Source organism: Phyllobates terribilis, unplaced genomic scaffold (assembly GCF_046119375.1).
Source record: "Phyllobates terribilis strain yellow unplaced genomic scaffold, ASM4611937v1 Scaffold_2__4_contigs__length_985480577, whole genome shotgun sequence".
NCBI classification, from domain to species: domain Eukaryota; kingdom Metazoa; phylum Chordata; class Amphibia; order Anura; family Dendrobatidae; genus Phyllobates; species Phyllobates terribilis.
In genome coordinates, this window is record NW_027362762.1 from 193,139,183 (window position 1) to 193,357,995 (window position 218,813).

At 44.5% G+C, this 218,813-nt stretch overlaps 3 protein-coding genes across 4 annotated transcripts; 2 read left to right on the plus strand and 1 right to left on the minus strand.

Moving 5' to 3' along the window:
- Nucleotides 1-496: 496 nt before the first annotated feature.
- RNF41 (ring finger protein 41) lies at nucleotides 497-63,482 on the minus strand. Its single transcript, XM_073663739.1, has 6 exons — nucleotides 63,297-63,482; nucleotides 20,150-20,261; nucleotides 15,894-16,165; nucleotides 9,340-9,475; nucleotides 7,787-7,890; nucleotides 497-5,495 (listed from the first exon to the last, which is right to left on the minus strand). The coding sequence occupies exons 2-6, from the start codon at nucleotides 20,237-20,239 to the stop codon at nucleotides 5,144-5,146; spliced, it is 954 nt and encodes a 317-aa protein (XP_073519840.1). The 5' UTR covers nucleotides 20,240-20,261; nucleotides 63,297-63,482; the 3' UTR covers nucleotides 497-5,143.
- A 24,712-nt stretch (nucleotides 63,483-88,194) lies between these two features.
- NABP2 (nucleic acid binding protein 2) lies at nucleotides 88,195-103,660 on the plus strand. Its single transcript, XM_073670189.1, has 7 exons — nucleotides 88,195-88,347; nucleotides 90,908-91,022; nucleotides 91,843-91,981; nucleotides 98,487-98,558; nucleotides 99,722-99,803; nucleotides 99,882-99,945; nucleotides 102,550-103,660. Exons 2-7 carry the CDS (start codon nucleotides 90,944-90,946, stop codon nucleotides 102,726-102,728), a joined length of 615 nt encoding a protein of 204 aa, XP_073526290.1. The 5' UTR covers nucleotides 88,195-88,347; nucleotides 90,908-90,943; the 3' UTR covers nucleotides 102,729-103,660.
- Nucleotides 103,661-113,586: 9,926 nt separating this feature from the next.
- Nucleotides 113,587-197,040, plus strand: SLC39A5 (solute carrier family 39 member 5). Of its 2 annotated transcripts, none has more exons than XM_073663741.1 (12): nucleotides 113,587-113,797; nucleotides 138,351-138,644; nucleotides 143,853-144,004; nucleotides 144,161-144,359; nucleotides 151,608-151,788; nucleotides 158,151-158,320; nucleotides 160,788-160,940; nucleotides 161,691-161,766; nucleotides 165,209-165,415; nucleotides 172,643-172,723; nucleotides 188,495-188,685; nucleotides 195,345-197,040. In XM_073663741.1, the coding sequence occupies exons 2-12, from the start codon at nucleotides 138,351-138,353 to the stop codon at nucleotides 195,486-195,488; spliced, it is 1,848 nt and encodes a 615-aa protein (XP_073519842.1). In that variant the 5' UTR covers nucleotides 113,587-113,797; the 3' UTR covers nucleotides 195,489-197,040. The 2 variants fall into 2 exon arrangements, with proteins under 2 accessions (XP_073519842.1, XP_073519843.1); XM_073663742.1 differs by lacking the exon at nucleotides 113,587-113,797 and adding an exon at nucleotides 117,962-118,086.
- Nucleotides 197,041-218,813: the final 21,773 nt, after the last annotated feature.

Genomic DNA, 218,813 nt, shown 5'->3' on the forward strand with positions numbered 1-218,813 from the left:
GTTCATGGTACAGTGAGATCACTAATCACGCTCACGCCAGTCAGTCCGGGCGAGAGCGTAACAACTTTTGTGTTTTCATTGGCTGTAAGCCATAATCATCAACATTAACAGAAATAAACACTGGAAATGGATCACGCCGTTTGTAATAACTATATAATGGAGTTTCACTTTTTGTATTGAAGAACTGAAATAAATTAACTTTTTGATTGATATTCTAATTTATTGAGATGCACCTGCACATACATACCATTTCCAAAGCCCCCATCACTTAAAAGAAACATGTATATTCTTCTGACATTTTCCACTAGGAAGACCCTCAATACTTCACAATAGAAAGCACTAGGAAGGCTAAAGATGGCCAAGCATAATTTAAATTTATTTAAAAAAAACAAACAAACAAAAAATCCTTTAAGTTTACAAAACTCCAAGCAGAAGACTCCTCAGGAATCTTTTTTTTTTGACTGTTCACTTTAGACAAATACCACCAACAATGTAGTTAGTTTTTATAAAAAGTTTATTCATACTTGTGTCTCGAAAAATACGCATTTTCATTTTAAAGTATATTTTAAATAGTATGTGAGATGCATGAAGATTGGAGAACAAATGACCTAAGCAGACGTTTCTAGAGCTTTCTCCACAAAATAAACTTAAATTCAAAATGCCACACTGCGATACGTACAGGAAAGTCAAAGCCGTACAAAGATTGCACAAGTTACACAGGTACACAACAGTGAGTTCTGGTAGAAGCTATAGGGAGTGTTCACATCTCGGGGTTAGGAAGCTAAAAGCCAATGAAATTCAGAGACAAAATCCTACAGGATATTAGAGAGAAAGAGACACTAACACAGAAAACATACAAGCTCACACTTCCATGTGTATTTTATAGCTTCCCAAGCAATTTGTTAATATGAACGCAAGCTCTGAGCAAGGCAACAAGTATTCCCCACCTTTTAGCCCAATTTCTTAGCGAAATACAAGGTTATGTTCTTACTATAGATTTTATAAGTGATACATGCCTTCATATAATACTAATCCTTCAAACTATTGTTATTAATGTATAGATCATACACTGAATGACAGCAATTCAACTTGGGTGTAGCTACAAGGGGGCTATGCCCGGGGGCAGGGGGAGCACCACGCTAATGAAGGCGAGCCAAACTGTGAATATGAACCAAACACACCTTGAAATACTTCTAGCCGAAAACCCAACTTTCAGCGATACTGGAGAGATTGTTTTGCAGGATGCAAGGTCAGTATTCTTAGGACTCTCCAACAGAATATCAGTTCTGGAGTAAAATGCACTGTACACTTGTACTTTAAGTTGGAACAGTGATGGGGCAGAGGAGAGGTTAATCCCCTCCAGATTTGATGCGCAATAAAATTAAATGGTCAACAGATCCCAATAAAAATTGGGGTCCCAGAATGCATGCCAGCATAGTTTTGGGGTCACTATTTTCTGGAGGATGTTTAGTCATTTTAACTATACCACAATGGGTCTACTGCTAAGAAAAAAAACGGAACACCAAATTTAGACTTAAAATGCTAATATACTGCTGCATTAATATATCAGTGTTAGCATTAAAGGTGTCATAATGCTCAGAGCAATTACATTGCATGATCTACACAAGTCTGTGCATTCAGGGCCATAAAAGGTGATTTTATAGTGGGCTTTATTCATTTATAATAAAAAAAAAAAAAAAAAAAAAAAGGGCTGAACCAGGGATAAAAAAAAAAAAAAAATTCACCTGTTTAAAATACCCTATTGTTCCAGTGGTTCCCACTAATCTTTGTGTACTCCACTATAGGAATTACCTCATGTACATTCATGTGATGGCTCCAGGCAATCACTGGCCTCAGCAATCTTGCACTATTTAAGACACCACCATCTAGTAAAGTAACTGGCAGAAGTTCTTGTGGCATACAATTACTGCAAAAAAGTAAACCCAGATCGATGGGAACCACTTGTTATTTGTTCTTTCCATCATACTCCCTGCTCTTCGAGTGGTTGCAAAAATACCACTGCAGGTTTTTCGGCGTTTGTTTGTTTTGAGCCACAGCTAGAAGTGAATCCTGATGGAAAGAGAGAAGGCTTCCTTTTAGGTTTCCCATTACTTTTAAATCCATTTTTTTAACCCTGCATTAATACTGCAAATTAAAACCCTTTTTTTTTTTTAATAAAATCAAAGAAAAAGAGGAAGGGATTAATGACAAACATCGAATGAGCAAGAACAGTGAAAGAAAAACAAAAAAAACAAGAGCTTGAAATTCATGCTCTCAACTTGCTGCAAAAAAATAGTGTGCGTGAGGGAGGCATTAATCATCATATATATTAATTGTTCCTGATTGCTGTGTTTTAAGCCGTATTAATACATCTGTGTTTACAATGGACAGCACACAGATGTAAAACAGTCAGATTCAGTGTAATGTCGATTTGAAACAGACCCATTCATTAGAAAGGGAAAGTTTGGCCCATAAATTGAAAAGGAAATTTGTGTGTGTACCATAAGAAAAAATAAAAAATAGATGTGAAAATTCGGTGCAAATGGTGAGCGATAATGGCCAGCGGGTAGAGGACATTGCTGCAGAACAGTTTTAGCCTCTATGGGAAAGACATAGTCTAACGATTTTAACACTGACTGAAGCAATAATAGAAATTGCCCAGTTCTCAGCTACAAAGTGTAAGTGGTGCTGTACAAAACACTAATCAGAAAACCACAGCAGGTCTGAATAGCCACTACATTGTAACAGCCTTTTAATGTACCATTTTTGAGTTAATTTGCTCCCCGTTATTAATGAACAACAAATACTAACGATAGATTATGTATGTGATCAGCAAGTAACCCAATTTCCATGATTTCTGTACTAGCCTATGTATATTTAGATTATAGAACATTGCATGTGGCGAAACAATCTTACAGATATTGTAGTATTTTCCCGTAATTAATCTCATTATGTGAGCATCATACCAAGTATTTTTCCTAAGCCCCCGGAAGGAAAGTGAAAATGGAAACACATATCCAAGGAGATTAAAAAAACATTTCCAGAAGGCATGTAATATCTGTATGGAAATGAGGGATTATCTGTTTGAAGTAATAGCTCACGTACCAAAGCTCTGCTGTATGCCATGGGCATGTCAAATGTATCTTCTCACAAACTACACATACTAAAGAAGTCTTCAAAAGGTTGATAGCGACAAAAACTCACAGGACTTATTTCCATCATGGTTTAATCCACGGTGAATTGGGAGTAAAACAACAAAAAAAAAAATGCACAAACATACTATATTTTATGTATAAGACAAAAATAAATCATAATATAGCAACAAAAGAAAACAAAAATACAATACCACAAACATTTAAAGTGACACTGAAAATACATACAAGGCTTTTAAAAGACCACTGAGAAATAAATGAAAAAAACACACAGTTCAGAAGCACTGGAGTCAGAAATGTTTCATTCAAGTTTTGCTCCATATGAGAAGAGAAAGGAGCAGAAATGCAGCTGGGTCTGGCTAGAATATATAAAAATAATCCTTAAAAAAAAAAAAAAGTATTTTTTTATTTTTATTTACATGCCTATATGAATGGTTTTTGTGAGTCAACACGTCCCTTTTTTTGGCGGTTAAAGAAGCACTTCAGAAAAAAAAAAAAAAAAAGAAGTTGTCCAGACTTATTTATACGGCCATCTGACTGCGCCCTAAGGAAAGGTAATCAATATAAGACAGATCGACATCAACATCCTGGGTGTAAAAATATCAAACTCAGAGTTACCCTTAAAGCCCCTGCTGATTCTCAGTCTGACATGTCAGCATCATGACTACATGACCCGACTACTGCATCCAATCACCAGAATTACAACAATTTACACAAAATAAAACCAACATCCTTAAAACATCAGAGTGCTTCTTTAAATAGTTTCAAGCTGAGTAAAAAAAAACTATGGCCAAAATGTAAACCATATGGTTCCTTATTATAGTACATCTGTGCAGAATCAAATACATAGGACAAAAAGTAGATTTATAGAACAATGTAGATCATGAAAGGCTAGTTTAGTTTTGTCCATATTGGCAGAGGTTATGCAATGTTATCCCCTAACTTTATACCTGTTGTGGAAGGGGAAACAGCTGCATATCAAAAGCACAAATAAACTTCAACTATTTTAAGACCATAAAGAAAAAAAAACAAAAAAAAACAACGCTATGCTCAAAACATGTGAGAAAGTTATACACAAGCCTAACCGAAAACAAACCTAACAAAATGTCATGCCATTTTTTGTGCTCCATGTTCCCTTTTGTTAAGAGGTTGGGAGTGAGAAACCCAAAACACAAGAAGCCACACATTTTCACAAAAGCACCTGGAATTCATAGCTACTGCTTTTTCCCATTCATTCAAGATAAAGAAAAGCTGCAGTGTGGTACCCTTATTTCTTCACATCTATGGATGGAAATGACATGAGACAGAATGAGTGTCAGGATTTCTATGGAATGGCTGCATTGTCTGCTGCATATTGCTGCTAATTTATTGTGACAAAACCAAAATGATCTGAACATCTGAAGATAGTGCCAATGACGGAGGGTTTAAAAAAATATCTACTTTTTTTATTCTAGCCTACTTGCACAAAATTCTCCTGCAAAATCCAAGTCCACGGTGGTTTTCACAAGTCAAAAGTTCAAGTCGTAGCATATATCTTGTTACAGATACCAGTGATTTAAGAGTATGCCTCGGCACCTCATTGACAATGCCCATAATTCCGTTACAAATGCCTCTGCTCCTTCATAAAAGTTGTTAGTGTTTCTTCTGCACTTCGGCATATTGTTGAAGCTTGCTTTAATCCTCATGGGCCACTTCCCTTTCAGCGAACATTAAGCAGAAATAAGGAAATGAATATAGATTGCTTGAAGTTGTAACAAGTTGATGTCATAGTGCACAGTGAGGGACAATCTAAATCAGATTATGTGCCCTTGGAGTGTCTTCAAAAGTCAACACCGGAAAGTCCTTACTCCACACTGGTAGGCACCAGTAGCAAGAGCGGGGTCCAGAGACTTCATACGTTATGCGATTAGCTTGGGATTTAAGACCCTGCCTCCTGAAAGGACGGCACATATGGAGCAGCACAAGGAGTGCATATATTCATCTGTGTGCAATTAAATTTCTTCTACCCCGTGAGCAAATATCATCACCAACCCTGGCTCTAAAACCATGTCCTCTCCCATGTGTTGATTCTCACAGGCCATCACCACCACAGCCTGCTTTCCTGGGATTCGTTTTGCCACATAGTTCTCATAATATCGCCGATTCATTTGCCTTGTCTCAAGTGTAGCCAAACCTTGTGGCCAGTTGCGTTCATGGGCATTCTCTATCAGCTCATTTACTATGGATGCTGGGCAGCCACTTTCCACTAAAGAACGCTTGATGACAGCTTGCAACACAGCATCTGGCGTCGAGATCATTCCTCCCCAGCGAGTCACACGTGCCGGTTGTAGGGAGTTCACCCACCTGTAAAAGGGAGAAAAATAAATAAAACTGATAGTAATTGAAGATACAAAATAACACTAGGCTGTTAGGAATTGCAAGTCTACATTACAGAAACCTCTACTTTATAAGAAGGAGAAAACGCTTAAAGAAAGTGGTCATATCACTAGGATATATCCCACTCTGAGATCCCCACAATAAAAATCTAGGATTTCCCTCAGTGGCACTCCCAGCCACCCAACAGTCTGGTGAACCATATCCAGTCCCATATTCTTAAATGAGGCTGAGCTTTAGCTCCTTTCACAGTGCCTGGCTGGGCAGCCGCTGGCAAGGTGAAAGCAGTTAACGCCTTCTGGACATATGACCTGGAGTTACGTCATATGTCAGGTCCCTGACAAATGAGGGCTCGTAATCCGAACCCACATCTTTCCCAGTAGATGATGGCTGAATAATTCAGCCATCATCTGCTTCGAACAACTGCAGGTGGAGTGAAAAACCTCCTGCGACTGTTAATCTGTTGAAGGCCGCTGGCAATCTGACAGGGGGGCACATCATTCCACGTGCCCATCATCATGCCCATGATGTGATCGCGGGGCGCTGATGGGTTGCCATGACAGCCAGGGTCTGCTGAAGACCTCCGTGCTCGTCATGACAGTTCTCCTGCAAAAGACCTTGTTCAGCTGGCATTCATAGGAGACCATGATTGTTGCTTAACCCCTTTACCCCTGAGCCTGTTTTCACTTTCATGACCGGGCCAAATTTTACAATGCTGATCAGTGTCACTTTATGAGGTAATAACTCGAACGCTTCAATGGACCCCAGTGACTTTTTCGTGACATATTGTATTTCATGATAGTGGTAAAATTTATTTGATATGACTAGCATTTATTTTGTGGGAAAAAAAAAAAAAAATTAGAAAATTTGCAAAATTTGCGCTAACTTTCCAAATTTTATGTGACATATATTTGATTTAAGGGCAAACAAATTCAGTTAATAACTAACATTTCCCACAGGTCTACTTTACATCAGGACAATTTTGGAATCAAATTTTTTTTGTTAGGAAGTTATGGGTTAGAAGTTGGTCAGCGATTTCTAATTTTTTCAACAAATTTTTTTTTTTTTTTATTTGGGACCTCACCACATTTGAAGTGACTGAGGGGTCTATATGACAGAAAATACCCAAAAGTGACACCATTCTAAAAACTGCACCCCTCAAGATACTCAAAACCATTTAAAAAGTTTATTAACCCTTCACAGGAATTTTTGGAATGTGGAAGAAAACAATGAACATTTAACATTTTTTCACAAAAATGTTACTTTAGACCCAAATTTTTTTTATTTTCACAAAGGGTAACAGGAAAAAATGGACCCCAAACTTTGTTGTGCAGTTTCTCCTGAGCATGTCGATACCCCATATGTGGGGGAAAAACACTGTTTGGGCACACGGCATGGCTTGGAAGGGAAGGAGCGCCATTTGACTTTTTGAATTTAAAATTTGCTGGAGTAATTAGCGGACGCCATGTCGCGTTTGGGAAGTCCCAAATGACGGAAGGGGATTTGCTGTTTTTGTGGATTGATGTGAAGCTTGTGTTAAGAATGTTTTACATAACATTTTGGATCACATTTATCCTGCGCTCTCTACACTGAGCACTTGTATCAGGGTTTCCATCTAAATTTCCGAATGAAGTGATTCAGATGAAACCCTCGAGGGATCCATTCACTATAATGAGGCAGCAGAGTTACTCTGGACTCAGTCTGGCCTCTGTTCAGCGTGGTCCTTTTCAGAATTAAACAAAACTGTGGCCTACGGCACTCTTATGCAAATCTAAAAAGACGAACATCGCCAGATCACAGGCCAGACTGCGTCCACAGTGCCTTCATCTGCCTCATTACAGGGAATCTTCCATCTGAATCACGTATTTCAGAGATTTACATGGAAACCCAGGTGCAAGCGCTCAGCGCAGAACATTGGATAAATGTGCGTCGAGCCTTACTGCGATCTTTGGGAGGCAGAATGAACAAATCAACAGGAGGTGAAGAGTTGGTTTTATTTATTTTTTACGTCGTTCCTAGTGTGGTATAAGTGATTAGCGACTTTATTCTTCGAGTCGGCGCGATTACAGCGATAGATTTTTTTTGGAACAGTCTAAAATTGGTTTACCTTCTCTGCTGTTAAAGTGATCCGCCTTGTCATTGTGTTTTAAAGGAACCTCTCATAAAAAAGGTCTAAGAACCTCAGTAGGAGAACATTTCTTTACATATAGGAGCTAACACAAACCTTTAAATTAAAAAAAAAAAAAAAGTTAGTTACTTACTCGAGAATTTCATTATACTCTATAGTTTCCTCTAAGTTCTGTAGGTTTGGGTTGGCACTGCGGATCGCTCTCATGTAAGCCTTTAAGAGTTGAATGTCCCTTTTCTAAAACGATTGAAAAATATGTCAGGTTACACTCCAGAGGCATCAATTCTGTGGCTATGGATCTCACTGGTTGTTAGGGCAATACTTTTTTTTTTTTGGAGTGTTTACTACCTTACATTAAACAGCATTCAATGTTTTACTTAGGTTTCCTTTAAAATTTTATAGGAAAATAACAGTATTAGGAGAACATACACGCTGTTCTGTTATGGAAGGTATAGCTCAGAATCTTGGAGATCCCCCCCTGAAAATTATAAACAGTTTAAAAGCACCAATCCAGCGTTTAGTTTTTTATTACAGCGCTGGAGTGGTCCAGCTAATCTAAGGTCCCTGCCCCCAGTCTTCTACTTACCTGCTGCAGTCTTCACCTTCCATCACCGCCGCTCCTGACGGTCTCCAGCAGTCTGACCCGCTGGATCGCTTCAGTATTTGCCGGAGCGAGCCAGAGGTCACTCTTCAGTGCAAGTCTTTGATAACCTCATTCTGGCTCTCAGACTTGCACTGAGAGCTTGTTGCGCGACTTCTGACCACAACTTCCGACTGGCCGGTAGTCGCAAGATTGCTGCTCCGATCCCTCAGCGCTACCGAAGAAAGGTGGAGACGGCGGCAGGTGAGTAGGAGATTAGGGGCAGTGACCTTAGGTTAGAAGCACCACTTCAGCGCAGAAGAAAAAAAGAAAAAAAAAAAAAGGTAAAAAATGGTGCTTTGATGTGTATTATGTTCAGACAGGCAATTAATGTATTCTGTAGGATAACCCATCGACAAGCTGGGCAATAAGTGTCCCGACACTAGAATGAAGGTCCCGAGCCCAACAATCCCTCTAACTGCACAACTGTAATAAGTGGCATTTCAACAGAGTGGAGGTCTGACTTCTTGACTAAATGTCTATGAAGCCAATGAAGATAACTAAGGGGTGAATTCATTGAGATGGCTATGTTAAAGGTCAGTCTTACGAAGGGGTGTGATGGAGTAATATGCACCAAATTCATTAAGATGTACACACCACTTAAGGGGGTTATCACCTTTCTGATAGTGTTCTTCACAGGCTGCAATTTGTTAAAAAATAAACTGCTCTGTACTCACCTTACCTGGGTCCACCTGCGAGTCTCCGCTGCTGCTCCCGATGTCTGGCATTGGCTGCAGTGCTGATGTCATATCGACAGCCATTAGTGGCTCTGCCCAGGGAGATGCAACATCCAGTCAGCCACTGGGCTTCATTGATTGGCAATAGTCAGCGCTGCAGCCAGTGCCACACACCAGGAGCAGAAGTGGAGACATATCTGCAGGAGGTTTTTAATTCTATTGTGCATCATTTGTTGACCCATATGCATGTATAAAACTAGAAATGATGCATCATGCACATAGCAGGCAGCTCTGTACTAGGTAAAGCATTTGATTCACGGACTGAGTATTAGGGTGAGGGGGGCAGGGGATTTAGTCTTTATACTATACCTGTTCAGATAGTTGGTGCTTATTCTCAGCTGCAGATTTTTCTAGCTCCCCTATACGAGTTTGCTGCTGCTGTACTACAGAGCGGAGATGTTTTATGCAGTTATGATTTGGTAATTCATCTTTGGGCATTTCCAGACTAGAAAAAAAAAATAGAAGGGTTCAAATAATTAATTTTTATCACACACACACACACACACTCACACACACACACACACACACACACACACACACAGCAATTCCTGAGGCAGAAGCAATGGATGACAAATGATCCAAACTCTGCTATATGGAGGCTTAGACCGCTCTGATGCAGGACTCTGCTGTCAGTATATTATATATATATATATATATATATATATATATATATATATATATATATATATATATATATATATATATATATATATATATATATATATATATATATATATATATATATATATATATATATATATATATATTATATATATATCTATATATCCCAGGATAGTGGTATGATAGGAGGGAAGTGGCTTCCCATCTAAAAGAACTAAAAAAAGGCCCCAATCAAACAGGATTTCCTGGATGAAGGACCAGAGCTCATTAGTGCCACTTGGTAGCAGTGAACTAAACCACCATAACAGAGCGGCTGCCGTAAAGGATACAGCCAGCTCTGGAAGAGGTCCTTGCCTCATGTCAAACAACTGCAATAGGCCCATATCTAATGTACCAACACTCTTATACAGTTCCTGTAGGGCCAGTCACGCAGTGAACGGTGTCCTCCAGATTCAGAGAAGTCATTTGTAGAATTCACTCACTGATAGGAGGGGGATCGAAATGGGGACCCTGTAGGCTTAAGAAACCATAAGCATTTTAGAAGGGTTTGAGTTCCCAAAAGGGTTCATGGAGAGGAAAAATAAGGGAGACTGGAAATCTGCTTTCCCTGCATATAGAGCTCAGAGTAATGTGGAAGAGGTGACACACCAGCTTCTTAGCCTTTTCTGTATTTACTTAATGTCACTAACATTTGTCTTGTATCTTTCTTTACTGCAGACATCAAGGAAAAATTCACTTGTATACTTGACGTTATTACATAGTCCCATACAAAGCTGGCATTGCGCAGTTGATATGCATCACTGGTGGAAAATCCTGAAATCTGAGATTACATACAGGCTTCACTTGTACATTAGGAGTGATGCTGTTCACAATAAGTATCTGGAAGAAACCCAATGACTACATTGCATCCAGGTTATTCCAGCTCTAATGTGTCTATATTCATCAGTCCACAATCATTACAGCCATGTAATTACCTGTGTGACAGCACCATAAGCATGTCAAGGGAAGACCCAAGGAGTCACCAATTTTGAATATTTTTGTATAATTACTTTCAGAAAGACAATTTTTAAATTCCTGCATTGTGGGAGTATTTTATTTTAATTTTTTTTTTTTAAGCCATGACAAAGCATTACGGAAAAAAAAAAAATAAAAATCTGTTCTTGCTTTTATGGAAATACTAATATGTACACATTTACTATTCAATAGGGACTTTTACTTTACTCCTTTCAATACCTCAGCCAATTCCTTTCCGATATCGGCCATGACAGATCATGCAGCCAGCCCCTTCACATACAGCACTGGTCACATGCCGACATGTCAAGTTCCATCTGGAAATATAGCTGCTGGGACCTGCACCCATATCTTGAGACTGGGGCACCTTTGGTGGTTTAAACATATTAGTTTTCTGTATAAAGTTTTCTATTTTAAGACTGCACTTAAAGATAACTTTGGCAATAGCCCTTCATAAAAAGGTGTGTGACGAATAAAGGCAAGGGTTCTGGGATTTATAGTATCCAAGGGGTAACGTTTCTTCTTGCCGAGAGTGACATGCTAAGCATGTCAAGGTGAGGAGACAAGCCACAATGCTCCTCTGGGAAATATGCAAATTGTCTCTTCAGAGAGGAAGAGGACTAGAATTCTAGTGCCACCAACAGGAAGTAGCAATCCTAAAAGTCAATATCGATCCTTTAACAAGCCTTGTCACATGACTTAGGATAAAAAACAAAACCATAATCTCAATTTGCAGAGACAAATTTTAAAAGACAATTCACATATTTCCCAGAGGAGCATTACAGCTTAAAAGTCTCCTCACCTTGACATGCTTAACATGTCACTCTGCAAGGAGAAATGTTACCCCTTGGATACCGGTCCGACACCTCTCACCCAGTCAAACCATATCTCACTTTGCAGACACTGTATTCCGGGTACTGCCCCTTGTCAGTGCAAATGGAGATCGTTTCTGGCTTTTAACCCAAGTCATGTGATAAGGCTCGTTAAAGGGTCGATATTGACTTTTAGGACTGCTACTTCCTATAGGTGGCACCAGAGTTCTAGTCCTCTTCCTCTCTGAAGTAATTTATTGGGACACACAAGGAGCCCTCTGCTATAATAAAAGGAGTCTGCGCTGTTAGGTTGATAGAATCCAAGGTTTTTCTAAATTTACCTGGTTAGCATGGGTCAGATATCTGCACTTCATTAGTATTTCTAAGCCAAAATCCGAAGTGAGAAATAACGGAACAGAAATACTTAGGCTGCATGCCCACGATCAGGAACAGCAGCGTTCTGGATATAGCTCACCTGCGCCAAGAGCAAGACGCTGCGCCCTACATTAGAAGCACAGTGGATGGATTTATAGAAATCCCATGCCCACTGTGCTTCTATTTGATGCTGTGTAAACTCACCCGTGGCACGGGTTTACGAGCCGTAGCATTTCAATTTCTGTTGTGGAGACTAGCGCCTTCGCAACAGAAATCTCCTCAATAAAATGTATAGGATGCGGTAACTCCGCATTGTTCAATGAACACATGCGGATTTACCTGCGGGATCGTATGCAGCAAAAATACGCTGCATCCAAAGCGCTGCTATAACCCAATCTTGAGTGCATAACCCTATAGTTCAGCATTTTTTACCTACTCCTGGTTGTGGCTCAATGGTTGATGACACAATATGGCACACTTGCCTGCATATCAATATATTAAATGGAATTTCCCTTTAACCCTCAACTGGTGAGGTGGGATTTGCCACACCCCAGGGAATTTTTGTTCGGCTGCCATTCATTGAAAAATGCTGGTATGAGGATACGTGTCTCACTAGCTTCCATCCATTTGTGGGTGTCAAAAATTTGTTATACTCATGTGTAATCAATCGCCAATAAGAAAACGATTAAAACAAACGTGATCTTTTATTTTTACAGAAAATGCAGAGATTTCTAAACACTGGGGTATAGGAAACCCCACATCACCAGTTGCGTGAAAAAACCCCACCTCTCCATTTGAGGGTTAAGATCATCAATTCCTTGTAAGATTAGGCAGATTAAACACGAGTGCACATGCAGAATTAATCTACCCAACAGTTACATTTATAAGTACATGGCATCACTTTCACATTCCTTACTGGCTTAACATCTGCATGGGCTTGTTCAGTGATTTGCAAATAGCAAAGTGTCATTTTAGCAATGGGCATGGTACTTTACTCAGGTATAGAAAAAACACTGTCCAAATACAAGAGGAGTTGAGCCAAGCACTAAGCAGGGATGTTTGAGCAAGTGGGAGAACTGGGAATACAGCTGAGCTGTAAGAGTGTGGGCAAAATACAAAAACACACACACCTTGTCTCATTAGTACATATTATACAGGTATCTATAGGACTGAGCAACTACCAATAACTAAATGACACAAATCAGTTCTTTTTTTTTTATAGACGACTAAGGCACTGATTTAGTTAAGCCTGGCATTTTGTACGCCATCCTTAATGAGGGATGTACAGGTATAAGATGGCACAGAGTCATTAAGAGGTGCCTAGATCTTGGAGTAAGAATAAATTTCACAATTGGATGTGTTAAAAAAAAAATAAACGATATATTTCTGTACTGAGAATCGTATAAATTTGCCCCTGATATGTACTGTGTAATGGGTGTATCAGAACATACAACAGCTCCTGGCTCCAGGTGAAAGCAAGAGCATACAGACAGGACAGCACGTGATCAGATAACTGGAGGAGTTTATAAAAAAAAAAAAAGTTATGGGGCTATTTCAAGATCTATTGATTTAAAAGGTACTTTGTTTGTGAAACAACCCCTTTAATGAATTTGTAGTATTTTATTAGTTTGCACCTCGCCAGAAAAGTTACTCCAGTCAAGGACTGGAGCAACATTTTTTGAGGTAAGAAATGCTGGCACTATTGAGGAATTTGATGGGTAGGCATAGTCATGCCCCATACCAGCTGCTCCCATTTTTTGCAGAGCGGTTTGAATCTGGCGTGAAAACATTAAGAGTCGCTAAATTTTTGGGGGCAACATCACGTTGCACAATCATTTTTTGACTTTTCAAAGTGTCCAACGTCCGTTTTCTGGCGAAAAACTCTTTTTTTAAACATAAGGAGGCGATTGAGTAAACTATTGTCTTTGAGCCTCATTCACTAAAAGACAAAGTTGTGAACTTGCAGGTTGTTATAGCATTTCTAAAGCAAGACTTTTGTATAAATTCTTTTCCCCATACAAAGCATTTTTTTTTTATTTTTTTTTTTTTAAACCCCTTCCCGAATTAAAATGTAAACCAACCTTTGGACACCCCAGACCAGGATGTTTAAGGAGGCTCTGGAGTAGAGCTACTTCCACACATGGTAGATGCCAGCATCTGTCCAAGGCTAAACTCCCATATTAGTTTGTCATGGTCAAGCATGGACCATGATGTACGGAGTGGCCAAGGGTCTCCAGACCTGAGCGGAGAATATAGCACACATACAATGTGCAAAAGAAGCAAATACCACGCTGCTAAACTGGGCATGCTCCAACTGAGGACATGTCCTGGCCAGTGGACAATCAAGACACAATGGAGGCCAGTATGAGTGTTCAGATGAGGGAAGCAGCAGATGTTGGATGCATATACAGTGGGGGAAATAATTATTTGATCCCTTGCTGTTTTTGTAAGTTTGCCCACTGACAAAGACATGAACAGTCTATAATTAAGGGTAGGTTAATTTTAACATTGAGAGATAGAATATCCAAAAAAAAAAAAAACACCAAGAAAGTCACATTGTATAAATCAGATACTTATTTCTCACTGCAAAATGCAGAAAAAAAAATGTGATCCCCTACAAACCATTAAGAGTTCTGGCTCCTACAGACCAGTTAGACGCTCCATGATGGGGGAAACATACTTTGGGGGTGCTTTTCTGCAAAGGGGACATGACGACTGCACCGTACTGAAGGGAAGATGGATGGGGTCATGCAACGCGAGATTTTGGCCAACAACCTCCTTCCCTCAGTAAAAGCATTGAAGATGGGTCGTAGCTGGGTCTTCCAGTAAAGCCCCCGTCTCACATAGCGAGATCGCTAGCGAGATCGCTGCGGTGTCACGGTTTTGGTGATGCAACAGCGACATCACCAGCGAAGTCGCTATGTGTGACACTTTGCAGCGATCAGGCCCCTGCTGTGAGGTCGCTGATCGCTGCAAAGTGTCCTGGACCATTTTTTGGTCGTTGCTCTCCCGCTGGTCAGCACACATCGCTGTGTGTGACCAGCGGGAGCAGCGATCAGGCTGGTAACCATGGTAAACAGAGTTACTAGGGGCACACGCGCACCTAGCAACCCGTTGTTTATCATGGTTAAGAGCCTGCTAAAGTGAGCGCTAACCTCCCGCTCACTGTAGCAGAGTGGTAACCATGATAAACAACGGGTTACTAGGAGCGTGTGTGCCCCTAGTAACTCGATGTTTACCATAGTTACCAGCCTGCTCCTGCTTCAGCAGGCTGGTAACCAGGAGCAGGACATCGTGGAAAGATTCTTTCCACGATGTCGCTGCTCCCCTGATAGTTGGTGAGCCTGCCTGTTTGACAGCTCACCAGCGACCACTGACAGGACGTATCGCTGTCGGGATCGTTGCAGCGTCGCTAAGTGTGACGGGGCCTTAAGACAATGACCTAAAACATTCAGCCAAAGCAACAAAGGAGTGGCTCAAAAAGAAGCACAGTAAAGTCATGGAGTGGCCTAGCCAGTCTCCAGACCTTAATCCCATAGAAAACTTATGGAGGGAGTTGAAGCTCCGAGTTGCCAAGCGACAGCCTCAAAATCTGAATGATTTCCAGATTATCTGCAAAGAGGAGTGGACCAAAATTCCTCCTGACGTGCACAACCCTCATTATAAACTACAAAAAACGTCTGACTGCTGTGCTTGCCAACAAGGGTTTTGACACCTAGTATTACCCAAGTATCTAATTTATACAATGTGACTTTTTTTTTTTTTTTTGGGGGGGGGGGGGGGGAATATTCTCTCTCAATGTTAAAATTTACCTACCCTTAAATTTATAGACTGTCCAAGTCTCTCAGTGGGCAAACTTACAAAAACAGCAAGAAATCAAATGCTTATTTCCCCCACTGTAGAGTACTTCTAATTGTATACCATGTGAAAAAAAACCCCCTGACAAAAGAGAATATGTGGAGAAAAGTTGAGTGTGCATGTCAAATATAGGATCTATTCATCCACATTAATAGGTACGTTAATTTGTAACAAACATGGACTCACCCGCATCCCTGCTCACATGTCACTGGTCGCTTTGGATTATGTTCACAGTCGTTAAGGTGAGACATGAGGTTGTCCAGTCGCACAATGGTGGTACAGCCGAAAACCGCGTTGTCACATGTGATTTGGAGCTTTGAGAGCATATTCCGCATGATGCGGGGGACCGGCCGTAGATGTGCTACTGTCACCACACTGCGGTCCACGGGACAGGTCTGCTGCTGGGAGAACCACTGTGTGATGCAGGCATTGCAAAAGGCATGCTCACAATGAGGAGCCTGGGAGGAACAAGAAATCTGGATGAATACTAATGCATTTGCTATTAATGCCCTAGACTAGGTAGTAAATGTAGCCGAACTTTACAGGAAGGGTGCAACAAATATTTCCCCCATCTTTATTGCCATGCACAGCTGGTTCATACATACAATGCCAGGTAAGGAAGACCGGGTGAAAACCTTTGTACATGTTTGCTTTTGGGCAATAATGGCTGCATTATTTTGTGTCACATAAGAGAAGGAATATTTTTTTTAATTGTTGTCCATTTTGCCAACAAATCTGTAAAGACAGTGACTATTTAGAGCCTACAAACTTCCCAAAACTAAATAAATATTTAAAAAAGGGTTGTCCCCTTTCTGAAAGCCTTTTATCATAGGCTGCAGTAGTTCTAAATAAGCCAAGCATTACCCTCCCTGGGACCAGTGCCGGATCTCTGCCACTTTAATCAGATTACATGGCAAAAACTTGATGATAAATTCCCTTTTAATTATGAGAGCAGCATGATGTAGGGACAGAGACCCCGACTCCAGGGAAGTATCACTTACTGGGCTGCGTTTTGCAGTTCTGATACAATTACCTCTCTGCTGCAGCATTCAGTTCTCTGAATGCTGAACTGTGTGTAACCCAGTCCATGTCACTGACAGCTTTGTGTACACTGTGCATAGGCAGAAAGCTGTCAAAAACCTGGTGACAGATTCACTTTAAGGTGAAGCAGTGTAGGACGCCCCCCCCTCCCCCTCATGCTATAGAAAAGTTTAGACAGAAAAAAAACAAAACAAAAAAACGCAGCAACTCTGCATTCTCTATCGACATTATCTTATCCCAATGGATATAGAAGATGGGAACAATGACTCACAATAAATATCATGGCTATGTCGCCTGACATTACAGGCATGTGACATGGAGATGCCCTTATGTTCAGTCATTTTTGGAAGTAGATGTCAATTGTGCCAATTGTTTCTATGGCACCCATCCCTCACACACCAGAGGGCTGTTTGTTGGGTCTGCTTGAAGAGAACATACGGCTACACCATATGCGCAATTTTTTACAGAAACCCCATTTCTTCAAAGCAAAGCGATAGCTCTTAGGTGGATGTGAGATCGACGAATCACTCACACAATGGCTAAAGTTAGTGAAACAAATTGTATATAGATAACTTGTACAAAGAGTGGGGCCTGTGGTGCACCCCCCCCCCCCCCTTAACTGCATATCCTCCTGCAAACATGCTCAAGCCAAGGTTACCCTAACAGCACATTATGACAGATATAGAAGAATAATGGAAAACAATTATCGAAAACTATAGAACAGGTGTAAAGAATAGTGATGAGCAAGCATGCTCGGGTGTTTTCCAAGTATCTTCAGCGTGCTCGGGGGTTTTGTTTGAGTCACGCTGTGCACATGATTTGCGACCGACAGCTTTAATACAAGTGAGGAATGCCGGTGTCTTGGACAGCTTTAATACATGTGAGGAATGCCTGTTTCTTAGGCATTCCTCACATGTATTAAAGCTGTCAGTCACAAATAATGCGCACGAAGTGACTAAAACATAACACCAGATTACGCTGAAGATACTCGGCGAGCACCTAAAAGGGTTAACAGAACATACCCACTCATCACTAGTAAAGAAGTGTAATTTATTGATTGGCAAAAAAAAATAATTCACAGGTGCATAGTATGTATACGCTTGTTTCTTTCTCCTAGGAGAATAAAATGAATTTAAACAGAAAAAGACATCTGTAAAGCAAGGAACACTGGCTCTGATGCACAGCATAAGCATGCTACATGCACCATGTCTTCTTCCATGGACATATGCAACATCCTGCTCTATTAAACTCCTGGCCTATTTCCCTTACATCGATGACATCTTCAGAATCTGGAACAAATCTGAACAAGAACTTCTAAAATTCCATGAAAGATTCAATACCTTTCATCCCACCAGAAACTTGACATTGGACCACTCAAATTACAGACATCAATATGTATTGGAAACCAATTGACCGGCCCACATGCCCCTCAGATGGGACAGTTTCCCATGATTAGACAAAAAAAATAAATAAATTAAACCATCCACCTGTGGCTAAACATTCGTGGTCCAGAAGACACAATATGAAAGTTGTTATAATAAAAGGCAACTTCAAAATCACAAAAACACCAACGGGTCTGAACAAAAATTTATAAACTAAAATCTGTATGCAACAAAGATTTATGACTTGCTACAAAATCTGAAAAATATTAAAATTTGAGAGTCCCCAGTGGTTGATACCATCTTTTCAATTAGCTGTTGAAAGGTAATACATTGAAAAGCTTTCCAGGCTACTCCGGTCTCTTCATCAGGCATAGTTAACAAAATCTGAATAATCCCATTTATACACAACAGGACAGGAACAATGCAATGGAGGAGAGAACGTCAAGCAGAACTATCACTATGGGAGAGGGAGAAGCAGTTGTGGCCGTAAATAAAGTTATTTCTCTCTGCAGTGTTCGGCTAAGTGCAGACAGGTTAGTAACCAGCAGATTAACGCATATCTGCTGTTTAATAGCATTTTTTTTTTTCTGGTGACAAGTTTCCTTTAAAGGTGGAAAACGCTCTGGAATGATATTTTTTTTTTTTTTTTTTTACCATGACAAAAACCTGGCATTTTAATAGGAGTGTAGACTTTTTATATCCCCTGTACATACATATGTATAGGAAAGGTTTGGTCTTTAAGACGGAAACATTTGAGAAGTGGAAGCCATTTCCTGCCAGATAGAAATGGAAAAATAAACACTTGAGCTGTCAGCAATTTTCCTTGTGAAATATTTCTAAACATAACTCCAGATACCCTAAAAATAGACGGATTTATAAGGTCCTGATTACTAAGGGTTGTAGGCAGTTCTTGAAAGTGCAACTCCCATCCACACAGCTTTTAATATACTGAGCACATTGGGGGTTTTGTAAGGGAGGGTCTAATACTTTGACTTCATAAACTGCTAAAGCAAGTCTTATGCTGCACTTGTGCATGTAAAGATCACGGTCACTGACATTTTACAGAAGCACAGTCTACCACCACCACAGGAAAACTACTAAATAATTAAGTGTACATACAATATGTTGGATGACCTCAGAAAACAAGTAAATAGTAACTGGGTTTTACAACCCTACACATGAGCCCTAGTCTTAGAATAATGTGGGGGCAGAAAGGGCACATGAAATAGAGCCCCCGGGTACATTATCTCCAATTATTACCACCCAGTGTGGAGCCACTGACTTTCTCCTTCGCATCTCTCAGTCACTAATGATTTTTCCATGTCCCTTGTGTTGTCAGAGCACCAACAGCTTTCAATTCTGCAGAGCAGTGAAAACAGCACAAAGAGCTGCACTGCCCATTGGGAGCTGTAAATGGAAAGGAGGAACATGCCAAGATTCTTAGAGGATTGCCCAAGACAGTGCAGATAGGTCGGAAGCATCCAGATACCGGCTTGTCCATGTGACAGGTACTACTAAATCCCACAGGGGCGTTAAAGTGTCCACTTTGCAGAACGGCTTAGTGTTGATACTGATGCTGTATGGGCCATACACTGACATTTGTACCACACCACATGGTTACCATGATACAATAGGTTGTCAAAAGTAAAGCCCTGATTGGAGTTGAAAAGGACATGCTTTTGGCCTACATTTAGCAAGTAGAGCCCTGCGGCTTTATCAGGAGAAGACCCGGCTTCTCACCCAAACCGCTGTAGCTTGAAAGATAACCATCCATAGACATTTACACTCAAATACCTAATACAGCGTTATATGCAAATATGAGCCAGGAGAAAAGGTTTGGCAATGCTTAGTGTTAATGTGGCCCAGACTGTCATTTATCTTCACCACACAAATGGTTAGGAGGCTGAAGAGCAGAGATATATGAATGCCAAGACAGATTATACAGAAGGACCACTGCACATCATCCATATCAGAGGAGGATGAAGGGATTGCTCCCAGGATTGGTGAAATAACACTTACTTGCACTGGCTCCTCCAAAACCCCACTGCAAATGGGGCAGATAAGATCTTCGTCCACATCACCCTGGAAGCGTGTTACATCATACCCCATCGCTCATCACCGAAACTAAACTCTGAAGATAAAATGGAAAAATATGGAGAGAAAAAAAATAAAATAAAATTAGACATTATTAACACAGTGCACTGCACATTTCAGAGTCTGTACAGTTACACTCCAAAGCAGAATAAAGTAAACCTGGATTATATAAATAAACTATTCCTAAAAAGGAGGGAGGTTTCTTTAGGATAGGCATTACTCCTCTATTCACACCACTGACATTGCAGCATGCAATGGTCCTGCAGGGAAGACGTCATGTCCATCATTCATATGACAGCTGCAGCCAATCACAAGCCTCAGCAGTCACACCAGCATGTATGGCACATGACTGCGGAGGTCATGTGAAAGTACAATTAGTGGGAACTTATGTATTTGATAATAGAAATGCACAATTACATTTTATACAGCTTCCTGCCATTAGCCTAATTTTAAAAATCCAGGATGGCCCCCCATTAATGGAGCGCATAGAATTAATGCTCATCACTATCATAATATGGTGAAGCCCCCAGTTCTTCATGAACTTCCATTTACGGTTTATCAGATAAAACATCTCAATATAGGTATTCAGTTGCATTTGTCATTGCGTAATGTTCGGCCAAATCAACGGGCAACAGTTTTAATTCATCAGCAATAGTTTACACTAATGAGTGAATCCAGTCTAAGGAAATCGCAGCCTGCAATCTTCCCGTGTTGCATATATAGTTTTACATGACCTCTATATACAAAAAACAAACAAAAAAACAAACACAAACACTAAGTTCTTTGGCAGTTCTTGGGGTGGAACGTTCTACGACCAGGGCTGTAGCTGTATATTCTGTTCACGCCATAAGCCTAGGGTCACACCACCGTATTTTCTCCCATCTGAAAGAATTGGGACCATTCTGCTAATCACACTCTGATCAGAGTTTGATCCAATTGCCTTGGGTAAAAGGAGAAGATGGAGAGAAAAACTGAAGCATGTCAATTCTTTTGCCATTTCTTTTTTTTTTTTTTCCATAGGCTATGTTCACACATCACACTTTTTTGCGTCAAAAATCTGCAGCAAAACCTGATCTCTCAAGGGAGGTTTGCTGCAGATTTTTTTTCTTGCAGTTTTGGTGCGTTTTTTCCCACTGTCCTTCTGTCTTTTTAGGCATGTACATAAAGTTCTGTGCCAAAAAACAAAACACATTCTATTTTGCCATCAAAAACGCTGAAAAAAAAAAAAAATAAAAAAATTGGTACCTGCGGTTTTGGTGCGTTTTTTTCACCACCCATTACTTCCTATGGGTGAAAAAAAACGCTGAGAGAAGTAACATGCTCTATTTTCCAAAAACCCAACCAAGGCACAAAATACAGAAAAAAAAAAACACAAAAAACACATGTGTTAACAGAGGATTCTGGTTTCTGACAGAATTTGCCGGTACTGCAAAAAGGCGGCTGAAAATTTGCGTAATAAAAATAATCGCTAAAAAAACCATGATGTGTGAACATAGCCTTGGAAACCAATGACTAACTGCAAAAAAGCAGCAAAAGAGGTTATCAGTTGTTGCAGTGTTGAGTGTGTGTGAGTGAGTGTGAGTGCGAGTGTGTGCGTGTGCGTGCGTGGGGAAGCAGGTACTGCAGGATGTGAAACAATTTGTGATTTTTGGTTGCAGGGGGAAAAAAAAAAAAAAGCGCAATATGTGAACATTGCCTAAAGAGCTCTGTGTAAATGGAGCAGTGGGTGGATCATGCTCCCCTCGATTTCAATAATTTTCTATGGGACTGCTGTAGGCAGTCAAGTGAAGCGTTCTGCTTGTCTTTGGCACTTCTGTTGAGAATGAATGAAATTAAAATCCACAAGATCGACCACAGCTGCATTCACAAAAGGTCAAGTTCCATTCACACTTAACCCGGATCGGCAGATATTACAGCAGTTGGACTCCACACCTGCCCAACAATTGGCAAGTTATCCCCCCCTAGCGGGGGAGAAAAAAAAAAAATACAAACTTGGTATAATCAAAGTTATTTAATCAATAGATTTTGGAATAATATTTTCATTAAGTTCCACAATTGGATGTGTTAAAAAAGTATATGTTCCTGTGCTGAGATAATCTTATACATGTGCCCCTGCTGTGTACTGTGTAATGGCTGTGTCTGACCGTACAGGAACATGGTCTGATCATACCACATCTCCTGGGCAGGGGGGGGGAAACAAAAGAGTATACAGACATTACAGCATGGGATCACAAAAGATTCCCTCTTTGGAGGTAAAACATTGCTACAAAACAGAGGAAAATGTTTTACCTCCATGAATGAATCTGCTGTGCTGTAATGTCTGTATACTCTCTTCCTCCCCTGCCCAGGAGATGTGGTATGATCAGACCATATTCCATACACGGTCAGACACAGCCATTACACAGTACATAGCAGGGGCACATTTAAAGAATTTTTTCAGCACAGGATTTTTCTTTTTAATAAAAACACATCCAATTGTGGATCTTATTCTTCCAATATCTATTAATTAACATATACTTCCTTTGTGGGAAATCCCCCTTTGAGTTTCTCATTTTCTTAATTTCTCTCCCTTCTAAAATGTTGTATAGTATATTTGTTGAATAATACAACATCTATTGCTATGCAATGGCCCAAACATACTCTCTTCTATAAAGTGTATAGGAACACATTTCACTGATGAGAGCTTTTAAGACCCCCCCCCCCTCCCCATTCTAAAACAATAAGCGTTAAATTGGAGCTATTGCCCTCCTCCTCCCCCCCTCCCTTTGAAAATACAGCGCTCACTCTTCTGGGAAAGCTTTTTACAAGATCATGGGAGGTGTCTGTGGGAATTTTTGGACCTTCATCCAGAAGAGCATTTGTGAGGTCAGACACTGACGATGGACAAGAGGGCCTGGCTTGCAATCTTCATTCTAGCTCGATGGGGTTGAGATCAGGGCTCTGAAAGCCAGTGAAGTTGACTAAACACAACCATCGGATGTTTCGCCACATTGGATGTTTCTCCGATGACGTGATCTTCTAGACACCTGACTGTAGCAGTCAACTACAGGCTGCAGCGTTGCTGTGTCTTGCAAGCAATGCAGGCAACGATTCTGGAGCAACCTGCCATGGAGGGAGTGAATGCCACAGTTTTTCATTTTTTTTTTTAGTAACCACATATCCAGTTCCTTCAGGTTATATAAAATATTTATAGTTTTGTATACTAACTATAAAACTATTACTTAACAGTTAAATCACATTACAAGGCTTCATAAAACCAGCTTTATACATCTCCCTTATAGACTGGTCCATTTAGGACCCCTCCCTAAAATAATGCCACAAAGGATCACACATGGACAATTCATACACAGAAGCCAGCGTAATGAATGCTAATGAGTTCCTTATGTGTCAGTATACATCTGGAATTAAAACTAAGTGTAAATGCTCCATTAATCTGTGCTTGAACAAGAGCAATAAGAAAATAAGCGATTTTACATTTTATTCCTACATCTACTCCAAGATTATGCAAGGGTTGTGTATGAGTACATGGATCTAAAAATGCACTGTATTAATCACATTAAATGTAGTTATTTTTGACGGGATGAGAATCTTTTCTTTGCCGTGCAGATGGGTTGGGCACGATCTGGTGAGGTAAGCAGCTTTATATTTTTATGTTCTCCTCCAGATTTCTCATTTACAGTATATCTAGGTTAATTGCATGCAAATGAGATGCATAGATGTCTGGATTTGGACCCTGCAGCAGTCTCTGCATTACAGACAGCAAACCCATGCAGACAAAACCAAATATTAGTAACATGGTATCCGTTATCTGTGGTGAAGTGCAACCTCAGCGGGAGAAAACAAAAAAAACAAACGTGATTTTTGAAACATTAAAAGTAAACAAATCAGACTAGCACATAGCACAGATTCACTTGCTATATCAATTAAATAGGCTTGTGTAAAAGGACCCAAGATTAAATTTGCTACACAATCAGAGACCTGTCTGCATCCATGATCATATCTTCAGATTATACCTAAACAGACACATACATTACTGTGCAGGGATTTTAGGCAGGTGTGGAAAAAAATGCTGCAAGGTAAGAAAGCTTTAATAATTAATAGTTTATTTTTCTCAATTAACAGAATGCAAAGTAAATTAAAAAAAAAAAAAAAAAAAAAAAAAAAAAAAACACATCACAAAGGTTTTTCCAAACATCTTTGTTAACTAACCACCAATCTTCTGTGGATGTAGGCTTCTGCAAACCCTTCCTTCCCATTTAATCCCACATACAGACTATGTTCAGGGCTCTGTACGGGCCATATCATTGCTTACAGGATTACTTGTTCTTTATGCTGAATATAGTCCCAATGACATTGACAGCATGTTTGGGGGTCACTGTCCTGCTGCAGAACAAATTTGGAGCCAAAAACCTTTCTGATGATGCTGTATGCTGGACAAGTATCTGCTTGTATTTCTCAGCATTGAGAACACCAAGAAATGGGCAACCTTGAGGACTGTAGAATCAGTGGTTGGCCAAGGAAACTTCATGCAGCACATTAAATACATTATGATTGCTTCCATTTGAAATTGGAAAATGTCCAGCAGTGCCACCAGCTCAGAAATGGAACCAGTGGGACCTAGCTACAGCCATCTACTGTTCAGAAGACGTAGTTACTTACTGATAATGGGATTTCTAAGAGCCCATGACGGCACCAAAGAGAGGATCTGCCCTTCAAGGACAGGAAACCTACAGATAAAAAGGGCCTCTCTCCCGCATCAGTTTACAGAGTACGAGAGGACCTCCAGGTTAATAACACAATATAGCATATTATGATGCTTATCAGGAACACCATGTGACATATACATATACATACACATATATATATATATATATACATATATATATATATATACATATATATATATATATACATATATATATATATATACATATATACATATACATATACACATATATACATATACACATATATACATATACACATATACACATATACATATACACATATACATATACACATATACATATACACATATACATATACACATACACATATACATATACACATATACATATACACATATACATATACACATATACACATACACATATACATATACACATATACATATACACATATACATATACACATACACATATACATATACACATACACATACACATACACATACACATATACATATACATATACATATACATATACATATACATATACATATACATATACATATATATACACACACACACACACACACACATATACATACATATATAAACTACAAAAGTAAGTGTGCACACCAATGCATGAAGGGAGGGAATGTACGGGTGCCGTCATGGGATCTGAGAAATCCCGTTACCGGTAACTAACTACATCTTTCTCCTTCCCCCATGATGGCACCATGGAGAGAGTTACACAGAAATGTAACATTAGGGAGGGACCACAACTTCCAGAACCCTTCTACCAAAAGTAAGGTCTGAAGAGGCCAAGTCCAGCCGATAATGATTAAAGAATGTAGAGGGAGATGACCATGTAGAAGTTCTATATATCTATCTGTTTATTAAAGCCCCAGTTCTTTCCGCCCAGGAGGCTGCTACTGCTCTCGTCGAGTGAGCCTTCAGATTCTCCGGGGTGGCTTCCCCACATGAGGAGTATGACAGGGTGATGGGGTCTCTAACCCATTGCGCCAACATGCCTTTAGAAGCTTTCCGCCTCTTTCAAGGTCCCTGAAAGCACACAAAAAGCCCTGTCCTTCCTACATTCCTGTGTGGCCGCTAGCTACTGGATCAGGCACCTTCTGACGTCTAGTGTATGCAAGTCCCTTTCTCCCTTGTTTCTGGGGTTAGGGCAAAAAGAAGGGAGGGATATCTCCTGAGACCTATGAAAACGTGACGCCACTTTTGGTAGGTATGCTGGGTCTGTTTTAAGGACAACGCTATCCTCCAAGATTTGTGTGAATGGAGGGCCTGCAGATAAAGCCAGGATATCCCTGACCCTGCGTGCTGACGTGAGGACTACTAGTAGTGATGTTTTAAAGTGACAGGGTTCTTAAAGATGCGTCTGCCAAGGGCTCAAAGGGAGGCTGGGTTAGAGTTGTGAGAACTAAGTTTAGATCCCAAGGAGGCGTGATCTGAGCAGGGATAGGTCTAGATCTAGCAGATGCCCTGACGAACGTAGTTATCCATCTATTCCTAGCCAGGTCACAGTTAATTATAGAGCCCCCAATGCTGCGATCTTAACTTTCAGGGTACTTGTGGCTAGGTCCCTTTCCAACCCCTTCTGCAGAAATTCTAAGATGGCAGACAATGGAGCCCCTCCATCCAACCCGGAACCTGACTATGAAAGGAACTTCCTCCAGGTTTTCCCAAAAAGTCTGGTGGTTACTGGCTTCCTACTTTGTAGCAGTGTGGAGATTAAATTTGGGGAAAAACCTTTATTTCTCAAGAGAGCGCTTCCAAATTCCAGGCTGTCATATCCATGTTTTTTACCCGAGGATGACAGACTGGCCCCTGAGAAAGAAGGTCCGGAAGTTCCGGGAGAACCCAGGGGTCAGAGATGGACATCATCCTCAACCAAGAGAACCATGTCCTCTTCAGCCAAAAGGGGGCTATGAAGATCACCTTTGTCCTGATCCTTTTGTTAGAACTACCGTAATCAGAGCAATCGGAGGAAAGACGTAGCCTAGAGGGAAATTCCATGGAATCGTGAAGGCGTCCAACGCTACAGGATTCCCTCTGGGGTCTATTGAACAGAAAGCCTCCACCTTCCTGTTCTGACTGTTGGCGAATAGGTCTATAGTAGGACTACCCCACAACTTTACGATCTGACTGAACAAGGATTCCTTAAATTCCCATTCGCCTATTTCAGCTGGGTTCTGCTCAGGTAGTCTGCCCTGCAATTTTCCACCCCCATTATGTGTAGGGCCGACAGGGACTTCAGTTGGCTTTCGGCTAACTGAAAGATAGACTCTGCCACTAGCATCAGAGGACGGGACCGGGTACCCCCCTGGTGGTTCAAGTATGCCACTACAACCCGGTTGTCCGAGAACAATCTTACGTGGTGACCCCGCAGTGTCCAGGAATTCCAAAAGAGCAAATTCCACTGCTAGCAATTCCTTCCTGTTTGAGGATGCTGAACTCAGATCCTTTGTCCAAACCCCCTATGCTACCTGATCGTTCCAGTAAGCCCCCCAGCCCCTGGGGCTTGCATCTGTGGTCAGGATCTGATTGTCTGAAATCACCCACGGAATACCCCGGGTTAAATTGTCCATCCTCATCCCCCATTCCAGAGAAGACGTAGTTTTTTCTGACAAGGTTAGCTGACTTTATAAATGCCCTTTAAGAGAGCTTTCGGCTCATAGAATCTCCCACTGCAACTGTCTGGTATGTATCTGAGCCCATTGAACAGTCGGAAAACAGGCGGTCAAGGAACCCAGGAGGGACATAGCTTTTCGTAAAGACATCGACGGGTGATCCTTTACCCGTGAAGCCTGTGCTATGATCTTTTGAATCTTCCCAGCAGGGAGACGACATTTTGATTTTTCGAATCTAGTATGATGCCTAGATATTCCTGTAGTTGGTTCGGCTCGGTTCTGGATTTTTCTAGGTTTAAAAGCCAACTTAAGCTGATCAAGGAATTCATGACCCTCGATAGTTACCGCTGAAATTATTTTGGTACAATACCCTTGGAGCTATGGCTAGGCTGAATGAGAGAGCCATATACTGGTAGTGCTTGACCATCTCCCCCATGGATATTGCTACCCTGAGAAACTTCTGATAATCCTTGTGGATGAAAAACACACACAGTCCTGAAAATAAAACACAAACACACACAAACACACACACACACCTTTTACTGACTCCATTTTGAAGGTTTGAACCTTCAACAGTGTTCAATTTCTTGAGGGTTACAATTGTCCTGCAAGTCCCATCTGGTTATCTCCTCAAGAACAGAAGGAGGTAGAATCCTTCACCTCTTTCCTGGGCTGGGGACTTCTTGAAGGACCGATTTCTCTATCAAACCTAGAACCTCCTGCTCTAAGGCTAGCTGCTCTACGTTTGAGGATCTTTTGGGAGTCACTATAAAGTTTGGACGGGGGCTTTGAGCTGAATTGGAATTTCAGCCCTGATTTTATTATGATGCTTAGGATCCAGGGGCTGTTGAATATGCCTTCCCAGGTCGGGAGAACCAAGGATAGCCTTCCCCCCCACCCAGGAAAAACATTGAGTAGGCTTCCTATTATCATCGGGAGGTCTGCTGAACAGGAACCCCTTGTTCTTCCTCCTTTTATCCTCCCACTTATCCTGCTCCCTGGCGGGTTTTCTACAGATATAGGAAATATTTTCGGATTAAGTGATAAGAGTTGTTGGACAGAATAGGGAAGCTTTTTTTTTTATCATCCCCGGCTTTGTCTAGGATATTGTCCAGAGTAGGACCAAACAAAAATTCACCCTCACAGGTGAGGAGAGTTTGGAAATCTCCCGGCCAACACTTAAGCCAGATGGCCCGCCGGGCTGCGTTAGAAAAGCTTGCAGCCCTGGCTGCTAACCTGACCGAGTCAGCGGAAGCATCAGCCAAAAAAGCAGCGGCTCCTTTCATTAAAGGGATGGAGTCTAAAATAGCATCTCTAGATGTTTTCTCCCTTAGTTGTGTCTCTAGAAGATCCAACCAGACCATCAGGGACCTAGCCATACAAGTGGGATTTAATCCCCCTTCCCCACCCCCGGCGGCTTCCCATGAACCTTTCAGGAAGGTGTCTGCTTTTTTGGCCATAGGAATTTTCCATGCAACCATCTCTTCAAAGGGGAGTGAACCTTTTTTGGAGGCCTTCGCTATAGCCACATCCAATTTTGGTGCCTTTTCCCAAAAGGAACATACCGGGTCATCAAATAGGTATTTTCTCTTCAGGAATAAAAGGACTTTCCTTTGTCTTCTCCACTCCTTTTTAATTGAAGAGTGGACTTTATCATTAAGGGGAAAAGATCTTTTTGATCCAGGCCCTCAAACATAGTATCCTGGACCGATCTTTTGGGACGGGGGTCTACCAGCCCCATAGTTACCCTCACGACCCTGATGAGATCATCCGTCTCCTCTATGGGAAAGCAGCTACGCTTGCTTCTATCTCTGGATGAGAATGAACTGGACGGATCCGAATCCTCGTCATCATCCCTAGAGCTACTGGATCTAGAGTCTGGGGACACATTTAGGTAATCCCCACCCACCGGAGGGACTTAACAGTATCTTCTACTTGTGACTTTCTAATGGATCTTAATTCTGAAGCAAATTTTGGGGTTTCTTCACATATGGTTCGCTCTATAAAGAGCTACTTTTTTCCCCCCACTTAGTGGGCAACTCTTCTGTGCAAAGAGCACAGATCTTGTGTTTAGTCTTGGCCGCACTTTTTCTTACCTAATGAGAGAAAAAGGGGCCCCAATTATAAGGTGAACTTTCACGCAGATCACTCACCATTCAGACGGAAGAGGTAAAGCGTTAGGAAGAGGAACCACTTTGGTGGATGGGTTCTCGGGTTTAATGCCGCGCTGATGTCCTTGCTGAGCTGGGACAATCTGCCGGAACGTCCGCTCCGGCTGTTACCACGCTCGCGATGACGGGAAGGGTAAGCCTGACGTCCTGTTTTTTTATCCCGATTTCTCCCCTGCTGCTGCAACTGAGGCTGCGGTGGTGGTGGTGAAGATTGGGAATGCAGAATCTGCACCTCCTGGTCACTCATGGCCAATAGGGAGACTGTCCGAGCGCTGTCAGAAGCACTCTGTTCCTGCTCACGATCAACAATTTATACTTAGTGCTCCCCCATCCACAGCACTTCCGCTGTGCACTTTTAAAAAAAAACAAAACAAAAACAAAACAAAACAAAACCAAAAACACAAACAGGCCTGGAAGAGGTAGACTACATGTGGAAGCCGGATCCCAGTCAGGCACTGCTGCATGACGGGTCATGGGACACCATGTCATAAGGCCGCGCCCTGTCCGCGCTGGAACCCGGAAGTTCCTGCGCATTGCTTACAAGCGCGGCCGGCCGTGAAAAAATATACAGGGGAAGCTGCCTCCCCCCCCCCCCCCCACACCCACCCTAGAGGCCCACTGACCCCAGCGGTGGCACTTCAGGACACCACGCCCGCCAAGGCATTGAACCCCCGCTGCCTGAATCGGACAAGCCGACTCTGGAATTCAACTGTGAATTCTTCAGGCACTCAGGCCTATTTCTTCTTTAAAAGGTACGCCGACCATAGGTTTCCCGTCAAGGACAGGAAACCAACTGATGCGGGAGAGAGGTGCCGCCCTTTTTATCTGTAGGTTTCCTGTCCTTGAAGGGCAGATCCCCTCTCTCCGTGGTGCTGTCATGAAGGGGGGGGGAGAAAAAAAAAAAAAAAAAGTCTATCCATAAGTGGTTGTGGCCAAAAACTATACCTTCAACATGGAAACAAGGCCAAGTGACTCAATTACAGTTGAAAACAAAAATTGGGGTGCAGAAAAAAAAAAAAAAAAAAGGCAGCAGCTGTTGCCCTTAACTGACAAAGTCAAAATGTGAAATATTTGGCTGTAACAGGGGAGTTTGTTCACCAGAGGGCTGGATAGCAATACAATAATGAGCATCTGCAGGCACAGTAGAGGGTTCTAGCAAGCTTGGGGCTGCATTTCGGCAAATGAAGTCGGACATTTGGCAGGTATTAATGGTGTCCTCAATGCGCAGAAATACAAGCAGACTTATCCATCATGCAGTACCATCAGAGGCGTCTCAGTGGCTGCAAGCCCAAATATACAGCCATGTCATTAAGAATGATCAGTGTAAAAAAAATAAGTAGTCGTGGAAGTGGTGATCTGGTCCCCACAGAGCCCTGGTCATCATCACAGAGTCTTCTAGGCTTGCATGAAAAGACAGGATTTTCACAACCCTACATGCACAGAAGATCTGCATTTTGTTCTCCAAGATTTTTGTAACAACTTGCCTGCTGAATGCCTTCAAAAACTAAGTGTACCTACAAGAACTGATGGCAAAGGGTAGTCACACCTAATCATGAAATTTGATTTCACCTTTTGGTTCATTCACTTTGCATTTAGTTGTTATTTGATAAAAAACAAAAACACTTCTTTCTAAAAGCATTCTTACTTTGCAGCATTTTTCCCAGATATACCTAAAACTTAGGTACAGTACTGTTATATCTATACCTTCGCTCTGGCTATTGTGAACTGTCCTGCAGTGATGAAGTACAGATTATACCCACAGAGTCACTGCAGACTTATGAATCCCTCCAGCACATGCACTGTGGGGATTCGCCAGTATGAGACCTAGTAACGGAGGGTATGTATGTGTTATACATGGCAGTGGGCGCAGCCTCGCTCTCCATACACTTGTATTGAGCAAGGCCACGCCTCGTCTAGTGACGTGGACAGCCATTGGGTGAATATCAAAAAGTATAGAAGTAAAGACGGATAGGAGGGCATCCAAAAGGAAGATCTAAGTTTGCCTCAAATACCTGTATCCGAAACAATGCCGTTCTGAATGTATTGCCGACTTTTGCTCTACTTGACAAGTCAATGCAGCTACTTGTATGGGTCATGGCCAGACACCACCTTGTGTGACTCAAACTTAACAGGACTTAAGAATCACAAAGTAGTTATACAAGTCTATAAAAGATTATGTACTATGTAAAAAAAAAAAAAAACACTATTACAACATTTATAAAATAATTACAAATGGCTTATACGCCTTCAAATAAACATTTACTGGGATTAGAAAGGACTGTAATTAATCATAAGACACTTGTGTAAAGAAAGTGTGTCAAATACACTGCTCAAAAAAATAAAGGGAACACTCAAATAACACATCCTAGATCTGAATGAATGAAATATTCTCATTGAATACTTTGTTCTGTACAAAATCTCATCTCGGTACCTAATGGCAGTCAGGCTACCTCTGGCGAGCACATGGAGGGCTGTGCGGCCCTCCAAAGAAATGCCACCCCACACCATTACTGACCCACTGCCAAACCGGTCATGCTGAAGGATGTTGCAGGCAGCAGATCGCTCTCCACGGCGTCTCCAGACTCACGTCTGTCATGTGCTCAGTGTGAACCTGCTTTCATCTGTGAAGAGCACAGGGCGCCAGTGGCGACTTTGCCAATCCTGGTGTTCTGTAGCATTTCTTTGGAGGGCCGCACCGCCCTCCATGTGCTCGCCAGAGGTAGCCTGACTGCCATTAGGTACCGAGACGAGATCCTCAGACCCCTTGTGAGACCATATGCTGGTGCGGTTGGCCCTGGGTTCCCCCTAATGCAGGACAATGCCAGACCTCATGTGGCTGGAGTGTATATATAAAAAAAAAAAAAGGTAGTGTCCATCCATTGTCTGGTCACAGTGATCAAAACAAATGGAGTCTTCTGTGGCCCTGAACTAGATTTTATCTCTAGGAAGTTTGTACTGCTCCTGTAATAAGAGTAAGCTGAACACAATCACCACAGTCCCACATTATCACAGAGGAAGCTAATGAAGTGTCAGGTTATCCCCAAGAGAATGAATTCAATAAAACATTCATTCACAGACCCACACACCCAATTCCATTGTAATTTGAGAAAATAATACATATCCTTTTCTACTGCCACAAAGACCAAAAACACAGAAATGCTGTGGGATGGTTAAAAGCTGTATTAGCTTAAAGCACCTTGCCAGCTTTTTTTCACTCATTTCACTGCTGGAGTGGTGTTTAAAATTGAAGTCCCCTGTCTGATACTCGCCTTCCGGTGTTTCCATCTCTTTTGGCCACCACTCCGGTCCACCTGCTGCAGTTTGTGACCTGCTGGATTACTATAGTGTTTCATGGAGTGAGCTGAGGTCACTAATCAATGCAAGTCTCCTTGTTTTGGCTCACAGACTTGCATTGAGAGCTTGTGAAGTACATTCTGGTGAGACCAGAATGGCGCTGAAAAATAGTGACAACGCCAGAGTATATGACTGGGGCAGAGGGCTTGCGTTTAAAGCACCACTCCAGCACTGAAAAAAAAAAAAAAAAACACTGGCGCGGTGCTTTAAAGACGACCTGTCACCAGGTTAAAAGGTGGTCAGATTTTGCGCATATTATACATCACCCATACAGTTCAAAATGTCTTATTTTTTGAGGTTTTTTTTTTTTTTTTTTTTTTACCAAAAGAGGCCTGGCTCACAGGATTCTCTTAAGGAGAACTAGGCTACTTGCCATTATTACCCTGTGATTAACGCCTTTTTGGTAAAGACCATAGAAGTGCGCACAAAATAAATAGGCCCATATCTCAGGAATTTTTTTTTTTTTTTTTTTTTTTTTTAATCCGCTAACCATGGAGTGCTCAGGGCCTCTACTGACCTGGTGACAAGTCCTCTTTAAGGAGCAACCACACTGACTCTTGTTTTACAATTAGCAGACACTTGAGTTGCCGCTAGATCGATGAAGGTCCAGGTTTTGGAGACCTCCAAATCCCACCAAGGACAACATCTGCAAGGTCTCCCACACTCCAAAGACATATTTATAGTGAGCCCCAATGGGGACAGTGATTAAGTACGCAAAGCTCTGTGGAATTAATGGCGCTATATAAGTGAGTAAAATAAAATTGGAGCATACGGCTCCTGTGAGCTTACACAGTCCAGAGTTCCTATTCAATAGAAAGTATAAGCTATAAAGCCTAGTCTATGTACTGACTTTGTGCCCTGGTGTGTGCTCCTGTCCACTTCTCAGGGGTCTATTGAACAATCAGCAGGCAATTCAATGCCTGCTAAATAGAAAAAAGCCAGAATGTTTAGTTTGCCTTTAAAATAGATAGTGCACACTGTAGAAGTTAGCAATTAACCCTGAATGTCAATATGGTCCCGAAGCATAAAAAAATAAATAAATAAATAAATTCTAGATATAGAACATCATTCATTAGGTAATCAGTGTCTGAGGACCAGCAATGCTTTCTTACACTGGCCATGCAGTGTAAACATACGCAATAGGCTTTACAGATATGGGCAACAAGACCTTGGCTTGGGGAACCAATGGATGGTAACCTGTACTAGCCAACAGCCCATTTAACAAACGTGCATGGATATATAATATAAACATCTAAAAATGGCACACTCTTCATTCTGTATTGGTGCTCTGCACACATGTGCTGCTGTTGGGATGTATTCACAGATTTTTTTGACGAGCTTCTGTAGCAGAATTTCTACAAGAACCATGAAGAGTTTGAAAAGCACAAGTTCTATAATGCCCTCCACACAAATACACTTGCTGAAGTCAAAAGGAGGCCATGTGTGACCTGCGTTTGGTAGCAGTACTGCCGGGAGGCCTAGATGGTGATGCTTCTGCTATCTTTCTAGTTAAAAAAAAATAAAAAATAAAAAAGGTGTAATTGTTACTCAAACGCAGCAGGACAAATCCCAGCTACACCATATCACTGATCAATCATACCAAAACTGCCACCTCTCCCATCTTCCTGTCAGTAGTAATTGTCCAATTTTTTAGGGCTCTCTCCATTGAGGAGCTGTGAGCTCTGACATACTTGCACCATTCCCTGCCTCGGTTTTATGCAGGCCAAGATGGTCACTCTGGATTGGCTGTCCTATACGATGTGATGTGATTGCTGCAAAGCATTATGGGGAAGCCCAAGTGGTCACACTTGAAGTCATTGCGTGCCTTTTAAAAGGGACTGTCAGCATCGGATGACTGTTCAAACCAAGTCCCGCCGCTCGGTGCTTCACGGCGGGGCCAATCATTTATATACACTTTCCCCATCTGCTTGTTTTCCTTCAATCTTCACCCAAACTTATTTGATTATCAGCTCTGACTTCATAGGGCCAGAAAAGGGCGGAGAGGAGGGAACCAAGCAGGTAGGAAGGTGTATATAAAAGATTGGCCCCGCCATGAAGTACCAAGCGCCTGGACTTGGTTTGACCAGTCATTCTGTGCTGACTGTGCCTTTAAGGCAGATTCAATCTTCTGCTTTGTGTAACATGGTGGAAGGCATGGATTCACTCATCTCTTCATATCACTTTTTTTATATTTCTGTATAGGTCTGGGTTTATCCTGTAAGCCAGATGCAAGGAGGCATGTGATGCAAGGGCCATTGATAAAGTCAAGCTCTGCATTTGAGGGAAATAAGTGATCCAACCACGAAACCATTTAGCCAATATAGCCATATTGGCTATATCAAGACCAATCTTTTTCTAAACAAAGTTCACATACAATGAGTACAATCATGGTCATGAAGTCATCTCGCCGTAATAGTGCAGAAGATATACCACATGCCATAGTGTTTACAGTCCCATTAAATGTGACTTTAGTCAATAAATGGAGAAAAATAAATAAGGATGCATCATTTACAGCCTGCTCAGCTTTGATCCTGTGACTGAATGTAAACTGCATATTACATTACGTCACCGCATTGTACTAAACTATCTGATGAAGCCTTATATTCGGAGTGGACACAATAAGGACTTTAGGAGCCAGTTAGACCACTCCATGTGCCCAGAGCTCGAAACGGTCACATCCATAAATAAAATAACCCAAGAGTATGCACAGGTTTGTTTTTTTTTTTTTTTTTTTAAGGAGGGTTTGAAGCAACAACTCTTCAATTATGCAAAACGTCTCAACCACTTGAAGGTTCTGCTCTGAAAACTACTCAGTGTGCACATACCCTAAAGAATTTTGCTCAACACCCCCACCACCTTTTTTCTCTGAGGGAAGAGTCAGACCGCCATACAACTCAGACGAGGATCACAGCGCAGTGCTTGGACTGGCAGTCAGCTCGTCCGACCAGAGAGCGACAGCTGCATTGACATACAGACTGTCACGCTCAGGTCAGATAGGCAATGGCCAGTCCAAGCAATGCGATCCTCGTCCCATGTTATACGGCCGTCTGACTCTTCCCTTATAAACAGAGTAACCGCTGTTTTAAATTTGTATTACATAAACCAATAGTAAACATGAAAATGAACCTTGTAATATATCTCCGAGAAATCGGCTTTGTTCTCTTCATAGACAGATCTTTCCCCTCAATTTCTGGGTAGGAGCTACAGGCAGACATTGTGCTGAAAGTTCTCCAGAAATGACAATTCGTTGTCTCCATAGAACTTTATGAGCACTAACTCATCCCAGTAATGGGAAAATCTGTGATCTCACTCTGTGAAACCCATAAACTGAGAATGAAAGATCAGTTCGGGAGAAGAAGAAGAAGCACATTTCATTAATGAGATCTACTACAAAGTTTCATATTTTCATGTGTACTATTAATTTATGGAAGAAAAAAAAAAAAAAAAAAAGCTACTCATTGGTCTATTTAGCCCCTGGTTCTTGACGACGCACATTTATATTTTTTCTCATGCATGTGGTTTAAACAGCTGCAGTTTTTGTGTCTTTTTCGTAATACATGGGGTTATATTTTTAATCCACTGCTTTTTTGCAGGTATCGGTGCGAAAATAAGAGCCCATGATTAAGACCAACGTCGAAACACATAGGTCGTAACTTATAGTGCACTAATGCCAATATATGGTGGAGTATCATGTTTTAAAGGCTAAATAATAGCCAAGTTTAACTAACTTTTTTGCAGTTCCCGCTGGATTGTTTTGTATATTTTTTCCTAGAAAATAAGGGTTTGTTTTTCACAAATTTTTTTTTTTTTTTTTTTTTTTAATGACCACAAAAGACCACCAAAATACATTTAAAAATGTGTACTCTTTTCTATAACATTTACTTTTATAACAGACATTTATGGTGGTGGGGCTAGTAACAGCAATTGGGATTGACCGTGGGCTTTTTATTTTACACATTGTGACCGCCCCATGAACTCAGTGCTTCTTATACAGGGATGGAGAAGGCACCGGCTGTAAACGCTCTGTGCCTTCTCTATGGGACTCCTGCTGTCTGATAAGCAGATCCCCGAAACTACATGATTGTAACTTTAAAGTTTATTGAAGGTCCAGAAGAGGTCAAATCAGCAGAGCATTTATTTCAATAGGAAAACAAAAACACTTGAAAAGTGATGCCAAGAGCAGTTTTTCCTTTCATGCATTTTAAATTTTTAGGCTTCATTCACACACACAGCAAAGCCATTTCGTTCAGCTGCACAGTCTTGAAGGTAAAACAAGCATATTCCTGCAAAATTACGGTAAGTGATTGCACTGGGAAACCATAGAAAGAACACAAAGGTACAGGGCTGTTAGTGAATTATGCTGTAGCTGAAAACTGAAAGCAGCCTTGCTATTCCCTTAAGATGTCCACCACCCTGAAAACTCAAATTAAATCATTTATATTTATAAAGGAGCAAGCACCACTCTGAAGCCGGCTAGATCCTCCGCTTGCAGCATGGGAGAGCGCAGAGTTCAGGCCAGCAAGGCCACCATGCCACTGGCCCGAAGGGATAACTTCTAGAGCGCACCTACTCCCAGCAAGTCATAAGGCTAGGGAACAGTGCGCTCCTGAAGAAACAGGCTTTAAAAACACAACCTTTATTTTACCTATAAAGTGTATTATTTAAAGGGGTATTCCCATCTCCAAGATCCTATCCCAATATGTAGCAGGTGTAATAATAATTCGCAAATACCTCCAATTAGAAATGCATTATAGTTTTTCTGATTTGCTATGCCTCTTTGCTCATGTGCAGGCATTGCAAGACCTTAGGAATCCATGGTTACGACCACTGATATAGTGACAGTTATCTAGTTGCTAGTGGACTTAACCATGGTTACCTAAGGTCCTGCGATGCCTGCACATGAGCATATAGAAAAACTATATTACATTTCTAATTGGAGATATTTGCAAATATTTTTACACCTACTATATATTGGGACAAGATCTTGGAGATGGGAATACCCCTTTAACAATACACCTTATATCACATGATCAATAGTCAGCAATCTATACGTTTATTCTCACAGGTTCATAGTAAGGCCAAGTTTAGGAGGCCATTGTAATAGCCATGCCAGTAGCATCTACAAGTTGCAGATTTATTTTTCTTTGTACATTTCTCTGCACTGGGGACAGGAGCAGCCCGTTATTGCATACAGCATTTTCACCCGTAAAATGAACCTTCTTGCAGAAGTACATAGGCTACCATTGGTTCATGCGTGGTGCTTTTTGCACTTAGACAGCATACAAACAGTTATCTGAACAAGGCTTTTGAGCAAGTCCACATGTGATCGTAATTCTAGATTGTAGCAGCAGATCCCTGAACCGATTCTAAAACATCTACAAAACACACTACAGGTATAGTCACATGTGAGATTTCTGTTGCAGAAAATGTCAGAAAAAAAAGGTCTATAGCAAACGAATTTTCTAAATATGCTTGTCCATTCTGCAGAAGGAAACTAATCAGATGTACAGAACCAATTTCTATCAGAAATTCTCATCAATGAATCTGCTGACTGAACCCCATATTAACCCAGCAGAGTTCACTCAGGACTAGATCTCGATCTGGCAAATACTATTGAGATCTCTGCTATTGGAAGTGGAAAGAACAAAGACGAAAAAAATCTAAAAAATTATGGAAGGAAGAGAAACCAATCACAAACTAAAATGTTTTTATACAAATGCACAAAGCATGGGCAACAAACAAGGAGAATTGGAACTACTAACGCAGGAAAAGAAATAAGACATTGGAATCACTGAAACTTGGTGGGACGATAGACATGATTGGAATACAAGGCTAGAAGGATACAACTTATTTGCAAGAAACAGACTTGATAAACGAGGAGGAGGTGTCGCTTTGTATGTTAGAAAAGCGTATATCTGCACAGAGATTGAAGCTTCAGAGACTGGGAGTTCTGTGGAAACTGTTTGGGTAAGAATACAAGGAGAGAACAACGGAAAGGACACCATTGTAGGCATTTACTACAGGCCACCTGGGCAAGCTGAAGATATGGATGAACTCTTTATGTATCAAATGACCAAGTTCTCCAAAAAAAAATATGAAGTAGTGGTCATGAGAGATTTCAACTATCCAGACATTTGTTGGGAATCTCTCTCAAGTAAAACTAAAGGCCCCGTCACACTAAGCGATGCTACAGCGATCCAGACAACGATACGACCTGTCAGGGATCGTTGCTGCGTCGCTATGTGGTCGCTGGTGAGATGTCAAACAGTTAGATCTTCCCACGACGCGGCGACCCGTAACGATCTGTATAACAATGCACGCCTATGTGTTTCTGTGTCTGAGTCGTCAACAAGGTCGTTGGTAAGGTGTCAAACACACCGATGCATGCTACCCAGCGGGGCCTCAACGATCAAAAAAAAGGTCCAGACCATTCCGACACGACCAGCGATCTCACAGCAGGGGCCTGGTCGCTGCTAAGTGTCAAACGTAGCGAGATCGCTACCGAGGTCGCTGTTGTGTCACAAAACTTGTGACTCAGCAGCGATCTCGCTTAGTGTGACAGGGCCTTAACAGGTCAAGCAAATTCTTATCCTCTCTTGCTGACAACTTTATCTTCCAAAAGGTAGGGGAGAAAACAAGGGGATCTGCTACTTTGGATCTAATTCTTATAAACAGGGAGGAAATGGTTGAGGAGGTAAAAGTGGCTGGGACCCTAGGAGGCAGGGATCATGCTATTATAGAATTTTGGATAACTAGAGGAGGAAGACCTATGAAGACTCAAACTTCAAGGTTAGATTTCAGAAAGGCAGATTTTAAGCGACTCAGAAAGAGAATAGGAGGGATCCAATGGCTGGATGTCCTTAAGGACAAAAATGTCCGGGAAGGATGGGAAATTTTTAAAATGAGATTCTCAAAGTACAATCGTTAAACAATTCCGAAAAGTAGGAAGAATGGGAAGCATTTAAGGAAACCAGGATGGATGAACACAGAACTTAAACACAAGCTAAAAAGAAAGAAAAATGTTTATCAAATGGAAAGAGGGAGGCATATCTAAAAAAAAAAGATGATGCAGTCTGCAGAACCTGCAGTGCAAGTATCAGGTTAGCTAAAGCTGACAATGAATTAAGGCTTGCAAGAGATGTCAAAAGCAATAAAAAAGGATTTTGGGGGTATGTCAAAAGTAAAAGAAAAGTCAAAGATGCTATAGGATTTTTACAGGATGAAAATGGTGAAATGGTAAGAAAGGATGTTGAGAAGGCCGAACTTTTTAATTCCTATTTTGCATGTTTTCTCTCAGAAAGAAAATGTAACATCAACTGATCTTCACTGTCCTATTAAAGGAATATAAGAATCCAGGTTATCTGTAAACAGAAACATAGTGAGGGAATATTTAGCTAACATAAATGAATTCAAGTCTCCAGGTCCAGATGAATTACACCCCAGCGTACTGAAGGAGATCTTAGATGAAATTTTAGAACCACTCTCCATAATCTTTGAAAATTCCCAGAAGACTGGAGAAGAGCAAATGTTGTTCCCATCTTCAAAAAGGGGAAGAAGGTGGAACCAGGGAACTATAGGCCGGTAAGTCTGACTTCTATACCAGGAAAGATCTTTGAACAAATTAAACATGTATGTAAGTACCTGGATAAGAATGAAGTGATTAACCAAAGTCAGGATGGGTTTGTAACTAACAAGTCATGTCAGACTAACTTAATTTCCTTCTATGACAGAATCACTGACTGGATGGATCAGGGAAATGCTGTAGATATAGTATATCTTGACTTCAGCAAAGCATTTGACAAAGTATCTCACACCATCCTTATTGAAAAAATGACCAAGTATGGAATGGACAAGGCAACTGTTAGGTGGATTCATAACTGACTTAGTGATCGGACTCAAAGAGTGGTGGTAAATGGCTTCACACCCAGTTGGATGAATGTCAAGTGGGGTACCACAGGGGTCTGTCCTGGGACCTGTATTGTTCAACATCTTTATCAATGATTTAGATGAAGGAATTGAGGGTAAACTGATTAAATTTGCTGATGACACAAAGCTAGGAGGGATAGCTAACACTAGAGAAGAGAGAGAGAGGCTTCAAAAATACCTAAATAAACTGGAACAGTGGGCAGCAACTAACAGAATGGTTTTTAAACAGGGAAAAATGCAAAGTACTACATCTGGGCAATAAAAATGAAAAAAGCATATACAGAATAGGAGGAATAGAGCCAAGCAATAGTACATGTGAAAAAGACTTAGGTATACAAATACATCATAGACTGAACATGAGTCAACAGTGTGATGCAGCAACAAAAAAGGCAAATACAATTCTGGGATGTATTAACGGAAGCATACAGTCTAGATCACGTGAAGTCATTATCGGTCTTTACTCCTCTTTGGTCAGACCTCATCTGGAATACTGTGTACAGTTTTGGGCACCACATTTTAAAAAAAAGACATTGGCAAACTGGAGCAGGTCGGTGACCGGTCTGTAAACCATATCCTATGAGGAACGGTTACAGGATTTGGGAATGTTTAGCTTGCAAAAAAGAAGACTGAGAGGAGACTTAATAGCTGTCTGCAAATATCTCAAGGGCTGTCACATTGTGGAAGAATCATCTTTATTCTCATTTGCACAAGGAAAGACTAGAAGCAATGGGATGAAACTGAATGGGAGGAGACACCGATTAGATATTAGAAAAAAACTTTGACAGTTAGGGTGATCAATGAGTGGAACAGGCTGCCATGAGAGGTGGAGAGTTCCCCTTCAATGGACGTCTTCAAACAGAGGCTGGACAGACATCTGTCGGAGATGATTTAGTGAATCCTGCATTGAGCAGGGGGTTGGACCAGATGACCCAGGAGGTCCCTTCCAACTCTACCATTCTATGATTTGATGTCTCAACAACAAAGACGTCTGCAATATGGTAACCATCAGAACAAAGCAAGGAAATCTTTCCCAAAAGGTTTTGGTTGGAACATTTCCCTGCTTTGTTCTAACAGTGTCTAATACCAATAAATAAAAAAATGGTTCTGTACAAAGTCTTATCACAGTCATTTATCTAAATGCAGCTGTCATTTGTAGTCAAAATTACTTTAAATCAAGGATCAAAAAGAACCAGGCAGAAAAAAAAAAAAAAAAAAAAAAAGAAACGTCCAGCAAAGATAACACAGAAAATATCATGGTCTCAATAAATGTGGTTATTGTAAACCGAATCTAAACCTAGAATCACACTGACGCAGCTCACAGCAGAAAGGACATATGTTGGAACTGCATGCAATAATATACACAAACAAGAACGGCAGGCAAACATCTACACTATTTTTTTTTTTACATCTGGACCTTTTTTTGAAAGTTTCTAGAAAATGAAGATAAGCCAATTGTAATGCACCCAGGGCTGTGGAGTCGGAGTCTATTTTGATGGAGTTGGAGTCAATATAAAATGGACCAACTCAGACTCCTAAAATATATAATAAATTGGGTACAGTAGTTCAATGCAGTTTGTGGGGAATATTTTTTCATAAGAATTTGGGAAAGTTATGAAATGTCCTATAAATGTCTGTCCTATTCCTGATCTAAGGGTCTAGACTTTTATCTAAGATTAATCTGTGCTACAGTAAATGTATCACTTAAACATCAGCCATGTATGAGGGAGTCTGAGTCATGGAAATTGAGGAATCGAATCGGAGGTTTGGCTTACTAACTCCACTGCCCTGAATGCACCAATGTGGTGCAAAATATTGAAAAATGATAAGCCAAGGGGCACTGCAGGTGAAGAGGAAAAGTGTCACAGGTGTATCAAGATTCACCAAATTATTCAAAGAACAGGCGCCAGGGTTATAAATTTGGTACAATTTCAACGTCTTGTCCAGTTTTATACTTTCTACATTTAGAACAGTGTTAAAGGGGAGTCTGTCACCAGATTTGACCTATCTAAACTATTAATAAGGGTATATAGGTTATAGACTGCTGAAAAGGTCCTCCCTGTATGCCTCATATCAGATGCTTTGTTGTGGATAAATCATCTTTTGTCTCTTTATGTAAATTACCTCTTCCAGACTATGGGGAGGATGCTGTCTGGAAGACCATTTCTGGAGGCAGAGTTATTATACATGAAGGGGGAGTTACCAGTGTGATGGCCGCTCTCTGCTCTCCTGATCTCACTGCAGAGCTGTGTGTGATTATACCTGACACATCTGCAGCTTCCAGCTCACAGACAGGGCTGTAATATTGTGACAATACAGCAGAGCTCAAAGCTGCACAAAATGTGTTTGCAAGAAGACAAATTTCAGTTACTTGCCTCACACTGGTAACTCTCCCTTCATATAAAATAATCTCTGGAGGCCAAATTTCCTACCAGGCAGCGTCCTCCCCATAGCCTGGAAGGTCATTTACATAAAGTGACAAAAGAGGATTTATTCACAACAAGACATCTGATATGAGGCATACAGGGAGGACTTTTCAGCAGTCTAACACCTGTATATCTGTATTAATAGTTTAGATAGGTCAAGTGTGGTGACAGATTCCCTTTAAGTCTGCCCCAGTCTTTTGATCGTACCCCCAATTAATTGGCTTTTTGTAAATAAAGTGCAATCAGTAGAATAAAGTTATTCTGTACTAAAAGCAGGATAGGTATTGATCCAGAAAAACAATATCAGGAGTGTCAGAGAAATGTGAAGAAAGTCATTCCTATAATGACATCCAAAACCCAAAAGGACAAGACATCTTGCTGATCACAGACAGCGACATAGAAGGGCTCTCATGACCCAAGAATTTGTCCTCAAGGTGGCAATCCGAACAAATTCCTGGAGCAATCACCCATATACAGCTGTATGAAGAGTGAGTGGGAATGCCATATACTGTACTTTTCACTAAAAACCGGAATTAATGCAAGTCAGAGGAAAGCAGGGAAACCCAGGACAAGGGTGAAGTGCAAGTAAAATGCACAAGCCATCCACATTACTACATAGCTGACATATTTCACATGCAGTAGATAAACTGAGGATGTGGTATCTCAAATAATCCCTTAGCCATGAGTTAAAGAACAACTTGCCGAGCCCCAAGCGCCCAACTACTGGGACCCCCAGTGATCCAAATGGGACGCTACAACCTCAAAAACAAGCCATGTCTTAAATGGAGTGTGAATGCTCAACCCAAGCCCCATCATCACTGACAGTGCCATTCTCAGCAGTCCCATAGCACGGCTCCCAGTATATTGAGTGGTGACGTAATCTCTCCCCAGCACCGTCCCAATGACCAGGAGAGCTGTGACTCGGTGATGCTCCCAGTATACAGAGCGGTGATGTAATCTTTCCCCTCCACCACCCCAATGACTCAGAGATAGCAGTTATTCCGTAATTTAAAAAAGTTATTTTCTCTATGTAGCTGCATTTTAAAATCAGACTATACAGGGTTTTAAAGCCATTTAGCTGCAGATTAACCCTATATCTGCAGGTAACTAGTATTTTTGGTGATGTCAGATTCACCTTTAAATGCACCAATCATAGCCACAATAGTACACTGCTCAAAAAAATAAAGGGAACACTCAAATAAAACATTCTAGATCTGAATGAATGAATGAAATATTCTCACTGAATACTTTGTTCTATACAAAGTTGCATTTGCTGACAACAATCACACAAAAATCAGTGGAAATCAGATTTATTAACCAATAGAGGCCTGGAATTGGAGTCACCCCCAAAATTAAAGTGGAAAAACACACTACAGGCTGGTCCAACCATGATGTGATGCAATGTCCTTAAAACAAGTCAAAATGAGGCTCAGTATTGTGTGTGGCCTCCACGTGCCTGTATGACCTCCCTACAACGCCTGGGCATGCTCCTGATGAGGTTGCGGATGGTCTCCTGTGGGATCTCCTCCCAGACCTGGACTAAAGCATCCACCAACACCTGGACAGTCTGTGGTGCAACGTGACGTTGGTGGATGGAGCGAGACATGATGTCCCAGATGGGCTCAATCGGATTCAGGTCTGGGGAACAGACAGGCCAGTCCATAGCTTCAATGCCTTCATCTTGCAGGAACTGCTGACACTCCAGCCACATGAGGTCTGGCATTGTCCTGCATTAGGAGGAACCCAGCGCCAACCGCACCAGCATATGGTCTCACATGGGGTCTGAGGATCTCATCTCGGTACCTAATGACAGTCAGGCTACCTCTGGCGAGCACATGGAGGGTTGTGCGGCCATCCAAAGAAATGCCACCCCACACCATTACTGACCCACTGCCAAACCGGTCATGCTGAAGGATGTTGCAGGCAGCAGATCGCTCTCCACGGCGTCTCCAGACTGTCACATGTGCTCAGTGTGAACCTGCTTTCATCTGTGAAGAGCACAGAGTGCCAGTGGAGACTTTACCAATCCTGGTGTTCTGTGGCAAATGCCAAGAGTCCTGCACGGTCTTGGGCTGTGAGCACAACCCCCATCTGTGGATGTCGGGCCCTCATACCACCCTCCATGGAGTCGGTTTCTAACCGTTTGTGCAGACACATGCACATTTGTGGCCTGCTGGAGGTCATTTTGCAGGGCTCTGGCAGTGCTCCTCCTGTTCCTCCTTGCACAAAGGTGGAGGTAGCGGTACTCCTGCTGGGTTGTTGCCCTCCTACGGCCCCCTCTACGTCTCCTGGTGTACTGGAATGTCTCTTGGTAGCAGCTCCAGCCTCTGGACCTGAAGTGTCAAGCACACATTGAGTATTTTTGACTTGCTGATTTGGTGCAGAAAATAATCTGCAGCATGTCAATTCTCTGAGTTTTTGCATGCAGTTTTCACCCACTGAATGCACTGAAAAATGCAGGCAAAAAACACAAGGCTGCGTTTTCCTGCCAAGAGATGCAGAAACGTTGCAGAAATTTCTGCACCAAGTACTCAACGTGTGCACATAGCCTAAGACGCTGTGTTTTTGGTGCCACAAAAATACGCAGCATCAAAAACCCTCCAAAAACTCTTCGTGGGAACTTGCCTTAAGTTTATTTTTAGCACTGCAGCATAGTATATTTGTGCAATACTCACTATGGGGACATTAAGACCGGCATACCTTATACCAATCTTAATAAAAAGCAACCTAGGGAAAGCCTCTTCATAAATTCAGTACACTGCATTCTGAGTGAACCAGAAATATAAAGCTATAGTTTAAGACACTTTTAGCATAAACTGAAATACATTTGTCAGGCAGTGTGGCCCCAACCCTTTGGCTAAATGCTACATATGCACACTTAGGCTGAGTTCACATGATGCGTATTTAATGCGTTTCCGCGGCGTTTTTGCAGTTGCGTAAACGCCGTGGAAACGCATTAAAAACGCATGGTAGAAGGGCAGCAATGTTCCCCAATAGAAATCCGCATGTGCTGTGCACAGGATGCGGATTTTTCCGCAGCGTAAACGCTGCGCTCAAAAATCCACAGCATGTCAATTAATTTTGCGTAAACGCGGCGTTTTCGCCGCCATTGACTTGCATTAGAACGCGCCAATTCCGCAAGACTGCATTTGTACTTGCGTTATTGGCGCGTTCTAATGTGCGGATGGTACCCGGGTGTGGAGGAGAGGAGAGTCTCATCCACACACCCAGGTGCCATTAAAAAAGCTGTAAAACAAGAATAAAATAAAAAATAAATGTATTCTTACCTTCTGTCGGCCCGCGCTGCGCTCCTGCTTGGTTCCCGGCACTTGCAGTGAGTTGTAGGACCTGCGCTGACGTCAGAGTCATGTGACGGGTCACGTGACGCTGACGTCGGCAGGTCTTTCAATTCAAAGTTGCCGGCAGCCGGGAGAACGAAGTGAGCAGGACAGTGCGGGCCATTGGAGGTAAGTATATACACTCTCTCGGGTCACACTATATAAATCCATGCTGTTTGTATGGATTTATATAGTGTGACCTAGTTGTCAAGCGCTTTCCAGGTGATGCTAAAATCGCCTGGAAAGCGCTTGTCAATCCACATGCGGAAACGCATGTAATCCGCAGGAAAAACTCATGCACAATCTGCATGCGTTTTTTCTGCCAGGGAGATGCAGAAATGATGCAGAAATTTTCTGCTTCATTTCTGCATCGTGTGCACATACCCTTAAGTGCCGTGGGTAGTGGATGGAATTTAAAATGTTGCAGATTATGCGCACAACAACTTATCAAATTGAGCAGGGGTCAAGGACACGGGATCCAGAGCTCTGTTTCCAGGATTACTGGGGTGGGGCACAGCAATAGTAAATTATCCTTGTCAATGAGTTTATGTTTAACTGAAATATAGCCCTTCCATTTTTTTATGAAACTTAAAGGGGATTTACCACAAACAAAAGTTCATTTTAATCAATAGATCTTGGAATAATAATAATAACTTCCACAATTGGACATTTTATTTAAACACATCCCTGTGCTGAGATATTCTTATACATGTGCCCCTGCTGTGTACTGTGTAATGGCCATGTCTGACCGTACAGAACATGGTCTGATCATACCACAGCTCCTGGGCAGGGGAGGAAGAAAAAAAAAAAGAGTATACAGATAGATTAATTTGCAATCCCATGCTGTCCATCTGTATACTCTTTCTTCCTCCCCTGCCCAGGAGCAGAGGTATGATCAGACCATGTCCCTGTACAGTCAGACACAGCAGGGGGACATGTATAAGATTATCTCAGCACAGGAACATTTTATTTAAACCCATCCAATTGTGGAACTTAATTTTAATCAATAGATCTTGGAATAATAATAAATGGGTTTTCCCACAAACAAAAGTTAAGGCCTACAAGCTGGAACTGCTTTAAAAGGAACAAAGCTTCATTACTTACGTACTGCAGCCACTGCCGCTTCTCTAGGCCTTTGTTTACAGAGCAACAACGGTGATGTCCCATCTACAACATGGACCTCACTGGTCACGCTGACATAGAAGGCTTGCTTTATTAGCTATAGGTCAAGCTCAGATGGCCATATATAGAATGCAATGCCTGGACTGTTTGTGGATCTCCTGACCCAAACTTGCAGCCTCATGTCTGTATATAAGGTTGTAAGTTTAGAATAGGAGATCTGCGGTTGGTCCAGACAATTTGGTCCATATACAGACAATGAAACAGCCTTCTGAATCCAGTCTAAAGCAGTTCCAGCCTTTGGGATGTTTACTATGAAGCTGTTGAGCAGCAGTTACAAGATACAGTGCATCGTGAAAGTATTTGGCCAACTTGAACTTTTCTACCTTTTGCCACATTTCTGGCTTCAAATAAAGATAAAATTCTAATTTTTTGGGGAAGAATCAACAAGTGGGACACAATCGTGAAGTGGAATGAAATTTATTGGATATTTTAAACTTTAACAAATTAAAAACTGAAAAGTGGAGCGTGCAATATTATTCGGCCCCCTTGAGTTAATATTTCGTAGCGCCACGTTTTGCTGTGATTACAGCTGCAAGTCGCTTGGGGTATGTCTATCAGTTATGCACATTGAGAGGCTGAAATTCTTGCCCATTCTTCCTTGCAAAACAGCTCGAGCTCAGTGAGGTTGGATGGAGGACGTCTGTGATCAGCAGTTTTCAGCTCTTTCCACAGATTCTCGATTGGATTCAGGTCTGGACTTTGACTTGGCTATTCTAACACTTGGATACGTTTATTTTTGAACCATTCCATTGTAGATTTTGCTTTATGCTTGAGATCATTGTCTTGTTGGAAGATAATCTCCATGCCAGTCTCAGGTCTTTAGCAGACTCCAACACGTTTTCTTCCAGAATGGTCCTGTATTTGGCTCAGTCCATCTTCCCATCAATTTTAACCATCGTCCCCGTCTCTGCTCCTGCTGAAGAAAAGCAGGCCCAAACCATGATGCTGCCACCACGTTTGACAGTGGGGATGGTGTTTTGAGGGTGATGAGCTGTGTTGCTTTTACGCCAAACAGTTTGATTTTGGATTCATCTGATCAGAGCACCTTAATCCACATTTGGTGCGTTTCCCAGGTGGCTTGTGGCAAACTTCAAATGAGACTTTTTATGGGTATCTTTGAGAAATTGCTTTCTTCTTGCCACTCTTCCATAAAGGCCAGATTTGTGCAGTGTACGACTGATTGCTCTCCTATGGACAGACTCCCACCTCAGCTGTAGATCTCTGCAGTTCATCCAGAGTGATCATGGGCCTTTTGGCTGCATCTCTGATCAGTCTTCTCCTTGTTCGAGATGAAAGTTTAGAGGGACGGCCGGGTCTTGGTAGATTTGCAGTGGTCTGATACTCCTTCCATTTCAATATGATCGCTTGCACAGTGCTCCTTGAGATATTTAAAACTTGGGAAATCTTTTTGTATCCAAATCCGGCTTTAAACTTCGCCACAACAGTATCTCGGACCTGCCTGGTGTGTTCCTTGGTCTTCATGATGCTCTCTGCACTTGAAACAGAACCCTGAGACTATCACAGAGCAGGTGCATTTATACGGAGACTTGATTACACACAGGTGGATTCTATTTATCATTACTAGTGTTGAGTGAGCACTAAAATGCTCGGGTGCTCGAAGCTCGGGCCGTGCTCACCGTGATACTCGGGTGCTCGACCCGAGCAACGAGCCCAATGTTAGTCTAAGGGAGACCCGAGCATTTTTGCGGCGGCACCCCTGGCAGTCTGTAGAAAGCCTAAAAAGTGCCCAAAACGATAGTGACATTGCACAAAAAACATGGGGACAGCATGGGCATCACCCCAGGAAGCATTTCTGCCCCCCAGGTCACTGCTGTAAACAACGTGGTCAGAGGTATTAAGCTACTTTTACGGGCTCACAATAAAATGTTCAAAAACGAAACTAAAACGGTTTTCCTGTGAAATATTTTCAGCAACTTCTTTCCAGGGTAAAGACTTGTGTACAAGGTAAAATAAATAACAAAAAATACTCCTCCACACCATGGGCTATGTTCACAAGTAGCATTTTTTTATGCGTTTTTGCACTTTTGTATTGCTTTCAACCGTGACAAATGCATTCACTGGGAAATGTCATTTTAACATTTTACAATCTTATCTGGCCATGTGCGGTGTGATACATGCATACAGTGCTGAAAAGACATGGGAACAGCATGGGGAAGACCCCTGGAAGCATCTCTGACACCCAGGTCACTGCCTAAAAGTGTGCCCATCAGAAGTGATCCTTGCCGCATCAGAAGATGCAGACTTGCAACTATCCCAGTGCAAGTCCTTGTCCCAGGGCAGTGTTCAATTGTACCTCCCCCATTCCTTGCAATGCAAGCGCAAGTATACAGCCTGCCACCCACCCACCCACCCCCAGGCTGCAATACCATACTGCTAGCTTGCACTTGAAATGGGGCCTTTTAGTTTGGAGGAGGCCGAAGCTGGCCCCTACCTCATGGCTGCTTTGGCAGCGAGGTATCCATACTCAGTCCCCAGCCGCCCGGAGGCCGGGTGTTCACGCTCTGTCCCCAGCCGTCCCCATTTCTCCTTGGAAGTTCCCCCACACTTTTCTTAGCCCGGCCTGCTTTAGGGCAGCATTGGACGAGCCCACTAGAGAACCAGACTCCTCCGGTGGGCCCTGGCTTCTCCATCAGGGGAGTTAAGAGTGCCAAGGTGAGGAGCATGACGATGATGATAGAAGTTAGCGTCTGCTTTGTTTTCTTGGATCCCGTAGAATGTAAGCCCGCAAAGGCAGAGTCCTCTTCCCTCCGTACCAGTCTATCTTTGTTAGTCCGTTTACTGTAGTGATTCTTATTTTGTATGTAACCCCTTATGTACAGCACCATGGAATCAATGGCGCTTTATAAAATAATAATAATGCAAGCGCATGTATGTAGTAGCGGCTAGGCCTGAGGAACTGCAATGCTCCTTGAAACAGATGTGGATTACAGCATACTAAAAACCTTCTACCCATTATTGGGGAGTGGGTCTCCCTTCGTGATCGCCTATGCATTGAAAAGCAAAAGCTGACTAAAATTAGGAGGAAATGCAATGCCCGTTGGAAGAATGGTGGAGGTCGCAGTGGAATAAAAAGATAATATCAATGCCCCTTGAAAAAGTGGTGGAGGTCGCAGTAGCTTAACAAGACGGTTTTCATGCCCCTTACAAGAGCCATGCAGTACAGCATATTAAAAACATTATTCCCATTATTGGGGAGTGGGTCTCCCATAGTCTTTGCCTATGCCTTCCAAGCAAAAGCTGCCAAAAATTAGGACGGAGGAACTTGCAATGCTGGCAACACGGACCACGGTCAGCCTGGTGGTATAGTGGTGGTGGAGGCTGAGGATAAGGAGAAGAGCAAAAAAAAGACAAATTGAGGAAGCATATACCCATGTGTGGGTGTGAAGTGGTGCATGGGAATACACCTCCCGAAATAACAGTGGATTTGACTTTATGTTGCTCTGCTGTCATTTGGTGGTGATGAGAAGTCTGGCCCAATCCAGCCCTTGTTCATTTTGATAAGGGTCAGCATTGTCAGTTGACAGGCTAGTACACTTATCAGTTATAATTCCCCCAGCAGCACTAAAAACACGCTCCAATAACACACTAGCGGCAGGGCAGGCCAGGACTTCCAAGGCGTACAGAGCGAGTTCATTCCAAGTGTCCAGCTTGGATACCCAATAATTAAAAGGCACAGAGGAATCACGGAGGACGCTGGTACGGTCGGCAAGGTACTCCCTCACCATCTTTTGAAACTTTCCACTCCTTGTGAGAGTACCCCGCTCCTCAGGGCCTGTAAGCTGGGCGGGTCTCAGAAAACTGTCCCAGAATGTTGACAGTGTTCCCCTGCCTCTGCTGGATTGGAGTTGCGTCTCTCGCGCCTGTACGCTTTGGTTGGTCAACGAACTGTGACCTCTGCCGCTAGCGTGTTCAGATGGGAATTTTTTTTTAACAGTTCTGCAGCAAGGGCCTTCTGGTACTGCCCCATTTTTGTAGACCTCTCCACCTCAGGAATAAGAGTGAAAGTTCTACTTGTAGCGGGGGTCTAAAAGTGTCACCAACCAGTAATGACTGTCACCCAACATTATGACAACGCGAGGGTCACAGTTAAGGCAGCGTAACAAAGTCAGCCATGCATGCCAGACTGGTAACGGGCAAGACTTCAGTGTCCTCACCAAGATGACGACTGACCATGCTCTCCTCTTCCTCCCTGTCCTCGGGCCACCCACGCTGAACCGCCTGTATGACAGTTGTACAGGTACTACCACCGTCTACAGCACATGATACCAGCTCCTGTTCCTCCTCCTCCTCTCCCTCATTGTCCCCCAATGCACGTTGGGATGAGATGAGGCTGGGCTATGTGTAATCGCCCATTACGGGTTCTTGATCCATCTCATCATACTCTTGCTGCAATGCCTCCACTTTAATTCTCTGCAGAGAGCGTTGCAAAAGACAGACAAGTGGGATGCTGACGCTAATGATGGCGTCATCGCCACTCACCATCTTGGTGGACTCCTCAAAGTTTGTCAGGATGGTACATATGTCAGACATCCAGGTCCACTCCTGATGTCTTATGTGTGGAGTCGGACCTGAATATCGAAGGCCTTGTTGCAGTTGGTACTCCACAACTGCTCTCTTCTGCTCACAAATCCTTTGCAACATGTGGAGGGTAGAGTTCCAACGTGTGGGGACATCACACACCAGTCGGTGTGACGGAAGCTGCAAACGCTGCTGCAACACAGCAAGGGCGGCGGAAGCTGTAGCAGACTTGCGAAAATGAGCTGACAGGCGGCGTACTTTCACGAGCAGATCTGGCAACTCGGGGTAAGACTTAAGAAAACGCTGAACCACGAGGTTAAGCACATGAGCCAGGCATGGAACGTGTGTGATCTCGCCTCAGAGCCACCACCAGGTTACGGCCATTGTCACACACGACCATGCCTGGATATAGGTTCAGCGGTCTCAGCCACAGATCTGCCTGCTCTTTCACAGCAGTCCACAACTCACAAGCAGTGTGAGGTTTATCATCTAAGCTTATGAGTTTCAGCACAGCCTGTTGCCGCTTGGCTGAGGCAGTACTGCAGTGCTTCCAGCTTGTAACTGATGTGGTGACATCTGAGATGGAGGCTGAACATGAGGAGGAGCTGTACACTGTGGGGGCAACTCTAACTGACATAGGGCCCGCAATCCTCGGTGTGGGGAGGATGTGTTCCGTCCCAAGGTCAGACTGGGTCCCGGCTTCCACTATGTTTACCCAGTGTGCCGTCAGGGAGATGTACCGTCCCTGGCCACAAGCACTTGTCCATTGTCAGGTGGACTCTCCCAGTAACGGCGTTGTTGAGGGCACAGCAGATGTTTTGGGAAGCATGCTTGTGTAGTGCAGGGATGGCACACCGGGCAAAATAGTGTCGGCTGGGGACCGAGTACCGAGGGATGGCCATCGCCATAAAGTTGCGGAAGGATTCCGTCTCCACCAGCCTAAAAGGCAGCATTTCCAACGCAAGCAGTCGTGAAATGTGCGAATTTAGGACTGTGGCCTGTGGGGCGTTGGCTGTGAATTAGCGCTTTTGTTCAAAGGTCTGGGATATGGACAATTGAACGCTGCGGTGGGACGTGGACGTTGATGCCGTTTCTTGAGAAACTGCCATAACAAGTGAAGACTGAGAGGCATCTTTGCATGCAGTATGGACAGGGGATTGCCTTGCACGCACAACAGCGGAAGTAGTAGTGGTGACACCCGCTGACACTGGTAGTGGACCCTGGGGTTCGCCCCACAAAGTCGGGTGCTTTGCTGCCATGTGCCTGATCATGCTGGTGGTGGTCAGGCTGGTAGTTTTGTCACCCCTGCTGATGCTAGCATGGCAGGTGGTACAAATGGCCTTTTTGGGGTTATCAGCACAGTCTTTAAAAAAATTCCAGACTCTGGAAGACCTACCGATTGTACTGGCAACGTCCCTCGTGTTGGTGTTATGGGGAACTGTTGCCCGCCTTCTGTCTGCGGCCACCACACTGTTTCTTCCTGCCTGTTGGGGTACTCTGCCTCCCTCCCCCTGTGTGCTGCTAGCCTCGCTCTGCGTGTCCTCCTGCCACGTTGGGTCAGTTACTAGATCATCCACCACCTCCTCCTCCTCTTCCACTTGTGCACCACGATCCTCCTCCTCACTTCCTGGCAATTGTGTCTGGTCATCGTCCACCTCTTGTGGCAGTTCAAATATTTGTGCATCGCTACATGGGATCTACTCTTCCACCACTTCAAGCGGAGCAGGATAGGGGCACAAATATGGAAATGGACCAGTGAACAGCTCTTCAGAGTGTCCAAGTGTGGGATCACTTGCTGTCTGATGACACTCGGCATGGTGGGAGGAAGGAGCATCAGGGTGAGGAGGAGTATGCGGTCGAGACTCACGGCTACTAAAACTTGACCGTGTGGAAGACAGACCGGAGGTGGTGGTGCCCAGGTAACTGGAAGTATTATCTGCTATCCAATTAATAACCTGTTCACACTAATCAGTTCGCAATACTGGTGTTGTAGTGTGCTTCCCTAGTAATTCGGTCAAGAAGTGGGAGCGAGAAGATGTGGCTGTTGGTTGTGGCACATTTTCACCTTGGCCACAGCCCATCCTCTACACGCACCATCACCAGAACGTCCAGTTCCACGTCCCTTGCACATTGTAAATGAAGTAAAATAGCTTACACCTGCACTATCAATGGAAAAAGGGTAATAAAAAAGGAGACTAGAACCGTGGAAGAGGAAAACCACAGTTCTATTTCTCTGGCCTACACCAGAATCTTTTAAACAGATATATTTGTGACTGAACAGACAGGGAGACACTATTACTGTTTTTTTTTTTTAAATTTGTTAAAAAAGTTTAAAATATCCAATAAATGTTGTTACACTTCATGATTGTGTCCCACTTGTTGTTAATTCTCCCCAAAAATTAGAATTTTATATCATTATGTCTGAAGCCAGAAATGTGGCAAAAGGTAGAAAAGTTCAAGGGGGCCAAATACTTACACGATACAAGCTCTTTTCTATATACAGTGTAAGTGCTGCACTCCTTTTCTAAACCATTCACCACTGCAGTCCAAACCAAAAATGCAATAAACAAAAAAAAAAATCCTCGATTTGTAACAGATATGATTTTTAATAAAACAAGTAAACTGTAAAGTTGCTTTTTTTAGAATCAGTTTACAGTTTTACTCATGTAAAATTGTGAGTAAAGACCTTGATATTTTACACCTCCACTCCATGCATTGCCTATTGGATAGCAGAGCTAGGCTTCCTGTACCAATCACAGCTTGCCATCGCGACGGAATATTCCAGAAACCCATTCTGGGGATCAGTAGGGATTCCAACAGGTAAGCCCAAACCGGTCAGCAAGTTATCACTCATCCATACAGAAAACAGGGTTGGAAGTGTGCAATAATTCAACACTCTGGGAGAACGGTGCCAAGAGCAGCACATCAACGAGGAAACTCTCGCCTTTGTGAGTTGTGCATCCTATGAGCATAACTACCACTCAAAAACAGCAAAAAGGTTTTGAGCCAGCACAGCCCACCAGACGGAGACGTCCAATTCCGACCTCTGGAATAGTAGCAATACATAGTGAACAATGGACTATTTTCTTGCGGCGAATCCCCAGAGCAAAGGAGTAGCAGTACCGATGATGAAGATGGGCAGTTTTATTGGAATATATGATATGACGATAGATACAGCTACATATTCCGATAAAACGACATTTCATCGGCACTTGCACTCCTTCACTCTGGGACATTGTCGCAAGAAAATAGTCCATTGGTCACTACAGATTACTTCTCAATGTTGGGAATAGCACGTCTGCACCAGATCCTCTACACCACATTGTCTTATTACAGTAAGGACAGACACCTTGGCACATGGACATTGGGCACAACTGGTATCAAACGCATAATGGATCCAACGTTGGGTCATGGTTTCTATTGATAACAGGTTTATTACTGCGCACGTCTGCACCAGATCCTCTACACCACATTGTCTTATTACAGTAAGGACAGACGCCTTGGCACATGGACATTGGGCACAACTGGTATCAAACGCATAATGGATCCAACGTTGGGTCATGGTTTCTATTGATAACAGGTTTATTACTGCGCATGGATTATGGTTATCTGTACATAGGTTACTCACATGTATGTGTGCACAACAGGACCGATGGCGGCAATATAGTATACGAGTCATGGGAATACAGACGAGATGTCGACTACGTGATGTGGACACTGCGCACACCGGGGACACACGCTGCCCCCCCCCCCCCCCCACACCCACCGGAGACACACACACGGACACTGCCCCCCCACACACACACACGGACACTGCCCCCCCCACCACACACACGGACGGACACACACACACGGACACTGCCCCCCCCCCCACACACACACACACACACACGGACACTGCCCCCCCACACACACACACTGCCCCCCCCCCCACACACACACACACACACACACACTGCCCCCCCCCCCCACACACACACACACACTGCCCCCCCCCCCACACACACACACACACACTGCCCCCCCCCCACACACACACACTGCCCCCCCCCCACACACACACACTGCCCCCCCCCCCACACACACACACTGCCCCCCCACACACACACACGGACGGACACTGCCCCCCCCCCACACACACGGACGGACACTGTCCCCCCCCCCCACACACACGGACGGACACTGCCCCCCCACACACACACACAGACGGACACTGCCCCCCCACACACATAGACACTGGTCCCCCCCCCCCCCACACGGACGGGCACTGGCCCCACACACACACTGCCCCCCCCCCACACACACGGACGGACACTGCCCCCCCCCACACACACACACGGACGGACACTGCCCCCCCCCCCCCACACACACACACACAGACGGACACTGCCCCCCCACACACATAGACACTGGTCCCCCCCCCCCACACGGACGGGCACTGGCCCCACACACACACTGCCCCCCCCCACACACACACGGACGGACACTGCCCCCCCCCCCCCCACACACACGGACGGACACTGGCCCCCCCCACACACACGGACGGACACTGGCCCCCCCCCACACACACGGACGGACACTGGCCCCCCCCCACACACACGGACGGACACTGGCCCCCCACACACACACTGGCCCCCCCCCCCACACACACACACACGGACACTGGCCCCCCCCCACACACACAGACACTGCCCCCCCCACACACACACACACAGACACTGGCCCCCCCCACACACACACACAGACACTGGCCCCCCCCCACACACACACACACTGGCCCCCCCCCACACACAGGCCCCCCCCCACACACACACACAGACACTGGCCCCCCCCCACACACACACACACACAGACACTGGCCCCCCCCCACACACACACTGGCCCCCCCCCACACACACACAGACACTGGCCCCCCACACACACACACAGACACTGGCCCCCCCCCCCACACACACAGACACTGGCCCCCCCCCCCACACACACAGACACTGGCCCCCCCCCCCACACACACAGACACTGGCCCCCCCCCACACACACACAGGCCCCCCCCCCCACACACACAGACACTGGCCCCCCCCCCACACACACACAGGCCCCCCCCCCCACACACAGGCCCCCCCCACACACACACAGGCCCCCCCCACACACAGACACTGGCCCCCCCCCCACACACACAGACACTGGCCCCCCCCCCACACACACAGACACTGGCCCCCCCCCCCCCACACACACACAGACACTGGCCCCACCCCACACACACAGACACTGGCCCCCCCCCACACACACACAGACACTGGCCCCCCCCCACACACACACAGACACTGGCCCCCCCCCACACACACACAGACACTGGCCCCCCCCCCACACACACACAGACACTGGCCCCCCCCCCACACACACACAGACACTGGCCCCCCCCCCCACACACACACACAGACACTGGCCCCCCCCCCACACACACACACAGACACTGGCCCCCCCCCCCACACACACACAGACACTGGCCCCCCCCCCCACACACACACACAGACACTGGCCCCCCCCCCACACACACACACAGACACTGGCCCCCCCCCCCACACACACACACAGACACTGGCCCCCCCCCACACACACACACACAGACACTGGCCCCCCCCCACACACACACACAGACACTGGCCCCCCCCACACACACACACAGACACTGGCCCCCCCCACACACACACTGGCCCCCCCCACACACACACACAGACACTGGCCCCCCCCCCCCCCACACACACACAGACACTGGCCCCCCCCCCCCCACACACACACACAGACACTGGCCCCCCCCCCACACACACACACAGACACTGGCCCCCCCCCCACACACACACAGACACGGCCCCCCCCCCCACACACAGACACACGGACGGGCACTGGCCCCCCCCCCCACAAACACGGACGGACACTGCCCCCCCCACACAAACACGGACGGACACTGCCCCCCCCACACAAACACGGACGGACACTGCCCCCCCACACACAGACACTGCCCCCCCCACACACAGACACAGACACTGCCCCCCCCCACACACAGACACAGACACTGCCCCCCCCCCACACACAGACACAGACACTGCCCCCCCCCCACACACACACAGACACTGCCCCCCCCCACACACACACACACAGACACTGCCCCCCCACACACACACACACAGACACACACAGACACTGCCCCCCCACACACACAGACACTGCCCCCCACCCCACACACAGACACTGGCCCCACACACACACACACACACACGGACACGGACACTGCCCCCCCCCCCCCCACACACGGACGGACACTGCCCCCCCCCCCCCCACACGGACGGACACTGGCCCCCCCCCACACACGGACGGACACTGGCCCCCCCACACACACACACGGACGGACACTGGCCCCCCCCACACACGGACACTGCCCCCCCCACCCCCACGGACGGACACTGCCCCCCCCCCACCCCACACACACACAGACGGACACTGGCCACCCCCACACGGACACGGACACTGCCCCCCCCCACACACACGGACGGACACTGCCCCCCCCCACACACACACACACGGACGGACACTGGCCCCCCCCACACACACACGGACACTGCCCCCCCCCCACACACACACGGACGGACGCTGCCCCCCCCCACACACACACACGGACGGACGCTGCCCCCCCCCCCCCCCCCACACGGACGGACGCTGCCCCCCCCCACACACACGGACGGACACTGCCCCCCCCCACACACACGGACGGACACTGCCCCCCCCCCACACACACGGACGGACACTGCCCCCCCCCACACACACGGACGGACACTGCCCCCCCCCCACACACGGACGGACACTGCCCCCCCCCACACACACGGACGGACACTGCCCCCCCCCACACACACGGACGGACACTGCCCCCCCCCACACACACGGACGGACACTGCCCCCCCCCACACACACGGACGGACACTGCCCCCCCCCACACACACGGACGGACACTGCCCCCCCCCACACACACGGACGGACACTGCCCCCCCCCACACACACGGACGGACACTGCCCCCCCCCACACACACGGACGGACACTGCCCCCCCCCACACACACGGACGGACACTGCCCCCCCCCACACACACGGACAGACACTGCCCCCCCCCACACACACGGACAGACACTGCCCCCCCCCACACACACGGACAGACACTGCCCCCCCCCACACACACGGACAGACACTGCCCCCCCCACACACACGGACAGACACTGCCCCCCCCCACACACACGGACAGACACTGCCCCCCCCCACACACACGGACAGACACTGCCCCCCCCACACACACGGACAGACACTGCCCCCCCCCACACACACGGACAGACACTGCCCCCCCCACACACACGGACAGACACTGCCCCCCCCCACACACACGGACAGACACTGCCCCCCCACACACACACGGACAGACACTGCCCCCCCCCACACACACGGACAGACACTGCCCCCCCCCACACACACGGACAGACACTGCCCCCCCCCACACACACGGACAGACACTGCCCCCCCCCCACACACACGGACAGACACTGCCCCCCCCCACACACACGGACAGACACTGCCCCCCCCCACACACACGGACAGACACTGCCCCCCCCCACACACACGGACAGACACTGCCCCCCCCCCCACACACACGGACAGACACTGCCCCCCCCCCCACACACACGGACAGACACTGCCCCCCCCCACACACACGGACAGACACTGCCCCCCCCCACACACACGGACAGACACTGCCCCCCCCCACACACACGGACAGACACTGCCCCCCCCCACACACACGGACAGACACTGCCCCCCCCCACACACACGGACAGACACTGCCCCCCCCCACACACACGGACAGACACTGCCCCCCCCCACACACACGGACAGACACTGCCCCCCCCCACACACACGGACAGACACTGCCCCCCCCCACACACACGGACAGACACTGCCCCCCCCCACACACACGGACAGACACTGCCCCCCCCCACACACACGGACAGACACTGCCCCCCCCCACACACACGGACAGACACTGCCCCCCCCCCACACACACGGACAGACACTGCCCCCCCCCACACACACGGACAGACACTGCCCCCCCCACACACACGGACAGACACTGCCCCCCCCCCACACACACGGACAGACACTGCCCCCCCACACACACACGGACAGACACTGCCCCCCCCCACACACACGGACAGACACTGCCCCCCCCACACACACGGACAGACACTGCCCCCCCCACACACACACGGACAGACACTGCCCCCCCCCACACACACGGACAGACACTGCCCCCCCCACACACACACGGACAGACACTGCCCCCCCACACACACACACGGACACTGCCCCCCCCACCACACACACGGACGGACACACACACACGGACACTGCCCCCCCCCCCCCACACACACACACACGGACACTGCCCCCCCACACACACACACTGCCCCCCCCCCCACACACACACACACACTGCCCCCCCCCCCACACACAGACACTGCCCCCCCCCCCCCCACACACACACACACACTGCCCCCCCCCCACACACACACACAGACACTGGCCCCCCCCCCACACACACACACTGCCCCCCCCCCACACACAGACACTGCCCCCCCCCCACACACAGACACTGCCCCCCCCCCACACACAGACACTGCCCCCCCCACACACACACACGGACGGACACTGCCCCCCCCCCCACACACACGGACGGACACTGTCCCCCCCCCCCACACACACACGGACGGACACTGCCCCCCCACACACACACACAGACGGACACTGCCCCCCCACACACATAGACACTGGTCCCCCCCCCCCCCACACGGACGGGCACTGGCCCCACACACACACTGCCCCCCCCCCACACACACGGACGGACACTGCCCCCCCCCACACACACACACGGACGGACACTGCCCCCCCCCCCACACACACACACACAGACGGACACTGCCCCCCCACACACACACAGACGGACACTGCCCCCCCACACACACACGGACGGACACTGGCCCCCCCCCACACACACGGACGGACACTGGCCCCCCCACACACACACGGACGGACACTGGCCCCCCCCCACACACACGGACGGACACTGGCCCCCCACACACACACTGGCCCCCCCCCCCCACACACACACACGGACACTGGCCCCCCCCCACACACACACAGACACTGCCCCCCCCACACACACACACAGACACTGGCCCCCCCACACACACACACAGACACTGGCCCCCCCCCACACACACACACAGACACTGGCCCCCCCCCACACACACACAGACACTGGCCCCCCCCCACACACACACAGACACTGGCCCCCCACACACAGACACTGGCCCCCCCCCCACACACACAGACACTGGCCCCCCCCCCCCACACACACAGACACTGGCCCCCCCCCCCACACACACAGACACTGGCCCCCCCCCCACACACACAGACACTGGCCCCCCCCCCCACACACACAGGCCCCCCCCACACACACACAGGCCCCCCCCCCCACACACACAGGCCCCCCCCCCCACACACACAGGCCCCCCCCACACACACACAGGCCCCCCCCACACACACAGACACTGGCCCCCCCCACACACACAGACACTGGCCCCCCCCCACACACACAGACACTGGCCCCCCCCCCACACACACAGACACTGGCCCCCCCCCCACACACACAGACACTGGCCCCCCCCACACACACAGACACTGGCCCCCCCCACACACACACACAGACACTGCCCCCCCCCACACACACAGACACTGGCCCCACCCCACACACACAGACACTGGCCCCCCCCCCACACACACAGACACTGGCCCCCCCCCCACACACACACTGGCCCCCCCCCCACACACACACAGACACTGGCCCCCCCCACACACACACAGACACTGGCCCCCCCCCCCACACACACACACAGACACTGGCCCCCCCCCACACACACACAGACACTGGCCCCCCCCACACACACACACAGACACTGGCCCCCCCCACACACACACTGGCCCCCCCCCACACACACGGACACTGGCCCCCCCCCACACACACACACGGACACTGGCCCCCCCCCACACACACACACGGACACTGGCCCCCCCCCACACACACACACGGACACTGGCCCCCCCCCACACACACACGGACACTGGCCCCCCCCCACACACACACGGACACTGGCCCCCCCCCACACACACACTGGCCCCCCCCCCACACACACACTGGCCCCCCCACACACACACACGGACACTGGCCCCCCACACACACACACACACACACACACACACACACACACACACGGACACTGGCCCCCCCACACACACACACGGACACTGGCCCCCCCACACACACACACGGACACTGGCCCCCCCACACACACACACGGACACTGGCCCCCCCACACACACACACGGACACTGGCCCCCCACACACACACGGACACTGGCCCCCCACACACACGGACACTGCCCCCCCCACACACACGGACACTGGCCCCTAGAAGCTGGTTACACATTAGGACATACCTGCCCACAGCCAGCATTAACTTCTACCGCCATAATGTAAGGACGCACACAGGAGAAAGTGTCACACAGGAAAGTTCCCCCGGCCTCCCCCTGCAGGCAGCGCACAGCCTGGCCTCCCCGCTCCGCACATAACATGCTTAGAGTTCCCACCTGCCCGGACACTGACTTCCTCCCGGGGCCGCAGCCCGAGTATCCTGAACACTTCAGACGAACTCACCGTGACTAGCCCCAACCCCAACGGAGCGGACGCCGCCTCCCCCGGGGCAGGGAATCTCCGGTGCCCGGACGCTCCGTCTCTCCCTTGGCCCCTGACAGAAGCTGACGCCACCACCGGTCTCGCAGCTCTGCTGCTACGCAACCCACAGCCAAGTCACGCCCGTCCGTCTTGTGACTAATGGCTGACATTACCCAATCACAGGGCAGAATTCTGCAGAGTGGGCAAGGACCAACTAATCATCAACAAATCAGAAGGAAGGATGTGAAAAGGGGCGGAGAACTAAACCTGGAGGTGTCCTGAGCGAAGGGAGAACCTTTAACTCATTCCTGAGCGCGTGACGTAGCAGAACTCCCGGCCAATCAGAGTGTAGTTGCTAGTCAATTGTTTCCATACGTCACCGGCGCGTACACCCTCAGAGCGCTAATTACGGCGCACTGTAAATCCTGGCCGCCATCTTGTTTCTCTCCATCAGTTGTATGGAGCCCCAGTGTGGATGGACGCCTTACAGTGTGGCCAGTACAGCACTACAACGCCTAGAATGTGTAGTGTAGGGGACGTGAGGCAGAGCTATCATTGTGGGAAGGGGAGACAGGCATGGCTGTAAATAGTGGAGCAGGTCTGCTGATGCCCCCCACAGGTCTGAGGAGCACGTTCCTTAAAGGGGTTGTCCACTACTTCTTGACTAAATGTTCGGCCGATAAACTACTCCCCTCCCGTGTCGGCATCATTCCCGCAGTGTCAGCACTCGCGGTCCTGGGACTCCCATGCTGTTGTTGTGACATGTGACCCCGGTGCCCAATCAGCGCTGGCATCACTGTCTCCGTCTTCGGACAAATTGAACATGAAGAGGAAGTTAGTGCTGTGGCGGTTCCCTCCCTCCTGCAAGGAGAAATGTTACCCCTTGGATACCGGTCTGACACCTCTCACTCAGCCAAACCAGAACTCACGCTTTGCACTGACGAGGGGCAGTACCCCGAAACACAGTGTCTGCAAATTGAGGTTCTGGCTTTTATCCTAAGTCATGTGATAAGGCTCGTTAAAGGGTCACTATTGACTTTTAGGATTGCTACTTCCTGTAGGTGGCACTAGAGTTCTGGTCATCTTCCTCTCTGAAGAGACAATTTGCATATTTCCCAGAGGAGCATTGCGGCTTTAAAAATCTCACCGTGACATGCTTAACATGTCGCTCTCCACAAGGAGAAATGTTACCCCTTAGAAACCCACACAAACATGGGAGAACATACAAACTATGTAGAGATGAGGAATTCCAGCAGCAGGCAGGTCTGGTAAAAATTCCAAAGATTTATTCAAATAATAAAATCCACTAACACTCCCCACCTACCACCACATGTACAGTTAAAAGGTCTGGCAGACGCGTTTCGGATACATGTCCTTAATCATTGCACTCACAAACTTGCAGATGTCCTTGGTGGGATTTGAACCCAGGACCCAACAATGATAACCACTGAGCCACCATGCTGCCCTATCAAATGGATAGTGACCCAGTTGATTTACTCATTTATTTGGAATGGACTGATGAACTTAGGAGCCAGCTTTTTGCGGGGAATCGTTAAAAGGGTTGTCTTTTCCCAGTGGCTTGGCACGTTAAAAAATAACAAATTAAGTGATAGTCACCTCGTGGAACTTACATTGTTACTAAATAAAATGCAGTTACAAAAAAAGTGAAGGTCCTTAACGCATAAATTGGCCAATTCATGTATGCCCATCAACCACGGCAAGATGACCTCCCTCTGATGGGTACCTATCCTACTCAACATGCCTCTCTCAGGCTATAAGCCTACAATTTAAATGGTCAGGTTGGAGCCAGCAATAATTAAAAGCACCTTTGAGCTGATGGGAGGAGTGCACCCTGACTCTGCACTCCTGCCATCAACCCAAGGGTGCTTTTAATTAGTTCTGGTCCCTACCTGCCCATTTAAATTGTAGGCTTATAGCCCGAGAGAGTCATGTTGAGTAGGATAGGTACCCATCAGAGGGAGGTTATCTTGCCGTGGTTGATGGGCATACATGAATTGGCCAATTTATGCGCTAAGAACATTCATTTTTCGTAAGTGCATTTTATTTAGCAACCATGCAGTTTAGATCTCATGTATTCAGAGTTTGCATATATCTTGGCCCTTACAGAATTCTGCTGTGTTCTTTTTTGTATGTTGTGCAGTCATTGCAGCTTGCACGTGTTCGCACTATATGGAGGTGCTGGTCAGTTTTTTTGCAGGGACTGGGACAGAAGAGCACTCGTCAGCCCCCGCCCCGACGTGCAGCGGTATGATGAGGTCAGCATGATGCTGACGACATAACACTGCTGTCGGCATCGGGGCCGCACAGGCAGAGGAGATGGGTACTGCTAAGCACTCAAAGGAAGAGCCGAAGATTAAATGTGCTTTCATTTTAGATGAAGGGGGAAAGATGGGTTGGGTTTACTGCCGGGGCACATAAAGGGGCAATGGAAGACATTATGGGTCAATTGGTGGATTGTGAAAGGGTGCATAGTATAGCGAGGGTCAGTGGGGACAATATGCAAAGAGGTATTGAGGGGGAGATATGGAGAAGGGCAGTGTGGGGGTTTATTATGGAGAGGGGCTGTGAGGAGGTATATTGTGGAGAGGGGCAGTGTGGGTGATATTATAGAGAGGGGCAGTATGGGGGGATATTTTGGGCAGGAAGCACAGTGAGGGACAATTATTTATTCAGGGGCACAGCATAGGAGATATTTATGGGGCAGTATAATGATACTGACGGTGGTTTTGGCGCCGCATTCATGTACTGACGGTGGTTCTGGCGCCGCTTTCATGTACGGACGGTGGTTCTGGCGCCACTTTCATGTACTGACGGTGGTTCTGGCGCATCTTTCATGTACTGACAGTGGTTCTGGCGCCACGCTCATGTACTGACGGTGCTTCTGGCGCCGCATTCATGTTCTGATGGTGGTTTTGGCGCTGCATTCATGTTCTGATGGTGGTTCTGGTGCTGCATTCATGTTCTGATGGTGGTTATGGCGCTGCATTCATGTTCTGATGGTGGTTATGGCGCTGCATTCATGTACTAATGGTGGTTCTGGCGCTGTATTCATGTACTGATGGTGGTTCTGGTGATGCACTCATGTGTTGACGGTGGTTCTGATCTTGTACACATGAAGCAATCCATAGCATGCTTCATGGCTATGTTAAAACTTAAAAATCCTCAAAATTTAGAGATTTGAGATTATGAGGAGGATTTTGTGAGTTTTTGCTCCAAAAACTCAGTTTAAGTTAGTGTGTGTTCACACTGCTTATTTTTTTTTAGCAGAAACTCTCCAAATCTTCCTCAAATATTCAAAACTTGGTTATTGTGATGTATTTGTGTACTAATGATGGTTCTGGTGATGTATTCATGTAATTAACCCTTCAAAAAAAATTGCGGTTCAGTATGGCAATGTGGCCCTTGGACCAAAAAATGTTGTTCACCCTTGTGACGGGGAATATGATGGTGACTCAAATTTTGAGGTTTGTTTTAAATTTCTTTAAAATCTTTTATTTTTCTTTATCCCCCTTGGGGTACTTGAACCTACAATTTGTTCTATATAATGCACAACTACTGCATTGTAACCCATCATCATGCTGTTGATGGACTGGTGGGTGCACGGAGTAGCACACCCCTGGGACCCAACATGGATATTTGTCCATTGCAGCTAATCACTAGGTGTAGTAGGCCATCATTGCGGCCAGCGATTGACTGCAGTGGTAACGTGTCGGTATCAGGACATCATTTCTGCAGCAGGAAGCATAAAGGCCTTTGGATATCAGGAACCCACAAGCTAAATCGGGCCTGCCACATCATTTTATGTGGCTTGGTCCAGGTCCAGACGCAGAAGGATCAGCTCTCCACTTTCCTTGAGAGCCTTACTTAGGACACAGCTCTAAGAGCCCTACCCAGGCACAGCTTTGAGAGACTTACCTAGGACACAGCTCCAAGAGCCCTACCCAGGCTCAGCTTTAAGATCCTTACCTAGGGCACAGCTTCGAGAGCTTTACCCAGGCCCAGCTCCGTGAGCTCTACCCAGGCCCAGCTCTGAGAGCCTTACGTAGGGCACAGCCTCAAGAGCTCTACCCAGGCCCAGCACTGAGAGCCTTACCTAGGGCACAGCTTTGAGAGCCCTGCTCAGGCACAGCTCTGGGAGCTCTACCCAGGCCCAGCACTGAGAGCCTTACGTAGGGCACAGCCTCAAGAGCTCTACCCAGGCCCAGCACTGAGAGCCTTACCTAGGGCACAGCGTTGAGAGCCCTGCTCAGGCACAGCTCCAAGAGTCCTACTCGGGCACAGCTCCGGGAGCTCTACCCAGGCCCAGCTCTGAGAGCCTTACGTAGGGCACAGCCTCAAGAGCTCTACCCAGGCCCAGCACTGAGAGTCTTACCTAGGGCACAGCCTCAAGAGCCCTGCTCAGGCACAGATTTGACAGATGTTTTAAATAATAAATATAAACAAGACTAAGCACAGATTACGCCTCACTGATTACAACCTTCACGTCTTTCTTACAAACTTGAATATAAAATAAAATGTATTTCAACCAAGAAATCAAGTTCAATCACAATTTAACCATACCTTTGAATACATGTGAATGGTTGTGCTTGCATTTTGTTTTGTGTTGTGTTAGTTACTTTCAGAACAAGAGCCATGGATGAGGATAGTGTGTGATCTGGTGTCTCAGGGTTTGTAACAATATGTTAATAATAATCATAATAATAATATGTTATGGAGTAGTTACATTTATACAGTCTTACAATAAGGCTATGTGCCCACGATGCAGAAATGCTGCATATTTTTTCCGCTTCTCCCTGGCAGGAAAAACGCATGCGGATTTTACATGCATTTTTCCCGCCAGGTAGAAGCGTTTGTCAAGCGTTTTTGCATGCATTTCTGCATGCGGGTTATCAAGCGCTTTTCCAAGCCATTTTAGCATCACTTGGAAAAGTGCTTGACAACTTGGTCACACTATATAAACCCATGCAACCGGCATGGATTTATATAGTGTGACCAAGTTAGTTAAAAAAAAAAGAATAAGAATGGTAAAAAATAAAAAATAAATTTTATACTTACCTTCCGATATGTCTTCCCGGTGTTTTCTCCGCTCCGTCATGTGTCTTGGGCGGCTCACGGTGGTGTGAAGGACCTGCGGTGACGTCATTGAGTCATGTGCCAGGGCACTGCGACCGATACAGCAAACCAGACGGAGCGGAGAAAACCCCGGGGGCCATCAGAAGGTAAGTATAATCTTTATTTTTTATTTTAAATTCTTTTTTATAACAGGTTCTATGGTACCCGGGTCTGGAGGAGAGTCTTATCTTCTCCAAACCCGGGTACCATCCGCACATAGAGACGCATAATATCCGTGTGTGCAAATGTGCTGACTCGGATATTAAGCGTTTCAATGCAAGTCAATGGCGGCAATTCCGCTGTGTGTCCGCAAAATTAATGGACATGCTGCGTATTTTTCCGCAATGATAATCCGCAGCGGAAATTTCCGCAGCATGTGCTCAGCACATGCGGATTATCATTGGGGACCATGGGGCACGTATTACCAAGCGTTTTTCAAGCGTTTTCACTGCGGAAATTCCTCAGCAAAAACGCTTGAAAAACGCATAGTGGGCAAACAGCCTTACAAACGTCCCTTTGAAGGCAACCATAATGCTGATGTGGCCCTCAGTGAGATGAGTTTGACATCCCTGATTTAAGTGAATGGCTCTGTCGGGGGTCATGTTGGAATGCAGTTTTTCAGGGACTCCAACAGAAACCAAGATGTACAACTTGATGGAGAGCACAGTATAAGTGTGAACCAGTGGCGTGCCGACCACGCTACTGCTATGGGGCCCGTGAGCCGGGGGGCCCGATGTCAGCGCCTGTATCCGGCTTTCCCCCGCACAGCCAGCGCTGCCCCTCCAACCCGCATTTAACTGTATCGGCAGATGCCGATACAGTTGAAAGCAATGATGGAGGAGGGAGCGTCATGTGACACTCCCTCTCCCATCATTCCTCCTCTGCGTCTGACTCAGCAGCATGGCAATCGCATGACACTCGTCCGTTTTTTCCAGTCCAGAATACGGAACGATTTTTTTCACACATATTGGTATGAGCCCTAATGGTGACAAAAGCTCCACATTCTGCCGACTGGCTCCCAGCAGTCAGACCCCCATCAATCAATAACTTATCACTGATCCTGTGGAGAGGTGATTACTTGTTTTCACTGGAGAACCCCTGTAAGTGCACCTCTGCCGCTGTGTTCCAAGTATTTAATTTCTAAGGCCACAGCCCCACTATAAAGTATTTGGTCAGTATTCGGTCAGTATTTTTTCTCAGGAGTGGCAGCCAAAACCAGGTAAGGAACAATCAGAGAAAAGGTATAATAGAAACAAGTCACCCATTCTGCATTTATCACCCACTCCTGGTTTTGGCTCCCACTCCTGAGAAAAAATACTGACCAAATACTGATAGTGGGGCTGTGGCCTAATGGAAAAAAATCTTCTCCTAGTTAATATCAGCGAGAACAAACACAATCCACTATACCAACACCAATAATGCCACATACGATGAACAAATACCGCCACACCATGACCAGATCACATATTACCACCACATAGTGCCCGAATAATACCACATACAAGTAACAAATACCACCACACTATGACCAGACCACATATTACCACCACATAGTGACCGAATAATACCACATACAAGGAACAAATACCGCCACACCATGACCGGACCACATATTACCACTACATAGTGACCAAATACTACAATACTGATCATGAATACAAATCACAATACTAACAACACTGTTATTACCACCAGTGATGTTATGCACTGGAGCCCTGTATATAGTGTCAGTCTACAGGTAATACAGTGATCACCAGTGACATACATAGGAGCTCTGTATATAGTGTCAGTGTACAGGTAATACAAGGATCATCAGTGACATAATACACAGGAGCTCTGTATATAGTGTCAGTGTACAGGTAATACAGGGATAACCAGTGACATTACACACAGTAGCTCTGTATATACTATATAGTGTAACTGTACATGTAATACACTGACTCACTAGTGATGTCTCTAGTTTAAGTCCTTCATCTTCGCTCTTCTTCTTCATCTGGCACAGACAGACATCACTTCTTCTAGCCAGGACTCATCTCTGCAGAAAATAACACAGTTATCAATAAGTTATCTCTTCTAGAGCACATTCCACACTTTTTCCCTGACTTCTACACTGCGCCAGATGAAGAAAAAAAGTAGTATAATGCCCGCTTGCACAGTAACAGGTCCCCCCTTTTGTCCCCCTCCCCCATGGAAAACCGTTTCCTAAAAAGTAAATTATATTACAAAAGTAATAATGTTCACCACTTGCCACCATTAACTAATAATGCATGTTCCTCAAAATGGCCCCCAAACAGTAATTAAGTTCCTTATCCAGCCAGGACCCCCATGTCCTGTGTCCAGCCTGGTCCCCCCATGTGTCCAGCCTGCTCCCCCCCATATATCAATCTAGACCCCCATGTGTCCAGCCTTTCCCCCCATATATCAATCCAGGCCCCCATGTGTCCCCTTCATGTGTCCATCCTGCTCCCCTTAATGTGTCCAGTCTACTAACCCTTCATGTGTCCAGCCTGCTCCCCCCCTTCATGTGTCCAGCCTGGCCCCCTTCATGTGTCCAGCCTGCCCCCCCTTCATGTGTCCAGCCTGCCCCCCCTTCATGTGTCCATCCTGCTCCCCCTTCATGTGTCCAGTCTGCACCTCCTTCATGTGTCCAGCCTGCACCCCCCTTCATGTGTCCATCCTGCTCCCCCTTTATGTGTCCATCCTGCTCCCCCTTCATGTGTCCAGACAGCACCCACCTTCATGTGTCCAGCCTGCACCACCCTTCATGTGTCCAGCCTGCCTCCCATCATGTGTCCAGCCTGCCCCCCATCATGTGTCCAGCCTGCACCCCTCTTCATGTGTCCAGCCTGCACCCCTCTTCATGTGTCCAGCATGCACCCCCCTTAATGTGTCCAGCCTGCCCCACATCATGTGTCCAGCCTGCACCTCTCTTCATGTGTCCAGCCTGCCCCCCTTCATGTGTCCAGACTACACCACCTTCATGTGTCCAGCCTGCACCCCCCTTCATATGTCCAGCCTACCACCCCTTCATGTGTCCAGACTGCACCCCCGTCATGTGTCCAGCCTGCACCCCTCTTAATGTGTACAGCCTGCACCCCCCTTAATGTGTACAGCCTGCACCCCTCTTCATGTATCCAGCCTGCACCCCTTCATGTGTCTAGCCTGCCCCCCTTCATGTGTCCAGATTGCACACCCTTCATGTGTCCAGACTGCACCCGCCTTCATGTGTCCAGCCTGCCAGCCCTTCATGTGTCCAGACTGCACCCCCTCCATGTGTCCAGCCTGCACCCCCCTTCATGTGTCCAGCCTGCACCTCCATCATGTGTCCAGCCTGCCCCATCATGTGTCCAGCCTGCACCCTCCATCATGTGTCCAGCCTGCACCCCTCTTCATGTGTCCAGCCTGCACCCCCCTTAATGTGTCCAGCCTGCACCCCTCTTCATGTGTCCAGCCTGCACCCCTCTTCATGTGTCCAGCCTGCTCCCCCTTCATGTGTCCAGCCTGCACACCTCTTCATGTGTCTAGCCTGCACCCCCCTTAATGTGTTCAGCCTGCACCCCTCTTCATGTGTCCAGCCTACACCCCTTCATGTATCCAGACTACACCCCATTCATGTGTCCAGCCTGCACCCCCCTTCATGTGTCCAGCCTGCCACCCCTTCATGTGTCCAGATTGCACCCCCTTCATGTGTCCAGTCTGCCCCCCTTCATATGTCCAGTCTGCTCCCCTTCATGTGTCCAGCCTGCACCCACCTTCATGTGTCCTGCCTGCCCCCATCATGTGTCCAGCCTGCCCCGCATTATGTGTCCAGCCTGCACCCCCCATCATGTCTCCAGTCTGCACCCCCCATCATGTGTCCAGCCTGCACCCCTCTTCATGTGTCGTCTGCCCCCCTTCATATGTCCAGCCTGCTCCCCCTTCATGTGTCCAGACTGCCCCCCTTCATGTGTCCAGACTGCCCCCCCTTCATGTGTCCAGTCTGCCCCTCTTCATATGTCCAGTCTGCTCCCCTTCATGTGTCCAGCCTGCCATCCCTTCATGTGTCCAGCCTGCACCTCCCTTCATGTGTCCAGTCTGCCATCCTTCATGTGTCCAGCCTGCCCCCTTCATGTCTCCAACCCGCTCCCCATTCATGTGTCCAACCTGCTCCCACTTCATGTGTCCAGCCTGTCCCCCTTCATGTGTCCAGACTGCACCCACCTTCATGTGTCCAGCCTGCATCCCCCCTTCATGTGTCCAGCCTGCCCCCCATCATGTGTCCAGCCTGCCCCCATCATGTGTCCAGCCTGCACCCCTTCATGTGTCCAGACTGCACCCCCTTCATGTGTCCAGCCTGCTCACCTCTTCATGTGTCTAGCCTGCACCCCCCTTAATGTGTCCAGCCTGCACCCCTCTTCATATGTCCAGCCTACACCCCTTCATGTATCCAGACTACACCCCATTCATGTGTCCAGCCTGCACCCCCCTTCATGTGTCCAGCCTGCACCCCCCCATCATGTGTCCAGAATGCAACCTTCTTCATGTGTCCAGCCTGCAACCCTCTTCATGTGTCCAGCCTGCTCCCCCTTCATGTGTCCAGACTGCCCCCCTTCATGTGTCCAGACTCCACCCTCTACATGTGTCCAGCCTGCACACCTCTTCATGTGTCCCGCCTGCACCCCCCTTAATGTGTCCAGCCTTCACCCCTCTTCATGTGTCCAGCCTACACCCCTTCATGTATCCAGACTACACCCCCTTCATGTGCCCAGCCTGCACCCCCCTTCATGTGTCCAGCCTGCCACCCTTTCATGTGTCCAGACTGCACCCCCTTGATGTGTCCAGTCAGCCCCCCTTCATGTGTCCAGTCTGCTCCCCTTCATGTGTCCAGCCTGCCACCCCTTCATGTGTCCAGCCTGCACCCCCCCATGTGTCCAGTCTGCCATCCTTCATGTGTCCAGCCTGCCCCCTTCATGTCTCCAGCCCGCTCCCCATTCATATGTACAGCCTAGCCCCCTTCATGTGTCCAACCTGCTCCCACTTCATGTGTCCAGCCAGCCCCCCTTCATGTGTCCAGACTGCACCCACCTTCATGTGTCCAGCCTGCACCCCCCCTTCATGTGTCCAGCCTGCCCCCATCATGTGTCCAGCCTGCCCCCCATCATGTGTCCAGCCTGCACCCCTCTTCATGTGTCCAGCCTGCATCCCCCTTAATGTGTCCAGCCTGCACCCCTCTTCATGTGTCCAGCCTGCACCCCTCTTCATGTGTCCAGCCTGCACCCCTCTTCATGTGTCCAGCCTGCACCCCTCTTCATGAGTCCAGCCTGCTCCCCCTTCATGTGTCCAGTCTGCCCCCCTTCATGTGTCCAGACTACACCCCCTTCATGTGTCCAGACTACACCCCCTTCATGTGTCCAGCCTGCACCCCCCTTCATGTGTTCAACCTGCACCTCCCTTCATGTGTTCAGCTTGCACCCCCCTTCATGTGTCCAGCCTGCACCCCCCTTCATGTGTCCAGCCTGCACCCCCCTTCATGTGTCCAGCATGCACCCCCTACATGTGTCCAACAGGCCCCCCCTTCATGTGTCCAGCCTGCACCCCCCTTCATGTGTCCATCCTGCTCCCCCTTCATGTGTCCAGACAGCACCCACCTTCATGTGTCCAGCCTGCACCCCCCTTACTGTGTCCAGCCTGCACCACCCTTCATGTGTCCAGCCTGCCTCCCATCATGTGTCCAGCCTGACCTCCATCATGTGTCCAGCCTGCACCTCTCTTCATGTGTCCAGCCTGCACCCCTCTTCATGTGGCCAGCCTGCACCCCCCTTAATGTGTCCAGCCTGCCCCCCATCATGTGTCCAGCTTGCACCCCCCTTCATGTGTTCAGCCTGCACCCCCTTCATGTGTCCAGCCTGCACCCCACTTCATGTGTCCAGCCTGCACCCCCCTTCATGTGTCCAGCCTGCCACCCCTTCATGTGTCCAGACTGCACCCCTTTCATGTGTCCAGCCTGCACCCACCTTCATGTGCCCAGCCTGACCCCATCATGTGTCCAGCCTGCACCCCTCTTCATGTGTCCAGCCTGCATCCCTCTTCATGTGTCCAGGCTGCACCCCCCTTCATGTGTCCAGCCTGCCTCCCATCATGTGTCCAGCCTGACCCCCATCATGTGTCCAGCCTGCACCCCTCTTCATGTGTCCAGCCTGCACCCCCCCTTAATGTGTCCAGCCTGCCCCCCATCATGTGTCCAGCTTGCACCCCCCATCATGTGTCCAGCCTGCCCCCCATCATGTGTCCAGCCTGCACCCCTCTTCATGTGTCCAGCCTGCCCCCCATCATGTGTCCAGCCTGCACCCCTCTTCATGTGTCCAGCCTGCATCCCCTTAATGTGTCCAGCCTGCACCCCTCTTCATGTGTCCAGCCTGCACACCTCGTCATGTGTCCAGCCTGCTCCCCTTCATGTGTCCAGCCTGCCCCCCTTCATGTGTCCAGACTACACCCCCTTCATGTGTCCAGACTACACCCCCCTTCATGTGTCCAGCCTGCACCCCCCTTCATGTGTCCTGCCTGCCCCCCTTCATGTGTCCAGCCTGTCCCCCCTTTATGTGTCCATCCTGCTCCCCCTTTATGTGCCCATCCTGCTCCCCCTTCATGTGTCCAGCCTGCACCCCCTTCATGTGTCCCACAGGTCCCCCCTTCATGTGTCCAGCCTGCACCCCCCTTCATGTGTCCATCCTGCTCCCCCTTCATGTGTCCATCCTGCTCCCCCTTCATGTGTCCAGACAGCACCCACCTTCATGTCTCCAGCCTGCACCCCCCTTCATGTCTCCAGCCTGCACCCCCCTTCATGTGTCCAGCCTGCCTCCCATCATGTGTCCAGCCTGCACCCCCATCATGTGTCCAGCCTGCACTCCTCTTCATGTGTCCAGCCTGCACCCCTCTTAATGTGTCCAGCTTGCACCCCTCTTCATGTCTCCAGCCTGCACCCCTCTTCATGTGTCCAGCCTGCACCCCTCTTCATGTGTCCAGCCTGCTCCCCCTTCATGTGTCCAGATTGCACCCCCTTCATGTGTCCAGCCTGCACCCCCCTTCATGTGTCCAGCCTGCACCCCCCTTCATGTGTCCAGTATAGCCCCCTTCATGTGTCCAGCCTGGCCCCCCATATACCCACACAGGCCCCCATAGGTTCATCCAGCCCCCCCAAATATCCATCCCATACATTTAAAAAAAAATCAAATACTCACCTCACCCGTTCCCTGCAGGTCCGGTATACTCACCTTGTCTTCTGACTCTGCAGTGCTCAGAACAGAGTGCAGTAGTGACGTCACCTCGCCCTCTGCCCTGAGACATCAGGAACAGAAGATGCCACTGGAACTGCGGGGAACGAGGAGGAGGTGGGGTTCTCATTCTCCCTCCAGGGGAAGGGGGGGTTCTCCCTCCCCCGACTGATGGACCCTATTGCGTTCCAGTGTCCCTTCCCCCTGGGGCCCCAGCACTTACATGGGTGCACCGGGTGGTGACGCGGCCGCCGGCCATGGTCATCGCAGCGGGTCAGGTCTGCATGCGCCCCTGCCTTCCACACTTTTAAAGGCAGGTGTCCCCAATTAAAAAAAAAAATCCCTCTTCCTTTCTCTGGGGCGGGGCCCACTAGGCATTCTATTGATACCCCACCAGGCCAGTCCGACACACATTTCAGTGTGTTTCCACGGACCGTGTGTCCGTGGTCAAAACACTCTGACATCCGTTTTTTGCATGCCGCATGGGCTACAAGGTGTCCAACACACGTGCACACCGATGACATCCGTGAGTCATCAGTATGACACATACAGGCGCCTGGGAATCAGCGGTACAGTTAGTGCTGTTCCCAAGCGCCAGTTGTTGATGGAATCTCTCATCATTGTCCCCTGCTTGCTCTGCAATTAGCGCCCGCAGGGGACAATGTTGAGAGTAGTATTCTGCCTCCGCTGTCTCCAAATCCTGTAAAAATAAGAATAAAATAAAAAAAATCATTATACTCACCTGACTTGAGGTGACGGCACATGCTGAGGAGCAGAGAATGATGTGCTGCAGCAAGCGGGACCCTGAACTACGCTGAGCTTAGTAAGCGTTGTCCTGTCACTCAGTGAGCTCAGCGCGGGGGCACGGTCGCTGCAGCGAGTCATTCTCATCTGCTCCACAGCGTGTGCTGTCGCCTTAAGCCAGGTGAGTATAATGATTTTTTTATTTTCTTCTTATTTTTATAGGTTTTGGAGACATCGGGAGCATAATACTACAACCTCTTGATGGAGAGTACTGTTTGTCATTCATTAAGTCCATGCCTCAGAGACTGCAAGCTGTTATTAAAGCCAGAGGTGGTGCAACAAAATACTAGTGATGTATTGGAGTGTTCTTTTGTGTGTTTGTTTTTTATGATTCCAAAATTTTTTCCTCAGAATTGAGTGATTCCATAATTTTTCCCTCTGCTTGGTCTGAAAAAATTTACGCTTACTGAGTACCACGTTTTTAATCTTGATTTCTTTTAGTATTTCTTAAAGCCCTAAAGTTGCCATTTGAAATGACTTTAGTTTTGTGCCATGTCTATGATCTGCTTTTTTTCAACAACATTAAATAACTGAATGAACATCCTCCGAGCCCGGTGATTTCATAATTTTTGCCAGGGGTTGTACTCTCAACATTGTCCCCTGCTGGCGCTAATCGCAGCACAAGCCAGGGACAATGATGAGAGATGCCTCCAGCACCAGGGGGCCATTTTGGGGCACCAGGAATTGAGAGGTGGCTCATTTGCATAGCTCTCTCAATTCACTTACATGGGATTCCTGAAAAGCTAAGGAGTGCACTGTTCTTCTTCATAGGCCACAGCCCCACTATCAGTATTTGGTCAGTATTTGGTCAGTATTTTTTCTCAGGAGCGGGAGCCAAAACCAGGTGAGGAACAATCAGAGAAAAAGTTATAATAGAAACAAGTCACCAATTCTGTATTTATCACCCACTCCTGGTTTTGTCTCCCACTCCTGAGAAAAAATACTGACTGAATACTGATAGTGGGGTAACGATCAGGTTGATTTTATATTTTGATAGCTCAATCTGTTAAGAACATGACAATACCACGTTTTTTTAAATTGGGGAAAAGGGAGTGATTTGAACTTTTTTATATTTTTTAAATATTTAAAAAAAAACTTTTTATTTTTTAGTTCCCTTTTTAGTCCGATTGGTTATACAATATACTACAGTAGCACAGTATTACAGTATATAGTGTAAATCTTGGTCTCTTTTGAAGCTTAGCTGTGCATCAAAGGAACACCAAGATAGCGGTGACGGAGGCCTGGTGAAGGCCCCCAGCTGCCATAGTGATTTATTGGTACCCCCACAATCACATCACAGGGCTCTTACAGGAGCCGGTAAGCATGAGCAGTGGCATGCGTTCCATTTAAATGCCACTGTCAGAGATTGACAGCGGAGTTTCATTGGTGATCAGTTGCGGCCGGAGCTCATCTCTGGCTGCAGCTCTAGAGACATATGCCGGCTATTTCATTTATCCGGTATCTCCCATGTGTAAAGAGAGCTCAGCTCCTGAGCCTTTTCCATGCATGGAGTGATCACTCCCGCAATAAATGTACATGACATTGCGTTAAGGGGTTAACCAGACAATGAACAAGTGCTGTAAGTTTAAGGCGCTTGGTCCTGGGCGATAATCAAGCTTCATTGTAAATTAAAGCAATTCTGCAATCTAATTGGTGGAGATCGGATCATTGGCAGTCAGACACAACCAGGAATGTTGGAGAGGAGACAAATGGTTTATTACCGCTTTTGTCCTCTCTTTTGCTGGCTACATCGACTCAATGAGCGCTAGGGAGCGAATAGAAGCATTGGCAGCGTTAGGCTATGTTCACACATTGCATTTTTTAATGCATTTTTCTTTTATTTTCCCCATGAATCACATGATCACTAGGATCTGCCCGGGATAGCAACGCTGATGGGTCTGTTGTGGTTAATTTTTTTTAATATCTAGATATCATTATTAATTTAGATAAAAACAATTTATATTTTTGCTATGTATGAAGTCTGCTTGAGTGTTTTCTAATTTTACATTGTGGAATATCTGACTAAGATACTTGTTTCCTGAAAAGTCCTTGACAAGAAGGTTTACGCTGAGCCAAGGGAAATTTGTTACTAATAAGTCTATTTCGGTTTTCTGTAACAATGAAGTTCTGTTCTGTATATCTAATAAATATGGCGAGTCTTTGCTGCCACACGAGGAAGACTCTACCTGCTGACAATGCATGTCACATGTATTCTGTCTCTCTTCCTTCATCGATGAAGTATCTTAATTTGAATCTCACTGGCAATATCCCCTCCACAGCCACCTGTTTCACAGTGATTGATCTGGCCAATGCTTTTTTCTCTGTCTTCTTGTCCACGGAGTGTACCTCTTATTTTGCCTTCACCCACAGAGGTGCTCAGTATGCATGGGCAATCCTTCCTCAGGGAACTGCTAACTCCCCTTCCTTATTTTCCACATCCCTGAAGACTGTACTCGATAACTGGTGCCTCTTTGATTCATCCACCATACTCTTACAATATGTGGATGACCTTCTCCTTTGCTGCACCACTGACCAGATATGCCACAATGAATCTCAATCTCTGCTGATATTTTTAGCAGAAAATGGGTGCAAAGCTTCAAAAGATAAACTCCAATTGTGCAAGTCCACAGTCACTTTCCTTGGGCATTGCCTGTCTCCGGGCATTAAGCATCTCAGCCCAGGGAGGATTGAGGCTATACTAAAATTACCCCTTCCAAGATCTACCAAGTCCCTTCGGGCATTCTTGGGCCTAGTCCAGTACTGCCGTCTCTGGATACGAAATGCCTCTAGTATTATGGCCCCATTGTTTCAATGCCTCAAAACTGAGCCTTTCACCATTAATTCTGAGGCTATAGATGCATTTCACACCCTCAAGCTCACTCTTTCTACCTCACCAGCTCTAGGTATACCAAATTATGACAAGTTTTTTACTTTGTACTGCCACGAACAGGCTGGACATGCGTCTGGTTTCCTTACCCAAGAACATGGTGGTAGGCAGCGCCCTCTAGGGTATTACTTCCAGTCATTATGGGTTCTCCTACTTGTGTTAGAGCTGTGGCAGCTGCTTCAGAACTTGTTAAAAAGACAGAGGACATCGTGTTAGGAAGCCCCCTCACACTTCAAGTTCCTCATGCTGTATCTGAAATACTTCAACAGGCTTAGACCCGTCACCTCTCAGCATCAAGGTTGACAAAATATGAAGTCTCACTCCTTACACCTCCCCATATAACTATGAAACGCTGTAATGTTCTAAATCCAGCTACACTGCTACCAGTGGATTTAGAAAATGGAGGAAAGTATCAGGATGGGGAAGAGGGAGAGACCATGAGCCAAGATTTGCCCCTATTTTTCAAATTAGCAGATGAGGAAGCTCAGTTTGATATGGCACATGAACATGATTGTCAGGCATTGATGGAAGCTGAAATAAAGGGCTTGGCAAATATTACTGATGTGCCACTCACTAACCCCTCTGCTGAGTATTTTGTAGATGGTTCCAGAGCTTGGGACAGTGAACAAGGACGATTCATCACCCGGTATGCAGTAGTCCACAATGGTAAGGCAGTGATACAAGAACTATTCCCCTCCAGCTGCTCTGCGCAAGAGGCAGAGCTTAAAGCACTCGCTGCAGCGTGTAATCTGGGAAAAGGTAAAGAAATTAATGTATTTTCTGACTCGCAATATGCTTATGGTGTTGCACATGACTTTGGCGCCATTTGGCGAAGCAGTAATTTCTTGACCTCTGCTGGCAAACCTATAAGGAATGCACAAGCTGTAGAGCAGCTACTCACAGCACTCACCCTTCCCCGAAGGGCAGCCATAGTCAAAGTGTCAGCATACACTCGGGAACAAACTCCCTTTGCAGTACAGAATGCTTTGGCCGACCAGGCGGCTAAGGAAGCAGCACGATTACCTCTGACAGAGATACTGGCTATCGCAAGTGCGGGAACCCCAGGAGACTCAGAGTCAGGGAGTGCAGGAAGCCCCCTTTCAAATAAGGAGACATCCCCTGCACCGGTCCCAGTGGCCGTGGACCTCGATCTACTGCAGGTCTTCCAGACCCAGGCTCCCCCCCATGAGCAGAATGCATGGGTCAAAGCGGGCGCCGTACAGTCAGTGTCAGGGGTATGGCAGGTAAACAAACGTATTTGCCTTCTACGCTGCCTGTTCCCCATGATGGCAGCCCTTGCACATTCTTCGGTGCATAACTCAAAGGGTGTAATGTGTGCAGTGTTGCGACAAAACTGGTGTGCCCCAGGGTTCCCGAATACGGCAGCAAAGTATGTTCAAGAATGTCTAGTTTGTGCAAAACATAACCCTGGTAGGCCTATTCGAGTCCCACGAAAATGCATACCAAAACCAGATTACCCATTTCAGAGACTGCAGGTGGACTACATACAGCTACCTAAGGTGGGTAATTATGAATACGCCCTGGTATGCATTGACCTTTTCTCTGGGTGGCCAGAAGCTTGGGCGATGACTAAAGCAAACACAAAAACTACTGCTAAAAAATTGATCAGTGAAGTGGTTTGTAGATATGGGGTGCCCGAAACTACAGAAAGTGACAGAGGAACCCACTTTACTGGGGAACTAATGAAACAAATCATGGTCACTCTTGGGATAGAACAGGCTTTCCATGTTTCCTATCATCCACAAAGTAGTGGGAAGGTGCAACTTCTCAATGGTACCTTGAAACTAAAAATTCAAAAGTGCATGGAAGAAACACACTTGTCCTGGGTAGATTGTTTGCCCATAGCATTGTATTCAGTGAGGACCGCCCCAAGGGGGATGGAGAAGCTGTCCCCATTTGAAATACTGTTTGGTAGTTTCCCTAAGACAGGGTTGTATTTCCCACAGCAGCTGCAGGCCTCCTATGGTTCTCTCACTGAATATGTTCTGGAGTTGCATAAACATTTGACTGTTACTCATAATCGTGTTCTTTCCTCTATCCCAGACCCCAATTGCCTCAGCGGCACTCACACTTTGGTACCAGGAGACTGGGTCGTGGTAAAGAGACATATGAGGAGACCACTGGAGCCCAGATACAGTGAATCATTCCAAGTGCTGTTAACCACTGCCACCTCGGTCAAGCTTCAAGGCAAGGACACTTGGATCCACGCCAGCCATTGTAAATAGATTTTGAACCCCAGCAGGAGCAAAGATGATGACCCTGTTCGTTTGGACTATGGTGATAGCAACCGTACCCTTTGCCCTAACTCTCCATGAAGTACTTAAAGAGAACTGGGATAACAAACTGATAAAGCATCACCAAGTCTAAAGCCCCCGTCTCACATAGCGAGATCGCTGCTGTGCCACGGTTTTGGTGACGCAACAGCGACCTCACCAGCGATGTCGCTATGTGTGACACTTTGCAACGATCAGGCCCCTGCTGTGAGGTCGCTGATCACTGCAAAGTGTCCTGGACCATTTTTTGGTCGTTGCTCTCCCGCTGGTCAGCACACATCACTGTGTGTGACCAGCGGGAGCAGCGATCAGGCTGGTAACTATGGTAAACATCGGATTACTAGGGGCACACGCGCACTTAGTAACCCGCTGTTTATCATGGTTACGAGCCTGCTAAAGTGAGCGCTAACCTCCCGCTCACTGTAGCAGAGTGTAACCATGATAAACAACGGGTTACTAGGAGCGCGTGTGCCCCTAGTAACCCGATGTTTACCATAGTTACCAGCCTGCTCCTGCTTCAGCAGGCTCGTAACCAGGAGCAGGACATCGTGGAAAGATTCTTTCCACGATGTTGCTGCTCCCCTGATCGTTGGTGAGCCTGCCTGTTTGACAGCTCACCAGCGACCACACAACGATGCAGCAAAGATCCCTGACAGGTCGTATCGTTGTCGGGATCACTGCAGCGTCGCTAAGTGTGACGGGGCCTTTACTCCAAGACATAAACTTTAACCCCTTTCCAACCTTTGCCGTATTAGTACGCACATTTGCGTACCCCCGGTTCAGTGAGGGCTGCTGTGCTGAGCCCTCACTGAACCGAGCACATGTCAGCTGATTCTTACAGCTGACATGTGCCCGCAACAGCCGCGGGTGGAATCGCGATCCACCCGCGGCTGTTAACATGTTAAATGCCGCTGTCAATCTCCGACAGCGGCATTTAACGCGCGCTTCCGGGTTGCACGTCATAAGCCCTGCCCACCGGCGACCCCATCACGTGATCGCGGGTCACCGATGGGCGTGCTTGACAACCCAGGGTCTGCAGCAGACGCCTGTGGTTGTCATGATCTCGTCGCTATGAGCGCCACCTAGTGGTCGGCGCTCATAGCACAGGACCATTTCTGCTATATGCAGGGGATCTGCTGATCCCCTGTATGTAGCAGAGACGATCAGACAACTGCTGCTTCTAGTCTCCTATGGAGACTATTGAAGCATGCAGTAAGTGAAAAAAATGTTTTTAAAAATATTAAAAAAATATAAAAGTTTAAATCACCCCCCTTTCGCCCCATTCAAAATAAAATATATATATATATATAAAAAAAAAAAAAATACACATATTTGGTATTGCCGCGTTCAGAATCGCCCCCATCTATCAATATAAAAAAAGAATTAATCCGATCGGTAAACGGTGTAACGAGAAAAAAATTCTAAACGCCATAATTACGTTTTTTGGTCGCCGCAAAATTGCAATAAAATGCAATAACGGGCGATCAAAACATCGGATCTACCCCAAAATGTTATCAATAAAAACGTCAGCCCGGCGCGCAAAAAATAAGCCCTCACCCAGCCCAAGATCACGAAAAATGAAGACGCTACGGGTCTCGGAAAATGGCGCTATTTTTTTTTAGTTTTTTTTACCAAATTTTGGAATTTTTTTTCACCACTTAAATATAAAATAACCTATACATTTTTGGTGTCTACGAACTCATAATGACCTGGAGAATAAGAATGGCAGGTCAGTTTTAGCATTCAGTGAACGTGGTAAAAAATAAAAATAAAAAACAACTGTGGTATTGCACTTTTTTTGCAGTTTTACCGCACTTGGATTTTTTTTCCGTACACGATATGGTAAAACTAGTAATGGCGTTGAAAAGTACAACTTGTCCCGCAAAAAATAAGCCCTCACACGGCCATATTGTCCAAAAAATAAAGACGCTATGGCTCTGGGAACAAGGGGAGCAAAAAACGAAAAAGCAAAAACGACAAAACCCAAGGTTGCGAAGGGGTTAATGACCGTCCTAAGAACTGTTGGATATGCACCCATAGTCCAATATCCTCCAATGCTATGCCTTATTTAGCTATTCCAGTGACTTTGAATGAAATGTTTTACTTAAGTAACTACACTTTTCCTATTAGATTAAGAACAACAAAGAAAAAGAAGGCTGTAGGTCTAACTGTAGCTGCTTGGGTGACTGAGCCATGGTTGTTGTTTAACAGGAGTGGTCCACCTCTAAGTCAGACTGAAATGCCTTGGGCGACCAGTCGTGTCAACCTCTCCTGTTATCCGAACTTTACCTCTTGCAGCTGTATTCAGATAAAATCCAGAGAGTTTCCTTTCTCTACAGCTGACTATTCAGAGTGTAATGGATCTGCTACCACTACTACGCAGTGTATAGCGGTTGATGCCACTCTCAATCCTAAGCTTCATTGTGTAAATGTCACCTTGCAAAATCTAATATCAGGTTTTACCTCAAATGACACACAGTATCAGGGAAAAATTATGGAACAATTAAGCACTACCTTGTTATCTAAATGGATTGCTAGTCTGTTCAACAACACTGTGGTTGGAGCACCAGAGAGTTTATATATTTTATGTGGACATCAGGCTTACAAGTGGTTACCCAACAATTTCACAGGAGTTTGCACATTGGCCTTTCTGACACCTTCTACTTTTATAGTACCACACACAAGAGTAGATATTAAAGCAATCCCTCTACACACGCTGTACAGACGAGCTGCAGACAACAAGCCTAGACCAGATGGTAAACCACATCTTGTAGAAATGGGGGTGGCTAACAAATTTTTTAGTGTCTTATTCATTTACCCATTCATAATGCAAATGTGGGATAAGTTGGTAGAAGCGACTGATTATCTAGATGACCAGATCTTCCAGATTCTTGACATTCTCAATACATCTAATATTGTACAGAAACAACTAATTGCAGTTACTAACCAACACACCATAGTGCTAGATTACTTGACTGCTAGAGAGGGCGGGATGTGTCAGATAATAGGCCCTACCTGTTGCCACTACATAGACCCTGCCGGAAATTTCCAGGTAAAGACCAAATAGAGATAGAGAAATGAGGGATGCGTGGCTCCAAGAACATCATGTCAACAAAGATTCCTGGTGGAGTGACACTTTCTCATTTCTTAATCCTGTCAATTGGTTCAAGGGTATAGGTGGATGGCTAATGTGTATCCTACAAGGTATTCTACAAATAGGGATTTTGATATTACTAGTGTATATAGTTGCCAGGATTAGTATATTTGCTATTAAGAGACTATGCAAGAAAACACACAAGATTAAGCATCACAGGCCTGCAAAAGATAATGCCACTTCTTCTATAAACATATATGATGAGATTTACAAGCAAGATATTTGTCGGTGAACGGGATTCGTCCCCTCCAGGTTTTTATAGCATGGGGAAGTAGCTGATGAATAAATTGTTTTGTAAAATAATAAAAAGGGAGGAGTTGTTGTGGTTAATTTTTTTTAATATCTAGATATCATTATTAATTTAGCTAAAAACAATTTAGATTTTTGCTATGTATGAAGTCTGCTTGAGTGTTTTCTAATTTTACATTGTGGAATGTCTAAGATACTTGTTTCCTAAAAAGTCCTTGACAAGAAGGTTTACGCTGGGCCTATGGAAATTTGTTACTAATAAGTCTATTTCGGTTTTCTATAACACTGAAGTTCTGTTCTGTCTAGCTAATAAATACGGCGAGTCTTTGCTGCCACACGAGGAAGACTCTACATGTCACATGTATTCAGTCTCTCTTCCTTCATCGATGAAGTATCTTAATTTGAATCTCACTGGCAATGTGAAGACTCTTTGCTGTCTATTCCAAAGTTCTCCTTAAAACAAAAAGGGTCTCCATAACAGGTCCTACCACACCCAGATCAGCACTGCCAGTGACTTGTGTCACTGCTATGGACGCTCCAGTTATAGTGGAAAAAAAGTGAACACCAAAAGGAAAAAAATATGTTCCTCACAGATCTTTTAACATCTTATGGGACGAATTATGCAAAAAATAAATAAGAAAATATATTTAAATTCTTTATTTTTTATTTTTTTTTCCAAATTATATATCTGGAAGGTATAGGGAAAATATATATTCTTGTACCATGTTAGCCAGTAGATAGAAAAATATTTAGATTTGAGAGTCCTCAGTGGTTGATACCTTTTAATGGCTAACGGAAAAGATGGTAACAAATTGCACGCTTTCGAGACTACTCAGGTCTCTTCATCAGGTATAGTATACCACAAAATCTGAAGAGTCACATATTTATACACAATAAGACACACAAGAAAAAAAAATGCAATAGGTAAGACAGGTGATGAAAAGCAGAGTTATTATGGAAGAGATAAACAATTCTGGCTATAAATATTTTAGCAGTTAATAGATAAGGAGTGTGAAGGTTTTATTGTCCTGTGTCCAGTGTTGTGATGGCCTCACAGGTCTGAGGAGCACATTCCTTAGTTGATGTAGAATAACATAAATCCATGCGACATATTCATTCCTGCTCTGAAAGTGTTAAAGGTCATCATCAGTTTATATTCTGAGACTCTCCTTTCTCTCTGAGATTTGAAGTTACCTTTTAATACTAGTAATTTCATATCTTTTATGCTGTGATCAGGGGAACAAAAATGCTTGGCTACAGGCAGATCTATTCTTTTTTCTTTTATTGTGTGGCGATGATGATTCATCCTTGTTCTAAGTTTTTGCCCTGTCTCCCTAAATATTTATAGCCAGAACTGTTTATCTCTTCCATAATAACTCTGCTTTTCATCACCTGTCTTACCTATTGCATTTTTTTTTCTTGTGTGTCTTATTGTGTATAAATATGTGACTCTTCAGATTTTGTGGTATACTATGCCTGAGGAAGAGACCTGAGTAGTCTCGAAAGCTTGCAATTTGTTACCATCTTTTCAGTTAGCCATTAAAAGGTATCAACCACTGAGGACTCTCAAATCTAAATATTTTTCTATCTACTGGCTAACACGGTACAAGAATATATATTTTCCCTATATCAAAATGGAGGATACCAGAATGTACCGCATCTTCATGGAACTTAAGCCACGTCTGAAGAAACGTGCACAATTGGACAGCGACATTTTTTTCTTATCTAAATGCAAAAAGGAGAATCTAATTCCCAAAGGACTCTGTATTACAAACCCAATTCTTCATACCAACAATACTCATTATGCACAAAACCTTTGCCACAGGACTTCTGAGAGACTAAGGAACCACCTTTTGCATGTCTTCTACAGCATCAAGAGTAAAGTCCAAGGGCAATTTGAAACTCGGAGGAAAACACAGAAAACACAGAGCAAAAATTACAGCAATACTATAACAAACTACGGACCCTTCTGATTCATAACAAGGAAAAGAAAACACAGAATATAAACTGATGATGACCTTTAACACTTTCAGAGCAGGAATGAATGTGTCTCATGGATTTATGTCATTCTACATCAACTAAGGAATGTGCTCCTCAGACCTGTGAGGCCATCACAACACTGGACACAGGACAATAAAACCTTCACACTCCTTATGTATTAACTGCTAAAATATTTATAGCCAGAATTGTTTATCTCTTCCATAATAACTCTGCTTTTCATCACCTGTCTTACCTATTGCATTTTTTTTTCTTGTGTGTCTTATTGGGTATAAATATGTGACTCTTCAGATTTTGTGGTATACTATGCTCAATATCTGGAAGAAAAATTAAAACAAAAACAGGGGAAAAAAAGTCTCCAGAAAAAATGCAGACTTTATCACATACATACAACAAAACAAACATAGCCTTCACATATTCGGTATCAGCATGACTGTAATATCCAAGAGAATTATTTCCAGTTATTTGCTATGAAGCTTGAACAGTAAAAATATAAGCGAATAGTAAAAAAGAAGCAAAAAAAATTATTTTTTCAACATTTATACTGCCAAATAACATTATATCAATTACCTAAAAACAGTGGTAAAAAAAAATAAATACAATTTGTTGTTCATCAAATAAAGTTTTATACAGCCGCGTCGGTACAAAAATAGAGCAAACGTTATGGCTGCGGAAAAGGAGAGAGGCAAATTGGAAAAAAACAACTAAAAGGCTGATCATTAAGGGGTTAATCAGCACTATTTGCAAAGTTGCTTTCTCTGTATTTGTTACAGTGCGGTAATAAAATGGCAAAATGATAAAATAGGAAAAACCCTTGAAGTTTTCCTAAGTGCAGAGTAGTTGGCGGCAGATGAGTATACAGCTGCCAGTCCCATAGCACACGCATTAGCTGCGGCCACACTCCGCTCACGTCACGCTGCGACTCCCTCTAGTAGTCCCGGGAAACGGACAACTGCCTGTGATGTAACTGACTGCACCGCTCACCGCAGGTCTGACAGGAGCTCCGCCTCCAATTAATAACCCCACCCCCAAAAATGACGTCATGAAAGGCTTCAGCCTTGCGCAGCCAGAACTTTCCTATTGGTAACTGTTTGCGATGCCAAGCTGTGATTGGCTCGCTGCTCTGGTTTTCGCGATCTGATTGGCTGAAGAAAATCAGTGACTTCCTGCAACTGCAGCAAAAAGAAAGCGGGGTCGGTTGGAGAGGGATGTAATATATCGGGACTGGAGGAAGCTGTCGCGACAGCGGACATATCAGCATAAGGTATGATATGTTATCTGTCTCCGCGTCCTCGTACAGCGCTGCTTGCCCCCAACATGTGGCTCCTCGCTGCAGGGCATGTACACAGCATGCAGTACTTCTCCAGTGCTGGACGATTCAGCCAGCCCTGGCTGCTGTCATGTAGGAAAGTCTGTGAGCTATTGAAGTAAGGGAGAGTAGATTACATCGGGCGATATTGACTTTTCTAGAGATCGATTGCTGTGCAGTATTACATGAATGATCGTCCATGATGTCTGACACCCGACCAATCATATCTGCAGATCGCTGGTGTGGAGACTCCACAAACGTTTATGGCCTTAGTGGCAGCTTGTGAATGGACATTAGTTTTTATGGGTACTTTTAGTGAAAACGCAGCTCCGAGTATCTGCTGTTCTATTCTCAGCGCTGTGTGTGACCCGAGCGGCCGCTGCATGTGAGATCTGCAGCGCCATGTCAGGGCGGAGATCACTCTTCACAATGCGTTTCTGCAACGGAGTTCGCTAGCACATTTTTTCTCTGTGGGCTGGGGCGGCGCCCGCGCAGGGACGTGGTCTGGGGCGGCGCCCGCGCAGGGACGTGGTCTGGGGCGGCGCCCGCGCAGGGACGTGGTCTGGGGCGGCGCCCGCGCAGGGACGTGGTCTGGGGCGGCGCCCGCGCAGGGACGTGGGCTGGGGCGGCGCCCGCGCAGGGACGTGGGCTGGGGCGGCGCCCGCGCAGGGATGTCATCTGTGGCGGCGCCCAAATAAGGCGTACATGCCGTGGATTTTCTAAGCAGAAAATTTTCAGCCTCAATATCTGCATTTGCTGTGATTATCCTGCATATCAAATCTACGTCATTGGATAATTTACGTTACAAAAATTCTCAGTAATGAGCTCGTGATTTTTATTACAATTTTTGCGAGACCCTGGTGCTGTAAAACACAGCAGACTTTCCACCCAAAAAATCCAATCAGCATGTCTAATACAAATGTCCACATATTAGTGCAATGTGAGACCCAAATATTGCCATAGGGGCCCTGAATGATCTGGTATTAGGTGTTTGCTGGCAGCATGCACACATACCCTGCGGTGCACTACAGCCTATACCTAAAGCTGCCCATACACATTAGATGACTGCCCGCCAAACAATGATTCAGCCATCTGTCTCGTATACAGGAGCGCTGCTGTGTTCTCTGCTAGATACCGGTGACTGACACGATGGCCAGCGGCTTATTTCCGGGAGAACAATACGATGGGCAGTCCGGAATCAGACATCTCTCCCGACCATTAGTCTGCTGACTCCCCAATATACATTATGCTGTCGGCCATTGATATTGGTGAGTTTGGCTGACAGTTTAATGTGTATTGGAGGGGGGAGGACCTTAAGACCACTATATAGTGCTCACAAAATCCTATCCCATAACAGCATATCAATGAGTAGTACCCAAATAGGTACCGTACTGTGTCCATATTACAGTGCTGTACAGTGGCCTCTTAATAACATTAATTATCCAAATATTCATACTTAGTATCATGCAGTGGTGAAATAATATTGCAATCTAGTGCTCAAAAAATACCCCATAAATAACTCTAGCAATATTCCTAAAATAAAAAAGTAAAACATATTATTTCCTTTAAAAGCTGGGCATATGGTACCTAGCTGGGTATTCTGATCTTAGCCATTCAACACTTCAATGGGAGTACCAGTATATCCGCCATACTTGGACTACACTGTATCCATAACTGCCAGAAATTTCTATGGGCGTTACTGTGTAGCACAACCCACTTGTCGGATGTCTCTGTCCCAGCCACCTCTGATGCCTCATATAAACAGATATTACCATCTCAGTGCCCCACTAAATATTAGATTATGCCCCGTTACCAATATGATATCATGACCTGCCTTTATTACACTGCCTTTAATAACCATTCCAGAAAGTTATCACCCATCACCTGATAACAAAATATACCAACAATATTGGGTCCTAAATTAAGATATTTATGAAATATTATTTAATATGTAGCTGTATAAATGTAATTGTGGATGGTTTCTAACTTCTTTCCTCACCATTTTATTAAACGGTTTGTACAAAGTTCACAACTTTCACCTATTACAAGGATCATGGTTAATGTCAGATCGCTGCAGCCCTTAACATGGCAGTCTGTACAATTGGAATAGTCGAGCATTTACAATCCAGCTCTATCCAAGGTCTGTGGGACTGATACCGATCCAGTACTCAAGTATCTGTTAATCCCATGGTTTACACTTTGAATGACGCGTCACAGTGTATAAAACGGAGAAGTCAGAACTCATGTCGTTGGGATCCTAAGGCCATGTTCACACAGTCAGTATTTGTAAGCCAAAACCAGGAGTGGGTGATAAATACAGAATTGGTGACGTGTTTCTATTATACATTTCCAGTCATTCTTCCACTCCTGGTTTTGGCTTACAAATACTGATGATATAAAATACTGAACGTGTGAACGTGGCCATACAATCAGACCCCGGAGATCTTTGTACAACGTCGGGCACAGCACTTAATTTCCATAAAGATGTGACAACTATGATGTTTTTACTTGACAGGGATTGGATCGCTGTTGGCTGGGGAGGACGACCACTATGACCACAGAAACCTTTGTGAAGGATGTGAAGCCTGGACTTAAAAACCTGAATGTTCTTTTCATTGTCCTTGAGACCGGTAAGCACTTTTTATACATATTGTATACAAATACAGTGGCTAGCTGTGCTGCCGTAGTGAACGTGATTTGACTAAATAATGGTTACAGTGATATTTTTTATTTTTTGCAGTCTAGGCGTCTTGCGTTTTCTGTGCAATTTACAGGATAGTTTCTGACGTCTTCTGCGGAAACACCGCCTGTGCAACGTATGGCTGCTGCCCTGTGCAACGTATGGCTGCTGCCCTGTGCATAGAGATCTGAGATGCTGTTGGTCCAAGTCATTAAAGCTGTGGCCAGCCCGGATTTGCTGCCTTGTTGCTCTTAAAACCAGCTTAAAAGGTTATCCTCAAATATTGTCGATTTGAAAGCTATCCCCTATCCAAGAGATGGGAGGGATAACTTCCCTGTCACTGGGGGTCTGACCACTGGTGCCCCCCACTGATCCCAAGATCCAGAGCTCTGAAGTGTCCCATCTGAGTGGAGCAGAACTTGATATTGTGCACTGCTGCTCCATTCTTTCTTATGGGAGTACCCAAGACAAGACAAGCATGGTGCTCGGCTATCTCCTGCAGTTCCATTAAAAATGATGGAGTGGCAGTGGGCACAACTGCTGCATTCACACAGGGCTCTTTAGAGCTCTAGTTATCAGGATCGATGAGGGTCCCAGCGGTCAGAACGCCAGGGATCGAGAAGTTATGCGTTAACTTTCAAACTTGAGGATATCCCTTTAATTGGTAAATTAAGGCTGTGTTCACACTGAGCTTTCTCCTCATATGCATTTTGAAGGATGAGTTGGTAGATAAAAATGCATTATATATTTATATCTCCTTCACTTTGCAGGTAGAGTAACTAAAACAAAGGATGGACATGAAGTCAGAACGTGCAAAGTAGCAGACAAGACGGGCAGCATCAACATCTCCGTGTGGGATGATGTGGGGAACTTGATTCAGCCTGGAGACATCATAAGACTTACAAAGGGGTAACTACCTGGACTTCTACCTGCTTATTTATGGTCTTCTGAATGTCAGGGAAAATTCCCACCTTTAGGGCTCATACTCATTTGCGAGAAAAATGGACGAGTTATGGTTATTCTATGAGTTACATGTCATCTGCAAATTTTTTTTCTCAGCTGAAATCGAACTGATAAAAAAAATCGCAGCATGCTGCGTATTGCCGCTTATCTCGGACGAGCCTCCCCAATTCAAGTGAATGGGTGCGAGGAAAAAAAAACAAAAAACAGACGTCATACGGACCATCCGTATGTCATCTGATTTTTACGGATACATTACCATTCTGTAGCATAGAATACTGTAAATGATCCTGTAAATGGTTGCAGAATAATAGTTGCCGAGAAAAAAAACGCATTTCATAGGGATGTCATACAGATGCTAGGGGAGATAAGAATTGCATTGTACGCGCATGACGCTCGTCCTACTTTTCAGGAACAACATCAGACAGTCTTTTTTTTTTTCGCAGATGAGTATGAGCCCTTAAAATAAGAATATGTGGAAAGCTGATGTCTTTTTTGATCATTATCGTGGATGAGCCATTGCCTATTGATAACAAAGCCTACAAAAAGGGGAATTGTTACTGTGAGGCTTAAAGGTGCGTTATTAAAGCTGCCCCAATTGACTCTCATTTCCATAGCGATGTCATGGCCGAGACATAAACATTAGAGAGGTGCCTTACCTATTGAAATGAGCCAATCATGCTGCCTGTGTTCTGGGCAGCATGAATCTAGTGACAGCTTTTCTTAATTTATTTTTATTTTTTTTGTATTATATTTATTTTTGAAAATATTTTTGGCAATGTTTATTATTTTTGCATATCATAATCTTTAATAAAAAACACAATTTAGTAATCTTGTAGTTTTCACACTGGCCATTATAAAGTCATACCTGCTGCCCTTTCAAGAAGAGTTTACAGCAGGCTCCTTATCAGAGGCAGGATTACAATGACAGGTAACACCTCTATACACAGCTGATAACACAGGATCCACCAATCACAATAGGTGATGTCACAGCTGACCCTTTCCTCTGCCTTCACAATGATCTTTGTGCATGCTCATTAGATGTCTCACTACAAATGTTAGGGTAGGTTCACATGAGCGTATAAAAGAAATCATCCAGAGTTTCATCCAGACAAGTGGGATTATTTTTTTTCCTCACTTGTCACCCATGTCTGTGTGCAATCTATTTTTTGTTTTATTTTTTTATGGCACCAGCTATTAATCTCCTACAAGACCATTTACAGTTTCAGATGTTACAGGATTGTAATGTATCCGTAGAGGGGAAAAAAAACAAAACAAAAATTGGATGCTGTACTGTCTCTATATGGCATCGCAATTTGATTTTCTCTTGTGCACCCATAGACTTAAATGGGTGAGTCTCACTGCATGCTATATATATCATAGAATCATAGAATGGTAGAGTTGGCAGGGACCTCCTGGGTCATCTGGTCCAACCCCCTGCTCAAAGCAGGATTCACTAAATCATCTCAGACAGATGTCTGTCCAGCCTCTGTTTGAAGACGTCCATTGAAGGGGAACTCACCACCTCTCGTGGCCGCCTGTTCCACTCATTAATCACCCTAACTGTCAAAAAGTTTTTTCTAATATCTAATCTGTGTCTCCTCCCATTTAGTTTCATCCCATTGCTTCTAGTCTTTCCTTGTGCAAATGAGAATAAAGATGATCCTTCTACAATGTGACAGCCCTTGACATATTTGTAGACAGCTATTAAGTCTCCTCTCAGTCTTCTTTTTTGCAAGCTAAACATTCCCAAATCCTGCAACCGTTCCTCATAGGACATGGTTTGCAGACTAGTCACCATTCTGGTCGCTCTTCTCTGAACTTGCTCCAGTTTGTCTATGTCTTTTTTAAAATGTGGTGCCCAAAACTGTACACAGTATTCCAGATGAGGTCTGACCAAAGAGGAGTAAAGACCAATAATGACTTCACGTGATCTAGACTGTATGCTTCTGTTAATACATCCCAGAATTGTATTTGCCTTTTTTGCTGCTGCATCACACTGTTGACTCATGTTCAGTCTATGATCTATTAGTATACCTAAGTCTTTTTCACATGTACTGTTGCTTAGCTCTATTCCTCCCATTCTGTATATGCTTTTTTCATTTTTATTGCCCAGATGTAGTACTTTGCATTTTTCCCTGTTAAAAACCATTCTGTTGGTTGCTGCTCACTGCTCCAGTTTATTTAGGTCTTTTTGAATCCTCTCTCTCTCTTCTCTAGTATTAGCTATCCCTCCTAGCTTTGTGTCATCAGCAAATTTAATCAGTTTACCCTCAATTCCTTCATCTAAATCATTGATAAAGATGTTGAACAATACAGGTCCCAGGACGGAGCCCTGTGGTACCCCACTTGAGACATTCATCCAGCTGGATGTGAAGCCATTTACAATCACCCTTTGAGTCCGATCACTAAGCCAGTTATGAATCCACCTAACAGTTGCCTGGTCCATTGCATACTTGGTCATTTTTTCAATAAGGATGGTGTGAGATACTTTGTCAAATGCTTTGCTGAAGTCAAGATATACTATATCTACAGCATTTCCCTGATCCACCCAGTCAGTGATTCTGTCATAGAAGGAAATTAAGTTAGTCTGACATGACTTGTTAGTTATAAACCCATGCTGACTCTGGTTAATCACTTCATTCTTATCCAGGTACTTACATACATGTTGTTTAATAATTTGTTCAAAGATCTTTCCTGGTATAGAAGTCAGACTCACCGGCCTATAGTTCCCTGGGTCCACCTTCTTCCCCTTTTTGAAGATAGGAACAACATTTGCTCTTCTCCAGTCTTCTGGGACTTCTCCTGTTCTCCAAGAATTTTCAAAGATTATGGAGAGTGGTTCTAAAATTTCTTCTACGATCTCCTTCAGTACTCTGGGGTGTAATTCATCTGGACCTGGAGACTTGAACTCATTTATGTTAGCTAAATATTCCCTCACAATCTTTCTGTTTACAGATAACTTGGATTCTTCTATTCCTTTAAAAGGACAGTGAAGATCAGTTGATGTTACATTTTCTTTCTGAGAGAAAACAGATGCAAAATAGGAATTAAAAAGTTTGGCCTTCTCAACATCCTCTCTTACCATTTCTCCATTTTCATCCTGTAAAAATCCTATAGCATCTTTGACTTTTCTTTTACTTTTGACATACCCCCAAAATCCTTTTTTATTGCTTTTGACATCTCTTGCAAGCCTTAATTCATTGTCAGCTTTAGCTAACCTGATACATGCCCTGCAGGATCTGCAGACTGCATTATAATCTTCTTTAGATATGCCTCCCTCTTTCCATTTAATAAACATTTCTTTCTTTCTTTTTAGCATGTGTTTAAGTTCTGTGTTCATCCATCCTGGTTTCCTTAAATGCTTCCCATTCTTCCTACTTTTCGGGATTGTTAATGATTGTGCTTTGAGAATCTCATTTTTAAAAATTTCCCATCCTTCCTGGACATTTTTGTCCTTAAGGACATCCAGCCATTGGATCCCTCCTATTCTCTTTCTGAGTCTCTTAAAATCTGCCTTTCTAAAATCTAACCTTGAAGTTTGAGTCTTCACATGTCTTCCTCCTCTAGTTATCCAAAATTCTATAATAGCATGATCGCTGCCTCCTAGGGTCCCAGCCACTTTTACCTCCTCAACCATTTCCTCCTTGTTTATAAGGATTAGATCCAAAGTAGCAGATCCCCTTGTTTTCTCCCCTACCTTTTGGAAGATAAAGTTGTCAGCAAGAGAGGATAAGAATTTGCTTGACCTGTTAGTTTTACTTGAGAGAGATTCCCAACAAATGTCTGGATAGTTGAAATCTCCCATGACCACTACGTCATATTTTTTTGAGAACTTGGTCATTTGATACATAAAGAGTTCATCCATATCTTCAGCTTGCCCAGGTGGCCTGTAGTAAATGCCTACAATGGTGTCCTTTCCGTTGTTCTCTCCTTGTATTCTTACCCAAACAGTTTCCACAGAACTCCCAGTCTCTGAAGCTTCAATCTCTGTGCAGATATACGCTTTTCTAACATACAATGCGACACCTCCTCCTCGTTTATCAAGTCTGTTTCTTGCAAATAAGTTGTATCCTTTTAGCCTTTTATTCCAATCATGTGTATCGTCCCACCAAGTTTCAGTGATTCCAATGACATCATATTTCTTTTCCTGCGTTAGTAGTTCTAATTCTCCTTGTTTGTTGCCCATGCTTTGTGCATTTGTATAAAAACATTTTAGTTTGTGATTGGTTTCTCTTCCTCCCATATTTTTATTATTTAAATTGTTTTGTCTTTGTTCTTCCTTTCCACTTCCAGTAGCAGAGATCTCAATAGTATTTGTCAGCTGTATGGCTTTTTCTGGCCTTTTGCTTCCCTTCCCACATTGTTCTAGTTTAAAGCTCTCCTGATGAGTGCAGCAAGGCAATTTCCAAATACATGTTTTCCAGTCTTCGTAAGGTGCACCCCATCTCTAGCAAGTAGTCCATCGTATAGGTAATTCATTCCGTGATCCAGAAATCCAAATCCTTGTTGACGGCACCATCGACGTAGCCAGTTGTTCACCTGTAGAATCTTATTCCACCTCATTGTTCCATGGCCATCCACTGGGAGGATGGATGAGAAGACCACCTGCGCTCCCAATTCTTTCACTTTCTTGCCCAAGTCTTCAAAGTCACTGCAGATGGTTTCCAGGTCCTTTCTTGCGGTGTCATTTGTCCCCACATGTATTAGCAGGAATGGGTAGTGATCTGTAGGTCTGAAGAGTCTTGATATCCTGTCAGACACATCTTTAATTTTTGCTCCTGGAAGACAGCACATTTCTCTTGAGGTTATGTCTGGTCTGCAGATAGCGGCCTCTGTTCCTCTTAACAGGGAATCCCCCATGACCACCACTCTCCGTTTTTTCTTCACAACATTCTTCTTTCTCCATCCAGGAGGATTCTGAGGGCTTACAAGGTTATTCATTGCTGGCAAAGTCTTATTTTGCTGTATTTCTTCATGGTTCTCCTGCGTGAGCGCCTGGTACTGGTTCCTGAGCAGTATGGGTGCTGACTGCCTCTCAATCCTCCTGCTTCTCTGGGTCACATGCTTCCATTCCTCTGTTTCCTCAGGTGCAGTTCGAATTTCTTCTCTTTCTGAATCATGAAGAGATAATTCTGCTCTGTCTAAGAACTCTCCACCTTCCTTAATGATTTTCAAGGTAGTTAACCTCTCTTCTAGATTTCGCAACTTTTCCTCCAAGAGGGACACAAGCTTGCATTTCTGGCATGTGAAGTTTGGCTTTTCCACTGGCAAGTCTGTGAACATGTAGCAGGATATGCAGCTCACCAAATGGCTCATGGACTCTTCCATGTTCTTACTGTTAATGTTCTGAAAACAGTGAAAAAAGCTTCAAAAAAAAAAAAGCTTCAAAATGCGCGCGCCTACCGGCGCGCGGTTTACCGATGTCCTCTTTTCAGCTCCAACAGCCAAAATCCAGTGTTCTTTGAGCTCACGGAGACTCTTCACTTACCCCAAAATGCAGTGGGAATATGCAAATTATCTCCTCAGGACTCCTCCCCTGGTTTATATATATAATATTCCCCCTTTTGGCTATTTGATAAATATACAGTAAGTATCCAGTATTGTGATGTGGATTCTGTTCTAAAATAGCTTTTCCTTTCTTAACCAAATTATGAGAGAGTTAATTTTCATTCAAGGAAGTGGTTGTGGTAACCTGACCGCATTCCCTCATATGTCCCTGTATATCGAATTTAGGAACAGACCAATAGGATAAGTGGATGCTTCTAAAGAGCTATTGAAGTCTTTTATTAGTTTTAATTGCTGGTTTTTATTCTTTTAGTTAGAGACGGCTTTTAAAAGCGTGTATTTTTTTTTTAGCACTTTTCTGTCTGTAATACAAAATTAATGCTGATCTATGCATCCATATAAACATTAAAAAAAGCAACATGCGCTGTTAATTTTGCAGATGGAAAATGTGAATTTAAGTCTATGCAGAGTGACTAAAGGGAATCTGTTACCTCAAAAACCGCTATTAGGCCACAGCCCCATTATCAGTATTTGGTCAGTATTTTTTCTCAGGAGTGGGAGACAAAACCAGGAGTGGGTGATAAATACAGAATTGGTGACTTGTTTCTATTATACCTTTTCTCTGATTGTTCCTCACCTGGTTTTGGTTCCCACTGCTGAGAAAAAATACTGACCGAATAATGACCAAATACTGATAGTGGGGCCGTGGTCTTAACCTGCAGATATGGGGTTACTCTGCAGGATAATGGTGTTGGGAACCTGCCCAGCGCTGGCAGGAGGAAATTAACTTTATTCCCCCAGCAGCGTTCAGGTTCCAGCCACGAGGGCGGCGCCAGCGCGGGTTTGGTCACCGCTCTCATTATAAAGAGTAGCAGCCGTGACTGCTCCGCCGGCACTGACTGACAGCAGGTCTGTCACTTAATGGTCTTTCATTTTATCCTTTCAGGTATGCTTCTGTCTTCAAAGGCTGCCTCACTCTATACACCGGACGGGGAGGTGAACTGCAGAAGATTGGAGAGTAAGGAATAGCTTTATTATTATTATTATTATTATTATTTATTTTATATAGAACCACTGATTCCATGGTGCTGTACATGAGAAGGGGTTACATACAGGATACAAATAAAATGCAATGAACAAACCAACAATGATAACCTGGTACAGAGGGAAGAGGACCCTGCCCTTGCGGGCTTACATTCTACAGGATGGTGGGGGTGAGGTGGCAGGAGGTCCTTGCAGGCTGTAAGATTTCTTGAACAGATGGGTTTTCAGGTTCCGTCTAAGACTTCTGAATGTGGTGCATAATCGGACATGTTGGGGCACAGAATTCCAGAGTACAGGGGATACTCGGGTGAAGTTTTAGAGATTATTAGGTGAGGAACATATGAGTGTGGAGGAGAGATGGAGGTCTTGGGAGGATCAGAGGTTGCGTGTCGGAAACTATGTCTTCGAACTATGGAGATTAATTCGGAAATATACATGGAGGAAACAGATTATGGACGGCTTTGTAGGTCAATGTTAATAATTTGACTTGGATACGTTGGGGAATTTTGAGCTAATGAGAGGATTTGCAGAGGGCGGAAGCAGAGTCTCAAACTTGGGGACTGGCCTTCTTAGGGCGGGAGCAACGCAGGGCACGACAGGGAAGTCTAGGATTTACATTTTACCTCTTATCCCCCATTGTATATGTATTTGCATCTGGTCCACTGCTTCCTAGAAAAAAAAACTAGTTGTGAGATCAAACCAATTTTTTATCTTGAGCACATGCACTTTATTATTGTGGTTGTCATTTGGCTCCTATATATATCTCAGGTATTTTTTTTTAATGGAACATTATTAAAAGTTATTTTTTTATTTTATACATATAATACTCTCCCTGCTGGATGTTCTATATTGAAAGAGAGCCTTCTGTTCTGGTTGGCTTCACTTGCCATAGCTGTTGCTAAAACTTCTCTGTGCACAGTATACACAGAAAATATCTGCACTGTGCATAGGCATGTGAACTTTGCAGCAAATAAACACTGACTTTATCACAACTGCAACAAGGATCTTCGTACAGTAAGTGACAGATCGATGCAATCAGGGTCTCTGCCCCTACATTACGCTGCTCTCAGATGGGATAGCAAAAAACCTGCTGACAGATTCCCTTTTAAACAGATGAATGTGTTTTTATATTCCCAGATTTTGCATGGTTTATTCAGAACTGCCTAACTTTAGTGAACCAAACCCTGACTATGTCGCACAGCAATCCCAAAGCAAACAGGTAAGTGGGTTTTATTTTCCGCAGTGACGCATTCTGTACCATCTAAGCGTATTTGATGTCTTATTTTTCTGATTTCAGGCTGCGGTAGAGAGCACGTCTGGAGCATCTAATCACAACTCCTCCAACAATGCTGCTCCGCCAGGTGAAAAATCCCATTCAGAATAATGTATTTCATAAATGCGTTGTCTAAATGACTGTATTATATGTATATATGAGCCTGGCAAGGTCCCATATATAGCACGTTCTAGTGTTATACAGATTGGCTATATATTATTGCGACTAATGATTTTCTATGGTGACGCATTGTCACCTATCGAGACTGCAACGCAGCGTCGCAAATGCTTTCACATGGGTTGGATTTCTTGTCATTGGTCACAAGTTGCACGCAACTCACTTGCCATAGACTGTATGATTATTGCAGATGACTTGTCTGTGATTTGGCTGTCCTCTTACCTCAATATCACAGCTCTAAAATAGTCGCACAACAGTTTTTGGTCCCCTGGGAGCCTCCGTCTTGGGTGGGACCTTTTTTTAATCTTGGGGAAGATACAGCCATAAAGATAGACAATCTGGACATATCCACAGTGAGACATGACTGTCATGTCGGCATTTCAAGCCTGTGTGATTATGCTTGGATAAATGATATTATTGCTGTACCTTCCGCATGTTGCATCTCTTAAAGAATATCACTGTTTTAGATTAAAGACTTTCTCAGAATTGTTATCTTATATTTTTTAATGTCTCTTTATGTAATTTGTCCTGTAACAATCCTTTTGAAATAAATAAACTCTACCTCTTGACATATTCTCTTTAGGATGCCTTCACACAAAATGTGTCTCTCCCCCCCCCCCCCCCCCCCCAAAAAAAAAAAATATGTATTAACTTGGTTTTGGCAAAACACATTGCAATACACAGTAAAGACAGTGCAACGTTTTTTTTTCTTGTGTTGTTGTTTTTTTTCTTCACTTGACTTTTTGGATACATGTCAAAAAATGTTAAAATGTTTTAACCTCTTCACGACCACATAACGTGAAATTACAACATATGTTCACAGCTTGTGTATGGAGCGCACCATACCCACCAGATGCCAGCAGTGTTATAAAGCCATCATCTGCTTGCAACAGTCGTAGCCAGAGCTTGCTCTGATTGCTGCTGTTTAAAGGGAATCTGTCAGTAGGATAAACCCTCCTAAGCCATCTATATGGACTCGCAGATCATAGGAAGCTGAATAAAGTGATACCTTGATATCTGCGATCTGATGTTGTGCTTTTTTTTGTTTGTTTTTTAAGAGAAATTAACGTTTTTCTTATGTAAATGAGCTGTACAGGACTATGGGGTAGACACTGATCTGCATGAGATCTATCTACAAAGATTATTTTTAATAAAGGAGTTTCCAGTGTGATGGCCGCTCTCTGCTCTCCTGATCTCACTGCAGAGCTGTGTGTGATTATACCGGACACATCTGCCGGCTCCTCTCAGCTTCTATCTCACAGGCAGACAGGGTGGCAATACTGCAGAGCTGTGAGAGCTGCAGCAAATGTTTGTAAGGAGAAAAAGTTCAGTTCTCCTATCCTGTTCTGTGTTACACATGTCTCATTTACAATAATCTCTGGAGGCAGATTCTCATCAGTGTCCTCCCCATAGCCTGGAACAGCTAGTCTAAGTATCATTTTATTCAGTTTCTTACGACCTCCATGCCCATGCCCATGTAGACTGCTTGGAAGGGTTGATCCTACTGACAGATTACCTTTAACCATTTTAATGCCACTGTCATTCAAATTGCGTCATAGCCGGTGTATGCATGTACCAGCTTCCATTGGTCCCCTTCCCGTGACGCGTTCACAGGGAACCAGTGAATTGTCATTGCAGCCAGGAGCCTGCCATCTTGGTCTTCATGTGACATTCAGCTGAGATTTCACCTTACACTGCAATACTATGGCATATGCTGTATATAGTATAAGTGATGAAACGATCACAGGTTCAACTCCTCATTTTGCCACACTTGGAATTTTTCTTCTCGTTTTTCGTTAAGTTACATGGTAAAGTGAATGGCGTCCTCAAAACTACGATTCTTCCTCCAAAAATAAGCCCTCTATGTTGATGGCCAAATAAAAAAATATATATATATTATGGCTCTTGGGAGAAGGAGAGGAAAACAACTAAAGTGCAAACAATGGAAAAATTCCTAGCTGGTCTTGAAGGGGTTAAAGAAGCATGCTCTAGAGTCCAGTTGTTTTTTTGTTTTTTTAAGACCACCAATGTATGCTTATGATTAATTAAAAAAAAAAAAAAAATGGTGCTACCATCTTTTGCATTTTTGGTGACGATTTTTGTGGACACTTTATTTCATAATCAGCACCTGACATATGTCTCATGTTGGGACTATATTTTAAAAAATTAAAAATGAGGTTTGTTTTATTTTTTATTTTATTTTTTTCCATAAACATGCAAGAATTTTTGACTATAGAAATGCCGCAAAAAAAAAAGTGTTTGTAAATGATTTTTGAAGAAACACTTGAACGATGTATCACCAGACATGAGTCTTACTGGTCCAGCGGTCCCATCATTCTCAAGACTAGGACTGTACATGCGAGACTCATTTTTATTTTTCTATTGAAAGAATAGAATTGGCAGGAATTGTATAGTGAGTGTTTATGAATTTTACTGTTATTTGCAATGACATCACAAACACTTTGTGTTAGAACACTATTTTCTGAATGAGTCCCATTGTGTATCTTATTTCTAGCTTCAGAGCTGCCCAACGGTAATGGAAACAACAACCAAGGTAGTGCTGTGCACCAGCCGCCCGCAACGTCTCACCCGGCAAGTGGACGAATTACACGCAGCCAGCCCAACCACTCGGTCCCTGGAGCCTCAAACTCGATCAGTAATGGCAAAGAGACACGGCGGACAGGGAAAAGATAGTGGAACAAAAAGCGGTGACCGGAGACTGTCCTATGCTCGCCTCTGTCTGCTGCCTGGTGTACATTGGGAGGGAAGCCAGGCCTTAATGGTCCTCCTCTCTCAGCATTAGAGATCATCATCTGGATGATGTTTTAATGAAGCCTCTTAGTGCATTATAAAACATGTATGTAAGGACATGTTCTTACAATGTGAAAGATCACAGTATCTTTTAGTATTTTTTTTGTAGTATTCAAACCTGAAGAAACCCGAGGAAGTGGGGCGCTAGATGTACGTCCTAGCCCTGTGTGATCTAACCATACATTACACCGCAGTGTTAGCAGCAGTTGAGGTATCTGAATGGAACTATGGCCTCATTCAGACGTCCGGTTTCCCCCGATAAAATGCGTACCTATTAGTTTATAATGCTGTTCACCTTATTTCTGCAACAACAACAAAAATCAGTAGAACATGTCGTTTTTAATCCATGTTACAGATCAACATTATCCATATAAGAAAATTGCCGATGAAAATCGGTTCAAAAACCCTATTGAAAATCAGACTGTTTTTTTTTTTGCATAATGGACGTCTGAATGAGGACTAATTCATACTCTTACATTTCTGCAGTGACACAACTGGATGTATTTATCAGAAGACATTTCTAGATTTCCTTTATTCCAGCATCTGATAGTCTGTTTTATGGTAGCCTTTTTTTTTTATTGTGCAAATAGCTGCATTTCTTCCTAAAAGGATATAGTTTTAACTACCGTATTTCTATATGACCTTTTAATAATAATTTTTCAGCTCTAATCTGACAGCGGTTGATGAACATAGTGGATGCTGGATTAAAGGTACTTTAATGTAAGGACAGTATACATAAGAGATGGAGTCTAAAAAATGTGTATGTGTAACAGTTGCATGGTCAGGTTATTCAATAAAAAAGATTTTTTATCGTTCTCCTTTTTTAAATGTGATTCACAGTTACCTATTTGCAGCATAATCCTACAGTATATATTATACTTTATTGGAAATTGCAACAAATGAAACATAGACTCTTTTCAGACTGTTTTATTTAATTTATCTGCCATCCGATGTCTTATTCCAGAGAAATCCAAGTTTTTCTTATATGTAAATAAGCTTTTGAGAATCTGCCTCCAGGGGGTATTTTAAATAACAGTAGAACTGAACTTTGTCTTCTTACAAACACATTTGCTGCAGCTCTCACAGCTCTGCTGTATTACAACCCTATCTGCCTGTATGATGGAAGCTGAGAGGAGCCTGCAGATGTGTCAGGTACCGTATTTTTCGGACTATAAGACGCACTTTTTTCCTCCAAAATTTTGGAGGAAAATGGGGGGTGCGTCTTATAGTCCGAATGTTGCTGGGAGGGGTGTATATATGTGTGTATATGTGTGTATATATATGTATATATATATATATATATATATATATATATATATATATATATATATATATATATATATATATATATATATATATATATATATATATATATATATATATATATATATATATATATATATATATATATATATATATATATATATATATATATATATATATATAATATAATCACACACACTGTGCTGGGGGGAGTGGGGCACAGGAGGCAGCAGCCATCTGCTGCAGCCTACACTGTCCCCGCTGCTAAAGAAAATGAATATTCATGCTCCTTAATAGCGGCACACCGTGTATCAGCAGCGCGGCCCCTGCTGCTTCCGGGCGATCACGTGTGCCCGCTATTAAAGGGCATGAATATTCACCCCCTCTCCACGCTCATGGCCAGTCCTTGCTTTGCGATCCAACATTGGACCAATTATCACGGACTTGTGAAACAGCCCTAAGAGCGTATTGCAATGCCAGGCACAGCTACCCATAGGACAAAACGCTCTTTATGTATATATGCCATGAAGCGGCCCTGCAGACCAATTACATTGCTCATCAACAATCAGTTATGGCATTTTGACTTTTGCAGCAGCATCAATGGTTACGTGCTTCATCTTTTCAGATAATTTTTCTCATGTCAGAGCATTTCGCAGGCCTGGATACTGATGCACAGATTTTGGGGATAACACTCAAGAGCTGAATTAAAGAGCAAAAATAAAAGAATGATGTTTGTGGGACCTATTGGGGCAGATTTCTAAAAGCTTTATAAAATAACTTTTTGTTGCCTATAGCAACCAATCATAGCACAGCTTACAATGTACAGGCGCAGTTTAAGAAAACACAGACTAAGCGCTGGTTGCTCTGGGCAACAACAACACTTTCTTTTAGATGGTTTTGACACATGAGACCCAGAACATCTGATTTTTTCAAAAGACGTCTCCTGCCCTTCAGGCCATTTCCTCAGCAGTAGATATTTACTACAAATTACTCTTATTTTTTTTTTTATATAACTTCAACTCTGTTAACTCCATAGTGGGTCTCACAATTCTGAACAATATAGTTTAATTGATAAGACAACTAATGTGAATATTTTTTCATTAATTGACAAGTGTAAATTTAAAGAAGACCCATTAGGTGTCATTTACACATCTGTGTTGCATGTACGTGTTCTGTCCGTTTTTTTTTTCCAAGGACAGAAAACGTACCCATTATCATCTATATACATGTCCGTGTTTTTCCATGGATCGTGTGTCCATGCAAAACTCATGGAGACATGTCAGATGAAAAGGGCCCCTGATGTGCCTAAACAGTGGAAACCCCCCACAAGTGACACCATTTTGGAAACTAGACCCCTTAGGGAACTTATCTAGATGTGTGGTGAGCACCCTGAACCCCCAAGTGCTTCACAGAAGTTTATAACATTGAATCGTAAAAATAACTTTCACATTTTTTCAACAAAAATGTTTTTCAGCCCCCAATTTTGCATTTTCACAAGGGTAACAGGTTGCATTTGGGGAGTCCCTGATGTGCCTAAATAGTGGAAACCACCCCACCCTTCCCCCGTGACTCTATTTTGGAAGCTACACCCCTCCAGGATTTTATGAAGGGGTATAGTGAACATTTTGAACCCAGAGGTACAACACAGAATTTGATAACATTAGGTCATCATATTGAATAAGTTGTCATTAGTCTTGAGTGAAAGTGCTCGCTATTTGAGTTTGCATCAGGTACTAGGGTATGCACCATGTATCGCGGGTGCTCAAGTGACATGCTCGAGTCCCCGACCGCATTTTTTTTTATTAGACACCCCAAAAAATCATGCATGGATCGCTCGTGCATGGCAGGCAATCCCTGCAAGGTTTTTTTGGCTGTATAACAGCTGCAAAACATTTGGGGAGGAGACTCGAGCATGTCACTCGAGCACCCGCCATACTTGGTGCATACCCAAGCACCCGATGCAAACTCAAGTAGCGAGTTCTTGCGCTTACTAGTCGCCATATCGTCGTCATTTTTTTTTTTTCTTTACTTCTGAAAAAATCCCAACCCTAACCCTAAAGTTTATTTTTTACGCCGTTCCTCATGTGGTATATCTTGCTATTCTATATTTTATATTCTTTTGAAAAATAAATTCTGGATGAAAAAACCTACTGGATCTTATCTGGAAGCGCTGCAATACTTTAACCAGAACACACCTATTTGAATAAGTGATTAGACAACGTTATTCTTCGGGTTGGTGCAATTACAGCGATGCCAGATTCATATCGGGTTTTTATGATTGACAGCTGTCACACACTAAAAGACGCATTTTTTTGCAAAGACTAGTTTTTGCATCGCCATATTTTGAGGGCTACAATTTTTTTCCATATTTCGGCCGACAGAGTCATGTGACTGCTTGTTTTTTGTGGGACAAGTTGACGTTTTTATCGGTCTCATTTTCGGGCAAATGACATTTTTTGATCGTTTTCTAATCCGATTTTTGGGAGCCAGAATAAGCAAAAGCCAACAATTCAGGAATTGTTTTTTTTTTTAATGCCGTTCTGCGTGTGGTAAAATTGATAAGGTAGCTTTATTCTTCGGGTCCGTACGTTTACAGCAGTACCGCATTTTTTTAAATATTTTGGCACTTTTACACAATAAAAACAATTTTATAGAAAAAAATAATTGTTTTTGCATCGCTTTATTCTGAGAGCTATAACTTTTTTATTTTTCTGTTGTTGGAGCTGTATTGCGGCTTGTTTTTTGCGGGACAAGATGACGTTTTCAGCGGTACCATTTTTATTTACATTCCTCTTTTTGATCGCGTTTTATTCCATTTTTTGTTTGGCGGTATGATGTTTTTTTTTTGTTTTTTTTTTACCGTGTTCACTAAAGGGGTTAACTAGTGGGACAATTTTATATGTCAGGTCGTTCCGGACGTGGCGATACCAAATATGTGTACTTTTATTGGTTTATTTTTTTATTTTCCATAAGATTATTTATTTATGGGTAGAAATATATATATATATATATATATATATATATATATATATATATATATATATATATATATATATATATATATATAATTTTTATTATTATATATTTATTTTTTTTTACATTTTTTAAAAAAAAAAATTTTTTTTTTCACTTTCTGACATTCTTATTATTTGTTCACATTGTCCCACTATGGGACTTTCACTTTTTGCAGCCTGATCGCCTGCATGGCATAGAGAGCAGCAGCTCCCTATGCCATGCAGCCTGTCAGCGCTGCACAGGGATTAGTTACTTTGGTCGCGCACTGCGCATGACCAAAGCAACTTCCTGCCTCCTGGTGACCCGGATGTTGTCATGATGACGTCGGGTCACCATGGCAACATCCGGGACCGGATTCAGACGCCGCTGGACGCCGGCAGAGAAGGTAAGTATAGCGCTTACCTCCTCTTGCCACCGGAATGCTGCGATCGATTTTGATCGCAGCATTTCGGGGGTTAATGTGCCGGGAGCGGTGCTTGACCGCTCCCTGCACATAGCACAGGGTGTCAGCTGTGACAATCAGCTGACACCCGGCGGCGATCTCGCCCGCACCGCTTATGTGCGGGCTAAATCGCCAGGGCGTATTAATACGTATCAGGCCCATAAGGCCCAGGGCACAGATACGTACTAATATGCCCTGGGTCAGAAAAGGGTTAAACTATCACTAAACGGGAATGACATGACACGTCACTTAACTTTATTCAATAACTATATATTATCTGTGACCTTGCGGTCACCTGCTGACTGTTACTCTGCTTTCTTATCACTCGTATAACTGCACCTGTTTTGTCTCATAAATGTTGTCATGGTGGCAAGTAAAAATTAGAGCTGAACTTTTCTAAAAGTATTAGAAAATTATTCACAGAATTCACTATTTTACACTGCTCATTCTTCAACATTGAAATTGGAACACCAAGAAGGAAAAGTTGTGGAATTATGAAAATTATGGAATGGCTAGACAGGTTAATGATATGCAAGTGATGAAAACAAAATTCTCAAAACATCTCAATTTATTCAGTATCTGGCATGAGTTCCATGTGCAGAAATACATGATCTTACACTCCTTAGCATGTTATCAGTGAGGCTTTTAATGGTTGTCTGAGGAATGTTCTGCTGCGCTGAATGCATTTGGACATGCAAATCATCAAGATCTGCTGCTGGCAGTTCCCTTTGCAATAGCCAATCAATTACATACCAGATGTGGTTAATTGGAGAGAATTCCGGACATGCTACAGGCCATAGTACCATGTTTAGGCCATGCAGGCTGCTCACAATAATACAAGCAACAGGCGGCCTAGCATTGTCATGTCGAATAATGACTCCTCGTACACTTTAGAGAATTGGCCATACCACTGGTTCCATGCCCAAATCAATGTACCGCCGTGCTGTTATTGTAGTTGTTACGCTCGTGCCCGGACTGACTGGCGTGATTAGTGATCCCACTGGACCATGAACCGAGGAGTGCCTGGAGGGGCGTAACTAAGTATCAACCCTGTCCGACCAAGGTCGCACGGCAGCTCAGTCGACTCCGTGAACCATGGAGGAACCGAGCAGAGGGACCAGGTGCTACTCCAGGTCAGACCCCGGTCACAGCTGTTGACCCACACCAGGGAATGCAGGAACAGGCAGGTTAGACTGGCATATAGACAGGTGGGTACTGGCAAGCACGGCTGGTATGCAGACAGGTGGATATTGACAGGCACAGAACGTATGCAGACAGGTGGGCACTGGCAGGCGTGCAGACAGGTGGGCACAGGCAGGCACGGTTGACATGCAGAGAGGCGGGTACTGGCAGGTAGGAACATAGACAGGATAGGGACCAGTACAGACTGGAATACAGGAACGGAGCCGCAGGTGCGGTAGACAAGCAGAGCGGAGCAAAACCCGCAGGTGCGGTAGACAAGCAGAGCAAAGCAAAACCTGCAAGTGCGGTAGACAAGCAGAGCAAAGCAAAACCTGCAAGTGCGGTAGACAAGCGGAGCAAAGCAAAACCCGCAAGTGCGGTAGACAAGCGGAGCAAAGCAAAACCCGCATATTCGGTGAACAAGCAGAGCAGAGCAAAGCCTGCAAATGCGGTGAACAAGCAGAGCAGAGCAAAACCGCAGATGCGGTGAACAAGCAGAGCAGAGCAAAACCGCAGATGCGGTGGACAAGCAAAGCAGAGCAAAACCCGCAGATGCGGAGAACAATCAAAGCAGAGCAAAACCGCAGGTGCGGTAAACAAGCAGAGCAGAGCAAAACCCACAGATGCGGTGAACAAGCAGAGCAAAGCAAAACTGCAGATGCGGTGAATGAGCAAAGCAGAGCAAAACCGCAGGTTTGGTGAACAAGCAGAGCAAAGCAAAACCCCAGATGCGGTGAACAAGCAAAGCAGAGCAAAACCCGCAGATGCAGTGAACAAGCAAAGCAGAGCAAAACCGCAGGTGCGGTAGACAGGACAGGGCTCTGTTTACATGGAACAGACTGGAAAACACAAGAAGATAGCTGGAACACAAGAGTTAGATACGGAGGCAGGGAAACAGAACGAACAGAACCAGATACACACAAGGTACTTGCAATGAAGTAGTGAGTGGACACAAAACTCACAAACAGAAGTACAGAGACAACGAGTTGGAGTTAGGTGCAGGTTCAGATACTGCAGTAAAAGGGGAAGGTGCAGACATAGAGACAAACAGGTAACGAACTAGGACACTGTTCCGACAGGATCTGAACCAGGAACAAGATACAGGAACGAGCCTGGGAACTCAGCCCCTAGGGTGGCGAAAACTGACTAAAAGTCACAGGTACAGGTAACAGGCCTGGATATACAGCCCCCAGGGTGGCAGAAACAGACTAGATACAGGACAGGACCTGGCAACTCAGTTGCAAGGAACACACAGATGGAAAGTGTTGCTCAGGCACCTCCTACTGGGTGGAGGGGGTTTAAGTATCCAGTGACTCACAGCAATAGGCCCGGGACGGATCAGGACTGCGCACACTGTAGCTTTAAGAATCAGGAAGCAACAGCGCCCCCGCCCTAAGCCAGCAGACAAGAGACATACAAACAGCAGATACTGGAGCAAAGTGTGCAGCCTGGCCTGAAAGGTAAGATTGCGGTCTTGCATGGTGGGAAATGGTAAGCCATGCAAGCACGCCACCAGGGATGTTACAGTAGTTATTGAGACTCTGCCTCCAGACCTTATTTTAAGTGAAAGGAGGCATTACCAGTGTGAGACAAGTAACTAAAACAGAACAGTAGAACTGAACTTTGTCGCATAACAAACATATTTGCTGTAGCTCTGCTGTATTACAACACTGGCTGCCTCTGAGATGGAAGCTGCAGCTGAGAGGAACCTGCAGATGTGTCAGTAAGGCCACAGCCCCACTCTCAGTATTTGGTCAGTATTTTTTCTCAGGAGTGGGAGCCAAATCCAGGTGAGGAACAATCAGAGAAAAGGTATAATAGAAACAAGTCACAAATTCTGCGTTTATCACCCACTCCTGGTTTTTGCTCCCACTCCTGAGAAAAGATACTGACCAACTACTGATAGTGGGGCCGTGGCCTTATAGTCACACACAGCTCTGCAGTGAGATCAGGAGAGCAGAAAGCCGCGATTACATATCACAATGATAACTCCCTCTTTTATTTAAAGTAACCCCTGGAGGCAGATTTTCGTGCAGATCAGGGTCTGGCCTATAGCCTTGAACAGCTCATTTACATATAAGAACAACATTGATTTCTCTGGAATAAGATATTGGATCAGAGATATCCAGGTATCATTTTATTCAGCTTCCTATGACCTACATGCCCATATAGACGGCTTAGGAGGGCTGATCCTACTGACATATTCCCTTTAAATAAAATTGTAGCCATTCACAGCAAAATCGCGAGCAGTTTTTGTCACTCAGTTCTCTGCCACACCCATGGCCCAACTGCCTTCAAACGGTAAGGTGTAGATACTTTATAAAAGACTAACCCAAAACATAATATTTTTAAGTGCATCTAGGTGTGTGATTTGCATAATTGAGGTCACGTGCCGGCTAGTCTTACCCTGTACCTCTCAATAGAAGAGAATTGAAGGAAGCACATGAGTCTAGTTGGCAGATGACTACCCACCTGCACGGGGAATACAGGTAAATCATGAAAGTGTGCGCATTGCCACTGAATCTCAGTTACCCGGGGGTAGGAAAACTTATGTCCCAGCCTGACTATCTTCCCCTCTATGACCCTCAGGTCTGGCTACACTTCCACTTCTTATCTAGCATAGATAATGCTTGCTGCAGGACCCCATGTGCCTGAGATAATGAATCATTCTGCCATTAAATCCTTGTTTCCTTCAGAACGTGCTATCTGAGTATGGTTTTCCTTTTTCACACATAAAACCCAAAAAACAATGCAGGTCTGCTAACATTAGGACCATAGGTCCTTCTCTTGCCAGTACTCTTCCCAGTCTGCCTAACAACTACTCCTTCCATGGGCTGGCCCCAATAGTTAACCCCAGCCACTGGTTTGCTAAGTGCTGTAGGCCCCAAAATAGATAAAATAACATTCAAAACAGCATAATGCATTATATAACCATAAGGTATTAAAGGGGGTGTCAACAGCTTCTTCATTCCTTTACAGTACCACTGTCCATGACGCCTGATCGGAGTCTCGTGAATAAATTTGCTCATCTACTATTCTATGAACAATTTATACCCTTTTAAGTCAGATTCAGACCAATTTTTAGCCAGAAAAATAAGACGATTTTCATCCATGTTATCAGCCGTATGATTGTTTTTTACATCAATACAATATCTCTATTGCCATCATCCATATTTCATTCTTCTATATTAACCTTTAAAAAAATGTACAGACAAAAAATTGCAATTAGAGATTGGCAAATCGATTTTGTGGGACTCTGGTTCATCCGCCAGGTCCGTAGTCTCTTGCCGCTGGATGGGAGGCTTGCGAATCTCCTACCTTCTGGAATGCTATTGCGTCATGTCGGAGTAATGACATTGTGTTAGTTTGGCTAATTTAACTCTTCTCCGGAAATCCTGAAAGGTAAGAGATTTGTGAACATCCAGTCCAGTGGCCAGAGACCACTGTCCTAGCCAAAAGACCGGAGGCCATCAAATTGATTCGCCCTTTTCCGATTGCAATGTATCAATAAAAAAATCAAATGCAATACAGATGATTGGAATTTGAACCATTTTTTTTTTTTTGCTAACCAATAGACTTGGATTGGTGAATCTTATCTGAAATATGGAAGAGAAAAATTGTCATCTGAACAGCCCTATTCAATCCCATTGGTCCCTGGTCTGTTTGATTTTAACATGGAGCAAGTGCCGGGGCCCTGAGCCAGCGGGGGGCCACTCGCCGTCAGGGACACCGGCGCACTATGGGGCCAGTGAGTTGTGGGGGAGACCAGTGCCAGGACCCACGAGTGGACCCTCCCCGCTTGCTCAGGGCCCCGGCACTTGGAATACTTACCTCTCCCCGTTACCCTCAACGCCAGCTTCTTCCGCGTCTGCTGACTTGTGACATCTCAGGGCAGAGGGCGCGATGGCATCACTACAGCGTCACAGTGCAGAGAGCGTTAAGACGGCAACGCTGAGGAGTCCAGAGCTGCAACCAGCTAGGAACGAGGAAAGGTAAGTATTTGATTTTTTTTCCTGTACACAGCATTATATTGGGCCCATCTTGTATGGAGCATTATATGGGGCCCATAATGTATGGAGCATTATATGGGGCCCATCATGTATGGAGCATTATATGGGGCCCCTCTTATATGGAGCATTATATGGGGCCCATCATGTATGGAGAATTATATGAGGCCCATTATGTATAGAGCATTATATGGGGCCTATTCTGTATGGAGCATTATATGGGGTCCATTATTCTGTATGGAGCAATATATGGGGTTCATTATTCTGTATTGAGCAATATATGGGGTCCATTATTCTGTATGGAGCATTATATGGTGTCCATTATACTGTATGGAGGACTATGTGGTGCCCATATTACTGTATGGAGGACTATATTGTCTGGTCTAAAATGAAAACTTTTCACTCCCCCCAGGACACGCACTGTGCGCTGCGAGGATTCGCCGATTTCTGAACTATTGTAGAATTTACAATAGATATCACTCATGTAATGTAAGTGAAATCTTTGGCATTGTACTATACCCATATTTCTTATCTCTGCATCATGAATGGTGGTATGTGTTAAAGGGGCCCACTGAGACTCTTTTGCCCAGGGCCCACGAAAACCTGGAGCCGACCCTGCCCACACCTACCAGATATTGATGGCCTATCTTAAAGGTAAGAAAAAACATTGCTTCTTACAATTTTCCAGATTTCTCATCTTGGACTTTATAGTTTTTTTCAGAATCAGGCTACATTTACTGTTGAAAAAGCAGCTTTGATTTCTGCCACTGAAGACCTTTGTACCCAGTAGCACTCATCCTCCAGCATGTGGCAGCAGCGGTTCGTTGCTAACCCTACTGCTGCCATTTCCTGGTAATGGGATTGAGCCTTAGAAATGTGGAAGTTTCTTCACACCTGCACATGAGAATGTCCTGGGTAGCGTCAGGTGGATGCTGCCCTGCAACTTTCTATAATTATTATTATTTTATTGGATTTGCCTGCAAATAAAGTCAATGCAGCACAAGTGAACGGGATTTCAGAGCAGATTTCTGCCATAACAAAAGGTACGTAGTGGAAATGTTTGTTCCTAACTCACAGACGTTGATTTCAGTGTGCTCTGTGGAACAGGGATTTCTTGGGCTCATTAAAGCAAATGGTTATTGGGGGCTCCCACCATCTACCGTGCACGGAAATGGGCTCGTCTACTGTGAACTACATGATAATCTTTGCTGTTCTGGCACATATAGGACATATCAACAGGATCTAATAGGATATTTATGAATCAGTCCATAGTTAGTCCAAGTAACTGGCTACTAACAAAGATTTTGTTTTCTTTCAAACCTTTGGGGTCATAAGGGTATGGTCACAGAGAGTATTATTTTGCTGTGTCAAAATCGGTGAAAAAGTTTTCAGTGGGAAAAACTCCATGCTGTTAATACAGTCTAGTTTAATAGTAATTGGTTTCCAGTAATTGATATGTGACTTATTAGGCCACGTGCACACGCGGAGTATTTGGTGAGTTTTTTACATCAGTATCTGTAAGCCAAAACCAGGAATGGGTGATAAATACAGAAGTGGTGACGTGTTTCTATTATACTTTTCCTCTGCTTTTTCCGCTCCTGATTTTTGGCTTACAGATACTGCGGTAAAAAACTCAAATACTCAGCGTGTGCACGTGGCCTTAGGGTTTCTGCACACATTATCTTTTTCAGGCTTGTACCTGAAACCTGCCTAAAAAGGCGCTAAATAAATGCTCAAAAGAAAAAAATACATAATTTCAATGTAACTTTCTGTTCATATGTTCCGTCTTTTCAACCACTTCATGTTCTTGAAGACGCAAAACTGTTAAAAGAAGTGACGTGGCCATTCCTCTGACTGCTCCCTCTTGGTAGCCACTCACAAATTTATGCAATAGAAAATAAAAAAAAAAAACAGTGGGAAAAGACATCAAAGGAGACTCTTCAGGACAAAAGACGCCGGCAAGCCCTGAAGCGTCTTCCTCCTGAAAAACTCACTGGGTTCACACACATTTAAAAGGCGCCATGTGCACATACCCTTGAAATGGATCCAACCTGAAAATCCAGGAAGGTAGTGGCAGACCGATTCACACCATTGAATGAGCCAACGCCAGGTGCATACGGATGCAGTTCAAACTGGAACTGTGCTGCAGAAACCCGAAATCCTGCCTTTATCTCAAATTACTAAGCTAATAAAAATGAGGTTAAGTTCCCATGATGAGTATTTGGTGAGTTTTTGATGTTGCAGATTTTTTGCACCATTTCTGCTCCTATTAGGTAAATTAGGCTATTTGTGTTTTTTTTGTTTTTTAAGTGCATTTTTTTTTTTACATGAGTTTTTGACGCTGCGGTTTTTGTCTCATTTTGGTGTGTCAGGTTTTAAATAAAGTTACTTTGTTTTTGATACTTCCTGGTATTTGGCTTTGACAAAACTTTATTGATATTTTGTCATGTGCGGATTCCATGTGTTGTTAGTGCATTTCCACAGTGGAATCGCACTACAAACCCATATGCATTTTTTTACTTGCAGATTTTCTGCATCTAATACAACTCTATGGTGTGGAGATCCCCACATAACACTCAGTGTAACCGCAAGAGAAATTAGCATGTTGCAAATTTAAAAAACGTGCTGCAGGTAAGTCTGTGCCGCGTAAAAAAAAAAATGCATAGTGGGCATAAGCTTTCCATAAATGCCATCCACAGCATAGCAAAAATACGCAGCTCCAAAAACTCAACAAAAATCCATTGTGGGATCTTAACCTTAGATAGAGCTGTTGGGTTTATACTCATTCAGAGTGGAGAAAACAGGGGTATGGACTCTAAACGGAGCACAGAAATGAAAAAATGGTGTTATGCTTCACAAGCTGCTCTACAAACTGCCCAGCATAACCACCAGAGTTTGTGAGTATGTCTACAGGACATTTTGGGAGTTCTAGTTTTCCAAAAATCTTTTAAAGCACCACTCTGGCGTTTTTTTTATTTTATTTCAACGCTAAGGTGTTATCACTAATGCATGTTCCCTACTCCTGGTAAAATACTTACCAGCCGTCGTCTTCAGCAGTTCCTGGCGCCGCTCCTTTCCCGTTCTGCCTTCTTGTGACCGCAACTTCTGACTGACCGGAAGTCAGGGATAACCGTCACAAGCTCTCAATGTAAGTGTGTGAGAGGCTAATTCTGGCCTTGTGCTGGCTATCATAGATTTACATTGAGTAGTGACTTCTAGTCTGCCCAGCAAACACTGGAGCGATCCGGCAGGTCACAACTAGCAGAAGACGATCGGAGCAGCACCAACAACAGCAGAAGATGGAAGCTGGTAAGTAGTGGTGAAGTTAAACAAAAAAACAAAACTAAAAAATGCCAGAGTGGTGCTTTAAGGCTGTGTGCCCACGATGCGTTTTTCAAGCGTTTATGCTGCGGAATTTCCGCAGCGTAAACGCTTCAAAAACGCATGGTAATCCGCACCCCATGGTCCCCAATGACAAGCCGCACTGTCAATGCCCATGCTGCAAATTTTTCCGCAGCGTTTATGCTGCGCTCAAAAATTCGCAGCATGTCCATTCATTTTGCGGAAGCCGCCATTGACTTGCATTGAGACTCACATAATCCGTGTCAGTACATTTGTACTCACGGATTATATGCGTTTCAATGTGCGGATGGTACCCAAGTTTTGAGGAGAGGAGACTCTCATCCAGGCCTGGGTACCATTGTACCTGTAAAAAAAAAAAAGACTAAAATAAAAAATAAAGATTATATTCACCTTCCGACGGCCCCCAGTCTCCTTCCCTGTCCTTGCGGGCAGGACTGAAGGACCTGCGGTGATGTCACAGTCATGTGACCGCAGGCCCTTCAGTGCAGTGTCCCGCGATCAGCTGGCAGCCAGGAAGGAGCGCAGCAACACACGCCGGGCCATCAGAGGGTAAGTATAGGTTTATTTTTTTATTTTTAAACATTCTTTCAGTCACACTATATAAATCCATGCTGTTTGCATGGATTTATATAGTGTGACCTAGTTGTCAAGCACTTTCCAAGTGATGCTAAAATCGCCTGGAAAGCGCTTGTCAATCCGCATGCAGAAACACATGTGAATAACGCTTCAAATCCGCATGTATTTGGCAGGAAAAACGCATGCACAATCTGCATGCTTTTTTTCTGCCAGGGAGATGCAGAAATGCTGCAGAAATTTTCTGCTTCATTTCTGCATCGTGGGCACATAGTCTAAAAGCTTCTTTCGGATGTCAGTGATTTTTATGGCATGCAAACAAAAACAAAACAAAACATAAACCTTCCAAGTATAATCAGTGTTTTTGATTTGGTTTTCATCTATGTTTGGTTCATGTGTCAGTTTTTACCATGAATCATAAATAAATAGCAAAGCTTCTCCTATCCATTACAGCATACATGTCAAACTCTTGCCCGCAGGGTGGTTTTACTTGGCCTGAACTACAACCCCTATGTGAGACCCATTATTCTGTATGGAGGACTATGTGAGGCCCATTATTCTGTATGGAGGACTATGTGAGGCCCATTATTCTATATGGAGGACTATGTGAGGCCCATTATTCTGTATGGAGGACTATGCGAGGCCCATTATTCTGTATGGAGGACTATGTGAGGCCCATTATTCTTTATGGAGGACTGTGAGGCCCATTATTCTGTATGGAGGACTATGTGAGGCCCATTATTCTTTATGGAGGACTGTGAGGCCCATTATTCTGTATGGAGGACTATGTGGGGCCCATTATACTGTATGGAAGACTTTATACAGCCCATTATACGTTTGACATCCCTGCATTACAGTGTTTATCACAGACAGCGCACAGATGGCAAACCGGACACATTTCTGTTTTTTTTTGTTTTGGACCACTAAGTCTGAAAAAAAATACAGACTTGTAAACAGCCCAAAACAATAATGTGGATGAGAACGCATGCAAAAAAAAACTAACTTCCTTTCCCTGAGGCTTCCTATTTTTAGAAGCAGAGAGAACAAATATGTACCAGTCATTTTTCCAAACACCAAATTGTACGTCCTGCATAATTTTGCACTCGATTTTGGTATAAAATACATTACGTGTAATCTGGAGTGTTTACTGTAATGTGCTAAAACTGAAAAACTTTTTGATGAAAAAATTAAATATTAACTTTCCTATGTATGTAAGAGTGCGGGTACTTGCCCCTTCCCCCATCCAAGGCTAAATCTGTATTCCAATGACCAAGTGTAGGAGTGGAAAAACAAACAGCACAGGCCTACACAGCTTTACTGTAGGCTAAATTGGGATGTGTAAACCTTTGTGTATAACCAAGAAGAGCATCAACACTAAGTTCAGGAGACACAACTGGTAAGTGGCTCTCAGCGTTCTGGCCCTTGTATATGCATGGGCTGCTTGTCTTATACTATTGATATAATGGGCATGTTCATTATACTGCAGGGGATAATTTTTGATGTATCCTATAGTTCCATAAAATTCTATTTGAGGGGTCTTTCAGATATTTTTAACCGTTTAGAATTTGTGAAATGTTAATTTTAATCCAGAGTTTGAACTACAAAAAAGTATCCAGTAGAATTTTATAGAGCATATGTTTTGACAAATTTGCATGTGGATAACTCATAAATAATCTGGGTGAAATTATGGAAGAGGATGAGGGAAAGGCCATTTTACTAAAAGCCTTTTTAACAGTATTTACAGAAGAAAAACCCATAGCAGATAACATCACGGACACCACAAATTCTCCTTTAAATGAAGTAAGGTGCTGCCTCAAATTTTGGGCAGCACGGTGGCCCAGTGATTAGCACTGTTGCTTTGCAGCGCTGGGGTCCTGGGTTCAAATCCCACCAAGGACAACATCTGCAAGGAGTTTATATGTTCTCCCTGTGTTTGTGTGGGTTTCCTCCAGGTTCTCTGGTTTCCTCCCACACTCCAAAGACATACTGATGGGGAATGCAGATTGTGAGCCCCAGTGGGGACAGTGACGATAATGACTGTATAGTGCTATGGAATTAATGGAGCTACTGTATATAAGAAATTTAATAATAACAATGTAGACAAATCATTGTTCTCAGGTGGCATACACCTCCAAGTACTACAGAAATTAAGTACAGTGGCGCATAGCAAATGTGGTACCAATATTGTAAAAGGGGACAAAAACTGAGAATTGAAATTATAAACCAGTAAATTTATCCTCTACTGTGGGCAAAATCTTTGAGGGTTTTCTAAGAGATGCTATCCTGGAGTATCTCAACAAGAATAATAATCATGACCAAACATCAGCATGGGTTTATAAGGGATCGGTCTGGTCAAATTAATTTGATCAGTTTTTATGCGGAGGTAAATTCTAAATTGTTCCAGAGTAAGGCTGTGGATGTCCTCTACCTGGACACTTCAGAGGCATTTGACATGGTGCCACATAAAAGGTTGGTACATAAAATGAGAGCAATGGGACTAAGGGAAAATACACTGCTCAAAAAAATAAAGGGAACACTCAAATAACACATCCTAGATCTGAATGAATGAAATATTCTCATTGAATACTTTGTTCTGTACAAAGTTGAATGTGCTGACAACAAAATCACACAAAAATCATCAATGGAAATCAAATTTATTAACCAATGGAGGCCTGGATTTGGAGTCACCCCCAAAATTAAAGTGGAAAAACACACTACAGGCTGATCCAACTTTGATGTAATGTCCTTCAAGCAAGTCAAAATGAGGCTCAGTATTGTGTGTGGCCTCCACGTGCCTGTATGACCTCCCTACAACGCCTGGGCATGCTCCTGATGAGGTTGCGGATGGTCTCCTGTGGGATCTCCTCCCAGACCTGGACTAAAGCATCCACCAACACCTGGACAGTCTGTGGTGCAATGTGACGTTGGTGGATGGAGCGAGACATGATGTTCCAGATGTGCTCAAGCCACATGAGGTCTGGAATTGTTCTGCATTAGGAGGAACCCAGGGCCAACCGCACCAGCATATGGTCTCACAAGGGATCTGAGGATCTCATCTCGGTACCTAATGGCAGTCAGGCTACCTCTGGTGAGCACATGGAGGGCTGTGCGGACCTCCAAAGAAATGCCACCCCACACCATTACTGACCCACTGCCAAACCGGTCATTCTGAAAGATGTTGCAGGCAGCAGATCGCTCTCCCCGGCGTCTCCAGACTCTGTCACATCTGTCACATGTGCTCAGTGTGAACCTGCTTTCATCTGTGGAGAGCACAGGGCGCCAGTGGCGACTTTGCCAATCCTGGTGTTCTGTGGCAAATGCCAAGCGTCCTGCACGGTGTTGGGCTGTGAGCACAACCCCCATCTGTGGACGTCGGGCCCTCATACCACCCTCATGGAGTCAGTTTCTGTAACGGGTCTGGGAGGCGGAACGTCTGAGCTACTATACAAGGGGGCGGTCCTTGTAAGGGAGCGGGTGGCGACCAGGGAAGACGGGCAGGCAGTCACAGCAGGTGACCGGGACAGTCTCTGAGTGAACGGGCTGGAGGTCACAGCAAGTGACCGGGGCAGTCTCTGGATGAACGGGCAGGAGGTCACGGCAAGTGATCGGGGCAGTCTCTGGGTAAAGGGTAGGTACGACCTGTGATGGCAGAGCCTCCAGGTAGGCTAGCAGGCAGATGGTAGATGTGTGCTCCCAGGTGAGCAAGCGAGAGTCTCTGGAATGGCAGGTGGTCACAGCACGTGACGGCGGAGCCTCCAGGTAAGCTAGCAGGCAGGTAGCAGGTGTGCGCTCCCAGGTGAGCGGGCAGGAGTCTCTGGAATGGCAGGTGGTCACAGCACGTGACGGCGGAGCCTCCAGGTAGGCTAGCAGGCAGGTAGCGGATGTGCGCTCCCAGGTGAGCGGGCAAGCTAGTCCATAGACAGACTGACAGGAGTTGGAGGGCAGACCATCGGACCTCAGGCTAGCAGGCAGGTAGCAGAGGAGCGCTCCCAGGTGAGCGGGCAAGCTGGTCCTTAGACAGACTGACAGGAGTCGGTAGGCAGACCGTCGGACCTCAGGCTAGCAGGCAGGTAAGCAGAATATCAGGCAGGAATCAGACAGCAAACTGGCAGGAATCTGGCAGGTAACTGGCAACGGGACCTGAGGGCTGAAGCAGAGTAGTGAACAGTGCAACAACATTGCTCGGGCACCTCCATTTTGGAGGAGGTGCCTTATATATGGTGAAGTCCTCCGGCCATTGGCCGGGGACTCCTTAGGACGGCGCGCGCGGCCCCTTTAAGAGGGAGGGAGCGCGCGCGCGCCCTAAGCACAGTGGCCAGGAAGGAGCGCGCGCTGCCAGCAGAGCGGGAGGAGGACGCCGGGCTCGGAGCAGAGGGGTGAGGGGAACAGCGTCCCTGCCTAGCAGAGGGCAGGGACGCCGGCGCTACAATACCCCCCCCTTTAGGCCCCCCCTTTTTTAGGCCAGAGAGAAATTTAGCTAGGATGAGAGGGGCATGGATGTTCTCCCGGGGCTCCCACGTTCTCTCTTCAGGACCAAACCCCTTCCAATCTACTAGAAAAAAGGTCTTCCCTCTTACCCTTTTGGTGGCCAGAATGTTCTCTACCTCAAATTCGTTTTCAGCGGAAACCGGAGCAGGAGGCGTACCTGTAGACTTGGAAAAAGAGTTAAGTACCACAGGTTTGAGGAGAGATACATGGAAGGAGTTAGGGATCCGTAAGTTGGCCGGGAGTTTCAATTTATAGGCCACCGGGTTGATCTGACTGATGACCTCCAGAGGACCGATGAACCGAGGCCCTAACTTATAGGAAGGAATCTTGAGCCGGACATACTTGGACGAGAGCCAGACCTTATCCCCTGGACGAAATTGAGGAGGATCCAGACGTTTTTTGTCAGCATGTCTTTTCATATGCTCGGATGACAGAAGGAGTGCGGATCGAGTACTCTCCCATATGGAGGAAAATTTGTTAACAAGAGATTCCGCAGCCGGATTGTCCACCGAGGTGGAGACGGGAAATGGGATCCGAGGATGCTGACCGAAGACAACAAAAAACGGGGATTTGGAGGAAGATTCGCTCTCGTGATTGTTGTAAGAAAATTCGGCCCATGGCAGGAGATCCACCCAGTCTGAATGGTGGGCATTAACGAAGTGCCGGAGGTAACTGGTCAGGTTCTGATTGATCCGCTCCACTTGACCATTAGACTGTGGGTGGTAAGCGGAGGAGAAGTCCAGGGTGACGTCTAGCAGTTTACAAGTGGCTCTCCAGAAGCGTGAGGTGAACTGTACCCCACGATCCGACACGATGTGGAGGGGCAGGCCATGAAGACGGAAGATGTGGCGGATAAAGTCTTTAGCCAGCTCGGGTGCAGACGGGAGGACTGGCAGGGGAACGAAATGAGCCATCTTGGAAAAGCGGTCAGCGACCACCCAAATGACCGTACAACCGGCAGAGACGGGGAGATCAGTTATAAAGTCCATTGCTATATGCTGCCAGGGGGCAGCAGGTACTGGAAGCGGAAGGAGGCGACCGGCTGGCAGATGTCTCGGAACCTTGTTGCGGGCGCAGGACACACAGGCAGAAACAAAGTCTATTACGTCCTTGTGCAGGGTAGGCCACCAGTAGTGCCGGGTAATAAGCTGGAGGGTCTTTTTCTGACCGGCGTGGCCAGCTAGTTTAGACGAGTGACCCCAGTGTAGGATCTTCTCCCGATCAGGTACTGATACGAACGTCTTACCGGGAGGGAGACGATTTAGACTCACGGGAGCCACCTGCATTACTCTGGCGGGATCGATGATGTGTTTCGGTTCCTCCTCGAGATCAGACACCAGAAAGGATCGGGACAAGGCGTCCGCCTTGATGTTTTTGTCAGCCGGGCGAAAATGAAGAATAAAATCAAAGCGAGCAAAAAACAAGGACCACCGAGCTTGGCGCGGGTTAAGTCTCTGGGCATGCTGGAGGTAAGCCAAGTTCTTGTGGTCAGTGTAAATTATTACCGGGTGAAGAGCCCCTTCGAGCAGGTAACGCCACTCCTCCAATGCCAGCTTGACGGCCAATAACTCTCGATCTCCTATGGAATAGTTGCGCTCAGAAGAGGAGAAGAGTTTGGAGAAGAAGCCACAAGTTACCATTCTCCCGGAAGATGATTTTTGGGTAAGTACCGCTCCGGCTCCAGAGGAGGAGGCGTCAACCTCCAGGAAGAACTGCTTGTTGCCATCTGGGCGATGCAGCACCGGGGCGGAAGAGAAGGCCTGTTTTAAGGAAAGAAAGGCCTCCTCTGCTTCGGGCGGCCACTCTCTGGGATTAGTGCCCTTACGGGTGAGCGCGGAAATTGGGGCAGTCCGGGAAGAGAAGTGCGGTATGAAGAGGCGGTAGTAGTTGGCGAAGCCCAGGAACCGCTGAATGGCCTTCAACCCCTCCGGTCGGGGCCATTTCTCGATGGCAGACAGTTTCTCTGGATCCATTCGAAGGCTGGTCTGAGAAATAATGTAGCCCAAAAACGGAAGCGAGGTCTGCTCAAAGAGGCACTTCTCATATTTAGCGAAGAGGTGATTCTGCCTGAGCAGGACCTGACGAACATCCCTCCGGTGAGTCTGGAGATCCGGAGAGAAGACCAAGATGTCGTCCAGGTACACTACTACGCAGGAGTAGAGAAGGTCCCGGAAGATGTCATTGACCAACTCTTGAAAGACGGCAGGAGCGTTACAGAGACCAAAGGGCATTACCAGATATTCATAGTGGCCGTCCCGGGTGTTGAATGCAGTCTTCCATTCATCCCCTTGACGGATACGGACCAGGTTGTACGCCCCACGGAGGTCCAGTTTGGTGAAGATTCTAGCCCCCCTCAGACGATCAAATAATTCTGGAATGAGCGGAAGGGGGTACTTAACCGTGATCTGGTTAAGGCCTCTATAGTCTATACAGGGACGGAGAGAGCCGTCCTTCTTTTTTACGAAAAAGAAGCCTGCTCCCGCCGGGGAGGTAGATTTCCGGATGAATCCCCTGGCCAAATTCTCCTCAATATATTTGGACATCGACCGGGTCTCAGCAGCGGACAATGGGTAAATACGCCCACGGGGAGGCGTAGTACCGGGTAACAGGTCGATAGGACAGTCGTATGGTCTATGAGGGGGTAATGTCTCTGCCTCCTTTTTATTAAAGACATCAGCAAATGACCAATAGGGAATCGGAAGTCCAGGTAGATTAGTTGGGGTAGGAGAAGGACGGGCGGGATGAACAGGAACCAAACAAGTCTTATGACAGTCCTGTCCCCAGCGAAGGACTTCTCCGGTCTGCCAGTCAAGCACGGGTGCATGTCTCTGGAGCCAAGGTAGACCTAGTAAGAGGGCGTGAGAGAGTCCAGGCAGAACATGAAAAGAGATGCTCTCAGAATGCAGCATTCCCACCTGCAGAGTTACGGATTCGGTGATGAGTTGGATGGGACGCGGTAAGAGGCCCCCATCCACAGCAGCGACAGATAATGGTATAGCCAGAGGTTTGGTGGGAATGCGGTATTTTTCTACCAGGGCCTGTGAAATAAGATTCCCGGCCGCTCCAGAGTCAAGTTGGGCTAGTTCGAAATAACGATTCTCCCCGCAGATAATTGAGACTGACAGCAGCAGAGATGGAGAGGATTTATTCTTGTCTAGGTCGACCTCTCTGAGCGAACCTAGACACAGGCATTTCCCGACCTCTCCGGGCAGGTACGGATCCGGTGCTCCTTACTGCCACAGTAGAAGCAGCTCCCCTCGGCACGGCGTAAGTCCTGACGGGTTTTGACCATCTTGGTCTGGTCGACCTGCATAGGCTCAGGAGAGTGTACCTGGGGAGAAACGGAGGGAGTGACGGATTTCTGAAAAGTAGGAGCTAGACGTGGAAACCTCCTCTCACGGGTGACTTCTTTGGCACGCTCCTGGAACCGTAGGTCAATCCGGGTGGCAAGAGTTATTAGGTCATCGAGAGTGGTAGGAATGTCTCGACCGGCAAGTTCATCTTTAATACGGCCGGACAGACCCTCCCAGAAGACAGATACCAGAGCGTCGTTATCCCAGGCCAGCTCCGAGGCAAGGGTACGGAACCGTATGGCATATTGGCCCACGATGAGACTTCCCTGACAGAGGCGTAGCAGAGATGATGCGGATGAGGTCTTCCGTCCAGGTTCGTCGAAGACTTTCCGGAAAGCCATGAGAAAGGCAGGCAAGTCGGACACCAGGGGGTCTCCTCTCTCCCATAGAGGATTTAGCCAGGCCAGGGCCTCCCCGGTGAGATGGGACATGATGAAGGCAATTTTGGCCCGGTCGGAGTTAAACTGGTGGGACAGGAGTTCAAAGTGCAGGGTGCACTGATTTATAAAGCCCCGAGCCTGAGCGGAGTCGCCTCCGAAGCGAGGAGGTGCAGAAAGCCGGGGTCCGGGGTATGATACCATAGTATTGGTGGGCAGCGGAGCTGCCGGATTGCGAGTCATGTCACTGGCGGTGGTTGCTGGTGGAGCAGTCAGTGTCTAGGCGAGTATTGACATTCCGCAGGTGACCCAGGATGGATTCCTGTTGGGACCTCTGACAGGACAGTTCATGACACAGGTCCGAGAGTGCGGGAGCTTGGGTGCCACCGGGTTCCATGGCCCGAGCAAACTGTAACGGGTCTGGGAGGCGGAACCTCTGAGCTACTATACAAGGGGGCGGTCCTTGTAAGGGAGCGGGTGGCGACCAGGGAAGACGGGCAGGCAGTCACAGCAGGTGACCGGGACAGTCTCTGAGTGAACGGGCAGGAGGTCACGGCAAGTGACCGGGGCAGTCTCTGGATGAACGGGCAGGAGGTCACGGCAAGTGATCGGGGCAGTCTCTGGATGAACGGGCAGGAGGTCAAGGCAAGTGACCGGGGCAGTCTCTGGGTAAAGGGTAGGTACGACCTGTGATGGCAGAGCCTCCAGGTAGGCTAGCAGGCAGATGGTAGATGTGTGCTCCCAGGTGAGCAAGCAAGAGTCTCTGGAATGGCAGGTGGTCACAGCATGTGACGGCGGAGCCTCCAGGTAGGCTAGCAGGCAGGTAGCAGGTGTGCGCTCCCAGGCGAGCGGGCAGGAGTCTCTGGAATGGCAGGTGGTCACAGCACGTGACGGCGGAGCCTCCAGGTAGGCTAGCAGGCAGGTAGCGGATGTGCTCTCCCAGGTGAGCGGGCAAGCTGGTCCATAGACAGACTGACAGGAGTTGGAGGGCAGACCGTCGGACCTCAGGCTAGCAGGCAGGTAGCAGAGGAGCGCTCCCAGGTGAGCGGGCAAGCTGGTCCTTAGACAGACTGACAGGAGTCGGTAGGCAGACCGTCGGACCTCAGGCTAGCAGGCAGGTAAGCAGAATATCAGGCAGGAATCAGACAGCAAACTGGCAGGAATCTGGCAGGTAACTGGCAACGGGACCTGAGGGCTGAAGCAGAGTAGTGAACAGTGCAACAACATTGCTCGGGCACCTCCATTTTGGAGGAGGTGCCTTATATATGGTGAAGTCCTCCGGCCATCGGCCGTGGACTCCTTAGGACGGCGCGCGCGGCCCATTTAAGAGGGAGGGAGCCCTAAGCACAGTGGCCGGGAAGGAGCGCGCGCTGCCAGCAGAGCGGGAGGAGGACGCCGGGCTCGGAGCAGAGGGGTGAGGGGAACAGCGTCCCTGCCTAGCAGAGGGCAGGGACACCGGCGCTACAGTTTCTAACCGTTTGTACAGACACATGCACATTTGTGGCCTGCTGGAGGTCATTTTGCAGGGCTCTGGCAGTGCTCCTCCTGTTCCTCCTTGCATAAAGGCGGAGGTAGCGGTCCTGCTGCTGGGTTGTTGCCCTCCTACAGCCCCCTCCACGTCTCCTGGTGTACTGGCCTGTCTCCTGGTAGCACCTCCAGCCTCTGGACACTACGCTGACAAACACAGCAAACCTTCTTACCACAGCTCGCATTGATGTGCCATCCTGGAGAAGATCCCACAGGAGACCATCCGCAACCTCATCAGGAGGGCGTTGTAGGGAGGTCATACAGGCACGTGGAGGCCACACACAATACTGAGCCTCATTTTGACTTGTTTTAAGGACATTACCGCAAAGTTGGATCAGCCTGTAGTGTGTTTTTCCACTTTAATTTTGGGGGTGACTCCAAATCCAGGCCTCCATTGGTTAATAAATTTGATTTCCATTGATGATTTTTGTGTGATTTTGTTGTCAGCACATTCAACTTTGTACAGAACAAAGTATTCAATGAGAATATTAAATTCATTCAGATCTAGGATGTGTTATTTGAGTGTTCCCTTTAATTTTTTGAGCAGTCTCTTGCATACGAGAAAGAAATATGCCACATTGATGGTAAAAATGGACACAAGGACCAAAACATGGATGAAAATCAGAACCAATTCATCAGACATACATGTATCACGATCGGAGTCCGAGTATGGACTGCAATGCATGGTCTGGCAGCGAATTTCCTGATCTGAACTTGATAGCCTCTTAGGCATGTATAAGGTTGTCAAGTTCTGGACAGAAGACCTGCGGCAGGTCTGTGCATGGTACCCGGACCACGATACACTGATGTCTTGATTCAACCCTAAGAAAAACAGTCAATTTTTTCAGATATGCAAAAAAAAAACTGACATTAAATCGAGGCCTAAAGTACAAAATATAAACTAGATCCCCACTGTGCGCTGCTCTGTTTCAGTCCTCTAATCACTATACTGAATACCTACTGTAGGTTGAAATCATGCTCACTGTTACCCGACTGCTCTACGGTACTACTCAATCTCACCATGTGAAAAAAACCTTAGGTATTCCCACACACACTCACCTTAAAAATGTTGTACTCATAGCCATGTCTTGTAACTAGCTAGGTACCTGAGTCACCATCACTGGTCCAGAGTTTTCTCCACTGGAGTTGTTTGGTTCATTTCACCATTCTGGAGCCCCTTTTTATTTCGATGTTAACATAGCAATATGGGATCTTGTCTTTTTGTCTTGTCCCTCCAACTGTTTGTCTGATGGGTTTCAAACCTGTGTACTAACCAATGAGCCAACATGCTGACCTATATTTTGAGGCATATGTTGGTTCCTAGCACCTGGGCAAGTCAAGAATTGTGCCCTCTAACCCAATAATAATGTCCCTTGAGTTCCCACTTTAGAAAGTATTAATGTCCCCTTAAAAAGTAATGAAGCCCCTCAAGTTTTCTTCTCCCCTACACACGGAGTGGGCTACCACAGGTGGAGCAATGCAGTGATGTTGCTTTGGGATGCTGACGTGTTGTAGGCAGTAGATCTACAGCAGCTTGTGACCAATAGGACATCAAGGTAGTATGGCAGGGAGACCAATTCTCCCTACTCTACCACAGGATCCAAGGTATTGACACCTCAAACAGCTCTCAAACAGAGATCCAGGGCACCTGGCCAAAGTCTGGGGCACAGGCACCGCTCCAGATCTTCGCTGTCAGTGTCGCTGCTACTTTTATTTTCTCCAAGAGCTTTGCTCTAAGGGCAACTGCTTCCATGCCACTGTCTACATGACATGTAACATAAGTCTAGCCTAAACTTCAATAGTTCTTTATCAATTTCCAATACATATGGAAAACAAGTTATGTAATACAAAAGGCTTTCGGTTCATGTCATCGTCCAAAAGCAAAATACAACACATTTGACCCTTCAGTGGGATGTAGACGCATCTAACTGTATGACTTTGCCCATCACTAACACTATATATATATATATATATATATATATATATATATATATATGTATATACAGTACAGACCAAAAGTTTGGACACACCTTCTCATTTAAAGATTTTTCTGTATTTTCATGACTACGGAAATTGTACATTCACACTGAAGGCATCAAAACTATGAATTAACACATGTAGAATTATATACTTAACAAAAAAGTGTGAAACTACTGAAAATCTGTCTTATATTCTAGGTTCTTCAAAGTAGCCACCTTTTGCTTTGATGACTGCTTTGCACACTCTTGGCATTCTCTTGATGAGCTTCAAGAGGTAGTCACTGGAAATGGTTTGCACTTCACAGGTGTGCCCTGTCAGGAATAATAAGTTGGATTTCTTACCTTATAAATGGGATTGGGACCATCAGTTGTGTTGTGCAGAAGTCTGGTGGAAACACAGCTGATAGTCCTACTGAATAGACTGTTAGAATTTGTATTATGGCAAGAAAAAAGCAGCTAAGTAAAGAAAAACGAGTGGCCATCATTACTTTAAGAAATGAAGGTCAGTCAGTCCGAAAAATTGGGAAAACTTTGAAAGTGTCCCCAAGTGCAGTTGCAAAAACCATCAAGCGCTACAAAGAAACTGGCTTACATGAGGACCGCCCCAGGAAAGGAAGACCAAGAGTCACCTCTGCTTCTGAGGATAAGTTTATCCGAGTCACCAGCCTCAGAAATCGCAGGTTAACAGCAGCTCAGATTAGAGACCAGGTCAATGCCACGCAGAGTTCTAGCAGCAGACACATCTCTACAACAACTGTTAAGAGGACACTTTGTGCAACAGGCCTTCATGGTAAAATAGCTGCTAGGAAACTACTGCGGTGTGTGAATTTTGTATGGTTGGTATTTTCATTTATCCCTGTCCATCTTCCCTTGTTTGCCTGGTTTAGTGTGTTCCTATACACTTCAGCTTCCCAGTACCCTGGGTGGAAGAGTGGACAGATAAGGGTTGACATAGGAGAATAACAAGGCACGTGAACCCGACGTCCCCACCTTCAGGAGTAATCCGGAGACAGGGTTAGACTAGGGCGCCCCTAGTTCTAGGGACCTGGTTAGTGCCCACAGTCCCAACACCATTGTGACAAGTAGCTTATCTCAAAGAGAACAATGCAATCGGCTGTCCGTAATCTGATATGCCGGATCAAAATTTTCTCTGATAAATTGTCCAGGGCTTCCATATACATTAGACAGTCACTGAATCCTTTGATATCGTCAATTTTGTCTTACATTAGACTAATGTGTATGGGAGGCTTTATGTGACATGCAGAAGTAGTGCTGTTGCTTCAAAAGCATCCAGCAACTGTTAGAAATAACACAAGCACAGGAGACAGGAAGTGTTGTGTTCCAGAAGCATCCAGCAACTAGAGGGGTTAACACAGTCACAGGAGACAGGGGGTGTTTTAGCAGATTCCCAGGGGGATTGTGGGGAACTTGTTGTAGTCTGGCTGAAGCCGAAGAGAAAGGTGGAGTGTTATCTGGATCTGACAGAAGGCAATTGAACAGGATTCAGATCAGGAGAGAAACTAAACACAGGTCAGATAAACTCCCTGAACTAACAGTGCAGAGTATTATCGGGCAGGAAGATGAGGACTGAAAGGAATTGTGTCACAGGGATCTCCCTCATCAAACCCTCCCCCCATCCATCTCAATGCTGTGTACTATTGTGTCCTTGTGAAGGAAAAGCCTGTGGTCGTGTATGCATAGAAGCGTGCTGCTAAGAGATCTAATCTATGCTGAATTATGCTACTGAAGAGACTGTAATACTGTGCCTTGTGAAGAAACTACTGTATTGTTACTGGAGCCGGTTGCTCAAGAAACTCAGACTGTACTGAAATGAAGATTGTTGCTGTAATATCTCTGAATTGCACTGGCCGTGCTTCAGATTAAATTCCACTGTTAAACTGTTGAAAAAGACTCTTATCAGATGTGTCTGGTCAGCAATTGAATCTATCCTGTGCCTGAGAGAAGCTGCAGCCTATGGTCGCCCTGAGTAACAGTTCCCACAGGATTCCAAAGAATTCATGAAACCCGTCTCGCCCTCTCTGAACCTAGCGGCGTGCGTGTAACATTTACACCAAGTAAACAAAAATAATAAGAGCGGCTGAGAAACCCTGTTACATATTGGCTAGGTGTGTTCAGCAATACTTGAGGATGAGACCCTAAGCTCTGAGAATGTTACTGATCTTATGAAATGTAAGGTTTTGAATTGCTTTCTTTTAAAGCACTGGCTAATGGATATTCTACAAGAGATGTGCAGAGGTATTGCATCATTGCAGGAGAATGAGCATCAGAAATGTTGTCTGGCTGGAGAACTGTAAAAGAAAACATAGTAAAAATACACAAAGGGGGCAGAGTTCAGGGCACCTTATTATGTGTTCAGGTGTCATTTACAATTTCCACCTGTCCTATCAGATCACAGGACGGAGAATGTCTCCATATGTTGTGCTGCTGTAAGGAAACACACATTATACTGCTCTGGCATTAGAGAGGGAAATCTGTGATGAGTTTCACTTCAAACAGTAAGCATTTAAGATTGCTTACGGCGCTTTGTCAGGTGGATATGCTGCAGATTTTAATTAAGGATTTAACTAATTTATATGTGCAGTGAGGAAATCCGTGGAAAATAATAATTTAATACATGCATTTATTCGTGTGTGTTTGTTTGTTTTTTTAAGATTTTGGACTTGTCGGAACTTGAGCTACATTTACACACAGATTTCCGTCAGACCAATCTTAAAAATTATAAAATTGTTAAGGTGCTTTTACACTTGTCTGTAATCGGGAATGGGTGTTCCTTGCAATTCTCATTATCCATTTATTGGCCTGTCTAAACAGGCCAACAATCACCCAATAGATGTGCAAAACACTAATTTGTTGGGTGAAATAATTTTTTAACTTACTTTAAAATCCTTGTTTTCAGCAGCACATCATCCTGTGTTAACAGGTCATGCTGCCGAGAACAATGATATTCTATGCTCACAGAACAATTGCATGAACAATCATTCTTTGTGCATGGAATTGCGGTTATCCAGTCTAAACAAAGCGTTAAATTTGGCCGATTGGTTAACAACTAAGATTAAGCATTTTAAAAGCAGCCGCAGACATTCAGACCACCTCTCATCTGTTGTGTTTGTCCTAGAATAAAACCTTCAAATTCTTATAATGGAGTTGTCTCTCAGATATCTGTTTTCATGCTTTAATCAATGTGTTTGGCAGACAGATTTTTTTTAAGATTTCTGGCAGATAAGATATTTCAATTAGATCAAATTGCCATTTACACAAACCATTTTTTTTTGTTTGATTAGAAATAAATGTACCAGATATCTGTATAAATGCAGCCTCAAGACCCCCAGACAGATTAGACTAATGTCGGATGAATCCACCGATATTTGACAGGTTCGGCTGACAATAACGTATATGGGGGCACCAGCGAAATGATGAACGGGGGGGATGTCCATCGAACTGTTGTTCTCCCGGAGATAAGCTGTTGACTAACAAAGCGAAAACAAGTGCTCCTGTGTAAGTCCTCAGTCAGACGTCGATGTTGCACGTATGTGTTGTATCTGTTTTTTTCATGGATACAACACGTACCCATTATAGTCTATGGTGCTATTCACTTGGCTGTTTTTTCTTGGCAGCACAGATGACAAGGGCCAATATAAGTCTATGGGTCTGTGAAAAACACATGCAGCACACAGATGGCATCCATGTACCATTCATGTTTAGCATTGAAAAGTATAGGAGAAACTTTGTCATTTCTTTCTTTATTCATTTATGAAAAACACTGATGCACAACACTGACACTGGTACCATTTTTTCACGTTTGTGTTTAAACACTGATGTGTGAATGAGGCCTAAGGCAGAGTCCGCTGAGATGCACCAGCGCCATTCCAGTGATTTAGGTGATGAGTCTCTCACAGGACATTGTTAGGCTGCAGCAATCACACTTCCACTGTGGCATATCAGCGGCCACTGATCACTGATTGTCTACAGTGCTCACATGTCACAATAGTGTCACACAAGTACCAAGACACCCAGGGCCGACATTACTGAAATGGTGCCAGTGCGGCAAGTATCATTTTTTTTTTAATTTTCAATGGGTCACAAAAGCATTTAAGAAGCAGCAGGCCAAGTGGTGGACAACCCCTTTAATATCCCATATAGATAATCCTATATTTAGCTAAATGTATCCCATATATAATATTATGGTCATTATTTGGTTTTATTTACACGGAGCTGTCAAATTGTGATTCATTGTCATAATTAAGTCCCTGATTGGTTAGTTAAATATGACATGAATTATCCAAAGAACAATTCATTTGTGGCCAATGTCAATCATGTATGACCAGAGTAACTCTTTATGTACTGTACTTAATTGGAGAGCTACAAGGAGCTGGTAATGAAAATCCATTACAATGGGTTATAATCAAGTGCAAGGTCCCAGCTGTAAGATAATGGTGTGGCACTGTGTTGCCAGGGGCATCTAGTTGTGAGGTGGTAGGAATGGATTCTCACATGGAGGGAGTAGTGGAAGCCTCATTCAGCTATTATTATAAATGGCTGCTCCCACTGTAGCAGTAACAGAATGATTAAGCAGCAGTGATTTAGTATCCTGATCCCCATTCACATGAGAGCTATGGGGGGGGGATGAAAAGCTTAAGCTTCTCATAAGGCTAGTGATTAACAACGACAATGGCTAAGTTCACAGTGAGAATATTTGTGATGTAGTTTTACATGGCAGATACCAATATCAGTGGCTTTACCCTATAACAAGTGTTCCTAGCAGGACATAGTTTGTTCTATTGCCCCTTTACAGCCCACTGATATTATGTAATTATTGCTAACTATATTTGTCTCTAAACTATAAGTATTAGAATTGCCCAATGTGAATGCACAAAAGATACAATATAGCCCTAGCATCGCTATGTATCATACATGCATAAGACATAACATTCAGAAAGCTGCAAGTGAATTTTTTTAGACATGGGCAAACAAAATTAATGGATGACTACTTTTATCCCTTTATACCCCAACAGTCGTACTCCTGTGGCTCTCATCGATTTAAAGGGAATCTGTCACCCTCCTGGGAGATTTGAGACCTCTAATATGGGCATACAGGTTATAGAAAAGTAAATCTACACATACCTGTATGGCCCATAGTAGAGATCTGCTTGCAGTGAAATGAAGTTTTATAAAATCTGTCTTCACATGCTTGGAGTCCCCCGGACACCAAGAAATCCCCACCTATCTCTTTAGTTAGCCCAGAAATCCCCGCCTATCTGCTTATTTAGCATGTCCGTCCCCCCTCCTCCCACCCAGGGCCCTGTGACGTGCACTGGTGTTACTCATTTACCGCGCATGCGCAATGCGACGCTCACAAACAGGCACTCACTGCATGTGTTGCGTCTGTCTATCAGTCATGAGACATGCAGCCAGGGCGTCTTGAACATAGTTTGTGAGCACACCGAAGATACTCGGTGAGCACTAAGCATGCTCGGTTAACCCCTCCCTTAACTGACCACGTTCGCTCATCACTAGTCATAATTTAAAAACCTTTGTACAAATTGCAAGGACATATATCCAATACTGTACACTAAATCAAAAATCACCATCAAAATTGTAAATGTGATATACTATTGGCTCATTCAATATATACCCATCATAAGAGGCTATGGAGATACTAATAGATATAAAGAAATGTGTGTATACACTCTATAAAAGTTATATAAGAGCATGTACTACTTCAATGTACAATGGGCAAGTAGCAGATTAACATTGTGACTATCATAAAAAATGAAAGTCTAGCAAAAACCAAATGGCTCAAATGTAATCATAGACACCTACATCTATAAACAATCATTATAGAAATATTATACAGTGCTCAAAAAAATAAAGGGAACACTCAAATAACACATCCTAGATCTGAATGACTGAAATATTCTCATTGAATACTTTGTTCTGTACAAAATTGAATGTGCTGACAACAAAATCACACAAAAATCATCAATGGAAATCAAATTTATTAACCAATGGAGGCCTGGATTTGGAGTCACCCCCAAAATTAAAGTGGAAAAACACACTACAGGCTGATCCAACCATGATGTAATGTCCTTAAAACCAGCCAAAATGAGGCTCAGTATTGTGCGTGACCTCCCTACAACGCCTGGGCATGCTCCTGATGAGGTTACGGATGGTCTCCTGTGGGATCTCCTCTCAGACCTGGACTAAAGCATTGGCCAACTCCCGGACAGTCTGTGGTGCAATGTGACTTTGCTGGATGGAGCGAGACATGATGTCCCAGATGTGCTCAATCGGATTCAGGTCTGGGGAATGGGCGGGCCAGTCCATAGCTTCAATGCCTTCATCTTGCAGGAACTGCTGACACACTCCAGCCACATGAGGTCTGGCATTGTCCTGCATTAGGAGGAACCCAGGGCCAACCGCCCAAGCATATGGTCTCACAAGGGGTCTGAGGATCTCATCTCGTTACCTAATGGCAGTCAGGCTAGAAATGCCACCCCACACCATTACTGACCCACTGCCAAACCGGTAATGCTGAATGATGTTGCAGGCAGCAGATCGCTCTCCACGGCGTCTCCAGACTCTGTCACGTCTGTCACATGTGCTCATTGTGAACCTGCTTTCATCTGTGAAGAGCACAGGGCGCCAGTGGCAACTTTGCCAATCCTGGTGTTCTTTGCCAAATGCCAAGCGTCCTGCACGGTTTTGGGCTGTGAGCACAACCCCCATCTGTGTATGTCGGGCCCTCATACCACCCTCATGGAGTCAGTTTCTAAGCGTTTGTGCAGACACATGCACATTTGTGGCCTGCTGGAGGTCATTTTGCAGGGCTCTGGCAGTGCTCCTCCTGTTCCTCCTTGCACAAAGGCGGAGGTAGCGGTCCTGCTGCTGGGTTGTTGCCCTCCTATGGCCCCCTCCTCGTCTCCTGGTGTAATGGCCTGTCTCCTGGTAGCGCCTCCAGCCTCTGGACACTACGCTGACAGACACAGCAAACCTTCTTGCCACAGCTCGCATTGATGTGCCATCCTGGATGAGCTGCACTACCTGAGCTACTTCTATGGGTTGTAGAGTCCGTCTCATGCTACCACGAATGTGAAAGCACAACATTCAAAAGTGGCCAAAACATCAGCCAGAAAGCATTGGTACTGAGATGTGGTCTGTGGTCCCCACCTGCAGAACCACTCCTTTTATTGAGTGTGTCTTGATAATTGCCAATAATTTCCATCTATTGTCTATTCCATTCGCACAAAAGCATGTGAAATTGATCGTCAATCAGTGTTGCTTCCTAAGTGGACAGTTTGATTTCACAGAAGTTTGATTTACTTGGGAGTTATATTCTGTTGTTTAAGTGTTCCCTTTATTTTTTTGAGCAGTGTACTATATAGGTGTATGCATGAAGTCAAATATATGTGTATAATGCTATAAATCAAAGCCCACATAAAGAGTCATGATCTGCAATAGCACTATTTTAGTGAGCACATAGACACATAAATGCGGCAAGAGTCCAATACATTACCTTGCAATAAGAGCAGTGTAGCGCCCACCCAAACGCGTGTTTCAGTATGTTGCCTTTGTCAGGTAACATCCCGAAACACACGTCGGGGTGGACGCTACACTGCATACCTGCTTGTTGATTATAATAAATTATGTTTGATATTTTACAATACTTGATGGCCCTTTTTTTTTCTTTAGAGTTTCTCTTGTTGGTTTTCATAAATCCCCTAATGGGTTAATCTAGGCATCTATGCAAATTTTTTGTGCATTATTACTCCCATGTCACATTGTTATGATATTTATTATCATTGCACATTCAATAGTTGCATCTTTCCTTGTGCCTGTGTGTGTCTACCCATATAAATGTAGGCTATCAGTCCAGGAGAGGTGTCATATTATGTTAGGTTCCCAGTAAAAAAAAAGGTTGCCTTGTCGATGGCTATTGGGCACACATGAATTGGCCAATTTATGCACTGAGTATCTTCATTTTACCTTTTTTTTTTTTTTTTCTAGAGCAGCAATACAATTCCAATTTCATATTTTCCATGTTTGCATACTATAGTGTTTAGAGTGCCCCTTTAATTTGCACATACTTACACAACTTTGAGTCTTTAACATGTCATAGGTTTTTCACTGGAAAATTTAAAGAGTTCCTATCATCAGTCTGTGGTTGCTCTATTCATTTAAGAGAACAGATTGATGATTTTTCTAAATAACTCTTATTATCAAATATGCTTATACATCTCCCTAATGCCACTCTAAAGGACTAGACTTTCCAGCGAAAGTTGGGTCTCTACTTCGGTACCTCCATGGCTCCACCAAAGCTTGAAAGTGCGAAATCTTGTGTGTTATCATGTTATTTGAGTTATTTAGTAAGCAATCACCGATCATCATTAGCAAGTTTGTTTGGTAACTGCTTGGTATAGAGTGCAGCAGTGATGGTTTCGTTCACAGTGGGCGGACCATGGAGGGATGTGTGATTCCGGCACAACCTGCATGCCAGGATTCGACAACCCAGAAGTTCAAACCCAACTTTCCTTTAGGGTGGCATAGAGACACTTATCAGCCTATTTAATAATAGTAACAAAAAAAAATGAAAAAGGCAGCTTACCAATGCAGCAAGACGTCCTCCGGAGCTCGGAACATAGCCACTGCCATAGACATCAAACATTTAAGGATATAGAGGAGATCCAACACAAGACTGAGTAAAACAATTCCAGGCTTTGTCAAAGTGCGTTAAAATAGTGATGTGTATACTGACCTTGTTACTTGCATGTTTTTAATCCCATCGTGTGTATTGTATTCCCCCCATTAAAAAAAATAGTGAGGTGTATAGTACAAAAAACGCGTTGGTGCTACATGCTGATCGGTGCATTTTTCTGATGTTATCACTATATTAACACACTTCAATAAAGCCCGGAATTTTTTACTTCTTCTTGAACTGGATCTCCTCTATATCCTTACATATTTCATAATATTATTTAGAAAATCATCAATTTGTGGCTGCTAGCTGTATCTTTACAATGGAAACCACAGACTTGTGGTAGACGTTCTTTAATGTTTCACTTGGGTTGTGATCAGTTCTCTGTGCAGGCCCTTCTAATTGTAATTATTATCCTGTAGTTAAAGGGGTATTCCCATCTCCAAGATCCTATCCCAATATGTAGTAGGTGTAATAATAGTAATATTAGCAAATATCTCCAATTAGAAATGTAGTATAGTATTTTTGATAAGCTACCTCTCTTACCTCAGGTGCAGGAATTACAGGACCTTAGGTATCCATAGTTATGACCACTAACAACTAGCTAACTAACTATGACTTTATCAGTGGACGTAATCATGGATACCTATGGTCCTGCAATGCCTGCACATGAGGAAAGAGAGGTAGCGAATCAAAAATACTATACTACATTTCTAATTGGAGATATTTGCTAATATTACTATTAGTACACCTACTGGGATCCTATTGGGATAGGATCTTGGAGATAGGAATACCCCTTTAATAGTAAAATCTGCTGATGTGTTTTTATATTATTGTTACGGACATATTATTATCATTAATTTTTGGCTTTCCAATGTATCCATAAAAATATTGTCTGCCAAACTTTCCCGTCCCCACTCCTTCCAAAAAAATAAAATAAAAACTCAGTTTGGACTTTCTTGATGACTGCCTGCCGTTAGGGTCTTCAAAAGCAACATTAGATTTGTAACTTTGATGATTTCATTTTGCTCCTAAAATATCCTCTGAATAGCTTTCCAAAATGTTTATGGGAAGGAGGGGGTTGGGGGTTCAAACAAATGTGGCAAATTAGCATTGTCACATTCCTGGACACGTTAAGAAAGGCGACATCCATCCCAACTGGCCAACATGTTCTTGTCATTTTTGTTTTGTGCAACATTTGAAGTGTTTGTTCTTCCTAACAGATGCAGCTCCACAAGGCTTGGCTCCTGCTCCTCAGCCTGTGGTCTTCCTGCACTTCATCTGCATGCTTGGACAGAGATCTCATTCCAAATGTTCCTTCAAGTGGAAACCAATCAACAGAAACTTCTCTGCAGGTCAGAAGAACCGAATTTCAGAATGGATCTTATCTGGAAGAGGCTGAGGAAGAACAAGGATATTATCTTAAGCAGCTGTTTCATCTGTATGGCGAGAATGATACCTTAACTTATGAAGGACTCACTTTACTGCTGAAAAACCTGGGACTTGGTGAAGTGCAGGTGAATGGAAAACTGATCATAAAATTCTGGTAAAATGATAAAGAAATATTGTTTCATTCACGATGCAACAGTATCTTGGTGCTCTTGTGAAACTCACAGACTGGGCTTCATAGGAGATCATTAGGGGTACAATGTATTTTTAAAAAAATATTGAAAATCTAAAAGTTTGCATCAGCCCTCTTTTCCTATCCAAAAATAAGGAAATAAACATATTTGGTATCTCCACATCAGTAAAAAGTCCAATTCCTCAAAATATAACATTATTTAACCTATAATGTATACAGAAAATTTCTACTACTACTGTTTTCAGACAAAATATAAGATAAAAACAAAGTAAGCAAATACCTTGCAGTAAATAAATAAATAGCAATAGTGCATGAAAATAACTTGGTACTTGGTTAACATAATTTTGATTTAAAAAAAACGTAAAGACCATCCCACCACGTCACGGTGACCTTATTCGGGACTGTCCTAACCTCAAGTATTAAAACCTTACCACTTAACTAAATGACGTAAATGTGAATAAGGGTTGAGAAGGACCGAGGCCCCAACCAGTGGACACCCCGCCATGGGAAGCTATATAAACATAATGTCCAGATCAAAGAAAAGGGAGGTCATGCTCTTATTTGCACGAAGTGCAGAAACCTGAAACTATAACCTAAAGAAATTAACTGGGAGTTAAGTAGAAGTTGGTGTGCATGCAGTGTGTAAGCGCATATTCACACTGGCCACTAAGGAGAAAAAATCTAAGATAAAAACAAAGTAAGCAAATACCCTGCAATAAATAAATATCAATAGTGCATGAAAATAATATAGGGTATTTGGTTAACGTAATTTTGATCAAAAAAACGTAAAAGCCATCCCACCACGTCACGGTGACCCTGTTTTCAGTTGCCGCAACACTGAAAAAATGCAGTACAAAGCAATTAAAACGTTAACACAAAAAGAAGAAAAATCAAAATGCCAAAATTAAGTTTTTCCAGTCACCTTCCAAAAAAATACAATGAAAAGTTATGAAAGCATCATATCTACCCCAAAATGGTATTAATTAAAACCTCAGTGTGCCACACCAAAAGGCAAGCCCTCACATAGCTTCATTGATGGAAAACTAAGAATGTTACGGGTCTCAGAAAATGGCAACACAAACCATTTTTTTTTTTTATTTTTTATCACTTAAATAAAAAAACGAATAACTTTGGTATCGCCATAATTGTACTGACCTGTAGAATTAGGTTTTCAGGTCAGTCTTTAAAGGGGTAATCCCATCTCCAAGATTCTATCCCAATGTAGGATAGTTTCACTATGTCGCCTACCCCATTTGCAGGGCATTGCAGTAGATTAGGTATTCATGGTTATGACCAGTCATATAGTGACAGTTGTTAGTGGCCGTAACCATGGATACCTAAGCTACTGCAATGCCTGCACATGGCGTAAGCGACATAGCGAATCAGAAGTATTATACTACATTTCTAATTGGAGGTATTTGCTAATATTATTATTATCATTACACCTACCTTATATAGGGATAGGGTATTTGGAGATGGGAATATCCAATTAAGTTTCTCAATGTGAAATAGTTTATTGAATATTATATATTTCCACAAGCACCAATAAGCTTTGAAAACTTTTTTAGCTGTATTTAACATTTTTGTCGAAACCTGCTCTGAGAATTGGTTGTAATTATAGTGGGGTATTCATAAATGACATACATTTATTTATCCATCCCTTTGAACTTTTTTTTTTTTTTAACAAGCGTTTAGAATGTTGGAAAATAATGTGCTGAATAATACCTTACTGATCATGTGGCCTGTACAAAACAATCATTGGATGCTCCATCATAAACTATATTGAAAGAGAACCCTTTTTAACCCCAAAAACAACGCTCCAGCAGCGAGAAATTGTATTTTGAAGTCCTGTGTATATGTGCCTGGAAATCCACTGGGGTGGGACGAAGCACTTACAGCTCCTCAGCCTCGCGCTGTATTGCCTGCCTGCCGCCACTCTCCTGTGGAAGATTGACAGGTTATTATTAACTCTGATACACGACAAGGAATACACCATACTTTGTAATTATGGGACCTGACAGAACATTCTGTTGTGGCTCATAGTGTCTCCTGACCAGCTAATATTCATACAACTACTTAAAGGGGTTGTCCAGGCTTAGCGTTCAAGTACACACAGTGCAAACTGTCAGGATTCTCCAGTGCTGAGAGCAGGCGTATGCATGACTGCAAGTCAAACGAGGGGTAGTCTATTTGTGTGATGTTGTTTGTAAGGTTAATGTCCGACTACGCCACCTGTGGATTGCGGTTATGAGGAACCGCCGCTGCGGAGCAGACCGCTGAAGCCGATGGTGTGTGCAGCTAGATGATGTGACTCCCCACAGGAGAAGTGTAGCTTCAGGGCAGCGGGAGTGGATGGTGATGGTTGTGATGCAAGCCGCGGAAGTAACGACTCAGAGTTTTGGCAGTGCAGTTCAGGGTCTTTACTGATGGCAACTACTAGACCCCGCCGGGAGTACTGGTTGGCAATGAAGGCCTGGCCGGTCTGAGAGCAAACTAAGAGTTCCACTGGCCAGGTGGAGATGTAGGCCTGCCGTTCTGACTGCACTCTTTCTGGCTACCCTGCTGTAGTCGTGTGGTAGCCCACGTTCCTGAGTGTACCTTGTGGTGCTCACCTGTATGGCTGGTGACTTGGGCCCTTGGTATTCCTCGCTCCTATATGGCGGTACCGGTCCCTCTCGTGTGACTGAGCCTCCAGGCTTCCTGGGGCCAGAGGACCTGAAATCCCCTGCCATGTGGTTTCTGCTGCTGGATGTATAATCCCCACAGCCTCTTACTTCGGTGTCCGGTTCTTGGTGTCTTTGGCCAGGACGAGCTCTATCAGCTCCAGTCCCTGGCTCTCTGCTCCTGTGTCCTACAGAGCTCCTCACTCTGACTAGAGTGAACCCGACTCGACTCGACTCGACTGCTCTAACCCCGCCCCAGACCCGGTTTATAAAGGGCAGGTTCCTCCCCTCCCTGGACTGGGGCAGGAGGTGTTGCATGCTAAAGTGTTCCTAACCAGGAAACTCCTGCTTTCTCTCAGACATGGTATTTCTACCACTGTGGCAACCAGACCCCCTGGTGTGCCACATATGCGATTTACATACATGCGGTCACATGCCAATTAGATGTGCGTGGACTCCCTCAATACTGTGAGTTTAGCGAGGCCGGACATGTGTAGCGCCCCGAGGGTTCGGTTGCTACAGGGGTATTGCACCTCAACCAGAGGTGTGATATTCCACTCCCAGGTAAGGATGGAGTGTGGACCAGGGCTCAGTTAGCTGCATACACACACTCACCCCATTTCCGGGGGACAGCTCGACGGTGCTCCCATTTATGCAGGCACAACTGACCATGTCCCTGGCTGGAGTGGGGAGGGGGGGAGAGAACCCAGTGATGTAGGAGCAGAGGGGACGGTTTCTGGAGCATAGTAAGGAGCTCATTGGGTGCAGGTCACCTGAGCTCAGACACAGAGAAGCAGATAAAAGGTGGGAGCCATCTTAGAAGTTCGGTTTGGTTCAGAGCAGAGTTCAGTTCAGTCAGAGCTGACAGGGAGCCGAGGCTCAGCCTGAGCTCAGCTCCACGAGGCAGGCCTAGAGAGAAGGCCGGGGCCAGAGAGGAGAAGAGGAGAAGGAGAAGAAAGGAAGGAGAAGAGACAGAGGAGTGGAAGGGCTCCAGAAACAAGAAGGCAGAAGGGACCCTAAGAGAGCAGAACGGACAGCAACCGTTGCAAACCTGCGTGATATCGGGTGAAGGGTCAGGCTGTGGAAGGGTACCGGATTCCCAAGTTGGTGGAGGTAAATCATCCCTCAGCCAAGAACCGGAGGTCGTGATCATTTAATGGTGCGACCCCCCCCCACTAAACCTGCTAGGAAGGCACCATATAGGATAGCGGGAAGTGAAGGCCAACGCTTACCCGACATGGTCCGCGGTAGCTGGACAGAAGTCAGGACACTGGTGGGGCACGAGAGGCCAGAGAAAGGACAGAAGGGGGTCCTGTGCCATACTCCTGAATTGCCTGGGGGTTGACCGAGCTCCTCACCTGGTGGACGCAGCACGGCTTGGGCAGTCATTGCTGACAGAAGTGACATGGATAACAACTGTGAGTAAAAACCCTGGACTGCACCATTGGACTCAGTGTGATCTTTGCTGCGCTTGCACCATCACCCTCAGCATCCACCTACACTGCCCTGAGGCTACACTCTTCCCGTGGGGAGTTATCCTACCCCTGTGCTGCACACCAACACCAGCCTCAGCGGTCTGCCTCGCAGCAGCGGTTATCTCTGACCGCAATCCACGGGTGGTGTAGTCGGACATTCACAAAACACTGATAAATAGACTGCCACAATTTGGTCTGACCACCCTGAGCCATGGGATCGGGTTGCCACTACTACCCCCAGCATCGTACAGAAGCCCGGTTCCGGGTACCCCACGGCCCAGGGGGCGAGCCACATGTCTAGTCTGAATGTGGCCGGCAGTAGGCAAAACGCATACATGCGGTCACATGACCGCTCTGCTCCCTGCACAGGAACCAGTGAATCCTGACAGCGCGCACTGTCAGGATTCACAAGTCTGCAGTCACATAGAATGACTACAGATTTGAACCCCGAGCCTGGACAATCCCTTCAATTGGTTGCCAAATGATCTTTCTCCAGAATGTCTATGGCATCTTAAATCCAGGTTTACACATTCACATTGTAATTTGCATCCAAAATTCAGCAACAAATACCCAAAGAATAAAAATAGAGAATTATGTTATATTGACCTGAACTAAAATGTTTGAGTTGAAGGGTTAATACAGGCACTCAGCACAAACATTATTCCCCATACACTAGGATGGTGCTCAGCAAGTTTACGTAGAAACTTCAGAATTATTGTAGGAAGAAGGAATGAAAATGTGGCACTCACCCGTGCATATGAGTTCAGAAGACTTTATTCCATATTAGCAAAATGACAGTGTAGCAATATATGGCAGATTGCAGTGTGCGGACAACAGCCGTTTCTGCAGTATGCCGAATGCTACCACGCTGTCATTTTACTAATTTGGAATAAAGTCTTCGGAGCTTTTTTGTACTGGTGATTGCTGCAATGTCATTCATTCTTTCTACAATAATTTTAAACTAAGAGAAACAAGTACTCATCTGCTTTCCTTCCATGCCCCCAGGTTGTACAGATACAACATCGAGAACTGGGACATGATCACGTCTCTCATCTGGATATCCTTGATGTTCAAGAAAAGAAACACAGCCATGTGCACTCCGCCAGGGAACATCAATCTGTCCTCTCTAGCCCTGAGGAAACCCAATATAATAGCAGGTATATTTGACAGCACAATCAATAGAAGTTACGTAACATTTATTTTTGAGGGAAATCAGAAAACCGAACGCCCAGGACTGTGTATCATTCATCATTTTATTTTACAAATGTTTGACTAGTAAACTCTATTTTTTTCTCTGTTTTCTGTGAGAATAGTGTAAGTGAAAGATCAGACACATCATACAAGCGCAACGTACCATATCCAGTAACAGAAGCGCCAGAAACCACAAAAACCACAGTTCATGATAGGAAAAGAGTCAACGTGAAGCGGCTGCAAACACAATGGCAACCAACAGACATCCTGCAGCACTTGCTACATCTTAATCATTCTGAGAAAACCCACCAGCATGAAGATGTAAGTCACCTCTGCTTTGCAGGACTCTTCTCACATTTCTAAATGATCACAGCTCTTCTTCAGGCCTCAGTTAGACGTCCGTTTTAAATGTACGTGTTCTATCAATGTTTTTCCCGGATAGAACACATACCCATTATAGTCTATAGTACGGTACACGTGTCTGCAGGTTTTTTTTTGTGGCCATCTGCTAAAAAATATTAGATGTCTGTTATTCGAATAGGGGCGGATATGCAGTACCCGACCTTGTCCACTAAACTGTGCTGTGCAACTCCGCAACTGAGCACTTCCAGCCATCTGCGGATTAGGAACAGCTGATCAGTGGGGTGCTGGGTGTTGCACCCCCACCGGTCAGATATTGATAAGCTATTCTATGGATAGGCCTTCAATGTAAAAATCCCTTTTAATGAGCACTGGTGGCTCCAAAAATGGCTGATCGACAGGAGATTGATAGAAACCACAAACCCCCATGCCTTGTTCAGATATAGATAGGCCATCAATGTAAAAGTCTCTGACAACCCTTTAAGGGAAGGTTCACATCATGTTATGCTCTCTGTTGAGCACTCCATCATAGATGTTATGTTTAGATACCAGAATCAGGTATATCAGGTCTTTATATGACGCAGCATGTATCTACACCTATCGCATGAGTTTTATCATTAACTTTCTTGCGGATGGTTTTCATCATGTTATTCTCTCTGCTGAGTGGGGGTTACATTTGAGCACCAGAAAATGGTATTCTACTGTGCTCCTGGACATAAGCTTTGGTTTAAAAACACAAATTGAAAATTTTTACTTCGTTTGATGTCCTTTCCAGAGATGCCCATGATTTTGCCAGATAATAATAGCATAGTCATCAGCACTATAAGTGTACAGTGAAAAAGACAGACACTGCCAGAATAGAGGTTAAAGAAGCATGCCCATCAAAGTTTTTATCCTGTTAATACATTGCAGCCATCATATTATATAGCACTGTGTACTTACAATTGCTCATTTTGCCTTTCTACCCAGTTAATTTTTCTCTTTTCCATTAGATCTATGACATCACTTGATTTAAAACGGACCAGCTGAATCCTTCTAAGCTCTATGTAGAAACAGAAAGTCTCTTTTGCCGCATGAGTCATCATCCTCTTCAGTTCCTAACCCAGCTGCTACAATCCTCCCCCCTCTGCCAGGGACTTTTGCAGTGACTGATGATTCATGAAGGGAAAAGAGACTTTCTGTTTCTACATAGAGCTTAGAAGGATTCAGCTAGTCAGTTTTAAATCAAGTGATGTCAGAGATCTAATGGAAAAGAGAAAAATTAACTGTGTAGAAAGGGAAAATGAGCAGTGGTAAGTACACATTGCTATATGATATGATGGCTGAAATATATCAAGAGGATAAAAAATTAATATTTTGATGGAAGTGCTTCTTTAAGCGCAGTCCACACTTTCAGTTTGCTTGTTTAAGTGAATGGATATGTCCAGGGGCACATTCCCTCCCCAAAAAAATCAGTGGTTTTCAAAATCCTAAAATAGGTGGGCATACATGCTGGATCACAGAAAGAAGATCCATATTTCTATATCAAATCTGTAAATATATATAACTGCTGTGAAGGATTTACTATAGCTCAGCCATATAACTATGAAAATCGCTGGTTTGGAAAATGTTCATATTTTACTAAAGGGGTTGTCTCAAGATGAATCTTGAAGAGCACACCGCTCCTGAACCACTGCTTTACCAGGCGGGGTACACTCCTGAAGATTGACAGTTTGATCCAGCAACATGGTCGAGCCGCTGGTCTGAACTGTGTTCTCTTATAGTCTGCTGGCAAAGGCAGTTTTGCCTCTGCAGCATGGGAGAAGCGCAGGGGATTTAAGGGTTGTAGGATCCAGCGATCGGCTTCAGAGTGGCACGAGCAGGATATAAAGCATAGAACCTGCCTGTGCACTCCTTGTCTATGTAAGCAGCCACAATGGGATTGTAAGGTGGCCGCTATCCTAGGCAACGGGCTTACACCATAAAATTAAAATTCCCTCTATTCTTGAGAACAAAAATTATTTTTAATAAGGAGTACATTGCAAAGTTGCATATATCTACAAGCATTTTGCAACTTTACCCATTTATGAACTTGAGACAACTTTTTTAAAAGTAACCTGTCACCTGAGTCATGCTGCCCAAACAGCTGGCAGCACAAATCAGAGCATGGCTGCCTGATTGCAACTATGTATATTATTTTTTTTCTCTGAAACACTCTGGCATTTCAGAAACTAAACTGGACTAGGAGTAGTCAGGTCTCTCCCTAAGGTCCCCAGCTGGCTGTTCCGATTAATGTCCTCTCTGAAATGCAGTGGGGCTTCATTTCAATGATATTTGATGATATACCTAACTTCAATTGTGCAGACTCTGATCCATGTTGCCTGCAATTTGGGCAGCATGAAATAGGTGACAGGTTCCCTTTAAATTCAGTGATGTGTCTGTGTGCTTTCCACTGCTACAAATATATGCCTTGAAGAACTTTGAGCTTTAATAAATGAGTTAATTACTTTATAGACCTGTTTGTTTGAAGGCCATGCTTCTGGTGTTTCCAACCTATGAGCCTGAACACCTGATAAGCTAGTAGCACTTGTTTTGTTGCACTTGGTTTGTGTTGTGCCTGCTGGATTACTATGGGCATCAAGTCTCAGGTTCAGTGTAAGCACAAATATCATACAAGTAATTTTAATTGTCCCAACCTGAGATTATGATGATGACATATTTGATTTGTGATCACATCTATATAGATTTTTGTGTAATATACACTGACGAGCAAAAGGGTAACAACGTTTTGAATTTGTGACTCTCAGGCTCCATATCTCACCATCCACTACTGCTTTGAACGAGAGACTACCATCATTTTATAGACAATCCTCTTGGCTATCTCATACATAAATTTGACTTGCAATTATTTAGTGGTATGATCAGACCATGTTCCTGTACGGTCAGACACAGCCATTACACAGTACACAGCAGGGGCACATGTATAAGATTATCTCAGCACAGGGACATTTTATTTATACACATTCAATTGTTTAAATTATTATTATTACAAGATCTACTTGATTAAAATGAACTTTTGTTCGTGAAAAAAAACTTAAAAGGTTTTTTTTTGTTAAATATATTTTGTTTAAATATTTTTTTACAATGCTTTTTTTCCATATCACCAACTGTATTAAAAATAAAAAAAAGAAGTAATCTTGCAATTTTCACATTAGCCACTGAGGTTTTTTTTAGACTTTAACTTCTTGTTGCTTAAATGGAACTTGTCAGGTCATATAACACTAATAACCTGCAGATATGGGGTTAATCTGCAGGTTAATAGCGTTAGGAAGATGCCCAGCTGCTGTTCTGAAATTGCAGCACCCAGGGGAAAAATGAACTTTATTCATCAGTGCGGAGCTGATTGTCATTCAAAATCCCAGAGCATACTTACAGCCGCTGGTCTGGGTGCTGTATGCAGTGATTAAAGCCGCGCCGGCACGTATGTATCACTGAAAGCAGGAGGCTCCGGGAAGAAATAAATGTAATTGTCTACTGTATGCTGTGTTTTTAACACTAACACTATGAACGTGCTCATTAACAAATCATCTGCAGGTTAATAGTGTTTTCTGACCTGACAGGTTCCATTTAAGGAAACACATGTACATAGCCAAAGTGGTCGGATCCCAACACCATATTTTGTATTGTAATATCTAATGAGCCTGTGCACAAGCCATTATAAAGGCAGGGGGAGCTGGGTCTGCTGTGACATCGCCTATTGTGATTGGTGGATCCTGTGTAATCAGCTGTGTATAGAGGTGTTACCTGTCAATGTAACCCTGAATCTTCTGATAATATGGAGCCTTGCTGAAAACTCTTCCTGAAAGGACATGAAGAATTAGTCTAAGGCTATGTGCCCACGATGCAGAAATACTCCGGATTTTTTCCTGAGCATTTCTGCATCTCCCTGGCAGAAAAAACGCATGTGGATTGTACATGCGGATTGTACATGCCTTTTCCTGCCAGGGACATGTGGAAGTGAAGCGTTCTTCACATGCATTTCCGCATGCGGGTTGACAAGCGATTTTAGCATCACTTGGAAAGTGCTTGTCAACCTTGGTCACACTATATAAATCCATGCAACCGGCATGGATTTATATACTGTGACCTTTAAAGAATGGTAAAAAATAAATCTATACTTACCTCCTGATGGCCCACGCAGTCTTGCTTCTCCCCATCCTGGCTGCCGGCAGCTCGCGGTACACTGCACTGAAGGACCTGCCGTCACATGACTATGACATCAGCGCAGGTCCTTTACTCCGCCGCGATCTGCCGGCAAGTGAAGACAAGCGCTCCACGGGCCATCAGAAGGTTAAGTATAATATTTATTTTTTATTTTATTCTTTTTTTTACAGGTTCTATGGTACCCGGGCCTGGAGGAGAGTCTCCTGTCCTCTAGGCCCGGGTACCATCCGCACATTGGAACGCATGGATTCCGCATGTACAGATGCAGTGATGCGTAATCCATGCGTCAATGGCGGCGAAAATGCAGCGCTTCCGCAAAATAATTGGTAGTACTGCTTTTTTTCCGCAATGATAATCCGCAGCAGAAATTTCCGCAGTATGTGCACAGCACATGCGGATTATCATTGGGGAACACGGGAGGCCTTCTACCATGCGTTTTTTAAGCGTTTCTGCAGCGTTTTTGCCGCTGCGGAAACGCTTAAAAAACGCAAAGTGGGCACACAGCCTAAAGATGTCCACGATGTATTTTTGGGGATGTATGGGAGTGTAGACTTTATATTAAAAGTAACAGGAAAATATCATGACTTAATGTATTCTGTACGACTTTTGGAGCATTAATTTCTTTTAGATTCAAAAGTTCTCAAAAATTGTTTGCCTATAACATGGTGCTTCCTTTAGTCTTTCATTCATGTAATCTCATACTAAATATACAAGTGCGAATATATAATGGTAATCTCTTTCACGTCGATTGTATCAGGCTCATACACCACCACATCTCCATTTAAAGGGAATGTATCACTTATTTTATTTTTTTTATCTGTTAAAACCAGATAATGATACAAATTTTCTTTTCTACTCTGTTTTTATATTTTGATGTTAGATTTTTTTATTCTATTTTCTGTACATGATAATGGCGGCTTCTGTCTTGTACATGATTCTGAAAACAGTATTTGGAGATCTGAAACATAGACAGCTATAGACTGGATCTGACTCATTGACTTCAATGAGAAAGTGTTCTAGACATGCTCTGTGAACGGTGCCAGGAGGGGGAAGAGGTGAGCTGTGACCACACATATATACCTTTGATTGCAATCCTGCCTTAGATGATAATGAGATGACTACTGAAAGGTGATCTGAACAGGAAGTATAAAAAATCAGTCCCATTTTCATCAAGGAGAGTGGGATGATTTTCTCTCACTTGTCATCTGTGTACAATCTGTTTTTTACTCAGCAGCTATTAATCTTTTATAGGGCCATTTACAGTTTCCTATGCTACAGAATTGTAATGTATCCATAAAAATCGGATGCCATGTTGATGGTCCCGTATGGCATGCGATTTTTATTATTATTTTTTTCTCACACCCATCTGAATTCGGAGTTAAATCGTAACATGCTGCAATTTTATCTCATGGCAAATACAACTGAGAAAAAATCCACAGATCTGCCTTGCCTCATTGAATAACATTGGTCCGAGTGCAATCCAATTTTTTTATCTGATTGCACTCGTCCGCTTTATACTCTAATGTGAGTGAGCTCTAATGTTAAGCATAGTGGCCGGAGTGAAAATTGCAAGGACCAGAAGACCACAGCAAGGGTCAGAGATTGGTGGATTCTGGTTGCCAAAGTTTGAGAAGAACTGGTCGTGTTCCAAGCATCCTCCAGCGCTGCCAGACCAGTAGAACTAGGAGCTTAATTTAGATCAGCTCTCCTCCCGAGGAGAGAAAGGGGATTGCAGAGGAGACAGAACCTGATGGCCACACTCTCACCCCAGACTTTTATTACATCACCTGCAAACTGAATAATAGTATTTTGCATGAAAATATTCCAGCAGCAGCACGCAATTAAAGGTAAATTAACACCAGGTTTTTATGTAATCTGAGAGCAGCCTAATGTATGAGCAGACCCTGATTGCAGTGATCTGTCACTTACTTGGCTGCTTGCTGCAGTTTTGATATAATCACTGTTTATCAGCTGAAGATTATCACTAGAAGACTAGTAGACCTGCTGCCAGGTAGTCCTCCATATTCATAAGCTCTGTATAACTCCGCTCCCACTATTGATTGCTTTCTGCCTATGCACAGTGTACACAGAAAGCTGCCAATCAGTGGTGTGAGTGGGTTTATACACAGCACAGCATTCAGAGGACTGGTAGATCTGCAGCAGAGAAAACAACAGTTTTTTAATAAACCTGCAGAAACCAGTAAAGCAGTAAAGTGATGGTCACTGAAATCAGGGTCTCTGCCCCTACATCATGCTTTTCTCAAATGGGGTAGCAAAAACCTGCTGACAGTTCTCCCTTAATGCCCTTTATCAAAAAAGTATGTTCTTGTTACTGCTTACAATGAGTGCTATTTTAACAAGAAATCAAAAATATATCCCTAATCTACTTCACAGAAAGTGAAAAGTCATTGTAGACACTGATTCTATGTTCAAACATATCAGGATGTTTGAGCAAGATTGCCATAATGTATAACAAACTCTTGGCCTAAGGCAAAACCAATATTTTTGGAAGTAATAGAGCGAATACAATATCTATCCGGCTGGGGGGTCCTCTACCTTACCAAATATGATATTGTGGTAAATCACAAAAACTGGTCCCTGGAAACCAAAGCGAGCTGAAGTCAGAATTCGTAGTCTTCTCATGGCGATCAGATCCTACATTTGTATGACCATATGCAGTTCCTCTGCCCAATGAGCTCATGTAGGGACGGAGCCTGACTCTCAGAACCTAGAAATGACCAGTCTAATGGTGGCAATGAAATAGCTTAAATGTTAGGCTTTTTTAATATATAGACAGTAATATAGAAAACTAAGCAAAAAATGTTTCAAATAAAAATAATCACACAATATTTTAAATTTCTAATGACCCATTTCCTTCCCAAAACTAGACCCAATTTAATGGAAACAAAGCCGTCTCGCCTATCTTAGTATACCAGAAACTGTATAGAGAAAAGAGGGTTTTTTTCTACTGTAACCCTAATCTCTTGCCTTGTTTCTACACTGCAGTGTCTCAATGTAACTCAGTTACTCCTGAACTTTGGGCTTGGCTGGGTCTCGGAGATCACACCTCAGCAGTTCACCTTACTGTGCCCAGCTCTGCTCTACCAGATTGACAGTCGTGTGTGCATTCATCACAATGACCACCTGTCCCCGGAATCCACCAACTCCCAGCAGTCATTGCTAAAAGGTTTGTATACAATGACTTCAGAGTTTAATTCCTAATTTTGAACTGAAGCATCTAATGAACCTATGGAAAGACCATAGTGAAGAGAGAAGGAGCAGACTCATATCACATATTGTGAATGGTGGATCCTAAGTTATCAGCTGTGCCTGTGATGATAATGAGACTGCTGAAAAGACTGTGATGGTAACCAGACTCATTGCAAAGAACATGAAGTATAAGCCTAGAGAATAGCCCCATTGGCCAATATGAAAATTGCAAGACAAATATATATATATTAGTATTGTACACTGCTCAAAAAAATAAAGGGAACGCTCAAATACCACATCCTAGATCTGAATGAATGAAATATTCTCATTGAATACTTTATTCTGTACAAAGTTGAATGTGCTGAAAACAAAATAACACAAAAATCATCAATGGAAATCAAATTTATTAACCAATGGAGACCTGGATTTAGAGTCACCCCCAAAATTAAAGTGGAAAAACACACTACAGGCTGATCCAACTTTGATGTAATGTCCTTAAATCAAGTCAAAATGAGGCTCAGTATTGTGTGTGGCCTCCACGTGCCTGTATGACCTCCCTACAACGCCTGGGCATGCTCCTGATGAGGTTGCGGATGGTCTCCTGTGGGATCTCCTCCCAGACTTGGACTAAAGCATCCGCCAACTCCTGGACAGTCTCTGGTGCAACGTGACTTTGGTGGATGGAAGGAGACATGATGTCCCAGATGTGCTCAATCGGATTCAGGTCTGGGGAACGGGCGGGCCAGTCCATAGCTTCAATGCCTTCATCTTGCAGGAACTGCTGACACACCCCAGCCACATGAGGTTTGGCATTGTCCTGCATTAGGAGGAACCCAGGGCCAACCGCACCAGCATATGGTCTCAAAAGGGATCTGAGGTTCTCATCTCGGTACCTAATGGCAGTCCGGTTACCTCTGGCGAGCACATGGAGGTCTGTGCGGCCCTCCAAAGAAACGCCACCCCACACCATTACTGACCCACTGCCAAAGCGGTAATGCTGAAGGATGTTGCAGGCAGCAGATCGCTCTCCACGGCGTCTCCAGACTCTGTCACGTCTGTCACATGTGCTCAGTGTGGACCTGCTTTCATCTGTGAAGAGCACAGGGCGCCAGAGGCGACTTTGCCAATCCTGGTGTTCTGTGGCAAATGCCAACCCCCATCTGTGGACGTCGGGCCCTCATACCACCCTCATGGAGTTGGTTTCGAACCGTTTGTGCAGACACATGCACATTTGTGGCCTGCTGGAGGTCATTTTGCAGGGCTCTGGCAGTGCTCCTCCTGTTCCTCCTTGCACAAAGGAGAAGGTAACGGTCCTGCTGCTGGGTTGTTGCCCTCCTATGGCTCCCTCTACATCTCCTGGTATCTGCTCTATGCTCTGGACACTGTGCTGACAGACACAGCTACCCTTCTTGCCACCGCTCGCACTGATGTGCCATCCTGGATGAAATGCACTGAGCAACTTATGTGGATTGTACTGTAGACACCGCCTCATGCTACTGTACCTCTAGGGGTGAGAGCAATGGCAAAATGAAAAATTGACCAAAACAACAGCCAAAAAGGATGAGAACAGAGAAATGGTCTGTGGTCACCACTTGCAGAACCACTCCTTTAGAGGGGGTATCTTGCTAATTGCATATCATTTCTACCAGTTGTCTGTTCCATTTGCACAACAGCAGGAGAAATTGATTCACAATCAGTGTTGCTTCATAACTGGACAGGTAGATTTCACAGAAGTGTTATTGGCTTGGAGATGCATTGTATTGTTTAAGTGTTCCCTTAATTTTTTTGAGCAGTGTATATATACAGTACAGACCAAAAGTTTGGACACACCTTCTCATTTAAAGCTTTTTCTGTATTTTCATGACTATGAAAATTGTACATTCACACTGAAGGCATCAAAACTATGAATTAACACATGTGGAATTATATACTTAACAAAAAAAAATGTGAAACAACTGAAAATATGTCTTATATTCTAGGTTCTTCAAAGTAGCCACCTTTTGCTTTGATGACTGCTTTGCACACTCTTGGCATTCTCTTGATGAGCTTCAAGAGGTAGTCACCAGAAATGGTCTTCCAACAATCTTGAAGGAGTTCCCAGAGATGCTTAGCACTTGTTGGCCCTTTTGCCTTCACTCTACGGTCCAGCTCACCCCAAACCTTCTCGATTGGGTTCAGGTCTGGTGACTGTGGAGGCCAGGTCATCTGGCGTAGCATCCCATCACTCTCCCTCTTGGTCAAATAGCCCTTACACAGCCTGGAGGTATGTTTGGGGTCATTGTCCTGTTGAAAAATAAATGATTGTCCAACTAAACGCAAACCGGATGGAATAGCATGCCGCTGCAAGATGTTGTGGTAGCCATGCTGGTTCAGTATGCCTTCAATTTTGAATAAATCCCCAACAATGTCACCAGCAAAGCACCCCCACACCATCACACCTCCTCCTCCATGCTTCACGGTGGGAACCAGGCATGTAGAGTCCATCCGTTCACCTTTTCTGCATCGCAAAAATATATGGTGGTTGGAACCTAAGATCTCAAATTTGGACTCATCAGACCAAAGCACAGATTTCCACTGGTCTAATGTCCATTCCTTGTGTTCTTTAGCCCAAACAAGTCTCTTCTGATTGCTGCCTGTCCTTTTGCAGTGGTTTCCTAGCAGCTATTTTACCATGAAGGCCTGCGGCACAAAGTCTCCTCTTAACAGATGTTGTAGAGATGTGTCTGCTGCTAGAACTCTGTGTGGCATTGACCTGGTCTCTAATCTGAGCTGCTGTTAACCTGCGATTTCTGAGGCTGGTGACTCGGATAAACTTATCCTCAGAAGCAGAGGTGACTCTTGGTCTTCCTTTCCTGGGGCGGTCCTCATGTGAGCCAGTTTCTTTGTAGCGCCTGATGGTTTTTGCAACTGCACTTGGGGACACTTTCAAAGTGTCCCCAATTTTTTGCACTGACTGACCTTCATTTCTTAAAGTAATGATGGCCACTCATTTTTCTTTACTTAGCTGCTTTTTTCTTGCCATAATACAAATTCTAACAGTCTATTCAGTAGGACTATCAGCTGTGTATCCACCAGACATCTGCACAACACAACTGATGGTCCCAACCCCATTTATAAGGCAAGAAATCCCACTTATTAAACCTGACAGGGCACACCTGTGAAGTGAAAACCATTTCCGGTGACTACCTCTTGAAGCTCATCATCATGAAATTCTCAACAACCCATTCAATCCACACAGGGAAAGAAATCAAACCATAGATGTCCATAACTTAGGGATGAGGTTAGCTATGTGGACTGTATCACATGCTGGGATTAGATATGTGGAGTGTATCACATGATGGGATTAGATACAGGGCTCTGTGGGGTGTTGCACATGATGGGCATTAGATATGCGGCTGTGAGGGATGTATCACACATGATGGACATTAGATACATGGCTCTGGGAGTATCACACATGATGGCCATTAGATACATGGCTGTGTGGGGTATCACACATGATAGCCATTCGATACACAGCTCTGGATTATATCACACATGATGTGCATTAGATACATGGCTGTGTGAGATATCGCATATGATGAACATTAGATATATGGTTGTGTGGGGTATCCCACTTGATGGCCATTAGATATATGCCTCTGCTATGTCAGTGTAAGCCTCCTTTAGTGATGCCTGAATGAGGTTTACGCTGATATAGCAGAGCTAAATCAGAGTTCAGAACACAGCAACGTGATGATTACACTGCTATGCTCTGAACACTATGGTGACAGCGGCAGTGAGTAATGATCAGAAGCCTGATATTGTACTACTAATCCCAGAATGCTGATCACCACTCATTCGCTGCTGATTCTACATCCTGGACCTCCGCTCCCACATCCCTGCACCTCCTGTCACTGCTCACACTTATTTAATCAATAATTAATGCAAAAATAAAAATAATGGCACCTTCCCTTTGACAAGCCATGACATATGACTTTTAGGATTTTTACTTCCAATAGGTGGCCTGAAGAGGCAACTTGCATACTTATTTTCCAAGAAGAGCATTGCAAGGCTCCTCACACTGGCATATCAGGCCTGGCATGTCACTCTTCACAAGGAGAAATGTAACCCCTTAGATCACACCCTTCTGAAAACTAAATTTAGATGATAAGACTAGTACAGTCATGGTCAAAAGTATTGAGAATGAGACAAATAGTAATTTTTCCAAAGTTTACTGCTTCATTTTTTGTAATGGCAATTTGCATATACTCCTGAATGTCAGAGTGATCAGCTTAACAGCAATTACTGTTCTTGCAAAGTCAATATTTGCCCACAAAATGAACTTTAACCCCCAAAACACATTTCAACATCATTGCAGTCCTGCCTTAAAAGGAGCAGCTGACATCGTTTTAGTGATTAATCCATTAACACAGGTGTGGGTGTTGATGAGGACAGGGCTGGCGATCAATCAGTCATGATTAAGTAAGAATGACATCACTGGACACTTTAAAAGGAGGCTGGTTCTTGGTATCATTGTTTCTCTTCAGTTAACCATGGTTATCTCTAAAGAAACACGTGCAGCCATCATTGCACTGCACAAAAATGGCCTAACAGGGAAGAGTATCGCAGCTACAAAGATTGCACCTCAGTCAACAATCTATCGCATCATCAAGAACTTCAAGGAGAGAGCTTCCATTGTTGTCAAAAAGGCTCCAGGGCGCCCAAGAAAGACCAGCAAGCGCCAGGACCGTATCTTAAAACTGTTTCAGCTGCGGGATCGGACTACCAGCAGTGCCGAGCTTGCTCAGGAATGGCAGCAGGTTGGTGTGAGTGCTTCTGCACGCACTGTGAGGCGGAGACTCTTTGAGCAAGGGCTGGTTTCAAGGAGGGCAGCAAAGAAGCCACTTCTCTCCAGAAAAAACATCAGGGACCGACTGATATTCTGCAAAAGGTACAGGGAGTGGACTGCTGAGGACTGGGGCAAAGTAATTTTCTCTGATGAATCCCCTTTTCGATTGTTTGGGAATCTGGAAAACAGCTTATTCGGAGAAGAAGAGGTGAGTGCTACCACCAGTCTTGTCTCATGCCAACTGTAAAGCATCCTGAAACCATTCATGTGTGGGGTTGCTTCTCAGCCAAGGAAATCGGCTCACTCACAGTCTTGCCTAAAAACACAGCCATGAATAAAGAATGGTACCAGAATGTCCTCCAAGAGCAACTTCTCCCAACCGTCCAAGAGCAGTTTGGCGCCCAACAATGCCTTTTCCAGCATGATGGAGCACCTTGCCATAAAGCAAAGGTGATAACTAAATGGCTCATGGAACAAAACATAGAGATTTTGGGTCCATGGCCTGGAAACTCCCCAGATCTTAATCCCATTGAGAACTTGTGGTCAATCATCAAGAGACGGGTGGACAAACAAAAACCAACAAATTCTGCAAGAATGGACTGCTATCAGTCAGGATTTGGTCCAAAAGTTGATTGAGAGCATGCCAGGGAGAATTACAGAGGTCTTGAAGAAGAAGGGGCAACACTGCAAATATTGACTTGCTGCATTAACTCATTCTAACTGTCAATATAACCTACTGGTACTCATAATATGATTGCAATTATATTTCTGTATGTGATATAAACATCAGACAAACACTAATAAAAACCAGAGGCCAGCAGATCATGTGAAAATATAATTTTGGTGTCATTCTCAATACTTTTGGCCATGACTGTAGTGCTGTAACTCAACTGTAGTTCTGTGGTTCCAAGCTTTTTGTTAATGTAACAGTAATCAATAGAAGCCATTTAATGATTGTTCTGTAGTAAGTTATAATGGCAGAGAAATAACTGATAAAATATAATAAAGTTACATTTGGTAATATAGGCTGCCTTCTGAATTCTAACAGGTCTGAAAGCAGTGTAGGTCTTGGAAGAGAGGGGACCCCATAGAAAAGATCAAGAGGGATGCCAACGCAGTTGGTCTGTCTGCTTCTATTGTAGACATGTCCGTGTCTGATGATTGTTGCCCTGTACACACATCTTCTGCAGTGGATCGCAGTCTACTAGTGGAGCATGTTTTTGCTGTTTAGTAGATAACAAGGAAATGCTTTGTAAGGCCACAGTTTCTAATATTACCTTCACCTAGCTATGTAGACTATTGATCGTCCCAAATAACTTTGTGTCATATTTTGGACAACCTTGTACAATATTGGAGAAAGTGTAGTCAAACGTTTTAAAAATGGTCATTCTTTATGAATGTACAAAATGTAATTATAATCCATCTATTTTTACATGTACAGTAATCCATGATATCTGTATACAATTTATGGACTATAATATTCTATTTCTTTTGTTTCCTCTGTCCTGCAGTGCTTGGTTGGGGGGCACTTGCCATCACAATCATCAGTGCCCCCTCCGTACTGGCTGTAGCATGTGTTCCTCTTCTCAGACGTCATCTCTTCCGCCACTTTCTCAGGTTCTTGGTGGCCTTAGCAGTGGGGACTCTCTGCGGTGATGCTCTGCTGCATCTGCTGCCACACGTATGTTACAGACTTTGTTAATATGCGAATAATTCTAAGACATTGGCCCCAATGCATCAAGACTGGAGTGAACAATCATCAAGAGGGGGCATGCTGGAGTCAGAGGCGCCTGATTCATTAAAGGGGTTGTCCACTACTAGGACAACCCCTTCTTAAACTAATTGTTTGGCTCTCCTCAGGGCTCCCGTGCTGTTATGACATGTGACCCCGGTGCCCAATCAGCGCTGGCGTCACTGTCCCCGCCTTCGGACAAATCGAACATGAAGAGGAAGTCCAGGCTGCAGCTGATCTCTGACTTCCTCTTCATGTTCAATTCGACAGGAGACGGAGACAGTGACGCCAGCGCTGATTGGGCGCCGGGGTCACGTGTCACAACAACAGCACGAGAACCCCAGGGAGAGCGAGTGCCAACACCGGTGGAGTAGCAGTGGCACGGGAGGTGAGCATAGATGTTTTTTATTTTATCAGGACCTAGCGTGGGGGATGACAAGGAGTTGTCCTAGTGTGGGGGATGACAAGGAGTTGTCCAAGTAGTGGACAACTTCTTTAAGAGGTACACGCCTCTTAATGAATCAGGTGCATCTGAAAAATGGCTTGTGTTTTGCCACAAATCTTACCCCAGTCAGGCACACCACAGCTCATCATGAATTTGACAAGCAGCCGTCGTCACACCCCGTCATGCATCAGCTCCACCTATTTTGGCGGAGCTGGCTGAAACTGACATAAAAAAATGCAAAAGTCTGAACATTTTTGCACAGCACTGTGTGACGCAGAAGTGTTGCCACTTTATAAGTTGTTTTACACCAGAATTCTGGCATAATTGCCTTAATGAATCTGGGCCATTTTGCTTTGAATATATAAAAAGTATGCAGTAATCTTTGCATCAACAAAAACTTTTACTAGCAGAAATTGACTTCTTGGATGAGCTACAAGATGTAATTTTTACCCATTTTTTTCAATTACTAATTTTATGTAATAGAGAATTTTTCCGACCAGGTTATTAAGAGATGTGAAATGAGAAAGTTGTCCAGATTAGAAAGTGTTGGAAAGCCCTGGACAATAGTACAAACAGATATAAGAAACTGTAATATATCTTATCAGAGAATTCTGTGTCTTTCTCCTCTTTTTCTCCTTCCTTGCCTCCTGAAAGGGAAGTTAACACTTTTATCTGTCCCCACTCCCATGGGGAGTAGCATTCTCTTCTTGCTTTATAGTTGGCACAAGGTAGCGGGTGGTGCATGGCAGTGACATCATGCGCTGCCGGCGATGTGCACTCTGATGTCAGCTGCCGGTCTGTGATTGGCTGGAGACATGTATAGCTATTACGGTGCAGGAAGCCGGTGGCTCTCTGCATTGCAATACAATTCAGCTGAAAACTGCACGGGCATTGGTGGACCCCCTTCTTACCTGGTCATACTCTGTGACCATGATGGTTATGACCCTGAAAGCAGGGATCCCTTTTTCTGTGAAGCTTTTACAAGCTAGTCTCCACACATTAACTCTGAGGCAATTGAAAATTAAAGATGGAAAGGGGGGGGGGGATGGAGAAAAACATAGGATACAAGTCACAACGGCCAGAAAAAGTTAGTTCTCTTGTTCTCACACATGGCAGCTTAAAAATTACCTGGAATAACAACTACTCATTAGAGAGGTTGTCAGCGCTGAACAAACATTTTTGTTAAATGGATCCCCAGATCACTGTTTCCTCATAGGAGCCTCTAAACAGCATCAAGTTTTAATTTCCCTGCAGGGTGACTAGTAAATGAAGCTTTATAGATTGGCCATTTGAATCCGTAAGCAATCTGTGTAATAAAGGGACATGAGGGTCCAGAATTAGGAACATCCCTCTGTTTACAAGTAATTAATTGAATTTGTTTTCTTTAATCAATCAACCCCTTTATACACCACTTTTCACTTAGAGGTTACCTGGGACTTTTTTTTTGTTATGGCATTAAGAATTTACCAGCAGGTAGTTGATAACTACCAGTCTGTCCTGCCTTGTAACGATCTCTCCTGGCTCAGGCAGCAATTCTCCTGATTCCTTTGACCTCATGTCAACAGAGCAGTTCTTTCCCTTCCTGTCTGCTGTGTCAAATGAGCGTCACTGCCAACATCATGCTGTTTGACAGCCGGCTCCCCGCAATTAGGCAGTGGGGAGCTGGCTGTCAATCAAAAAGACATCGGCAGTGACGTCCCGTCGACAGAGCGGAAGAGGAGAAGCTTCTCTGTCTGCGTGACGTTACTGAGTTGGAAGAGATTGTCGCTGGGCAGAACAGACAGGTACTTAGCAACTACCTGCCGGTCAGTTCTTAGCTCCATGGGAATCAAACACCAAAATCTTGGATATCCCCTTTTAAGCTCCTTGTAAAACATTCATGTATTTATTTGCTTGTTATATTTTGCATTTACAAAACTATTCAAAACCAGGCTTTTTTGCACTGATTACAATTAAATATGGTTGTTGCAGGCACAAGAAGATCCATCAGAAGATAGAAATCACAGTGGATCCCACTCTTTAGACCCAGTTTTTAAAGGATTGTGCGTACTTGGTGGTATCTATATATTTTTCCTTGTGGAAAATCTGATGGGTTTAATGAGACAGAGCAGGAAAAGTAAGAAGGTGACTAGTCATTACAATTTATTTTTAAAGGGAATCTATCACAAGGTTTTTGATACCCAATCTGAGGGCAGCATAAATCAGGCACAGCAACACTGCAACTAATGTTGGGTCCCTTTCTGGGCTCCTTGCTGCACTGTTTTATCTGCTTCAGCTCTGCTAGTCCTCTCTAAGATTAACTTGTGCAGTTCTGGATATTAATGAGCCCTTTCAATGACAGCTTTCTGCTTATGCACAGTGTATGTAGGAAGCTGTCAATCAGCAGTGAAGAAGGTAGGGGTCCAGAGATAAGGAGAGCTCCAGTTAGTCCTCCTCCGTATTTTTGACTAGCATTAGCAGGGACAGGGCAAGCTGGAGCTCATAAATACAGAGGAGTATACATCGTGTGATCATCATTGAGAGGACTAGCAGAGCTGAAGCTGATAAATCTGTGTTTTTAGCAAAACTACAGCAAGTAACCCAATAAATGGCTAGAGAAAGCTTCAGAAAATTGCCTGAGATGCCCCCGTCGGCTGTCTTCTTCTCTCCTTTGCATGCTTTTATGGAATATTGTGAATAGAAAAGATCCCAGGCCTCTGGTGAGTGCCATCAATTTCTTCATAACCTACATAAAAGCCGAAATAGGTGACCTAATGCTGTATTCAGGGCATCTACCTCTACTTTATGCTGCTCACAGATCAAACAATATAGACCTGGTGACAGATTCTCTTTAAATTGATTTATGTAATATATTAACATAATATTCACCCATAGAAAAGTCATCAAGTTAAACCCCAAGTCCAAGAAGAAGGCTGCACTCCTGTCCTTTGGGAACTTAGACATCCTATTGGTGAGTAACCTAATTGTACTCATAGTATTTCTAGTATGGTTAGGGTCCACTCAGTGGCATATCTAGAGTCCGATGGGCCCCGTGCAAAATTTGGACCTGGTCCCCAACCTGCATATTAGTCTGATGCATGGTCTCTTGTAGCGTTCCAGATCCTGTGAAGACATACGTGTTCGCCTCCCCTTCCCATGTAACAGGGTCCCCCACCCTGTGCCCTTTACCTGTAATAATGTCTTCCACCTGACCCCTTCCCGTAATAATGACCTTCATCCTGGGCCCCTTCTAGTAATATATGTCCTCCATCCTGGTATAATGGGCCTCTTCCAGTAATATATGTCCCCCATCCTGGCTTCTTCCAGTAATGTCCCTGTTCTCCGGCTCTTCTCCAACAAATGGAAAAAAAAATAAACTATTCTACTCAGCTTCCCCTGCCCCCACAATGTGCGGCGTCCTCTTCTATAGCTGGCGCAAAGGCCGGCAGCTGAGTTCAGCGTGCAAGTGACAGGCAGTGCATAACGTCACTGCCATGCGCCACCAGTGACTTGTAAGCCAACGTCAGCTGCCGGCCTCTGATTGACTGGCAGAGTGTATTGCAGTGCAGTTACCCGGCAGGCCTCTGAGCCGCAATACATTTCAGCTTAATGTACTTCCTCGGACGCACATCCAGCTGAAATAGCTGCTGACATCGGCGGGCTTCCCTCCAGCACGGGCCCGATCGTGGTTGCACTCTGGGTCGACTGTTGTTATAGCACTGGCATTATGGGAGATTCCTATGTAAATGATTACCGATGAGTGTTGTCATACTTTTAAAAATATGTATTTTTTGAAGAGCTGCAGGCCATGTTGACACTCAGCATAAATGCTGCATTTTTGTACAGAAAATCTGCTGTGTTTAACATTACAAGCAAAGTTGATGTGCTTTCATGTAAACTCATACGTGTTGTGCATTTAAAGATGCCTTTGAACTGTGCGTTTTTTTTTCTCTATAGTCTTCTAATAGGAACCTGAAAAAAAGTGTGTAAAAAACAACAAAAAAACACAGTTGCACAAATCAAAGCTTTTCTACATCAAATAAAGAGGAAAACTTAGCAAAAATGCACTAAACAGAGAGGTTTGCTATTGCATATTTTGGTGCAGACTCTTGCAGAAAACATGTGGATAAAAAGTAGCCTTAACTCTACATGTGAACAGGGACTTATCTTTTCTTACAATATTGCCATCTTTGACACATACTCTATCCAAAGGATGCCATAAATCTCTGCTAGCTGGAGGTCTCACTTCCCAGAGCCAGATTTGTAACTCTCATAGGTTTTAACGGAGAGTGCAGCACACATGGCCACGGTTGTACAGTTCTTGACATTAGTAAATTATATGCAAGTTCTTTGTATTGATCACACAAATTTACACTTGCAAATTATGTCAACACTAATGTACCTTTTTTTTTTCCAAGCTAACCAAGTATAATTGTCCCTCTCTGAACCCTCTCCAGCTTCCCTATATCTTATGTGGAGTTCACAACTATATGTCATTTTTCTCTTACAGTTTTTTATTAGATGTTTTCATATATAACATTCAAAAAGTAGCAAGTGTCCACACAGGGACAAGGAAAAGCAAAGATAGCAAAACAGTCAAATAGAACAGTAAGACAATCAAGTAAAACATAACCGCCTTCATGAGTCAAATTCATTAAAAAAACATTGATTGTCCAGAACGTTGCCATAATGCGGTCTTGAGTATTATATTCCTTATCATAAACATCCGAGAAACAAAATAAAATGAAAAGAAAAAAAAAATGGAGTAGATAATAGAAAACAAGGAAAAAGGGGATAGGAAGAGATAGGGGGGGGGGGGTCAGGTTAAGAGGGCGGAAGAGGAAAAGAAAAAAAAAAGGGGGAGGGGGGGGACTGAGGGGTGAAGTATGAGGAGAGTTGAGTCTCTCCCGCTTGTGTTAACCTCCTCTCTGTTCTACCTTACTCCACTAATTTGTCTCCGAGAGTGTTAGGAATTCAGGCGATTCGCGAAACATAATCCATTTCTGCCATGTTTTGTAACGGTGGATAGCTTCTCCATCCTAGTTAAGAAATCCATTTCAACCATCCAATGCCCGATATTGGGGGCTGTCTTAGAACGCCACTTCCTAGGAATGATCGTATGAGTGGCCGTTATGCAATGCTTTAGGAGTCCTATCTTGATGTTCCTAAAGGAGCCTTTAATCATTGACAGTAGGCCCAGTTGTGGGTTACTTTGAATGATGTCACCTGAATCCTTTGAGTATATTTCAAAGACCTTATTCCAAAGTCTTTTAATTGGTGGACCCTCAGATGCCTCGCATCTTCAGCAGAGGTCAGATACCAGTGGGTATATCTTATGAAGGTGTGCTGGACATCTGTACCACCTAGTTAAAAGTTTGAAGTTCGTTTCCTGAGCCCTACAAGCCAGGGGAAGCCTGTGTGCACAGAAAAAAGCTCTTTTCCATTGCTCAGGAGAAAACTGTGTGCAAGGCTCGTCTCTTGCCTCATCAATGATTCCAATGGCGTCAGATCTGTTTCATGTATTGAAGCCAGCTGGTGGGATGACACGAAGGAACGTACCTGCAGATACGCAAACCATGATATATGGAGTTCTGGAAATTCCTCCCTCAGTTCCGCCAGTGATTGCTGTCTTTCTAAAGTCCTAGAGACGTGCATCATTCGGAGTTTAGGTGTGTTGGACCACACCAAAAACGACCCCACGCCAACACACGGGGCAAACTTGGGATTGTCAAACATTGGGGTCATGGGACCCGGACTATTTGAGAAACTCTGTGTCAAAATAAGAGTCCCATATTTTAAGTAAATCCTGTGTCAGAAACAGTAGGGATTTGGTCAAATTACATTGTGTCTTGGGAATCCAAAGTAATGAAGTCAATGCCAGTGGTGAAAGAGACCTCTCTATCGAGACCCATTGTTTTCCTCCCTGATCATGGAACCAGTCCAAGGCCCATATCACTATGCCTGATGGTAGTTTCTCAAGTTCGGCATCCCCGTACCGCCCTCCGATTTGGGTTTGCCAAGCAGTGAGCGAGCAAGTCAAGGTCTCTTCAATCCCCATATGAACTTACTACAGATTGTATCTAGATGCTTAAAAATTTTTCCTGTGAGTATCACCGGGACTGCCTGGAACAGGTACAACAGTCTGGGGAGAATATCCATTTTGATGACATTTATTCTACCAAACCAGGACAACTTAGCTCTCCCATATTTTTGAAGATCGGCTGTAATACGCGTTAAAAGAGGGGTGAAGTTGGCCTGATATAATTGGGAAGTTTCTGATGTCAACTGTCCCAACTATTATGTCCTTTTTTGAGATGTGGTCATCACAAGCAATTTGTACAGGAAAGGAAGAAAGTGTTACATTACAGGATGTGTAAGGTAAATGATAGGTTAATATTTGTCGTATTTTGCAGGCCCAGAGTTTTGTGAGGAAAACATACCAGCAGATGGCTGTGAAGAGCGCCACAAGGAGGAGGCTGCAGTACCAGAGCCCAGTGGTGAGATGACACATTCCCATCATGGACATTCACACAGCGCATCTGGTGGAGGCATCGCAGAGATTGTATGGATGATCCTTCTTGGAGATGGAATACATAACTTTACAGATGGCTTGGCAATAGGTAAGGCACCATGTCTTGTTTGTTTCACTTTGATGTCTATATATAAATGTGTCGCGCCCCCAGGGCAATGGGGTACTCGGAGTCCGGGCCCATAGATGCTGGGGGAAAGAGATATGTCATAGTGGCTGGCCCGGTCCGTGGCCCAGGGCGATCAACTAAAAGGGGGGAAAGTTTATATGGGGTTTATAGTTCGATTGTGATGCCACCTGTGGTTTCTGGTAATTTGTACCAGCGCTGCTGCAGACCTCTGAGGCAGTTGATAAGGCAGCTGGGATGGAACGGCTCCCCGCAGGTGGAGCGGGCCTCAGGGCAGGGTAGAGTTTGATGGTGGGTGGTGATGCTGGGACCTGTAGTACAGGCGGAATGGCGCCGCAGGAGTAACTTACAGAGACAGGGGATTCGCTTCAATACCTTTACTGGTGCGGATGTCAGGTACGGTCCACGGCACTCAGTAGGACGGGTGCACTTCAGGACTTCTCCCCAGTGAGCGGGTAGAAGGCCTCCTGGTCCGTGTCTGCCTCTCTGTATGCTCCTGGCCAGCCTGCAACTGGGCCTAGCTTATGTGTCGTGCTGTTCCTTCACCTGTCGCTCGGTAGTAGGACCTTCTGCTGGCAACCACTATCCCTGGTAACGTTGGGGCCGTCGTGGTTCCTAATCCTGTTAAGGGTTTAGCTTCAGGTCTGCCAGGGACTTGTAGTCCTCCTGGAATGCCGGTGGTCCCTACTGGGTATAAAGGACCCTGTAGGCACGGACCCGGTGTCCGGTTTGTATATTCGGGGTGAGCCTATGATGCTCCTCTGCCCCCTCAACTCCTGTCTCCTCTCCATCGGCCACACTCGGGGCCCTCAATACGGCAGCAGACGTGCTGCGTCTTCTCTGCTCTCAGCGTCAGCACGCTCTCTGACTCTCTGACTCTGTCTGACTCTAAACTGAACTGCCTGGCTCCTCCCTCCATATATATATCCCTAACGGGCTCCCTCTGGTGGTATGAGATGGAAGGGTGGAGGTGTTTGTATGTAATGAAGGCCTCTTGTGGAGAAGTCCGTCCATGCACCCTGGGTCCTGTGGTACCTGTGAACAGCAGGGTGCCACAAATGACATTCCAATGACTATTCTTCAGTGTAACCAGACATTGTGCAATAGATTTCAGTATTAAACAAAATGGGCCGGATTCATCTAGATCACGCATGTCAATCTCCAGCCCGTGGCCCAAATCTGGCCCGCAGGGTGGTTATATTTGGCCCCCGACACCAGAACTGCCACACCTATGAGGGGCCATTATTTTGTATGGAGGAATATGTGGGACCGTTATTCTGTATGGAGGACTATGTGAGGCCCATTATTCTGTATGGAGGACTATGTGAGGCCCATTATTCTGTATGGAGGACTATGTGAGGCCCATTATACTGTATACCGGTTGGCCCGTGACTTTGTCCAAGTTTTTCATTTTGGCCCTCTGTGTGTTTTAAGTTTGACATCCCTGCTCTAGATGGATGTTTTGTCCTCCAGTCTTGCTAAAGTGTGCCCTGGAGTAAGATACATGAAAATAATTAAGAAGCATGAGCCACCGCAAGAAATTCATTAAGAGGCATGCGCAACTGCCATAAATTTATTAAAGGGAACATGTCACATTAAACTCTTTTAACCTGCAGATATGAGGTTAATGTGCAGGTAAATGGCGTTCTGAACCTGCCTAGCGCCGGCACTTAATTCCTACTGGCAGCGGGGATCTAACTTTATTCCCCTCAGGCAGCATTCCAGTGTCAGTCACGGGGTGGCGCCAGCGTGGGTTCATTCACCCATGGACTCATGGGGATGAGTGTATAGAGAGCACTGCTGTAACCGTACTTCTGGCACTAACTGACAGCTTGCTCAGCATTAGGGCCAACTGTCAGTCAGTGCCGGGGGCGCGGTTACAGCCCCACTCTCTATGCACTGAGCAGTGAAAAAAATGGCTCTGCCCCCATGACTCAAACCAGTCACGGGGGCAGAGCCGGACAACTGCAGTGCAAATGTGTTAGTACAACAGAAGTGTTTCAGCTTTCATCTCACAAGCAGCCCATGTGAGGGGAGGGGCAGTACAGCAGAGCTGACATAATTGCAAATGTGTTTGCAATGAGACACGATTTAAACTCTGCTGTACTACCTTGATTATAGTCAAGCACAGCTGCCAGCACTGAATATGTTCATTGTGAAACAAAGTTCACTCCTGTACTGTGTTATCTCTGCAGTGCTGTCTTGGCTCTTCTGTGCTACAAGTGCTTCTCACTAAATTAGAATATCATCAAAAAGTACATTTATTTCAGTTCTTCAATACAAAAAGTGAAACTCATATATTATATAGAGTCGTTACAAACAGAGTGATCTATTTCAAGTGTTTATTTCTGTTAATGTTGATGATTATGGCTTACAGCCAATGAAAACACAAAAGTAATTATCTCAGTAAATTAGAATACTTTATAACAGCTTTAAAAATGATTTTAAAATCCGAAATATTGGCCTACTGAAATGTATGTTCAGTAAATGCACTCAATACTTGGTCGGGCTCCTTTTGCATCAATTACTGCATCAATGCAGCGTGGCATAGCTGCCTTCAGCTCGTCTGCATTGTTGGGTCTGGTGTCTCTCATCTTCCTCTTGACAATACCCCATAGATTCTCTATGGGGTTAAGGTCAGGCGAGTTTGCTGGCCAATCAAGCACAGTGATACTGTTGTTTTTAAACCAGGTATTGGTACTTTTGTGGACAGGTCCCAAGTCCTGCTGGAGAATGAAATTTCCATCTCCAAAAAGCTTGTCGGCAGAGGGAAGCATGAAGTGCTTTAAAATTTCCTGGTAGATGGCTGCGCGGACTTTGGTCTTGATAAAACACAGTGGACCTACACCTGCAGATGACATGGCTCCCCAAACCATCACTGATTGTGGAAACTTCACACTAGACCTCAAGCAGCTTGGATTGTGTTCCTCTCCACTCTTCCTCCAGACTCTGGGACCTTGATTTCCAAATGAAATGGAAAATTTACTTTCATCTGAAAACAACACCTTGGACCACTGAGCAACGGCCCAGGTACGACGCTTCTGGTGTTGTCTATTGACAGAAGGAATGCGACACTCGTAGCCCATGTCCTGGATACGTCTGTGTGTGGTGGCTCTTAAAGCAATGACTCCAGCAGCAGTCCACTCCTTGTGAATCTCCCCCAAATGTCTGAATGGCCTTTTCTTAACAATCCTTTCAAGGCTGCGGATATCCCGGTCCCTTGTGCACCTTTTTCTACCACACTTTTTCCTTACACTCAACTTTCCATTACTATTCTTGGATACAGCACTCTGTGAACAACCAGCTTCTTTAGCAATGACCTTTTGTGGCTTATCCTCCTTGTGGAGTGTGTCAATGACTGCCTTCTGGACATCTGTCAAGTCAGCAGTCTTCCCCATGATTGTGGAGCCTACTGAAATTGACTAAGGGACCTTTTTAAATGCGTAGGAAGCCTTTGCAGGTGTTGTTTGTAAATTATTCTAATTTACTGAGATAATGACTTTTGTGTTTTCATTGGCTGTAAGCCATAATCATCAACATTAACAGAAATAAACAGATGAAATAGATCGCTCTGTTTGTAATGGCTCTATGTATATTGTATTGAAGAACTGAAATTAATTTAACTTTTTGATGATATTCTAATTTAGTGAGAAGCACTTGTATGTTGGCTCTGCTGTGCTGTGTTGGCCCTGCTGGGCTGTGTTGACCCTGCAGTGCTGTGCTGTGTTGGCCCTGCGGTGCTGTGCTGTGTTGGCCCTGCGGTGCTGTGCTGTGTTGGCCCTGCTGGGCTGTGCTGTGTTGGCCCTGCTGGGCTGTGCTGTGTTGGCCCTGCTGGGCTGTGCTGTGTTGGCCCTGCTGGACTGTGCTGTGTTGGCCCTGCGGTGCTGTGCTGTGTTGGCCCTGCGGTGCTGTGCTGTGTTGGCCCTGCGGTGCTGTGCTGTGTTGGCCCTGCGGTGCTGTGCTGTGTTGGCCCTGCGGTGCTGTGCTGTGTTGGCCCTGCGGTGCTGTGCTGTGTTGGCCCTGCGGTGCTGTGCTGTGTTGGCCCTGCGGTGCTGTGCTGTGTTGGCCCTGCGGTGCTGTGCTGTGTTGGCCCTGCGGTGCTGTGCTGTGTTGGCCCTGCGGTGCTGTGCTGTGTTAGTACTGATCTTACTGAGTTGTGTGTGATTATGAAAGCAGACTGTCAGCCATTATATATCACACTAGTAACTCCCCATATTATTTATAATGATCTCTGGAGGCAGATTCTTATGCAGATCAGTGTCTGGTCCATAGATCTTATCAGCTCATTTACATTAAAGAAAACGTGGATTTCTCTGGAATAAGACATCGGATTGCAGATATCAAGTTATCATTTTATTCAGCTTCCTATGAACTATGTGCCCATATAGATGGCTTAGGAGGGTTCATTCTGCTGACAGATTCCCTTTAACATACCTCCCAACTTTTGAAGAAGAGAAAGAGGGACATATCCTGGCATGCATGGCCCCCTCAGACCCAATCCTGGCATGCATGGCCCCCTCAGGCCCAATCCTGGCATGCATGGCCCCCTCAGGCCCAATCCTGGCATGCATGGCCCCCTCAGGCCCAATCCTGGCATGCATGGCCCCTTCAGGCCCAATCCTGGCATGCATGGCCCCCTATCACTGCACACATGAAAAAAATTAACACTTCTACTCACCTTCCTTCCTCCCCTCTGCTCCAGCGCTGCGTCCTGTCTGTCAGTAGCTGATCTCAGCATCTGAGCAGCACATGACGTCACTGCCATGCGCCCTCAGATGCCAAGGTGAGCTGTGGGGATATTCACTCCTCTCCACACCGGGACTATGGACGTGGAGAAGAGTGAATCGTCATTCTCCTTAATAGCGCGCACTGTCAGCACGGCCGCAGCTCCTGCTGCAGCTCAGCGATCCTCTGTGCCCGCTACTAAAGAGAATGAATATTCACTCTTCTCCACACCCATTCTCTCTAATAGCTGGCATACTGGATTGTGGAGCTGCAGCAGGAAGCTGGCGGCTGCGCCTGACTGTGTGCACTATTAAGGAGAATGAATATTCACTCTTTTCCACTCCCATGGGCGTGGAGAGGAGTGAATATTGATTTTATTTACCAGAGGGCACACGTCTTAGCTGTAGCTGTCGGCTACTACCTGTGCCCGCTGCTCCACCACTGCAACCCGCCCCACTACCCTACACAGCCAGGAGAACAGCTGAGCCATGACGGGACGCGGGACTGAGCCCTCAAAGCGGGACAGTCCCGCGGAAACCGGGACGGTTGAGAGCAGAGGCGTAGCTAGGGTTTTGGTTCGGGGGGGGGGGGGGGGAGGCAAAACTTCTGAGTGGGCTCCTAACCAGGTAACCCTGATTACAACTATAGTGGCGCACCCAGATAGTGGATGTAGGAGAACCTCAGCAGATGACAGCGCTGTTACGGAAAATAATCTCTATACAAAGACCAGCACTGATATTACCGTCATATGGTGACATGTATTAATAGATGCCAGTCCTGTAGAACATATAAGAGATCACAGCACAGTTTTATATATAGTACCTTACAGCTGACGTTCTTTCTGATTAAATTGTTCACTTTTCCCGTCTTTTCCATCTGGCCCAGACCGACATGACAACTTCTCCAGCCAGGGCTCAGAGTCTCAGGTCTGCAGAGATCACAACAAAGACACATTTGACTCCTTACATTTCAGGCCCCGTCCCCATCTATTCCCAACCTGCACAAACACCTCTTCCTGCTGATACCCCAATACTGAGCCTCTGTTGCTGTATGTCCATATTACTGCACCTGCTGTGTGCCCTCTAGATGGTAATACAACCCTCTAGAATATAGTAATGGCGTGTACAAGTGTCCTAGAAAACAGAGCCCACATTGTGCCCCCTAGAAAGTAATAGTGCCCCTTTGACAGTCACGATAACCTGAGTTCCCCTATAACAATAAGTGCCCACTCCTGCTCAAGTGCCCCATAGCGGCTGCTGGGCAGTGCAGGGACATGCACTCTGGGCAGAACAGGGAGACTAACTGTATCCGGAGTGCTGCGCACGCCGGATACAGTTACATTAGCATACCCCCAGGTGGGCCCCCTCAGATTGCGGGGCCCGGGGCCAACGCACCCTTTGCACCCCCGTTAGCTATGCTACTGGTCTTGCGGTTGCACATGCCTCTTAAAAGGCATAGCTCTCAACATGTACAATTCTGTTGTAGTTTATGCAATTTGCATCCTAAATTATGATAAATTTGTCAGCCATGTCCCCTCCCCATTCCTCCATATAGTCCCATACCCAGTTGGGACTATCCTGAAATTGGGGAGCTGTGCCTGGAGATCGAGGGTTTGTTCCAACTTCAGCCACATCTGTGTTCTAAGTTTATAGAGATGAATATAATGGTGAAGCAGGGAGCCCACAACTTTTAGCTATATTAGCTTTTGTTTCAATGCCTGTTTACACAGGCAGACCAAAGTAATTGATGTGCGCTGAGCGATCTATACTAGGTCGCTCAGTGAGTACAGGCTGCCAGGGTTCTCAGTGGGGCAGTTGCTGTTTACACAGGATGATGCACTCCCAAGAACAATCATTGAGTTTTGCTTCTTCATCAGGTGAAAGATAATAGTGAAACAAGCTTATTTAACAGTCATTCATGATTATCTTGCAATGTAAATGCCCTTTACACTCCTAGTATGATTTTTATAGGGGCTAAGTCCCTTATATCACTGTACAGCTAGTTTAATTTGCATTTTGGGGGTGACAGAGTCCATTTAAAATTGCTTATGGTTACATTTCCTGACTGTATAAACAGAATGTCTACACATTTATGTTGACCATTCATATAGCAATATATTAGTATAGTGAGTGTAGTGCGCTCCACCTAGACATCTGTTAGGTTGAATCTCAAAGTAACAATTTTTATGTAGGATCTAATTATTTTCAATTCTATCATACATTACTGGCACTAAGTACATATCTCAGCTGATGAGGTCGTCATTTTTGAACATGGATGGAACAATTTTTCTTTGTAAATTTCTTTTTTCATGTGAACACCTGATAATCTGTAATATAAAACTCTGATCTACAGTCATTGTCAGCTCAAATCTATTAGTAATCGTAATGTGTAAAGTCTCCCTGAGTATATGCAGAAATGGAAATGTTTAGACATCCTGTTAACAGGTCTTGTGTTTGGCTCTTTTAGGTGCTGCCTTTTCTGGCAGTTTCTCTAGCGGCCTCAGTACCACCGTTGCTGTATTCTGCCATGAACTACCACATGAACTTGGTGAGTGATAAAACTGTACATTTACTGTACTAAAACATATAGGAAAGTTGCTATTAGTGAAAAGTTGAAAAATAACAGCACTTTCCTGACCACAAGTCGCCTGTCCACTTGCTATTAGTCAAATAAATTGCATTAACTTTAACAACTCTAAAATCCACAATTTTGTAACCTGTACAGACTCTGTGTGTGAAAGACATTTCTTAAAACCCCTTTCACTTATATTGAACTGTAAGGCCATGTTCCCATAAAACGTAAATACAATTATTTTTTTTTCACTAAGTTTTTTTGTGCACAAAATCTGCTGCATTCAACTGTCCCAGCAAAGTGAATGTCATTTCATGAAACTCCTACCCACTGTGCATTTAAAAAACGTATATTATTTTTTTGCTGAGTTTTTCTCTACAGACTTCTATGGAAAGACTGAAAAATTCCAGTTGCGTTTTAAAGTCCAGAATCAAAGCTGTTTTGTATAAAAAACAAACAACCAAAAACTTCTACTTTAAGTCTGCACCCACCGAGCAGGCATAAAATAAACAGGAAAACGCACAAAACGGGGAAAAGACCTGATTCCTCCATACCTATCACTGCCTATGGGCTTGTGCAGGTGACCGTATTTCCGTTCCGTGTGTGATCCGACAAAACATCAGATCGCACTCGGACCAATGCTATCCTACGGGACAAAAACGCAACTACATGGAAACTTAAGTAAGAAAAGTGGATCAATAAACTCTTCTTTATTGGTGAATGCTCGTGCAAAAATGTGAACAGTTTATTGATGTGTGGTTTCTTACTTGTTTAAGTTTCCATATAAAATGCAGCATTTATGCTACACGTGACTATGGCCTCATTTTTTTTTTTTTGCAACGTATTCAAGAATGCTGAACTTCGTGGCTAGGGTTCTTATTACTCTATCATGCAGGGGCGGAAATACTATTGATGCAACCTGCGCAGCTACACAGGGGCCCAAATGGTAAGGGGGCTCATATGCACCTCAAAAGCAGGTCTAATTGTGCATTATGATGAGCTATTGGGCTGCTAAGGGCACATATACTGTTCTTGTACAGGGGCCCTTTTCTGACTGTCCTCCAGTGCTAGTTTAGTTAGAAAAGAGTTACTGTGGTTTCCACTTGCGCACCGATTCCCCCCACCCACCCATATTGGGTTAGAAGTGCTATATCAACCCCCTAATAACGTGTATGTATGTGTGTGTGTATGTATATATATATATATATATATATATATAGTACAGACCAAAAGTTTGGACACACCTTCTCATTTAAAGATTTTTCTGTATTTTCATGACTATGAAAATTGTACATTCATTCATGTGAGCCAGTTTCTTTGTAGCGCTTGATTGTTTTTGCAACTGCACTTGGGGACACTTTCAAAGTTTTCCCAATTTTTCGCATTGACTGACCTTCATTTCTTAAAGTAATGATGGCCACTCATTTTTCTTTACTTAGCTGCTTTTTTTCTTGCCATAATACAAATTCTAACAGTCTATTCAGTAGGACTATCAGCTGTGTATCCACCAGACTTCTGCACAACACAACTGATGGTCCCAACCCCATTTATAAGGCAAGAAATCCCACTTATTAAACCTGACAGGGCACACCTGTGAAGTGAAAATCATTTCCGGTGACTACCTCTTGAAGCTCATCAAGAGAATGCCAAGAGTGTGCAAAGCAGTCATCAAAGCAAAAGGTGGCTACTTTGAAGAACCTAGAATATAAGACATATTTTCAGTTGTTTCACACTTTTTTATTAAGTATATAATTCCACATGTGTTAATTCATAGTTTTGATGCCTTCAGTGTGAATGTACAATTTTCATAGTCATGAAAATACAGAAATCTCTTTAAATGAGAAGGTGTGTCCAAACTTTTGGTCTGTAGTGTGTGTGTGTGTGTGTGCGTGTGTGTGTATGTATATGTATGTGTATATATATATATATATATATATATATATATATATATATATATATATATATATATATATATATATATATATATATATATATATATATATATATATATATTCATACATACATTCATTCATTCATTCATTCATTCATTCATACATACATACATACATACATACATACATACATATATATTCATACATACATACATATACATGTACACACAGGGTTGTCCAAAAGTAGGGGGAGATTTGTCAAATATGGTGTAAAGTGAAACTGGCTCAGTTGCCCTTAGCAATCAATCAGATTCCACTTTTCATTCCTCACAGACTCTTTGGAAAATGAAAGGTGGAATCTGATTGGTTGCTAAGGGCAACTGAGCCAGTTTCACAGATTTGGTTTTCACAGATAGATCTCCCCCAAATCTGTTTTCTTTTCAGATAACACATAATGGCAAATAATTTAAATACAGATCAAAGAAAATGGATTTTAACAGAGTATTGGAAATCTCAAAATGCTGAAACCATTAGAGCAAATTGGGTTGAAACATTTGGTACTCAAGCCCCAAAGAGACAAACCATTTACCGCATTCGTGACAAATTCAATGCCACTGGCTCAATCCTTAATGCTCCAAAAACTGGTCGACCCAAAACAGTCTGTACAGAAGATAATAAACAACTTGTTGCTGAAACATTTGTTCAGAGTCCAAAAAAGTCCACCAGAAGAGCCTCTTTGGAATTGGGAATTTCACGAGCTTCTATAATGCGAATCCTGAAATCTATTGGGTGGAAAGCTTATCGTCCACGTCTAATTCATGGTTTATTGGAGGATGATCCAGACAGGCGGCTGCAATTTAGTGAGATTATGCTTAATGAAAATGAAGAAAATCCAGTAATTTTAGATAACATTATGTGGAGTGATGAAGCTTCTTTCAAATTATCCGGCCATATTAACATGCATAATTGTATTTACTGGTATATTGAGAACATGCATTTAACATTACAGCAACAACTAAATGAGCCTGGTGTCAATGTTTGGGGTGGTATTTCAAGTGTTGGTGTTTTAGGACCAATATTTTTTAATGGAACAGTCACAGGAGATAAGTATCTCAAAATTCTAATGAATCAAGTTGTTCCCCAGTTACAGCAACAGCCTAATTCAAATGACCTTTATTTCCAACAAGATGGGGCCCCTCCACATTATTCAAGAGTAGTCCTGAGTATCCTGATGAAACATTTCCTAATAAATGGATTGGCGGAAGAGGCCCACTTGATTTGGGGAGTACTCAAGGACAAAGTTTATAGTCGAAAACCAAAAAGTGTCAGTGATTTGAAAAATTACATAAGAGATGCATGTCAAGAAATTAATGCCCAAAGAGACTTGTGCATAAAAGTTTGTCGAAGCTTAAGAGGCAGACTTTAATGCTGTGCAAATTGTAATGGAAAACAATTTGAGCACCTGCGTTGATAAAATTTAAGGGCTTTTGTATTATTTGTAAGGCGGCGATGTTCACACCGTGCAGTAACTGAGGCAGTGACCCAAGAAAGTCCAACATAAGCAGCTTTATTCAGCAACTCACGGGTAACAGAAAAGTCCTCCGGTTCGCAGCCGGGTTAACATCAGTCCATAAACAACGGCTGCCGGGGGCAACTGCTGCACCGGGCCGCTCAGACCTGGACAGGTGCAAAGCCTTCCCAAGCGTGGGTTCAGCCACACTCAATCCTGCTGCGCTTTCCTGCTGTGCTCCAAGAAGGTTCCAACATAGAACAACACTACTCCTTAATGCAGGGTTTTTAAAGGACCTGTGGCAAGAGCCACTGGAAAACCCGGGTTGGAGGGAAGGAGGCCGCCCCACTGCCTCCTGTGACCTCCTCCAAGAAATGAAGGCCCTGCCGGGTTTTTACTAATCTGACTTAGCCAGATAGCCTCACTAGGTCAATGTTCACCTTCATTCCTGCATTGCAGCCGCAGGTGTGTCTGTGACTGCAATGCACTCCAAAGGTTTTAATAGGTCTCTGTACACATTCTGGGGGAGATATAGCGTCCCTCGTAGACGATCCTGGTCACTGCCTCACATATCCCCCCCTCTGTTCAAACTTGTGGGGTTGAACATTTGCCACCATACAGGGTGCCCGTGACAGGGCATCCGCATTTGCTTGCAACTTCCCAGGGCGATGTTCTACAGAGAAACTGAAATTTTGCAGTGACAGGAACCACCTGGTGACTCGCACATTCCTCTCCTTGGCATTCTCCATCCATACCAAGGGTGAGTGGTCCGTCACCAAGCGGAACTGATGCCCGAGTAAATAATAACGTAGCGATTCCAAGGCCCACTTAATAGCCAAACACTCTTTCTCTACCACGCTATAGATTTTCTCTGCCGGGACAAGTTTTCTACTCAAGTAGTTGACCGGGTGCTCTTCACCATTCACTTTTTGTGACAATACCGCCCCTAGGCCTACCTCCGAGGCATCTGTTTGTACAATGAAGGTTTCCTTGAAGTTGGGGCTGATGAGGACCGGTTGTCCACACAGGGCCAATTTCATGGACTGAAAGGCTTCTTCTGCCTGAGGGTTCCACCGAACCATTACCGATTTTTTTTTTTTTTTTTTTTTTTTTTTTCCTTTCAAGAGATCGGTCAGGGCCGCCGTTCTCCCAGCAAAATTAGGCATAAACCGGCAGTAGTTCCCAAGGATGCCAAGGAACGCCCTCACCTGCTTTGTACTTGACGGTTTAGGCCAGTTTTTTGTGGCCTCAACTTTATTGATTTGGGGCTTGATAACTCCTCTGCCTATCACATACCCCAAATATCGGGCTTCCTCTAGCCCTATTGCACATTTTTTTTGGTTTGCTGTTAACCCCGCGGTTCTGAGAGAATCCAGCACCGCTTGTACCTGTGATAGGTGGGTATGGCAGTCGGTGCTAAAGATGATAATATCATCTAGATACGCGGACGCGTACTCCTGATGAGGCTTGAGCACTATGTCCATCAACCTCTGGAATGTAGCCGGGGCCCCATGTAACCCAAAGGGGTAAGACCACATAGTGATATAGACCCTCTGAAGTTACGAAGGTGGTCTTTTCCTTTGCCGATTCTGTGAGAGGTACCTGCCAGTAACCCGTGGTGAGATCGAGCGAGGTAAAGTACTGGGCCTGCCCCAGCTTCTCAATCAGCTCATCCACCCTGGGCATCTGATAAAGGTCAAACTTCGACACTTCATTTAGTTTTCGGAAATCGTTACAGAAGCATAACGATCCGTCTGGTTTCGGAATCAGTACGATGGGGCTAGCCCACTCACTCCGTGATTCCTCGATGATGCCTAACTGGAGCATCTGTTTCACCTCAGCCGTGATGGCTTGCCTCCGGTCTTCGGGTACCCGGTACGGTCTCATTTGCACCCTTACCCCAGGTTCGGTGACAATGTCATGTTGGAGAACTGTAGTCCTACCCGGTAGCTCTGAGAACACGTCTGTATTCTGCTGCACCAGCGAGCAAGCCTCCCGTCGCTGCTGTTTAGTGAGAGCATCACTTATCCTGACCTCTCTGGATGCATCCCTGGCTGAAGGTAGAGAACTCTCTGGCGATATGGCCGGAGTGACGTCTGTAACTAAACACACTCGATCTTTCCAAGGTTTTAGCAGGTTTACATGGTAAAGCTACTCAGGTTTCCTCCTTCCAGGCTGATACACCCGGTAATTTACCTCCCCCAACTTTTCTCGAACCTCATATGGCCCTTGCCACATGGCCATGAGCTTACTCTCGGCTGTGGGTACCAGTACTAACACCCGATCGCCCTTGTTAAAAGACCTGACTCTGGCTCTTTTATTATATGTGCACCTCTGGGCTGCCTGGGCATCTAACAGATGTTCTTTCATGATAGGCATGACCGCTGTGATCCGGTCCTGCATACTAGCCACGTGTTCAATTATACTCCTATGTGGAGTCGGCTCTTGTTCCCATGTCTCTTTGGCTACGTCCAACAGACCCCTAGGGTGTCTGCCGTACCATAACTCAAAGGGAGAGAACCCTGTGGAAGCCTGGGGTACCTCACGGACGGCGAACATCAAATAGGGTAGCAACATGTCCCAATCCCTTCCGTCCTTAGAAACCACCTTTTTTAACATGGACTTGAGGATTTTATTGAACCTTTCTACTAGCCCTTCGGTTTGAGGGTGGTACACCAAGGTGCGCAATTGTTTAATTTTTAGCAGTTTGCACAGTTCCCTTGTCACTTTGGACATAAAAGGGGTCCCCTGATCCATCAGGATCTCCTTAGATAGTCCAAGGCGACAGAACATGGCAAACAGCTCCCGTGCAATCAGTTTTGCCGAGGTGTGGCGTAGCGGTATAGCCTCCGGGTACCGGGTGGCATAGTCGACGACCACGAGTATAGGTTGGTGGCCACGGGCGGATTTTACAATGGGCCCTACCAAGCCCATTGCAATCCGTTCAAAAGGTACCTCTATCACTGGCAGGGGTACCAATGGGCTACGGAAACTTGCGGTGGGTGTGGTCAACTGACATTCGGGGCAGGATTCGCAGTACCTTTGGACCTCCCCGAAAATCCCCGGCCAAAAGAACTGCTGCAAAATACGCTCTTGCGTCTTTTTAACCCCTAAGTCCACCCAGCAGGTGTGTGTGTGCCAACTCCAGAACCGCCCGATGGTACGACTGAGGTACCACTAAGTGTTCCACTACCTCGTCCATGATTTTGTCTACTCTAAAGAGCAACTCACCATTGACTACCATGCGTGGAAATACAGTATCTGCACCGGGCTGTTGAGCTACGCCATTTACCTCTACCACCCTTTCCCGCGCCCGAGTCATGGTGGGATCCTGTAGCTGAGCCTTCCCAAGTGTGTCCCGGGACACTTCCAGCTCGGGGATCAATGGGGTCTCCTCGACCTCTCCTGCCTGCCCCTTTAAGGGAAACCTATCGGGGTCACACTCTGTCCCTAGGTTGGACACCCCTACGGCAGGTACCCCTGACTCTGGTTCGTCGGGTACAGCGCCTGTAATACATTTTACCGGGGGAGAGTGGATTTTGTTTTTCCACAGGGTCCAGAACAGGGGCAAGTCTCTTCCCAACACAGTCCCATAGGGAAGAGGTTTTTACCACCCCCACCACATGTTTTATATCTCCACATGGCGTGGACAAAACTACCTTCGCAGTTGGGTACTCTCGGAGGTCCCCATGGATACACACAACCCCGACTGTCTGTCCACTGGGGTTGTCTCCTGCCACCAGCGACCTATGTTCCAAAGTCACTAGGCTCCCCGAGTCTAAGAGGGCCTCCGTGGGGTACCCATTAGCCAGTACCTGGCATAGTTGAAGTTCACTGACCTGAGGGTCGGCGCCCGCCGTGCAGACGGTCTGGGCGTACATTGAGACCCGGCGGTTATACCTGCAGTCCATGGGTTCCGTAGTCAGGGGGCAGTTAGCAACCACATGTCCCGGCCCCTGACACCGCCAGCACCTAATGGGGGAGGTACTGTTAGGTCTTATGACTGTTTGGGAGGGAACCGGTCTCCTGCCACTCTCATTCCGGGGTATCCCTTCAGCACGGGTACGGTGCTGACTGTCCTCAGCAGAGGGACGCGACCTCTTTCCCGGTTCCTGGGTTGGCAGGAAATGGCGTGACAGCCACGAGGGGGCAGAGTCCCGGATAAAGTCTTGAGTGGCCGAGTAGCGCTCGATCAGGCTGACCACCTGGTCGAGTGTGTCAGGGTCCCCTTGCCCCACCCAAGGTTGGATAGCGGCTGGCAGAGTCCTCACCAGCCGGTCAACCACCACCCTCTCCACCATCTGGGCTGGAGACAAAGCCTCAGGCTGGAGCCACCTCTTTACCAGCTGCAGGAGGTCATAAGCCTGAGACCGGGCGGGTCGGGTCTCCACATAGGCCCATGAAAATACACGCTGAGCCCTCACATATGTATTGACCCCTAGTCGGGCAAGGATCTCACCTTTGAGCTTCTGGTAGTCCTGGGCGTCCTCCCGACTGAGGTCGAAGTAAGCCTTTTGGGCATCGCCGACCAGAAACAGAGTCTACACTTCTTCTGCCCACTGGCCAGCCGGTAGGTTTTCCCGCTCCACTGTGTGCTCATAAATGGTCAGGAAGGCTTCCACATTGTCCTCTGGTCCCATCTTCCTCAACGCTGAGCGAACCTTGTCCCGGGCCTCTCAACGTTCCAGGGCTGGTGCCGTCGACATCTCCCCCAAGGCAGCAATCTGTTGCAGCAACAATTCGTTTTTTTTTTGCTGCTGCTGGGTGAGTACCAGCTGCTTATACAGTTCCATTTTGTCCATGGGTTGGAACTGAAAGGTGGCAGGCCGGACTGTGGTCATGCAGCTGCCGGTGGGGGTATGTCTCAGTCACAATGCCCGCATTCTCCACCAAACTGTAAGGCGGCGGTGTTCACACCGTGCAGTAACTGAGGCAGTGACCCAAGCAAGTCCAACATAAACCGCTTCATTCAACAACTCAAGGGTAACAGAAAAGTCCTCCGGTTCGCAGCCACCTTAACATCAGTCCATAAACAACGGTTGTCGGGGGCAATGGCTGCGCTTGGTCGCTCAGAGCTGGACAGGTGCAAAGCCTTCCCAGGCGTGGGTTCAGCCACACTCAATCCTGCTGTGCCCCCCTGCTGTGCTCCTAGCAGGTTCCAACATAGAACAACACTAATCCTTAATGCAGGGTTTTTAAAGGACCTGTGGCAAGAGCCACTGGAAAACCCGGGTTGGAGGGAGGAGGCCGCCCCACTGCTTCCTGTGACCTCCTCCAAGAAATGAAGGCCCTGCCGGGTTTTTACTAATCTGACTTAGCCAGATAGCCTCACTAGGTCAATGTTCACCTTCATTCCTGCATTGCAGCCGCAGGTGTGTCTGTGGCTGCAATGCACTCCAAAGGTTTTAATAGGTCTCTGTACACATTCTGGGGGAGATATAGCATCCCTCGTATACGATCCTGGTCACTGCCTCACATATCCCACCCTCTGTTCAAACTTGTGGGGTTGAACATTTGCCACCATACAGGGTGCCCGTGACAGGGCATCCGCATTTGCTTGCAACTTCCCAGGGCGATGTTCTACAGAGAAACTGAAATTTTGCAGTGACAGGAACCACCTGGTGACTCGCGCATTCCTCTCCTTGGCATTCTCCATCCATACCAAGCGTGAGTGGTCCGTCACCAAGCGGAACTGATGCCCGAGTAAATAATAACGTAGCGATTCCAAGGCCCACTTAATAGCCAAACACTCTTTCTCTACCACGCTATAGTTTTTCTCTGCCGGGACAAGTTTTCTACTCAAGTAGTTGACCGGGTGCTCTTCACCATTCACTTTTTGTGACAATACCGCCCCTAAGCCTACCTCCGAGGCATCTGTTTGTACAATGAAGATTTCCTTGAAGTTGGGGCTGATGAGGAAAGGCTGTCCACACAGGGCCAATTTCATGGACTGAAAGGCTTCTTCTGCCTGAGGGTTCCACCGAACCATTACCGATTTTTTTTTCCTTATATTCTAGGTTCTTCAAAGTAGCCACCTTTTGCTTTGATGACTGCTTTGCACACTCTTGGCATTCTCTTAATGAGCTTCAAGAGGTAGTCACCGGAAATGGTTTTCACTTCACAGGTGTGCCCTGTCAGGTTTAATAAGTGGGATTTCTTGCCTTATAAATGGGGTTGGGACCATCAGTTGTGTTGTGCAGAAGTCTGGTGGATACACAGCTGATAGTCCTACTGAATAGACTGTTAGAATTTGTATTATGGCAAGAAAAAAGCAGCTAAATAAAGAAAAACGAGTGGCCATCATTACTTTAAGAAATGAAGGTCAGTCAGTGCAAAAAATTGGGGACACTTTGAAAGTGTCCCCAAGTGCAGTTGCAAAAAACATCAAGCGCTACAAAGAAACTGGCTCACATGAGGACCGCCCCAGAAAACGAAGACCAAGAGTCACCTCTGCTTCTGAGGATAAGTTTATCTGAGTCACCAGCCTCAGAAATCGCAGGTTAACAGCAGCTCAGATTAGAGACCAGGTCAATGCCACACAGAGTTCTAGCAGCAGACACATCTCTACAACAACTGTTAAGAGGACACTTTGTGCAACAGGCCTTCATGGTAAAATAGCTGCTAGGAAACCACTGCTAAGGACAGGCAGCAAGCAGAAGAGACTTGTTTGGGCTAAAGAACACAAGGAATGGACATTAGACCAGTGGAAATCTGTGCTTTGGTCTGATGAGTCCAAATTTGAGATCTTGGGTTCCAACCACCATATATTTTTGCAACGCATAAAAGGTGAACGGATGGACTCTACATGCCTGGTTCCCACCGTGAAGCATGGAGGAGGAGGTGTGATGGTGTGGGGGTGCTTTGCTGGTGACACTGTTGGGGATTTATTCAAAATTGAAGGCATACTGAACCAACATGGCTACCACAGCATCTTGCAGCGGCATGCTATTCCATCCGGTTTGCGTTTAGTTGGACCATCATTTATTTTTCAACAGGACAATGACCCCAAACACACCTCCAGGCTGTGTAAGGGCTATTTGACCAAGAGGGAGAGTGATGGGATGCTATGCCAGATGACCTGGCCTCCAGTCACCAGATCTGAACCCAATCGAGATGGTTTGGGGTGAGCTGGACCGCAGAGTGAAGGCAAAAGGGCCAACAAGTGCCAAGCATCTCTGGGAACTCCTTCAAGATTGTTGGAAGACCATTTCCGGTGACTACCTCTTGAAGCTCATCAAGAGAATGCCAAGAGTGTGCAAAGCAGTCATCAAAGCAAAAGGTGGCTACTTTGAAGAACCTAGAATATAAGACATATTTTCAGTTGTTTCACACTTTTTTGTTAAGTATATAATTCCACATGTGGTAATTCATAGTTTTGATGCCTTCAGTGTGAATGTACAATTTTCATAGTCATGAAAATACAGAAAAAGCTTTAAATGAGAAGGTGTGTCCAAACTTTTGGTCTAAACTGTATATAATATATTCACTGCAGAACTGAAGTTTAACCTTGGTGCACTGGTACCCAGACTAGTCCAGGAGTGCCGCTACTCATCTCTGCACATCACTAGTATGAAGCCCACAGTGTATGTGCAGGGAGGAGGAGAGGGACGAATTGTTCTCTTCCTCCTCCTCTCTTTGCTCATGCTGGTTTGTCAATCACTACCACTGTGGGCATCAGACTAGTGAAGTGCAGAGATGGGAGACTGAGCTCCTGGACTAGTCTGTAGGCATCAAGATTAAACTTTGGTTTTGCAGTAAATATATAAACACTGCCCTCTCCTGGATCTCCTCATACCTCACTAATCGCACATTTAGCGTCTCCCATTCCAATATGACCTCGTCATCATGACCTCTTTCCATTGGTGTCCTCCAAGGTTTTGTCTTGAGACTCCTACTCTACGCCATCTATACATTTGGTCTTGAACGACTGATAAAGTCAGTGCAGTATGTGTAAGCCAAAACCAGGAGTGGGTCACTAATGCAGAAGTGGTGACATGTTTCTATTATACTTTTCCTATGAATTGTTCCTCACCTGGTTTTGGCTTACACATACTGATGGAAAATACTGTCCAAATACTGAATGTGTGAATGTAGCCTAAGGCTAGCTCTGTGCATGTGTGGGATTTTAGTTTAGATGGTGCTGGCCAAAATGAAACCAGATCTGTTAATCAATTAAGTGGGGCAGAGCTGAGGAAAAGTGGGAATTGGATGCTTCGCCCCCAGCAGTTCGCCCCGGGTACATTTCGCCCCTCACATTTCGTCCCCAGCATTTGGCCCCCAGGATGTTTTGCCCCCGCACATTTCACCTCCGCCCATATCGCCCCCAGTTCTCCCCCGTCCGGGGGCGAAACGTGCGGGGTTGAAATGTGCAGGGGCGAATCTTCCTGGGGGTGAAATGTGCGGGGGCGAAATGTACCTGGGGGCGAACTGCTGGGGGCGAAACTTCCTATAACCATAATGGGCCCACAAAGTCATCCATACAGAATAATGGGCCCCATTTAGTCCTCCATACAGAATAATAGGCCCCCCATAGTTCTCCATACAGAATAACGGGTCCCACATAGTCCTCCATACAGAATAATGGACACCATATAGTCCTCCATACAGAATAATGGACACCATATAGTCCTCCATACTGAATAATGGACACCATATAATCCTCCATACAGAATAATGGGCACCACACAGTCCTCCATACAGTATAATGGGCCCCCCATATTTCTCTATACAGAAAAACGGGTCCCACATAGTCCTCCATACAGAATAATGGGCCTCATATAGTCCTCCATACAGAATAATGGGCCCCCCATAGTTCTCCATACAGAATAACGAGTCCTGCATAGTCCTCCATACAGAATAATGGGCCCCATATAGTCCTCCATACAGAATAATGGGCACCCCATAGTTCTCCATACAGAATAACGGGTCCCACATAGTTCTCCATACAGAATAATGGGCCCCATATAGTCCTCCATACAGAATAATGGGCCCAACATAGTCCTCCATAAAGAATAATGGGCCCCACATAGTCCTCCATACAGAATAATGGCCCCACATAGTCCTCCATAGAGTATAATGGGCCCAACATAGTCCTCCATACAGAATAATGGGCCCCACATAGTCCTACATATAGAATAATGGGCCCCACATAGTCCTCCATACAGAATAATGGGCCCCCCATAGTTCTCCATACAGAATAACGGGTCCTGCATAGTCCTCCATACAGAATAATGGGCCCCATATAGTCCTGCATACAGAATAATGGGCCCCACACAGTCCTCCATACAAAATAATGGGCCCCCCATATTTCTCCATACAGAAAAACGGGTCCCACATAGTCCTCCATACAGAATAATGGGCCTCATATAGTCCTCCATACAGAATAATGGGCCCCCCCATAGTTCTCCATACAGAATAACGGGTCCTGAATAGTCCTCCATACAGAATAATGGGCCCCATATAGTCCTCCATACAGAATAATGGGCACCCCATAGTTCTCCATACAGAATAACGGGTCCCACATAGTCCTCCATACAGAATAATGGGCCCAATATAGTCCTCCATACAGAATAATGGGCCCCACATAGTCCTCCATAGAGTATAATGGGCCCAACATAGTCCTCCATACAGAATGACGGGCCCCACATAGTCCTCCATACAGAATAACGGGCCCCACATAGTCCTCCATACAGAATAGCGGGCCCTACATAGTCCTCCATACAGAATAATGGGCCCCATATAGTCCTCCATACAGAATAATGGGCCCCCCCATAGTTCTCCATACAGAATAACGGGTCCTGAATAGTCCTCCATACAGAATAATGAGCCCCATATAGTCCTCCATACAGAATAATGGGCACCCCATAGTTCTCCATACAGAATAACGGGTCCCACATAGTCCTCCATACAGAATAATGGGCCCAATATAGTCCTCCATACAGAATAATGGGCCCCACATAGTCCTCCATAGAGTATAATGGGCCTCACATAGTCCTCCATAGAGTATAATGGGCCCAACATAGTCCTTCATACAGAATGACGGGCCCCATATAGTCCTCCATACAGAATAACGGGCCCCACATAGTCCTCCATACAGAATAGCGGGCCCTACATAGTCCTCCATACAGAATAATGGGCCCCATATAGTCCTCCATACAGAATAATGGGCCCAACATAGTCCTCCATACAGAATAATGGGCCTCACATAGTCCTCCATAGAGTATAATGGGCCAAACATAGTCCTCCATACAGAATAACGGGCCCCATATAGTCCGCCATACAGAATAACGGGCCCCACATAGTCCTCCATACAGAATAGCGGGCCCCATATAGTCCTCCATACATAATAGCGGGCCCCACATAGTCCTCCATACAGAATAGCGGGCCCCACATAGTCCTCCATATAGAATAATGGGCCCCACATAGTCCTCCATACAGAATAATGGGCCCCACATAATCCTCCATACAGTATAATGGGCCCCACATAGTCCTCCATACAGAATAATGGGCCCCACATAATCCTCCATACAGAATTATGGGCCCCACATAGGGGTGGGGGTTCTGGTGTCGAGGGCCAAATAAAACCACCCTACGGGCCAGATTTGGCTCATGAGCCAGAGTTTGACATATGTGGTTTAGAGAACTTCAGTTTTGTGCTGACTTTGAGGAACCTATATAATGTAAATCCCCCCAAAAATTATACCATTTTTAAAACCGCACCCCTGAAAGTATTCAAAACTGCTGTCAGGTAGTTTGTAAACCTCTCAGGTACTTCCCAGGTATTAATATAGATTGTAATGAAATTAAAAATTCTATTTTTTTTTCTACTAAAATGTTGCTAACATCCTAACAAGCCACCACAGCTGACAGATGAAGATGGCCATTATTTGGCCTTGGATTGCCATGGGAATCATCAGAACCTCACAATCATGAGCTCGGTGTGCCGATTGGATTAAAGCAGGAGCCCTTTCATTTTGTTAACCATGTACATGCCAGTGTTGCCATTGACAGCAGCATCTAGGGGGTTAAATGGCCATGATTGGTGCCAACACAGATTCTGGCTGATGCAGTAGGATATCTGCTGTAGTATAGGCTGACAGTCACCTTTTCACTTGTTGACGGATACTATTTTCTTTTTTTTCAGGTAAGTAAAAAGGTGTATTGGGGGCCACGAAGGGGCTGTTGATGATCATGATGCATGATTTGGCTGAAAATGGCAAAATCCCAGACATGTCACATGTCAGACACAGCTGCACACAGCCTAAATTGAAGTCTATGGGGGCAAAGTCATGTGCTACTAGTCTCCTGTTACTGCTACAGCCGTCATATGTGGGGAATTGTCATCGCAGGAGGCTTGGGTTAGATTAGTAGCACCACTCCAGCGCTGGAATAAAATAAGTTCCCTGCCCCTCGTCTTATATTTACTTGCCGCTGTCTTCATCTTTTATCTGTGCCTCTCAAGTCAGTCTCCAGCAGTTTGTGACCTTCCAGATTGCTTCAGTGTTTGATGGGCGATCCGGAAGTCACAACTCAATGTAAATCTAAGAGAGCCCGAAGGAGGCCAGAACGAACCTCTCATAGATTTACATTGAGAGCTTGTGACTATTACCTCTGACTTTTGGTTAGTAACAAGTAGCGGTCACAAGATGGCGGAGGACCGGAGTGGTGCTGGGAGCAGCTGAAGATGGCGGCTGGTAAGTATAATCTTAGATCAGGGATCTTAGATTAGTGGCACCACTCCAGTGCTTAAATAAAAAAAAACACAAAAGCTGGAGTGGTGCTTTAACATTCAAGGGAGCACTGAAGCACCAGGTGGAAGAGTATCGTGGTCTTTTTCAATTTGTATTAATTTTGTACACTGTTGTTCACGTGCTGCTTTCCGCTAATTGCATCAGAATCCGCACAGTTGTATTAAAATGGTAATTGCCATTTACCAAAACATTATCAAAGGAATAGAAAAAAGGGAAAGAAAGTCAGCTCACCCACTATCAGATTGCCAAAGACACACGGATCCAGCAGTGCTGCAGTAAGAAATCCAGAGAAGAAAATTCCAGCGTAAACCAAAAGATAAGGACAAGGATTGAGGAAGGTTTTTCCGAAACGCTTCTGTTTCTGAGCATTTTTCTGGTAGTTCACACTTAATTGTCTCTTGGAATTTTTTCCTTTTCTTTTTATTTCTTCATATATATATATTTATTTATTTTTGCAATAAAAATAACAATTTTAGAAGTCAATTACACTGGATTTTTCTTCTCCGGTTATCAAAGGAAGGGATTTTTTTTTTATACACAGTAGATCTTAAATTTGTTTTGAAGTTTTAAGATGAATATTTATTATCTTTTTCAGGTGATTTTGCAGTCTTGCTTCAAACTGGTGTCCGGATGAGAAAAGTCTTATTTTTCAGCCTGATGTCTGCGTTGCTCTCATATCTGGGTATGGTGGCCGGAGCCATCGCCAGCCAGCATTCAAATCAAGTCACTCCCTGGATATTTTCAGCTACTGCTGGAATATTTCTATATGTGGCGCTTGTAGATATGGTAGGTCAACATTACATTGATAATTGCATAATTTGTGGGAATATAAATTTACACTTCCATATGTCACAGTTCTTTTCTAGTTTTGGTTGTTGTTTTTTTTTGCTTACACTGTGAGTTTTGTCCTTTACTACTGAACTGAAAGTTGTATAAGCAAGTAAAATATTCTAGTTCACACGACAAATGTGTTGCAAATATTTATGTAACTGAAAATTTGATTTAGGCTATGTTCCCATGTAGTGTAAGTGTTAAGCTTTTATGTTACTTTTTTGTGCAGGTGTCCGCACCAAAATTTGTAATACCAATCTGTTCTGATTATTGTGTTTATGCTACTTTCTTTTTTTATGCATTTTTGGTGCTGATTTGAAGCAGCATTTTTGTTAGGCTTCATTCACACGTCCGTATTTGTTCAGTATTTTGCATTAGTGCTTGTATGCCAAAACCAGGAGTGGAGTGTAGAAAGAAAAACTATACCTGAAAGATTTACACCTGTTCTGTGTTTTGAAGACACTACTGGTTTTGGCATAGAAATACTGATCAAAAATACTGATGTGTGAATAAAGCCAAAATGCGTTTTCTAGTACATAAACACTGGGTTTCTGTAGTTAAAAATGCAGCTTCGTTTTTTACATGTATTTTTTTTTTCCGGTTCCCCACAAAAGCGTATAGGGGAAAAAACACATAAAAAATGCACAGTTCAACGGTGTATTTACACAGACAGTGGGTTTTCATGAAATTACATACACTTTACTTGAACTGTTGAACAAAACAAATTTTGAACACCAAAAATGCAGAAACCCCCCCACAGAATTTACACTACAGGGGAACATGGCCTTATACACACATTTATGCAGAAAGCACATGGATTTTTACAAGTCCAATTCAGACAATGAGGAAAATTGCAGAAGGTTTTGGGACAAATCTAATGCATGTGAATATAGTGCCTATTCTGTCTTCTCTTCTTTAGTTCCTGGGTAACCTAGAAATTCACTCTTTGGTGGCATAATATCAAATGGCCTCATTGATCAACTGTTTGCTCTGGTGGCAGCTGAATGCAAATATTGAGCACAGTTGAACAGTCCAGCTCCATTCAATGTGTAGCGGTTGCTGCTTGTATTGAACACAAAATGTACTGATCTGCAGCTCTCAGCAGTAGATACTACACATTTAACAGAGCTGAATAGCACAGTATAGTTCAATGATTGCAACTAGCCAGGGCTAATAACAGCTGATCAGTTGAGGGTGCAGATTGTGATCTGTTATTTTGTTGGGAGAAAGTTTTTTATGCATCTCACTCTCTAAGCTTTTTTACACATTGTTTTTTTTTTGTGTGAATACTTGAATGGTGTTTAGTGTAGGGCGGATAAATTAGTGACCAGGGATATCATTTTTAGTACACCATGTGTATATGGGGTTTTAAATTGTCTTCCAAGATGACTTAATGACCGCTTTATGATAGAATAGAATTAATTACATTGAAAAGGTTGTTTGAAATGTTAAAAATATGTCTGTTTTGTTCCACAATCAGAGCCACTCTTTTACATGGGTTATGTGTGGAATTGCAGCTTCAGTTATGTGCAAAACAATTGCAGTCTTACATCACTAATGTTTTTAAGTACTGTTTTTGGCAGAAAAGGTCATACAACATACGAAAAAAAATCATGACTAGGTGTAGGCAAGTGATGGGCAACCAACATAATCAACAGTCATGATATGCACACTGCTAATTGGGTGTAATTGACTCACTTATTGAAAGGGAGTGATCTAATTAATAGCAGTGCGGCATTCAATTAGTTAGGTCATTTTGTGAAGAAATAGGTGTCAATTATAGCCCTTTTTTAAAGGAGGGCAGCAAATGTACCTGCTGGTATTAGCTCTTGCTCAGTGAGTAAAATTGATCGTTCCAGACATTGTACTGAAGGAGAAAGAACTTTTGATCAATAAGTTGATAAAACATATAAAAAAGTGCAGAAAATAATTGGCTGCTCAGCTAAAAAGATTTCCAATGCTTTAAAATGGCAAGTAAAACCCAAAACACGTGGTAGGAAAAGAAATACTACCATCCGCATAAAGTACGGAATCACAAGAATGGCAAAGAAGCATCCAATGATCAGGTCCAGGGAGAGCAAAGAAGTTCTTCAGTTACCTGGGAGTGCGGCAACGATCAGAAGACGTCTACGTGAAGCAAAACTATTTGTAAGAAACCCTCATAAAGTACCATTACTGAAAAAAAAGACATGTTGAAAAGGTTACAGTTTGCCAAAGAACACATTGACTGTCCAAAAGAGAAGTGGCGCAACATTCAATGAGCAGATGAAGGCAAGATTGTTCTTATTGGGTCTAAAGGCCGCAGACGGTTTGTGAAACGACCGATAAACACTGAATTCAAGCCACCGTACTCTGTGAAGACTAAAACATGTAGGTGCAAGTATAATGGTTTGTGGATGTTTCTCATATTATGGAGCTGTGCCCATTTATCACATATCAGGCACTATGGACCAGTTTGAAAGTATCAAAATAAAGGAAGAGGTCATGTTGCCTTATGCTGAAGAAAAATGGCCTTGGTATGGGTGTTTCAGCAGGACAATTGTGGCACCCCAGGGGTCTGGTTGCCACAGTGATAGAAATATCACGTCTGAGAGCAAGTGGGAGGTTCCCTGGTCAGGAGCCCTTGAACATGCAACACCTCCTGTCCCAGACCAGATAGGGGAGGAACCTGCCCTATATAAACTGGATCTGGGGCGGGGTTAGAGAGAAAGCAGAGGGAGAGTGAAGAACAAGCAGACACAGGGAAAGCAACAGCTAGGAGCTCTGTAGGAGCAGGAGCTGAGTGCCATGGACTGGAAGCAGATATTGCTCGTCCTGGCTGAAGACACTACGACCAGACAACGGAGTCCGAGGCTGTGGGGATCTCTAAGTCCAGCAGCAGAAACCAGCCGGCAGGGGATTCCAGGTCCTCTGGCCATAGGAAGCCCGGAGGCTCAGTCACACACAAGGGACCGGTACCGCCATCGAGGAGCTGAAGCTACCAGAGGGTCCAAGTCACCAGCCATACGGGTGAGCACCACACGGTATACTCAGGGACGTGGGCTGCTTCCACTTGCTTACAGCAAGGTAGCCAGGAAGAGTGCAGATATACGTGGAGGCCTACAACTCCACCTGGCCAGGGGAACTCCTGTTTGTTCACAGACTGACCAGGCCCCTTATGCTAGCCAGTACTCCTGGGAGGGTCTGCCTTATCATAATCAGTAAAGACCCTGAACTGCACTGCAAAGACTCTGAGTCGTTCCTGCTTCACCCGTGCACCATCACTCCCATCATCCACACTCACTGCCCTGAGGCTATACTCCTCCCGTGGGGAGTTGTCCCATCCTCTGCTGCGCACACAACACCAGCCTCAGCGGTCTGCCTCGCAGCGGCGGTACACCCTGACCGCAATCCACGGGTGGCGTAGTCTGACATTAACCTAAAACATAAAACAGACGGCCACTGGTCTGACCACCCTGAGCCACGGACCGGGTCACCGCCACGGAGACTACAACCCCCCAGAGACCCGGCTCTGGGTAACCCACGCACATGCACACACGGCCCAGGGGGCGCGTCACAATGACCCCAAACACACCAGCAATTGGGAAAAATCCTAGTTCCAGACCTACAAGATTGATGTTATGGAGTAGCCAGCCCAATCCCCAGACCTCAATCCGAATGAGAATTTGTGAGGTGACATCAAAATGCTGTTTTTGATACAAAATCTAAGAATACAAAAGAACTGTGGAATGTAGTCCGGTCAGCTTGGGCTGGAAAATGTGTTCACAGGTGTCAGATGTTAGTTGACTCCATCATGGGCGTACCCACCTTGGGGCTGGAGTCACTGACAGCAGTGTGACACTTCTATTATCAGCGTCAGACAGGACAGGGGGTGGATGTGCGGCAGGAGAGGAGGCAGCAGCTCAGGGTAATAAATGGAGGTATATATATAAAATAGAGTATAATAAGCAGCACTGAGTGTCACACGGCCCTACCTGACATGGCCGAGCATTTAACCCCATAAGCAGTGGGCTATGTTATTATAATAATGCTATTTTTTTTTTTTTTTTAATTTCTGCGCTTTCGTCTTTCCCTCCCGTCTTCCTTTTTTTTTGGAACCAGTGATACTTTTGACTGACACCATCCATTTTATACGGTTTACTAAAAAATGTGCAATAAAAAAAAAACCACGAGCATAGAGCATCGGATGCGATATGCTAATGACACTCGGCTCCTGCTCTGCTGCGAGTGTGATCCGAGTGTCAGTGCTCTGTGCTCCGATTCTCTCACATGACAGAATTGCAACACAGCTGTGGAGGAGACGGAGAAAGTAATTTCTCCATCTCCTCCATTTCCGGTGTCCGTGGAATTGCACTGCACTCAGGTGACATTTGAGTGCACTGCCCCATAGTGTTACACTGCCCCATAGTGTTACACTGCTCAAGTACAATCCTATTTTTTTATCGTATTGCACTTGTCTGATTTATTCGCTCGTGTGTCAGCGAGCCCTTGTAGTTTTTAGAGATCGTACTTTTGTGGACACGTTGATACCAAATGTGATTTTATTTTTTTGAACACTTCTTTATTGTTCACTAGGGTAAAGGTGGGAATGATTCCAATTTTTATCTGATGATCACCGTTTGAGCATCCCAGTAGACAATGGGATTCTCAAATGAAGCGTCGTCAAAAGGAAGCAGAAAAGGAAAAAAGCTGTTAGATAGTGTAGTTAAAGCTCCACTCCTGCAGTTTTTTATTTTGCTGCTGGAGTGGCGCTTTAAACCTCACTCCCCTGCCAGTGAATGGGTCTGCGCACATGACAGTGTGTTTCCACAGACCGTGTGTCCGTGGGCAAAACACGCTGACATGTCAGTTTTTTACACACTGCACGGGCCACAAAACATCCCGTACTGATGACACATGGTTGACATCCGTGTGTCATCAGTGTGACACGTACCGGTGCCTGGGAATCAGTGTACAGTTAGCGCTGTTCCCAAGCGCCAGGTGCTGAACACTGCCCTCATCATTGTCCCCTGCCGGCGCTGCGATCAGCATCAGCAAGGGACAATGATGAGTAGTATTCTACTCCAGCTGTGTCCTGGTGTAAGAATAAAATAAAAAAATTATTATACGCACCTGTCCGTGTTATTTGTTTTCTTTTTAATTTCTGCGCTTTTGTCTTTCCCTCCCTTCTTCCTTTTTCTTTTTTTGGAACCAGTGATACTTTTGACTGACACCATTCATTTTATACGTTTGCTAAAAAATGTGCAATAAAAAACCAAAACACGAGCATAGAGCATCGGATGCGATATGCTAATGACACTCGGCTCCTGTTCTGCTGCGAGTGTGATCCGAGTGTCAGTGCTCTGATTCTCTCACATGACAGAATTGCAACACAGCTGTGGAGGAGACGCAGAATTAGATTTGTGGTATAATCTGTGGAAAAAGAAGGATTTAGCAGAAGACAAATTAAAAGACATTGAAGTGGCTGCACTTTTTGAGGAGGCTAATATTTTTTTTTTCTGCAACAAGGCACGCACTCTTCATTTTAAGTGCTTTCTCGTCCACCACAGCTACTGTTGAACGATCTTTCAGTACCCTTCAAAGGGTAAAGACCTGGCTCAGAAGTACAGTGGGAGAGGACAGACTGACTGGATTGTGTTTGATGAGCATTCATCGGAAATTCTTCCAGGAAAATCAGGACTGGATTGAAACTAAAGTTTTGAACAAGTTTTCTTCAAACCCAAGAAAAATGATATTAGTATAAGACATGTAATTAGAATAAAAATCAAAATTTTTTGCAAGCAAATAATTGTAATAACTAATAAAGCACTTCTATAATTACATATAATTTTCTTAAAATTTTCATTTAATTCACCTTTTTCGTTTTAAAATTTTACAACCTGAACAACCATGGCTTGCCCCCCCTTAGTTTTGATCCTGGGTACGCCCATGGACTCCATGCCACACAGATGTAAAGCAGTTATCAGAAATAAAAAGGTTATACAACTAAGTATTAGTTCAGTGATTAACAGAAAAGCTAAGTCTGGAAACAAATTATAGTTTATACTGTTAATATTCCAGTTTGTAAATGAAAATGCAGACACTGCTATATTTTTGAGCAGTCTATTATTCCTTTTTCTTCATTTTCAGTTTAAAATTTGATATTTTGTTCATGTTGCATTTGGAATTGATTGTGCAGCTCTCAGTGCCTTTGTGTATATGGAGATAAATGCTATTATGAGGACTGAGCTTTTTCTCAGTTGTTTTAAACACATTGCCATTATTTTGCTCATAACTGTAGATCCTATTTTAGTGTTGGACAACACTAGTATAATTTTTGGAAAATATTTTTTTACACCAGGCCTTCCCCTTATACACTGTAGAAGTGTACTGCAGGAATTGCCTATGGGCAGATCTGAAAGAGGGCTTATCTGCTTGCCTTGAGAGCTACAGTTCAGAAGAAATCTGGGCTTTCATCATGTCACACTGTATATGTTTTTGTCAGAAAAATTCTATGCAATAGACTAATTCCCAAAAATGAAAAAAAAATGGGGTCAATTAGTTCTTTTATAATATTCCAAATAATAAACCCCAACTAACATATATTCTTCTGCTTTTATTTCCTTTGCATTTAGCTTCCGCAAATGCTGTATCGTAAGGCTTCAGACCACTGCCAAGGAACGGACTGCATTCTCCACAGCATTGGTTTCCTACTTGGATGTGGAATAATGCTGTGCATAGCCCTGTTCCAGGACCAGATGGTGTTTTTACACTTCTAGGAAATGAAGAAAGAGACTTTGATTATTTATCCCCATGTCCAATACTAAGAAGCTGTAGTAACCTCATGTGGATTCTGAAGACTTTAACATACTCCTACATGGGATCAGTGATATCCCCAGAAATGCCAGATCTCTCTATGTTTTACTACAAATACTAGGGTGATGCTTTTAAGTCCAAGGAGACCCCACCAATTCTCCAAGGACCGACTAAGTGGACTAAGTGTTGTCAGCACTCCCGATACCATACAGTTACCACTTACTTTAGTGTAAAAGCTGCACTTAAAGGGGTTGTCCGGTCCAAATCGATAAGTCTGCAGTCACTGTGTTAGGCTATGTGCCCACGTTGCGGACCTGAAGCATATTTTTTACGCTTCTCCCTGGCGGGAAAATCGCATGCGGATATTACATGCGGTTTTCCCGCCAGGTAGAAGCGTTTGTGAGGCGTCTTTGCATGCATTTCCGCATGCGGGTTATCAAGCACTTCTCCAAGCATCACTTGGAAAAGTGCTTGACAACTTGTTCAGAATGGTAAAAAATAAAAAAATAAACTTTATACTCACCTTCTGATGCATTCTCTGCCCCGTCCGGAGTCTTGAGCGGCTCACGCTGTTGTGTGCAGGACCTGCGGTGACGTCATTGAGTCATGTGGTGGGTCACATGACTCAATGACGTGGCAGGTCCTTCAGACAACAGCGCGACGGAGGGAAAACATCAGAAGATAAGTATAAACTTTATTTTATTCTTTTTTTTACAGGTTCTTTGGTACCCAGGTCTGGAGGAGAGTCTCCTCTCCTCCAGACTTGGGTACCATCCGCACATTGATTCCGCAGCGCTTCCGCAAAATTAATGAACATGCTGCGGATTTTTGACTGCAGCATATACGCTGCGGAAAAATCCGCAGCATGGGCATTGACATTGCGGAATGCCATTGGGGACCATGGGGTGCGGATCTACATGCGTTTTTCAAGCGTTTACGCTGCGGAAATTCCGCAGCATATACGCTTGAAAAACGCTACGTGGGCACACAGCCTAACTGCAGACTTATAAATCCCCCCAGTGCACGCACTGTGTGCTGCGAGGGTTCGCCAGTGTTTGAGACAGGAACGGAGGGTATGTATCAGTTATACATATCCCCGGCCAGAGTCTGTCCAGTGGGCCACACCCACTAGTCAGCCACGCCCACTAGTCGACCACACCCACTGGACAGCCGCATCACTAGACGAGGCGCGACCTCACTCAATACAAGTGTATGGAACGAGGCTGTGCCCACTGGACTTGCTCTCGCCGGGGGGATTTATAACACATACGTACCCTCCGTTCCCAGCTCAAAAACTGGGGAACCCCCGCAGCACACAGTGCGTGCACTGGGGGGATTCATAAGTCTGCAGTCACACAGAGTGTCTGCAGAATTATCGATTTGGACCGGATGACCCTTTTAAGGATTGAGTATGAGAAATTACTTTACAACTGTGTTTTCTACAGTCTCAACGTGAAACAGCTACAATTTACTTTATGTAAAAAATAAAAGTTTTTATGTTATATTTGCTTACAATTTAGCCATCCTAACTTTGTCCTCATGTGCACAGTGCAGATCAGATTTTTCTTCTTTCTTTTAACCAGGTTTGCTCTCTGGGAGATTAATTTATTGGCTTATAAAACATAAACCTAGTCTAAACTCGGTATTTAAATCATTATTTCTTTCCCAAAAAATGAGGCCATTTTATCAGCAAGCAACTGTAGTCCTGATAAGGACAATTGTCTCTTAATCCATGATTTACACACAACTACGAGGGTCTTGTCTTCGTTCTGCGCGTGCATGTTGAAATATACTGATATCTTTTGTATTAATATAAATGGTTGACGGGTATCTTTCTGTAAGGGTAGTTTCACATGACTGTATTTTCGGGCCGAGTGTTGAGTTTTCTGGATGAAACGCAAACTATTTTTGTTATACACTCGTGTGAACCCAGATTTGGAAGCAGAGGTCAGTGGAGGACCATAAGAGAAGAAACTGTATTGGACTATAGGGGCTCTGTAGAAACAACATTTCTTTAGGGACTAGTAGGTGGCACATACAGTACAGACCAAAAGTTTGGACACACCTCATTTAAAGATTTTTCTGTATTTTCATGACTATGAAAATTGTACATTCACACTGAAGGCATCAAAACTATGAATTAACACATGTGGAATTATATACTTAACAAAAAAGTGTGAAACAACTGAAAATATGTCTTATATTCTAGGCTCTTGAAAGTAGCCACCTTTTGCTTTGATGACTGCTTTGCACACTCTTTGCATTCTCTTGATGAGCTTCAAGCGGTAGTCACTGGAAATGGTCTTCGAACAATCTTGAAGGAGTTCCCAGAGATGCTTAGCACTTGTTGGCCCTTTTGCCTTCACTCTGCTGTCCAGCTCACCCCAAACCATCCCGATTGGGTTCAGGTCTGGTGACTGTGGAGGCCAGGTCATCTGGCGTGGCACCCCATCACTCTCGTTCTTGGTCAAATAGCCCTTACACAGCCTGGAGGTGTGTTTGGGGTCATTGTCCTGTTGAAAAATAAATGATGGTCCAACTAAACGCAAACCGGATGGAATAGCATGCCGCTGCAAGATGCTGTGGTAGCCATGCTGGTTCAGTATGCCTTCAATTTTGAATAAATCCCCAACAGTGTCACCAGCAAAGCACCCCCACACCATTACACCTCCTCCTCCATGCTTCACGGTGGGAACCAGGCATGTAGAGTCCATCAGTTCACCTTTTCTACATATCACAAAGACACGGTGGTTGGAACCAAAGATCTCAAATTTGGACTCATCAGACCAAAGCACAGATTTCCACTGGTCTAATGTCCATTCCTTGTGTTCTTTAGCCCAAACAAGTCTCTTCTGCTTGTTGCCTGTCCTTAGCAGTGGTTTCCTAGCAGCTATTTTACCATGAAGGCCTGTTGCACAAAGTGTCCTCTTAACAGTTGTTGTAGAGATGTGTCTGCTGCTAGAACTCTGTGTGGCATTGACCTGGTCTCTAATCTGAGCTGCTGTTAACCTGCGATTTCTGAGGCTGGTGACTCAGATAAACTTATCCTCAGAAGCAGAGGTGACTCTTGGTCTTCGTTTTCTGGGGCGGTCCTCATGTGAGCCAGTTTCTTTGTAGCGCTTGATGTTTTTTGCAACTGCACTTGGGGACATTTTCAAAGTTTTCCCAATTTTTTGCACTAACTGACCTTCATTTCTTAAAGTAATGATGGCCACTCGTTTTTCTTTACTTAGCTGCTTTTTTCTTGCCATAATACAAATTCTAACAGTCTATTCAGTAGGACTATCAGCTGTGTATCCACCAGACTTCTGCACAACACAACTGATGGTCCCAACCCCATTTATAAGGCAAGAAATCCCACTTATTAAACCTGACAGGGCACACCTGTGAAGTGAAAAACATATTCATTTATTTTTCAACAGGACAATGACCCCAAACACCTCCAGGCTGTGTAAGGGCTATTTGACCAAGAAGGAGAGTGATGGGGTGCTACGCCAGATGACCTGGCCTCCACAGTCACCAGACCTGAACCCAATCGAGATGGTTTGGGGTGAGCTGGACCGCAGAGTAAAGGCAAAAGGGCCAGCAAGTGCTAAGCATCTCTGGGAACTCCTTCAAGATTGTTGGAAGACCATTTCTGGTGACTACCTCTTGAAGCTCATCAAGAGAATGCTAAGAGTGTGCAAAGCAGTCATCAAAGCAAAAGGTGGCTACTTTGAAGAACCACCTAGAATATAAGACATATTTTCAGTTGTTTCACACATTTTTGTTAAGTATATAATTCCACATGTGTTAATTCATAGTTTTGATGCCTTCAGTGTGAATGTACAATTTTCATAGTCATGAAAATACAGAAAAATCTTTAAATGAGGTGTGTCCAAACTTTTGGTCTGTACTGTATATTGATGTGGCAAAAATAAATGCTAGGAAACCACTGCTAAGGACAGGCAACAAGTAGAAGAGACTTGTTTGGGCTAAAGAACACAAGGAATGGACATTAGACCAGTGGAAATCTGTGCTTTGGTCTGATGAGTCCAAATTTGAGATGTTTGGTTCCAACCACCGTGTCTTTGTGCGACGAAGAAAAGGTGAACGGATGGACTCTACATGCCTCGTTCCCACTGTGAAGCATGGAGGAGGAGGTGTGATGGTGTGGGGGTGCTTTGCTGATGACACTGTGGGGAATTTATTCAAAATTGAAGGCATACTGAACCAGCATGGCTACCACAGCATCTTGCAGCGGCATGCTATTCCATCCGGTTTGCGTTTAGTTGGACCATCATTTATTTTTCAACAGGACAATGACCCCAAACACACCTCCAGGCTGTGTAAGGGCTATTTGACTAAGAAGGTGAGTGATGGGGTGCTACGCCAGATGACCTTGCCTCCACAGTCACCAGACCTGAACCCAATCGAGATGGTTTGGGGTGAGCTGGACCGCAGAGTGAAGGCAAAAGGGCCAACAAGTGCTAAGCATCTCTGGGAACTCCTTCAAGATTGTTGGAAGACCATTTCCGGTGACTACCTCTTGAAGCTCATCAAGAGAATGCCAAGAGTGTGCAAAGCAGTCATCAAAGCAAAAAGTGGCTACTTTGAAGAACCTAGAATATTAGACATATTTTCAGTTGTTTCACACTTTTTTGTTAAGTATATAATTCCACATGTGTTAATTCATAGTTTTGATGCCTTCAGTGTGAATGTACAATTTTCAAAGTCATGAAAATACAGAAAAATCTTTAAATGAGAAGGTGTGTCCAAACTTTTGGTCTGTACTGTATATTCCTAAAGAAGCCTAAAATACTCGATAAAACATGAATGAAATTATTTCAACCATAACGAATGATTGTGGGCTGCCTCAGTTAAACGAATGATTATTAGTTTCAATCGACAACATGAAGTAGAGCTTAAAACACAGATTTCAGCAATGCCTCTCTTATCAAGCTCCGTCCTGTTGTTCACTTGCAATGACTGTTTTAGCACCAGGAGCTTGTCATTGCTCATACACAGCAGTGCATGAGAGCCCAAGTTCGACTCCGCCCCTTCTGTGATAAGCAGCTCACTGTCTATAGAGATCCTGGTGTGGGCGGGGTTAGCTTTCTCAGCTCTGCTGCAAATCTAAATCTAAAAACTCTGTGTCAGAACAGCTGCACCCAGTAAACTAATTGATACATCATTGGATTCAGGGTCTCCTTGCCTACATTATGCTGCTCTCAGATGAGGTAGCAAAAATCTGCTGACAGATTCCTTTTAAGATGCACAAATGGACTCAGTGGAGTAACAGAAAAAAGGATGAAGTGGATGGTCCTTAAGATGGCCATACATGAGATAACTGTTGGTCTATTGTTCGGTAGACAATTATCTCTTCAGACTCACCTGTTATCCGCTTTTCCCACCTGAAAAAAAACAGAGCGCGTTGAATTTGCAATCTATTGGGGGAGAGTTAGAAGACCCCCATACACATCAAAGGTTCGCTGGTTGTGCCGACTTTCATTTTATATGTACGGAGGCCTTTAGCCTTGGCAAAGTCCACAAATGTCTTGAGCTAGTTGAAATATTGGGTTTATATTCTGGAGTAATGAAAACCACATTTTCAGGAACTCGCAGATTACTCTTTCAGGTTAGAAGTTTTTCGCTGGTAATGTTCTAAGTGAAGCAAGAGCTGCATTTGTTCATTAGGTGAGGACTGTTTTCAAGATGCCACAATACTACATTTCCCAGTCACTAGAGATCTATTTTTGAAGAGGACAAAATTATATTATATTCCCTTTCATTTCACATTTCAGTGGATAGCAGAGTAGTGGTCAGACAACTATCAACTATGAGACCCTGGGTTGGGGTGAATCTAAGGAAATGTATAAACTAGATTTTTATTTTTAAATGCAACCATATTGTGAAATAGTATCTTCTGATCTGTTTCTATTTTGTTATTGTACATTATTTTAGATTTTCTGTACATTATTATGGGGAAGCCAATTCATAAGTATATTACTTTACAGCAGTCACAAAGACATGGGAAACAGTCAGAAATGAATCATTGACTTTTATAGAAAAGTGTCTCATCTTCTTTAAAGACCTTATATGGTCAGGATGACTTATCTTTAAAGGGTTGTCCCCTTTCAGGAAAACTTGTCCCAGTGTCCAGTTTTTTTCAAATATAACAAAAGAAACTGTGCTTTACTAAAGCCCCCATCTCACATAGTGAGATCGCTAGCGAGATCGCTGCTGTGTCACGGTTTTGGTGACGCAACAGCGACCTCACCAGCGATGTCGCTATGTGTGACACTTTGCAGCGATCAGGCCCCTGCTTTGAGGTCGCTGATCGCTGCAAAGTGTCCTGGACCATTTTTTGATCCTTGCCCTCCTGCTGGTCAGCACACATCGCTGTGTGTGACCAGCGATCAGGCTGGTAACCATGATAAACATCGGGTTACTAGGGGCGCACGCGCACTTAGTAACCCGCTGTTTATCATGGTTACGAGCCTGCTAAAGTGAGCGGTAACCTCCCGCTCACCGTAGCAGAGTGGTAACCATGATAAACAGCGGGTTACTAGGTGCGCGTGTGCCCCTAGTAACCCGATGTTTATCATGGTTACCAGCCTGCTCCTGCTTCAGCAGGCTGGTAACCAGGAGCAGGACATCGTGGAAAGATTCTTTCCACGATGTCGCTGCTCCCCTGATCGTTGGTGAGCCTGCCTGTTTGACAGCTCACCAGCGACCACATAGCGACGCAGCAACGATCCCTGACAGGTCGTATCATTGTCGGGATCATTGCAGCGTCGCTAAGTGTGACGGGGCCTTTATTGTCCACAGATCTAGCGCTGAGTCTCTGGCACTTCTACTGGTGTCTGACATTACGGCAGACAATCAGTGAGCTCAGCGGCGCTATGGGCAGTATTCGGTTTACAAGAGCAGAGCTATTGAGCTCACTGATTGGCGTAGTTTATTATTTACTAAACTGTGCCCAGAGACCAAAATTTTCTGAAACTGGACAGCCCTCAATATTTCTCAATAGTAGATGGTATGGGTCACAGATCAGCTGTTATGAGTTGCACGGCGAAGTTCCATTCAATGTGTAGTGGCAGCTGACAAGTCCTGCCAATTGGCTTCTACTTAAAAAAAAAGGGGCTGTTCTGCAATAACAGTCAGTGGCTGCTACATATTGAATGTAACTGAGGGGTGCAGTTCCATTTAATGTGTTTTAAATTCCCACTGTTCTTATATTATTGATGTAGACCAGGCCTGCACAACATGCGGCCCGCCATGTGATGTTGTGCGGCCTGCGCAGCTGTCTGGGAGACGCAGCACCCCTCTTTCTGTATCCAAACGTATTCGAGTCCGAAAGCGGCGCCGGGACTGGGGCGGAGCAGCGTGCATCAGTCCAGGCCCCCGAGGTGCAGCAGCGTGATGAGATCAGCATGCTGCTGCCGTCATCACACTGCTGCGGGCGCCGGGGCCGCACAGACTGAGGAGACGTCAGGCACTGGTAAGCACTCCACAGAGGAGCTGTAGATGTGCTTTTCATTTTAGATGAGGGAGCCGGAGGGAGGGGAAGGTTGGGTTCACTGCGAGGGCATATAAAGGGGCAATGGAGGACATCATGGGGTACATTATGAGGCAATGGAGGACATTATGGGGCAATTGGCAGATTGTAAAAAGAGGCATAGTATAGCGAGGGGCAGTGGGGACAATATGCAGAGAGGCATTGTGGGCGAGATATGGAAAGGGGCAGTTTGGGGTAATATCATGGAGAGGGGCAGTGTAGGGGATTTATTATAGAGCGGCAATGAGGGGGTATATGATGGAGAGGCATTGTGAAGGGGTATATTATGGACAGGGGCTGTGAGGATAGACATGGAGAGGAGCAGTGTGTGTAGGGGGTATTTTATAGAGAGGGGCAGTATGGGGGGATATTTTGCGCAGGAAGCACAATGAGGGGCAATTTATTCAGGGGAGCAGCATATGAGATATTTTATATCTATGGGGCATTCTAATACTTTTATTTTTAAGGGCACCGTGTCAGGATGTGCTGCTGAAGACAGTAAAAAGGGAAGTCTTCATAGACGAACATTGGGCATGAAATCTCATCATGGTGTCTGAACAAAATGGAGAAGAAAAGGTGAATGACTTCAATCAGAACAGATGTCACCTATAAGTTACCTGGATAGTAAATATTTGTGATCCTTCCTGCGTCTCATCAGTATTGTGGTTTATGTATGGTTCGCAGTCTGATAATGACTGGCAACAGTAACTCCCAGAATCTACTTACCATTGTTAAGGACATACTGGGAGTTGTAGGTTCATGTGATACAATTGTATATTGGGCTGATCTGACATTGCAATTGATCGCTGTACTAAGCTTGGTGCTGTATAGATGTACTAATGGTGGTTTTGGTGCTGCATTCATGTACTGACGGTGGTTCTGGCACTGCATTCATGTACTCACTGAGGTTCTAGCACCACATTCATGAACTAATGTTGGATCTGGTATTGCACTCATGTGCTGACGGTGATTTTGATCTTGTACACATGTGCCCATAGCCATAACATGCTTCATGGCTATGTTAAAATTTTAAAATCCTAAAAACTTAGACATTTCAGATTATGAGGAGAATTTGGTGAGTTTCTGCTCCAAAACCTGTTTGTTTTTTATCAGAAACTTTCCAAATACTTCTCAAATACTCAAAACTTTGTCCTGGTGGTTTTGGTGATGTATTCATGTAATTTCACTATTTAAATTTTTTTGCGGGCCTTGGGATTGGGTCAGTATGGCAATGTGGCCCTTGGACCAAAAAAAATGTCATGCACCCCTGATCTAGACTATCAATATCTTCTGAACGACCAACCCTTTAAGCATCACAGTATAACTCCAAGCCAATTCAATTTTAGGGATATCAACAGGGGCATACACAGAAATCATAGGGCCCAATTGCGAAATTCCTAATTGGGCTTCGCACAAAACAAAATTAATATTCAGCGGGGTCACAAAAGAGCATATCTTACAACTTTTCAGCTCTTACAAAAGTAATTTTCCTCCTCCTGAAGCCCCTTAGTGTTCCCATGCCCTTTCATGGCCCTCAAAGTATGATAACAAAGAAGTGCCCCCAAACACCGTATAATACCCACACAGTGAATTCCTACACATTACCCTCCATACACACAGTATGATGACCCTACTGTACCCTCCCCACTAGCAAAGTATGATACGGTGACTATGACACAGTATAACAGCTCCCACATAGCTCTCCAAACAGTATGATAGTCCCACATAGCCCTCAAAACAATATAGTGGCTCCCACATAGTCCTCCAAACAGTATTATGCCCCTACATAGCCCTGCAAATAGTATGATGGCCCCTATTGATTTAAAAAATAATATACTAACCTACTCCTAGTTCCCCTACTGCTCTGGTCTCTATGGCGTGTTCTGAAGCATTGCACAGCTGGGGTTATGTAGTGATATCATCGCACCCCCTGTGGTGAGACATCAGGGCTCAGACAGCAGGGACAATGATAGAGGAGCTAACGGCTCCCTGTCACATCATTGCTTTCAGACACAGGCCATTACATGAGGAGAGCCAGGCAGGGCTGTAGAAGGGCATCAACCAAGCAGCAGGATCAGCATCTGCTCCTTTGGCAGTATTCCTCCTGTTCTTCCTCGCAAGGAGAGCTACAAAATGACCTGTAGTGGGCTGCTGGTGTGTATGTTTTTCACCAAACTGTCAAGAAACAGAATCCATGAGTGGCAAAAAGAAAAAAGCCCAACGTCCTGCTGTGGGACCAGTGCTCACTGACACTGCTCCTATTGATGCAGGACAATGCTCAGCCTCATGTGGCCAAAATAATGCAGTTCCTGAATGAAGATCCCATAGATGCACTCATTTTCCAGACACTTGAATCCAACTTAAAACCTCTAAGATATTATATAATAGTACATGTGCCACCACCAAGTTGTGCCACAGAACCGATTCCATGATCCAAGACTGGAATAAGAGTACCAATTACCATCCCCTCTTGAACATGCCCAGACATTGTTGGGATTGCAGACAGGCATGTGAGGGCAGTATTCACTGCTAAGTCACATTAGGAGTTGCCATAATGAAACTAGTGAAAATTGGGAGTAATCTTGTAATTTAAATTTTATTTTTTAGTTCATCTCATGGTGACTTGAAATCCAGCCCTCAATTGCTTACTTTTGTTCTCAATGGATCACCCTATTTATATCAGTAGATTTTAAAAGAAGCACAGTGGTGATTTTTATTTTCTCCTCTGTTAGCAAATAGTAATGTGTAGGTAGAGACAATGTTGTAATACTTACTGGTCGCCGTCTTTACCGTCACATGACCACATTTCTGACCTGCAAAATCACAGTGTCTGTTCTGTGAAGGTAACTTTCTCAATGTAGATCTTCGAAACTCAGCATGAGGCAAAAGAGCCACGTTCTGAGTCTGGGGGAGAAGGCACGCCAGCCGAAACACGCGTTAGGGTCGTGGCACCGCAATATCAGATCAAGGTAACTTACTCTTTTACCCACATATGTACCTTATGCAAGACTCATACCTTTTTCATAAGTTTGACAAGTATACCAGGACTTCAGCTGCTCTCAGGCCTTATATAATTATCTCTATATGCAACTACTATGTTACCAATAAGGAATTGTAACCACTTGCCTATGCCCTGATTTGTCACTCTAATACATATGTTGTCTTGCTCATTGCAATGTACAGTTGTGATCAAAAGTTTACATACCCCGGCAGAATTTTTACTTTCTTGGCCTTGTTTCAGAGAATATGAATCATAACAAAAAAACGTTTTCGCCACTTCAAGCTGTCATTGATGTTAGAGGGGGCAATACATGGTATTAAGAACTGGGGTATGTGACCTTTTGATCAGAGTCATTTGGATGTTTTTGGTTGTCATCAAGATTTGATAAGAGAAAACACAGTAGTTTGACAATAAATGGCTTCACCCAACCAATAACCATGAGTGGGGAAAAAGTTTTTTTGTTATCATTCATATTCTCTGAATCAAGGCCAAGAAAGCAAAAATTCTGCCGGGGTATGTAAACTTTTGAGTACAACTGTATATGTATATACTTTAGCCTTGCTCCATAGCAATGTCATTTTTTAGTCATTCATCTTTCAGCACCCTAGTCTCTAACATTTCATATAATTTTAAGAAATTGACTTAAAATTATTTATTTTTCTACTCTTTGGCTCTAGAGTACCTGAAGATGTGAAAATGACTTCAGCAAAGTATATAAAGGGGCCTATCGGCTCTCTCCCCATGATTCCAACCCAAAACATGACATGATTCCGCCACCTCCTTACTCATGTAGCCTTGTTGGGACATGGTGGCCATCCACCAACCATCCATTACTCCATCCATCTTCAGATATGTCTGGGCCCACTGCAACGGTTACTGCTGCTGAGTGGGGTGGCCAAATAGTAGGTTTATGCACAACTGCAAGCCTCTGGAGGGTCCTACGCCTTGACGTTCGCCAGACTACAGGGGCACCAGCATCTTCAAATACCATTTTTTTTTTTAGCAGCTGCTCTCTTAATCCGTTGAATTTGTCTGGCAGAAACCTTTCTCATTATACCTTTATCTGCATGAACCCATCTGTGCTCTGTATCAGCCACAAAACTCTTCACAGTATGATGATCACGCTTAAGTTTTCATGAAATATCTAATGTTTTCAGTCCTTGACCAAGGCATTACGTAATTTAACACTTTTCAGCAGGAGAGAGATCCTTTTTCTCTCCCATAATGTTTGAAACCAGTGGCTGCTTAATAATGTAAAATGTCCTTTTTAAGTAGTTTTCTTTTAATTAAGCTCACCTGGCAAACTACCGTATTTTCCGTACTTTCAGATGCACTTTTGGAAAATAGGAAAAAAATATTTTTTATAAGATGGGGGTCCATCTTGTAGTCCGAATAGGTATCTGACCAGGGGGCGGTGGAACAGGGGTCATAGCAGGCATGGTCCCTCAGGAAGCTGGCGGCGGCAGAAGTGGAGCAATGCTGCGGGCCCTGGGTGGGAGAAGGGGGTGCCCCCGCGGGGGGGGGGGGGGTGGCGGTGGTGATCAAGCAGGATGCAGGTGCAGGGTCCCTCCCTCAGTAACCCGGCGGTGGCAGAAGTGGTGAGATGCTGCAGGGCCGGTGTCGGCAGTCAGGCAGAGCGGAGTGCATTGATTTTCCGGTGGCCACGGCCATCTTTCTGAAGCCGTGATCTACAGGGAGCCGGCGCACGTGCAGACTGGGATCTCGGCGTCCATTTCCCTGAGGCCCACGGCTTCAAGAAGATGGCCGCCGGAAAAGCAATGCACTCCGCTCTTCCTGACAGACACCGGCCCTGCAGCATCTCCCCACTTCTGCCGCCGATGGGTTCCTGAGGGAGGGACCCTGCGATCCCGCTCCACCACTGCAACTCCCCGGTAAGCTACATTCAGACCATAAGACGCACCCTCCATTATCGTCTGAAAAATACGGTAATTATCACAGCTGTTTGAGATTGATTTCAGTGATCCAAAGAGCCTAGAGACACAATACCATTATAGCCATCCAAAGACATTTGCATTAGAAAAGAGGTATATTTATTCAAACCTCTTCCCCAGTTTGATCTATAGTTCATGTCCTGAAAGATGTTGTCCTGGTATTATCAGTCAGCTAAAAGAATTAGTGCATTGAAAGCATTGTTTGCTGTACAGAACCATATCCAAAGGATTATGCCCAGGTTCTCTCATAAGTTTCCTTCATTTGCTAACATTAATCAGAAATTAACCCTACCAGCAATTCTCAGTCACTTGGAGAATTGAAAGTCAAATTTAAACTTCTACACATATCGCGTTACTCACCAGACTGCTCAGCAAACTGTCTTCTAGTTATTATAATAAACAAGGCCCAAATCATCTCTCACCAGGAGGGTAGATTTTACCCACTCCACTTCATTAGCACAGTTAACAGGAATCAGTCCCCTCCCTAGCACTCATCTGACCTCTAATATGGGCATACAGGTGATAGAAATGTGAATCTATACATACCTGTATGGCCCATATTAGAGGTCTTGTTGCTGTGAAATCTCTTTTTATTCAATCAAGTTTCTGATGCTTCCAGGTCTGGGGCCCGCACGAAATCCCCACCTACTGTGGTAATTACATTGTTTCCCCCCTCCCCTGCACATCACCGTCCCCTGTGACCTGCAGTTGCCACAGTCAAATTCATAGGTATCGATTTAAATTTCTATCACCTGTATACCCATATTAGAGGTCAGATAAGTGCCAGGGGGTGACAGATTCCCTTTAAGCTGCTTTTCTTTGATGCAGATGTGTAGAGTTGTTAATAGGTCAACTTCATGTGTCTCCATTTCTGCTTACCCATTCATGTGCTCTGTTGCTGTAGGATATGCAGGAAGATAACAATTTATATGGCGGAAATGTTTATATTTTTTTGGATTCTGTAGGCATTGCAAATATCACAAAAAATGTTTATGTCCTTTCTGCTGTATACAATCTTACGGGTGTTGCTCTTTGAAATGTCGATATGGTTAGGTGCAGAAATATATGGACTGCATTTTAGCTGTTTACCAAAACATTCAAGATACAGTTATATAATCAATATAGGCCTAAGGTGCAGAATCTCAGTTTTAATTTGAGGGTATCCACATACTAATTGGAGTAAGGGTTTAAGAATTACAGCTCTTTAATATGTATTTGCCTCTTTTTAAAAGGGACCAAAAAAGTATTGGACAATTATATCAAAAGCTCTTTAATGGTCTGCATGGGCTTTTCCTTCATTAATCCATCATCAATTAAGCAGGTAAAAGGTCTGGAGCTGATTCCAGGTGTGGCATTTGCACTTGGAAGCTGTTGCAGTGAACCTATAACATGTGGTCAAAGGAGCTCTCTATGAAAGAGAAAAAAAGGCACACTGGTGAGCTTGGGAACTTAACAAGGCCTGGGCGTCCACGGAAGACAACCATGATGGCTGATCGCATGGTGAAGAAAAACCTCTTCACAACATCTACCCAACTGAAGAACACTCTCCAGGAAGTAGGTGTTTCAGTATCTACCTCTACAATCTACCTGAAGGCTTGGAACGGTTCATGTTCCAAAGCACACCACATCCTCTGTAAAACATGGTGAGTGGAAACAGTGTGATGGCATGGGCATGCACAGCTTCCAATGGCACTGGTTCAGAAGTGTCTATTGATGAAGTGACAGAAGGTAGAAGCAGTCAAATGAATTCTGAAGTGTATAGAGCGATACTTTCTTCTCAGATTCAACCAAATGCAGCGAGGTTGATTGAACGGTGCTTTACAGTACAGACTGACAATGACCCAAAGCATACTGTGAAAGCAACCCAGAATATTTCACTTCTTTTCCCTAAACTCCTGCTATGGCCGAGTCAATAACCAGATCTCAACCCCATCGAGCATGCTTAAAGGGGTTGTCCACTACTAGGACAGCCCTTTCTTAAACTAAATGTTCGGCCCTGATAAAAAAAAAAAAGCCTATAGTCAGCTCCTGTGCCAGCTCCGTTCCAGCGGTGATGGCACTCGCGGTCCCGGGGCTGTGATGCAGTGGAATGACATCTGATGCCCGGCACCCAATCAGCGCTGGCGTCACTGTCTCAGTCTTCGGCCAAACTGAACATGAAGCGGAAGCCAGGGCTGCAGCTGATCTCAGACTTCCTCTTCATGTTCAGTTTGTCCGAAGGATGAGACAGTGACGCTGGAGCTGATTGCGCACCAGGCATCACTTGTCATTCCACCGCATCACAGCCCCGACACCACTGGAACGGAACCGGCATGGGAGGTAAGAATAGGTGTTTTTATTTTATTGGGGCCGAACATTTAGTTTAAGAAGGGGTTATCCTAGTAGTGGACAACCCCTTGAAGACAAAATTTAAGGCAGAAAGATCCATAAAGAAGCAACAACTGAAGTCAGCTGCAGTAAAGGCCTAGCAAAGCATCACAAAGGAGGAAACCCAGCATTTGGTGATGTCCATGGCTTCCAGACTTCAGGCAATCATTGCCTGCAAAGGATTCTCTACAAAGTATTAAAAATTAACATTATATTTATGGTAAAGTTAATTTGTCCAATTACTTTTGAGTCCATGAAATGAGAAGGCTTTGCAGAAAAATATACTGCTCAAAAAAATAAAGGGAACACTCAAATAACGCATCCTAGATCTGAATGAATGAAATATTCTCATTGAATACTTTGTTCTGTACAAAGTTGAATGTGCTGACAACAAAATCACACACAAATCATCAATGGAAATCAAATTTATTAACCAATGGAGGCCTGGATTTGGAGCCAATCCCAAAACTTAAGTGGAAAAACACACTACAGGCTGATCCAACTTTGATGTAACGTCTTTAAAACAAGTCAAAATGAGGCTCAGTATTGTGTGTGGCCTCCACGTGCCTGTATGACCTCCCTACAACGCCTGGGCATGCTCCTGATGAGGTTGCGGATGGTCTCCTGTGGTATCTCCTCCCAGACCTGGACTAAAGCATCCACCAGTGTAGTTGCAATTCCTAAACGTTTCACAGGATATTTTTGTTCAATCCTTTTAATTAAGCCTGAAAGTCTACACTTCAATTGCATCAGTTTAATTTTAAATCAAAAATAGTAGCATGCAGAGCTGAAATCACAAGCATTCAGTCACTGTCCAAATATTTCTGGACCTAACTCTAGTGTTTCAATTATTGCATTTTTTAATTCAGTTTGTTAATTCATTGTCTCTTCAGCTTCTACACAGGGATAGAAATTTGAACCTATGCTGTCTGAAAGAAATTTAAAAGTACAGATATTTAACTTTTAAGTTGTTACTTATTTCAATTCGAATTCTCTCTGTAAAGAGAAGACTGATAGTGATCACTAAAGAAGTGTTAGATATAAGTAGCTTTGTCAATGGCTCAATAAGGCATTTTTTGATTTTTTTTTTTAAGAATGTGACAGGTCTTTAAGTTTAACATCTTCTCATAATCCAGGAACTCCTGATGCTGCAGCTTTTTTCAGTTTTGCATTGTGTCACTCAATTACAGAGGAACTTACATTTGTTTCTTCTGGAGCGCATTATAAGATAAGATATACTTTATTTATCCCGGAGGAAATTGCGGTATCACAGCAGCAGAACACAGATCTCGAACATGACACATATGATAACATAACATTTGGAATGCTTTAGACATTGCTTTTCAGACATTTGTTTGAAAAGCAATGTCTAAAGCATTCCAAATTATGTGAATTCTTTGCTTTGAAGATCATCTGTATCTTCAGAGGCTTCTCTGGAAACATGTGCTGGCACACCTTCCTCCCCGATACTGCCAACGACAGTTACTCAGCATCTGAGACTGCTAAAAAAAAAAAAGAAGCTTCCGAGTTGTGAGGGGCAGCATCTTAAACTACACGCCCCCACCCACAAAAAGCTTTGCAGTCCAACTGGGCATTTCTTCAAAGAAGTCACATAGTGAAAGTGACAAGGGTGAAGCAAGTTACAGGTCCTCTTTAATAAGGCGAGTTGACATTGTTCATCTGTCTTGCAGATGTTATTTACACATATTAGGACAATATAAATTTAGAAAAAGATGGCCATCTAATTGTAAAGGCAGAGTCTCTTCAGTCCAAGTGCGGTCTATGGAAGAAACAGCCAGCACTTGGATCAATATTACTCCAAGGGGCAGTGTAGATTAGCATTTTTTCACAGACCAAATCTGTGTAGAAAAAAATAAAATAGCAGCATACACTCATTTCTTCCGTAGCTCGGATGATAATCACCCATTCGGATTCCATAGAGCCACCTAACATCAGATTTTTACAGACCCATTGCAATTCTGTAACACAGGAAACTATAAATGGTCAAGTAACTGATTAAAGAAGCACTCCTTCAAAGTTGTTATCCTCATAATCTATTGCAATCATATTATAAGCACTGTGTACTTACAATTGCTCATTTTGCCTTTGTACCCAGTTAAAGGCCCCATCTTACTTAGGTCGTATCCGGGATCGTTGCTGCGTCGCTATGTGGTCGCTGGTGAGCTGTCAAACAGGAAGGCTCACCAACGATCAGGGGAGCAGCAACACCGTGGAAAGAATCTTTCCACGATGTCCTGCTCCTGGTTACCAGCCGGCTGAAGCAGGAGCAGGCTGGTAACCATGATAAACAGCAGGTTACTAGGGGCACACGCGCACCTAGTAACCCGCTGTTTATCATGGTTACCACTCTGCTATGGTGAGCGGGAGGTTACCGCTCACCGTAGCAGAGTGGTAACCATGATAAACAGCGGGTTACTAGGTGCGCGTGTGCCCCTAGTAACCCGATGTTTATCATGGTTACCAGCCTGATTGCTGGTCCCACACAGCGATGTGTGCTGACCAGCGGGAGGGCAACGACCAAAAAAAGGTCCAGGACATTCTGCAGCGATCAGCGACCTCACAGCAGGGGCCTGATCGCTGCAAAGTGTCACACATAGCGACATCGCTGGTGAGGTCGCTGTAGCGTCACCAAAACCTTGACTCAGCAGCGATCTCGCTAGCGATCACGCTATGTGAGACGGGGGCTTAATTCTTCTGTTTTCCATCACGTGATTAAAAACTGATTAGCTGAATCCTTCTAAGCCATTACATGTCAAACTCTGGCCCACAGGGTGGTTTTATTTAGCCCGCAACACCATAACCACTGACCTATGTGGGGCCATTATTCTGTAGGGAGGACTATTTGGGGCTCATTATACTGTATGGAGAACTATGTGGTGCCTACAATACTGTATAGATTATGGTACTGTACTGGCCCGCAACTTTGTCCAAGTTTTTCATTTTGTCCCTCTGAGTGTTTGAGTTTGACATCCCTGTTCTAAGCTCAATGTAGAAACAGGAGGTCAATTTTCCCTGCATGACTCAGTTACTGCAAAAGTCCCTGGCTAGGGGAGGAGTGAGCAGCTGGGTCAGGAGTTGAAGAGGGGAATAATACAGGGATAAAAGACTTCCGGTTTCTACATAGAGCAGTTTTAAGTACACAGTGTTCTATAATATGGGTTGACTTTATGCTGGGTCTGACATTCAAGGAGCTGAGAATCAGGATTAGAGAGCATGTCCGTGATATTGGAGCAGCCAGAACAGTGGCCGACCCTTCAACACTGAAAACAGTCACGGGATTTCAGACAGTTTCACAACTGTAATGGCAAAACATTGGCTATAAAGGGTATCAATGTTGTGCATAAGGGCATTAGGAGGGAGCAACCTAAAAAAAAAACCGCATGCCCAGGAGACTCGATGCATCACTATACTGGGATCAATGGTACCTTACTGTCTCACTGAGACAGTCAGCTTTGCATCTTTTCTTTAAGCATTCATCTACCTCCCCTTCTCCCTTTTATTTATATATATATTTTTTTATATGTATGTATTCAGTGCTTGTACTAATTTTTAGTAACTTTCTTTTGCCTTTTTCCATGGTACTAGAAACTAACAACAGCCTGGGTCCAAGGGAGAGTATGGTACTCTTGTGTAAATAGCCCCATCATGCGCACATGACTTATCTTCAATCAAGATGTGCCATCAAGAAGAACCCTACACATTTTTATTTATCTGATACAGATTTATTGCACATACAGAAAATGTAACTAGATCTGATCGCAGTGTAGGACCTGTCTTGAACCTCCATTCGTGTGTCTAATACTTATGTTCTCATGTGGCCGCTCTCAGTCTAGTGCAGTGTCCTTCTGAGCTGTGCGCATGCCGGGAAGCCATGGGGACGCATCCCTGCTCCCACGCAGCCTGTGACGGCTAAGGAAGATACTTTGCCGACAAAATCATCATTTATTGGCCACAGGCCGTACCATATAACCCATCTCCATAGAAATAAAAGGTCCCGATATATCCCCCATGATTAAGAGGTTACAAAAAGAACAGCAAACTGCACATAGGGGATCCTGAGGATTTTTATTAGCAGACCAACTGCTCCTCTGGTGCCCATTTCCATCTCTGGTATGTTTTGGAATTTCTCTGACATTTATTGATTTACAGACACATGGGCATACATTCTCATGAGACTATGACCCAATTACAGCAATATGTGTACCCTTGTATATTATATGAACTATACTTTTCCGATCCATGTCACTTTGTATGGGGCTGTTCTTGTAGTGGACACTGATCTATTGTCATAAATTTTCTATTCTTGTAAATCATATGTATCCCATCCCATACATATTTGGCAACACTGGATTCTAGCATTTGTCATACAATGTACTGTCCTTATGAGTGATATGCATTTCCTCGTTTTAACATTTTGTATTCAATAACATTTTGTGTAACTTTTGAAGCAATTTTCAGCCTCCATTATCCTCCTTTGTTGTATGTTTATGCATATGGAGTTGCTTTGAGGGCCATGTGTGTCACTGATCCCTTTGTGACTCTCAATATGATTTTGTTGTCCCTGATGGGATTCCGTTTAATAATATGGGGTTTGAAATATATAATATTATAATAACAACTTTAATGGGAGGACAGCTTCATTAATAGCTGCTGCAAAAGAAAGATTGTACAGTATATGGTTTTGCTCATGGATGATTAGTGAGGAAAAAAAAAAACATTGTTTAACTAAGTTTTCTAGATGATTCTTTATACTGTCATGTGAACTTTCCCTTATCCAGATGCTGTTTTTGAAATGGCGGCAATACTATAAACTGCCTAAAGAACAGGCATGAAGCTTTTGTAGAGGCATGTAGCCATTTTCTCTAATCTGTGAGTCTTAAATCTTTCATTTTTTTTTGTCCTGGATTTACTATAAAGCAAACAAAACACTTTACTTTTTTGCATGAAACGGGGGGAAATAAAAAAGCACAAACACATTAGAAGCTAAAGCTCTTTAATAAACAGAATTGATTCAAAGCCACAATATGAGCAGCAGGACTTGGTTGCAGGGAACTTTATAGAAAAAGAGATCAAGTTTTGAATGCACTCTTATGTTTAGAGATGACCCAATTTATAACTCCCACAAGTTAAGATGACAAAAAATAATGTATTTTGCACACACATTCTCCCTTGACCCACCCACCTTTGCCCTAACAAACATTAAGAGTAATATTGTTAGAAGACTGAACATTTGCAAGTGGGGGTAGAAAGGCACAGCCACAGCAAGGGAGGCCACACCAGCACTCAGTAGTTGCATTACTAGGACATACCCTAACTATGAGGCAGTGAGCAGCCATCACAGCAATATTACCCAGCTGTAACAAAACACAATTGACAAATACAGAAAAATCTAACCATTTGCCGTATATGGGATGCGATAAACAAACGGTAAAATAAGAATTACAAAATCCCCCACTCACAAATGAAATTTAATCAGGAAATAAGGGGGTAACAGGTAATACAGAGGTACATCTCATAAGAAAAACCTCATCGAACAGAAGAAAACAGAAAAGTATATTTAGCTTCCCCATGTCCAGGTTTAACCTGTTTGTAGGAGTCAAGGCAAAAAGGTGTCTGGCAATATCTTGTGATGTGAGTTTTGGGGTAGGTAATTCTGAAGTCAGAAAAGGCTTCAATACTATGTTCACTACTACTAATACTGTACAATATAACTAAGACAAGAAGACAACAAACATTAAAATGTTCTGCTCGAGGCAAAATAGATTTTCATTCTCTAAGCCCGAAAATGGAATCTATGTCTACATGTAGGTACATCTAGACATTACCGACCAGTAGTCTAAAATGGGATTAATGTCACCCCAACTATAATCCCAAAGTAAAACTGTGGTGGATGGATGTAGCCAACATCTAGAAAGAATGAGAAATGTTAGAGGTCTGTTAATTCTATTTTTTTGTTTGTTTATGTTTTACCTCAACTCCAAAATAAAAAGTTTCCCAATGAATATTTACAAGAAATTGCTTTGATTGACGAATGAAGTGAAATTCATATTCACTTCATAAACTAGTGCATTCTGAATCTAAAATTTTAAAGTCTCTGTAGGAGAGACAACAAAATCTTAAGGAATAGGCATTAATTGCTTGATAAGGGAACAGAATGTATTCCTGAAAAGAACAGTTCCTAAGGACAGAGAACACGTGCCAGAACCCATTTCGGGATTCACCTACAGATTACATGGTAGTTAGCATTTTAGGTTGTGTTACTGTCTTGCTAAAACCTGGCTCAATAGATTTGTGACAGCGGCAGGACAGACTCCTCTCCTAGGCACTTACACAACATTCTGTTACTGAAAACAGGGATTCTAACCCACTGAAATATGCCTTTCCAGGTAACGGAGAAGACTATTCACAATATCTTGACTCATGCAAGCTGGATGGAAATGCCAGACTACTAAGAGATGCCAATCACTATAGCCAGTCTACAACACTATTACTCACACAAGTAGAAGAGAATCTTACTGACCTAACTGGACTTCCGTTAACAAAAAGACATTGAAAAGAAAAGCTTAACATCCAGCAGATTCTTAGTTTCTGCCATAAAAGTGCAATAAAAATTCATCCTGCAACTTCAGTGAGAACTACACTCTTAGTCATCACCACTCAGACAACATGGACATATCGAGTACTTACAGCCATTAATGCCCCTAAAACTTTCACACACGCGCACATAAATGTAAAAGGTCAAGAGGTCTAGGTGTTGTGCAAAGAAATTAGCCTACTACTATATCAACATGGTCCAGTACAATCTGTTCTTCCTAGTCTGAACCCTAAATATAGCAATCTGAAACTACCACCAGTTTCGAGAATGTGTCAAAGCAACTATGGTTCCCTCTTTTAATAAAGTTTATATACACCAAGCAGTGTTATATTTGGATCCATTTAATAGCTGCCCATTACTCAAGGCCATATGCAAAATGAAGCCAATTATTTTACCATCAATCCAACGTCAAAGGATTTAAGAACACATATCTGGACATCAGAGAAGACCCAGGCCATACCTGCCTGCTATGTTATAATCTAGTCACTGGACAGGGCAAAGCAGCCAATTATGACATTACTTAGGCATGAAGATAAAAGTGCCATGACTCCAAACCATTACTGAAGCAGCACTGCCACGAGTGCTGGGGAACCTGGCAAGCCATACAAACTGGGTCCTTTTTGTAAGGCTTAAAACACTTAATACTAACAATAAAATGTACCGAATAAGGGATGTAAACAAAGCCCTGCTGATGTCTTCCAAACACATTCTGAAAAATCATTTAGTCAGCCGGTCCCTTGAGATCTATTAAAAAAAAAAAAAAAAAAGTGAGGAAAAAAAAAAGTATTGCATTTTTAGAGAAGTTTTTAAGTTACCAGGAGAAGAATTGCGGAAGGCTGGACAAGTGAATCTGTGCCAAGTCATTGAGTATAATATGAATTTGTGCAAATCCTGATTATTTTACTCATGGAAATCTCTTCAATGAGAAATGGATTTTTTTTTTAGGAACTTGCTTCAAAAGACCAAAGGGTGCGGTAATTACTCTAGGATAAAACACTACATACATGCTGGTCCACTTTAGCACACAGCTCACCTATTTTGGGCCCCCACCCTTCACGTAGCTGGTAAAACTCATTTTAGATGAGTTCAAGCTAAACTGTTGTCAACTTTATAGATAAATTTGACTTTCAAAATAAAAAAAAAACTAACCTGTATTTCACATTAGTGTTTTAATTCATTGCATAACAAGGATTGTTTTTTCATATGGTCATAAAACCATCATTCAAGTTTCAGCTATGTAAATAGATTAATCAATAGATAAAAAAAAAAAACCTCCAGTCAAAAATGGAATATCTGTCATCACTTGATTTGAATAGGAGGCCATTTTCTGCCACATTAAAAGGATAAAAGATCTAAAAAGGATGTAACCTAAAATAAAAATGTTGCTCCTCCCCCAACTTAAAAACATTCAGAACTTCTAAATTTGTAATCTAGCAATCATTACCATAGAGGTATGAGATACATGTGGAGGTATGTGATATACGTGCAAAAGCTGAAGAAGTAGAGAACACACCCACACTCCCAAGTTTAGTTACTTGGTCCAGAGAGTCATTTCTTGTACATGATCATATGCCGACACCAGAGCACCCCAACACTCAGAGAAGCACAATGGTTCTCTGGCTCAGTGTAACTACTGGGGTGGGCTCCACTAAAGGCAAAAAGCTGGGGGGGGGGGGGGGGGGGGGGTCACAATGTTTTGCAATAGAATTAGACAAAAAAAAAAAAAAATAGAAGCACTGCAAGCTCTAGAGAAAATTTAAAGGCTCAGATCCATATAAGCAGAGGTTAATAATCAGGTCTGATATATACATA

Excerpts from the sequence above, each read along its gene's own strand:
- RNF41 (XM_073663739.1), bottom strand. The coding sequence starts at position 20,239 with ATGGGGTATGATGTAACACGCTTCCAGGGTGATGTGGACGAAGATCTT. Across the intron at positions 9,476-15,893 it reads ACATGTGAGCAGGGATGCGG|TCTGGAAATGCCCAAAGATG; the intron begins GTGAGTCCATGT and ends TTTTTTTTCTAG. Across the intron at positions 5,496-7,786 it reads GAGTATAATGAAATTCTCGA|GTGGGTGAACTCCCTACAAC; the intron begins GTAAGTAACTAA and ends TCCCTTTTACAG.
- NABP2 (XM_073670189.1), top strand. The coding sequence starts at position 90,944 with ATGACCACAGAAACCTTTGTGAAGGATGTGAAGCCTGGACTTAAAAAC. Across the intron at positions 91,982-98,486 it reads ATCATAAGACTTACAAAGGG|GTATGCTTCTGTCTTCAAAG; the intron begins GTAACTACCTGG and ends TTATCCTTTCAG. Across the intron at positions 98,559-99,721 it reads GAACTGCAGAAGATTGGAGA|ATTTTGCATGGTTTATTCAG; the intron begins GTAAGGAATAGC and ends TTATATTCCCAG.
- SLC39A5 (XM_073663741.1), top strand. The coding sequence starts at position 138,351 with ATGCAGCTCCACAAGGCTTGGCTCCTGCTCCTCAGCCTGTGGTCTTCC. Across the intron at positions 138,645-143,852 it reads TGGGACTTGGTGAAGTGCAG|GTTGTACAGATACAACATCG; the intron begins GTGAATGGAAAA and ends CCATGCCCCCAG. Across the intron at positions 151,789-158,150 it reads CCAGCAGTCATTGCTAAAAG|TGCTTGGTTGGGGGGCACTT; the intron begins GTTTGTATACAA and ends TCTGTCCTGCAG.